General features: G+C 41.0%; 7 protein-coding genes and 1 pseudogene across 7 annotated transcripts; 3 read left to right on the top strand and 5 right to left on the bottom strand.

Moving 5' to 3' along the window:
- Positions 1–34,201: 34,201 nt before the first annotated feature.
- On the bottom strand, positions 34,202–47,432 carry LOC137261606 (uncharacterized). Its single transcript, XM_067799383.1, has 5 exons — positions 47,262–47,432; positions 41,193–41,336; positions 38,542–38,819; positions 38,007–38,335; positions 34,202–34,753 (listed from the first exon to the last, which is right to left on the bottom strand). The coding sequence occupies exons 1-5, from the start codon at positions 47,314–47,316 to the stop codon at positions 34,483–34,485; spliced, it is 1,077 nt and encodes a 358-aa protein (XP_067655484.1). The 5' UTR covers positions 47,317–47,432; the 3' UTR covers positions 34,202–34,482.
- A 3,526-nt stretch (positions 47,433–50,958) lies between these two features.
- Positions 50,959–61,376, bottom strand: LOC137261888 (uncharacterized). Its single transcript, XM_067799693.1, has 7 exons — positions 61,288–61,376; positions 59,757–60,134; positions 59,000–59,276; positions 57,837–57,942; positions 56,541–56,709; positions 55,071–55,220; positions 50,959–51,440 (listed from the first exon to the last, which is right to left on the bottom strand). The coding sequence occupies exons 2-7, from the start codon at positions 59,810–59,812 to the stop codon at positions 51,164–51,166; spliced, it is 1,035 nt and encodes a 344-aa protein (XP_067655794.1). The 5' UTR covers positions 59,813–60,134; positions 61,288–61,376; the 3' UTR covers positions 50,959–51,163.
- A 1,325-nt stretch (positions 61,377–62,701) lies between these two features.
- Positions 62,702–90,751, top strand: LOC137261266 (ankyrin repeat domain-containing protein 17-like). Its single transcript, XM_067798988.1, has 6 exons — positions 62,702–62,809; positions 75,640–75,875; positions 77,907–78,017; positions 79,039–79,110; positions 79,249–79,353; positions 79,834–90,751. Exons 3-6 carry the CDS (start codon positions 77,921–77,923, stop codon positions 85,368–85,370), a joined length of 5,811 nt encoding a protein of 1,936 aa, XP_067655089.1. The 5' UTR covers positions 62,702–62,809; positions 75,640–75,875; positions 77,907–77,920; the 3' UTR covers positions 85,371–90,751.
- On the top strand, positions 79,966–102,105 carry LOC137261267 (uncharacterized). The gene is made up of 5 exons (XM_067798989.1): positions 79,966–80,002; positions 94,503–94,633; positions 95,582–95,680; positions 96,506–96,613; positions 97,312–102,105. The coding sequence occupies exons 2-5, from the start codon at positions 94,555–94,557 to the stop codon at positions 98,256–98,258; spliced, it is 1,233 nt and encodes a 410-aa protein (XP_067655090.1). The 5' UTR covers positions 79,966–80,002; positions 94,503–94,554; the 3' UTR covers positions 98,259–102,105.
- On the bottom strand, positions 99,149–123,247 carry LOC137262052 (uncharacterized). The gene is made up of 19 exons (XM_067799841.1): positions 121,579–123,247; positions 118,546–118,695; positions 117,978–118,280; positions 117,067–117,301; positions 115,481–115,674; positions 114,876–115,112; positions 113,538–113,773; positions 112,941–113,124; positions 111,374–111,788; positions 108,014–108,204; positions 107,308–107,550; positions 106,708–106,955; positions 106,152–106,332; positions 105,192–105,401; positions 104,556–104,670; positions 102,944–102,975; positions 101,391–101,461; positions 100,973–101,016; positions 99,149–99,230 (listed from the first exon to the last, which is right to left on the bottom strand). The coding sequence occupies exons 1-19, from the start codon at positions 123,245–123,247 to the stop codon at positions 99,149–99,151; spliced, it is 5,040 nt and encodes a 1,679-aa protein (XP_067655942.1).
- Positions 123,248–129,812: 6,565 nt separating this feature from the next.
- Positions 129,813–172,750, bottom strand: LOC137262051 (cadherin EGF LAG seven-pass G-type receptor 2-like; annotated as a pseudogene).
- A 277-nt stretch (positions 172,751–173,027) lies between these two features.
- Positions 173,028–205,866, top strand: LOC137260604 (formin-binding protein 4-like). Its single transcript, XM_067798198.1, has 17 exons — positions 173,028–173,169; positions 180,187–180,276; positions 183,147–183,215; positions 183,500–183,595; positions 183,919–184,028; positions 184,992–185,322; positions 185,671–185,869; positions 186,143–186,695; positions 189,137–189,410; positions 191,674–191,801; positions 196,999–197,103; positions 198,615–198,748; positions 202,999–203,278; positions 203,899–203,935; positions 204,297–205,021; positions 205,129–205,295; positions 205,706–205,866. The coding sequence occupies exons 2-17, from the start codon at positions 180,201–180,203 to the stop codon at positions 205,707–205,709; spliced, it is 3,288 nt and encodes a 1,095-aa protein (XP_067654299.1). The 5' UTR covers positions 173,028–173,169; positions 180,187–180,200; the 3' UTR covers positions 205,710–205,866.
- A 5,787-nt stretch (positions 205,867–211,653) lies between these two features.
- LOC137260605 (proline-rich transmembrane protein 1-like) lies at positions 211,654–220,524 on the bottom strand. Its single transcript, XM_067798199.1, has 4 exons — positions 220,400–220,524; positions 217,420–217,646; positions 213,181–213,309; positions 211,654–212,287 (listed from the first exon to the last, which is right to left on the bottom strand). The coding sequence occupies exons 1-4, from the start codon at positions 220,413–220,415 to the stop codon at positions 212,108–212,110; spliced, it is 552 nt and encodes a 183-aa protein (XP_067654300.1). The 5' UTR covers positions 220,416–220,524; the 3' UTR covers positions 211,654–212,107.
- Positions 220,525–230,417: the final 9,893 nt, after the last annotated feature.

Genomic DNA, 230,417 nt, shown 5'->3' with positions numbered 1-230,417 from the left:
ACCCTTAACCTGGATCTTCACGGGTTCAGCAATTCATAGTGGCGATACAAGCAATACCGGATCTACGCAAAATAGAGCATACCGAAACATAAGTCTCATTAACCTATTCAGACACTGACCTACTTTTCAGCCGATCCGAATTTTCTCGTGTGAAAGTGTAAATCGACACTTCAAACAATTCTAGTTAAACTGAATTTCAATTCCTTGTTTCATAAGAAAATGATATTTATAAATGAATTGTAAGTATAAACTTTAACAACACCGTCTTCCTATACTTTATGTCGAGGTTAAGCTGCATACCTTAACTATGAAATCACAGACTGCCCCTGTTTCAGGAGGTCGTACAATGAGTCACAATGCATCTGGCTCACTGGTTAAACCTGTTATGTGTTTTTTGCGCTTATTCAGGGTAGTTCTGTAACACACAATGGGGTTGAAGTAATATTAGTTCCGTCAGAGACCGCCAAACTTTCCTGGCGGCACAGCCTCGTTTTGAGACTTCCACGATTTCCAGGTTACCGTTTGTCAGAGCTCGCTGTACGACAGAGCACGCCGTACGACGCATTTGCTAGGATTAGATGGAACTAGTGTTGCAATATGCAAGTGCATAGACTTATCAAATCAAACTGATTAATATGTATGCAACCAGTTAAATGACACAGCTTAAAAATTTAGGACTGGTTATCGCACTAAGTTGCGAAATAGGACGGAACCCACTAAAGAGGAAACGACACTGTTCTGTAATCAATGTTTTGACATGAGCCTCACACCGTCGATCCCAGTTTAATGTAAAAGGGCGTACGGTATCTCAGAAGCAGTATGATATTGTTTGGAACCCACGAGCAGTTCAGCGTTTTACAACAGAACAGGCTAGGATTCTTATTAATAGCGGTTTATTTAAGTCCGCTGTGTCATTGTGCACATGGCGAGGAAAACGTATATTTTACGTAAGCTTCAATATACGTTTGGATGTTGTGTCCGCGAATTGGTTCGTTTTTGTGTAACACCGCACTCAGCAATATCCCAGCTATTTGACGGGATATTATCAAGTCAGGACCAGACAATCCAGTGATCAACAGCATCAGCACCGTTCTACACAATTAGGATAGTTCGACATGTGCGAGCCTGACGACCCAATCCCGGTAATCGTTCCGTAAGATCACGATCAACTCGGATCGTCCATGGGTTGCGATCATCAGAGAACGTAATGCTACATTCAGGATGACCGTCTACATATTACCGTCTCTTCAGGTGATTATCCAAGGGCATGCCCACTGACAGGTAGTGTGACGGTTGGTAACGATGGTACGTTATTTCAAAACTGGACTACTATATGTCTCATTAAACCCAACTCGCTCACATAATTGATGTAATCCACCCTAACCCAGCTGCGTTACGTTTTGTTCATGATGTCAGTCACTGGACTATCTGGCTAAGATTCGTTTATTTACAAGTCCTCGTCTGGGCATCGCTGAGTTAGGCTTGTCATGTCAACGCACACCAGAGCGTCAGATCTTGCTCTTGAGATTGGTCCAGTCTTACCCAGATCGTCCGAGAAGTGGCAGACGTAGAATCAAAACCGCGGCAAACGATCGCTACATTCGGGTCTTTCCTCCCCGTCATCGACATTTTACTTCTTCAGAGATTTGACGATGAATGGCTTTGGAAAGGCATCAACCGAAAAGTTTGGAATTGTCCTCGCAAGGTGTGACACAGCTCCAGTTCTGGTATTTGTTGCGTGGGCGGCAGCGTCTGAGACCACGTCTGTAATGAAACACAACGGTACAGGCATGGACAGTGAGACACCGGCCATGAGTCTGATTCAGCGATATATCACATTTTTCTCTAATGACAAAATATACGTTATGCGCCTATCTGCGACAGTGAGAGCCAGGTGGTTAAAGCTCTCGCTCGCTCGTCACGCCGAGGACCCGGGTTCGATTCCCCACATGGGTACAATGTGTGAGGCCCATTTTCTGGAGTCCCCCGCCGTGATATCGCTGGAACATTTCTAAAAGCGGCGTAAAACCAAACTCACTCACTCACTCCCTGACAGTGAGTGACTGAGTATGACTTTACACCGCGTTTTGCAACATTCGAACAATATCACGAAAGAGGACACATGAAATGGGTTTCATACATTGCACCTACGTGGAGGATCGATTCCGAGGCTTCAGACGCTTTAACCATTATAGTCTGTAGGCTACCCCACCACCCCTACAGTTCTTTGACATGACATCTGATGAACACCAAACACACATCACAATACTTACCTACTTATCAACTTGTCAGAGTCACTGCAAGCCGTCATTCAGATCAACCGTGAATATTCACACAATTGGATACGATGGCATGTGAGCCAAGTCAGCGAGCCTGACCACCCGATGCCGTTACATGCCTTTTACCGCAATCACGGGTTGCTGAAGACCAATTCCAACCTGGATCTTCACTGGTGTCTGGTTAGTCAGTTCAGTTCAGTTTCAGTATTCCAACAAACCACCAGCGGTGGTAGAGGAACATTTTACAGTATGAATATTTGATATGTAACATGTGATCAGTTGGGTCATTAAACAAATTACAGTTTTGCGGTTTCATTTACAATCCGTATAAAGTTTGATATTTCAGCGGCATTTACAAAATAATGATAATAAAAAATAAATAAATAGAGATATTTATACAGCGCCAGTGTCCACTCAAGCATGCTCATGGCACTGAGAGCCTATGTACAAGGAGAGGGAAGTACTAGTCTTTAATATAAGTATGTCTGAAATTAAGAAATACGAACATTTATACAGATAGTGGAGATAAGGATTACTTAGTACACTTATGTAATAAATGACATATCGAACTGAACTGATCACACAGCTGATTATCTCTGCGACATCCATCAATGCCACATGTTCATCAATGCCACGATTTGTCTATATTCAGTCTTAATAAACTTAGTCTCATTGTATTTCGTTACACTCCACCACCCAGCCTAACAAAATCTAGTAGAAGGTCGCATCAGGTAACCTTTGAGCGACCAATGACCGTCCAGTCAGAGTCATATCCTCCTAAGTGAGTACATGTTGCAGGAGATTCTCCACTTGCTGACATTAGTCAACTAGGACGTTTAAAGATCAGGATATGGTGCAGGAAACAACATCTATTGGTCTCTGGAACAAACGCTGTATAGTTGATACGGAAGGTTTCTGTGTGGATATGATTGTTAGTTATCAAACAGGGAAATTTTAACTTGAGCTGGAATCAAATGACAGACATAGAGATAACGTTTCAGATAACCCACAGGAAGTATATGTTGAACTTGATCAGACAAGATGCCTCTGTCTGAAAAGAAGAATCAATTCCGAACCAGTTATGTTTTTTAAACATATGTTATGTTGAATTTCATCCGAAACTTGACTGGTTGAAAATAGATTAAATATACATATGTGTTCCCAAAATTACATTGAACGTAGGATGAAGCGAATCCGCTCTCAAACTCCTGTTTTGAAAAGAGGCTGTTCTTGTATTTTTCAACCCATATCTAGAAAATGCCTTTTTATATGACGACAGATTTAATATTTAATCTATTTACGAGTTTGCAATTTAAAGGGAAGCGTTCAATTCGGTATTTACATTGTCAGGGGATTCTAGCACAATGTATTCCAGTGTTGTGACGTGGATATGGCTCACCGAGTACCTCGCTTACTTTGTCGCCATACCGGTAAAGATCATACCTTTTTTCGATTCACGTCACTGTCTTGGTGTCTGTTATAAAACAGACACCGAATCCTCAGTTGCAGCAATCAATCTAACAACGATATCGTTTCTTGCTAGGGACCGCCATATTTCAGCGGTATTTACAAAATAATAATAAATGAAATTAGAGATATTTATAAAGCGCCAGTGTCCACCCAAGGAAACATGCTCATGGCACCGAGCACCTATGTACAAGGAGAGTGAAGCGTCACTGTAATTATGCTTTAGTGTACCTGTTGTTGCTATTGAATCATATTTCAACGTAGAACTTGAAATGTCTTGGGTTTAAAAATGCATCATGTCGCAATATGCCCAGATAATTTCCTCACAATGCATGTTTCCACACTTGCATAACATGCAGTCGCATAGCAAGAACAGTTATAACCTTGGGGAAGTACTTCCTTGATTGAACATTCATGGACAATACCTGTTAGGATAGATGATAAACTCATAAACAGGTTTGGTCATTTGAGTATCTGGAATATCAGAAGTTGAAAGTCCTTGTCATGAGTAAAATAATGTTCTGGTTATATATTTTCCACCATTACTTGTGTTGTCATGTTCTCACCATGCTCTGTGATCCATGTAAACACAGATCATATAGCTCATACGATATCCGATAACAAAGTTACAGCGAAGAGAAACAATTTTATGGACATACAAGTTCTTTATTGCAATAGATGCTGACGCTAGCAAGTCATAACGTGCTTGACAACAGAGTTAGCACATGCACAACTGCTATATTATATCATACCAACGTCTAAATGTCACTTACAGAAGTTACCATTTCATTTCTAAATATGGAATCATCTTCAAATAGTCCAAGCGGTCCAGCTGATATCCCTATTATTTTTATAAGCGACCTGACTGTTAATGCCTGTTAGTTTACTTTTAATGGTCGGATTGCATAAAGTTCACTTAGAATGGTACTGAACTTTCTTAGTCATATTAACGTTTGGAAGACAAGGAATCTTAACGCACTTTTGGCGTGTAGACCAGGTGATGTTGATAATTATTGTACATTTACATGCGAAACAAACATCGAGAAAATCTTAACATGTAAAGACACAGCTTATTGTTCTGAAAAATGTATTTAAATGTATCAGTTTCCTTATTCTCCCCAGTGCTGTATGTTTGTAACATTTGTATTTATTCCTTGTGTCCACTACATAATAAACTTACTAATACTGTCATAGTTTGGTGACTTTAATCTCATTCATACGGACAAAAGTACAGAAATTTCAAGAGCGATATTTGTGTTGGACCCTGTTTGTTTTCTTCATTTGCACGTGTTTTCATTGGCCTCAAGAATTGAAAAAAACACTTTCAAAACACAGTTCAAACGGTACTTTAAATGCCACGATTGTCAAATGTGCAACGTGAACGTGCCGTTGGCATGTTGCAAGCGGGAAGATCAGTTATTGACGTCGCAAGAGCAATGTGATGCAGCCGTCGTACTGTGTATGACTTGCGAGGTCGTCTACTGGCACCACTTCTGATCGCCCAAGATCGGGTCGTCGCAGACCATTCAAAATCGGTTGCGAGCTGCCAATCTCCATTCTCGAGGTCCATATCGTGGACCAATATTGACGCCGTTTCATCAACGTCAACGTCTGCTGTGGGCCCAACGTCACCTCCGATGGACCCAGAGAGACTGGAGTCGAGTCGTCTTTAGCGATGAATCCAGGTTTACCCTCAGATTCCCAGACTGCAGGCATAGAGCCTGGAGACGACGTCGTGAACGGTATGCCCAATGTACAGGAAGTCGACAGATTCGGGGGTGGAAGGTGCATGGTGCGGGGTGCTTTCTGTGGGAACAACCGTTCCCGACTTCTGGTCATCCGTGGAAACCTCACAGCTCCTGCTTACCGCGACCAGGTGCTCACCCCTGAACTCGTTCCTTTCATGGCGGCTCATGGCTCAGGTCTACAGTTCCAGCATAATAATGCTCGGCCTAATACTTCGATGTTGACACGAAATTTCATTCAAAACGTTTGAACCAACGTCAAGGACTGACAATCGAGGTCCCTGACCTTAATCGTATAGCGCACGTTTTGGATGCACTTGGGAGAAGGCTTCGTGGTCTTAGGAACCAACCTCAAAATTTGCAGGAACATAGCGCTGCCTTGCAAGGGCAATGGCGCAGAATCCCCAACCACGTGTTCACAAGCAGCTCGATGAGGAGACAGTGTTTGGCAGGGTGAATGCACGGGGCGACCATACACAATATTGAACTGAGAAATTTCGAATTTTTATTCTTGTGACTTAGCATTCTGTATATCCATGTTTTCGAACGGCGGTGTAGCCTAATGGAACTGATTGAGGCATTGCCAGTGTATCGAGAACATCACACAGCAATGAAATAATAACAATTTAACCATCTTACCATCTCTTGTTCTTTTATAGTGCCCTGAAGAAAAAATGTGAAGTTTCGTTTTTGACTCAGTATATTGAGCTCAATTAATTTCAACAGCAGTATAGTGGAGGAAAGTACACTTGTCACCTTTTCTGCCAGTCTTTGTACATGTACGCGCAAACACACACTATACACACGCATGCACGCACACCTATGCATTGACATTTAGACATGTGAGTGAGTGAGTGAGTGAGTGAGTGAGATCTAGAACCCTGAAATGCCGCGTGTTCGGTTCTTGCCCTCTAACAATATATTTACTGTTCTGATTATGTTTGTTAACTTATTAGCTTGGTGTGTGTAATGCATGTTCATGCGTTATCAACAATATTGCCAATGTTGTCAACAACGTCTCTACTCTACTTAAGTCCTGACAATAAAGGTTTTATGTCGAAATACCCATGAAAAATTCAGCTCAATATCCGGGATGTAGACCCTGTAAATTCAATTCTAAAATCAATCATATTTTAAATGTTATCTGTGAAAGCTGGCAGCAACCCCAGCTGTGGCATTTATGCTTACAATGATATTATGTGTCTATAATACACCGTGAACATGCATTGATCACTGACAATATGACAATGAAATATTACATGTACCTACCATGACATAACAGGGGACAGCTAGACGGAAAATTATGTCGCAGTTCGTTCACATGGTTATTGATCCGGGACTCGTTTGATTTAGTCGCCTGACGGGCCGTATATTCGGTGTGCAGAGAATGCAGCAAACATACCAGAATCGCATTTTGATCCTATTTATTTCAGTTTTCATATCTAGTACAACTTAATGTTCATCCGTTTGTAGGGGATGCTAGATTTTGTAGAATGTTATGCACACCTGTTCACGTCTTCGCCCGATCACATTCTTACCATGCATGGAGACGTGTACCTATTAACAATAGACTTGATTGATTGACAGATATAAGAAAGAAATGCATGTAGTTCACATAATGTGCAATCAAGCGAAATGGCGCCATATTATTCACCTACTTTAACAATCGACCAACTTTCTCCATGTCACCCTTATAAGTGATTCTCTCATCAGAAATGTTGTATTTGTGATTGATGGTGTGTAAAATGTAACGTTGGTAGAATAATATCAGATTCTGTTTTGAACAGACCACTGGCAGCAACAAGAACGTATACCTATATACTACATCGTTTTGTTTGTTTGTTAGTGAACGTTTTGAATTTTATAACGTCATTTTTTTCAAGTTCTTAGCATGCGTAATGGTGGTGCTGATTGTTGTTTGAAGGATAGTGCCGATTTTCAGCCTCATATACAAACATTTACGGATATTTAAGAATTTTCCGATGTTTTCTAATTCCGTATTTTCTTAAAACAAGACCCTGATTGATCAGATGTTTATATAAAATCTAACGAAAATTCGTGTATCATTCTAAATTCTAGATCGCTATCTTACTTTTCCATTAAGTGTTGCAGGAAATTCAACGTACATGTATATTTCGGCAACAAATTATCTCTCTTGAAATGCATTTTTCTGGCGAAAAATGAACTGCATAGCAACGATTACCAAAACCGAGGTGACAGCTATTTGTTATCATGCAGACATGAAAAATATGTCTTTGCACTTAGTTATCAAGTCGTGGACATGCCGTAACAAGACTAATGGTTACATCGTCAGCCCCAAAGTTTGGAACGTGTGAAGCCTAGTCCTTGTTTTACCATAAGTAATATTACGACAATGGCAGCTCGCGAAGATCGGGTTATAATTGGTCTTTTTTAATAACCCATGCTTGAAAGATGTCATTGTATCCCAAACTGCCTAACTTTAGAAAAGTATGAAAAGACATGAAACCGTGCCCCTTACAGTTGAAATGCCACTAAGGGCAGTTGTTTTCTGTGAAACGATGTTCCGACTATAAACTTCAGTTATAGGTTCGAACATCTGCAGCAATAAATGAAATATTGCCAGCTAGTCTCCATACAAATACCAGCCCACACCACCTCTTCTCTTGCAGTAAACCCACCATAACATTTGCATTGGGAGTCTGTATGGACGGTTGGCCCAAGCAGGTTGTTGAACTCCCGTTCCCTACTTACAGAATGGGGTACACCTGTGCAGAGACAAAACTGAATGTATCTAGAATGAATCCAGCTGTAATACAAGGTACTTATAAGCTCCACCGTGACTATTGACATATTCGCTGTGTATTGTATTGTGAATTGTCTGTTTTATAGTGGCATCTGAGAACATATCGCTTATATGTACAGTCCGTTTGAGTCCGAAAAGGATCGATAAATTGCAACTGTTATCATTGTACAAAATTGCCACATAAATATAAATAGTACACATGTTTATCATTTACTAATACGCAACAGCTTCCTTACATTTGAACATTTTCCGGAGTCCACCAAAAACGCCGTTTAAGAAGCTATCATCATTGAAAACGCAAAAGTTATCTGTCGCGGCTCGGACAGAACTTACCAACGCTTGGCATGCGCAGGAGAAATGGCGAAGAACGACTTGTGCAATCCATTCTAAGGCGGTGTCGAGCAATGGCTGCTGCAAAGGGAAGGTGTAGTCAGGTCCTAACCTGGACGCCCCATTGTGTCCACAAATGTGCAATGAGTGAACTGAAATAGTGCTGATAATGACAAATGACATTTTTATATTTCCTTCATCTGTGTTCAAGCTTAATCGACGTGTACACTTAAATGGGCTTTATACATTTAGTTATTTTGGGTCTTCAGTTTTGAAGATTTTATATGTCTCCTATGTGTCTCTGAATGCATCGTATCCTGCCGACATGGAGACAAAACAAGAAGGATGCAAAGATTGGTTCTCGTCAGGCATCCGTGCAACAAATCTGTCAAGATTCTGGTGAGGCGTGTAGTCTGTTGTCTAACTCGGTTTCTGTGCAACACATAAGTTGAACCATCTGGTTCAAGTGAGGCTTGTAGTCTAGTTCTAACATCTAGTCTGGCTTCTGTTCAACACCTCTAACAAGGTTCTGGTGAGGCTTGTAGTCTAGTTCTAACATGTAGCCTGGCTTCTGTTCAACACCTCTACCAAGGGTCTAATGAGTTCAACACCTCTACCAAGGGTCTAGTGAGACTTCTAGTCTAGTTCTAACATCTAGTCTGGCTTCTGTTCAACACCTCTGCAAAGGTTCCAGTGAGGCTTGCAGTCTCGAATCTAGCCGGGCTTCAACTGTTGTTACAAAGGGGGTGTAGAGAGGTTTGCTTTATGGTTTTAAGGTAGGGTTTTGCTTCTTGTCATGCGTTGGCCTAATGCTTCTATTTGGACTTTTAGTTAGTTGTTTAGCACGTGCTTCTAATGAGACCTTTATTCAGACTTCCGATAGCAGTTTCATTTCAACGGTCTAACTAACTAGTGTTTCTACTGAGATTTTAAGTTCTTCTCAAAGGTCTAGCTAGTGTTTCTACTGAGACTTTTAGGTTCTTGTCGAAGGTCTTACTAGACTAGTGTTTCTACTGAGACTTTTAGGTTCTTGTCAAAGGTCCTACTAGACTAGTGTTTCTACTGAGACTTTTAGGTTCTTGTCAAAGGTCTTACTAGACTAGTGTTTCTACTGAGACTTCTAGGTTCTTGTCAAAGGTCTAGCTAGTGTTTCTACTGAGACTTTTAGGTTCTTGTCAAAGGTCTTACTAGACTAGTGTTTCTGATGAGACTTTAAGGTTCTTGTCAAAGGTCTAGCTAGTGTTTCTACTGAGGCTTTTAGGTTCTTGTCAAAGGTCTTACTAGACTAGTGTTTCTGATGAAACTTTAAAGTTCTTGTCAAAGGTCTAGCTAGTGTTTCTACTGAGACGTCTAGGTTCTTGTCGAAGGTCTTACTAGACTAGTGTTTCTACTGAGACTTTTAGGTTCTTGTCGAAGGTCTTACTAGACTAGTGTTTCTACTGAGACTTCTAGGTTCTTGTCAAAGGTCTAGCTAGTGTTTCTACTGAGACTTTTAGGTTCTTGTCAAAGGTCTTACTAGACTAGTGTTTCTGATGAGACTTTAAGGTTCTTGTCAAAGGTCTAGCTAGTGTTTCTACTGAGGCTTTTAGGTTCTTGTCAAAGGTCTTACTAGACTAGTGTTTCTGATGAAACTTTAAAGTTCTTGTCAAAGGTCTAGCTAGTGTTTCTGATGAGACTTTTAGGTTCTTGTCAAAGGTCTTACAAGACTAGTGTGTCTGATGAGACTTTAAAGTTCTTGTCAAAGGTCTAGCTAGTGTTTCTACTGAGACTTTTAGGTTCTTGTCAAAGGTCTTACTAGACTAGTGTTTCTGATGAGACTTTAAAGTTCTTGTCAAAGGTCTAGCTAGTGTTTCTACTGAGACTTTAAAGTTCTTGTCAAAGGTCTAGGTAGTGTTTCTACTGAGACTTTTAGGTTCTTGTCAAAGGTCTTACTAGAGTAGTGTTTCTGATGAGACCTTAAAGTTCTTGTCAAAGGTCTAGCTAGTGTTTCTACTGAGACTTTAAAGTTCTTGTCAAAGGTCTAGGTAGTGTTTCTACTGAGACTTTTAGGTTCTTGTCAAAGGTCTAGCTAGTGTTTCTACTGAGACTTTTAGGTTCTTGTCAAAGGTCTTACTAGACTAGTGTTTCTGATGAGACTTTAAGGTTCTTGTCAAAGGTCTAGCTAGTGTTTCTACTGAGGCTTTTAGGTTCTTGTCAAAGGTCCTACTAGACTAGTGTTTCTGATGAGACTTTAAAGTTCTTGTCAAAGGTCTAGGTAGTGTTTCTACTGTGACTTTAAAGTTCTTGTCAAAGGTCTAGCTAGTGTTTCTACTGAGACTTTTAGGTTCTTGTCAAAGGTCTTACAAGACTAGTGTGTCTGATGAGACTTTAAAGTTCTTGTCAAAGGTCTAGCTAGTGTTTCTACTGAGACTTTTAGGTTCTTGTCAAAGGTCTTACTAGACTAGTGTTTCTGATGAGACTTTAAAGTTCTTGTCAAAGGTCTAGCTAGTGTTTCTACTGAGACTTTAAAGTTCTTGTCAAAGGTCTAGGTAGTGTTTCTACTGAGACTTTTAGGTTCTTGTCAAAGGTCTTACTAGAGTAGTGTTTCTGATGAGACCTTAAAGTTCTTGTCAAAGGTCTAGCTAGTGTTTCTACTGAGACTTTAAAGTTCTTGTCAAAGGTCTAGGTAGTGTTTCTACTGAGACTTTTAGGTTCTTGTCGAAGGTCTTACTAGACTAGTGTTTCTACTGAGACTTTTAGGTTCTTGTCAAAGGTCCTACTAGACTAGTGTTTCTACTGAGACTTTTAGGTTCTTGTCAAAGGTCTTACTAGACTAGTGTTTCTACTGAGACTTCTAGGTTCTTGTCAAAGGTCTAGCTAGTGTTTCTACTGAGACTTTTAGGTTCTTGTCAAAGGTCTTACTAGACTAGTGTTTCTGATGAGACTTTAAGGTTCTTGTCAAAGGTCTAGCTAGTGTTTCTACTGAGGCTTTTAGGTTCTTGTCAAAGGTCTTACTAGACTAGTGTTTCTGATGAAACTTTAAAGTTCTTGTCAAAGGTCTAGCTAGTGTTTCTACTGAGACGTCTAGGTTCTTGTCGAAGGTCTTACTAGACTAGTGTTTCTACTGAGACTTTTAGGTTCTTGTCGAAGGTCTTACTAGACTAGTGTTTCTACTGAGACTTCTAGGTTCTTGTCAAAGGTCTAGCTAGTGTTTCTACTGAGACTTTTAGGTTCTTGTCAAAGGTCTTACTAGACTAGTGTTTCTGATGAGACTTTAAGGTTCTTGTCAAAGGTCTAGCTAGTGTTTCTACTGAGGCTTTTAGGTTCTTGTCAAAGGTCTTACTAGACTAGTGTTTCTGATGAAACTTTAAAGTTCTTGTCAAAGGTCTAGCTAGTGTTTCTGATGAGACTTTTAGGTTCTTGTCAAAGGTCTTACAAGACTAGTGTGTCTGATGAGACTTTAAAGTTCTTGTCAAAGGTCTAGCTAGTGTTTCTACTGAGACTTTTAGGTTCTTGTCAAAGGTCTTACTAGACTAGTGTTTCTGATGAGACTTTAAAGTTCTTGTCAAAGGTCTAGCTAGTGTTTCTACTGAGACTTTAAAGTTCTTGTCAAAGGTCTAGGTAGTGTTTCTACTGAGACTTTTAGGTTCTTGTCAAAGGTCTTACTAGAGTAGTGTTTCTGATGAGACCTTAAAGTTCTTGTCAAAGGTCTAGCTAGTGTTTCTACTGAGACTTTAAAGTTCTTGTCAAAGGTCTAGGTAGTGTTTCTACTGAGACTTTTAGGTTCTTGTCAAAGGTCTAGCTAGTGTTTCTACTGAGACTTTTAGGTTCTTGTCAAAGGTCTTACTAGACTAGTGTTTCTGATGAGACTTTAAGGTTCTTGTCAAAGGTCTAGCTAGTGTTTCTACTGAGGCTTTTAGGTTCTTGTCAAAGGTCCTACTAGACTAGTGTTTCTGATGAGACTTTAAAGTTCTTGTCAAAGGTCTAGGTAGTGTTTCTACTGTGACTTTAAAGTTCTTGTCAAAGGTCTAGCTAGTGTTTCTACTGAGACTTTTAGGTTCTTGTCAAAGGTCTTACAAGACTAGTGTGTCTGATGAGACTTTAAAGTTCTTGTCAAAGGTCTAGCTAGTGTTTCTACTGAGACTTTTAGGTTCTTGTCAAAGGTCTTACTAGACTAGTGTTTCTGATGAGACTTTAAAGTTCTTGTCAAAGGTCTAGCTAGTGTTTCTACTGAGACTTTAAAGTTCTTGTCAAAGGTCTAGGTAGTGTTTCTACTGAGACTTTTAGGTTCTTGTCAAAGGTCTTACTAGAGTAGTGTTTCTGATGAGACCTTAAAGTTCTTGTCAAAGGTCTAGCTAGTGTTTCTACTGAGACTTTAAAGTTCTTGTCAAAGGTCTAGGTAGTGTTTCTACTGAGACTTTTAGGTTCTTGTCAAAGGTCTAGCTAGTGTTTCTACTGAGACTTTTAGGTTCTTGTCAAAGGTCTTACTAGACTAGTGTTTCTGATGAGACTTTAAGGTTCTTGTCAAAGGTCTAGCTAGTGTTTCTACTGAGGCTTTTAGGTTCTTGTCAAAGGTCCTACTAGACTAGTGTTTCTGATGAGACTTTAAAGTTCTTGTCAAAGGTCTAGGTAGTGTTTCTACTGTGACTTTAAAGTTCTTGTCAAAGGTCTAGCTAGTGTTTCTACTGAGACTTTTAGGTTCTTGTCAAAGGTCTTACTAGACTAGTGTTTCTGATGAGACTTTAAGGTTCTTGTCAAAGGTCTAGCTAGTGTTTCTACTGAGGCTTTTAGGTTCTTGTCAAAGGGCTTACTAGACTAGTGTTTCTGATGACACTTTAAAGTTCTTGTCAAAGGTCTAGCTAGTGTTTCTACTGAGACTTTAAAGTTCTTGTCAAAGGTCTAGCTAGTGTTTCTACTGAGACTTTTAGGTTCTTGTCAAAGGTCTTACTAGACTAGTGTTTCTACTGAGACTTTAAGGTTCTTGTCAAAGGTCTAGCTAGTGTCTCTACTGAGACTTTAAAGTTCTTGTCAAAGGTCTAGGTAGTGTTTCTACTGAGACTTTTAGGTTCTTGTCAAAGGTCTTACTACACTAGTGTGTCTGATGAGACTTTAAAGTTCTTGTCAAAGGTCTAGGTAGTGTTTCTACTGAGACTTTTAGGTTCTTGTCAAAGGTCTTACTAGACTAGTGTTTCTGATGAGACTTTAAAGTTCTTGTCAAAGGTCTAGCTAGTCCTTCTACTGTGACTTTAAAGTTCTTGTCAAAGGTCTAGGTAGTGTTTCTACTGAGACTTTTAGGTTCTTGTCAAAGGTCTTACTACACTAGTGTTTCTGATGAGACTTTCAGGTTCTTGTCAAAGGTCTAGACTAGTGTTTCTACTGAGGCTTTTAGGTTCTTGTCAAAGGTCTTACTAGATTAGTGTTTCTGATGAGACTTTAAGGTTCTTGTCAAAGGTCTAGCTAGTGTTTCTACTGAGACTTTAAAGTTCTTGTCAAAGGTCTAGACTAGTGTTTCTACTGAGACTTTTAGGTTCTTGTCAAAGGTCTTACTAGACTAGTGTTTCTGATGAGACTTTAAGGTTCTTGTCAAAGGTCTAGCTAGTGTTTCTACTGAGGCTTTTAGGTTCTTGTCAAAGGTCTTACTACACTAGTGTTTCTGATGAGACTTTAAAGTTCTTGTCAAAGGTCTAGACTAGTGTTTCTACTGAGACTTTAAAGTTCTTGTCAAAGGTCTAGGTAGTGTTTCTACTGAGACTTTTAAGTTCTTGTCAAAGGTCTTACTAGACTAGTGTTTCTGATGAGACTTTAAGGTTCTTGTCAAAGGTCTAGCTAGTGTTTCAACTGAGGCTTTTAGGTTCTTGTCAAAGGTCTTGCTACACTAGTGTTTCTGATGAAACTTTAAAGTTCTTGTCAAAGGTCTAGGTAGTGTTTCTACTGAGACTTTTAGGTTCTTGTCAAAGGTCCTACTAGACTAGTGTTTCTACTGAGACTTTTAGGTTCTTGTCGAAGGTCTTACTAGACTAGTGTTTCTACTGAGACTTTTAGGTTCTTGTCAAAGGTGTTACTAGACTAGTGTTTCTACTGAGACTTTTAGGTTCTTGTCAAAGGTCTTACTAGACTAGTGTTTCTACTGAGACTTTTAGGTTCTTGTCAAAGGTCTTACTAGACTAGTGTTTCTACTGAGACTTTAAAGTTCTTGTCAAAGGTCTAGCTAGTGTTTCTACTGAGACTTTTAGGTTCTTGTCAAAGGTCTTACTAGACTAGTGTTTCTACTGAGACTTTTAGGTTCTTGTCAAAGGTCTAGCTAGTGTTTCTACTGAGACTTTTAGGTTCTTGTCAAAGGTCTTACTAGACTAGTGTTTCTGATGAGACTTTAAAGTTCTTGTCAAAGGTCTAGCTAGTGTTTCTACTGAGGCTTTTAGGTTCTTGTCAAAGGTCTTACTACACTAGTGTTTCTGATGAAACTTTAAAGTTCTTGTCAAAGGTCTAGCTAGTGTTTCTACTGAGACTTTTAGGTTCTTGTCGAAGGTCTTACAAGACTAGTGTGTCTGATGAGACTTTAAAGTTCTTGTCAAAGGTCTAGCTAGTGTTTCTACTGAGACTTTTAGGGTCTTGTCAAAGGTCTTTCTAGACTAGTGTTTCTGATGAGACTTTAAAGTTCTTGTCAAAGGTCTAGCTAGTGTTTCTACTGAGACTTTAAAGTTCTTGTCAAAGGTCTAGCTAGTGTTTCTACTGAGACTTTTAGGCTCTTGTCAAAGGTCTTACTACACTAGTGTTTCTGATGAAACTTTAAAGTTCTTGTCAAAGGTCTAGCTAGTGTTTCTACTGAGACTTTTAGGTTCTTGTCAAAGGTCTTACAAGACTAGTGTGTCTGATGAGACTTTAAAGTTCTTGTCAAAGGTCTAGCTAGTGTTTCTGATGAGACTTTTAGGTTCTTGTCAAAGGTCTTACTAGACTAGTGTTTCTGATGAGACTTTTAGGTTCTTGTCAAAGGTCTAGCTAGTGTTTCTACTGAGGCTTTTAGGTTCTTGTCAAAGGTCTTACTACACTAGTGTTTCTGATGAGACTTTAAAGTTCTTGTCAAAGGTCTAGACTAGTGTTTCTACTGAGACTTCAAAGTTCTTGTCAAAGGTCTAGGTAGTGTTTCTACTGAGACTTTTAAGTTCTTGTCAAAGGTCTTACTAGACTAGTGTTTCTGATGAGACTTTAAGGTTCTTGTCAAAGGTCTAGCTAGTGTTTCAACTGAGGCTTTTAGGTTCTTGTCAAAGGTCTTGCTACACTAGTGTTTCTGATGAAACTTTAAAGTTCTTCTCAAAGGTCTAGGTAGTGTTTCTACTGAGACTTTTAGGTTCTTGTCAAAGGTCCTACTAGACTAGTGTTTCTACTGAGACTTTTAGGTTCTTGTCGAAGGTCTTACTAGACTAGTGTTTCTACTGAGACTTTTAGGTTCTTGTCAAAGGTGTTACTAGACTAGTGTTTCTACTGAGACTTTTAGGTTCTTGTCAAAGGTCTTACTAGACTAGTGTTTCTACTGAGACTTTTAGGTTCTTGTCAAAGGTCTTACTAGACTAGTGTTTCTACTGAGACTTTAAAGTTCTTCTCAAAGGTCTAGCTAGTGTTTCTACTGAGACTTTTAGGTTCTTGTCAAAGGTCTTACTAGACTAGTGTTTCTACTGAGACTTTTAGGTTCTTGTCAAAGGTCTAGCTAGTGTTTCTACTGAGACTTTTAGGTTCTTGTCAAAGGTCTTACTAGACTAGTGTTTCTGATGAGACTTTAAAGTTCTTGTCAAAGGTCTAGCTAGTGTTTCTACTGAGGCTTTTAGGTTCTTGTCAAAGGTCTTACTACACTAGTGTTTCTGATGAAACTTTAAAGTTCTTGTCAAAGGTCTAGCTAGTGTTTCTACTGAGACTTTTAGGTTCTTGTCGAAGGTCTTACAAGACTAGTGTGTCTGATGAGACTTTAAAGTTCTTGTCAAAGGTCTAGCTAGTGTTTCTACTGAGACTTTTAGGGTCTTGTCAAAGGTCTTTCTAGACTAGTGTTTCTGATGAGACTTTAAAGTTCTTGTCAAAGGTCTAGCTAGTGTTTCTACTGAGACTTTAAAGTTCTTGTCAAAGGTCTAGCTAGTGTTTCTACTGAGACTTTTAGGCTCTTGTCAAAGGTCTTACTACACTAGTGTTTCTGATGAAACTTTAAAGTTCTTGTCAAAGGTCTAGCTAGTGTTTCTACTGAGACTTTTAGGTTCTTGTCAAAGGTCTTACAAGACTAGTGTGTCTGATGAGACTTTAAAGTTCTTGTCAAAGGTCTAGCTAGTGTTTCTGATGAGACTTTTAGGTTCTTGTCAAAGGTCTTACTAGACTAGTGTTTCTGATGAGACTTTTAGGTTCTTGTCAAAGGTCTAGCTAGTGTTTCTAATGAGGCTTTTAGGTTCTTGTCAAAGGTCTTACTAGACTAGTGTTTCTACTGAGACTTTTAGGTTCTTGTCAAAGGTCTTAGTAGACTAGTGTTTCTACTGAGACTTTTAGGTTCTTGTCAAAGGTCTTACTAGACTAGTGTTTCTACTGAGACTTTAAAGTTCTTGTCAAAGGTCTAGCTAGTGTTTCTACTGAGACTTTTAGGTTCTTGTCAAAGGTCTTACTAGACTAGTGTTTCTACTGAGACTTTTAGGTTCTTGTCAAAGGTCTAGCTAGTGTTTCTACTGAGACTTTTAGGTTCTTGTCAAAGGTCTTACTAGACTAGTGTTTCTGATGAGACTTTAAGGTTCTTGTCAAAGGTCTAGCTAGTGTTTCTACTGAGGCTTTTAGGTTCTTGTCAAAGGTCTTACTACACTAGTGTTTCTGATGAGACTTTAAAGTTCTTGTCAAAGGTCTAGACTAGTGTTTCTACTGAGACTTTAAAGTTCTTGTCAAAGGTCTAGGTAGTGTTTCTACTGAGACTTTTAAGTTCTTGTCAAAGGTCTTACTAGACTAGTGTTTCTGATGAGACTTTAAGGTTCTTGTCAAAGGTCTAGCTAGTGTTTCAACTGAGGCTTTTAGGGTCTTGTCAAAGGTCTTTCTAGACTAGTGTTTCTGATGAGACTTTAAAGTTCTTGTCAAAGGTCTAGCTAGTGTTTCTACTGAGACTTTAAAGTTCTTGTCAAAGGTCTAGCTAGTGTTTCTACTGAGACTTTTAGGCTCTTGTCAAAGGTCTTACTACACTAGTGTTTCTGATGAAACTTTAAAGTTCTTGTCAAAGGTCTAGCTAGTGTTTCTACTGAGACTTTTAGGTTCTTGTCAAAGGTCTTACAAGACTAGTGTGTCTGATGAGACTTTAAAGTTCTTGTCAAAGGTCTAGCTAGTGTTTCTGATGAGACTTTTAGGTTCTTGTCAAAGGTCTTTCTAGACTAGTGTTTCTGATGAGACTTTTAGGTTCTTGTCAAAGGTCTAGCTAGTGTTTCTAATGAGGCTTTTAGGTTCTTGTCAAAGGTCTTACTAGACTAGTGTTTCTACTGAGACTTTTAGGTTCTTGTCAAAGGTCTTAGTAGACTAGTGTTTCTACTGAGACTTTTAGGTTCTTGTCAAAGGTCTTACTAGACTAGTGTTTCTACTGAGACTTTAAAGTTCTTGTCAAAGGTCTAGCTAGTGTTTCTACTGAGACTTTTAGGTTCTTGTCAAAGGTCTTACTAGACTAGTGTTTCTACTGAGACTTTTAGGTTCTTGTCAAAGGTCTAGCTAGTGTTTCTACTGAGACTTTTAGGTTCTTGTCAAAGGTCTTACTAGACTAGTGTTTCTGATGAGACTTTAAGGTTCTTGTCAAAGGTCTAGCTAGTGTTTCTACTGAGGCTTTTAGGTTCTTGTCAAAGGTCTCACTACACTAGTGTTTCTGATGAGACTTTAAAGTTCTTGTCAAAGGTCTAGACTAGTGTTTCTACTGAGACTTTAAAGTTCTTGTCAAAGGTCTAGGTAGTGTTTCTACTGAGACTTTTAAGTTCTTGTCAAAGGTCTTACTAGACTAGTGTTTCTGATGAGACTTTAAGGTTCTTGTCAAAGGTCTAGCTAGTGTTTCAACTGAGGCTTTTAGGTTCTTGTCAAAGGTCTTGCTACACTAGTGTTTCTGATGAAACTTTAAAGTTCTTCTCAAAGGTCTAGCTAGTGTTTCTACTGAGACTTTTAGGTTCTTGTCAAAGGTCCTACTAGACTAGTGTTTCTACTGAGACTTTTAGGTTCTTGTCGAAGGTCTTACTAGACTAGTGTTTCTACTGAGACTTTTAGGTTCTTGTCAAAGGTCTTACTAGACTAGTGTTTCTACTGAGACTTTTAGGTTCTTGTCAAAGGTGTTACTAGACTAGTGTTTCTACTGAGACTTTTAGGTTCTTGTCAAAGGTCTTACTAGACTAGTGTTTCTACTGAGACTTTTAGGTTCTTGTCAAAGGTCTTACTAGACTAGTGTTTCTACTGAGACTTTAAAGTTCTTCTCAAAGGTCTAGCTAGTGTTTCTACTGAGACTTTTAGGTTCTTGTCAAAGGTCTTACTAGACTAGTGTTTCTACTGAGACTTTTAGGTTCTTGTCAAAGGTCTTACTAGACTAGTGTTTCTGATGAGACTTTAAAGTTCTTGTCAAAGGTCTAGCTAGTGTTTCTACTGAGGCTTTTAGGTTCTTGTCAAAGGTCTTACTACACTAGTGTTTCTGATGAAACTTTAAAGTTCTTGTCAAAGGTCTAGCTAGTGTTTCTACTGAGACTTTTAGGTTCTTGTCGAAGGTCTTACAAGACTAGTGTGTCTGATGAGACTTTAAAGTTCTTGTCAAAGGTCTAGCTAGTGTTTCTACTGAGACTTTTAGGGTCTTGTCAAAGGTCTTTCTAGACTAGTGTTTCTGATGAGACTTTAAAGTTCTTGTCAAAGGTCTAGCTAGTGTTTCTACTGAGACTTTAAAGTTCTTGTCAAAGGTCTAGGTAGTGTTTCTACTGAGACTTTTAGGTTCTTGTCAAAGGTCTTACTACACTAGTGTTTCTGATGAAACTTTAAAGTTCTTGTCAAAGGTCTAGCTAGTGTTTCTACTGAGACTTTTAGGTTCTTGTCAAAGGTCTTACAAGACTAGTGTGTCTGATGAGACTTTAAAGTTCTTGTCAAAGGTCTAGCTAGTGTTTCTGATGAGACTTTTAGGTTCTTGTCAAAGGTCTTACTAGACTAGTGTTTCTGATGAGACTTTTAGGTTCTTGTCAAAGGTCTAGCTAGTGTTTCTAATGAGGCTTTTAGGTTCTTGTCAAAGGTCTTACTAGACTAGTGTTTCTACTGAGACTTTTAGGTTCTTGTCAAAGGTCTTACTAGACTAGTGTTTCTACTGAGACTTTTAGGTTCTTGTCAAAGGTCTTACTAGACTAGTGTTTCTACTGAGACTTTAAAGTTCTTCTCAAAGGTCTAGCTAGTGTTTCTACTGAGACTTTTAGGTTCTTGTCAAAGGTCTTACTAGACTAGTGTTTCTACTGAGACTTTTAGGTTCTTGTCAAAGGTCTAGCTAGTGTTTCTACTGAGACTTTTAGGTTCTTGTCAAAGGTCTTACTAGACTAGTGTTTCTGATGAGACTTTAAAGTTCTTGTCAAAGGTCTAGCTAGTGTTTCTACTGAGGCTTTTAGGTTCTTGTCAAAGGTCTTACTACACTAGTGTTTCTGATGAAACTTTAAAGTTCTTGTCAAAGGTCTAGCTAGTGTTTCTACTGAGACTTTTAGGTTCTTGTCGAAGGTCTTACAAGACTAGTGTGTCTGATGAGACTTTAAAGTTCTTGTCAAAGGTCTAGCTAGTGTTTCTACTGAGACTTTTAGGGTCTTGTCAAAGGTCTTTCTAGACTAGTGTTTCTGATGAGACTTTAAAGTTCTTGTCAAAGGTCTAGCTAGTGTTTCTACTGAGACTTTAAAGTTCTTGTCAAAGGTCTAGCTAGTGTTTCTACTGAGACTTTTAGGTTCTTGTCAAAGGTCTTACTACACTAGTGTTTCCGATGAAACTTTAAAGTTCTTGTCAAAGGTCTAGCTAGTGTTTCTACTGAGACTTTTAGGTTCTTGTCAAAGGTCTTACAAGACTAGTGTGTCTGATGAGACTTTAAAGTTCTTGTCAAAGGTCTAGCTAGTGTTTCTGATGAGACTTTTAGGTTCTTGTCAAAGGTCTTACTAGACTAGTGTTTCTGATGAGACTTTTAGGTTCTTGTCAAAGGTCTAGCTAGTGTTTCTACTGAGGCTTTTAGGTTCTTGTCAAAGGTCTTACTAGACTAGTGTTTCTGATGAAACTTTAAAGTTCTTGTCAAAGGTCTAGCTAGTGTTTCTGATGAGACTTTTAGGTTCTTGTCAAAGGTCTTACTAGACTAGTGTTTCTGATGAGACTTTTAGGTTCTTGTCAAAGGTCTAGCTAGTGTTTCTAATGAGGCTTTTAGGTTCTTGTCAAAGGTCTTACTAGACTAGTGTTTCTACTGAGACTTTTAGGTTCTTGTCAAAGGTCTTAGTAGACTAGTGTTTCTACTGAGACTTTTAGGTTCTTGTCAAAGGTCTTACTAGACTAGTGTTTCTACTGAGACTTTAAAGTTCTTGTCAAAGGTCTAGCTAGTGTTTCTACTGAGACTTTTAGGTTCTTGTCAAAGGTCTTACTAGACTAGTGTTTCTACTGAGACTTTTAGGTTCTTGTCAAAGGTCTAGCTAGTGTTTCTACTGAGACTTTTAGGTTCTTGTCAAAGGTCTTACTAGACTAGTGTTTCTGATGAGACTTTAAGGTTCTTGTCAAAGGTCTAGCTAGTGTTTCTACTGAGGCTTTTAGGTTCTTGTCAAAGGTCTTACTACACTAGTGTTTCTGATGAGACTTTAAAGTTCTTGTCAAAGGTCTAGACTAGTGTTTCTACTGAGACTTTAAAGTTCTTGTCAAAGGTCTAGGTAGTGTTTCTACTGAGACTTTTAAGTTCTTGTCAAAGGTCTTACTAGACTAGTGTTTCTGATGAGACTTTAAGGTTCTTGTCAAAGGTCTAGCTAGTGTTTCAACTGAGGCTTTTAGGTTCTTGTCAAAGGTCTTGCTACACTAGTGTTTCTGATGAAACTTTAAAGTTCTTCTCAAAGGTCTAGCTAGTGTTTCTACTGAGACTTTTAGGTTCTTGTCAAAGGTCCTACTAGACTAGTGTTTCTACTGAGACTTTTAGGTTCTTGTCGAAGGTCTTACTAGACTAGTGTTTCTACTGAGACTTTTAGGTTCTTGTCAAAGGTCTTACTAGACTAGTGTTTCTACTGAGACTTTTAGGTTCTTGTCAAAGGTGTTACTAGACTAGTGTTTCTACTGAGACTTTTAGGTTCTTGTCAAAGGTCTTACTAGACTAGTGTTTCTACTGAGACTTTTAGGTTCTTGTCAAAGGTCTTACTAGACTAGTGTTTCTACTGAGACTTTAAAGTTCTTCTCAAAGGTCTAGCTAGTGTTTCTACTGAGACTTTTAGGTTCTTGTCAAAGGTCTTACTAGACTAGTGTTTCTACTGAGACTTTTAGGTTCTTGTCAAAGGTCTAGCTAGTGTTTCTACTGAGACTTTTAGGTTCTTGTCAAAGGTCTTACTAGACTAGTGTTTCTGATGAGACTTTAAAGTTCTTGTCAAAGGTCTAGCTAGTGTTTCTACTGAGGCTTTTAGGTTCTTGTCAAAGGTCTTACTACACTAGTGTTTCTGATGAAACTTTAAAGTTCTTGTCAAAGGTCTAGCTAGTGTTTCTACTGAGACTTTTAGGTTCTTGTCGAAGGTCTTACAAGACTAGTGTGTCTGATGAGACTTTAAAGTTCTTGTCAAAGGTCTAGCTAGTGTTTCTACTGAGACTTTTAGGGTCTTGTCAAAGGTCTTTCTAGACTAGTGTTTCTGATGAGACTTTAAAGTTCTTGTCAAAGGTCTAGCTAGTGTTTCTACTGAGACTTTAAAGTTCTTGTCAAAGGTCTAGCTAGTGTTTCTACTGAGACTTTTAGGTTCTTGTCAAAGGTCTTACTACACTAGTGTTTCTGATGAAACTTTAAAGTTCTTGTCAAAGGTCTAGCTAGTGTTTCTACTGAGACTTTTAGGTTCTTGTCAAAGGTCTTACAAGACTAGTGTGTCTGATGAGACTTTAAAGTTCTTGTCAAAGGTCTAGCTAGTGTTTCTGATGAGACTTTTAGGTTCTTGTCAAAGGTCTTACTAGACTAGTGTTTCTGATGAGACTTTTAGGTTCTTGTCAAAGGTCTAGCTAGTGTTTCTAATGAGGCTTTTAGGTTCTTGTCAAAGGTCTTACTAGACTAGTGTTTCTACTGAGACTTTTAGGTTCTTGTCAAAGGTCTTACTAGACTAGTGTTTCTACTGAGACTTTTAGGTTCTTGTCAAAGGTCTTACTAGACTAGTGTTTCTACTGAGACTTTAAAGTTCTTCTCAAAGGTCTAGCTAGTGTTTCTACTGAGACTTTTAGGTTCTTGTCAAAGGTCTTACTAGACTAGTGTTTCTACTGAGACTTTTAGGTTCTTGTCAAAGGTCTAGCTAGTGTTTCTACTGAGACTTTTAGGTTCTTGTCAAAGGTCTTACTAGACTAGTGTTTCTGATGAGACTTTAAAGTTCTTGTCAAAGGTCTAGCTAGTGTTTCTACTGAGACTTTTAGGTTCTTGTCGAAGGTCTTACAAGACTAGTGTGTCTGATGAGACTTTAAAGTTCTTGTCAAAGGTCTAGCTAGTGTTTCTACTGAGACTTTTAGGGTCTTGTCAAAGGTCTTTCTAGACTAGTGTTTCTGATGAGACTTTAAAGTTCTTGTCAAAGGTCTAGCTAGTGTTTCTACTGAGACTTTAAAGTTCTTGTCAAAGGTCTAGCTAGTGTTTCTACTGAGACTTTTAGGTTCTTGTCAAAGGTCTTACTACACTAGTGTTTCCGATGAAACTTTAAAGTTCTTGTCAAAGGTCTAGCTAGTGTTTCTACTGAGACTTTTAGGTTCTTGTCAAAGGTCTTACAAGACTAGTGTGTCTGATGAGACTTTAAAGTTCTTGTCAAAGGTCTAGCTAGTGTTTCTGATGAGACTTTTAGGTTCTTGTCAAAGGTCTTACTAGACTAGTGTTTCTGATGAGACTTTTAGGTTCTTGTCAAAGGTCTAGCTAGTGTTTCTAATGAGGCTTTTAGGTTCTTGTCAAAGGTCTTACTAGACTAGTGTTTCTGATGAAACTTTAAAGTTCTTGTCAAAGGTCTAGCTAGTGTTTCTACTGAGACTTTTAGGTTCTTGTCAAAGGTCTTACAAGACTAGTGTGTCTGATGAGACTTTAAAGTTCTTGTCAAAGGTCTAGGTAGTGTTTCTACTGAGACTTTTAGGTTCTTGTCAAAGGTCTTACTAGACTAGTGTTTCTGATGACACTTTAAAGTTCTTGTCAAAGGTCTAGCTAGTGTTTCTACTTAGACTTTAAAGTTCTTGTCAAAGGTCTAGCTAGTGTTTCTACTGAGACTTTTAGGTTCTTGTCAAAGGTCTTACTAGACTAGTGTTTCTGATGAGACCTTAAAGTTCTTGTCAAAGGTCTAGCTAGTGTTTCTACTGAGACTTTAAAGTTCTTGTCAAAGGTCTAGCTAGTGCTTCTACTGAGACTTTTAGGTTCTTGTCAAAGGTCTTACTAGAGTAGTGTTTCTGATGAGACTTTAAAGTTCTTGTCAAAGGTCTAGCTAGTGTTTCTACTTAGACTTTAAAGTTCTTGTCAAAGGTCTAGGTAGTGTTTCTACTGAGACTTTTAGGTTCTTGTCAAAGGTCTAGCTAGTGTTTCTACTGAGACTTTTAGGTTCTTGTCAAAGGTCTTACTAGACTAGTGTTTCTGATGAGACTTTAAGGTTCTTGTCAAAGGTCTAGCTAGTGTTTCTACTGAGGCTTTTAGGTTCTTGTCAAAGGTCTTACTACACTAGTGTTTCTGATGCAACTTTAAAGTTCTTGTCAAAGGTCTAGGTAGTGTTTCTATTGAGACTTTTAGGTTCTTGTCGAAGGTCTTACAAGACTAGTGTGTCTGATGAGACTTTAAAGTTCTTGTCAAAGGTCTAGGTAGTGTTTCTACTGAGACTTTTAGGTTCTTGTCAAATGTCTTACTAGACTAGTGTTTCTGATGAGACTTTAAAGTTCTTGTCAAAGGTCTAGCTAGTGTTTCTACTGAGGCTTTTAGGTTCTTGTCAAAGGTCTTACTACACTAGTGTTTCTGATGAGACTTTAAAGTTCTTGTCAAAGGTCTAGCTAGTGTTTCTACTGAGACTTTTAGGTTCTTGTCAAAGGTCTTTCTAGACTAGTGTTTCTGATGAGACTTTAAGGTTCTTGTCAAAGGTCTAGCTAGTGTTTCTACTGAGGCTTTTAGGTTCTTGTCAAAGGTCTTACTACACTAGTGTTTCTGATGAGACTTTAAAGTTCTTGTCAATGGTCTAGCTAGTGTTTCTACTGAGACTTTAAAGTTCTTGTCAAAGGTCTAGCTAGTGTTTCTACTGAGACTTTTAGGTTCTTGTCAAAGGTCTTACTAGACTAGTGTTTTTTGATGAGACTAAGGTTCTTTTCAAAGGTCTAGCTAGTGTTTCTACTGAGGCTTTTAGGTTCTTGTCAAAGGTCTTGCTACACTAGTGTTTCTGATGAAACTTTAAAGTTCTTGTCAAAGGTCTAGCTAGTGTTTCTACTGAGACTTTTAGGTTCTTGTCGAAGGTCTTACAAGACTAGTGTGTCTGATGAGACTTTAAAGTTCTTGTCAAAGGTCTAGGTAGTGTTTCTACTGAGACTTTTAGGTTCTTGTCAAAGGTCTTACTAGACTAGTGTTTCTGATGAGACTTTAAAGTTCTTGTCAAAGGTCTAGCTAGTGTTTCTACTGAGACTTTAAAGTTCTTGTCAAAGGTCTAGGTAGTGTTTCTACTGAGACTTTTAGGTTCTTGTCAAAGGTCTTACTAGACTAGTATTTCTGATGAGACTTTAAGGTTCTTGTCAAAGGTCTAGCTAGTGTTTCTACTGAGGCTCTTAAGTTCTTGTCAAAGTTCTTACTAGACTAGTGTTTCTGATGAGACTTTAAAGTTCTTGTCAAAGGTCTAGGTAGTGTTTCTGATGAGACTTTTAGGTTCTTGTCAAAGGTCTAGCTAGTGTTTTTACTGAGACTTTTAGGTTCTTGTCAAAGGTCTTACTAGACTAGTGTTTCTGATGAGACTTTAAGGTTCTTGTCAAAGGTCTAGCTAGTGTTTCTACTGAGGCTTTTAGGTTCTTGTCAAAGGTCTTACTACACTAGTGTTTCTGATGAGACTTTAAAGTTCTTGTCAAAGGTCTAGCTAGTGTTTCTACTGAGACTTTAATGTTCTTGTCAAAGGTCTAGCTAGTGTTTCTACTGAGACTTTTAGGTTCTTGTCAAAGGTCTTACTAGAGTAGTGTTTCTGATGAGACTTTTAGGTTCTTGTCAAAGGTCTAGCTAGTGTTTCTACTGACACTTTTAGGTTCTTGTCGAAGGTCTTACAAGACTAGTGTGTCTGATGAGACTTTAAGGTTCTTGTCAAAGGTCTAGCTAGTGTTTCTACTGAGGCTTTTAGGTTCTTGTCAAAGGTCTTACTACACTAGTGTTTCTGATGAGACTTTAAAGTTCTTGTCAAAGGTCAAGCTAGTGTTTCTACTGAGACTTTAAAGTTCTTGTCAAAGGTCTAGCTAGTGTTTCTACTGAGACTTTTAGGTTCTTGTCAAAGGTCTTACTAGACTAGTGTTTCTGATGAGACTTTAAGGTTCTTGTCAAAGGTCTAGCTAGTGTTTCTACTGAGGCTTTTAGGTTCTTGTCAAAGGTCTTACAAGACTAGTGTTTCTGATGAAACTTTAAAGTTCTTGTCAAAGGTCTAGCTAGTGTTTCTACTGAGACTTTAAAGTTCTTGTCAAAGGTCTAGGTAGTGTTTCTACTGAGACTTTTAGGTTCTTGTCAAAGGTCTTACTAGACTAGTGTTTCTGATGAGACTTTAAAGTTCTTCTCAAAGGTCTAGCTAGTGTTTCTACTGAGACTTTAAAGTTCTTGTCAAAGGTCTAGCTAGTGTTTCTGATGAGACTTTTAGGTTCTTGTCAAAGGTCTAGCTAGTGTTTCTACTGAGACTTTAGGTTCTTGTCAAAGGTCTTACTAGATTAGTGTTTCTGATGAGACTTTAAGGTTCTTCTCAAAGGTCTTACTAGACTAGTGTTTCTGATGAGACTTTAAAGTTCTTGTCAAAGGTCTAGACTAGTGTTTCTACTGAGACTTTAAAGTTCTTGTCAAAGGTCTAGCTAGTGTTTCTACTGAGACTTTTAGGTTCTTGTCAAAGGTCTTACTACACTAGTGTTTCTGATGAAACTTTAAAGTTCTTGTCAAAGGTCTAGCTAGTGTTTCTACTGAGACTTTAGGTTCTTGTCAAAGGTCTTACTAGACTAGTGTTTCTGATGAGGCTTTTAGGTTCTTGTCAAAGGTCTTACAAGACTAGTGTTTCTTATGAAACTTTAAAGTTCTTGTCAAAGGTCTAGCTAGTGTTTCTACTGAGACTTTAAAGTTCTTGTCAAAGGTCTAGGTAGTGTTTCTACTGAGACTTTTAGGTTCTTGTCAAAGGTCTTACTAGAGTAGTGTTTCTGATGAGACTTTAAAGTTCTTGTCAAAGGTCTAGACTAGTGTTTCTACTGAGACTTTAAAGTTCTTGTCAAAGGTCTAGCTAGTGTTTCTACTGAGACTTTTAGGTTCTTGTCAAAGGTCTTACTACACTAGTGTTTCTGATGAAACTTTAAAGTTCTTGTCAAAGGTCTAGCTAGTGTTTCTACTGAGACTTTTAGGTTCTTGTCAAATGTCTTACTAGACTAGTGTGTCTGATGAGACTTTAAAGTTCTTGTCAAAGGTCTAGCTAGTGTTTCTACTGAGACTTTTAGGTTCTTGTCAAAGGTCTTACTAGACTAGTGTTTCTGATGAGACTTTAAAGTTCTTGTCAAAGGTCTAGACTAGTGTTTCTACTGAGACTTTAAAGTTCTTGTCAAAGGTCTAGCTAGTGTTTCTACTGAGACTTTTAGGTTCTTGTCAAAGGTCTTGCTAGACTAGTGTTTCTGATGAGACTTTAAGGTTCTTGTCAAAGGTCTAGCTAGTGTTTCTACTGAGGCTTTTAGGTTCTTGTCAAAGGTCTTACTACACTAGTGTTTCTGATGAAACTTTAAAGTTCTTGTCAAAGGTCTAGCTAGTGTTTCTACTGAGACTTTAAAGTTCTTGTCAAAGGTCTAGGTAGTGTTTCTACTGAGACTTTTAGGTTCTTGTCAAAGGTTTTACTAGAGTAGTGTTTCTGATGAGACTTTAAAGTTCTTGTCAAAGGTCTAGCTAGTGTTTCTACTGAGACTTTAAAGTTCTTGTCAAAGGTCTAGGTAGTGTTTCTGATGAGACTTTTAGGTTCTTGTTAAAGGTCTAGCTAGTGTTTCTTCTGAGACTTTTAGGTTCTTGTCAAAGGTCTTACTAGACTAGTGTTTCTGATGAGACTTTAAGGTTCTTGTCAAAGGTCTAGCTAGTGTTTCTACTGAGGCTTTTAGGTTCTTGTCAAAGGTCTTACTACACTAGTGTTTCTGATGAAACTTTAAAGTTCTTGTCAAAGGTCTAGCTAGTGTTTCTACTGAGACTTTTAGGTTCTTGTCAAAGGTCTTACAAGACTAGTGTTTCTGATGAGACTTTAAACTTCTTGTCAAAGGTCTAGCTAGTGTTTCTACTGAGACTTTTAGGTTCTTGTCAAAGGTCTTGCTAGACTAGTGTTTCTGATGAGACTTTAAAGTTCTTGTCAAAGGTCTAGCTAGTGTTTCTACTGAGACTTTTAGGTTCTTGTCAAAGGTCTTACTAGACTAGTGTTTCTGATGAGACTTTAAGGTTCTTGTCAAAGGTCTAGCTAGTGTTTCTACTGAGACTTTTAGGTTCTTGTCAAAGGTCTTACTACACTAGTGTTTCTGATGAAACTTTAAAGTTCTTGTCAAAGGTCTAGCTAGTGTTTCTACTGAGACTTTAAAGTTCTTGTCAAAGGTCTAGGTAGTGTTTCTACTGAGACTTTTAGGTTCTTGTCAAAGGTCTTACTAGACTAGTGTTTCTGATGAGACTTTAAAGTTCTTGTCAAAGGTCTAGCTAGTGTTTCTACTGAGACTTTAAAGTTCTTGTCAAAGGTCTAGCTAGGTAGTGTTTCTGATGAGACTTTTAGGTTCTTGTCAAAGGTCTAGCTAGTGTTTCTACTGAGACTTTTAGGTTCTTGTCAAAGGTCTTACTAGACTAGTGTTTCTGATGAGACTTTAAAGTTCTTGTCAAAGGTCTAGCTAGTGTTTCTACTGAGGCTTTTAGGTTCTTGTCAAAGGTCTTACTACACTAGTGTTTCTGATGAAACTTTAAAGTTCTTGTCAAAGGTCTAGGTAGTGTTTCTACTGAGACTTTTAGGTTCTTGTCAAAGGTCTTACAAGACTAGTGTGTCTGATGAGACTTTAAACTTCTTGTCAAAGGTCTAGCTAGTGTTTCTACTGAGACTTTTAGGTTCTTGTCAAACGTCTTACTAGACTAGTGTTTCTGATGAGACTTTAAAGTTCTTGTCAAAGGTCTAGCTAGTGTTTCTACTGAGACTTTAAAGTTCTTGTCAAAGGTCTAGGTAGTGTTTCTACTGAGACTTTTAGGTTCTTGTCAAAGGTCTTACTAGACTAGTGTTTCTGATGAGACTTTTAGGTTCTTGTCAAAGGTCTAGCTAGTGTTTCTACTGAGACTTTAAAATTCTTGTCAAAGGTCTAGGTAGTGTTTCTACTGAGACGTTTAGGTTCTTGTCAAAGGTCTTTCTAGAGTAGTGTTTCTGATGAGACTTTAAAGTTCTTGTCAAAGGTCTAGCTAGTGTTTCTACTGAGGCTTTTAGGTTCTTGTCAAGGGTCTAGCTAGTGTTTCTACTGAGACTGCTTTAGACATACTTCTGGTCAAGGCTCCTTGCAGGATCGTTTAGTCAGGTTTTTGATACCAATTCTTTATCAGGGGTCTATCAAGTGTTTCTACTGATTCTTCTAGTCATACCTTTAGATAATGTTCTTGTGAGAGGTCTACCTAGTGTCTTTACCGGGACTTCCAGCCGGACTTCAGGTAATAACTTCCAGTCAAAGATGTAGCCACTGCCTCACGTCTGATGAGGCTTATGATGGCGGCTTTATTTAGGCATATTTTCGTGGCTTCTGAATCCAGTTTCTTGACAGGATTAGATGCACAGTACGTCGATAGTCAAACTTTGACAATGGCTGGGGTAAAAGGGTAGCCTATAGCTAGCGATCGCTGGTCACGCCGAACACTAAAAGCGGCGTAAATGTAAAATAACTGATTCACTCACTTTGAATGACTTGGTATATGATGTATATTGGACAAAGTGTGAACATAACAGCATTGGACGGGTACAAGTGGCATAGCTGACGTCTCAGGGGTGTTATGGTCAGTGTTATTTAATGTGTAGACTAACTAGTCTCTGAAATCAACAGATTTTACAGAAAAAAGTTCATAGTTTATAAAATACAATAAAATGAAAAGGAACTCAAGTGAAGCTGTGGGAATCTAGACTTGCATGGGCTTTCTTGGATATCTTTGCTTCGGGGTTTGTATGACTGACTATTCACTCGGTAACAGAGTTGCCGGTGTATAGCTTTGCTTCAGGGTCTGTATGACTGACTATTCACTCTGTGGCAGAGTTGCCGGTGTATAGCTTTGCTTCAGCTGATATTAAGCAGGACCGATCATGTTTGGATTTGTGATAAGAAAAGTCTACAACTATATCTGCTTGAGTTACATGCCGAACATCATAGAAAGAACCGTTCCACTACATGAGGTTAGAGTGTTTACCTGGGTCATCTCACGTTACAAAAACACGAATAGTTGCGTGACTTTCAGTTTTCACGAAGCCAACCCATGAACATCCGGGTTAGAGTTGATCTTCAGCAACCAATGTTTGCCGTAAATGGCGAGAAACGGGGTCAGGCTCGCTGCCTTGGTTTATACATGTGTTTGTATCCCAACTTGTGTACATAGAAGATCATGTTTTGATCACTGGAATGTCTAGACCAGACTCGACTATGGACAGACCATCGCCATACAGCTGGAATATTAATACAAGATACGTTGATACATGATAGCAATGATGGGTCGTTCTCCTGGCGGAGGAGCAAGAATTAGCTCTTAACGTCGTGTAATAACAAAAAAGAAGTTATCCATAAAACATGTCATGCATTCATGTTCGTCCAACGTTTAACTGCCTTTCAGACGTAAAACTATACTTACTCCCTTTCGCTAAGTCGCCTATTGTAGAAGCCTGACCACGTTTTTGATCAAATAACCCCATGCTTTCATATTGTACTGTCTTTGAATCTGTACAGCTGCTCTGTTTTGAACCAACATTCCCCTTCCAGTGATTTTCCAGTGGTAATAGCCTAGTGGTTACAGCGTCTGCTACTCACGCCGAAGGTCTAGGTTTAATTCCCCACATGGTAACAATATGTGATGTCCATTTCTGGTGTCCTCCACCATGATACTGATGGAATATTGTTAAGAGTGGCGTAAAGCCATACTCACTCACTCATTTAAAAATGTAGCTACTTTTAGAATACAATTGTTGGCTACGTCACAATAATGTCTTTGTTCACCTGATGTGACGAAAATAACTTGACTGATGTTTTGGTTAAAATAATGTTTCCACTTGGGAATTATCACTTAACAGTTTGGGAGCGCGGTGGGCGAACTGGCTAAGGCGCCTGGCTTGTGATACAGTGAGGTTGGGGCGTCGGGATCGAGCCCACCTGTGACCGGACGTAAACACCTTGGAGTCAACTTTGTGTGCAGACTCTTTCTGTGTTGTCGTAATCCCTAGTGTGCAGTACACAACCCTGTGCACTTAAAAGAACCCATGAATCCGTTGGTATATGACCAGATGTTGGCCACATGAATACATGTACGTGCACACACCTAGTTGCGGGTACATCAACGTGTAGTGAACTTGGACAAAGTACATTATGTGTCCCGGACCACCCAGCTACGAGGGGAAGTCAATATGTTCATAGAACTCGATATAAAACAGAACACAATGGTTGTGATATTGGTTTTATTTTTCAATATAGTCTCCCTGAACCTCGATGCATTTTGCCCATTTGTCTTTGAGACTGTCTATGCCCTTGAAATAGAAGTCTTCAGATTGGTCCCTCAGCCACGCCTCTGTTGTTGCCTTGAGGTCATCATCATTGGCAAATCTTGTTCCACGCAAGTGAGATTTCAAATTGCGAAACAGATAGTAGTCGCTGGGGGCCAGATCTGGACTGTATGGGGGATGGTTTAGTTGTTCGAAGCCACATTGTTGAAGAGAAGCTTGTGCAACACGGCTCTTTTGGACTGGTGCATTGTCGTGGAGAAGCATAACTCCAGCTGTCAACTTCCCACGCCTCTTCTCTTTGATGGCCGCTCTCAATCTTTTCAACAAGTCAGCATAGTAAGCCCCTGTGATCGTAGTTTTAGGTGGTTTATAGTCTATGAGAATCACACCCTTTGAATCCCAGAAAACGGTTGCCATGATCTTGCCAGCAGAAGGTTGTGTTTTGAACTTCTTGGGTGCAGGAGAATGCTTGTGCTTCCACTGCATGGATTCTTGTTTGGTTTCGGGATCCCAGTGATGAATCCAGGTTTCATCCCCAGTAACCAGACGAGCATGAAAGTTATCAGGATCAGCGTTGTAGATGTCCAACAGCTCACGACTGGATTCAACTCTCTGGTGACGATCATGTGCATTTAGGTTACGAGGGACCCATCTTGCGGATACCTTGGACATGTGCAGGTGTTCATGGATCACTGTGCAAACACTTCCATGTGAAATGCCACACTCTCAAGCTATCTCGTCCACCTTTATTCTCCGATCGGACATAATTAAGCGTTGGATCCGGGCAATTGTATCTTCTGTAATGGCTTCAGAAGGTCTTCCTGACCGTGGGTCATCTTCCAAGGAGCTGCGACCTCGCTTAAACTCAGCTGACCATTTTGCCACAGTGGAATATTGAGGGGCTTCCTCGCCATACACATTGATCATGCGTTTGTGGATTTCGGTTGCATTCACACCTTCTATAGTGAGAAACTTGATAACTGCACGAAACTCAGTTTTGGAGGTTTCCATGATTTGTGCAGGGTAATCGTCTTTTAAAGGCTCTAACTCTCAAGTAAATGCTCGAGGAAGGTTGGGTATCAGTATACAGAGTCACAGATGAATCAACTCAATAATGACACCAATGACAACATCACCAAGGATATATCAGCACCCACTTCTATGAACTTATTGACTTCCCCTCGTATGAATCGGGTACCTAGTTGGGATGAGAGAGCAACAATAAACTCGGTGCGCCTAGTGGCATCAAGAGTTGTATACTCCCCAGAGAGTTGAGATTGATAATATGATGTGACGCTGATACGGACATCCAATGATCGAGGGAAACAAATACCAGCGCCTTGAGCAAGCAATAGTTGCATGGATATGTGCGCTATATAAATATCCTATAATAATAAAAATATTAATATAATAATACCTTACATATCGTTACAGTGTTATATGTGTTATTAGTAATTTGATTATTCACTTTGTGAAAATCGGGGCGAGTGTGTTGACAAATATCCACGTTAGACGCGTCCGCTTGGCGACAATTCTTCATTAAGAATTAAATACCTGTCGATGTTAGGGTGTGCTGTATATCATCTATATGTAGATATATATGTTTCCGCAAACAGTGAGTTCAGTTTAAGGCCGCGCTTAGTAATATTCCAGCTATAAGGCGGCGGTCTGTAAATAATCAAGACTGGGCGAGATAATCCAGTGATCAACATTATGAGCATCGATCTACACAATAAATTGGGATTGGAACACGTGTGAAACCAAGTCCCGTTAGTCGCCACCACGAAGAGCAAGCAGTTAATACACACAATAAGCTATGGTAAGCTCGATGGTATGCTAGACCTGGTGACTTCGTTGACTTGGTTGTAGTCTCAACCCGACTGCGGGACTTGAGTATTAACAGACCGCCGCAAAAGAGAGAGAGGATAGATGCTCATGTTATCAACCACTAGCATCCATGGTCCACACGCGATTGCTTTCCGGCGGACTTGATGACTAATGAGTATGGTTTACATACATATTCACAGCGAAGATAGCAGTAATAGATATAGGAATAGACACATTATCGATGCAGGGAATCAAACCTGGTTTTTCAGCGAGACAGGGACCACTAGGCCACCACACAGCACGTACGTATCATGAGAAGGAGGTAAAATAACTAAACGTGTAGCAAAGATGGTGTTGATTCAATGCGCCTTCGAGTCGCAAAGTGTATTCATGCATTTAAAACACATTACCTATATTTTCGTGTCAATGTGGTTAGTCTGGTGATTAGAACTGTCACCTATTGCTCCAAAGTGACTATTGACTTAAGCTCACCCATATCTATAAAATCTGATGAAACTGCGATGAGTTTCTCATAGACACAGTTGTTGCATTGTCCCCAATGCTGGCTTCATTAAATGTACTACTTTAGCACATTGTAAGGTTTGCTGTGAATATATAGATCAGTAATAAGGGTCTTCACTTTCTTTTGCCAACTATATTTATATTACGACATGCAAAAACACTAATGGAAAAAAACAAAGCCAAATATTATGTCTGTGATTGTTTATAATGCTTCAAACATAAGAACTGATATAAAACAATTATTGCAACATGGCATATTATAAGTTTCTTTGTCATTAATGTTTCCTGTTGTGTATACTGCCCTGTGCATTAATAAATCTTAAAGAAGAAAATTCACTTCAAAGATGTACCGCACAGACAAAACCTCCAAATCCAAACATAACATATGAAATCATTATTTCGCTTAAGAATGTCTAAAGTAATGGACATTTATCTAGACATCATTACAATCATTGATATGACGATGGTCACTTGCATTTGCTGGCCTGGTACGATTTGACCACGAAGGTGTTTGCGCAGCCCTTGAACAATCCAGCGATAAGTCCACATGGCGCAGTTCCTTCGCAGACACTCTTGAAGCAGGACACGAAGCTATCCGCTACCCCCTTGGTGCCAGCTGCCTTCACAAGGCATTCGTTGGTCTTTAGATCCTGCAGTAGAATGCTACAGAACTCCACGGCAGCAGGTTTCTTATCAGCTGGACAAGATTTCTGGAGGTCGGTCAGTGTGTTACAGGATCTGTGGATAAAGAAATATATGGATGAGTTTGTTGGCAGTTGGACAAGATGTGTGGAATGTCGGTCAGTCTGCTACAGGATCGGTGGCTAATGAAATATCAGGATGGGTTTGTAGACAGATGGACAAGATGTCTGGAGGACTTGTGCTACAGGACTTGTGGCTAAAGAAATATGATAGTGAGTTTGTTGGCAGGTGAACAAGATGGCTGTATGTAGGTCAATGTGTTAAAGGATCAGTGGATAAAGACATATCAGCATGGGTTTGTTGGCAGATGTATAAGATGGCTGGATGTAGGTCAATGTGTTACAGATCAGTGGATAAAGACATATCAGCATGGGTTAGTTGACAGATGTATAAGATGTCTGGAGGTCGGTCGGTGTTTTACAGCGTTACAGGATCTGTGAATAAGGAAATACGACTGCGGTTTGTTATAACTCTTTTTGTTACTTTTCCATCCGTGTCTGGACCAGGTTGTCTTTGTGCGGAAGTCAGGGGTGTAGATTTTAGTGGTGTGCCATTTTGATAGAATCAGCGAGCGAAATGTGGTCACTGTGAAAACTGATGGTGTATGGTTTCGTGTCCACGGTGCCTGCAACAGGATTCCATCCATCAGAAAGGACAGTGTGGATGTGTTATAGAATGGGGCAAAGTGTCGAGTTCACGATTCTTAAGTTGTTTCAAAGGCATTTAGAAGTTGGAGGAATCAAACTAACAGTGCTTTATGGTTCAACTTCTTTATTATACAAGGTCACAACGTTTCGAGACAGATTCTAGTCTCTTCTTCAGGTGAGGTGAGGATAAAACTAAAGGGTTGTAGTATATATACACATAACGAGTTTCACGATTCTTGCATTTATGGACCAGCGTTAGTGTGTGTGTTGATATATCCGTATTAGTGTCGATATAACATACGGTTATATGTTAAAGGGGTATGTTCTATCACTACTGTATTATAATGTCGACATTGTGACTGGCCTCCAACCATCAGTCACACATATACTCCCAGAATCTGTTGTTGCTGATGTGAAGAATTAGGTACAGCACATGTGACGAGCAATAAAATATCGTTACTCAGCTGCATGTTAGGATAGAGGAATGAAATACATACTCAAAATCCATGTCGATATAAGGACTACAGAAATGTCAGTAGTACTTGCGGGATGAAAGGAGAGTCACTGTTAGTAATATTCAGTTAATATTCACAGTAAGCCAGTCAGTCATGGCCATGGCACTGCATGTCAGTTGGCATGTCAGTAATGACTTGTCAGGCACGGACGACATGTCAGTAATGACTTGTCAGGCACGGACGACATGTCAGTAATGACTTGTCAGGTACGGACGACATGTCAGTAATGACTTGTCAGGCACGGACGACATGTCAGTAATGACTTGTCAGGCACGGACGGCATGTCAGTAATGACTTGTCAGGCACGGACGACATGTCAGTAATGACTTGTCAGGCACGGACGACATGTCAGTAATGACTTGTCAGGCACGGACGACATGTCAATAATGACTTGTCAAATCACTCCCCCTCATTTCTCTTGAATGTGACATTTACTGCTGACTATGTCTTCTCCACACGTCAACGTTTATTACATTAGTTGTCGATATTTGTTTGGTGGTTGCTTGATGCCACGTCCACCAACATGACAGCTCTTTGACTGCTGCCTGGAAGTTATAATGTGCTAACAAGACAAACCAGCGATAGAACATGAAAAACAGCCGACCTACGAGGACAAGCACGCAATAATCACACAAAAATAATCCAACTAAGAGCATTTGAAGTGTAGGTAATTCAGATTTTGAAACAAATTTGTCTGCAAAGCTAATGCTTTGATCAAGGGGAAGATATGACATGTCTGACTATCACTTGTGGGATGAGAGTGTCACGAACTGACACTGACTATCACTTGTGGGATGAGAGTGTCACGAACTGACACGACAGATGTATCATATGTTACCAGTGTATTTTCTGTAACTTGTATAATTATTAATTAAGGAATAATTATTATTTGGGTCACAATGTTTAAAGTGTTGAGTGATTGTTATTGTGGGTCACATTTCCTATCATAAATGGTCTGTACTTTTCATACTTTAGCAGCAGGCCTTTAAGCAAGTGCTCTAGAGTTGCCTTCCTTGATTAATTGTTTACTTCCGCGAGACTACTAGAGAATTCTACATTGATGACGATGGTCGAGTTAGTGACTTTATATATAAAGGCTGGTTGTGTTGACTCCGGGTAACATCACACTGGCTCGTCAACGCTTGACCAATATAACCCCTGCCTGACCGTTCGTCGTCAGGCCTGACTCAGTCGTATTGTACATGAAACCTCTTTTGTGTACCTTTGTATCTTGCTGGGTTCTTTGCTGAATACAAGTTATTGAAAATATCAGACATCTCAGTGTTGAATTTTGCTGGTTCTGAGGGGATTTCTTGTACGTTTATCACGGCACATTATTCACGCAACACAAAGCACTGGTAGGCTTGCATCTCCTGTATCATTATTCACGACCGGTACAGTGTTTAACATGAATGAGCATCAAATCGATCTTCTCAGTCATGGGTTGAATTCCGTTTGGAGCATTATGTCAGTGAAAGATAGCGTTTTAGTGAAAGTAGACCAAAGTGATGCAATCATTAAAAGTTTATCACTTACGAAGGATGAAGTAACCTAACACTTCAAATCGATCGAACATTCGAACCAATAATAACTAGCAGCCTTGACAATCTCAGGACCTCTGGGTTTCCGCTTTATCTCGGGCTGAAGGATGCCAGAGTAAATTCGGTATATGTGAAGCATATGTACATATGAATGGAATGTTGCTGACTGCATTAATCAGTCATTTCAGATGCGACATTTCAAACCTACACTGTCGAGCAAAACAAAGTACACGTTTGAAAACTGGATGTGACCAAAACAAATACATGCGGTTTCAACACCGGCTGCAAAAGAATCATTGAAACACTAGCGGTGTGCGACTGTTGTGCCCCTATCAATTGCACCACGATGGAAACATAATTCCATATGTCTCATTTTAGCCTCATTCAAGCATGGGTTTATAGTTTGTTTTAGTCTGGATTACCCTATGATTGCCGGGTAAAAGACATAATGGTATTCTAATGTTCAATGTTAGTATCAGTCTTGACAAGAATGCTCCATCGTGCTCTGGTAAAAACACGAGCTAAAGATAGGTTAAAACAGATACTTATGTTTCTTTTGAAAGTGAGTGTGAAAAATGATACATACGGGTCCTCATTGGCCGGTGATCCATCGATTGGACTGACTTTAGAGAGTGCCTCAAGATAGCGCTCCATCTCTGTTTTCACTGGGAGTCTGTTGGCCTTGTCCCCGGGTTTGATGGCGGTGTTACATGTGCCGCAAGCACCTGCCGTACCTTTGGAACCAACAGGTTTGGACAAAGCGAAATACCCATCGTAGTCCCTGAACTTGACAGTGATGTCGCATGGCATGACGTGGAGGAAGAAGAAGTCGCTGAAGTCATGTCCAGTTTGGACTGTGAGACGCCCAATTCTTGACCTCCTCCTCCTGGGGCCCACCCGTCGGAGTTTTTTCCACTGAAATCAGCATAAGCGATGATTTTAGCCTGAACTGCGTGATTGATTGTACAGGTGATGATTTTGTGCGCACGCGCGCGCGTGTGTGTGTGTGTGTGAGAGAGAGAGAGAGAGAGAGAGAGAGTAAGTAAGTATAAATGTAAATTTCAATAGATATGGAACAATCAACTGTTAGTTCACCATTTGAATACAAATTTATATCTTACTGCAAAGCCATTTTCGTTGAGAATCGCAGCAAATACGTTGGCAGAAGTTGAAACGACCACCTCGATCTGACGTTCAAAAGAGTAGATTGTATTCTTTCCATTGGGCGGGTAGGTTGCTCTTCCACCGATGGTCACCTTGCACCCGTTCGGCGTTCTTGCGGTTGGGGGCGTTACAAAATCAGCAAGAACGTGATGACACGGGAGCGGAAACGTGAAAGAGTCATGGCCGAAGCTGATGATGTGCGGGTCTCCGTGGATGGTACACAAGCATTTCTTTGCTGGAGAAGGGCAAGAACAATATTGACATTTCAGAAATCTTGTTTACTATATCCTTTCATGACAATAAACTGTAATTACCCTATTACTGCTAATGTTTTCATTGGTATTCGCTGTTTTTACTTTGGATCTTTTCACTTTTACCAATGATGTTATTGGGGTTCAGGATGAAACATCAGGATATGCAACCCCTCCGCTGTCAAAAATCAAAATAATTTAAGGCCCCGCCAAGCTATACAGATCGAAAGCTAAATGATTTCCCTATGAGCTATAAATGGTCACAATCGGATCACTATTTCAAAAGTTACACGCCGCGACTCATCGTAAACAGCTACCTCCGCAGGTTTCTCTACTTCCTCGCTCCAAAATCATGGATCACCATTTTGACACCACTATTAATTCCACTCACGTTGACAGCATCTATGTAGGGTTAGATTCGATCGGCTGCAGCATTCCACGGGTTCAAAACTTAACACCCACACATCATTTCCTCGACATTTTGTCTCCCAAATCATCGGTAATCATACTCACTTATCGGCCATAGATGGCCTTGACATTCACGTGATCTGAAGAGATCCGCACAAATATACATATACTCATGGAAAAATGTAAGGGAACGCATGTTTCTTAGGGCAATTCAAAATTTCTGTTTACTAACGTCAGCGCCGTGTATTATCGTTTTCGTGAAGAGCAGTTCACTCAATCTCACCATAATGCTTTCCATGCACGTGCACTACATGCTGCTGAAGTTACATGCACTTACATTTACACGTGACATGTATGTGCACTGTCAAACACAACGGTTAAAAACATTGTTAACATGGCGAGACAGTGCTTAACTCTGGCACAGAAATGAGAGGCAATCGGCGTGGTTAATGGTGGAAGCTCATTACGACAGGTTGCAACAACATTTTACATGTCTGTTAGTGTGATATCCAGACATTCGAATCTATATAGAGTGACTGGTGCCGTCAAAATGAGGCGTGGATGGGGACAGAAAAAGAAACCATCCCACGGGATGACCGGACCCTACGAATTATTCAAATCAAATCCTCCTCCAAAATCAATACGGAATTCAGACGAAGAACAAACGTCAGAATTTGTTCACGTACAGTGCGTAATCGTCTTAAATCGGCTGGTCTAAAAAGCCGCCGTCCATTGGTTGGAATCGACATGACTGGGCAACACAAACGCTTGAGACTGCAGTGGGTACAGAACCATGGAGGAAGAACCGTACGTCAATGGAGAAACGTCATGTTTAGTGATGAGAGCAAGTGCACACTAGACCTTAATGACGGTCAAATTCAAGTTTGGAGACGCTTTGGGGAACGTCACAGTGCCTGCACCATCAAACAGCATGATCGTTATGGAGGGGGCTCTGTTATGGTGTGGGGCGGGTTTACCTTTAACCACAAAACAGATCTTGTGCGTGTTGATGGCAGGATAACAGGTGTGTGATATCGTGACGAGATCTTGAACCCGACTGTGATCCCCTTTGCGCGGACGGCAGGTCGAATGTTCGGGTTCCAGCATGACAATGCCCGCCCTCACATCGCTCATGTTTGTCTGGACAGTCTGAGGGTTGCAGGTGTCCGGGTGTTGTAATGGAAGGCTAAAAGTCCTGACCTTAACCCCATCGAACATTTTTGGGATGTTCTTGGCCGCAATGTTCGGGACAGACCTGTTCAACCCAACAATTTGGATGAACTTTTCGCGGCTCTCCAGGAAGAATGGCGTAGAATTCCGATTGGTACCATCCGTACACTCATTCGCAGCATGCCACGACGATGCCAAGCAGTTCTCCACAGACGCCCGATATTGATTTTCATCACTTGACTGTTTCAGAGATTAAAAGTCACAGCTATTTCATGCGTTCCCTTAACGTTTTCCATGAGTATATATTCAGGCCATCCGATTGGTGGAAAATATACTATACTGTAAGATTTTGTCATTTGTAACTACTCGTGTCATTACGGCAGGCTGGATGGCGTCTCGTACTCATATCGTGGCCATGTTTGTGAGTGGGCCTTGTCAAACGGGCATGGAGGTGAAAACAGTCTAGTATTAGATAACTCTGAATTTCCAAATATAGGCTCTTAAAATAGCCTACATTCCCGTGTACAAAAACAGCTTAACGGTCATTCCCTTTGCAAATATGTTTCAGTGTTGAAAGTTGCTCATCCTTTAGTTCAAAGTTTTTGTTTAAACTGTTCTTTGTAAAATTTAGCGAAGTTTCAAAGTTAGACGGTTCCGTAATTTTCATGGACTGAAATGTGTTTTACTACGAGCGATTTGATTGGTTTGCCACGATTCTTGGCAATGATGGCTGTTGAGCTGTTACCATACCGATCGCACCATCAAGGGAGACAACTTACTAGGATCAACACACTCGACCCTGCCGTTCCCAATCATTTCTGTGGGGCATTTGCAGGTCTTCGACTTGGTATCACAGTATACTCCATCTTGTTCCACACAATAGTCGCGGCCGCACAGCAAGTCATCCACCGGCGTTGTTGCTCCTGGGGAAACAAATGTATCAGCAGCTTTAAGGGTGAGTGAGTGAGTGAGTGGGTTTAGTTTTGCGCGGCAAACAGCAGTATTCCAGCTATATGGAGGCAACCTGAAAATAACTGCGTCTGAAACAGACAATCCAGTGATCAACAGCACAAGCATCGATCTACGGCATTGAGCTAAGATGACAGTAGGGTCCTAAATAATTCAGATAAGAGTTGTGTGTTTATTACACTAGGGTACACTCTTTACCAAATCGGCGAACCTACAAGATCACCACCTGTTCAAGCTGACAATACTCTGACCGAAATAATGTTCAAAGGGACGATAACCCCAATCAAAGTCACTCACGCTGAAAATTGTTTCGCTTGATTTCTTGACCAAGTAGTGAACCTGTATTGATTTGGAATATCCACCATTTAAAAATTTAAGATTCATCTATTTTCATACGTCACGTACTATGTGCCTACACATAATGTTTGTGAATATATCAATATGAAAGTGGTGTCATCTTGAAAATGTCTGACTACTATGGTCAACACCAAATCATAAAACCATAACAAGAGGAGAGAACGAGATATCACAGTGCGAGAAAGCGATAGTATCAAACGAGTAAGCGATAAAACGAGATGAGAAAGCGATATTTGTACATCACCACGTCGTGTTCAATACAGTATCGCGATACAGTGAAAGATACGTTTCTCCAGATTGGACGTCCAGAATGCGAGCAAGCAATTGCAACGATGATCCAGTAACGGTTACTATGGGGTCGTTGCATCTGATAATCGTTTCCGGGTTTACAGTTCTGCAGTTTGTGTATGTGTGGCTTTAAGACGTGCCCGACTTTAAAATAAGGCCGTATGAAAGCACCATCGTGTTACGAACCTATCATTAGCTGTTCGGGCATGGGTTGGGGCCGTTCAAAGACAATATACTGAGCCAGAAAATGCTCGAAATAACGCGATGATTGGTCAATATGTTGCATTGTCGCATTACTATAATGTCCTGCTTTGGTCAGCTTTGTCTGAGTTTGTCCGTACCAGGACAGCATAGATAACATGTAAGAAACATTGCCATCTGTGGCTTTCTTTAATGCTTCAGACTGATGAAATAGAAATTGCTCTCAATAGAAAGATATGAAAACATTTTTCTTTCTCATAAATAAAAACAAATTGAGGCTTTTAGCTTTGACAGATATCTATTTTAGCTGCTAAACACGTTTCTGATCTCCATACTCCATACTGTCTATGGATACTACCCCGAAAAGACTACCCTACAGGCCAGGTAACCTAAGTCCCCAGGGTACATTGTAATCAGCCAGTTCCGACAGAAACGAATATGTGGTCAGTTCTAACTGGCAGTGTTAGACTTGCCTAGATTCATATCAGGACATTCACATTTTTCTGTTTTTTTATGTTTCATCGTTTATAAACAGTTGAAGAGTTCTTTGGAGATTCTCTAGTTTTCATATTAAAACCCTGGACGGTTTGATTAGATGTTTCAAATAGCGACCTGCAATTTTAAGACACAATATCACACATTTTCGACAACATGTTAGCCTATATTAAACATAAATGGGGCCTATGAATCCATTTTAGCTTCCTACTGGTGCTATAAAACTCTTCGATTCGCTTGAAATCGATAATTGAAAAATCCAGGCGAGCAGCTTCCAAAAACAAAAACACGTGCCATACATAGAATGCAGACAATGGCTCCGACTTTGGAAATTGTCGATTGAAGTGGTTTCAATCACAAGTTGTGGGTGGGATATTCATAAAGAGAGCACCAGGGACATAACTCTGTGTTGTTGGCTTGAAATTATTTTCGCCCGATAGCGGGCGCGATAATCGATATAATGCAACGTTGCTTTATTCCTTCAAACGTTTTAACTTAATACTGTAAACGAAATACTTACTTGGAATAAATGATAAGGGGGCTTCCCCGAGGTCTGATAGTTAGTATTACTGAGAGAAACGGATATACTTTTACAGAAGTTTGATGCGATATGAAGCCTTTAAATATCATCTGCGGAGTATTTAAAAATTTAACTTTAGAACCGAAGGTGCTGTTGTGCTCAGAAAGACGTCGCTTGCTCTCTATATCGATCTCTCTATTGTCTAGTCCACACTTGAAAATTTACAGGCGGGCTTGACATGCCGAGAATATTGCTCAGTGCGATCATAAACTCAACGGATCGAACTATCTGACGTGTTCGGATATTTTCGCGCCTCACACGTGCAGTAATACCTTTGTCACTTTTCCCTTTACAGTACCTTGGCCCTGCTGTGGGAATGTTATATTTTTATCGCATTCTGTATTTAGAAACTCTTCTATCAATTGGGGTTGTTTTCACAAAGCAGTAAACAACAAACAAATATTCGGCAACACGTGGTACACTTGTTTACAGCGTCACATACACACAGACAGTGCTTTCATCTGTGCAGATAACTATAGCTGACCACTTAACACTCTATTAAATCCATGTCTCAGTGCATTTGTGTAGAGATGGTATTGATAAGGGTATAATTGTGGAGTCATTACTGCCCCTGTAACGTTGGGTCGAACATCGGGTCATTGTGAACTGTATTAAAGCAAGCCACAGATGTCAATGTTTCTTACATGTTATCTATGCTGTCCTGGTACGGACATTTTCGCGGCGTTGTCCTTAAATATCAATCAAATTCCGACAAAGCTGACCAGAGCGGGACATTATTGTAATGCGACAATGCAACATATTGACCAATCATCGCGTTTTGAAAAATGTATTGTTATCCTTTACCGTGGGCCATAGTGAGACAATGTCCCAGCCAGGATTGCACACTTCTCGGCGATGGCCCACGGCTGGCTTTGCACTAAGATCTTACCACATGATCCTGTCAACCAGAAATAAATCTGGTGTTATAAAGTAATGGTATTGAAATTAGCTATTGTTATTTTAAAATGTCAGGAACATAATTATTGATGAAATATGTCTGCTCTATAAACAGGTACACATTCTGGTATATAAAAAAATTACCAAATCTATTATTTGCTTTCAACGAAAATATTGATAAGGGTGGAGTCTTATGTAGAGCAAAACAATTTAGCGTAAGGTCATGCCATGTCCAGTTGTTGTTGTTGTTGTTGTTGTTGTTGTTGTTGTAACACGAGGTGAAGCAACTCTTATCAGTTTTTCAGTTGGTTTACTATTAAGGTGTTAAAGTGCCGATCATTCCAAACTCATGTCTTACTGATAACGGGGCGGTGGTGTAGCATAGTAGTTTCAGCGTTATCGCGTCATGCCGCAGGTCCGAGTTCTATTCCCCACATTGGTGCAACGTTTGTAGCACTGATGTTCCTCGCCGTGATATTGGTAAAAGCGAGGTAAAGCCCAACTCACTCACTTAATAATGACGACAAACACGTTAATTATTTACACTTATGAAGTCCATAGGAGAACTACCTACGTGCGTCTAAGAAAACATATTTCTGAAAGACACCGCTGAATCTATTCATTGTCGGATCTGTTTTAACTTACAATGACACGACGCATGGAGGTGTTTAATTCAGAGTATGCGTTTAGTTAAATTTGTAGGCAGTCATAGATTAGCATTATCATATGCATCTGCTACTGCCGTGCAGCACTAATATTTCTCAGGTGTTGATTTTGCTGAAATGTTTGATAACAAAATATTGTCTGCTGACGACGTTATATGACGTATATTACGTTATATGCTGCCGTCAAATAGGTCCTTTTTATCTTACATCTTTACATTAACTTACGACTATCTCAGTGCTAAGAAATCTTCGAAAATCTGGGCCCTGCCCAACTATTCTCAAACCGGTCTTAACCCTACGAACTTCTTAAGCACATTCTTAAGACATCGGCTACGATCAAAGTTAAGAATTCTTAAGGCTACGAACGTTTCGAGAATAAGGGCCCAGCTGCTGTTTTCCTTACGTTAAGTAGATCATTTACATGGATAAAATTGACTATAACAAGAAAAGCTGATGTCTTGCCATCCTTGCCGGTTACAAGCCACTTCTTAGTCAGACAGACAAACAGGCAGACAGTTTATTTGAGTCTAACCTTATATGCACAATAAAAGCAAAATGTGTAACAATATGACAATGCAATGCAATACCTGCAATGCTATTTCATCCACTCTCTTATACACCTTTTTTTCTACAGATTGTAGAAAAGCTGCAATGTTTTCATCTATTAACCATACTTTTTAAAACTTATTTTAAGCTTTTCTTCTTGCCTATGCCTTAGTCTCTCATAATCCCTTGTTCTGTGCCTCAATATTTTTACTTGTATATTTTTGAATGGACATATTCAAAATTGATATGTATCTAAGTCAGACTTAAATAAAAAAATCTGTCTGTCTGTCTGACTGTCAGCCAACCGGGAATATCACCTAATTAATTTAATTTATGTTCCCATTAGAATGCATCCTTCGAAATGTTCATGTATTTAAGACTGACAAGGTTCAGGACATCTCTCTAAGATACCATTCTAGCAGGTGAGTGAACTTTTACGCCACTTTAAGCAATATTCCAGCATTATCACAGCGGGGAACACCAGTAGTGTACTTCACAAATTGTACCCGTGTGGGGAATCGAACTCTTTAACCACTATTCTACTAGCCAATGACGTGCTAGATTTCCACGGAGCCAGAAGAGGAAAGTTAATGAATCGGTGGCATGTGGTATCCTAACTCGCTTCTTCACGTATACTGCTGAAATAACTATGTGTACTACTACACTTAAGTATTAGTGTTACAATGTGACATCTTCAGAAGCTGTAATTTCATTCTATGCTGAACTTAAATAAACCCAAACTATACATACATATCTATCTATCTATCTATCTATCTATCTATCTATCTATCTATCTATCTATCTATCTATCTATCTACATCGACGTACATGATGCAATCAGTGGATTGTCTGGTCCAGACCACCGTCAAATAACTGGAAAGTTGCCGACTGCGGCGATAAACAACGAAAACCTTAACGTATGCCAAGCTTTAATAGCTGTTAGCATGTTGACCCTAGAATCAATACTTGAAAGACATGATTTTTATATATGTCACATTAATTGCACACCTTTATTAAACTGGTGAAATGGACAATTGCTCTTACAATCACTAAATAGTGCAAGACTGAATTTGACAGAAAAACCTAGCTGAGACACACACCTGGACCTGGACTCCAGCAGTGGTTCTGCCGCTGATACAGGTGTACTGCCTGAGAAGTGACAGCAACAGTGCATATGCATACAATAACTAGTGCCATATGCTAGTAATAAGCACTCTTAAAATTCGAGGTAATTTTAATATGTTTTTTCTTTATTTACGTGTGTGGCTCATCAATGAAATAAGTATTCATGTGCTCTTTGCATATCAAGCTAGACTGGCGAAGAGGTACAACCCATAATGTACATAACATGACTTCATCAGGTTTCCTTTACCTAAAGATTGCAGTTTTCATAATGTTTCTAAAGTTTTATAGTATGTTTTTCTTTTCACAGGCCGCACCAACAGCAAACAAATGGAACGGTGGTTTTAATAGATAGCTGAAACTTTAATTTAATTACATGTGAACGGCATTTTTGCGACTTCTATGCTTAGCACTGACGATACCACAAATGGTTATTGTTGATTGTCATTCGATTTCCAATATTTGGCAGTTTAGAACCACAGCTTGTCTCTGACATTGTCAGGATACAAGATGTTTTACCTCACATATAATATTTTCTCAACGGATCCAACCCTTCCCCAAGCCCGCCTCCTTCGGAAAATGAACAGACAGGAATACAAACTTAAGAAAGTCCCATTTGACAGATCATATGGATATGAATATATTTTGAAGTTATATTACAGTGTAAATTTTTTTATGTTAAGAGTATTCTGGAAAGTATTTGTCTTCAAAATAATTGTCCAACTTACCGCACACAAGTTGCAGGTATATCGCGAGAACCGCAAACACGCCTAACCCGTCCATCGTTTCGCGTGTCTAGTGATATAGTCTCGCTACAAACACAGGCGTAAAAAGATCGATCTTCAGGTCAACGAGTCTATTGGCTTGCCAATCTGAGGCGGGTTGGTTATACTGCAAATAAATACATTTACTGTTGCAGAGGAAGCGTCAATATTTAATCGATATAGTAGATATACTTCCAATCCGGGATCAAGGTCTTCAAGCATGACTTCCCATAACTCCGGGATCAAGATCTTCAAGCATGAATTCCCATAACTCCGGGATCAAGATCTTCAATCATGACGACTTCATAGTGTCATGTTGCTCGTGGTGTGTGTGCGTGCGTGCGTGCGTGCGTGCGTGCGTGCGTGCGAGCGTGCGTGCGTGCGTGCGTGCGTGCGTGCGTGCGTGCGTTTTTTCCACAGACTAGAAATTCAAGTGACACAACGTATCGTACTCGGGATGTTGAGGTGCAATCTCAGAGGTTTGGACAGAGGTTTCAGTACACAGAGTAGACTTTAAAAGATGATAGATATGAAGCTTGTTACCGTTCCATTGGCCATTGTCATTCTGTACCTGATGCAGCCATTCTTGATGATCAATGTTTAGTAATAAATTCTTCTGAAGTTCAATATATTTGATGTCGGCCATTGCCAGGCTTGTACAACAATAAATGGTACTACACCAGGATCGTCTAAGACTGCGGGACCATGGCACTTCTTAATTTTGTATTTTCAATAAAATGCTGAAGACGCCTAAACAGTAGGATTTCTTTTTCTTTTCTTTTTTACCGATTTATTAGAGGTAAAGAACCGCAATGTTTGGGGGTTTACTGGCAAGATAGAACCGACTTGCCTGGTTTTGAACACCGTTGATTCAACTTAATCATAAGTGTCAACACAAATGGGTTGTACTAAGTTTTCATAAAGCATATCAAAAACCTTATATCCTATACCACCATGAATGTACCTGAAAGATATCTGTCTAGCGTTCAGTAATGCCGACACGTCAGTCAAGTGACCATGTGCTCTTGTACAAAGACAGGATGGCATGCATAAATTTCCCCAACCCCAGGAGTTTAGAGTTCATACAGTCATGATCAAACCAAAAGCAACACTTTTGAATTATGAAACTATTTACCTAACTGTGTGTTTGCAAGTATCGGTAACACGTTCGAATCTGTAAACAAGTCACAACTCATTAAGCTGGAAAAAGTACATTGCTTATGGCCACGGGGAAGACATAGCCTAAACTACAACGTTTACAGACAGGACTATTTGATGAAGATCTGTTACGACAAACCCATTGCTTTAGATACGGAGCATTAAGTGCACACGTTTTTGGACACCTCAAAGATATTTCTGGATAATGTGCATATGAACATTTTGCTTGGCTTATACCGCCCAAAATGATATACAGACCTTAGGTTTAGCAATGTCTGATGAGATACACAAAAGAGTTACACGTAACATGGCACTAAAAGCATCTATGGCATACGATGTCATGCATAAATTAACATTAGTTGCTGAAGAGCCATTTTGTTCAACACATCCAACATATGCGTGAACCTATGAGAATAGTTAATGAATATATGCATAGTCAGTCTCATATGGATTGTTGGTCGTTCCCATTATTATTATTATTATAGGCAACACAATGTATGTCACCAATACAAACTGGTCTCGGGATAATCCGTACCTTACAGAGAGAATTGTCAAGTTACCTACAATCACCATCAGACATTGAATACACGCACAGAAGTTTATATCTATATAGTATATATACTAACAGTGTGGTGTGCCCCTGCCTACATGGATGCTGCCAAACCAACTGTCCTTCACTTCCCTAGTTCGGAGTGTCGCATGACTACGTTGTCAGTGGAGCAGAGAGTTAATGAACTCACTGTAGTTCTTGTGAATCACTATGTTCATCAGCTGATGAACGTCATCAATATAACATCAGTCAACTATTGACAAATTTTGACCAGATCTACACTACTGAGTCGGCTGTCGTCAACTGCATTGTTCCAGCTGACATAAAATCTCCAGCTGAGTGTGTGAGTTTAAACAAATGTTTCCCTGCCTAAGGAAATATTCATATTTTCATCTGTAGGGATCTTAGAATAGATTCGGGGTGGGGTGTGTGGGGTGTGTGGGGTGTGTGGGTTTGTACATGTGGTGGTAGGGCACTATTTAGCAGGGCAGTGTGCCACGTATTTTTCCATATGTTAATGATTGCCGGTGAATTCGGAGTGAGTGAGTTTAGTTTTACGCCGCATTCAGCAATATTCCAGCTATATGACAGTGGTCTGTGAATAATCGATTCTGGACCAGACAATCCAGTGATCAACAGGATGGACATCGATCTGCGCAACTGGGAACCGATGACATATATGTGAACCAAGTCAGAGCGTCTGACCACTCGATCCCGTTAGTGCGTTTTCATGCAGATGATAACCCTGAAACCCGAGAAAATCTAGACATGGTTCATAGAGGGCACTACCATTGCAGTAGGGGCTAGGCGGACGGAAAACAACATGGTTCCGTTTTATTTTGTCTTCTACCGATCTTCACATATCCCCTAATGACGAGGGTCTCCGGATCCTGATCTCTGTCTCAGTGCTGGACTGGACCAATGGTTCTTTTTGTAATCCTCTTGCGTTTGCACGTGTTGGCGAAGATATGACACAATATGACATGACTGGACTCGTACCATGGATTCGGCTTTTAGCAGAGATTTCTCGTTTAGGAGGCTTACACCCTGTTTTAACAAATGCCCATACGCCCATTGCTTCTAATGGCAGAGTCTGTAGATGTGTTCGAAACAATTACAGTTGACTCGCTTTGGAGGAATGTCAGCTTTTTCATCCGCTGTTTGTGTCAATATACTGCATTTTCGAAAACCGACCCTGTGTGTAAAAATAAGTGTCTTAGTGCCATGCATTCGCACGTGTGTGTGTGTGTGTGTGTGTGTGTGTGTGTGTGCGCGCGCGCGCGTGTCTGACACTGTGTGTTTGCTTGTTTTACAGATATAGCAGCAATATAACAGCGGGGAAATGGACTTCATACACATTTTCCGCATTTGGCGGATCCAACTCGAGTCTTAGGAGTGACGAGCTGTAACGAGAGTTTAATTTTTCGCCGCTTAAGCAATATCCAAGCAATATCACGGCTTCACACATTGTAACCACGTGGGAATTGAATCGTCAGCGTGACGAGCGGATGCATTAACCATGGAACATCCCTAAAATCACAAAAGTCAGACCCGTGAAGATCCGGGGTAGAATAGGCCTTCAGCAACCCATACTTGCTATAAAACGCTACTCTGCCTGCCGCAAGAGGCGACTAACTGGATCGGGTGGTCAGCGCATCGGTTCACAATTGCACAGATCGATGTTCATACTGTTGATCACCGGATTGTCTGGTCCAGACTCGATTATTTACAGACAGTCGCCATATAGCTGGAATATTGTTGAGTACGGCATAAAACTAAACTCATGCACTCACTCACCCACAAATGACAGGCAGTCCCCGAGTTCACAGTGGAGGACGACGCACATGCACATCTATTGATGACACGCCGAGGTTAACGACGAAGTTTTCACGGAAGGAATAACAAACGGTCTAAAGTTTTAGGTGATTGAGAAATGACAATGTCACAACCCAGTTAAAAGCTTTGAAAGTCCCTTTTTTTTTTTTTCATTACACTGAACCAAATATTGAACATACACTTCGTGTACATAAAGTATATAGGAAATAGGACAATCAGAACCAAGTTGATTTCACAAATAAAGAAATGTTCAAGACAAAGTAATACATAAACGACTGTGTAATGGTCACAGAGAAGATAATCATTCGAGGCAAATGCGACTTTAGTTACAGAAGAGCTTGTCTTTGACGAGTTCAGTCGCCCGAGCTTTTGGAAGACAGTCACTGAACAGCGCTAGGTACTTCCCGCATTGTGTGCGTCTCCTGCACACGGACCGGAAGCACGTGGCAAACACGTCTTGCACGTGCTCTTTCCCGCCCTTTCCTGCGAGACAGTGATTGACGTCCGGGTTGGTAAGCATTTCACCGCAGAATGTTGTTGCATGTGGCTTTCTTTGGAGAGGGCACGAGGCGACGGTTTCTGTCAGTGATGTGCAGGAACTGAAAATTGAATATGTGAATATCTCTGTTACCGAGATGATCATAATAAATTCCTCATTTTATCGTTTGTATCTGCAAGGGTTTATCCACATCCTATACAAACACGTTTCCGTCTCAAGCAAATGGCACAGAGCAATTCACTATTTCGTTGATCGTACTGGTACTCTTCAAACTGCAATTCAACTTTTAATTACTTAACATCTAACACACCATGGAGGTGTTCGTAAAGGCAGTATTTCACACGACTCTATTTTAAACTGCACTCAAGCATTTCTTTCAATAAGACTTTCAGCCCTAAGGGAAGCAACCATATCGTTATTTTCAAAATAATTACGTATTTAAATTGCAAAATTGAATAAAAACTTCGAATGATCTGATGCAACGTTGCATTAAAGTTTGACAAACACCAGTAACACCACTTGCAACAGTACGGATCAATTTGTTTGTTTAACGCCATAGTATTCCCGCTATATTTCGCTGGTCCGTAAATAATCGATTCTGACCAGTGATCAACAGCATGAGCATCGATCTACGCAATTGGGATACGATGACGTGTGTCAACCAAGTCAGCAAACCTGACTTTGCTCGTAAGACAAGCATGGTTTCTGAAGATCAGGGGGTCCTTTCACGAAGCATCTTTTACTGAGGTTAACCTTAACTCCCAATCTTTAACATTGCACTAAGGTTACCTTAGTGACTTACGATCACCATAGTGCTTTGTGACAGGATTCCCAGTTCTAACCCGGATCATCACATGTGCCTTGTTGACATACCCAGAAATATTATCAGGATGGTACAATCTGCGTGAGGTCTCATCATTTATGACTCCTGAAATTCCCGAGCAAGTTGGGATGGTAGGGTAGCCCATATGTTAAAGAGTCCAATCGGAGATCGGATTCGATTATCCACATGGTTACAATGTGTCAAGCTTATTTATTGCTAAAGGTGGCGGACACCTAACTTCAGTCATCACTCAAGTTCGTCAACTTCATTCAGTCTTTGCACAAACGAACCATTTTAGTCAAAAGAACAGCAAGATTATTCGCCCAATGGTGAAACAAACATACCCTCCGAAACGACATCCATAAATCGTGCTTTTCTTATGCACGCCACTTCTCAATGCCCTTCAAAGATTATGTTAGTCAGCTTGGTAATTTCTACATACATCTTGGTTCTTATAAACAACTATTTACCAGCTGTACCAATTGTTGCTTTAGCAGATTGTACAAGCAAACTGTATCTGAAACAGAACATAATTGATCAGCATTTCTTTGACCAGGGGGCTATGGGTGGTGTCTTGCACATATTGCAGATAGATGGGCGAGTCCATTTGCAGGTCATTGCAAGGGTCGAGCAATGACCTCGACTGTGACTCAGACAAAGCTCTGCAACATATGTCCTGGACAGGCAATTGTCCATCTTTCATCGACCTCCCTACATAATGGCGTAGATAGTACAACAATAGTTTTCAATACAATCAAATACACTTCGTGAACACTACCACGATATACATCAGGTTATAATTGAAGGAACGTGCCATACTGTAAACGAAGCTGAGGAAGGTATTGTTGTGACTTTCTGACCTACATAGGTCACATCAAATCAAAGCAGGTATGTTCCAGCCGAAGTCATTTCAGGAATGCAAAGGACAATTGGTACCTGGTGCTAAATACAATAAGTGCTTATGGTTGTTTGTTTAACGCCACACTCAGCAATATTCCAGTTGTACAGATGCAGTCCCTTAATAATCGGATAGATCAACAGCATGAGCATTGATCCAAGTAATTGGGATATAGTGACATGTGGTCAACCATGTTAGCGAGCCTGACCACGCGAGTCTAAAGACGTAGTTCACAGTTTGCCCAGATTTTCACGGTAAATGCTTGCGCAATGTTAGGGGCAGAAAATATGATATGTAATGGTGAAAAAATCCTAGTTCCCATAAAAAAATGTTTCACATCCATGCAGTGTAATTACGTGTACACGCACGTTGTCGTAAGTACCAATGACAACCCCGTCCATTGAATATTATTAGCATACATTCACAGTGCACGTTGAGTCATGGGAAATCGTGGAAGTGGGTAAACAAACGATTTTCACAGCCAAACATGGCAAAGACGACCTTGAAATGTTTGAAATGGCAAGAGAAAATGTTGTTACAATGTGTTTTGGTGTTCATCATCTGCGATACAAGCACTCTGATGTCGGCGTCTTAAGATCGGCAGCGACCAACCACATTCTGAAATTCCAGGAGTACGATCAAGTTGGCAAGATAATCAAGTTGGCAAGATAATCAAGTTGGCAAGATAATCATTTTTCTCCCGTTCATCTGAGACATACGGTTCAGACTGCAAGTTTCAGGTATGAACCTTGAATATGGAGGTTCAGTGGTACGTCCCGTCATCAATACGCACTCCTGACAAGATCAAGACAACATCTTAAATTGAGATTACTGGACTTAATCCTCGTTAGAGATGAGTAAAGGTGTCAACTTTAGAGCAGCGATGACCGCGTTTATTGACTTCGGGCGTCGGACGTTCTGCATTCATCGATCGGAATGGGGTAGATCACTACATATCACCTTCTAGTAGAGATTTATGATGCTCATGCTGTTGAGCAGTGGATTGTCGTGACCAGACTCGATTATTTACAGACCTCCGCATATATCTGGAATATTGCTGAGTGCGGCGTAAAACTAAACTCACTCTCGTTCTTTTCGGACATTATGTCACGTCATGTATTGTAGGAGAATACCGATACTCCAAGTGTAAATGTAGACTTCAATAAACACTTAACCATTCCTACCAATCCACTGTGTTGCCAAATGTGTCACATATCGGGCATGTGTTGGGCGAGTGAGTGAGTGAGTGAGTATACTTTTACGCCACCTTTACATGTATTCCAGTAATATCACACCTAAAATAGTCGTCACGCGCTGTACCCATATAGAGAATCAAACCTGGGTCTTCATCGTGGCAATCAAACGCTTTAACCTATTTGCTACTCCACCGTCTCCAGGGCCAATGGAACGTCGTTTGCTCTGACGTCAGATCAACCACTGACGTTGGTCCACAAACCCTTCACACTGCCTTGAGTAGTCATCGAGACCCGTGAAGGTCCCGGGGTAGAATAGGCCTTCAGCAACCCATGTTTGCCACGAAAGGCGACTGTGCGTGTCGTAAGAGGCGATTAACGGGATCGGGTGGTCAGGCTCATTGACTTGGTTGACACATGTCATCGGTTCCCAATCGCGTAGATCGATGCTTATGTTGCTGATCACTGGATTGTCTAGTCTAAACTCGATTTTATACAGACCGCCGCCATACAGCTGGAATATTGCTGAGTGCGGCGTAAAACTAAACTCACTGATACTCACTTGAGTCGTCATCGTAATAAGTAACTGCAGTCTATTTCACATATCACATGTTGCCTCCAAAGTTCTGAGTAGGAATAAACAACAACTAACAACGTCTTACTTGTATTCTGATTGAGACCTTACGTTTGAATTCCGTGCCACGACCCAGCTCATGCAGAACTGCAAGTTGAAATAATGTTTACTGCATAGAAACACTTTCACCTCATGTTTTATGAATGCCCAAATTGATTTTACAGTAACTACAGAACACTTACGGGTATATGTTAGCGTCCGTGTGGTCGACTGGGCTCAGTGCGTACAGCGAAGCTAGAACCAGTTGTAGTGACTGCTGTCGGGTCAGCGAGGAGCTGCCTCGGCCTGACTTCCCGCCACACCGTCCACACAGACCCCGTCTTTCAGTTGACCTGCGGAGCCAGACAGAAGCAGTTACATGATCTGTGTGGGTTGCATCAATCTGGAGATCGGATAGTCCGAGTCTCGCTTACCGGACGTGTCATACAACACACTAAGAGATGCTACGTACTTGTTGCTGACTCAACTCAACAAACAAAACTGCATTACAAATCCCCCAAAATAGTTGAACTAGTATAAGCAGCTTGGCAGCCAATAACAGCACGCATTACGTCATTCCCGAGGATACGGTGGATCTCTTCTTACAGAGACTGTAGGTTCGAATAACAAATTAGTCCACAATAAGTTTGTATGTTTGTCAGCGGCAAACAGTTTCGTGTGCCTTTGACCAAAGGTAATCGTTAGAAGCTGCATTAGCTGTCGTACATAAACTACTGTGATTTAAATTCAGCGCACAACGGATGAGATTCCGTCGTGTCGAGAGTAAGAGGTGGAATCCTCATTTCCAGGCGGGTAGGGAGAGAGCAAAGATCATGAGTAGAGCAATCTTGGACACAATTCGAACCTGTGTCTGAAGACCACGGTACTACAAATAACGCAAGGGTGCAGAGCGAATTCCGGAATCCTTCACCATGTCGTAATTCAGGTACACTAGAGATTGCAATAATTCACTCGCAAAGCTAAATCTGAAGAGTGATATACGTATAAGTGCTGAGTCAAGTAAAATTAATCTTATAATCACCTGCTCCCTTTCGGTCCATTTAACTCCGAACTGTATTTAATATTGTTCTCGAATCGATCCATGACCTCACAAGACATTCCTAAAACTAAAGTTCTAAAGCGAAAGTAAACAGTGTTAAAGCAAGTTACTAATTATTAGTAGTTGTGGACTACATTTATATCATACAGATGAAGAGTTCATGGTCTTTGGAATACATTCCGAAATGATTGGTTGTCAGTAAAATGCGTCAAATTACAACGTACTGAATCATTCCAAGTCACTAATAGAGTTCAGATTGAAACCTGTCCGCAATGTCGAATAGTACATAGTATTATTTCAGTACTTTCTCCTCGCCTACCCGTGAAGGTCCGGGGTAGAATAGGCATTCAGCAATCCATGCTTGCCATAAAACACGACTATGCCTGACTATGAAGGTCATGCTGTTGATCAGTGGATTGTCTGGTCCAGACTCTATTATTTACAGATCCCCGCCATATGGCTGGAATATTGCTGAGTGGGGTGTAAAAATAAATTCACTCTCTTCAACGCACTTTCTCTTGGGCTGTGCGGTGTTTTGACATATGAGATAATGATCGCATCTATTAAAGATACTTTAAAAGGGGGAACGAAATTAAGCACATGTTAATCTCACTTTACGGGCGTCTGGAGAGAGAAGGCTCCGTCATGGGCTCTGTATTTCACATTCAGTTGGCAGAGGGGGATAGTCACTTGGTTGAACCCATCCTCGTCAGTCTGGGTGTTAACACGAAGGTCACGTGCCCCTCGACGGCGCCTTCCGACTGCCTTGTACTGCTGGATTTCTGTAAATACACAATCCTTAATACAGACAGTATAAAACAACAGAAGTGAAAAACAAAATATATCAGGCATATACAGATGAGGTTGGAACGGACAGTTTAACTTTCTGCTAAACTGGCATGGTGGTTTCCAAGGACACGTGCACCGACGACACTGACGACACCGTCGACTCCAGTTCGAGCTGACTGAATTTTCATTGGGGTGAGCTGATAGGTGAAGCCATTCAACAAACGGATCCCCCCACAAAATGAAATTGAGGTCACCTGATTGATCATGTGATCAAACTAAACATGTAGAATGTTTTCAAATAAATATGAGGATTCTTTGACATTAATTTATTACCCTTCGTCAGAAGATGACCCTAGCTACTAGCAAAATTGTGTGAGAGAGTTTGGTTTTACGCCGCACTCAGCAATATTCCAGCTCTATGGGGGCGGTCTGTGAATAATCGAGTCTGGACCAGACAATCCAGTGATCAACAGCATGGGCATCGATATGCACATTCGAAACCGATGACATGTGTCAACCAAGTCAGCGAACCTGACCACCCGATCCCGCTAGTCGCCTCTTACGACAAGCATAGTCGCATTTGTGGCAAGAATGGGTTTCTGAAGACCTATTCTATCCCGGATATTCTCGGCTAGATTGTCGGTGAGAATACTGTTGTAAAAGCAGCATACACATTCTTGCTATAACTTCTACTTTTTTCGGAAGATCAATATTCTAACCCGGACCTTCACGACTGCTACAGGTAAATACTCCCGTGTACTCTAGGCATATAGTGAAATGTTATCGGAGGTCAGATGCAAACAAATGGCCCACAGGGCGAGGTTAGTGAAGTGGTAAACAGCACATCATCTGAACCTAACATCATCTGTTCACTTTATGAGTTACGTCATTAGTGGTATAGACATGTGACTGAAGCGTTCGCTTGACAGGCCGAAAAAACCTGGTTCGACTCCCCACATAGGTACAACGATGGGCATTCACGACATAATATTGCTGGAATATTGTCAATATTGCAGTGTAAAATCATTCACTCCGTCTTGTTCAGGTCAGACTGTTTACAGACCACTGTCACATTGAGGGACAACTGCCTAGAGCGAGAAAACAATAAAACCACACTTACGTTGTATTCTGTTGCCATTGTTGGGACGCTGGCGGTTGTCGACCTCGCTGCTACCTTCCTCAGCGCTACCCTTCCCACCTGTGCTCAGGTGAGTCAAATGGGGATCCTGTAATAATTGCTGAGTTAGTGAGTCCAGAGAAAATGAAGCGCTCTGATTCATCACAGAGTTTCAGCTTTGTGCGATGGAAGTCCATGGGCCCTATCCACAGTGCTTGTAGCATTACGCCATTCGTAAGTAAATGGTGTTGTTTGAGCAAAGACCTGTCGGATCGGGACCTAGGCATTTACTACTTCGGTGAAATCCATAAGGCACGGGAAACGTTGAGATAGCCTAGTGCTTAGAGCGTTCGCTCGTCACGTCGAAGACCCGGGTTCGATTTCCCATATGGATGCAATATGTGAAGCAAATTTCTGTTGTCCCCCAACTGTGATATTGCTGGTATATTGCTAGGAGCGGGGTAAAATTACAATCACTCTCGAGTATGCTGCGGAGGAACGTAGGAACATGCCAGGGTTACTCTATACAGCCGTGGTCAGTGCTTATCCTATTAAAAATAGCTCTATTGATGAAAACATCTAAACTCGTTATCAATGGCATCGTAAAGATGTATCCGGTGAGAGACGTGACTGTCTGGCGTTATAAGGAAGAAAACCTTTCAAAATTGATTTTATTAGAATCTATTACCAGAGCAGTAATAATGGCGTTACATATCGAAATAAATCTTCAGTACTGGTGATTCCCGTAGATGTTTAAATGTTTGAAAAAGTTTCGTTTGAAAAAATACGCTGGAATGTGCCTTAAATTCTGATTCATGTCGTGCTGAACAAATGATCATCTTTGTAACGTGCACGTTCGGTTTCAAGTTCAGTATTGTTAGCAGCCCACATGCAGTTCTTCAGCAACAGCTACGTAATTACAAGTGGACTTGGAGATGGGGGCCAGATTTAAGCTAAGCGACCTTTCAGTTGAACCAATCTTCCGGTACCGGGCTCTTTTTGCTGATGCGTTCGTAGTCCTAAGAATTCCTAAGTTTGAATTAGCTTGAATGTAGCCAGATTGTTAAGAGTGGGCTTAGGAGTTCGTAATGCTACGAACGTTTAGAGAATACCTAGCCAAATCAAGTAAATATATTTGGCGATATTCAACTGTAGCTTATACTCACGTTGAAACCCTTTCCGTTGATTGTTGTCGTGAAGATTGTAGATGGGGTCGACACAGAGATTTCTACTTGGTTTTCATAGGAAATGTCGGAATTATTTTGCCTGCCTGAGAACTTGGCCCGCCCGGTGATGAACACCCGGCACCCTCGCATATTCCGTCTGCTTGGGGGCGTGGTCAAATCCGCAAGCACGTGGTTACACGGAAGTGGAAGAGTAAACGTTTCACCTTTGAAGTTGGTCACGTGGGGATCGCCATACATCGTGCAGAGGCAAGTCGTGCTGTTTAAAATACAAACCGTTCTCGATTAGTTACCTTTAGACACAACATGGAACAAAGGGTGTACATTAGTATAATTTAAGATCTGACTGACGCTCCCGAACAGTCTTACAAAAAGGTCTCCCTGGAGTGAAGTGGACTTTACGCTCATTATCAAGATTATTACACTTATGTAGGTATTCAGGCGTGTGCATATGTGCATGCGTTTATGCCGCTCAGTGTGCCCTTTGCACCAGTTCGAGCCCGGTCAACTACAGAGTCAACAATTTGTACGGATATGCCACCATGAGACAGCAAAGCTACCCCGACACGACTTGTTTGATCCCTTAAATATCAAACACAAGGCATGAAAACAACAAGCAGCTTGTTTTAACGGTTTTCCGTGTGATCGGGGTCGAAGTGACACGATAACTCTCCGGGCGATTGCTGTCTGATATACAGAGAAATGCACAATGGTGGGTATTGACATGTATAATAGTTACCTGGGTCGGCGCACTGGACACGTCCATCTCCGACTTTGCCCCGAGGACAATAACATTTGCCCTGGCCTCTGTCACAAACCAGCCCAGGGAAGTTGATGCACTTGTGGTGTCCACATTGTCGGTTACCTTGACCGGGGTTTGGAGGTCTTTGGGGGTGTCCTTGATCTGGTTTTTGTGGTCTTTGGAGGTGTCCTTGACCTGGGTTTTGTGGTCTTTGGAGGTGTCCTTGACCTCCGCCTCCTGCGCCATAGCCAGGGCTTCCTTTACCATGACTTTGACGGGAAGGATTCTGCAATTGCTGCTGTCCTTGCCAGCTCTTCTGATTGCCAACCTGTTTCCGCTGTTGCAATAGACTCGGACTGATTCTTTCACCAGGACCTGGTTGAGATAGCAACGGCGTATTTGTAATAATTATCGTACTGCTGCCATAAAGGTTGAGTTGAGTTTGCATCCATTACCATTTTCAGGCCATGGCCCAAAAGAGTTTAGCTTTATAAATGTATATTTTAATTTCACGACCATGCAGTAATACAAAAGCAAGCAATGTCGTTATTCTCCCTATGAAACTACAATTTGGAATATAGGTCAACTTCCCTTAGGAAATTTACGATCAGGTGCCCACTTCATCAAGTCTCGATTGACAACTCAAGTAGGTAATAATATGTATGTTAGGTCTGAGCCGTGCGTTTTTCCTCGACGATACTTGCCGAGGATATAGACGGCAGCTGAATTATTTAATTTCAACACACACCACAATTGGTTGTCGGTTTGTGAAGGGTTATAGCGACTATTTTGGAAGTGAACGGTAAGGTAAAGGTCGTCAGTGGTAAATAGACTTATGACGCCTTTGTAACTGTCGATGAGGTCAAAGTATGTTGCCTATCATCCTGCTGCAGTGTCACTGTAGCCATATTTAGTCGGTCTCACTCAAGCCAGTGTCGAAGCTCTGCTCTGTGTTAAAACGGTGTACCTTTTTTGTAGGTTCTCGTCCATAAGTCCTTCAGCATAAGTGATTCAGCACAGTATTGCTTATGGTAATGTAGGTCGAGGAGGTAATGACGGCTTCAGAGCAGTAGAGGTCCCCAGTTAACAATGTACGATACTGAAAGCTGTACGTAATACCTGACTCACTCAGCCTATGAAGATCCAGGTGAGAACTGGTCTTTAGCGACCCATGCATGTCGTATGAGGCATGTAACGAGATCGGGTGTTACCCCTCTCTAATTGTGTACATCGATGCGTAAGTAGTTGATCACTGGATTGTCTGGTCCAGACTCGATTATTTACAGACCGCCGCCATAAATCTTGAATATTACTGAGTGCGTCGTTAAGCAAGAATCAACCAGCGGCCCGTTGCACAAAGCTCTCGTAGGCCTAAGATCTCGTACGTTTTCTCGTGGCAATCGTATCCCCTATACTGTAACATAGGCAGAAGGAATGCTATGAGAAAATTGCGAGATTTTAGGCTTATGAGCGCTTTGTGAAACGAGTCCCAGCCTCTCACTGGGCCGTACTATCTCACACAACTCACGTAAAGCTTCACACAGACATAAGAGCAGGATGTGCTCCAGCAGCAGTATCAGCACCGTCCCCTTCATCCTCATCTTTATCCTCCGTCGCAAAAGTCCTGGGCACACACAACTATATATACACGCCTTATCATACTGGTCAATACACAGTAATCCCCACTTATCGTTCATGATGACGGATTTCTACCCTGTGACGTATTGTGGTGATAGGATGTCAATGTGGGCAATCACACTGACTTATGAATATTAGTTTAGCACACTGATGGTCAATAAAGAGAAAAATGCAAAAAGTGATTTGACATAGATCATGTTTCTGAGGTAACACCTGATCGTATTTCACAGCGGGAAATATTGGTTTAAAGATTAAAATTAACTAATGTTGATAGCAGATATTAATTTCATCAAACGCTCAGTCGTGTGAGACATTTTGATATATGGACCTGTGTGCCTAAATGTTCTGTTTTGCTGACAAAGAATTTAAGAGCCCTTGATCATAATTTGTACCACCCGCTCCCGTGTTAGTTCAGGCGAACGCTTGACTTGCCTCAGCGTGTGTTTGTGACGGGTGTCACAGGTGAGTCAGAATGCGCCCACCTTTTCTAGAACATCTGGTATCACAAGGGAATGATGAAAAAATATTTTGGTTTCAAGGATCATTTATGTACATTTATGTCATGGCCGCCCAGAAGGTTAACAGTCACGAAACCTCAGACATATACCCATCCTAGACAGATTAACCCATATACACCTTGTGGACTAGGTGGTCTGCCTCTTAACAAGTCTTGCTGATGTGGTGTCCCAGGAGGCAAGTTCTATCCAGTGCTGAAATAACGAAACAGAGACTGCTAAATAGTACTTTCTGCACTGGAATTTCTGCATTCGAAATCTGCAGCTGTTTGCAAGGCATTAGAACTCGGAAGGAACATATTGAAAAACATATTCAAACCAGAGCTGAGACCGAAACAGAGACTGCTAAATAGCGCTTTCTGCACTGGAATTTCTGCATTCGAAATCTGCAGCTGTTTGCAAGGCATTAGAACTCGGAAGGAACATATTGAAAAGCATATTCAAACCAGAGTTCCTCATGGAGCTGAGTGCACATAGATACTGATCCTGTGGCTGGGGTATTTAAGACCTATACAGCTGTCAGTGATATCAGTTTCTGTTATGAGGTTGATCGTTAGTATTGTTAATTTTGTTCCTGTTTGCCTGGATGGTCATGAAAAGTATTGGAATCTAAAGTTACATTACAGCATTGTTACATTTTCAATGACACGCAGTGATATATCACTGCGGTTCAACGCGGTTTTATTTTCAAACTACTCACGATACTATATCTGCCCCATGTGCCCCAACCGCCTAGCTTGGGATTGGTGTCCTTGTTTGCCTGCGTAACCGACGCAGTATAGCAGTGTCACGTGACACATATCTGTTCGCTAGCAGGAAGACGGGGAGTTTACAGTGGAGCTTTACAGCATCCTAACTGCGATGTACGCTTTCAAAACATTGTTGGAACTCTGTCAGGTAGGAACATAAACATATTCAGTGCATTTACCCCAAAAAATCCACAGGAATCTTCATTATAACCATTATTTCATAGGCGTTTAATCATCCATCTAATCTCTGCATGGCATATTGTCCAGAGCCATTCCATGGCCCAGTGAACGATCGATAGGTGGCTAGGAGAGTTACGTTACTAACGATTCGGGAGCTTGCCCACATCTGTATAGGTCATGAGGTTAGACCAGCATGTCAATTCTGCAACGACGAGTCTCCTAGATGGGTCAGGGAAGACGTGCAGGGTTCAGTCGTTAACCACTTTACTGAAGGTCAGGCGCACCGGTACTGATAAACATAGAACCAGCCAGGAGCAACAAGCACGCCGTTTACAACAGCTGTTGGTGGTGTACATGTACATTGAATATTCCCTAATCACAAGCAATTTTGACGGGGATCAGAGTCACTTGTACCATCTCATCATTATGTTTGTATGATTCACAATTTGTCCAACACACAGTACACCGAATAAACGCAATTCTCTAGTCTCGCTACATTCCCAACGGAATGAAGATTAAAAAATGACACGACACGCTCTGTTTATACCATACGGGATAGCTTACACAGGCTAGAAACAATATACAGCTACAGGCATGTAGCAGCCGCGTAGCTAGCCCGATAAGTTGCAAAGCTTTACATTTTAATGTATAATAGTATTACAGGATGTATGCACTGTATACAATGTATTCCCTAGTGTATAAAATGTATTGCCTAGTACTGAAGGTATTTCCCCGTATAAAAAGAGATGCATTTCCCTGTAATGAATGTATTACCCTGCATATAAAGTATTTCCCTGTGTAGAAAGCATTCCCCTGAAAACAATGTATTCATGGAACGAATTCCCTTCTATAAGGTTATCCTAATGTCCTAATGTATATACTAAATGCAGGTGAAGAAAGGTCACGCTGACCTCGTTCTTATGAGTGTGTAAGGGTTAGAGTATTGTTTTATCACACTTGGCATACATTTCTATAGTAGCTGTTAAAAAACTGGCGTAAGAACGTCACGTCCGAAACAACACGTCCGGATGAAACCTAACGGAGTTGGAACACACAGAACATATACGTACAGTCTAACATCCACAACAAGAACAGGCCTGTCAGGGTTGAGACGGGCTGACGACGAGGGGACATATCAGATGTAGAAAAATATATACGATCGTATGTCTTTACAGGCCTGACGTCATTGATTTGTCCCACATTCGCTGTTAGTTTCTGATTAGGGTGGTATGATCTACTACAGCAAGGACCATACGGAGCTTCACTCATGACACTTCCTGGTGTTAGATTAGTGTGATAGTAAGTGAGTGAGTTAGTGTGAGGGTGTGTGAGTCTGCGGTACAAGCATGGACTGTGAGACACTAGCCGCGAGTCTGGTTCGGTGGTAAATAGAGGATACTAAACGACATTCCTTCTAATACCATGTTTATTAAACGAGTCAGTGGTATCAGACGTGCGAAGTTTATTACTCGCCAACATCAATTGATAGAGATTGCCGACGGGGTGAAGACTCCCAGCTTTTGCAAGTCAAAGATGGTCTAGTACCACTGCAGCGGCGTCATAATTGTGACGTCATAACTGTTAACCCATGGATGCCGAGTTTTTTTCAGGCGCACAGTTTCGTAAGCCGCGGTAAGGTTTGAAAAGCGAACTATGTGCGAGAATTGCGCTCGAGTGGTCCTGGATCTGCGTACGGATAAAATTACACAGAAATGTAGAATATTTAATTTCCTATCCGTTGGCATACATATATCGGCGACTACCTCAGTGGTTTGAGAAATAAACACTGCTAAATGGTATCCAAAACTTTTGTATGCGTTAAAATCCAGTAAATTTCTCCGGCTTTTTATCGAGCACCAGTAAAAGCACTCAGCTACGATTTTTTTAATTCGTCATCTTTACGAAAAGTGTGAGCGAAGAAAATTCAGTCTGATGTCTGAACGACATAAGTGTATATGAAATGGCTTTATGAGCTAATACACAACGTTATACGTTTAACATTAAAAATAGCCCGCAACAAATGTCAAAAATCGATTTTCCGCTATGAGACGTCATGCACGTATAAAGATAACGGGGTATAACTAAGCTATGCTTTACCCTAGGCCAATGTAACCCAGATCACATGGAGACATTTTGCTGTGGATACGGATAGTATATTTTCGTTTTGTTTTGTTCACAGTGAACCAAACTATCCCAATACAAAGTTACCCAATGAGAGCGGATACCTTTCGATAGTTTCACAGTTTGTAAGCCAAGATGCCAAAATGAATGTACTACATGAGAAAGCCTATTTGGATTGCCTTTTCTTAGTTCTTAGATTCCCATATTCTCCTGTTTGTGTAGATGTATTTTGAGGAATTTTGTATCATTATTAACAGACACATGATCAAATGTAATGAAATAACTGAAAATAATGCGACATTTTAGTTGACGTCATGACGTGTTTTGTGCATTTTGTGACGTCGGAGAAAGATGACACTGATTTGCTAGTTAGTATATACCTAACCTAATTTCCACTGAATGTGTAAGAGGTCTCGGCTTCTATGTCAGAATTCAACACTTGTTAGACAAAATATAAAATGAATTGTCTTACCATTGAAATAGTACTAGTGTTCTGAATATATCAACAATTAGACTCAATTGAGTTTCTTTATTCGGTATAAAGGCCAGCGGCCCGAGTACAACGTAATACGAAAAATATCATCATAATGACAGATGGGAGTTCCTGAGTAGTAGAGCTTCCTTAATCAGTCTTGCAATGTTCAACATAATGTTTATCTTATTACATGTTGAAGGAGTTTTAAACTTGAACATCGTGGGTGGATTGCAATAATATCTTGGTATATATTTTCATCTGAGATGGTCATACAATGGACATTTTAGAAGGAAGTGGTGTTCATCTTCTATACAACCTAGCGCACAAGATGCACATAATCTATTACAGCGGACGATGCCGCACCGTCTACCAATATTGACCATGAAAGAGAGCTCACATATACATAATAGACATGAAAGCCTTCTGTATTCTCTTTCTGGGGTAGCACACAAATAATATTCAGTTGACAATAGAGATTTATATTCCTTATAATTACAAAATTGCTTGAATCACAAATTCTAGAGTACCAATTTTGTTTACAATCTTTAAGTCTCTGTACAAAATTACATCTAGTTTTCTCTGCAAACCAACAACACTGTCATCAAAAAGACACAAGTCATCAGCGTAAAATGACAATAATCTATCTATAAATTCTTGACCAACAAAAATACCCCTAACAATAGATTTATACAACATATTTTCACGTTCTACCACAAATAATGAGAAAAGCAAAGACTGAACATACATCCCTATTTCACGCCGCTCAGCGTATCAAAATAATTGGATACTGAAGAATTTGTTATTTTAACAGCAGATTTTGAATACGTATCAAACAAGACATTGAATATTTACCATGAAAACGACCATTGGTCTTTGTAAGATACCTTTGTACTAAGCATTGTAAAACAAAAATGTTGTCCAAAGCGCTGCAACCAGCTCTAAACCCTGCTTGTGATTCAGGCAGCTGTTCATACAAAGAACAGAACAGAACAGAACAGAGTTAGTCTCTTATTCAAAATATATGTGAATACTTTTCTCTTAATATAGGTAAGTGTTTTGCCTCTATAATTATAGAGTTTTAGGGTGTTTCAAATATATATGCTCCTGGCCATGCCAGCTGGAACTACAAGGCAGATAGGACAACCCTCCATGGACTCTCATACCACACTGTTCTGCACCACAAGTTATACAGGAACTTAGTTTAGAGACAACGTTGTCTACACTCATTACAACATCACTTGTAAGGTCATAAATACCATAGGATGACAGTTCACACATGAGTCTACCTGCATACTCTTTTATCTTTTCATCCTTCCATTTAAGTTTAAGAACAGGAATGTCTTCATTGTCTTTCACGTCAACTTTATCACAATGGGTTTTCATTCGAAAGGTCAGTACTATCGGCAGATGGTCCGATTCGCATCGAGTATCAACCTGAAAGTCATGAACTGTACCAAACAAATCCGAGGAACATAGGCAATAATCAACAAGGCTGGTGCCAGTGGCAGTATAACATGTCATATCACCGTTAGCATCAGATTCACGTCGGTCAATGAATGAACAATAGAGGTCTATTGAATCAGTAGCATAAGAATTGACAACGTAATCTTTACTTTTCCTGTGTGTTTGAAAACTGTCAGAGATGTTTTCCATATCTTCGAGAATCGGGATGTATTTATCATCATCGCGCAGAATATAGTCTCTCAGGTTCACAGTCCTCGCATTCGGATCACCCATGATGATATACCGTGTGTCCGAAACATTAATGTCGGATAAAGACGACAATAAGCAGTGTTCCATACAGTCTAATCCTTTCAGCACTCTTGGATCACTCTTTAATGATGAATTTACTGGATGAATGTAAACACAACCAAATAAAATGGTGTGTGATGTTCCACAAGGCGTTTCATCAAAAAGTATGAAAATACAATCAACAAAACTATTCCAAACAAGAGTTACATACTTATTGATAGTTGGATGAACACATATAGCAGTGGCCCCTCTACTGTTAAATTCCCTTTGGTTAATAAACACGTCATTCTGTGGAAAGGCTGATTGTATCGCATCAATGCTTACATTGTTCCAGATTTCAACAAATCCAGTGCTGTCGAAACGCAAACAATATCTAATGAAATCGTCATCAATCAGTTTATATTTTAGTCCACAAACATTCCAGGTAATAAATTTGGACTCGGAGCTAGAGTCATCAACAGGTAAACACTGGGCCCGGCCACCCCGCTGGTCGGTCACGTGACACGTGATTTCACGTGCACTCGTTTCTCGATCGATACCCGGCTTGCGTCCTCGTTTTAACGTGAGCGTAAACATCGTCTTCAACGTATAACTTTTCAAAACAAAGTTGTGCTTTAATAAGACGGTTTTACCATGCATCTTGCTGTGAGCAACACGTGCACCTGTCTGGCATCAATTTAGCGTAAATGAAAATTTCACAACACCTGAATATTCATTAAATATTCATTTAGGATATAAACTTTCCTTCATATCACTATGTAATAATTTCTCTTCAAAGGTATGCAATGAAAGATACAAAGAGATCTCGCTTTTTAGTATGGAACTTAGAACATAGACGTAAGGTCTGTCCACATTCAGACATGACCCGGTTCATATTTTCTTAAACAATTTTCGTATAAATATTGACTTAGATATCTTGCCATGAAAGTATGTTTTAATCGAATTTGAATTGACTTTATTGTCGAAAACATGAATCATAAAACGTTTTCGACAAACTCGCACCTGGTCAATCAAGTTTCATAATTGGTTTGTCTATAAAAACGACACAAACCAATGCAATGAACAAGACAATTCTTTAAATATGTTTGCCTATACATTTCATAAAATGTACAAATCATTTTCATTAATATTATTCGTTTTACTTATAAGATTGAATTATATATCGCTGCAGCTGTTTACTTACCTGTTCATATGAAACTGCAATGCTTGTGCCGAAGTACTGAATATTGTACAGGAACCAAAGCACATGTTGCAGTAACGGCTACGTGTGATCTTCAAACACTTTTGTAGAGGCTCAAAATGTGGTATAGCACACTCACTGAGTCAATTTCCCATGTAAATATTATTCAAACAATCAAAAATTTCAAAGAATAAAAACGCATATCTTATATCCACATATGGTATGGTGTTGATCATGGATATATCTAGATCCTGAAATTATTTTCATGAAAAAGTATCTAACGATACGCAAAATATACATCACAAAACTGAAAGTACAATCGGAATGATATGGTTATTGTGTTTACTTTTGTTCAAACGACCTTCACCTCAAAGAAATTGCCTAATATGCGCAACAACGTCGACTCATGGCATCACTACCAAACACCGATTTCTTTGAAAATGGTGGCTTCGCTGACAAGGGTACTCAGGAGTTTGTGAGGACTCTTTCCTTGATTCGGGGATCCTTTCTACATAAATGTGAGATGTAAGTAATCAGAACTATTCTTACTATCTGGTTATATGTTTTTATCGTTTACATTGTAAATGACGGAAGAAGCCAGGAAAGCCGATAAGTACCATTGTCGTTCTGCGTGATTTTGCGTCAGTCTTGGCTTCACGCTGCCAGGAAACTTTGACAGTTTCTTATGAATTATCAGATGATTGCTTGTATCTGTTTTTAATTTGCTATTTCTTGCTACGATACTCCTCCCCTGAATATTCTAAGCGTATTGAGCCATTGTAAGCAATGATTACATGTCTGAATGTTGGAAAATTTCCGAAAATGCTTCGTAGGCAGTGTAAACTCGGACATTTTTCTTTGTTTGCATTTCAAATAAACGCAGTCTTTCGAGCACAACGTCTGTTTTCATACCCAGTATCTTTCGTTTCGTTTTTTCTAGACAGTTGGTATTGGTGACAAAGACCATTTGCAATTTTATTCTAAAATGTGTGGGGAATTCAATGATGCATTTGTCGCATCCAACTATAAAAAATACGTGATGTAATGGGCGTCTCAATACCGGCCTTCTCGAAACATGATTTTGGAAACAAGTTGCTGTATCCAATATGGCGGAAAACATCCCAACCGATTCTGGGTTCGTCGGTGACGTTTTCGTATTATCATTACTGGTTACATGAAAATTTGATATCAGTGATCATTAATATGCCATTTTTTAAAATTCAATATGTTATGTAGCATCCGCATGTGAGCGCGTGACATGACTGCATCACATAGAAGGGGTTGTTCAGATACACACGATTGGCAGTTGGTATCGCATCAGCTCCAGCGATATTTCAGGCAGCCATGGACCAAGTATTGAAAGGACTTGATAAAGTTTTGTGCCAAGTATTTTTTTTTGGTGATTCTGTGAAGTACCTTGGGACATGTGATTGACGGAAATGGTTTGCATACAAGTCAGGACAGAGCAGAAGTTGTACAAGATGCACCAAGGCCGGAAAATTATCTCAGCTTAGCTTCGTTCCTGCTTGGGTGCAGTTTACTACTATGGGCGTTTCATGAGAAATTTGTCACCAGTCCTTCACCGTTTGAATGACCTGTTGAGGAAGGACAGGTAGTGGGTTTGGTCCTCCCAATATGAGACAGCATTCAACAAATGCAAAGCTATGACCGCCAGTTCTGTGTCATAATGATCCTTCACGTCCATTACGGCTAGCGTGTGACGCCTCTTCATATGGTGTTGGGGCTGTGTTGTCACATGGGATTTGGGAATGAGAGTTGTCATTCCCATGAAGATGAGGGAACATGCGTGTTAAAAGAACTACACATGGGCCATTTGGGGTAGTGAAGATGAAATCAGTAGCCAGGAGCTATATACGGTGGACTGGTATTGACATTGATATTGAGGGTATCGCCAGGACATGCTCAGCATGCCAAAGTAATCAGTCCAATCCATCGTCTGCAACAGTGCGGCCATGGTCGTGACCATCACACCCTTGGCATCGTATTCATATGCACTTTGCTGGTCCATTTATAGGTCACGTTCTAATTGATTATGAATGCATATTCCAAATGGCCAGAAATAATCATCATGAAGTGTACAGCTTCAGAAGCTACATTGAAGGAAGTGAGAAAACTGTTTGCCCAGTTTGGGTTGTCCCATCAGTTAGTGACTGATAATGGACCATAATTTGTTTCAAATCACAGCAAAAGTAAGCTGGTTTCCGGAACACTGAAACCGAGAAGAAACGTCATGGAAACCAACATTTCCAGTTGGTTTCCAGGGAGTTTCCTGTAGTTTCAATGTGGTTTCCATGCAACTGAAACTGCACCATTTCAGGATGGTTTCCAGTTCGTTTCATTACCCACTCCTCCAAGCGGGATCCAGTTGGTTTCCATGTACGAGTTTATTGTAGGTTTCAACCTGGTTTCCATGTATGAGTTTATTGTAGGTTTCAACCTGGTTTCCATGTATGAGTTTATTGTAGGTTTCAACCTGGTTTCCATGTATGAGTTTATTGTAGGTTTCAACCCGGTTTCCGTGTTGTAGTTTCCAACCTATTTTAATACCTAGTTTCCATGAACTGAAACTTGCTCCTGCCGGCCCTTTACCCGGTACCCGGTCCATGTTGTTTCATGTCTCACATGTAGCAAATCAGGTATTTTATGCAATTGCATAATGGTAAAAGGCTTCAGGATGACAAATAACAGAATAAAACTCAAATTCATTAAAACTTTATTTATATTCAACAATCTGTTTGTAAACAAATAATATTCGGAATATTCAAATTAGTAAATGAAACAAAACCAAGGGTATAATTAGCAGGGAGCATAGAATATTTTTCTTAAAAACATCAATGTAGATCAGCCCATATCACTTGGCTTCCTAGTTTGAGAAATGTTAGCTCTTTCCCCAAGAGAGGAAGAACTGTGTGCTTCTTCTCCTCCGGCCAGTCAATCGTTTCACAGCATTCATGCTTTCCAGCTTCTGAAAGTTAGAAAACAAACTATCAGTACAAATAAGCATTCGTCAGCGATATCCATGGCTAGAGAAAAGAAAACTGTCAAACATTGCTTGAGGTGAAATACACTGAACCCCATGTCCAATAAGCGAAGAGCTCAGAAAATATAAACTGAGCATTTGACATCAAAAGTGACCAAAGTTTCAATAACAGCTTATTGATATATGATAGATCGCAGAGACATAAAGAAATTCTCCTTTGAAAGCCATAATTTATTTTCTGAATGTTATTTACAAAACACATTATGCGTATAGAACTAGGATTTATCCGTTATTGTGAAAAGACATGTTTTGTTAACCAATAATGTGGAGTCATTCAGGCAGACAAGCTATGAATATGGGGTCACAAACATACACTGCAGCATAATATGTGCTATTTAAAACTTTTTAAGCTGTTTATTTCAAAGGAAAAGTTGGACTTTTTAAACGGTCCATTTTGAAGTTTCTTGAATGTACATAGAAAAAATCCAAATTAACTTGATATTTTAAAGGTTTCCTTTAAATTTTTAATCTCTGCAAAATGTAAAATGACTAGAATACGTTTACTTACACTGAACTTTTAGCCGTTCTTTGCGTACAAGCCGTGGGCCTCTGTTTTCCCCACACCTTCTTAAGTGATCCGTCTTGTTCATCCAAACCCATCAAAAAGCTTCTGAAAGGAGACATGTGCATGATGCATAACTATAAGTGAAACATGTTTCCAGTTTGCGGTTACAAGAATAGTGACATGCACCATGCATTTTTACTGATTCCTAGGATTTACATTATTTGGTTATGTTGTATGTACATTATGTACTGGACGGTTCAGGTTATACATACCTTTTGTATGTCAAAATGAGTTGGTCCTGGCTGCCTTCTTCAGTTTTTCCAACACTGCCTTCCTTTATGCTGGAAACGTAGAAATGCATCGATTAAAAAAAGTCAGGAACTTGTCATATTGCACTCTTGATAACAATAAAGTGTCGAATAAAAAGAATAAATATCAATTTGCAAAGTGTAGAATATGCTAGAGGGAAAAAATCCAGGTCAACAAATTCTGTGGGTCTAACATAATTCACATTTCTTCATTCAGAGTTCGTTAAATCTTGATATGATAAGCATAACACTACTTACACAGATGGCAAACCTAAATTATCTCATAAATCAATAATATAAAAATAGTCAATATTAGTTTGAAAACATTGTGAAATTTCACTCAAACAATGCACCAAATCTGGTCAGAGAATCCCTAGCCTATAAATGCAAAATGACTCACTATCCCCAACTACATTGTTTTCAATGGTGCAAATATCAAAAGCAATATGAAAAGGATTTCGTAAATAAATATTCGTATTTATAAATATGTTTGAAGTTATTTTGAGTCGTAACAAGCACATTAGCAATAATATACTACAGATATTTGTGATATATTTTTTTCTTGTAAAGATAGTTTTTCATTTATTAACACAATGAACCATTTTAATCGTGTGTGAGCTGATCCAAATCACAGTATGATTGAGTTCTTGAATTAACCGAGTGCTGAGTGAAGGAAGCCATCTCTCTTGCTAAGAATTCGACACGCATTTGTTTACCGAGGTCCATCAAGTATAGCCATTTATAGCCATTCGTCCTTTCACCATTTGCATGTTTAGTACGGTTATTGTGAAGTTTGTGTGCATGGTAGTTGGAATATGATGCTTCATTACATTATGAATAAACAAGAATGTGAAGGAACAAAGTATATCGTTTGTTCTTGTATCATTAGTTTGTAGCCACATTTAATATTGTGATATCCACCGAATGATGCGTCAAGAATTTACTTTTGCTGTCTTTTTCATCTAAGCAATGATATGAATCTGCTTTTCCTTCCTCAGGCACATTCAGATTGAATTATAACAGTCAGGAATGGAAACTAACACATGACCATAGCTTCGTGTCAGTTTCCATCACCGGAGCTTAGAGTATCCATTATGGATTCTATTTGGAAACTGAATTCACTGAATGGATACCAACTGGATGTCAGGATGGCAAAACATTACACATTTAATGTTACTTAGCTCAAAACAGCGCAATGGAAACCAACATGAAACTGCTTTTATGTTGGTTTCCATTTAGTGAGATCTGAGAATTGCAAATTCCACATATGGAAACCAACAAGAAACCCCCGAACTTAGTTTCATTTTGGTTTCCATTTAGAGAATTACCAAAATGACAGATTCCAAAATGGAATCTAGTTGGAAACTCAGTTAATGAGTTTCAGGGAATGGAAACTAACAGCTGGATTCCGCAATTACCCACATTACGGATGGTTTCCAGGTTTCTGGAAACCAAGTTATTTTTCTAGTGAGTGAGTTTGAAGCATTCCTGAAGAGTAATAGAGTTAAGCATGTTTTGTCTGCTCCCTACCATCCAGCAACGGATGGTCAGACTGAAAGACTGGTACAACCCTTCAAACAGTCCATGAGAGCATCTGAAAATGGTGATGGAAATGTTGGAATGAAAGTTCCTGTTAGCATACAGGGCTGCTCCTCACTGTGTCACAAATGAAACACCAGCCAAGTTATTCTTGAGACGGGAACTGAGAACGAAATTGGATTTGTTAAATCCGGACATTCAGTCAGCTATGTCAACAAAGTTGTTGCGTCAAAGTGATAATGTGTCATAGACCAGACAAGCAGATGGTAAGTGTGGGTGAGAGACTATCTGGTGCAGATAAATGAGTACCAGGACAAGTTACGGCTCAGCATGGTGAGAGACATAAGGATTTCGATTTCATGTGGGTAATGGGCAGCGTCGCAGACACATCGACCAATTGCAATCCAGACAGGAACGCGATGTTAGCTTCAAACTGAGTCTGGTTTACCAGGGAGGGGTGCAGCACCGAAGAGAGACTTTAATCATGCTAGTGGTTCGTGTGGCGAGACGAGCTCATTTGAGCCAGTGCTTCAGCCCACTCTCAGACGCTCGAACTGGACAATCCGTCCTCCACACTGAACTTGTACTTAGGGAACGTATAAAGTGATTGTGGACTCTAAATATTACTGGATTGGTCATTGAACTTTAAATTTCCCTCCTATTAAAGTTTTGCCCTTTTGATTAAAGTAAGTCACAACACACGCAAAGGCTATTCAATTGTTAAAGTGGAAAAAAACAAGAGAACACAGACTCAAAAACGGATAATTGAATCTGACATCATTTTTGCCACTGATCAAATTGGGAAAGCAGAGAGTTCACAACGTACTTTCTCTTCGCGGAATTAGAGCACCGTGCCACCACACATATTCTACCACTAATGCATTAAATTCGCATTTATGTCATCGAGTATAGATCGCTGTTATTTCTAATCCAAAGGTATTGGCCACGGTACACTGACAGAATAAACGTGAAATAGGCCATTATCACTAAGACGCTAATGATCCTGTCAACTTTGTCACCGAACTGGAGCATTTGGAGTAATTACACCGTGAACAAACAGACAGAGTTGTTTTATGTTCGGCCGATCTGACGTTATTGTGTTATGAATAACGAACGTCCTCTTCCTAACACAATGGTGATGGTGTAATCGATGGCACATGCTACAAGTGTCCATATGCATGACACAGTTACATCACTCACTCTCGTTAAACTGAAACATACCTTCCATGTCTCAGGCACCGTGTGCAGCGTTCGATAACTGTCTAACAAAGTACAGTTAGTGTGCCGAAGGCTCGACTTGTGAGTAAAGGAGAAGTTGCACCATTGTACTTACTAACATTGTATCAAGACGTTGCAATTCGCCGTGCAGAGTACAGTCCCTTGGGAATGTCCGAAGAATTATCGTGGTGTCGAATTTCAAATTTGCAAAATTACGTTTCTTGCTTTGTGTGCACCATGTTAACACGCATGCGTTCGGGAGCTGATATGTGATTTCCTTGAACACCCTGGTAAAGCTTTCATTCAGTGTGTGAGAGAGGTATGATAGAGATGAAACGATATCCTTTAATGACTTTGAATTTGAAACTGAAAGTGTCCTTATTTCTAAATTTTGTAAAAGGTGAAATTACAAACTACCGCCGACGGGTCATTGCACTCTTTTACAATATTCTTTCCTGTTGGAGGGGTACAGAGATGGAAGCGAGTGATAGAAAGTGTGTGTGTGTGTGTGTGTGTGTGTGTGTGTGTGTTGGGGGGGGGGGGTTAGGGGCAGTTACATGTGTATGTGTACAGTTATGTTTAGTTTACAATCAACCATTCAATTAAATCGACTGAGATGAAGTTCCCTCTGCTTTTCAGTGAAGTTTCGGAATGGCCCGCACCGACCTTGAACATGTGACAGCGCCTGAAAGTTAGTGGATGTTGACTGATGTTTCGATATCTACAGAATACATTACACTTCACACAATGACGGGTCACTAGCGACAGCGACCGCTTTCAAGCAGCCAAGAAAGTAGCCGGCATTGGTGCTCCTGATGTGAAATATATCAGGTTTCAATTGTAGAGCAGCAAATCTGTTTCTTCAATATTCACAGGTAAGAATATTTAATTTTTGGTGCACATTATGTTCAGTAATCTAAAGTAAACACTTCTGGCAGTTACGCAGGTTGTTTCTGTGATGAAACCATGCGGACACTGTGAACGCACATCTCCATAAAACTGCCCACTTTTGAAACTCCGCCTCGTTACCTGAATGCGCGCCATATGACGCCATGACAAAGGCGTGATACAAATCAGTTGTCGCACAGTGTCCTCGCTGTATGATTGGTTATTTCCTACTATCGATGGTCGTGACGTCTGTCGAGCTCCACATTGGGTGTCACTTGACATCATTAAAAGTGTAATCATGTATATAAGTGTATACAAAGTAATGTGCGAACATAACTTGGTCCTTTGTACTTTGTATTGGGACTTGCTTGTTAAGTGCTGAAGGACCGTGCTTGGAAGCGAAAACAAAACTCTTTAAAGAAAATACTGTCCCCGGCGAATGCGGCCAGGGGGATAGAATTAAACGTATTATTTTTGCGATGCCAGGGTGTAAAAGAGACACTACCAGTACCCACGAGGTTTGTTTATGTTCCCCGAGGTCGCAGGGCGAGGGTACATGAGCTCATGGACCCCGAGAGATCAGTGAACAACGTATTTATCTTAGCGGACACCTGAGTTTTAATTTTGAACTGTTTGAAGCACTTCTGTTGAATGCGAGGCGAATCTCCATTTTGCACACGACACAGGGTAAACAGATTTAGATTCCCTTCCATCGATTTTCAATCGGTAATTTCCGTGCTTCATGCGTGATTCATTGTTATTCGAGACAAAGAAGTACTACCATGAAACACCAGAAGAGTTCGGAATTCCCAGCGGTGTACATTAAAAATAATACATCGCCTGTAATAGAATAGCGCTGAGCCAATCAGAAAGCGACATACATGTGTGAGGTAAGATAAATTGATATATTCCTCCTTAATCGATTGTCTTCGCACACACAGAGGCGCTCCGTCTGTCACCCCTGCAAACCCATTCATGGTTTTACATTTCATTATCATATAATGCCGTGCATTGTGCATGGACGTTGAACTTTAAAGATTAAAATATAAATATGGACGCAGAAAATTAAATATCGTTGATAGCTATGTTTATTTAAGAACAGAAACTCATTGAAATAAAATAATGGTTACCAGTATTAAAGGAATAGTACGAAATGTCACAAATGCGACGTGCTGTCTATTAAAGAAAGCATGTAATATAAATCTACCACTTGATTGTCTTATGCCAGCTAACAATCCTTACATACGGATTCCGAAATATGGGGGATATGAGAAATTAGAACGCACTGAAATTCTCCAGAGAAGAGAGAAGAAAGATGCAACTGTTATTTGTTTGATGACGAATTCCATTATCTTTTTGAATGTACATCGCGTAATTCCTACAGAAAATCATTCATCTTCCACAAAATGTCACAAATGGCCAAGTTCATCAACTCTTATCGTGGTCTTGTCACCTATCAACTTTCATCTTAACAAATGTTTATCACTTTTTATCTCTCACTTGCATAAATTGTTTAGCTCATCATCATGACTCATAATACAAGACAAATCTTATGGATAACAGCTTCCTGGTTTATTGTCATAAGATTAGTCTGTATTATCACATCAACTTCTAAAATATCTTTGAAGAATCTCATCATGACGCATGTTTATGTTTACGTATATTTGTTAATGTTGTATATTCTTTGCTCTTGTACCATGGTGGTTGTTGTTTTGTGAGAATAAAGAAGTTGAAGTTGACAGTTCCAGATTGTTGTACGCATCCTCGAAAAAATATAACTCATGCATAGCAAGAATTATTCACAGCCAATCAGCAAGCGATACTGCAGTAGTGGGCGTGGCATATCTTTCTGATCATGGAAAATAAACGCAAACTAGAATGTTTGATTAACCAGTCTAACGAAATGTAAACACTTGTGATAGTAATAATATGTGTGTAGTATGCAAGAGATGAGAGAGATTACTCGGAAATGACTCTTGCAATGATGATTTTGAATACATGGGTCCTCAAATCTATAGAAACTCTAACCGGCATGGCTTCGAACACGCCACCAAGGAAAGACGACACAGAAGAGGAGGGGCCAAGAGACCTGTTCACACCACATGATGGAACTAATGTACAAAGAGTTGGTATGTATAATTACACTATTTTATTTTATGGCTTTCGAATTAATGCAACGAGGTATTCCTTTACGAATAACAATATGCCGATTCATCATCCCAAATGTGTTCGACAGGAGATATTGCGTGTGTGAGATCATGTAACGTCTCCTGGGAGATATCGTTTTGACAGTATATTTTGTACAATGCCCTGGCAATGTTACATGACGTCATGAACTTGATGACATTAAAAAGACCTTTACATCGGTCATTACAAGTCTGTACAAAGTTCAGAGAAGTACATTTTTCATTCAAAAATAACGAAGAGCATCTTTTGATGATAAATGGACTCTCACCCTCGTGTGTTCTGATATAAAATATATCAACACTCGTTGATAAAAGTAAAAATATCATCGGCAAGCGTCGGATGTTTGTAACTTTGTTTTACATCGTGTTGATTTGCTTGATATCAGTAGACGCTTGGGTGGTATTCTGTTACTCGTACGTGAAGATACTGCAGTTTATTATATTTTGAAGTGTGAAATACTGTAAATACTGATTAAAATAACATGCTATTTCACTGAGTAGAATAATACTTTTACAGACTTACTCGATTTCTCGATCACTTACAAACAATGATGAAACTATAATAAATAGAATATTTTGTTAATGCGATTGTAGACATCAAAAAAATTAAACTGCCATAATGTTATTACATCATCAGTCAATGACCTAGCACCATGATGTCATAACCCTGATGCCGTTACCATGCTTTAATTTCACTGAGATCACTGCTCAAGAAACTTAATGGTAGTTTTATGTTCAGATAACTTCATTCTGCCAATGATAGCTAATGAAGAATGATATCAACAAATATATCAACATTCGTTGATTAAAGTGAAAACATCATTGGCTTAAACCTCGGATATTTGTAACTTTGATCAAATCATGTTTGATCAAAAGGGGATCAGCAGGGATCACTTGTGCGTGTGCGTGTGCGTGTGCGTGTGCGTATTGGTGGATTGATGTATATACTAGGTCTGTTTGACAGATGTGACCGGGGCGTCAGGCGGGCGTGTCCGACATGCAAAGACACGTGGTATTGTGCATGGGGACATTCATGGTAAGCATTACAGATCCATACTACAGTCAATATATATATTCATATTTCAAACAAAACAGCAGTGATAAAACTCTAAATAACACCTACAAATCTGAAAAAAACACTTACTGTTTTTTCAACGTGTAAATGTACTTCCAGTGAATGAAAGACACACAGTTACTGCTAAGCGCGTGAGCCTGACAGAGACATGCAACGTCACAATACAGGGGACAAAGTCGCTGAGCCGTGAGCAACACCGACAACGTACGTATTATATCACTTGAGTGTACAGTCAGAATGTCACTATAGCATCTTATTTTATACATACTTTGTGATTTCACCTTGATGGATTGGACTTACTAAGGAATTCATTATTTACCTGAATTAACAGCGTTCTGCTTGCGATACTTTCCTAAAATACCATTAGAAGAACACATTTGTATTAACTTAATAATTGCTAACTTGCATTTATTTTTAGCAGTTGTATAGGTGAAGGAAACGTAAGTTCTGTGGAGAGTCAACTTCTTTATTGCAATGAGTGCAACGTTTCGGGGTAGGTGCTAATCATCATTTGCTTGATACCGGTGTACCTACACCGAAACGTCGCACCCACTGCATTAAAGAAGTTGACTATCCACAGAACATTGTTTTCCTTTAATAATTGATAAAACTATTTTCAGTCCAACAGTGGTGTACAAAGGGACAAAAGCCTTTGACAATCTGTATGTTATTTTTCTTTCCCAGGACACGAGAGGCAAGTTATCACAAAAGATGCTGACGTATTCGTCAAGACAACTGGATACCGCCAAGCTAAGCTGTGCCTGGACAACCGACACGTAGTGGCTATCACTGGCTTTCCTGGTACTGGGAAAACAGCCTCGGCCTACCAGCTTCTACGGGATTTGGAACAGCAGTATGACATTTTCATAGTTCATAGCCCAAAAGAGGTGAATTTGAAAGACCAGCCAAAAAGAGCAAAAGTATATTTAGTGAATGACATATTTGGAGAGTCGGTGTTTTCAGTTCTGGCTTTGGAAAGATGGAAGAACCTACTTGCATCGTTCTTCAAGAGTGGAGATAAAAAGCTGTCAGAAAAAGTCAAACTCATTGTTACTTCTAGAAGTAGCGTATTCAATGAAGCTTTGAGATATCTAGATTTTCAGTGTTTTTCAGGCGACACAACGGTCGATCTGTCTTCTCAAACACCCCTCTGTCGAGAGGAAAAATGTGAAATGATACTGAGTCATATGTGTCACAGTCCAATCAAACTTCCTCAATCGACCATTGACAGCATATGTGAAATGACTATCCCCTATGGCTTCCCACATACGTGCTTCCTATTCTTCAAACTGAAACAGTTCCATCATGAGCCCATGAGGTTTTTCAGAAACCCACTTCCTTGTCTGAACAACTCACTGTCAGATTTGTTTCTCTCTGATCCCAGGCTATATGCATGCTTACTTCTTCTTCTTCTCAGTGACAACGAGGTAAACGTCGAACACCTATCTGACCAGGTCTACACTTTGACACGGGTATTTGAAAAAGTTCCGAATGTGTCTGCAGATGACATTAAAACGTGTCTCAGGGACAGTTCGCCACTTCATGGCCCTTTCCTGAGAAAGGACGTTGATGTTGTCACATTCAGCCACCCGTCAGTTAAAAATGCAGTTTCTTATTTAGTGGGAACCAAAGACCCAAAGTTCATCATCAACAACTGCTCATTTCAGTTTGTCTTTGACAGGGTAAGAATCCATGAACAGAAAGCAAAGGAGACTAAACGTGGGACGTTTGAGGACAGAAATATGTTTGAACTCTTCTTTTCTAAAGAATGGCATGAGTCTCTGGCAAATCGTTTTGTTCAAGGTATTCTGGACACAGAGTATCCTTTGATATGCGCACATCAGGCGCTAGCACAGAGGACCTTTGTCACAAGGATTTTAAACAAAACTGACTTGTTGGATTACTTCCAATGTGGAACACATGATCGACAGTTTGGCAAGTCCATTCTCCACTGGTCTGTTTGGAACAAATGTCATCACCTATGCAAGTCCCTTCTCAAATCATTCTCCTTCAGTAGCAGATGCCTTCTTGATGCAGCTTCGGCTTCTGTGCATTCTGGAAATTTCAAGACATTTAAACTTTTGCTGCATTTAATACCTCTGCCACACTTAGTGACACATTTTGTAGATCAATGGCAGGTTCAAGTACAGACAGACCATTTGCATACATTTGGGCAGACACCTTACACACATGAATACCACGGCGATACAATGATCACGTTGGCGTGCAGACTAGGTAAAAAGCACACGGTAAAGGTTCTCCTTGAACACGGCTTTTCTGTACACCACAGAGATGCATATGACAATTTTCCATTGCACAAAGGATGCTCTGGTAACAATGTTTACCTCGTAATAAGTCTGTTAGAACTTGGAGCCAAGCCAACCAACGTCAACAAAAACGGTCAGACCCCATTACACGTTGCCTCACAACATGGGCGATATGTGTTTGTGAAGTTGTTGTTGAAGTACTTAACCAAGCATGAAAAGGCTGCAAACACAGACACACAAGCCTATCTGAACTTAGCTGATGACACAGGGTATACAGCCTTAATGACAGCATGTCAACATGGACATATGGCAACGGTGAAAACGTTGCTAGCTCTCGAATGTGATGTCAATGCAACTGACAAAAATGGTGAATCCGCACTGATGATTTCTTGCAGGCGTGGCCATGTCAGTATCATTGAACTGCTTCTGGAATTTGGAGCAAGTGTCAATGCAGTTAGTACTTTAGGAACTACTGCATTGATGACAGCATGTGCCCGTGACAATGTCGAAGCAGCGGACGTTTTGTTGAATTTTGGAGTCGATGTCAATGTGCGGGATATCAATGGTATCCCTGCGCTGTTGTTTGCCATAGCCAATGGCAGTGAGATACTCTGTGAACATTTGATAAGTCATGGCGCTGATGTTCACGTCACGGATGCATTAGAGCGCACTTTGGTGATGCATGCTTGTTCAAAGGGATATAGGAACGTGGTAATGCTAGCCATAAAAGGGAAGGCCGAGATAAATATAGACATCAACGGTCATTTCAATCCATTGATCACTTCTGTGCAAAAGTGCCATGAGGATATAGTGAAAATTCTTGTATCACATGGGGCTGACACCAATGTGAGGGACAGCGAAGGGTTCACTCCCTTGTTACATGCTTGTCAGAAAGGTGATGAAAATATTGTCAGACTCCTTCTTGATCACAATGCATGTGTCAATGTATGTGATCCAAGTGGTTTAACACCGCTGATGTATGCCTGCATGAACGCGCATGATCAAATAGTCCAAAGAATGTTGTCTCTTGGAGCCGATGTCCGTTGTTCAAATGATAAAGGGAACACGTCACTTATGCTGGCATCAGAACGCGACAGTGGTGGTATTGTAGAAGTGTTGATCTCTCATGGAGCAGAGACAGATACCAGAAATACAAAAGGGGATACTGCATTGATGTTTGCATGCAGGGAGAACAGGCATAGAGTTGTTGATGTACTCTTATCCAAAGGAGCTAATGTTGGAATCCAGAATGCAGATTTGGACAGTCCACTTACCTTAGTTTGCAGAAAGGGTTATTTCAAAATTGTTGACATTCTTTCAAGACAGGGAACTTTAAGAAACACCAATCAAGCACTGATGGTAGCCTGTCGACACGGTCATGAACAAATCGTCGAGTTCTTATGCAGTCAGAAAGCTGATGTCAATATGGGTAATGAGCAGAATTTCACAAGTTTAATGGCTTCATGTGTATCAGGTGATGTCAAATGTGTACAGACACTGCTACAGTATGGTGCAAACATAAATGCTCAGGATGATCTGGGTGATACGCCGCTGCATGTGGCAAGTATGAATGGAAGTACTGAAGCTGTCAGTATGTTACTGAAAAACACCACAATTCGATATCTGCAGAACAACAAGGGGAACACGCCACTGATGTTAGCATGTCATGAGGATCACCCGGATACAGTTCTATCATTATTGGCTTGGCTGCAGGCCCCAAACCGGTTGACAGACGCTGAATTTCAGAAATGTTTTATTTGGGCATGCACGAAAGGCTATGACGAAGTACTGAGAGTTATTCTCTCAGAGAATGTAAATCTGGACAATTTCGAAATTGGAGGGGAAGGTCAGGCCGATCTCAAGACAATTCTTGACAGTCTTGAAATTGGAGAGGACAGTCTTGGTGATCGAGAAGATAGGAGGGAGAGTCCAGACTGTCTTGACATGGCAATGCACATTCTTGACAATCCTGAACTTTTACGAGCCGTGAGGGACAAATTCCAAGCTTGTGAAAGTGAGGTTTACAGTCCCTTGGAATGGGCCATCAAACACAATCATGTAAAAGTAGCCGAAGTGTTACTGGAACACGGTGTCTCTCTGCATGCCACCTCAGATCACGAAGACCCACTTCTGACAGCATGCAAAACTTTGAATGCAACAATTGCTGAACTGCTTCTGTATCACAACGCCAATGTACATGTTCAAGACGTAGATGGCAATACACCACTGATGCTGGCATGCAAAACTGGAACCCAACAAATGGTTATAATGCTGTTGCAATATGATGCTCAAGTTAACTCACTAAATGTGGACGGTAACTCCCCTCTCCTGCTGGCCTGTCACCGAGATGATGACAGCAACTCTGGAATTGCACAAGTTTTACTAGACGTAGGTGCACAGGTTGATGTGGCAGATAACACAGGCAGCACTCCACTGTTGGTGGCTTGTAGAAAAACAGAAAATGACATTGATCACAGTTTGTTGAAAAAGGATTATGACAAGAACAAGCAGAACAAGCAAGGTAGTGCTCACCTGATATATGTACTCCTAAGACAGAACGCCGATGTGAATGTGGTCAATGCTGATGGCGACAATGCTCTGCTTGCTGCATGTAGAGGAGGGAATGTTAGAATTGTGGACCTTCTCCTGAAGCACGGATCCAACGTAGATGTGTATGATAGCAACAAAAACACTCCATTGCACTTGGCGTGTGACCGAGGATACACAAACGTTGTGAAGTTACTTTTGGCACACCATGCTGATCCAAACGTCTTCAACGCTAAAGGAGAAACACCCTTGATACTGGCAAGTAGAACAGGATATGTAAGAATAGCTCAGGAGCTACTGGAAAATGATGCTGAAGTAAATGCTGCAAATGCAGACTATTACACCCCACTGTTGCTAGGATCTGAAATTGGGGATAGTGCACTGATTGAGATTCTTCTGAAATGTAAGGCTGACACAGAAGTTGTTGATGCCTGTGGCAAAACTCCATTAAATTTGGCATGTAGCAAGGGACATTTCCAAACTGTTAAGAAACTGCTGAAATACTCCCCCAAAGTAAATGTGACTGATGATTTCGGGAACACTCCGCTATTTTATGCATGCATGCAGGAAGGTCCAGGTATTGCTGCACTGCTGTTGCGTCATGGAGCAGATCCAAGGATAGCTGGTGAATCTGGGGTGACCCCCTTACTCTTGGCATGTGATTACTCTGACTCTCAAACCATAAGACTTCTTCTGGAACACAACGCACAAGTCAATGTTGGACGACGAACACCACTGGCAGCAGCGTGTGAAAGGGAAGATCTCGAAATCCTTCAACTGCTAATAGATCATGGCGCAGATATACAAAGAGCCGACGGAGATGGTAACACACCTTTGATGATAGCTTGTGAAAAAGGCATAGGTATTGGTGTCTTTGACTTATTGATGAAATATGGAGCAAGTGTGAGTTCAGTAGACGAGAGCAATCAGACTCCGTTACACATAGCATGTGGCGGAGGAGATCTGCAGAAAATGACCCGACTGCTAGAAACAGGTGCTTTGGTCGACGCGGCTGATGATTTCAATAACACTCCCTTGACCTTAGCTTGTCAGAAATCTGACCATCAGGCTGTTCGGCTGCTGTTGGATCACAAAACAAATGTCAATGTTCAGAATAGCGAAGGAAAAACGCCTTTGATTCTGGCATGTGAACGACAAAATATAGAAATTGTTGACACGTTGTTGAAAAACGGATCTGATCCAAATATGACAGACAAAGGAGGAATCTCCCCTCTAATTGTGGCTTGCTCAAAAGGACACGATCAGATGGTGCACAGTTTGCTATCACATAATGCTGACGTTAATCTTTCTTCTGGAAATGCAGCCATCAGTCCTCTAGAAGTAGCATTAGTACATCGTCATGACTCAATTGTTGACATGATCTTACAGCGCGGTACTGCCTGTTGACATGCTGGCGATACACCTTGTTTAACGTCAGGAGGAGCGGTCATAGAGTCGCACATGCTACGAGGGTTGGCTGAAAAGTTCTAAGCCTCACTGTGAAAAAAAGTTACAAAGTCCACGTTTGTAATTTATTTTTCTACATAGCCCCCTTCCAAGTTCACACACTTTTGCCAGCGATGATGCAAGGCCCGAATCCCGGTCAGGAAGAAATCTCCTTCAGCTACCCTAAAGAAATCAGTCACGGCGGAAATGACGCCATCATTACTTGCAAAATGGCGACCGGCGAGTTCCTTTTTCATTTTGGGGAACAGGTGGAAGTCAGAAGGAGCCAAATCAGGTGAATAAGGAGTATGGTCAATGAGTTCAAAGCCACAATCGCGGATTGTTGACATGGCCACCACCGATTTGTGAACAGGCGCATTGTCTTAGTGGAAGAGGACACCTTTAGCGATCATCCCTCGTCGTTTGACTTTGATTGCTTCTTGCAACTGGTTCAGTAGATCAGCATAGTGTCTGCCGTTGATAGTTTGACCTTTTTCAAGATAATCAATGAGCAGAATACCCCTGGAATCCCAAAAGACTGATGCCATCACCTTTCCAGCTGAAGGAACAGACTTGGCTTTCTTCGGAGCTGGTGAATCAGGATGCTTCCACTGTTTTGACTGTAGTTTTGTTTCTGGTTGAAAGTGATGTATCCAGGTCTCATCCATGGTTACAAATCGTGCCACAAAATCATCGGGATCTGCTTCAAAATGACGCAAATTGTCAAAGGACGTATGGAACCTGACACGTTTCTGTTCTGCTGTCAAGAGCTTTGGCACCCATCTTGCAGAAACTTTAGTCATTCCTAATTCGTTGGTGATAATATGCTCAACCCTCTCATGAGAGATGCCCACTACACTAGCAATATGTCGAGTAGTCAATCGTCGATCATCCATCAACATATCGAGCACTCGCGTGATGTTTTCTGGAGTGGTTGCTGTTGAAGGCCTTCCTGAGCGTGGGTCATCATCAAGGCTTTATCTGCCACGCTTAAATTCTGCAGCCTACTTCTTTACTGTGGAAAATGAAGGAGCATCATCCCCTAGAGTGGAGGCCATGTCAGTATGTATCTGTGTTGGGGACATCCCTTTCTTTGGCAAGTACTTGATGACTGCCCTGTATTCAGTTTTGTCCACTTCTGATGATTTCAGAGGGTAGGTTTACCAAAAGAGCTGTAGTTGAGATAAAACTATTAGTACCTTTGTAGTTCTTGTGTCTATGATTCACTAAATGATTGTCCTCATTGGTGACAAACACCTGTCTCTACCTGGTGGGGAAAAACCACTCAGGCTGAGAACTTTTCAGCCAGCCCTCGTACTTTGGCGAAGCGTTTAATAAGCGCTCATAACTGTATGAAATATTGGTTGAATGAATGTGCATACACCAAGATTGTCACAATGAAAAACTCTTTTCATAAACATAATCCCCGACAACAGTCCATCCTACAATTTCGGCTATATCATCACGAAGTGATCAAAGTGATCAATAGTGATGAGATAAGATATTTATGAAAAGATGTCTGACAGTTCATCACAAACAAGTGAAGAATTCACCCGAACAACACAAGAGCGCAAAGGTACAAGTCAAAATAGAAATTGTGGACATGGACGTCTCAAGTCTTGATATATCCTTTACATGTCAAAGCCCAAAGAACGTCCAGGCAGCTTTATTACGGTTTTGAATGTTGTAATGAGATCAAACGTCATTTGAACAAGAGTCGTATGGCGCTTTACGATATTTTTGTGAAAGAAGCAGGATCAACTGTATCAAAAGTTTATGAAACGTAAACATCTGCTTCAGCACCAGATGCAGTTGCCCTAAACTTTCACTAGCGTGTTTTTACTAACGACACAATATCGGTCAGCGCCAATATTATCTATGGAGTATTTGGAGTATAGAGTACATGGCTGAGTCTTTGTTTATTGCCATCATGAATAGAGACTGAACATAATTAACCAACTTAACGACACAGAACAAAACAGTGTGATTGTTAAAAATGTTCAACAATTAGAAGTGGGATCAAACTGATTTTAGTTTCTCTTTTCTGTTATAAGAACTGTTTGTCGCTTGTTTTTTTTTTCATTATTGTTGTCTTCATTTTGCTTCTACACACATTACAATACTGTTTATAGTACCTCCTGTTTTGTTAGCCTCCTGTTTGTATTTTGGATTCGGTTTGATTTTGACGTAAATATGTTCCAAGTAAATATGAATGCTTAGTCATTCTACATGTATCACTCTGTAAATATATATGTAAATATACTATTTAAGCCTCTTGGTGCCACGGAACCATATATGGTTTCCCATATTTCACATCCCCTCAGTGCCGTCAGACCACATGCGGTCATTCATTGGTGTGCCTTGTTTAAAAGTTAATATAGATATCCAACGCTGAGTCGGGAAAATCCAGCTTATGATAATATGCAGCCCAGTAATCGCAGTTTCTTTCAGTTTTCAACTTAAATAAAATGGAGACAAATTAATATTCCTTTATATTAATAACCTTTCTGTACATAATTGAATCAGACTTGTCAGTAATATGTACTGTACCCGATTATATAGTTATTGACGTTTCGTCTCTAACGTAACCATTTAGTTCAAGTGTGACATACTTTCATGCCACGGACTGTTAAAGGTCACATGCAACGTAAAATACAACTTTGCAGATTCCGATACCTTTCGGTATGCACTTACCGAAACAAATCATCAAAAATGCCATGTCAACCTATAAAGTTGAAAAAACGCGATGAAAAAAATGGGAGTTCAAACGATTCACTAAATTTCCCCTAGCCCTGGGGGTAAAAGTGGTTTCAACAGCTGTGCTGTGCTGCGCTGCGCCCATAACACATGCGCAGTGAATAGGTTCGTGGAGCTTCAAACCGTATGCATTACCGGAGTATGAGGTCCTGAGCAGTAGTCTAATCTTGGTTGCGCACACAAACAAGTTATTAATCTAATCGTTACATAAAAAAAACTTGTTGATTGTGGTAAGCAGCCTGTGTCACAGAGAAAGCTCAATATCTGGTTTATTGACACCCACATGTCTGCCTGCCTTTCTGCTAAAGACAATATGCAATACACAGCTTCAATCATTGACCACATGCAATTTGAACTTAACACATATCAGGCTATACGCCATAAACAAAATGAAATGATTTATGACTCGTGCACCCGAGTCCTGTCACTGAGACATTATGTAATTAGGCAGGTGTGATACTTGTACACATCACATTTTTTTATGTCTTTGGGTTGCTAACAAACTACATCCATTTTTCTAGGATGACTGGATCTGACGGAAACTGGTGCAAACTCTTGTCAGTTTAAAGGCCTGCTTTGTACTAGGGCGAATGATATTTTCCAGCCACGCAGTAGTTCACCATCTCTACTGAGATGAGTTTTGACTGGATCGAACGCAAGTTCAGTGAATATGTATTTACAAAAGCCAACATCTCTACATACATTCTTTATGGATAACAACTTCTGCTAGTTTATATGATGGTGTATGAATCCATATTGAACGACGCATCAAGTACAATAAAAGAAGTTGTTACCCATGAAGAATCTTACATACTTCTAAAATGCCCATCAAACAGATAATCTTTCTGTACACACAATGCGCCCTCTGCGTATCACTATCAGTAAATGAAGCAGCCTGTCGGAACCCGTCGTTACACTTGAGTGCACGCCCATCCGCTATGACTGGATTCGGTCTCCCGAGGGTTTCGTTTCGAGGAAAGTAAGCCCAAGTACAAAATATTGCAATTTTGAACCGCGATTGTACGCTTATATTTTTGTTTATTTGTTCTTTTACAAGCAGCAGTGTAAATTATATGTCATAAATAAGTGATAATTGTGTTTTAATTATGTTTGATTTTTTTGTTGCACGTGGCCTTTTGTCATATGAAGGGCAGTAAATGACCGATTTCAGTTCTGTGTATGATGATGACTTACATGCGGAAATAGGTTTTTTGTAATATGCATACAAAATCCTATACAAAATCATTGATAACTAGTTATGTATGTATAACATATGGTGGCAAAAACTAGTCCATTCACGGCTGAGCGACTACACGGTTAGTTCTGCTTTGACTGGCTTTCGTCACCATTCGGCAAAGTCGTCGTTAGTGTATTAACATTCATTGATAGAGATCTTGTGACCCTAGCTTATATTCTCTGACTCATATATGTTGAGTACTGAAAATGTTTTTAGATTAACTTTCATGCATTAGGATGATAATCTAACACTCGTAATCGTGTCTCGTTTACCAAAATATTATGTATACATGTATCTGAATGTAAATCTGTTGCGGTACCGTTGGATAGCTTTTGTTCAGCGTTTGGTTTTGGTACTTTGATCTACATCATGCGTAATGGTTCGGGTGCTATTTGGCTATCTCGGATTACCGTATGTCAAACACACACTTTAGTTTCTCTACCGGGCAATTATATCCACTGGCTGATAGGTCGTCTTCTCCGATGTCCGTAAACACGTGTTAAAACCCTTGTCCAAATCCGTGGCTTGACTTTCAGGCATCGCCGGCACCGGGTTGTCAGAATGCTTGGTGGTCATTCGAAGCTCCGGTTTCGCTAGTAAGTGGTTATGGGCTAATGTTCTTTCACGCACCGACGTACTCATATTGAGCTACGCATTTATCTGGAGTTCAATTTTTCGGTGCATTTTTCTGTGTCAAGTCAAGGTCAAGATCCTATATACTGCAGGAAGTCATATTTTTATTACTCTTTTGGTCTAATACCTATCTTGATGATTATGAGCACAGACACTTCCTATACGCAGTCTTTGTCGTTGATGGCAAAGTTAATATTTACTGAACCAAAGTGACTAGGTCTTTTGTTAATAAAACGAGTTATTCGTCTATTATTTTGTCCAACATGTTACAGAGATTCAGTCAATGTTTAATCCTTTTCCTTTAACTCAGATTATACATGCATTAAGGTGTTCAGTTAATGAACTCTCAGGTGGTCGCAGTGGAGTTATTTGTCTATTTATACATTTTGTCAAGATTGTGTCCATTTATATAGTTACCCTCTTTATAATATTGACATACAGATGCTAAACTTCTTTTAATTTATGTTTTATAGATTGTATAATTCCTACTAAGGAATTAGTTTTGCAATGAAATATATTTCGAGTTATCTAAGGTGAGTAACTGTCTATGTGTAAACAAACATCTTTTATAATGTTTACTGCACCTTTTAGATTAGGCTGGAATATAGGCTTTTCCTTGTACCAGGCTGGTTGTGTGGATATGTTTGTCAGTTGTAGCAATCGTTGTGTATAGACTGACCCGAAAGGGTGATGCATGTACCCCAAAAAGGTAATAAATCAGTCCAAATGTCGTTGGTTCTTTTTTATGAGATTTTCTTTCAAAAACGTCTTAACAATTCGCTATGAAGTTCATGTCTCCTGAATATCTTACATAATTACATAGTTTTGAACTGCTCTTTAGTAGCAATTTTATCGAAGACATTGTGATTTTATTACGGTAGATACATCGTGGAACCCTTATCACCCTTCTCGATAGGGTTTAGTTATTATGTTGCTTATTTTGTTGGCTTTAGTATGCCACATGAATTTAAAACATTCTACTTCCAAATCATTAACATACATTCTGCTTGGGTCCAAAGCAAGTTTGCTGCCGATGTAATGACGTGAGCGATTCTGACTGAATCTACAGCACTTCCCTCAGCGATGGTGGGGCGGTGGGGGTAGCCTCATCGTTAAAGTGTCCGCTCGCCTCATTGAAGGTACGGGTTCTACTCCCCATATGGGTACAATGTGCGAAGCCCATTTCTGGTGTGCCCTCCCGGCTGGAATGTCGATAAAAATGGTGAAAACAGGTCACTATACTCTTACATCCGGTGATGATACATTGGTCTTCTCTGTGATTTAGACACTGTTATGGTGCGCGATACTCGCTGATGGCTAGAGAATTCATTTTACGTTTTGTGTTTGTTGAAAGAAGAATGTTTGATTATATACAGACTGCCGCCATACAGCTGGAATAGTGCAGAGTACGGATTAAACCTGAACTCACTTGTTCACTCACTAACAGAAGAATGATGGAATGACAGTTGTGATGAGACTGTGTGTAGAAATAAGGACGACGTGCATACCATTGTATTGCATTCGTGATTGAATCTACAACGTCATCTGATTGTGGTACTGAACGGTACGCATTGCAAGCTGACAGCCTGGTACCATGGGGGTAATGGTCATCAGACAATCAGCTGAGAGTAACGTAATACAAGATTCATACAACCAACCAGCCAAACGTCTGCAGGCCAGACCACAGGCCTATTGTACATAATGCAGTTGACTATGAAAGGCGATATGTAAAAGGTAAACTGATGACACCGTGGCGTAATTCGATTATGTTACAGTATTTATTTATGATTATCAATCTCGCATCACATTAAACCCAAGCATTGCAATTGATTCTGGATTTACATCTGAAATCGACATGTTAAATGTATGTTAAGAAGAATATATAATATTCAGTTTACATAAATATAATGTTTAGTCAGGAACAAATATTTTTCAGATAGCAGAAAACTGATAGTACTGACATTTGAAATAAAACAATCCTAAAGTGGGTGCGGTTAGTTCTGTTGCTTTCCAAAACGGCAGTTTACAAACAAAAATGCCTGAAGTCCTTTGTTATATTGTAGCAGATAGGTATTTGTCCTAAGTACTGGTAGGACTAAGCGACAATTTGGCACAAAATCCATTAAAAAGCAAATATTACTTTCAATGATTTCTACACATCTTGAGATGCATTTTCAGAAGAATAATGAATTTGCAAAACCATTGTAAACGTCGTGGAATCGGCTACGAAATTAATGAACACATTGCCAAGCTTGTCAACAAATTCATCATAAATTTTCACAATTCGTTCTAGAATTATTACTACCAGGTCATTTCTTGTTAACTCCTTAATCACTCCTCTTTCTAACTACATGCCATGGTTGTCAACTTGGTCTTAATTTGTCGGCAGTATAGATGAATGTGGTAGGTCTTCGTTGTTTCTACAGATAATCTGATGGGTAGTGAGTTTCGGGCAGGTAACATGTAGGTGATTGAGGGGTAAGAAGGAGCCCCTCATGCACGAAACGTTTAATGTATAACAATGGCATTTTAGACTAGTCTTATATAACATTTGTAACACGGATAAGGTAAGCGGACAGTGACAAAGATGATTACCCCATTGGATATGGAATAGAATATCTGAATAGTTCACAGGAAAACAGTTCCAGCCCATTGATCTTGAGTTATCTCCTGTCTGGTCCTGTTGGGGTGTAACACGGCCGGTTGTTGGAGAGAACTTGACATGGGGTCGTGGTCCTGTTGGGTGTTGCGGGGTTGATCCTGTTGTAAATCGGCTCTTGTCTTCGAGGAATACACGCAATCCTGCACGCAATTCTGTCTGACTTATGAAGTTACATGATCGTTCAAATTCACGCACTGGCACGAAGATAGAGTAAGACGGCAGTAGACAGCACAAGTGAAAATATAATATGAAAGCAGCATAGAACTTCCATATGGTGAGGCCATACGGGTAGGCATCTCAGGGGCTGTAGTTTACAGGATGCAAAAGAGGTACTTGAGAGGTGGTGGCAATGTTGATGACGTGATGGCGAGCAACAGTGAACAGTCTTGATTTTGCACAAATGTAGATAATAAATTTGGCATTGTGGACCGCAGAGGAAGTATGATATTGTACCTTGGATATTTGCCTAAAGTTACGCAGTGGCCTTTCAAGGAAGATGATTTCACCGGCTTGTTATTAGCAAATTTTGCCAGTCATGTCATATGACCCGTGAATATCCGGGTAAGAACTGATCTTGTAAATAGGCGACTGAGGGATCTAGTGGTTGGGCTTACTGAATACAATCAGTTCTTTCCCACAGATTGCTACCCTTGAGGAAGTCAAGCATTTCACCCATTTGTTCTCAAATCTCGTGGTTTTCATGGGTGTATAAAACAGTTCTAGGTATCACGTATTTTTAAATGACATCGCGGTTTTAAGTTTATGGGACATGTCACACACTTGGATCAGGAGGGGACAATATGTCATGTGAAACAGAAAATGTATACTCATACGTTTACATAGTGCACATAGACTGGGTCAATAAGAGGAAAATGTACTGACTACCATCGCAGTAATGTCCAAATGTAATATTAACTTGTGAGTGAAACGTTATAGTACACTACTCACGTCTCATCTATATATCAAAGCCCCAGTGCATATAAGGCCCCAAGTTCCAAAGAAGTGGCATCCTTTTTTATATTTCGAGTTCATCGAGTCAAAATAGAAGAGTCTCGTTTCCTGTGTACTGTATTCCGCTGCCTATTGCGCAACTTAGTGTGATAACCAGTCCAGAAGTTATAGAAGTTTTATGATTTGATAGGTCAAAGCACATGTATATCGCAACACTTCGCTCTTTCTGGTCCTTGCAAACACGTCGTACACCAAGATCTGTCAAACACGTCGTACACCAAGATCTGTCAAACACGTCGTACACCAAGATCTGTCAAACACGTTGTACACCAAGATCTGTCAAACGGGAACCTGGAAATCGTCGAAATCTCAAAACGAGACTTTGGCGATCTGGTACGGAATTGATACTATATGAATCTCATTGTGTGTTACAAACGCACACGTAATAAGCGCAAAAAACACATAAGAGGTGTAACCAGTGAGTCAGATTTATTGTGAATCATTTTACGACCTCATCAAACAGTGGCGGTCTGTGATTTCTTAGTTAAGGTGTGCTGCCTACACCTCGATATAAAAATAGAAATACATGCACGGCGTTGTTAACGTCTAAAATCATATTTAAATACCATTTTCTTATAAAACAAGGAACCGGGATTCGGTGTACCCAGAGTTGTTTGCGGTGTCTATTTTCACCTTTCACGACAGAAACATTCGGATTGTAGGTCATTGTCTGAATAGGTTAATGAGACTAGATTAAGGTCCTCGCAACATGTACCGAAAGATGACACGGAATGGTGGTCACCCCTTCAAGGTAGAAGTTACCAATGCTTATGAATTTACCCTTTACCTGCAGACAAACCTCGTTCGAAGGAGAGTAATTTTCGCCTTGGTCTGACAAGGACAACATGGCAACCATGAACGTCATTGGCAACAACGGCGACACGACCAACACCATTGTCACTGTGGGTGTAGTTAATTCCCATGGTATGTAAATGTCTTGTTCTGTATCTCCTTTCTTATTTAATCAACGGTTGCTATGGCACCGAAATAGTTTATATATTCTGTTTTAGTATTAACCATTTCAGAAGTACCAACATATACAATGGATCATTTGATCGATGACCTGGTCGTTCGACGGTCCTTGTACCCACCAAAGTGGATGTTGTGCAATATCTCAATCACCGGATCGTCCTGTCCATAATCGATTATTTACAGTCGCTTTCAGTTAGCTAGAATATCGCTGAGTGTGACGTTAACCATCAGAGGGCGGAAAGGAGAAACAGGACTAGAACAGTGACAGGATTAAGCGTTAGTAAGTGAACGACAAATAAGCACGTCGACAGTTCTGAGAAAGATCTACCAATTCAGAGTCCATTATAATATTCCCACTTCGTTTTTCGTTCTGAATTACTAGGCTTTGATAATCCCTTAGTGGTCCTAGTGACCTCTCGTATGTTAGGTGGTACATCAAGTTGATTATTCACTTCGATTTGGGGGAGGCGATAAATGACTGCTTCGTCTATCCATGAAGGGCGGTTCAGGATGTTGTCAAACTGATCCACCCACCTTTCTAGAAGTTTTGAGCGCTCGGTTATCATGTTGCCCCCCCCCCCCCCCCCCCCCCCCCCCATACACAGATAGTAGTGGAGAGGTGCCAGATGTCATTTGCCCATAGATAACCTTCATGGCATCTTAAAACCTTTGTCCAGTCGTGACGGTCTTCATATTATTGGATTTCTTCAGCCCACGTGGGTAAAAAGTGTGAAGACCATTTCTAGTTCTAGATATTACTAGCATATTGCTGAAAGCGGCTGAAAACTAAACTCACTCACTCACTCAGTAAGAAATATCTATGCTGCTATAGAATTCTTTGCTCTGATGATTCAACCTGAGCGTTAAGGATGAATGTCAGTTATTCTGTGGTCATTTCAGAGAATGACAACGTATATTCTAGCCTGAACGTGACCGGGGTAGCTGATGGGGTGGTGGAGCAGGCTATCACCGTTGGACATCTTCACGGCAACCTCCATGGTGATTACCTTTAGCAGTCTTTGACTTCACAGTTATACACTTCATATATACATGGATGGATGGATAGACGGGTAGATGTGTGTGTAGAGTATTCTGATATATATTTATATAGTTACACTTCATATATATATGACTGAGTGAGTTCGCTACTCACGTCGTTAATTGGGCTTGGGGTCAGGAAATCAGTTCGCTATAACCGTTAATTCGCTACTCACGAGTTCGTTATTCACGTATAATTTTAATGATATTATAAAGGGACCATTGACGGGACTTTTAAATTTGTTCGCTATATCCGTTTGTTCGCTATATCCGTGTTCGCTATATCCATGTTCTACTGTATATAGATGTGTGTGTGTGTGTGTGTGTGTGTGTGTGTGCGTGTGTTTGTGTGCGTTTGTAAAGTATTCTCTTACTTAGTTATATAGTTACCTAAGCATAACCATGATGTTTTGATGATCTTCGGACCTATCTAGAGGAAGAAAAGGCATTCATTCATTCATTCATTCATTCTACACTCACTCACCCATATAAAGTCAACGTTTTGATGTCACTCTAAAGTGTCTCGTCACAGACACCGAGGTGTTTAAAGGCAGCCGGAGTTAAAGTCTGTAAAACTGAAAGTACATGAAATCAGCTTTCTTCACTAATTGATGTAGCTTAATTTGCAAATACATTACATTAGAGATATAAACTGTTATTAATGCTGAACAATAAGGAATCTCCGCCTGCTATTTTGTATAAGCTAGCATGTTTCTGTCTGAATGGCGTGAAACCGTTTTTGTTTACTACAGACACGAATTTGATACATGTATGTATGGCTTACAGTTAACGAAACACACCTCACAGAGGCAGAACATGTCACAGTAACCGACAGTAACGTCAGTTTACTTCAAGAGGTCGTCCAGCCTGACTACGAAAGCCAACGACTTCAAGGTAATATAATTTGTCTAAAGTTTTGTCTAGCCCATTTAACCTTTACCGAAGGAAGGACTTCTATGGCGAACCATAGAATGGTAATAAGACACCACATACGAGGATTCTATCGATAACAAATTGTTACATGATTTCGCTTATCAGTAATAATAGTAAATTTTTAATCTTTCAGTGTCACTTAATTAGTTTACTTACTTGAAATATGTAATCTATATACATATCTAATACACGTTTCATACCTCAATACCTCATACATCATGATGATTGACCAAATATACATATATATATATATTCCCTGAAATATAGGACGTTCTATATTGTGAGTGCTGCAATCTGTTCTCATGAATAAATCTGTATTTGATAGTTTTTATGCCCGTCCAGTACAGTCAGTGGCAAGGGTGGCCCAGAACACACGGACGTAGTCGTAATGTTGCCTTTAGAGTTGTTACGACTACCAGAAACCGATGGGTTTGGTTTCGAATTCCGTTTTATGTGTATTGTGGAAGTCTATGAACATTGTGCCCGTGCTCGTTGGTTTCAGAAACTGGTGAGGGTGTAAAGCTGTCATGACGTGGCTGAAAATGCGGCTTAAAGTGGCGTGATGAAACATAAATCACTCACTCACTCAGACTACCCCACATGCAGATTTGTTCATACACACTTTCGTCTATTCTCAAACAACATATCATCTGTTACAGAGTATACCAGGACTGTTACCGGTAAAGCCGATGAGGTATTCGTCCCCACACAAACATACAAGCTCTCGGCTGCATGTCTGACAGAGGCATCTCTTGTTACCATCATTGGAAGTCCAGGTGATGGAAAAACGGCCACAGCTTACAAGATTCTCTCAGATTATCAAGCGGAAGGTTATGACATTTTCATCATTACAAAACCAAAGGAACTGAAATATAGAAGAAATCCTGAAAATCCTACGATATTTCTGATTGATGATATTTTTGGAAAAACCGAGGTGCCCAAAGAAACTTTCAAGAAGTGGAAACGTGCTCTGGAAGAATTGGAACCTACGTTGAACTCCACCTTCAGACTGGTCATCACGTCACGTGACTATGTCTTCAATGAGTATTTCAAACAGCTGGGGTTTCTGCGTGATTCTCTTTTCAGAGAAGAACTCGTTGTTGAAGTAAACTTGACTAACTCTGAAAAAGTGCGCATTCTAGAAAAATACATTTCACATCACAACCTCGCCATGACCACTGTTGACATTAAACAAATAGCAAACATGCCCACTCCTTACGGCTTTCCTCAAACATGTGCCCTGTTCTTCAGATGGAAGAAGTTTCAGAGTAACCCAGTAGCATTTTTCAGAAACCCCGCTCATTTCTTGCAAGATGCTGTTAGAGATTTAGCAGAGGAGTGTCTTGCTAAGTATGTTGCTCTTCTCCTAGTGTGCGCTGAAGGAGACGTTTGCATTGCGTCGCTGAACAATGACGATGCCCGCCTCGCACACCTGTTACAGTCCAAGGACATATCGGTTGACTTTTTCTTGGAGAATCGCTACACTATCTTTCCCGAACTTTGTGGAACATTCCTTGAGCGGGACAGTGACACGGTAACATTGGCACATGAGGCGATACGACAAGCTGTGCTAAATGTCGAGGACCACAATCCATGCTTGAGATGACTAACATGATCAAATGGTCAGGCTCTCTGAGGCGTGTCATCGTATTACTGGCATTGACACCTATCCCTCATGAATCTTCCGGTTTACAATGTGTCTCCGGCAACACATGCTTGTCGTTAAAGGTGGTTTACTGGATCCCGTGCTCAGGGATGTCAACGTGTTTGCGTAGATCGATGGTCAGTCACTTGATCGTCTAGTCCAAATTTAGAGACTTCCGTCAAGTAAAGTGAATAATGTTGAGTGCGGGGTTAAACATCAAACAAACAATATTTTCAGCAACGTGTCATTTTGATCTTGACAATTATACTTCTACACGGTTAAATGGCGTGGGTGTCCGAGTGCTCCGTTGTGAGTGCTGTCTTGAGTGGGTGCAGTGGGTGCTGTAGTCAGAGCTTTCGGATGTTAAGGTTATTCTTTTTATTTTATCTGTTGTCACACAGCGTGAACACATTACTTGTCCAAATATCTCATTATTTGTTAGACGTCAGTAGTTCCTCTTTCCGAAATAAAAAGAGCATTTTCTTGGAAAAGTGGGACTGCAGAAAATAAACTTCTGTTTGAGTTAACATACATTATTGATTAAGCAGATATCTTTGAGCAGTGATTGTATTTTCTGATTGAATATCTACCTCTTCATGAGGTTTTATTATACTACCTGTTTTAGTTAGTTTTCCCACATAGATCGGGAACGTAATTTCGAGAAGACTATACGTCAGAGAAAGTGGTCTGTACACGTCAGAATGAACACCTTTATTTATAGCATGAAACTGTCATCACAGAACTGTCCCCGTGCAATAAAAATGTACACGAACATGACACCAATGCCAATAAACACTAAATCGTTCACGCAAGAGGCAAGGATGGGAATTTGAACCGATAGACAGAGCCGATCATGTCTGGATGTGTTGTGGGTCATTCCCTTGACCGCTACCTGATGATGGCTGACTGGTCTCCGTTGTGGATGTACTCGGTCTGAAGTGAAAACACCGGGTTAGTGATACACACACACCCCTGACGTGCTATACTATAGGTAGGGTATACTGTATATATGAAAAACGTCATGAAGTGGAGATACTGTGATATGTCACCCTTGGGTGAGGGTTCTTGATACTTGGTTTGAAGATATTTATTTCAAAAACAGGAATCGGATTAAATAAGCAGTATATTACTTATCTGAATACCGCTCCGAAATGCAAATAACTTAAAGATATAACAGTCGTGACGAGAAAAAACATGCTATTAACAAACAAGAAACAATAGCTTTCTGAAAATATAACAATCATAAGTTATTAATATAGCCGCGTATAACATTATGACCATTTGTGTCGGAAAATACGTCATAGTAAGTGCAACGTTTGACTATTACAATACAAATCTGTCTCACAGTTCGATAAAAGAATGGACAGATTATGGTAATTCATGATTATCTTTACTAGATACATGAGATTGAGAGTGGCCGTATAGTATTGATTTGATGTCATACCGTTTGGAATAGAAGAACATTTTTGTGTCTAATGTAAGTGTAATTAACGCACGAAAAGAAACAGTGAAATGGATCTTCGTAACAGCAGTCACAAGAACATGATGGAAAACATTGTTTGATACTTGTGTGCGTTTGAATCGCTGCAAACGAGCCTGAGGCGCGAATGAATAATCTGACAAAATCTTGATCCAGGGTTTAAATTTAAGTCGTTTTGGCTGTTTTTTCTTGGCACGTTGATCTGTTCCTCAAAACTACCCAAAGTAGCCAGTTCTCTATGATCGTGAGACAAAGAATTCACAATTTACTGTATCTGGGGAAGAATGACTTAGCATAATAGTTAATGCTTGCTGTTTGCTACAACTGTCCCAGATGTGACAACAATAATCACAATTATGCTAAATAAACTGTCTGTACATTGTTTGTAACGTTACGTTGTTTGAGACGATATTTAAAATTTCTGACACAGTTTACCATCGGTGCAACCTTCTTAGCGTTACTGTTAACATGGTCAGCCCGGAAACATTGGTGCTGTAAAGTAAGTCCCAAATGCTTATGGCGATGAATGTTATTAATGGTACTGTCCTTCATTGTTAAATTTCGTTTGGGCTGGGCTGTACTTTACCAGGGAATTGTATAGAATCTGTTTTTGTGAGGATTAAATGTAATTTGCCATTTGTCAGTCCGGTCGGACATTTTACTTTTTCATGATACTGCAGGGAACGGTTGTCAGCATTACTCTGCTTAATAGTACTGGTGGTTTTCGTTGTCACGTTAACATGACACGTTAGCGCTCATATGTTAAGTACACTATTTGTGCATCGAACCCGGCGAGAGGTAGCTAATATGTTTCAGTCTGAGATTTTACTTTAGACCTGTTATCTACAGGCTATTGATCCATTTTGCATGTGTCACTTGCCCAGTAAAAAGCTGTGATATAATGAAACTGGTATTGAACTCTTAAGGTATGGCCATGGTGCTGTTGTCAACCTTTACACGCTCAACTCAGTGAAATATTTTGAGGCATGGATGAAATGAAACAATTCCCTCGTGTACCTATTGTAATACCATGACAATATCTCATATCGCAGGGCCATTTACGTTATTAAACAACAAACAAACCATTTGCGGAGTTGATTTTTGTGCCAATCGGGTCCTTGTGGCAAACGCTGAAACCACGGAAGTCAAATGAGATCATACGTGTTCAAGTGTCAAATATCTTCTAAACACCTACCTGAACACAATAGATGTAAACGAGTCATCGTCGTCATCAATTATCTGCAAAAATAAGTTTGAGTAAGTAGTAATCAGAACCCAAACAAGATGGGTTGTTGTAATGGCGCTTTATACTGTATTTCAGTTAAAGAAAGAACTATACTTTTCTTTTTTGTACTCAGATACATTTCAGCGTGACAATGTGTGGGATGATCTTGTTGATTCAGTTTCTCTAGCCACAAGAGAAGCCCATCGTTAACCTCGGCACATCGCCGTGTGTGCCATGTCTGGTGAAAGTTGCTTAAAGCGGCACAAACACTCTCACGCGTGGTGTCTCCGAACGTGCATTTTCTGTTTAATATAGCTCTGTTATACCATCTGTTATAGTTCAGTACTTGGCAGGCAGTACTATGTTCCTTACAGGCTTCCATACTTACTACTGACTCCAGAGACATGTGAGGTGTCACTGACACTGTCCGCTCCATCCAAAATTTGTCGGGAGGCTTAGCTGGGGTAAATCAATCAAAAGAATTAAACGTTTATATTTTGAAGTTGCAAAGGAAAGTATACCGAGAGTTTAGTAGCATCGAATCGATTATGCTACTTTAACCATCACTGCAACATTTTTAAAAACCCTTTCCCTGTGACGGGGTAATGTGTGAAATCTGCAACTACATCAGGCATGCAATGTTTGATATGTATACTGCCCAACCAAAGTTTAGATTCACATAAAACATTCTCTATATGTTATGTACATATAGATGGTTACATCAAAGATGAATTTCTCCACTGACTTTGGGAAACCAACTGCAAATCCAATATAGATGAATTGCTTAAAATCATTATGCAGCTGCGTTTAGGTGTAAAGTTTTGTTAAGAATTCGCCAGTTTTCGCGGCGTTTCATCATTTATTAAACTCGTGAAAATAATGTTTGTGTCGACTGTTTTGCAAAATCTAGTTTAGAACAGTTTACTGGAGTAATTGGCTACATTTACAGTGGAGAGTCTAAACTGTTGATGGGTGGTGTACATTATGCCAAAGAGGTAAAATTGGATTTCAGAGATATGTTACCTTGGGTATTAATTAGCAGTTGTGTATCATGTGGTATTAGCTTTTACAGTGTTTTCAGTCTCATTATATTTTTTTTTAAAACAAAACCATGTGTTTGAGTTCTTATTTAACGCCAGTAACATTTATGATTTGATGCGATATCACTATCAACTTCTAATGATTGGCAAGGTACGTCAGACCGTTCATCTTACTTTATGTAATGAGCAAAACAATGGGTAGCAAAAACGTTGTTGGAGAGTGTGGATTAATTCAGTCTAAGTAAACTTATCCTCAGTACTTTTCGTTACACTCCACTGCTGAGTCTAATAAAACCTTACGAGAAGTCGCGTGAGGTAACCATTGAGCTTGACCAATCAGAACACAGCTTACCAAAATCGCGAAAGTGGACATTCGCACATACCTTTTGAACTTTTTATCTCGAAAAGGTTCATACCCGAACGATTCCGAATGCTATTTAGCGTACGCTCGCTTCCGGGTGATGCACACGGCGTACGTACAACCATGACAACGGTGAGTAAATGGTGTTTTGGGCAATATTCAAGGATGTCATCTTGCGGGAACATTATCTAATGGTAACCATGTCAACAGAAACCCCAAAGCGTATATACTGCAGGTCACATAATTGTGTTATATGTGGATTTTTGTTTGTGGAGAGATCTGTGTCAGTGACCTGAATATTTTGAAAGTCCCTCAGATCCCTAAATAGTAGCAGTTGTCTGATTGGATAAATCTATTTAACCTCGCGTTTGATTGGACGGTCATTGGTCTCTCAAAGGTCACCTGACGCGACCTTCTACTAGGTTTTGTTAGACTCAGTGGTGGAGTGTAACGAAATACACTGAGACTAAGTTTGCTTAGACTGGGCTTAATTTGGATTCAATCATCATAAAAGAATAGGTTAATAAAGGTTTCACTCACTAATGCCCGGAGCAGAAGATGACAGGGTGTCTCTGAAAAGAAGACAATTCATCTTGCATAAGTTAGTACAAGTGTCCTTGTTGTTGTTACAGTCCTTATAATCTATTAAATTTCAGGCATATAAAGTAGCGTTCAAAAGAAATGCCCCCAGATGATTTTCTGGTCAAAAACAAAACATAAGCAAAATATGGTAACATTAAATGTTTTATTGTAAAAGGCAATCATTCCCAAACAGTATTTAATGGATAACAAGAAGAAAAACGACGCAGCTCTTGATCTAATATAAAGTGAATGATACTGGGATGCATTGTCCAGTTTTCGATCACCAATGCAGATTCGATTGGGAGCTTTCACAACTTTGTGGGCAGCACATATTGTTCAGTACCGGATGTGGTCTTCCCTAACTGTCGAACGGAGTAGGTGAGTCTTCTGATGTCTTGATTAGGGATCCGATCGTCGGACGTCATTCCTTTTGCAGGGTAGCTGCCAAAGCGTTCCTCGTCAATGGCCGATCGTGGCGTTTCTGAATATGACGTCCCAGCTGTTCCCAGAGGTGCTCAATTGGGGACAGACCTTTAAGAGCTTGAACTTGCATTCGTCAATAGAGTTCTCTCTTCGCCAGTTTCACTGCTGCCAGTGTCGCACAGTCCAGGTTCATCTCAATCTGGGATGTCGGAGTTGGCACGTCAACCGTCGTGGCCTTGAAAGGTCGATTGGAGTCCATGAATGCGGAGTCGTTTGGCCACAATCTGTTTGCTGACAGGACGTCCAATACTGTTGGCCTCTGATGACGTTACAGTGACGTATCGGTCCTCATTTTGGGTAGTGACCTTCAGTATACCACTCATTTGCCTGTCTGTAGTGCTGCGAGTCTGTCGTAGACGTGCGACAAGTCTTCCAACGGTGGATTTGCAGCAGCCCATGGTCCTCGCCACATGCGTGTCTTCCACCAGTAACATGTCCTCTGCTCTGGTGTTAAACGAAGCATGTTCCTGGTTGTCAGTCGATTAAAATGATGTTAGAGTATAACCTGGTCAGGTTCTAGTTTCCGTTTTGCAAGTGCAAGTGTTCTCAAGGAATAGATATGCTGTGTTCGAGAGATGTGTATTTTCAAACATACATAATTACTTTGACAATTTACAGTCCTTTTTATTTTGGTGGCGTTTCTTTTGGGAGCTAGTTTATGTTTTCTTGAATAGGATTACCTGTTTGCAAATCCTACATTGAGGCTATGTTTAAATACTCCCTTCAGTAAAATTCGACACGCCTGTAAAGACAGGGAGTGGGCACTGTGAAAGGATGTTGGACAAAATGAGAGGTTAAGCTAAAAGGTATGCAGAATATCCATAGTTATTTTTGTGGACGCTATTGATAACCTGGCGGAGGTAGCTTTCAACTGGACATGTAAATGTCACCAACTTGTCTTATTTAGGAGATCTCAAAGGGACTTCGAAAGGACGGTAACACTACAATAATGAACTGATTAAAGCACACACTTGTTTAGGACATGGGTGCTATAGATGCATCAGCAGGCATGATATAGGACATCGGTATGCACTATGTAGGACATTGATTAGAAAGAACTTCATTAAACTATCATTTGAAAACTTACATGCTTCTGATCACGACACAAACCATCACGATGGCAGCGGTTGCCAGAACTACGACCAACGTCCTCATTACCCACAGCTCCGACGTAGTGTCGGCAACCGGCTGCTTTGGCAATACTGCAATGTACAGAGTACATAGAACATACGTCAGAAAAATATGCATTATAACAGTATACCGTTGTGTTACAATGTACGTAACAGTTGTCAGAGTATCCCCCTCTAGATATCTCGTAGCTGGATTGGTTGGTTATTGTTGACGCCGCAATTAGCAATATTCCAGCTATAGGGCGGTGGTCTTTAAACAGTCGACTTTCGACAGTCGACAAGACAATCCAGTGATAAATAGGATGATCATCGATCTACGTAACTGGGATACTATGACATGTGTCAACCAAGTCAACGAGCCTGACCACCTGATCCCGTTAGTCGCCTCTTAAGACAAGCTTGGTTTGCCGAAGACCAATTCTACCCCTGATCTTCTTGGATTGATGGTGATATAGACATATCACTAATCAACTAGCTGATAGGTTGTGATATGTAAGGAATAAGCCTACATTCTATCAGGTATACTTGTTAATATATTATAGAACAACTGCTGTAAGATTTACTAAACAATAATCTGATATTTCGTTACAAACCAATGACATTTTCCACTTCGACATCTTCCAGAATGACCTTGATATCGCCGGTGGTGCTCTTCACGCTGGTACTGCCGCTGTCACTGGCGGCGACGGTGACGATGTAGTAGTCCACTCCGCCAGTGTCGGCGTCGTAGTCCAGCTGGGACGCTACCACCAGACGCCCGTTCGTTGTCATCTCAAATTTGCCAGTGACACTCGCGCCAGACGCTGAAAGTACGTGACACTGCCTATCACTATTCGTGACATGAGTTATGTTTTCAAGGAGTGTTTCCGATTCTCAGTTTTGGGAGACCTGAAACATTGGCAATCTTCTTTATCATGTTTCGAAGATTTATCTGTTAGATAGGTGTAAAAGCACGTACTGGGCAATGAGCACGAATTATGAACCTTTGATTTTCGGCATCATACCACACACATAATGAAGGTCCTTTGTTGGTTGATTCGATGTAGCTAAACAACAATATTCCAGCAGTCTGTAAATAGTCGAATCTGGACAAGACAATCAAGTGATCAACAGCCTGAGCATCGATCTACGGAATTGGTCTAACAGTAAACCACAGTAAACCACAGTAATGTCAATGATAACGGCCCCACCTGTTGTTAACAATAAACTGTAGTTATCATACTTTGTTTCAGAATACTGACACACATTTGGGAAAAGAAAATGTTTTTACGATAATCCATGCAGTCAACATTTGGCATACAATACTCTTGTATATTTTAGGCGATCTTTTGGATTTTTTATTTTATCACGTGTCATTTCAATTAATGTATCACGTATCCTCGTCGCGTGCTTTCTATATCGTTGTATGCATACACGTAATGATAAAGCAGTTTCGTTTACACTAATAAACATATCCCCGTCAAATTTGGCTTCATAATTCCATGGCTTCTGTTTTGGACATAAGTCACCAATCAGTGACTTATGTAAGAAACGTGATGTCGACCACCACTCACGCTCCTGGATGTCAACGACGCTGTATGTGATCTCCCCATCAACGCCGCCGTCGTCGTCAGTGGCTACAAACGTCTCCACCGTCTCCCCCAGAGTGGCAGTCTCCTTGATAGTCACGTCAGGGAAGGTGGACACGGAGGTGGGGGACGTCCACGACGGGTCGTACTCGTTCTCACCCAGAACCTACGAGCAGAGGAATGACAAGACCATGCAACTTTACTTCCAAGACGACTCGGAGTCAACCCAGTTAACACTGTTTGTCTGTGATATGTAGGATAGAAGTATAATCAGATTCATGTCGTGTATCTTTAGTATGTGCTTTCCATTGGTTATTTACAGTTTCACTGAGTAGAAGTACTCGCAAGAACCGTCTCGGAATGCAGAAAAATGCCAAGTGATAATTGTGCCACGTGTTTAGTTGTTCTGGACAACGTGTAACTATATATTTACTATTACTCGTAACATACCGAAAAAAACTGTTCTTTTGTCATGATGAAACATATTGCCACGTTTTAATATACAGTGTCCGATTCCATATTGTATTGAACGCTATCCAACCTGAACGTGAACGGTTACTGTTGATGTCAACGGTGTTGAAGTTACTGGGTTGTCAACAGCATGAAGGACAATATCATAGCTGTGGTCGCTTGTCATTGCCTCATAGTCGATGTCGTTGCCTCTGACAAAAAGATCGTAGTCGACAACTTTGAAAACATCGTGAACGTCAACATCAACGAGATGGAGCGTGACGTTACTGTTGACACCTTCATCAGCATCCGTGAAGTATAATGACGTCACCAGCTGATCTACAATAACAGAACTGTGTATTGACGTTGGAAAATATAATTTCATACAGTGTCATTTGATGTAATAATTAACACTTTCATGTTCGACATAAATGAAAATGTCTCATTTACTTAGTAATGCAGGCCTTCTACCCCACTCTGACCTATCTCACATAAGTACAATATTCATCAAGCGGTGTATCTGTCGTGCATGTTGGGAGTTACAATATTTTACGTACGCTACAGTTTTATATACAATCTACAGCAATGGCTCTGCGGACTACACAGTGGTCGATATTGTGAGCATATGTAATTACATCCGAAATCGTGTGTTCTACAATCATCATTACGCTGAAGGTAATTGCAAACACACCATTCTGTGAGTTTTCTCGAACCTGCGCCGTAGGTGCAAGTATAGTCCCCAACGGTGCATTGTCGTTGATGTCGGTAACGACGAATGTGAGGTCAGCTGTGGCCTCGTTACCGGAGCTGTCAACGGCTTTCACCGTAATGTCTGACAACGTCGTTATACCGTCACTACCGTCTCGGTCAATCCTTTGCGAGCTGTAGCTCAACTCCCCAGCTGGACTCATGGACAAGAAACCAGCATTTGTACCTTCAAGAACAACAATATTATTTCTGAAGTCTTCTACATGGTTAAAATGTCGATTTTGACTACCAAATGTACACAGACCCCTAAAACATAGCAAAGATAAGTCTTTCAGTGTCGGAAGTCAAAGTTATTTTTAAAGATTAACTGTAGACATATTTCACACTTTTCGGTCAAATGTTGAACGATTTCCAAGAACAACTGAAAATAATATTAATCTAAAAGGGACGGGTCTTCAAGCAGGTGACGGAGTGATGGGGTCGCACAGTAGTTGAAGCGTTCGCTCGTCACACCCGCGTTTGATTCTTCACATGGGTATAGTGTGTGAAGGCTATTTCTGATGCCCCCAGTCGTGATACTGCTGGAATATTGCTCAAGGAGGCGTAAAACCATGCTCACTCATTCAGACACTCACTGCCTTACACAAGTAGGTGGGGGAAAGGGGCATGAAAGTATTCAGGTTCCTCACCCTCTAGACTGTAGGTAACAGCACCAGTGTTCCCGTGGGTCACAAAAACGCCCGTAAGGACTGTCCCCTCTTCCTGATCCTCGAGGATAGCAGCATTGGTCGCAACCACTATCTTTAATGTTGTCGTGACGACATCTACAACGGTTACCATCATTACAGCGCTTGTGGTGAACGTCTCGTCATCTGCTCTAGAGAAACACCAAGGGTTTACTTGCTAGTTGCACCGATAATTACAACATGATGCAGCGTATTAGTGCTTCACAATTATAAAGTTTTTTCTCCTCAAGTGCTTATATCCCTTGACATTAACAGGTTTGATTCTTTTCTTAAACACGGCTAAATTACGTTTTCAGAACCTGGTCACACATTTTGGTGGCCAAGATCAGAGAGAAACAGTGCAGGTCACCAAATATATTTCTTGGCGAAGGTCATAAACTATACAACCTTTGAGGAGGGCCATCTATATAATGGACATATTATGATTACGTATATCGTTATAGAATCCTGAAAGAATGTACATCAAAAGACTTAGTGTCATCGATAACTAAGTTAATCTAAGGAAAATCGTCGGCACCCATCCGCAGCTGCTTTTCCACAGAGATAGTAAGTAAATGAGTGTGGTTTTACGCCGCTTTTAGAAATATTCCAGGAATATTCTAGGGACACCATAAATGTGCTTCACGCACTGTAGAAATAATAATAATAATGTGATTGGCAAGATTCAGGAAAAGCATGATAAATATGCGGACCTCGCCTTTGAAATGTCTCGCTTGCATCCCAAGTACACTGTCGTCAGGCTCTCCATTGTTCTCGGTGCCCTTGGTTTGGTACCTCCTGATCTCTTGGCGCAGATCAGGAGAGTGCCCGGGTTCTCCACCGGGAGCACAGCCCTTCTGACAATCTGGGTAATGCAGAAGGCTGCAGTGTTGGGGAGCCTCCATATTCTCCGGAAAGTTCTTGGTGGGTTCGACTAGGCAGTGTTTCCTGGGAGAAGTCCCATTCGCGGTCTGGGCTGCGTGTAGAGGGGGCGAGGGCCCTGAGCTGATGATGAGCTTGACCAGCCTGACTGTGCCAGGATCACCCGAACCCTCTCTGCTGCATTTTCATTCTAATCTGTAAAATAATAATAATGTCCATTTGTATGGCGGCGTGTCCACACACTAGTGTATGCTCATGGCACCCAGTGTATAAGCTCAAAACAAAACTGCAGGTGCTGGTAGCTGTACAAGTCATTCTTAGTATTTCATGAAAGGATGGGTCTTCAATAGGGATTTGAAGGCGTGAAGGAAGGTTGCTGTTTCGATGGCTATTGGAAGACTGTTCCAAAGTGAAGGAGCTGCGAAGGTGAATGCCCTGCGGCGATAGTTCTTTGGATGTACAGGGGGTGTTGTTAGGAGGAACTGCTGGTGTGATCGCAACTGTCGTGGTGGTATGTTGGCAGAAATGAGTTCAGAGAGGTAATGAAGGGATAGGTCGTGTAGATATTGAAACACAATGGACAGGGTCTTGAATTCGATTCAGGCTTGGATGGGCAACCAGTGAAGAGACTTTAGAACGGGGGTTATGTGCGATCTTTTAGACGTAAGAGATACGATTCTGGCCGCTGCATTTTGGATTTTCTGGAGTTTAGTCAAGTGTGCAGAGCTGAGTCCAAACAGAATGCTGTTTGAGTAGTCCAGTCTAGATAGAACAAGAGACCTAACGAGAGTATGAACTGCATCTGTTGTTAAATTCTGACGAATGTTACTAATAGCTTTAAGGTGGAAGAAGCAGATTCTTGAAAGATGGCTGATTTGAGCGTGAAGTGATAAGTCCTGATCTATGAATACTCTGAGATCTCTCGGAGCGAGAGTAATCTCTGCATCAGCTATTTTGATTTTCTCAGTTGTTCAGACGATGTTCAGTGCCGACAGGCATATAGCTTCTGTTGCATCGCCATTCATTTTGAGCATCATAGATGACACGATTTCATGGACTTTGCTCAGATAACTGTCTTGTCCAGAGAATATTGAATCTGATTCAACGCAAAACAGTCTACCAGTTGGGTATCGTCTGCGAACGAATGGTGAGCAGTGTTACACTTGATCAGTATGCCGCTCAAGGGTGTCATGTAAACAAGAAAGAGAAGTGCGTCCTGTCAGATATGATGAAAACCATCCCAATGCCAAATCGTTGTTCAAGAAGTTTGACGAGAATGCTCAAGTCAAGCAGTACAAGTGATGCAACATTTCCCCTGTCTGCCGAGCATCTGAGTTCATTGAGCAGCCTCAATGGAACTGTCTCCGTGCTGTGTATGGCCCGGTAGGCAGATTGGAACTTGTCGAATAGTCGATTCTGCGTTAGGTGTGATGACAGCTGATATTCACTGCTTTGTCAAACAACTTGGAGATGAAGTTTAGGTTTGAAACGGTTCGATTTTTTTTCAGTACGTTAGGGTTAAGATTATTCTTCTTAATTGATGGTCTGACACCTGCTTCTTTGAAAACATCTGGAAATATGCCAGACTGTAGACTACCATTGATGATCTGGGTGATGATGGGCAGCATGACATCCAAGTTGTCCAGAACTAGGTTACAAGGCAGTGGGTCAAGAGAGCATGTAGGTGTCCTTGCAGATTTAATGTGTAGTGCAACCTCTGATCCTGAGAATGGTTCTAAGCAACAGAGATGATGTCCTTTGAATTGTTTTATTTCCAACGAGTCTGTAGAGCATGGCAATAACTTTGCTGGTATAGGACTGATTTTCTCGAGAAAGAATGAATTGAACTTGTTGGCGAGATCAGGTTCGCATTGGTGATCTGGCAATGTGGTTATTTTGTGGGCTCCATGGAGCGACTTCACGTATTATTCACGTTTCTGCTGTTTCCGATAAGGTCTTTAATCTTATCTTTTGAATATTTATATGTGCATGTTTCATCAAGTAGGCCGTTTTAATTCGTGTTTGTTTGAAGATCTGTCTATGGATTTCAAGCCGGGACTTCCTCCATCGACTTTCAGCTTGGCGTAGCTCTGACTTGGACTTTCTGATTTCTTCATTGTACCAAGGACTTCTTGGTCCTAAAATGATATTCTTTTCTATGGATGGTGCATGTTTGTCTAAAACCGACTTAAGGCCAGCTACGAAACGTTCACTCAAGATGTTGATATCAGAGGAATCAATGACAACTGCGATACGCAAGTCGGTTTTCAATTTGCCCATGCCCCACACCTTTATTAAACTAGTGCTCCCTAAATCCTGAAACCGGTCAGTGGTGGCGAGGTAGAAACGAGTGGTTCTATTCCCCTCGGTGTGTGATGACCATTTCGGGATTATGGCTATGAACGGCATATAAACCCAACCAATGTGATAGATACTTATGTTATCGTCAATACATGAAGTGGTGACGAGGAATAATCTAAAGGATATTTAAGAATGACATCACTTCCGCTTAGTTCAAAAGAACGTCCTCTTCCTTCTAAAGTGAGTGTGACTGAGTCACCGTCGTCATCTGTTGCGGTTACTGAAGCAACCAGGTCACCCACAGCAATGTCTTCATTGACAGTGATGGCATAATGAGTTGAATCAAACTTGGGCATGTTGTCGTTGACGTCAGTTAAGGTCAGCCGTATAGTTCCGTCCGAGAATCTTTGTGAAACAGCCCCGTCGGTTACCCTAATTGTGACGTCATGATAGGCTACGCCCCCTGTTGGTGTGTCACTGTCTAAGGTGCCAATTATCTTTAAGACACCGGATTGGGGACCGATTTCAAATTTGTCACTGCTGTCGTCCCCGTTTGCTGCAGAAGAAAAGGGCAGGTTCAGATAAATCATGTATACATGTGAGTATATATGCACCGTTGACACCCGCATGAAAGAACATAAAACCTCTACATCAAGTTTGATGATATCGAAGTCCTATCGTCCAAAAATCAAGACTAAACAAAAAGAAAAGTGTTGGAGGCCATCAAAATCATCCTCCACAAAACTTTAATCAACAAAGACCAAGGATACTACATACCATCGGCCTATGAAGAACTACTCAAACTATAGAATATCAAAGCATCCTGTCTATTTGTTTGTTCATTGACTTAGTTCCCTACTGACCTCTTCCAATATATACAACTTGTTATTCCATTACATGCTGATGTTAATGTTAATCCGCTGTTTGTCAGAACATGCCATGTATATAAAACTTCTCACTATTTGGTTGTATTTCGCTAAGAATCTACATGGAACCATAGCTCAACGCAATAAACAAGAAGTTGTATGTTTAATTTGTAACGCACCAACTTCTTGAATACCGATCAAACGGTCACACATATACGTATACAGTTTCTGATGAGCCAAATACACGTGCGGCAGGTGGCACGGTTGTGTCAGTTCAGCCTGACAGAAGTCTATAACCATGAGTTCGAGTCATGGATCAAAGAACTTATGTTCCAGTATGTGTTATAAGGTATGTACAGGACTTGTGGTCATTGTTTCACCATTGTATCCACCTATCCTTCCATGAGAATCACGTATGAAAACATTCAGACAACATTTAGGCACTTTTAGAAGACTTATCATCAAACAGAATGAGAGTCTAGGCTATATATCTTACAGAGTGTGCACTGCAGTTTGATTGGCTCAAATAAGATATTACATTTCACTGGAAAACCATTTACAATTTACGTTATGCTGTAACGCTTGACAAATGTCTCAGACCCAAAATTACAACAAATTCCTTGGAAATGGACAAACCGAAATCTACATGACATTTATCAGGATTTGTTGACTTATCTGAGCTTTTTCCGCTATCAGTACGGTTCACTGAGTACGGTTCGCACATCACAACTGTATTGTGACGTCATCCCTCAACGCATTCCAAAGTAGCGCCATTTGTGTTATACATATTCTTACACTAAGCACGTTCAGACTTAATATTATGTTCCTCTGTTAAAACTCACAGTCCAGCACGGAGACGAAGGAGAATGTGACGTCGCCGTCAACTCCCAAGTCAGCGTCGGAGGCCGCGAAGGAGATTTCGTGGTTGACGGGAACGTCCTCTGATAAGCTCTTTCCAGGAAACTGACCGGAGCTGTCCACTGCAGGGCTGTCAAACACAGGGTCGAATTCATTTACCGGGGTCACCTGAATCAAAACAAAGGCAATGGTTTAGACCCTCAGTAGACTACTACGCACATACATACATACACACATACACAGTACACGCATACACACATACAAACGTGCTACTCCGTAAACCTCTTCGAGCTAAGGGTCTGCATTAATATTGATTCAAGGTTTCTTGACCCTAAGTCTTTAAGCATACTCAATAAGAAAGCAGAAAACAATTATAGTTAAAAAACAAAAGCAATGTCATACATGCCGCATGGAGCCAGGATTCAAATCGGCATAAATGTTAAACATGGCCGCAAGATAATTTCATCTCTGTTCTGTTCTTGAGGACTGTTCCAAGACCATACAGAGTCTTCATGAAACTATTTTCCAGGAAGCATAATCCTTCAACTCACTGACAATACCACTTCCAGCTAGCCACTCACTTTGACACTGATGATCGTGGTCCCGGTTCTCAGGTTGTCTTCATTGACCGCAATTACGGTAAAAACGAATTCATAAACCGACAGAGATTCGTAGTCAAGGTTACTTGTCACTGTCTTCAGCTGACTTCCGGTGACACTGAACAGGTCTTGTGGAGTACCAGCTTGTAGAGAGATTCTGGAAGCAGCGTTGGTACCATCATCGGCATCGGTCACAACAAGGTCAAGGACGACGGTATCTGTCATAAGTAATGAATTAGTGAATTGGGTTTTAACCGTTTTTTATGTAATGTGGTAATACATTAGGAATGAAGATTTTTATGGATATCAACTTCTTTATATGAGAACACAACGTTTCGGAGTTAATGCTTACTTCCTCATCAGGTGAAGCTTAAGAATGAAGATTTTATGGATATCAACTTCTTTATATGAGAACACAACGTTTCGGAGTTAATGCTTACTCCTTCATCAGGTGAAGCTTAAGAATGAAGATTTTATGGATATCAACTTCTTTATATGAGAACACAACGTTTCGGAGTTAATGCTTACTCCGAAACGTTGTGTTCTCTTATAAAGAAGTTGATATCCATAAAATCTTCATTCTTATGCATTTCACTTCTAAATGCCCTTCAAAGACGTGGTAATACATTGTGGGAAACATGACTTACATTTCCTTGCCATGCCTTATTATGACCCATTGTCTAGCAGCGAGACGGGGAACATCTGCATCCAATAACTGATAGTATTATACCCAGTCACTCTTAGACTGGAGTCCAACATAGACTGAACTCTTTGACGGATGTCTAATAGTATATCTAGTGTATCGGCATTACTACATCTAGGTTGCCCCAGTAGGCGACATTGTCGCGGATCAACACATTACACTAACTGCAAGTCGAGCAACCCTTGCTTGGCAAATATCATTTTTGACGTTTTTCGGTAGGATTGAACCGGGAGTCCAAACTCTGACCGCCCACTCTCCGGACAGAATCTGTTCCCACTGCACCACTACCCCTCTCGTACCAAGAACCAAACCTCAAAATTAGTGAGTGAGGGAGTGATTTAGCTTTACGCCGCACTCAACAATATTCCAGCTATATGGCGGCGGTCTGTAAAAATTCGAGTCGGGACCAGTGCTCAACAACATGAGCATCGATCTGCGCAATTGGGAACCGATGCCATGTGTCAACCAAGTCACCGAGTCTGACCACCCGATCCTGTTAGTCGCCTCTTACGACAAGCGTTGTCGTCATGTCTTGCGAGCATGGGTTGCTGAAGGCCTATTCTACACCGGATCTTCGCGGGTCACCTCGAAACTAACGTGGGCGTATGTAGACTCACCGATCGGAGTATTCTCTGCTACGTCTACCGTATACGATGTCGCCGAGAATGCAGGGTTGTTGTCATTGATGTCTACAATTGTTGGAGCTATTGTCCGGGTCGACCCAAGGCCGGAGCTGTCTTTGGCAGTAAGGTCGAATGAGACGGAGGTCAAGGCTGCTTGGTCCCGGTCTATTCTACGAGCTATCTTCAATACCCCTGATGTTGCGTCCACACTGAAGAAAGTGCTATCCCTGCCTGGCAAGTTATTGTTAAGGATAAATATGCATAATTTAATATTACATTAACATTGTTCATATACAAAATCCCCCTGCCTATCAATGACAAATTGAAAACACAATGAATTGAAATCAAAAACATAAATTGTCAGATTGGTTAAAAAGTGTAGAAAGTAAGTTCAGCATAATGTTTAGTTCCAACAAGATCAATCTAATTGCGATGACTGCGGTCACTGACCGACTTGATATTTTTCTGCTAACCGTATACTAGTCTTATGGCTCGATCATTGCCTGGATATTACTGACTGACTTTGAGTACAGACGAAAGTAATGGATATTTTGACCATCAAAGAATATCGGTTATATTACAAGCGATGACGTCCTCACCACTTATTGCATACGTGTGTGTGTCCCCCTCGTCTTTGTCGTCCACGGTGAAGAGGTTGCTGACCACGCTGCCCACTGGCATCTCCTCCGGGATGGACAAAGTCCCTGACAACGTGATCACCGGCGTCTCGTCAACGACGTTGGTAACTCTCACCATCATCATGACCTGCTGGGTGTTCCGACCGTCGGACATACTGCACAGAAATAAAACGTAGCTGTGATACCGCTTTAACAATACAATGAAGTCCAGGAAAACCAAGTCTTCTCTGCCGAAAGGTGCAGACTGTTTTAGTACTAGGTTTCGGATAGTGACAAACCAATGATGAAACTTAGGGTGAATCTAGCATTAAAAGAAACAATGAGTGGATCCTGGTAAATCCATGGGGCTGAACTCTTCTCAGCGAATTAGATGGTCCTGAGAACTGGGCCTGCTCCACAACATCATAGACAAGTTTAGATCTATTTTTGTAAAAACAACTGGTCTTCCGAGTCTATAATAAATCGTGTAATATATCTATAATTAATATAGTATCTAGGATAACTAGTTGTATTCTAGCATTAAACCTATAGTTTTTTTCTGCAAATAATTCCATAGATATTTGCTTGTTTCTCTTATCTCAGTTGACGTAATATGAACCAATGGATTCGCTTTGAAACTATTTGTAAGAACATCATGTTAATGAAATCTACCAATGAAACGTGAAAACTATCAACTGTCGGAGCGCGTAGGGTGTAATGCTTCTAGTGAGAGTATTCCAGTTGCGTCATGGCGTGTCCATTTAATGTGGGAAGAGAGCACGAAATGTTCTAAGTCACTTTCACCAACTTCGCGAATCCCCCGAACATAAAATACTTAGAAACAGAATCGAAGCGAACCTAGATTTAACCCACAATCGTGGTAAATCCAATTACAAGTGGCGCAACTCTGCACAGCCAGGAGAAGTGCCTTAAACGGTTATGTCATGTCAGTGTCAGTTTCACATCGGATGTAGCCACTGATTAGCTCTCATGTTCGTCAAAAAGTAAAAGATTATTCACCACAACATACTTCCATAATTTGAAGTACATAACTACCTGTCGCTGGTATACTCTTTTTAAAGGTTTGTGGTATACATTCCACTATAGATTCCTAGACCCAATGGTCACCATGTTTTTCACTTCCCTTTCTGTCGTTGATGACTGTGCCTTTAAGTGAATTTTGACTCAGATCGAAACTGCGGTGAAAGTTATGTCCAGGGTATTTATCCCACTACAATGGAAAAATATCATGGGGCTGGTAATTTGAATGGTTTAATGGGGAAAATATATGATACGGCTAACAGAAGAGAGGAAACATATAGTTCAGTGCGTAGAAATACCGCACTAAGTAAACAAATACACCCTTATAACAACTAGTTCAGTGTTTGAAATGATGAAAATAACAGAATATATATTTGGGTGCCCTTTTCGTCACTGAAGCCAATGCTTCAGATTACTTAGTCAGATTACTTTTTGAGACAGCCATGATCTCTTGAATGACTCAATTTTCTAAATATTAAAAGAGAGAATTTCGTTGTTACATAATCCACACGACGTAATGAATCTACCTGATGAGGAGCCGATAGGTTTTCAATGTTTCGTAATCCAGGGATTGCTTGATCCTTAGTGCTCCCCCAGCCAACTCGTATACATCGCCATGAGTAGCAAGTGTGAAGGTGAGTGCGTCTCCCTCGTTGTCTGTCCCCGACACGGTGTAGATGACTACACCGATGGGAGTATCCTCGCTGACGTCGACTACCGTGGTGCCTAGTGACGTCGGACTGATGAACGTCGGGGGTTCGTCTGGTAGATATTGGAGAACAGTGAACATCTATTGGTTGAAGCGTTAGTTAAATGCCAGTGGTCGGATTTCAGTGCATTTATTATGTTTCAGTGTACAATGTGTTTGTCTTGGAGTGGGTGTTTCTCAAAGACTAGCCGTACATGCATTTTACCAATACAGTAGCATGCCAGGGAGCAGATCCAGAACAAACAGATCAAACAAAAAGATCAAACAAACAGAACAAAAGGATCAAACATATCGATCGTCCTCTTGTTAGACACAATCATATGAATAATGCATACATATAAAATAAAGAACAAAGGCTCTTTTATATTTTAAAGACATCTCCTGCTATATCACAATCACGGGAGTTTTAATCACACAAAGTTTCATCCAGTGTTTACGTCAGCATCTAAAGATCTTACCAATAATACATCTTTACGGACCTCTTATTTCCCATGCCATGTGGCATATTCTGGAGGAATATTAAGACAGTTCTCGACCTTTACATTTGCAGTCAAAATAGTTTTCACAGTCACAGGGAATCAATGACACTTCAAGCTTTGTATAGACAACGGCGACGTGGTTCAGCATAATGATGCTCTACAGAGAAATAAATGTGGGAGTATCTTGATCTTTCACTTTCATTTCTTTACGTCGAAACAAGCTCTGCTCCACACGACGCAGCAAACCTACCTATGAGGATCTTCCATTCTGCTACAACACTGGCGTCGCTGTGGGACACCATGAAGAAGTTGACTTCAAACGGCGTGATGGTCCCCGTCACCAGTACATCCGAGCCAAGTGCATTTCCTCTCCCGACACTGACTGTACCAGACGCGTCCCAGGACAGCCAAAACGGCTTGAAGATGTCACAGTCCAGCACAGGCTGGTAGTCGTATCCGAGCCATCCACAGCCTGCATCGTCACAGAGCTCGCTGGCAGACACTGCCGTCCATTCGTTCATGTCGCCGCCGAGTTTGCAGTAAAGCCAGGAACCTGATCAGAAATGGTCAACCGGTAATTTACAAACAGACTAGTCAAAACTGACATCATCACGCTGTAGCTGCACCTCAGCCCATTTACACGCCTTCCAACACCATGTGACCGTCACCATGAACAAGTACATCTGCTCCACCTTTTTTACATGTCTTCACCTCCAGTAACTCTCGTCTCTCGTCACCTCACCCTTACCGTGCCTTTGTCATCATGTTGAAGATGTGCCTGACCACCACCACCCACCACAGTACACCCTGATCCTTACCCGTGCCTGTGTCTACTTCTTGCAACTGTATCTCCGCTCCGCGGCATGCCTTCACCTCGAGCTGCATGTGACTCTCGCCCGTCACTTTAACCCCAAACCCATTCACCTTCTTGTACGATGCACTGTCGGAAATAATGTTGATCCACTTTCCTGTAATAAGTACAGAAGTCCGCATAGTCTTTTCTGGTAAATCACAGACAATATTTAGATGTCGACAAACATTTGTGAAGATGCGGACCATCACTATATTCACTTCATCTTACACATTGACATCAATACGAAAACTTGGATACACGTATGGTTCTTCAGATACTAACACGCGTATTGTCGACAAAATTGGATTGTGCATGAAGATAATCGTTTAATCATTAAAAAGTAAATTTTGGTAAGAAACGGCTTCATTGTCAACATCACCGGCATGAACATCCTCGCCGCCTTCCTTCTCCATCCTGATCCATTTCTGCTATAAGTAAAACAACGCAATTTCATCACAATTTCATACTTCAAACAGATCACAATGAAGATGGAAGGCAGGCCCATGGGCGAGCGAGTTTAAATTCTGAGGTCTCAAAAAAGTTTTTTCATTTTTCCATCCTAAGCACATATTCATAACAACTTCGTGTATATTTTCGTCAAATCCCTTTTGAGAGAGTGGCCACAGTTCGGAGAGTATCTGGACTTTTATGAGTCCAGAATTAAATTGTGTATTACATTGTGAATGTAAAATTGTGACATGTGATAGATAGATAGATAGATAGATAGATAGATAGATAGATAGATAGATAGATAGATAGATAGATAGATAGATAGATAGATAGATAGATAGATAGATAGATAGATAGATAGATAGATCAACGTCTGATTGGAAAAGAACTGGAGGACATAACTTACCACACATTCCACGTGGAATTAAACAGCACAGAAATACAAGTGTCCACACAAAGGTCATCCCGACATACAGCGAAGGTAACTAATACCTCTGACAAGTACCATTCCAACAAGAGGCAAGCATCTTGTAGCGTCAACTTCAGTTTGAGTTAATCACGAACTCTCAAACCGCAGATTTCACTTCTCCATTCATCATAACGAACTATATCCTTGGAAAGAAAACGTCTTTCAAATACGGACGTGCATGATGTGTTGAGAGCAGGTGCGTTTCATGCCTTAACAGCGTATGTTATGACCACCAATTTAAAGAACATATTACAAGACCGTGTGCTCATGATAGGTCAGTGACAATGCACCGTTAATACTGTTACATACACATATCTCTTTAGCCAGTCCTGGGATGGCTCCGTTGCATGTTTTCAGGATGGACTTCACATGGGCTATTGCTGTGCCGACATAATGTTCAACATGTATGTGTCCGGTACAAGTCCACTGTAAGTAATTGATACACTTACCCAGAGATGTGTCTGGGGTTTTCATTGTCGACAGTGGTTATGGAGATCGCATGGGGTCACGCAGGTTTGGTAATCCCCCTGTAATCTGTCACCCAAATGAACACACACTGATTGACATGATAAGATGACAGTTGTACAATACCTTCACAGAGATCTCTCGTACTTTTTTGTCAAGTACAAATGAGGCGATACGTGTTTTGACTCCCTCGGCGATACGTCAAGCACCCGTTTCAACTGTTTAGTTATAAAGTGTCCATGGGAGGTGACGAATGTTCCAACGTCACTGAGTGTTAAGCTAGTGCTCGGTTGAATATTATGTCAAATGTTAGGATATGTTTTTGGTTGAATGTTAGTCTGAGTGTTAGATTAAGTGTTTGCAGAATGCTAGGCCAAGTGTTTAGATGAATGCCAGGCTGAGTGTTAGGTTAAGAGTTCGGTTGAAGATTTTGACGAATGTTGGGTTAAGTGTATGGGTGAATGTTAGGTTGAGTGTTGTTTGAATTGTTTGAGAGGCATTCTAGAAGTTGCTGAGATAAAGATGACAAGAATTTTTATGGATGATCAACTTCTTTATTGCAGGGTAGCGACGTTTCGGTATAGATTCTTATACCGTTTTCAAGCGTGTGGGGAATGGCAGGGGGAGTACAATATATATACAGCAGAGATGAGCATGTGATGACAATACAACAATAACAGGATTAACAATAACTATTTGAGGTAACAATACATTAGAGAAGTGTTGAGGTAAGCTGATTAAGGACTGAAGCCAGCGGGGGGGGGGGGGGGGGGAAGAGGGTGAGTTGACAGAAGCCAGAGTGAGATGAGTGGATTGATTGGTGGAAGCCAGGGTGAGTTGAGTGGATAAATTGAGACTGGGGGCCAGAGTGGGTTGATTAATTAGTGTTAATGATGCAGTTGAATGCCGGGGAGACAAAGACGCCTTGATCCCTGTTAATTGTTGGGTTGTGTCTGCGGATTTGTACTGCTTCAGCAAGTTTGCGTTGTTTGAAGTCATGTTTGTTGCTAGCAAGTGTTGTGACAGTGTCCCAGTTGATGTTGTGGTCAGGAAATTTGGTGATGTGTTCCGAAATGGCTGATTTTGTGTCACCTTTGTTTGTGGAGGTTTTGTGTTCTTTGATGCGTATGTTGAGTGGTCTGGATGTTTCCCCAATGTAGTTGCTGCCGCAGCTGCAGCTGATGTTGTAGATGACGCCTTTAGGGTGTTGTTGTTGTGTACTGTGTTTCCTACCGTTGGCCTTAATGATTGTTTTGAGGGGTGTTCCTGTTGTAAAGTAGGTGTCAATGCCTGCTTGTTGCTTGAGTAGGCGACTGATGTGGTGTGATGTTTTGCCGGTGTATGGTAGTGAGATGCGTATGGGAGCGGGATCAGGCTTGGTAGTAGTGGGTTTGGGAGGTGGGTTGACAGTGGAGTTAATGACACGGTTAACAAGTTGGGGAGGGTAGTTGTTTAGTTGGGTGAAGACATGCTTGAGATGGTTTAGTTCGGGTTGAGGAGAGACAGAGGATAGGTTTAGGGCACGGCGGGTGAGGGTAGAGATGATGCCCGTTTTAGTTCGGAGTGAGTGGTTTGAGTCAAAGTGGAGGTATTGGTCAGTGTGAGTGGGTTTACGATAGACAGAGGTTTGGATGGTGTTGTCAGTAGTGCGGGTGACGAGAACGTCAAGGAAGGGGAGTTGTGAGTTGCTTTCAGTCTCAAACGTGAACTGAATGCGGGGGTGTTGTTGGTTAAGGTGCTGAAGGAGAGCGGAGGGGTCGTTAGCTTGGGGCAGAATGACAAAGGTGTCGTCAACCTTCCTGAACCAGCAGGTTGGTTTAATTAGTGAGGAACTGAGGGCTTGGTGCTCAAAGGAGGTCATGTAGATTTCAGAGAGGATGGGAGAGAGAGGGGATCCCATGGGCAGACCATGGATTTGCTCATAGAGTTCATCACCCCAGGTGAAGTATGTGGAGGTGATGGAGTTAGTAATGAGCTGAAGGATGGAGTCAGTAGAGAGTTTGGTGTCCAGAGGGGAGTCGAGGTTATCAAGGCGGTTACGGAGGATGTGCAGGGTTTCGTTAATGGGAACACTGGTGAACAAGTCCACTACATCATAACTAACGATTTTTCCAGGGTTTTCAACAGTCTTGAGTTTCTCACAGAAGTCAGTAGAGTCTGATATGTAGGAGTCCGCGGTTTTGCCGAGAGGGGCCAAAACTTTCGTGAGGTGCTGGGCAGTGTTATAAAACACTGTGTCTCTGGAACACACAAGGAGTCTGGCTTTAGGAGGGTTCTTGTGGATTTTCACAGTAGCTCGTGCGTAGGGAGCTTGAGGGTGGGACACAGCAAGTTTGTGGTGCAGTTCATGCGAGAGTTCATAGTTGTCACGTAGTTGTTTCAGGTGGGCTTTGTGTTGTCTCTGGAGTTTCTGTGTGGGGTCTTTCTTGATCTTGCGGTAGGTGGTATCATCGTCGAGGATCTTGCTGACCATTTTGTTGAAGTCATTGGTGTTCAGGACTACAGCCGCTTTGCCCTTGTCTGCTTGGACGATGGTGATGGACTTGTCTTTTCTCAGGTCTGTGATGGCTTGTTGTTCAGGCTTGGTGATGTTGGGCTGCTGGGGCTTCGACTTCTGGAGGATGTCAGCAATCTGGTGGCGGAGGAAGTCAACCTTGCCACCAGGTACCAACTGCTGCAGCCCCTTCTCTACGTTGATGATGAAGTCATCGTGGTTGCGTAGAGGTCGGGTAGGGACGAACTTGAGTCCTCTGGACAGCACGCTGATGTGTTCTTTGTTGAGGGGCTTGTCACTAAGGTTGACAACAGTCTTCCTCTGGTAGTCGACTTTCTGTAGTCTGGTGGTGGTGCAGTCAGCGGGTTTTGGGTTGAGTTGTTGGAGTTTCTTGAGATGGGTAGTTTTGGTTTTGTTGTCAAGGATGTTGTTGGACTTGGTCTGGGCAGCATGGAGAGAGGAGTAGGTTTCTAGTTCGAGTGTAGAGCTGAGGGTGTCAAGGTGGCTGGTGATGCTGTTCAGGGTGGTGGCTTTTACCTTGCGGTGGTGGCGGATCCGTTCTTTCACTAGGAGTTTAGAGGCATTGTGTAGGATGGATCTGGCTGCCGGAGTGTTGACAGGTGAAGACAAACTGAGACCGTTGGGGACCAGGTTCAGATCTCTGCATCTCATCAGGAAAGTAAGGTGATTGCTGGAGTTGATGAATTTCTTCTCTAGCCGGGTGAGGGAGTTGATGGTATGGATTGCCACGTCTCCATGTAGACGACGGATAAACTGTTTGAGAGGCATTCTAGAAGTTGCTGAGATAAAGATGACAAGAATTTTTATGGATGATCAACTTCTTTATTGCAGGGTAGCGACGTTTCGGTATAGATTCTTATACCGTTTTCAAGCGTGTGGGGAATGGCAGGGGGAGTACAATATATATACAGCAGAGATGAGCATGTGATGACAATACAACAATAACAGGATTAACAATAACTATTTGAGGTAACAATACATTAGAGAAGTGTTGAGGTAAGCTGATTAAGGACTGAAGCCAGCGGGGGGGGGGGGGGGGGGGGGGGGGGAAGAGGGTGAGTTGACAGAAGCCAGAGTGAGATGAGTGGATTGATTGGTGGAAGCCAGGGTGAGTTGAGTGGATAAATTGAGACTGGGGGCCAGAGTGGGTTGATTAATTAGTGTTAATGATGCAGTTGAATGCCGGGGAGACAAAGACGCCTTGATCCCTGTTAATTGTTGGGTTGTGTCTGCGGATTTGTACTGCTTCAGCAAGTTTGCGTTGTTTGAAGTCATGTTTGTTGCTAGCAAGTGTTGTGACAGTGTCCCAGTTGATGTTGTGGTCAGGAAATTTGGTGATGTGTTCCGAAATGGCTGATTTTGTGTCACCTTTGTTTGTGGAGGTTTTGTGTTCTTTGATGCGTATGTTGAGTGGTCTGGATGTTTCCCCAATGTAGTTGCTGCCGCAGCTGCAGCTGATGTTGTAGATGACGCCTTTAGGGTGTTGTTGTTGTGTACTGTGTTTCCTACCGTTGGCCTTAATGATTGTTTTGAGGGGTGTTCCTGTTGTAAAGTAGGTGTCAATGCCTGCTTGTTGCTTGAGTAGGCGACTGATGTGGTGTGATGTTTTGCCGGTGTATGGTAGTGAGATGCGTATGGGAGCGGGATCAGGCTTGGTAGTAGTGGGTTTGGGAGGTGGGTTGACAGTGGAGTTAATGACACGGTTAACAAGTTGGGGAGGGTAGTTGTTTAGTTGGGTGAAGACATGCTTGAGATGGTTTAGTTCGGGTTGAGGAGAGACAGAGGATAGGTTTAGGGCACGGCGGGTGAGGGTAGAGATGATGCCCGTTTTAGTTCGGAGTGAGTGGTTTGAGTCAAAGTGGAGGTATTGGTCAGTGTGAGTGGGTTTACGATAGACAGAGGTTTGGATGGTGTTGTCAGTAGTGCGGGTGACGAGAACGTCAAGGAAGGGGAGTTGTGAGTTGCATCTCTCTCCCATCCTCTCTGAAATCTACATGACCTCCTTTGAGCACCAAGCCCTCAGTTCCTCACTAATTAAACCAACCTGCTGGTTCAGGAAGGTTGACTACACCTTTGTCTTTCTGCCCCAAGCTAACGACCCCTCCGCTCTCCTTCAGCACCTTAACCAACAACACCCCCGCATTCAGTTCACGTATGAGACTGAAAGCAACTCACAACTCCCCTTCCTTGACGTTCTCGTCACCCGCACTACTGACAACACCATCCAAACCTCTGTCTATCGTAAACCCACTCACACTGACCAATACCTCCACTTTGACTCAAACCACTCACTCCGAACTAAAACGGGCATCATCTCTACCCTCACCCGCCGTGCCCTAAACCTATCCTCTGTCTCTCCTCAACCCGAACTAAACCATCTCAAGCATGTCTTCACCCAACTAAACAACTACCCTCCCCAACTTGTTAACCGTGTCATTAACTCCACTGTCAACCCACCTCCCAAACCCACTACTACCAAGCCTGATCCCGCTCCCATACGCATCTCACTACCATACACCGGCAAAACATCACACCACATCAGTCGCCTACTCAAGCAACAAGCAGGCATTGACACCTACTTTACAACAGGAACACCCCTCAAAACAATCATTAAGGCCAACGGTAGGAAACACAGTACACAACAACAACACCCTAAAGGCGTCATCTACAACATCAGCTGCAGCTGCGGCAGCAACTACATTGGGGAAACATCCAGACCACTCAACATACGCATCAAAGAACACAAAACCTCCACAAACAAAGGTGACACAAAATCAGCCATTTCGGAACACATCACCAAATTTCCTGACCACAACATCAACTGGGACACTGTCACAACACTTGCTAGCAACAAACATGACTTCAAACAACGCAAACTTGCTGAAGCAGTACAAATCCGCAGACACAACCCAACAATTAACAGGGATCAAGGCGTCTTTGTCTCCCCGGCATTCAACTGCATCATTAACACTAATTAATCAACCCACTCTGGCCCCCAGTCTCAATTTATCCACTCAACTCACCCTGGCTTCCACCAATTAATCCACTCATCTCACTCTGGCTTCTGTCAACTCACCCTCTTCCCCCCCCCCCCCCCTCCCCGCTGGCTTCAGTCCTTAATCAGCTTACCTCAACACTTCTCTAATGTATTGTTACCTCAAATAGTTATTGTTAATCCTGTTATTGTTGTATTGTCATCACATGCTCATCTCTGCTGTATATATATTGTACTCCCCCTGCCATTCCCCACACGCTTGAAAACGGTATAAGAATCTATACCGAAACGTCGCTACCCTGCAATAAAGAAGTTGATCATCCATAAAAATTCTTGTCATCTTTGTTGTTTGAATGTTAAGTTGCGCGTGGATTAGTGTTCAGTTGAAAGTTAGGTTAAGTGTTGCTTTTTGTTTGTTTGTTTGTTTGTTTTAGTGTCTTGTTGAATATTAGGTTGAGTGTTAAATTTAGGGTATAGCTGAGCGTTTGCTGTGATTGTTTGTGGAAATGCTACGAGAGAACATAAAGTGTTTCACGGGTGAGTGAGTGATTAAAGTGGGTTCGATTACCGTGAGTGAGTGAGTGAGTTTAGTTTTACACCGCACTCAGCAATATTCCAGCTATATGACGGTTGTCTGTAAATAATCGAGTCTGGACCAGACAATCCTGTGGCCAACCACATGAGCATCGATACGTGCAATTGGGAACCGATGACATGTGTCAACCAAGTCAGTGAGCCTGACCACCCGATCCTGTTAGTCGCCTCTTACGACAAGCATAGTCGCTTTTTATGGCAAGCATGGGTTGCTGAAGGCCTATTCTACCCCGGCACCTTCACGGGGTGGGTCCGATTACCCATGTGGGTACACCGTTAATCATGCTGAGTACATGTCAAAGTATCACAAATCATATCTACAGAGTTTTATTAATATACTTATGGACTTGTATAACTTTTATACGATTTCTTATTTATTGTATGGTTATACTTTGTATTGTAGGCTTAAATAGCGATTGACAAACATATCATATAAATAGCATTGTTGGATTCTTGGTTTCAAATTATCACTTCAAGAACAACAATTCAGAATCATCATACACTTCTATTTATTTCCTGGTCATTATAGTCGAGTTCCTTCTTGTAGTATAAGCTGTTTCTATTAGACTGACTGTAAAACAAAACAATAGATAAAAAAGTTATATGCTAATTTAATAGCTTTGTGAATAACAGGATACCGTTTATATACTCGAGTGTCAAAACAAAGCCCGAAACATACAGAACATAAGCACGTGAGCACACAAACAGACCCTATCTCCTTTGGAGAGTTATGAGAGATATTGTAAACCAAGAGTCACAGCAAAAGTCACTGTGTTCTGTAATCTGATTGATTGAAAAACATGATCAAATGGTATTCGATTCCCGGAAACAGCAAGACTGTTGGGTGCGTATTGACATGTGGAAACATCGCAAACAATTGTTTTGTTTTGTCATCCACAGTGGTGACGTCATTAAGATTATATTGTGACGTAAAAACAGAATGACCTCACAAATGACCAAAACTCCAGATGCTACCATGGGAACCAGCCCAAATGGTCAGCTGATGACACTTCACTGCTGTACATGTACTCGATGTAAACGAGTGCAGACAGTAAAAACCCTCTATTTACCCTTTTGTTTACGATGTAGATAAACATCATGTGTTGGCCAATTTCCAGGGGTATATTGAGTATTTGAAGCCGCCGTCGGTTCCAAATGTATTCCCGGGCTTCTTATACTCAATATACACCCGGGAATTGACCAACACATGATGTTTATCTCTTAATGGGGTCCTGTGCTGAACTGGAAGCCACTGGAGGGAATACAAAACAGGTGAGTTCCAATAGTCCAGTGAAAAGGGAGTTCCAATAGTCCAGTCGAGAACCTCGGTAGTGTGAGTATCTTACAGGTGAGGGATCTTGTTGGTTAAGGTAGCAGCAGGATAAGCTAATGATTTGACCTGTTCGTCAAGTGTCATGGTAGATTGATAAATGACACCCAGGTTTCTGGCTTCGTTAACATTGTGATTTCAGTGGAGGACACAGTTTAAAGGTTTGCTAAGATGAGAAGGCGTTTATCGAATCACTCCATAAACCTCAATCCTGAATGAAAACTAGTCATCCAGAACTCACACAAAAAAGATTCTTAAAACACAGACACGTGTTAATTTGAAATTATGTTTGACTTTCCATACGCTGTGCAAAGTGTACATGAACGCACACACTAGTCTTCCAGTCTGTTTGTGGCGTTCGATGGTTCACGTTAACAACTGATTAGACCAAGATTTCTAGTACATTTTATTTCACAGATCTTCGCATTTGAAATAGACACAACAGAAAAATGTTTAAAACCTTTATGAAAGTGTAGTTTGTTAAATGGATTTCCTGGAGAAATCAATAAATAATTCGTTATTGCTACAATACTATTCACATACAGTCGTGATCACCGATTTCATTAGCATGTCTAACATCTACACAAACCTTTATCGTCAGTGCTATTGAAATTAAACGCTACAGGTATTCATATAAACATAAATACACAAACATTAAATTGTACAATTATTAACAAGAAATAACGTACTGGCCATCCGTATTACACTGCATACATTTCACCGGAGACTATTCGGGGCAACATCTCCACATTTTACGGAATTGGTCGACTAGTAAGAAATGACATTTATTTTTTATAATGCAGACGTCTTCCGACAATAAACGCCGACTGGGACTGAGACAACGCGCTGTATAGCAGATACAGGCATAAGAAATAACAGAAACACCTCATCCAGGTCACCTGACAGTCACTGAAGGTTACCTGACAGTTAGGCTGATAAACTAATCAGTCAATATTTACAGCAACAATAAGTAGATGTCAAGTACTTGAACATTGAGGTCATACTATGATGAATGATCATCTATAACACTGTAAGTTGTAACGAAACTGAACTATACTGACTCTTATGGGTCAACGACTCACTGAAGTGGACAATGAGTAAACAGTCACCGAGAATGAACACATTGCCTCTGGGGGTAAAGGTAATCGACCCAGTTTGCCTGATCCTATGGAGTAGAGGGGTAGCCGGTGATAAAAGCGAAAGATCCGGACTCATTTCCCCACATTAGCGTAAAACCAAACTCACTCACTGATCCTATGACACTTGTTTAATGTTAACTCGCTAGCTTACGGCCATTGTTGGTTGTTGTTGTTGTTGTTGTTGTTGTTGTTGTTTTGTTTTTCTCGAGGTATCAATAGCAGCGTTATGAAAGATTATGATTCTTGAGTATAGGCAGCGTGATCTCCTTGCCATCTTCTATAAATTAAGGGTTTTCAGAAATCCAGCTTCCTCACTGTCGACCTGAAAATTTATAAACATCTGGTATTACACTGTTATCAATGAATGTTATCAGTAATGAAAAGTTTATTGTCTTACATGTGTACAATATTACTGATGCTATGAGAACCGATCCGGGTTACGGGGATATAATGGCACATGGTGTATCGAGTCCCCGAGACCAAACAATCTCATACGACGAAGTACAGAGAGCTTGATGTGAATCAGATTTATATTCCTGGCAGGTTATACGTACAGATAAACGTCTGTTCGACTACTATTCGTCTACTCGTCTTACGTTTGTCAAGATAAATTTAGAGTTATACACCTCAGATGTAACACTGATGGAATGCGATGTCGTTTGGTAGACACAGGTCGCACGCCAAAGTAGACGTCGTCGTTTTATCGACGCAGGTTGCACATGGATCAGACATATATTTATTGTAAGTACGTCGAGATCAACGACAAGTAGAGCACTTGTAAGTAGACTGCGTCATTTGTTCGATACAGGAGGCTCGTCAAAGTAGACGGTGTCGTTTGTTCGATACACGTCAAAGTAGACGGTGTCGTTTGTTTCATACACGTCAATGTAGACGGTGGCGTTTGTTCGATACAAGAGGCAGTCAAAGTACACGACGCCTTTTGTTCGATACTATTAGCACGTCAAAGTAGACGGTGTCGTTTGTTCGATACACGTCAAAGTAGACGGTGTCGTTTGTTTCATACACGTCAATGTAGACGGTGGCGTTTGTTCGATACAAGAGGCAGTCAAAGTACACGACGCCTTTTGTTCGATACTATTAGCACGTCAAAGTAGACGGTGTCGTTTGTTCGATACACGTCAAAGCACATCAAAGTATACGGCCTTGTTTTATCGACGCAGGTTGCACGTCTGGCTTGACGTGATTCAGACAAGTATTCCTGGTAGGTACGTCAAGATCAACGCCTATTCGACAAAGAACAATGTACTTGTATACCTACTGTTTATCTGCGTCAAAGTCCACGCGCTGAAATCACAAAAAGTTCAATTAATGATTTCATAATTGCGAATTTGTCAGTACTAAGTTTATGTCTTTTCACACGATGTGACATTTCACATTTTTACAAAAGTAAGTTTCGCGAAATTCCATGGGTAATTGCATTGATAAGCAGAACGTTTGCACACATATGCGAGGCGGGGTCAGCAGTGTTGTACATACAAAATATTAAAACTGTAAGCTAAAATACAGTGAGAAGTGGTCCTTTGTTTGTACATGACATGTAGCGGAGTCACTCACTTTGTACATAAAGTGTAGGGCGCATTACACAATACGTTTGGACGGTCATTTTCGTGTCATGGATTTACACAGTACACAAACAGGACTTCATGTCTATACCTCCACACAATAAGTCACTCACTCCCTCTCATTACAGGTGTGCTTCTACATAGATACTCACCACAAACAAAATACATTCAGTCAGTTCCTCTCTCTCTCACTCTCTCTCTTGTTACGAGGGTGTTACCATCAAAGTACTCACCAGAGACTGCAGGGACATGTGAGGGGTCGAGCTGATGGATCGTTCAATCCCATGTGTTGGAGCAACCTTTCCTGAAATAGTGGGTGAGGGAGGGAGTTTGTATCACTTTTATCAGCAGTGTATACGGTGCTGCATGAATCTATACACACAGGCATGATGTTGACAAATCGATGAATTTTGGATAACGGAGCCAAAGACGACACCTACATGTGATAACACTGAAAAAGTGATGTATGTGCTAAACGTTAAAGCAGTGTTTGACTAAACCATGACCTTTACCAACTCATCCTACCGGGTACCCATTGGCTGCATGACGAGGAGATGAAACTCACTTTCCCAGTATACAAAGTCTGCTTCACAGTTTGACAGAAGCCCTAGAATTTCAGTCAGCCAAGATGCGGAAGATGAATAACCCATCCAAACCGTTGCGACAAACGGCGCTCAACTGCAATGACTGCAGTACTAGTCCTACACGCTGGACTGTCATAAAATCTTTCCCGCTAAAGTCGTCGTAAAAGACGGGGAAAACGAGCACGAGTACTCTCGCGTTAGACTGTGGCCGCCACAAGCTAATTCGTCAGAATATATATAGATCCGTAAAACCAGAAATCACGGTCCCTTATATTCAACGCGAAGAAATGGAAAACGCTGTTTCAAATACTTACTTCTTGCAGGAACTGGCGGAGAAGCATTGGTTCTGAAACAAACCCGAAATAAATTATCATTTATCCTCCATATTTCATGGCACTGAACCTTTGTTGTATATGATAAATACAATAGTCCCTTTTACTACTGATACAAAAATGGAATGTCACAGGCGAAAGTCAGTTCTAGATCGATGCGATAACGGTTTGTGTGCATCAAGTTAAAATATCACATTATGTAGTTGATTGCTCTGGGATCAAGTTAAAAAATAGAAAAAAATATGTAACTGTTTGCTCTCGAAATGGATTTTGCATGACAACCTGTAACACGACTATTTATGATCTGAATACAAGTAAGTCAGATATGATTCACGTCCTCCACAACGCTGGCATCGCGCTCACAAACATAAGCCATTCACCACTAACTGCGGGGTCCGGTAGAAATCTGAACATGGTGACACCATCACCCGATCCCCCTCCTAGAACCGATTCCGTATGTCTTCGTTGACGTCAAGAAATCAGCAAAATGACGAGCTTGTAGAACACTTTATAGAGAGCTATGCTACTAACGGGAAATCCTTCATCACATAACGTCACCTCCGGTTCGCAGCAGTCCTCTGGCGACAGAGTTACGTAACCCGTCGCTTGGCGGGGGAGAGAGAAGCAGACGAGTTTTTGGCAACTTATAATCTCTCTGTATTTATTAGCTATAAGGTTATTTTTTTAAAGAATGAATATGGTGTTCCGATTTAGACTAACCACAAGTCTTTAATATGCAATGATAACAAGAATAAAAAAAGCAAATGTTTATTCGCTCTCTGAAAAAGGTGACCTCGTATTATACTGTCAATGTCCGTTTAAGTTTGATTTTGTTGGGCATCTGTTTTCAGTGTTCTTGCGTTGTCTTACTTGACTTAAACTATGACAGCAGGTATATATATCCAGAGCTGCGTTACACACGCGATCGCAGTGTTGATGGGACTTCCGTTAGTCGCGGAGCGAAGATCACAACAATGAGAGATGTCTAAAACGACAGGTTTTCAACACCGGGATCTCAGTCCCGTCCGTGGCTTGTACATTTATCACCAGCTCTACAATCCGGCGCACTGTCTAAACTGGATTGTTTCGTCAGTCCCGATAAGTGCCGGTTTGGACAGCTTCCATTTTAAATAGTGGGTGACTGAGTTGTGGCTGTTATGTAAATGTTAAATGTTAAACGCTACCACTATTGCGAAACCAGTGGACCCTGATATAGTATGAACAAACCTAGAAACAGTGCCAGTCTGTGATTCGATGCCCGTTGCGGGTATGCCTTAGGGAGACAATTATTCATGGCGATTTCCGGCGCCCGAGATGCAGTCGATGATTTCATGCTGAGATTGGGTGACAGCATTTATGATAAAGTTATACTTACAGAATACCCTTGAACATGACACCGGCAAGAACGACGACGCCAATAGCGAGGACGGCAACGAACGCTCTCATCACCCACAGCTGAGACTCATCCGCCGGCTCCACCTGGCGCACGACTAAGACAAAATAGGCAGGTAAATCAACTAAGACAGTGTACATGCTTGTGTTGACTTCACTATGCGCGTTCATCGACGAATCGATAGCTAGTGGTGTTGTTATTTTAATATTCCGCAATCAAACACCATAGACCGCACACACGTATCCATGTGGGGCATGGCGTCCTTGCATACTACGTGACGTGCAATCGTAGCTACCCCTACAGCCCTGTCCGTGATGAGAACACTTACTGATGACATTCTCCACTTCAACATCCTCCAGAATGACCTTGATTTCGCCGGTGGCGCTCTTCTTGTTGGTGGTGCTGCTGTCACTGGCAGCGACGGTGACGGTGTAGTAATCCACTCCGCCAGTGTCGGCGTCGTAGTCCAGCAGGGACGCCACTACCAGACGCCCGTCCCTCGTCATCTCAAACTTGCCCGTGACACTCACACCGGATGCTGGAACAGGGAACCGCCATGAAGCCAAAAGAGGGAACCTACATTTCATGTTCTATGTGTTGGAATTAGTATTCATTTTGATGCTTCATATTTCAGGGGTACACTTCTTCAAACCATCTATTCCAACAAAAAAATGGCATGAAAGATGAATAATTGAAAATCAGGTGTTTGCGATATTAATACGTGAAATGGTGCATATGATCGAGGAATAAGACCTGCCAGGGTTGTGGATATCGATCATCTGAATAGGACGGCAAGATACATGATGCAGGGTGTGAGAAAGTCTACCCATGCTTGATAATGGCGAAAACTGGCTCATCAAGGTAATGCTTAATCGACTATGATGCAACACATACTACATATGGATGTACGCTATAAACAAAATGTATGGGAATATATATAACCTTAAGCCTGGTGAGGTCATTTATGCTCTAAGGTAAATGTGACTTTTGTGTGCTTAATAGGCACCGTAAACGACATGCTAGGACTCGCATTAAAGCAACTGATTCAATGTTCGTTGAGTGAAAGGAAACATTGTCAAAAAACAAGGGTGTTGAAATACTCCTGCGCCAAATTTGATTCAAACTGGCAAACACAACAACAGAGCACATGTGGAAGACACACTATCTATGCAGCTTGTAACAGCGTTTTAAATCAAACACGGTGCTGGTGTGTCTCACGGTGCTGGTGTGTCTCAGTTATATTGTATTTCGCTGTTTTTCACAATGTTTAATTCTGTACAAATGACTATATATATATATATATATAGGCTGTTCCCTTACTTTCTGTTTGCAGCATATTTGGCGGGTATGATAACATTGCGTGGGATAACCATGTGATAACTTTTGGATTGTTTTGGCCGAACCCACTTCTCAAGTGTATTTTGCGTAGAACCACCACTCACGGTTCTTGATGTCAAGGACGCTGTATGTGATCTCTCCGTCATCGCCGCCGTCGTCGTCAGTAGCTACAAACGTCTCCACTGTGTCCCCCAGAGTGGCAGACTCCTTGATGGTCACGTCAGGGAAGATGGCACCTGCCCCGGGGGTGGGAGACGTCCACGACGGGTCGTGCTCGTTCTCCCCCAGAACCTACAAAAACCACGGTGGGAAAAGTCTCCGAATGTACCCGACATACACCCGCATCTATGTTAGAATACATTCATTGTGACGTATGCTGGTCACGAAGAAGCAACGAAATATGTCACAAATGAAAGCATAAAAATCCGAAGTGTACTAAGACAGCAAAATGTGAAATACCGGGTTTCCTCATAAAGTGCATCTATGAAAAACTTTGGGAAAGGCATTACGACCAGTAGACATCCACACGATCCCCAAAATGCTTTATTGTTTTATGAACTATAACTTAAAGCATATGGATGGGATGCTGTGCTGAACATATACACTTAGCTGGGAGATTAAACTTACGGTTAAAGTATACAGATATTGTTCATTAATTGTAAACTACCCTTCCACTGATACATTACAAAGCAGACAAGCCAACCTGTTTTGCCAAATCTGTACAAAGATTCAGAGTGAAAAGAAGAACACGTTCAACAAGTCATAGGCATGAAAACATCATGCTCGGCAATTGTTCATTACATTGTCTATGACATCACACGTTTAGCAAGTGCAGTTAAATATTAATCTGATCAAATCAATTAATACAACAACAAACCATCCAGTCTAAAATAAAGGTATAAATTAAATGATAACGACCATTGTTTATCGCTTTGCCTCAGCAAGGGGGCGCTTAAAGCGCCTTATTCCGAGTTCTAATCCCGATTATTCTTGATCGTGTGTCTATGATTCATACCACATTAAATGTGGGTTTTAGGAAACACAGCAAACATCTAAGACAGACAGCCTTCTCTCGTGTCAAGGTGTCTCGCCATGACATAAGAGTAGAACTGTTAAAACGGTGGATATCCCACTCACTAACACACTCACCTCAACAGTGACCCGTATGGCTGACGTCAAGGCGCGTGCTGTCGTCGGATTGTCAACGGCCAACAATACCAGGTTGTAAGTCTTGGACGACGGCAAGGCTTCGTAGTCCACGTTGCCACCGTTGACATACAGATCATGGTTTGTGATGCTGAACACGTTATCAGTATCGCCACTGTCGATGCTAACGGAAACGACAGCGTTTGCACCGTCATCGGCGTCGCTCATTGTCAGTGACAGAATCAGTTGATCTGAAGGTAAATACGCACGTATTGATGCAACCGATTCAGATACGGCTTTTGTGTCACATGTCATCAATCCGGCATCAAATGAGGCTTTGTCCTCGTTGACACAGACAGATGCTTTTAGCTTGACGTGTGGACGTATATGACATGAAACCGATTCAAAACCGATGGTTGATGTCAGTGAGTGCGTGATTTGGGGTTAAATAAGCCCGTATTGGTGTAATCGATTTTGATATGGCTTTTTTGTCACATGTCATCAGTCTGGCATCAAATGAGGCGTGACTTGGGGCTGAAGTGTCCATAGTGCGACAGGACTCAACACTTTGCTGACAAACCACGGCACGATTATGAAATACAAATATCTAGAAACATAATCACGCTGAACTGGGATTTGAGCCCAGAATCATCAGCTTATGACGTGTTCAAGGGGCGCAACCCAAATTACAACGCCATAGATGGCTGTCCACCCGGACATCCATAAGATGTTTAAACCTGAACAGAAAGGAAACATTAATGAAACGAACGCTATTGATGAACTTACTATTGGCCGAGTTTTCCTGAACCTGTACGTTGGGGGCCATGTCAGTCGCTACAGGGGCGTTGTCGTTGATGTCGGTAATGATGAAGGTGAGAGCTGCTGTAGACTCGTCACCTATGCCGTCCACTCCTTTCAACATGATGTCCGACAACGTGGTGATGCCGCCACCGTCGCGGTCAATGCGTTCAGAGCTGTAGCTTAGCTCACCGGAAGCAGGGTCCACCGTCAACATGTTGGCGTTTGTGCCTAGACGTGCATACGGGTGTATTGTATCACTAGACATGGGTACAGAGAAACCCGGGTATAAATATTTTCGAGTATAATACTCAACAGAGACATACAAGTATAAATATATACGGGTAAGATATACATCGGTACAGACATATACGAGTATAAATATACACGGGTATGAATTTATAAAGGAATAAAAATACACTGTTGGTTGCCTATACATACTGGTATAACTATACATAGGTACGAGTCTATGTGATGCACAGATGCAGGTATATATGCACTCTCCAGTGTGTGTATGAGGACAAAGTAGTGACCTGATACTAACCCTCCAGTGAGTACGTGACGCTCCCTGAGTTGCCTGCGGTCTTGTACACACCCGATATCACCGTCCCCTCGCCTTGTTCCTCACGTATCTCCACATCAGCCTTGGCCGTGATCTGGAACGTCGCTGCCACCACTTGCACGACACTCACCGTCATCAGCGTGTCTGTCTGGAACGTCCCGTCACTGGCCCTGCAGCCATGAATTAAACATCGGTGTTCTGATCTTTACAAACAACGACGATGCAGCAATCGTTTGTACGTTAATGATGCAGTATAATTTTGAGGATCAGTTAGGGCAACTTTCTTCGTGAAAAGATGAAGTACAATGGAAGCTGTCCAAACCGGCATCTGTTCAATCCGGCAAGCTGTCAACACCAGCAGTTCGACCCCTGGCCTGTACATTTATCACCAGCACTACAATCCAACACGTTGTCTAAATCGGACTATTTCTTCAGTCAAGATTAGTGCCGGTCTATACAGCTTCCACTGTACAGCATGTACAGCTTGTTCTACACAACTTTGCACATAAAGCAGGGAATGTCCTGTATTGTCTTTTATCATTTATTATCTACTTCATCAAAGAAAACCAGGGTAAGATACTTGCGGACTTTTAAAATAAAATAGACACTTCTCTAAAGAAAAACTGTTTTGCATTTGTATTGCTACTGTCCCTGTACATATACAGATGGAAACATTGTTCTCAGTGTACGTACTCCTGTACAAAGGACCATAATCGGTGGTTGCAACAAAAGAACCTCTACTAGTATAAATATAGAAACGTACCGAAATTTTATACCAAATTTTCTTTAGGTATGGGCAGATGTTCAGTTTGCGGAATACTATTCACGTATCATGCCAAGTTACTTATACCTGGAATTATTTGAGTTTCATTTGTACGTGAGGTGTAATGTTCTCTGAAAATATCCATTTTCATTCATTCAGTATCAAAACATCTGCTTCATCTGCTTGTTGTATGAAGTGTCTACATCAGCGCAACAAATCTGCAAACTAAGTAAGGGTTGGCACTTAGATAGTTATATAGGCGATTTCACCTGTTGCCTTGGTGAGACTGTGATCTGTTTCCATTGTTTAGTTGGCCTTACCTTGCACTCGTTGAAGCTTGGAAATGGTGCAAGTGTGTATATGAAACGTCTCTGTTGTTCAATAAATATGCGGATCATGTATACAGACTTATCATCCTCTTACCTTACAGTGATTACATAGAAAGCATTTGTGGCGTAATCCATCAGTGCCTTGGTGACAACGTCAGTTCCGCTGATTTCAAAAGTGTTTGCCCAGCTGCCCTCCACGGTGTATGTAATGGCGTCGCCGTCATTGTCCGTTGCAGCAACAGCTCCAACGCTGTCCCCGATCGCAGCATCTTCACTGACACTAGCGCTGTAGAAGGTCGAGTCAAACGTCGGGGCGTTGTCGTTGACATTGGTTAACGTCAACCGTACTGTCCCGTCAGCGGTTTTCGGGGTGCCTCCTGCGTCAGTTATTCTGATTGTGATGTCGAAATAATCCACACCTCCCGTCGCTGCGTCGCTGTCGAGGAGTTCAAGGGTTTTCATCGTACCCGAAGTGGCATCAATGGTGAACTTGGAACTCGCGTCAGCACCGTTAGCTGTAGATTAAGAATTAATTTTGTTTTTGAGCACTTGCCATGCATGAACGTGATCGTATATTTTGTGGTTCTTTCACGGGACGCTCTTCACTGCTTATCACCTCAAGTTCTGCTTACAGAAAGAAACCATTCTGTACACAGGTAAAATGAGTGAACGATTATGTTAATGTCCCATGTTAATTGGAGAATATTGCTTATTTCAGCGTCAACCGGTTTGAAAAATTACACACAGCTTTCATGAATTACACACAGCTTTCATGAATATGACAGAACTGTGCAAACGACTCACAGTCCAGCACGGAGACGAGGGAGAAAGTGACGTCGCCGTCAACTCCCAGATCGGCATCGGAGGCAGTGAAGGAGATTTCGGTGTTGATGGGGGCGTCCTCTGATATAGTCGACGCGGGAAACTGACGAGATCCGTCCACGGTAGGGCTGTCAAACACCGGGTCGAATTCATTTTGTGGAGTCACCTATGTGGTGAAGATCAAACGAAAGGAAGAACCATGTAATCAGAGTGTGGTGTGTGTGCATTGACAACCATGGAGTGAGTGAGTGAGTGAGTGCTTTTAGCAATATTCCACGAATGGAGTAGTATATACAATGGGGGTTTTGGACCACTTTCAAGAAATGTCTCTACAAAGCCTTATTTAGTAAATAAGGCTTTGGTTGGGACCTTAGATCTTGCTACTATTACCCCTACTACAAAAAGGTTGGGTGTCTATGAAACAGTTTACCGTGTATTGGTTGGAGGTAACACTGTGCCGTACGGTACGATCAATAATCAATTCTTCTCTTACAAACCCCCTACCCGGCCCACCCCTCAAGTAGTACAAGTTAGGTTCGTCGGCTTTCATATCCACTTTATCTATGTTGTAAGTTTTGACTGACCATATAGGATCGGTGGCCCGCTTACGGCTATCACCCTCGTGTTCCCCCGGCTGGTATAGATACCTCACTAGGGCCCTATCTGGTATCTGTTTCTCCTTCCCACGCAATGGAGCGGCCGACTCTGCAACTATTGATTTTAGTTTGATAGCGTCTGCCGGTTTCTTACCGGTGAGACGGGTGACTTCATGGTTGATTGCCGACACCACCTTGGGTAACCTCGTGACCCATTCAGTCGATCGTTTTCCAGGGGTGACCATCTCCCTAGCATACTGATGGCCAAACAAGCGCTCAGCCAAAGTCCTATTAAATCTCTCAACTATGGCTTGGCTGCGATGGGCTCCGGCCGTGCCACGCCTGACCTTTGTATCGTGTTTGGCTAGCAGTTGTGACACGGCACCCATGAACTCCCGTCCGAGGTCAACTTGCAGCTCTGTTGGCCATGTGAGCGGACTGCGTTTGTATATGCGTTCGAATCCTCTGGCTACCTGGGCCGAATCTTTCGTGGTCAATGGTTCGGCTTCCTTGTAACGACTGGCTACGTCCACTACGGTTAAGGCATACTTGTACCTCTTGTCGTGGGGTAGGAACAGTAGGTCTGCCTGGTGAACGCTATTAGGTATGTTAATACCGAACCTCCTTCTAGGCACGTAGCGTGGTGCCGGCAAATAGATCTGCCACAGGGCTTGTTTTTCAAGCCACGCTTTGGCTTCCTCCGGGGGTACTCGCGCTATTTTAGCTAGTTTATCTACTGCGCTAGCTCCTTTCCAGTACCCACGCGGGCTGTAGTAAATAGCCTCAAATTTTTTCATGTCCATACGCGTATGTGTTTATCCCATCAATAGCTATCCAACGTTTCGTGTCCATAGGCGACAGGGACGTCTTGTTTATAGTCAGTCCGTATATCTTATGTCCATCACTTCTAAGTGTGTTCATTTTATGCCTAAAGGTACGGGTCTTGAACAGGGCTTCCTTGAATCTGGCGTGTTTGATGTGTTGTTTCACCACATACTTCTTAACCCCCTTAGCCTTCCGGATCTCACTATTGTCGGCTTTCAGTATGGAGTACATCTTAGGTCTCAAACCTATGTACTCGGCTATGGGCGTGCCAGCACACTCGTCCTTCATCTTACCTAGGACCTTTTTATTTACCGTACTGTGTAGGGCATGGGTCTTAGGGTAGTCGCTGGTGTCGTATAAATCGAGGTGTTTTTTCATGTCCTCGTACACGTCCTCGGTTCGAATCTCCATCAGCAGGGAATCCGTGTCAGTGTACAGCACTTCACACCTGTCACCGTACTGTTTCTTGAGCTCGTTGTAGTAAAAGTCGTACATCAGGTGTTTGGATAAATCGAGGATGCTCATCCCCACATAAACAGGCCGGTTGAATTTTATGTGGCTTTTCTTCATATGTAGGGCAACCAGGTTGTCTGTGAATATCTTACTACGGTTGAATGCCGGACTGGCTATCAATCTCCTGAGCTTGTCTTCCTCACTCGACCGAACCAGCTTCACGGTCACGCGTTTCCTCAGGTTCTCCATAGTCTTACCAAACACCGAGTTGTTCATGAGCTTGTAGAGATTTTTCTCAAAATCACTGGTGGCTTTTTTTCGTAGGTCTGTGTTCATTCTGATGTAGGGCTCCATCCATGGGCTCTGGTTGAACATGAGCACCCTGTGTATTTTGGTCAGCCTCATACCCAACGACAGGTACAGCTGTAGGTTGCGATAGTGAACGATGTACTTGGTCTTATTCATTAAGTTAGGCACGAGTTTTTCAACGTCTGTCACACGCCCACCTGACAAGTTATGTTGGTACTCAGACATCCAGTCTGGGTTAACCCTCATACGTTCGGGGGCCAGGGGGTAGCTGTTGTGCGATGTGTGTAATTCCTTGGTATACTCTAAGTCAACCTCGAGGATATACCCTTTGTTCGAATCTGGTGCAACCCCCATAACATCAACGTGTGGTACCCATTCGAATCCCCCTGTAGGTAGATACTGGCTCATGGCCCAGCCGTACAGGTTGTTTGCGTCTAGGTAGAGAATGTGATTGGTTGGTTTGTTAGGATCGTAACCTTTCACGTATTGATTATTTGCTTTAGCGTATCGTTTGGATGCCATGGAAATCCCACCTCGCAAGCCTTTCTCAATGAATAGGTGCATGTCGTAATCTGTGAGCAATTCCAAATTAACTCCGGTCTTTTTAAGCAAGGCGTCCCACGACAGACCTGGGCTGGTGTAATACCATGCGGGGTCGAGTTTATACTGCTTTAAACACGTCCGCCTAAACGTTTCAAACACGTCGGCTAACAGCAGTACATCTGTCCTCAAGTACAGGTCGTGATAATCACCCAGGTTCTTACAACCCAGTTTATTCCATACGTTAATCGCGTGCGAGTAATCATCTCGTGAGACGGACGCCTCATTCAGCTTGCTATAAAAGCAGTCAATAGGGGGTAGTCTGGTCTCGGTGAACTTGGCCCAACTATCCATGTACTCATAGGGGTACACACCCTTCCTCATAAGCAGGGGTCTAGTCTCGGCGTCTGTGTATCGATCGGTGATAGGGAAGGTATTGTTGGCCTTGACCAGACTGTCGAGTGACGACAGGAGGAACTGAAACGAGTCAATGAACCTAAGTCCGTTTAAGCTGAAGGAGATGTATCTCTCCATGTTGTTGGGGATGCACGTTATATTACCATCGATTTTCGCGATGGCCTGCATGATCAAGTGTGAGTCGTACCCTCTCAAGTTGTGAAAGACAACGGGGATGTTTATTGTCTTAGGGTTGATTTTAAGCTTGAGGTTGCACGCGCTGTGAGCGGCGCCTCTATACTTACCAGTTATGTGACAGTGATCTCTCACCGAATCACCGTTAAGTGGTGAGTCACACACGTGACAGTTAGTGCTACTAGCGTGAGCTAGCTTGTCGTCTTGGGTCAGACGCATGGGAGCGATTCTATACAATGCATTCCTAATAATTTTTTCTTCCTCCTGCAAACACTTTAGAAACCTTTCAGCCGCGTCAGGGCCCCTATACACTACCGGAGCTTTCGTTTCCCCGTCACAACGGACGACAATGTATCCAAACGAACAGGCTTTATGCTCTTGTGTCTTGTGGGTGAAGCTACCACTGGGAGCCTCGCCGGCGGCAGCCACTAAGGCTTCGAAGTCGGCATATATGATATAAGGCACAGACATTTGGTTCTTGTGGTTACTGAATTTTAAGATATTATCACCTTCCTTAGGCATGTCGACTCGTATGGCCGTCTGCCCCACACCTTGACAATCATCCCGGTGGGATTCTAATAAATCAGCTCGGGTGAAGCCATGTAGGCATCGTTCACAGAAGTGGGTCTTTTCTCTGTGTGCCGATTGGTCATACAACAGCCTGCTAAAGTGTTTTATCCATGTGTAGTGATACTTGTCACCTCGCTGGATCATGAATATATTGATAACTTGGCGATCCTTCACCGGGCTGACCCTGTGTACTATTGTTGTGTTACCTTCGTGCCCAAAGACATTTATAGCCAGATTATTCTGTTTTTCTACTTTAGTGATCTGGGATATGGGGGTGGGTTCATCTATACCATCCCAGTTGAGCCCATCGTCTTGGGGATAGCTAGAAAGCCTATCTGAATGAGTGCCAGCTGGAAATAAGGCTGACCTGATAGCTAACCTCAGGCAATCGTTTCCTCTATTCTTAACGTTTACTATGGCATGTTTGTTCCTATAGTAGGGTGGCAAGGCTAGGTATGATCCGCCTCTGAACGGCACGTAGTTAGCTATGTCTAGATAGACATTATCGATTTTATCTACAGCCCACCCGGACCCCAAGTGTGTGTAGCGTTCTAGGTATTCTCGTATCTGCTGAAAACTGGTATCGATTGATGCGTCAATGGTCTCTGTATGTGTGGCGACCTCTTGTTGACCTCGGAAGTAAGGCTGAACATATTCAGTGGCCCCTGTGGTGCCCCCAACCTGCTTATCGAGCGACATTTTCACTGTGATCTGAAACTTGATACTTCCTAGGTTATTTAGTTCCTGGTTGACCTTATCAGCTATCAGAGGCTTGATATCAACGTGCATGCGCCAACCTCTCAAATAGTTGCCTACAGCGCGCTCAGTGCGCACGAACTGTAGGTCAATAGCTCTATTCTGTCGTAATAATTCTACAAGCTGTGGTTTTCTCATACGGGAATACCCGCCTAAACCCAAATCGTGTGCCTCGGCTTTCAGTTGTTTTACAGTGGGACGTGCTACGGGGGCATGTGATAACAATGCGGTTAACCCGGCTCTCCCCAGGTTTGAATAACCCGTGTATCCAAGCTGTTTTGCTTGAGCTTTTAATTGTGTTACCGTAGGAGGGGCTTCTAAACCTAGTAATCTCAACAATGCTGACTTCCGCATTCGAGAATACCCGATCACACCTCTCTGTTTTGCGACCCGCTTGAGCTCGCGTACAGTAGACATCGTGTTTACACCTAAGAGAACCAATGTCTAATTGCTTCACAGTAAAGGGAGGTAACCCTTTCACGCATTGGAGTCTTGAGCATATCTTGAGCAGTCGCCTACGTTCTTTTATGTAGCCTTTTTTATTCTCGTAGATGAGTTGATGTCTGACTACGTTCGCTCCGTGAGCTTTACATAGACAGTAGTGTCCTTTAACCCCGATACCACACACAGAACACGTGTAGTTAGGACTTCCCATATGGAAACAACAGAACCCCTGATTCCTGCATTTCCTACCACAGGCCTCGGTCTTCCCCATAAGTATGTATTCGCATCGGTATGGAGCGGGTCTCATGTTTACTTATATAGGTATTTTAATTTAATTGCTTCGCAACCAACGCAGTAGCTGCTATACCCAACACTATGAAGCCCAGTTCACGATTCATTTGCCCCTTGGATGGTGTGTAGTACTGAGCGAGTGTGGGTTTATTTAGCGGTTCCAATTGTTTACCAGTTAGTAGGTAGTATTCTTTCATTGCTTCATCGACATCGTTGAATGTTTGAACGGCATGGTTTTCACGCTGGAGTTGTTCGTTAATAAAATCGATCCTCTGGAGACGTTTTTTAGCGTACTCGGCCTGTGCTCTTTGTAATTTCTCAGTAGCGAGATCGTGCCGCTTCCTTGCTTCCTGTATTTCAGCCGCGTGATCATCTCGTAGTTTCGAGAAGAGGAAATTACTCCCGGAAAATGCCAGGGCATTCACTAACGCCCCACCGACCATCATAGCTATCGTGGCCATCCCTATATTTATTTCATTATATTATCAGGTATGATCCCTTGTTTTACTAGGATGTCTTTTGTGGCCATCGCCATACCAAGGTTCATTATGAGCATACCCATATCCTGCAGGTTGAAATCTAGCTTGATAGTTGGTTGTTTAAGCACCATTTTAGTCAACCGAGCGTACCCTACGGCTAGACTGGCGACCACTGTGGCGTGGTATGCGTCGTTCACGAACGTTTTCCCCTCAGACATTATGTATATGATATAAAATATTAAAATTATAACATGATATGCGGGTCTACCGTGGGGGTGGGGGGCTCACTGTTGGGTGGGGGCTCACTGTGGGAGGGTACCCCCACGTATAACCACGAGATAGCCAAGGCAGCAGTTACACCTACAGCCAACAACAGTCGGGGGTTGGTCACTTTATGTTGGTTACACCACCGTTTTTTACCGGCAGCTACTCTCTTAGGATTCTTCTGTCTGGTTACTGTTGGGGGTACCCCCACTGGGGTCACTTCCCTCACTGGTTCCTGTGAAGGGGTCTCCTCCATCACCTCGGGACTCACTGTTGGGGGTACCTCCACTGGGGTTTCCTGTGCAGCATCCATCTATACTATTATTATTATTCTTTCTCTCAAATTGACAATGTTTTGCCGTGATACTCGCCGCCGTCACTGGAGCCAACAACATACCATATTTGTGGTACAGCCCGCAGCTGATAGAACTCACGGCGTGTTCGATAAAAGGGTCTTTCTCGAGGTCCTCCCACAGGTAAAGTCGGCGCTCTGGTGGAATGGGAAGGAAGTGTGATACAATACCGGTGTATATCTGGGTCATAGCCGATCCTATTGTCTTTGTCATTTCTGCTCCGAGCCGGGACTCGTATCTAGCGTACAGCTTATCGATTTCTTCGGCTGACATTTTGTGAATTTTATCCGGAGTGTAGTCTCCAAAGTAATGTTTGGCTTTGCCGCCAACAGCCAACGCCACCAGTTTCTCTCGCTTGGGGGAATCCCCCACACCCCCAGTGGGGCCTGCCGGCGGCGTTGGGGAGACCCCCAACTGTTCGAGCAATTCCTCACACTCCATCTTATAATATAACAAGTAAGATTTAGTTTTAACTATATAATACCCGATACAGACAAAACACAGAGAAATGAAGGTTAAGTTGCACACGACAAATACTTCAAATATCATAGCTATATACTTAGCTTTGCTTAGCTTTGCTTAGCTTTGCTTAGCTTTGCTTAGCTTTGCTTAGCTTTGCTTAGCTTTAGCTTAGCTTTGCTTAGCTTTAGTATACTCTATATGCTACTGGTTGGTCGGTCTTTAGCACGAGCTTAGCGTGTTTAGTTTCAGCGAGCTGTTTCTTCACCCGTTCCCGTTCTAATTTACTCATCACATCGTTCTCTCTCAAACACTCCTCAAACGAATCCCTGTCCTTGCAGTGAAATAAGGCCACCCATCGCGTCTGCTCCCTGAGGTCTTTCAACACCGAGTTGAACTTCTGCGTTAGCACCCAGACGCTGTGATTTGCATGCCGGCCGGAGAAGGCCAGGTACGATAGCATGTCTCTCTTTTTTGTTATCTCGCGATTAGCGCTGCAGTCGTCCAGTATGAACAGCGTCGGTTCCCCTTTAAATTTCTCGTGAAGAGCTTTCAACCAGTCCTGCAGACGTGTTCCAGGGTCGATTTTGTGTACGTCCGGGTCCGTCATCACCCAAGGTCGCGCGTACGTTTTATTCATGCTCAGAGTAGGGCACATGATAACGATGTTATCGAACACACCCTTGTAGTAACCCTCCAACATATCCAACACGAAAACGGTCTTCCCACAGCCAGTCTGCCCGCACACTATGGCGCAGTGTGGGTCAGTGGGTAGTTGTGGGTACCCCTGGGGGGTGTGGGGGTGTCCCCCACTAGTAGATGGCTTGCACGAATCTCCCATTGTCTATATTAAGTTGCGCGTCCATAATAACGTACAGATATAATTTCAACTTACCAGCGGGTTGAGCCTTCTTAGTAATCTGGATGGTTATCCCTTCGCTGCCGTTATCTATACGGCGCCCGCTACCGTGCAGTTTATCATCATCCGTGGATCGCATGTCCAACCATAGGGCGTACTTGGTGGTCAGGTATTCACCGATCTGCACGGAGCCAAGGTCCAGGTCCTTTGTTATGTAATCCCCAACTGGTAGCTTTTTTATCTCATCCCACTGCTGGTGTGGTCTCATACCATGACTGAACAACTGGTTGGGCACGCCCTCGATGGTCACTTCCACCTTTTCAATCTCGGGGTTGAAAAACTTCTCGCTGTCCCTCCGGAATGGATCGTAATACTCCACTGGGACGACCAGGATACCTTTCATCGATCGCGCCGGCACGTTCAGGTTGATATTCCACACAGTGTCGCTCTTATCTCGCACGACTGATCTATGTCTCAGTACGCGATCGTACAGGATAGCCATCTTCCCAGAGTACTGGTTTCGAACCTGCCTGGCCAGCTCCGGGCTAGTGACCATGTCGAACTCCAGAGAGATGTTGTCTATGGCATAACTGGCCTCATCACCGTTCGGCGTACGCACTACTTTGCTATAGTCGTTAAACGTGAGCTCGTATTCGAGCCTATCACCCAGCGCGGCCTGGTAAAACGGCGCGTGTCCCGTGAGCAACTCGAAGTCGAGCGGCACGCAGAATCGATTCCCGTATGCTCGAGCGATGGCCTTTTCACCGTCCGATAGCTTGTCTTGCTGGTCTTGCGTGAAGACATACCCTATGCGCGCCCGGGTTGATTTGCTGATACCCTGGTACACATCATTGACTCGTTCTCCCTCGCTTTTCCAGAGATCCCTGTAGCAGTGAAACACGTCGCTGTCGTCGATGCTCAGCACCTCGTTACCGCTGATCTTGACGGTCGTTTTCTTGATGATAGCTCGACCCACGTTACGCACTAGCTCGCGTTTGTCGTTGTCGGAGGTCAACGTGATATTGAACGCCAGTCGAACAGTGCCTGGTACAATGAGGTCATTCTCACCAAGGTTTGGAAATCTAACCAGCAGAGTTTGATTCTGGTCTATCTTGCTGGGATTGTTGGTGATGGTCACCGACTGGCGCACGGCTCTGGCTCCTAATGGCTCTCTCAATCTTCTGAAAGGATCTAATTTTCTGCCGTACATTGTTATATATAAATAAAATATATTTAAATACTAATGGATGAAGACATAGATATGACGGAGATGCCGGGCGCTAGTGCCCAGGCATCTGATGAGCAGGAGACCTCATTTACTAGTTCACCATTGAACCAAGAACTTTTAGCAACAACGGTAGATGATTATTACGAAAGTTTAAGAAGTGATAAATACTACGTTGATCCACAGGGTCGATACCTTGATAATTTTTTTATTGATACAAAGGGTGTTCTACGCCTTAAGTCTAAACCAGAGGTTGACCTCTTTAACAAGCGCAATAAAAAAACACTGGCCTTGTCAACTCTAGCCAGCCGCCATGGTGTCGAATTTATCCGTGAACATCTAAACATGAATGATTACGTTGGTGCAATACCTAAGGCCGTTGTTGAAGATCTGCAAGCTACCAGATCCCACCTCACCACTAGAGATGAAATGACACCACAGCGTGCTACAGAAGCCTCGGACAGCATAGAAAAACTGTTGAGCACCTACTGGGACAAACCGTTACCGGGGTTTGACTTTCCGGTAAGGGAACTGCGCGGCTTAGACGAAGCCGTGAAACGCGTGCGTGGAGAACTCGTGAACAACATGGGGAAACTGAACGAAATCGACGAGCACATCGCTAGGGAAAAAACCAAACTCAACGAAACTGAAAACGATGATATGAAGCGTTGTATCAATGAACGACTACGCGATTTAGAAGACAAGAGACGTACACGATTGGAATCCGCTTCCTCGAATCGTGAACAGCTTCGATCCCAGATCAGTCGTATTCGGGAAACAATCGATAGAATACTGAATGAGGATACAACTTTAGCCAACAGGATTCGGATATTGTTCCGGGAGCAAGGGATCACCATCGCCAGTATTCATCATATCAACCCTGGTGGTGTCACTGGTGGGAGGAACCCCTGTGGGGCCTGCCGGCGGCGGGGGAACTCCAAGTGGCGGTGGGGGTGTTAAAGACTGGATAAAAAAACTCGGGGAAGGCCTAGCTAAACTGGCTGGTAAAGCCGCCGAAGCCCTTCCCGGTATCCTGGGTAGCATCGTCTCGTGGTTGTTGAGCGCTCTGTCTAAAACTGCCATGTGGCTCAGTCAAAACCTGTGGGCAGCCATCGTCGCCGTGGCGGGTCTGGTGTACGTAGCGGCTAAGAAATCTTTAACCAAATAAGTCCCAAAGTTACCCCACCAACCACTAAGGCTGTTTTATTATCAATATGCTGCTGATAGGGGGGTACCCCCACATGTATATGGGGGTGTGTGGGGGGCACATGAACTTTAGACTCCGGGGGTGGCGCCACTATACCCTTTTCACGTGGTGGGATGTGTGGGATATAGGGGGTGTTAATATCGGGGTTGATACCCAACTTTTGATCCTTCGTGGCTATGACTATTTTGTTGTTATAACCCACCACTTTTTTTATTCTCAGTTGCATATCACTCGGAGCCATGTACAACCCCACGCCGAACACGTAATTGACTTTCGATCTGGCGTATTCTAACACGTTTTGGTAACGGTCGATGGCCCTCGGGAGATCAACTGGAGAATTGATAGCATCCTCAACGTTGGAAACGAATTGTGTCTGAGCGTCGTAAGCAGTTCCCTTACCGAGGATGTTGGAACGCGTCATCGACTGCGCACCCAACAGCGCCCACACGTACGTTCGAATCGAGTCGTTCAAGCGTATTGTACCAGCACGAGTGAATTCTTTCGATGTTTTTGAGATCATTTTAGTCCAGGCTGTGGCTGCATCAGGATTGGTTTGCTTTATACAGCTGACATGGATCTTTGCATTCGTTGTGGGGCCTGTAAATGTATGCCGGTTTGGGTTGTATGAACCATCTTTAGAACCGGCATAACATGTTCCGGACCTGTAGAAGTACACGAGAACTATACCGAGACCATGGTTCACACCAGGAAGGCGAAAGTCTTTATTCGTTGGAATCTCAAACTCCCCACAAACACGTTCATAAGCGCGTCTATCATAGGGGTTATTCGTCATACTCCACGCTTTATCTTGGGGAAGAGGAGCACTTATTTCCTTCAATATTCGTCTCGTTTGATAATAAATATGAAACAAAATAACCGCCTTACTCAGTTCGTCTATACCGTAGTCTGGTGTCACACCCGACCCTGTCGTCGCACACCACACAGCAAAGTTGAGTTGGTTCTGCCAAAACTGCATTGGGTTTTGATTCCAGTTTACCACCGCCTGCGCGTTATTAACGGACACGACATAGTTTTCAAAGATATTAATAAAGGTTGTTTTAAGCCCCGTGCCATCTGCATTCAAGTGTGCTAAATCCATATTATAATATATAAATTATATATTATAATATGTACATAACACTTCCAGGAATAACGAGCGGTGAGGCCGTTCAGCTGACGCACGCGATCGATAACACGTCAGGTCAACTCGAAGTCGCACTCTGCGATATCACCTACCTACCGCAATGGACTAACATCAACGCCAGCAACAATTAGCTGTTCGTCAGTGGAACTCGCAGCCAGATAACTGACGGCTACTACAGCGTGTGCTCTCTAAACGACGAGGTCTTCAAACCCCTGGGAGCCGAACTCAAGATGAACGACTCAAACGGTACAGTGGTGTTAATCAACAACGGAAGAAACCCCTTGAGGCTCGGCCGACCATTAGCGAGGATACTCGGTATGTCTCCTGACGAGATAAAACCAACAACAACCGTCACAGGCACGAAGTTACCCGACCTAGTACCGTACCGAGAGCTGTACATTCATCTCGATCAGGTGAGCACAACGTACAACATTCAAGGAGGTCACCCTTCCACTATACTGAGAGCAGTGCCGGTGAAAACTGAGAAATACAACGACGGTAGAACCGAGTCATTTTCACCACGGCAGTATAAGAGATTAACCCAGGGCAACATACCTGAGCTGACAATATCGGTGTTAGATATAAATCATAATCCTGTAAATATAGGATACCTCAGCTTAACACTTCATGTAAAATGACCAGCGCACAAGGGCCCGGAGTGAAAAAATGCGTCAATATCGGGATCTCCGACCTCGGAGACACACGCGGTTTCGACGCTCCCGGAGTAGATGGTAAATCGTACGCCTTGCAACTGAAAAACAACATTTACAAACGCGTTGAAGTCCCCTCCGGTGGAACCCTAAGTGATATAGTAGATACCACAAGAGCAACAGTCAACACTAAGTACGCCCTTGTCAACACCGGTAATAATAATTGGATAATATACCCATCGTTCGGGGGTAAACTGTTCGACTTAGACGATGTTGAGAGCACTACCGTCGCCCGAAACAAGCCATATATGCTCGTCTTCACCGAAGATGACAAGTGGGTGTTGTTACCCGATAACGACTGGTTTCTCAATATTAGACTCGTCTCCCCTTACGTGTTTACTGATAACAAAGACAACCACCTAAACAAAGTCGTGAACAATGAAACCCTGCTCGTGGCTTACGTCCCAACTCAGAGACGTAGCGTAGTCGTCAGCCCAGTCAACACTATAGCAGCCCACATGCTATCGAGTAAACCGACCATACAAAACGTGACATTGCAGTTGGTGTCTGAATTCGAAGGCGTGGTCAAGATACTAGAGAGTCTACCAGCAAACTCAACACTGATCATCAAAGTCTACCTAGGGGAACCATCGGGGAATGATGTCGAGATCGTGAATGGGATCAAACTCGGGTGGGTGAAACGACACCAGTATCAAGTTTGCAACGTTTACGTGCGGGTGGGTGTTGGAGCCGACACCAGTCTGGAGGGGGTCAACGTGATCGTGGAAAACAAGATATCACTAACCAAGATCTTCCTGCCTGACAACATACACTTCATGGGTATGAAGTTCACCCCTGAATTATTATCAAAACCCCAATTGGAAATTATATCGTAATAGTATAATAATGACCAGTCATCGTCCCAACACTACACTTAACGACCTAGGAGATACGGAGGGATTCGATCAGCCTGGTGAGGAAGATGAATTATACATCCTGCACTTCAAAGACAACGTGTACAGACTGGTGTCGTTATCAGATTTAAAAGAGCCCAAATGGCTGATCAACTTAACACTCGCCTCACCTTATATCACATTAGACGCAGATACGGGGTATACCACTAAGATTAGGAACAACGGTATCTGGCCCGGGGATTTCATTCCGGAGAGGGGATTACGCATGATAACTATTTGGGACAGGAAAAAAAATGGGTTAAATACTAGGTCAAACAATAAATTAACATTTAGTAATCCTGAAAGAATATTAGTCCCTTTCACACTCATCATAGAAGTCTTCTTTGGGTTAGACAATGAAAACACCTCAAGAGTACACCAAATTTTACCCGGGGTGTCAATACACTGGTCTAAAGAACACATACACCAATATTGTCGTATTATTATACAACAGGATACCACCTGGGGTTCTATAAACCGCTTAATAAACCTCAGTGGGTTTTTTATTACAACAGGAAAGTCTATTAGCCTCTCACCTATTATCATTGGTAATAATCTAACCCTTGTAGACTTCAAATACATTGAAGGACTATTAACTGAAACCCAATTAAAATATCTTTCAAAATATATATTATAGGATGGGTCTGTACCCAGTCGTAGAGGAAGTAGCGAAGACGCTGGAAACCGTAGATGGGTTCCGCTTGAGGCAGTTATGTGATGTGAAACGTCAACTAGAACAAGACCGTGACACCCGGAAAGCACTATGTAAGAAGTACAATAGAGCTTTCAATATCGTGGACGGGGCTGACACTACCCTTATGGCAACCAGCATGGGACTAGGGGCGGCAGGTGTTGGATTGTTGGCTACCATCGTGGCTGCACCTATAGTGCTAGGTATTGAAATAACGGCAGGGGTGGCAGGGTTGGCAGGGTTGGCAGGGTTGGCGCTTAAGTTAGTATCACGCAGACTTCATCGTAAGGCATTGAAACACGACGAGATCAGGGTTCTGGCTGAAGCAAAGCTCAACACAGTGAGTGAGCGTATTTCCACGGCACTCTCTGATAGTAAGATCTCAGAAGAGGAGTTTCGTTCAATCCTCTCTGAACTCAAAAAATATAACGGAATGAAACAAGATATTCGATCCAAGTCTCGTAAGTCTGCTATCAGCGAGGATGAGAAAAAAAAGTACATAGAACAGGGGATACAAAAAGCCCAGCAAGCCTTTATTACGAACACCAAAGTGATCGTAGGCGGTTCACATTAAACTGTTTCATCGATATAAACGTGACATAGGCACAGTGTTACCTCCAACACACGTTAAGTAGTAGGGGTAATGTATCTATACCAGCCGGGGGAACACGAGGGTGATAGCCGTAAGCGAGCCACCGATCCTATATGGTCAGTCAAAACTTACAACATAGATAAAGTGGATATGAAAGCCGACGAACCTAACTTATACTACTTGAGGGATGGGCCGGGTAGGGGGTTTGTAAGAGAAGAATTATTGATCGTACCGTACGGCACAGTGTTACCTCCAACACACGTTAAGTAGTAGGGGTAATAGTAGCAAGAGCTAATGGCCCAGCCAAAGCCTTATTTACTAAATAAGGCTTTGTAGAGACATTTCTTGAAAGTGGTCCAGAACCCCCATTGTATATACTACTAATGGACTTTCCGACCGTCGGGCCGTGTATGACGAGTGGAAGCCACAGAGTGCCACACGATTCCTAAAGAAACATATATATATATATTGGTACTTACACATGGTTAGAATATGTCCTTGAGTACAAACGAATGTCCAGACCCGGGACACGTTTCACAAAGCAATCGTAGAGCTGCATCTGTCTTAGCTCCTACAGTATAGCACACACTTATGACCGCCGTAGAGCTACAATCGCTTCGTTGAAGGGGTCCAGGGTGTTTTGTCAGTGTGTTCCAAATAGTGATTTAGGTGAGTGGGTTTAGTTTTATGCCGCACTCCGCAATATCCCAGCTCCATTGCGGCGGTCTATGAATAATCGAGTCTGCACAGACAATCCAGTGATCAACAGCATGAACTGATGACATGTGTCAACCTGGTCAGAGAGCCCGACCACGCGATCCCGTTAGTCGCTTCTTACGGCAAGCATACTCGCCTTGTATGGCAAGCATAGGTTGTTGAGGGCCTATTCTACCTCTGATCTTCACGGATAGGGATTTATGTGACATCTAAGTGACATCATAGTGAACGTGTCGCCGTTTGGTTTTAACGTTTTTTCTGTTATATACTTTTGTTCCTTTGCTTTTTCAAATTCAGTTGTCAAGTGCACACTTACATTTGCCCGGAAGTGCATACCAAATAGGAAAATAAGCTAGAGCTAATGGTAGTCTCTTTATTCTGTCAATGGAAAAAAGGGCAAGTGGTTTCAGAAATCTCTAGAACCTGGGTTTGAACAAGGGAACGGACACAGTTTGCATCCTTTCACCTTAAGGCAGGGCATGAAGCCGATATCAGACATTTTCCTTTGGAAATCTTTTGAATTCATCTTTTGAACAGCGCCCATCTCCAATAATAATTTATATTTAGATGTGTTAGTGTATATTTCCTATAACACAAACATAACTGATGTGGAAAAAACACAACACAATCTTGTACCACTCTCCTATGATTGATTGAGTGAGTGGGCGAGTCAAGCCTCAGCAGAACACGAACAGCACGACTTTAATTTACATCCTTTAAATTATTCTAAATGACTACTGTTCAAAGTCATTTTACCTTGATTGTAGCGGTTGTCGTTCCCGTCCTGATGTTGTCGTCGTTGACGGCCACAATTATCAGAGTGTACATAAACCCAGTGCCAGACAGCGTTTCGTAATCCAGAGCGTTAGCCTCAGTTTGAAGCTGGTTTCCGGTGACCTTGAACTTGGCAGAAGCGTCATCGCCAGCCTCAATTGCGATGCTGTAAGCAGCGTTTGTTCCGTCGTCGTCATCGGTCACAATGAAATCCAGTAGTGACGTGTCTGTGGCAACATGATTATATTAGTTGCTGCGTGTATTTTGGTACAGGTCGAATGGTAGTCTCTCTATCGAAATATTTTGCTTTGTTAGTGGTTGAAATCCGCCCTTTGCAATAGCGAACCCGCATACATTATTGAAACTTGCAAACAATCATGTGAAGCAACCCAAGTCACCCAGGTTAGACACTTGATCCAATATTAATTTCACCTTGTACAACAATCAATTGTTACAGAGTACCGGTTCGAACCCAGAAACCGAAAAGAGTACAATGAAATTATGGAGCCACACAGATCTAATCTGTAGCAGAACTGTGGGCGAGAACAATGGCCATTGTTCTTTCATATGTTTCAAAGTCCATGTATTCTTTCTGGATACGTTGAGTCAGGTATTCCAAGCCGCCACGATGTCCGCTGTGTCTTGGAACGTGTTTCAGATACCAATGCTCGGGAGTTCGAATCTCAGGACTTCCTAACTATGTCTCCAGGTTGTGTATCGATTCAAGACCTGTATCAATCTAGGTTCCCATCCAACTCATCTGACACAGCGTGGGAGAACTGAAACGCTCTCCAAAACGGCAATCTTTCTTCATTGCAACGCAGCTACCAGAAAATAATGTACTTTATTTGCAGTTTTCGACAAAATGCATAAATTCCCAATATTCTCCGGAGTCCGACATACCAGTGTATGCTTGTGAAGGGATTGGTGAATGACTGGATAGACACGCCAGTAAAATCAGTTGAATGGACAATACGCCAAATTGAGGAAGGTTTGCATCATCAAACAACTGTTCTATACACAAGAATGTTGAATCAAGTTTCACCGTACCTATATCACACACACTCCCAAAACTGACAGAAGACATTAGGTTTCCTGACGCTGGACTGCTCTATCCATGCCATACGTCTACAGTCTAAACCAGACAATCCAGTGATGTGCAATATGGCGAACTAACACATTAAGTGTCAGTAATTAAGGAAATATGAAACATCAGAAAGCGAGAGTTTGGTTCTACACTGTTTTGGACAGCATTCCATCATTACATGTCAGGTGAAAGTGCAAGAACACTCGCACTGATGCAAGTCTTAGACGTTCAGCACATTAGTGAGGAAAAGGCCACGAGCATGGAATGATATTGGCAAGTCTAGTCATTCAATCAAGATGAATGGTTGTCATAGGTTTCTGTTGTGCCCAAGGAGAGCACTGTCATTATACCTACCGGCAGCTGTGTTTTCAGCCACACTCACTGTATGGGACGTTGATGTGAATGCTGGGTCGTTGTCGTTGATGTCGTCAATCGTCACATTGACAGTCTCCGTCGCCTGCAAACTGTTACTGTCGGTCACCTGTAGGTCAAATGTCACTGAGGTCAAGCCCGCCTGGTCCCGATCAATTCTGTCGGCAATTGTCAAAACCCCAGAGTTTACATCGATGTTGAAGAGTGCGCTGTTAGTACCTGTAACAAATAAAGTGGGTGACTTTAGCTTTACGCCGAAATCAGAATTCCAGATATTTGCGACGGTCTGTTAATAAGTTAGTCTTGACCACACAATCAAGCATGAGCGTCGATCTACGCAACTGGGACACGATGGCATGTGTGAACCAAGTTAGCGAGCCTGACCACCCAATCCCTTTAATCATCTTTTACGACAAACATGGTAAAGGCCAAGTCTGGACCTTCACGGGTCAGACTGTTGAATGGCCTTGAAACCGGTGGTCGATAGTGTAAATGTCCCTCGCCGAGATATTTGCTGGATTATTGTTAAGAGCGGCGTAATACTCACATACACTTCACAGGTTGTGTTCACGACGCGATGATCTCGATGGGATTCAGCCTCTGTATGAAACCAATCTAGCAATGACCTTGTTTCATCGAGATGAAAACCTCTACCTTTCAGTACATGGTTCATGCGGTATAATGTAAACAGTGAGTTCCAACTTGAGCAAGTGTGTACATTTTGAAGTGAATAAAACTGACAACACATTCTCAAGATATCTCGAGTCAACAGCTGATTCGACTACGAAGTTGATCATGTTTTGAACATGTGTCTATATATTAACAAATACCATCAACTAAATTGTCAGAATCGTTTGACCTGAAGAGCAAATCATCATCATTTGTTTTTTGGGGTTTTTTTTGTTCAATACACCCTCGGTCATTGCGGCTACCTACATTACCTATCTGCTTCTGTGCCTGGAAACCGTACGCTAAATATATGGACGAAGTGAGGTACACAGGCATGTCTATTCCTATATTTCGTGTTTGAAACATAAAAGTATTATCCAACTGGAGCCGAGAACAATGCATAAGCATTCTAAGCTGAGGCAATCTAGACATGCATAATCCCTATAGACTGGAGTTGAACTCTCTCAATTATTTGTTTTAGTCTGGAAGAAACATGATGCCAATTTGTGGTATCATTTTTTTCCCATTATCGAATAATGACACAGTTCAAACACCATCTTGTTGTATACTAGTCTTATGGCTCGATTATTGCCTGGTTGTTACTGACTGACTTTGAGTACAGACGAAAGTAATGGACATTTTGACCATCAAAGAATATCGGTTATATTACAAGCAATGACTCACCACTTATTGCATACGTGTGTGTGTCCCCCTCGTCTTTGTCGTCAACGGTGAAGAGGTTGCTGACCACGCTGTCCACTGGCATCTCCTCCGGGATGGACAAAGTCCCTGACAACGTGATCACCGGCGTCTCGTCAACGACGTCGGTAACTCTCACCGTCATCATTGCCTGCTGGGTGTTCCGACCGTCGGACATGCTAGAGAAGAATGGACAGGTTAAAATGTTGCCATAAGCGTTCAAATGTGACATTCAAATGACACAATGACATCGAGAGTGCAAGAATGCAATCCCATTGGAACAACAGAATTACAACGATGTGAAGATGTTCACACGTGACGATGAACGCTCAACTATGACAACAATGCTTCAAAGGACTAAACGATGTAGATGTCACTAGCTAGTTTAAATGTGGCTACAAAGGTCATGATATGAATACAGACGTTAAGAAGTGACTACAAAGGGTAAGATATGACTGCAAAGGTTAACATCTGACTAAAAAGGTCAACGTGTGACTACAAAGGTTAACATGTGACTACAGGGGTTAACATGAGACTAGAAAGGTTAACATGTGATTACAAAGGTTAAGATTTGGCAACAAAGGTTAAGATACGACTACAAGGTTAAGATATGGCTATAAAGGTTAAAATGTGAAAACAAAAGGTAAAATGTGACTACAAGATTAAGATGTGACTTCAAAGGTTAAGATGTGGCTACAAGATTAAGTTGTGACTTCAAAGGTTAAGATGTGAAAACAAAGCTTAAATATGACTACAAAGGTTAAGATACGACTACAATGTTAAGATGTGACTACAAAGGTTAAGATGTCACTACAAGATTAAGATGTGACTACAAAGGTTAAGATAAGACTACAAACGCGACCATTGTGACCGAAAGGTACAAGTGAGGAGAGAGAGATTCTACGCTTAATTTGATTATCCAGTAAATTAGTATTGTCCCTAACTAACCAGACTGGTCTTGCATTTCTCATGTATATGCATATGCTATATGTGAACATATATTGTTTGGAATTCGGAGGTGTGTGTGTTATTTCATGGAGCGAATTAGTATCAGTATATTGTTTAGGATTCAAATAAAGACAACCACATGACAAAACCACTTGTTCGTGGAATAAAAATGTTTGGGCTGTGAAAAATAGGATTAAAGAAATAGCATTTATTTGTATAACATTACTTAATGGTAATGTCATATGACGACACAGTCTCAATGTCAAGCTGTTTGAGTGTCTTCAGGTCAGTTCCCGCAAACTCGAACACGTCAGTGTGAGTGTCAAGCGTGAAGGTCAGATTGTCACCCTCGTCGTCCGTCCCATCCACGGTGTAGATGACGTCTCCTATTGTCGTGTTCTCGCTGACGTCAACCACAGTGTTGCCTAGAGGGGCGGGGCTGTTGAATAACGGAGCCTCATCTGGAACAGGAACAAGATACTGATACTCAGGGACATCCGGTCTCGAGGTTAGCGGTCAGTTCATTTACCTCGGTGTAATTCCAAGGAGTAACAATATTTTGATGGTCGTGTCCCATAAGTTTCATTATTAAGTAAAAATGGCCATGTTATACAAGTCCCGAATCGTCTTACTTGTGCCGATGTGATGGGCAGCCTGAAATAAACCAAGACAGTAATGCTAAAATGTTATGGGTGCAAATATGCCTTGTTCACTCTACGGTGGAATTGACCGTATACATTTCACTTCTACTGTAATAATTAGGATATTATTTTATGGCTTTTTATTTTTTTAGCTAGTATCTGATCACATATGATTATGTGCCGAGGGATTGTAATCCCCATCATCTTTGAATAACTCTTCCAAGAATTTGTCGTCCTCGAAGATTCTATCAAACTCCCAGAGAAGGACACTGGGGGTAGTAATCTTCCTCCATTATGTAAATCCATGCAGCGAAAGTGGTACTATATTAGTGTCAATGTATTAATGAGCGGTTATTATCATTTTCAGGTTTGTCGAACACTATCCGACAAGGGTAATTAACAAATCAGACTGTGGAAAATGCTGACTATTGGTTTACTATGAATGTCTGTATGCTCTGTAATAGTCCAGATTTATAGCTGTCTTAAGATAATCAAGTCACACAAGCCGGTGATTGCCATCATGAGCATACAAACCAAGTCACGAATCCTTTTTACACGATCAGTAATATTTTCTGAGCAAGCCAAACCAGTGATTGACATCATGAACATCTATCAACGTAAGTGGGGTGCGATAACGCGCTACAAGCCAAGTCACCCGTTAAGATCCGGGTATCTTTGATCTTCAGTAGCCAGTGCCTATCGCAAGAGGCCACTAACGGCATCGGGCGGTCAGGCTCGCTGACGTGGTAGACACATGTTATCAAATCCCAAATGCGAAGAATAATGTTCATGCATTGATCTCTGGATTATCTGGTCCAGACCGGAAAATTTACCGAGTATTGCTGAATGCGGTGTAAAACTAAACTCACTCACAATCACACGATCAATAATATGTCTGTCTTAGACAGCCCAGTGATTGACATCATGAGCATCTACCAACGCGAGAGGGATGCGATAACGCGCTAGACACCATGTCACGAGACGATCAATTTATTCATCCCTTGGGATCAGAATGTGTTCGTGGGATGCAGTTGTGCACCAGAATCCCCACGGAGTCGTAAATCCACATCATGCGAGAATGCTATACATGTGTGAATCGCTACTAAAATTAATTATCTCAAAGTGCCTATGGAACAAGCCGTAACTTTTGAGCAGTAACTCTGATAATGAAATTCGAAACATCTGAAGTAAGCTCGCTGGACAAAAACGCTGCAGTGTTTCCTGACGTCAGAGGTTGAGAGATTATTCAGATGCCTACCTGAAGATTTGGTAATGTTTGTGTCTACAGCATTGTGACATGTGACTGTGGGTCACAGTCACCAGAATTCCAGTTACATCGCCATGGAAGTATGTCTCTCTGTCTGTCTGAGTCAAACCAGAACAGTGAGTGACAGATTAAGAAACTACCCAGGTGTAAAATATGCACAATAGTGCAGTGGGAAGGTGTCTGTCATGTTAAAGGTCCGGGTTCGATCCCCGATGAAGGCACCGAGGTTCGAGTCCAGAGATGGGCACATTTACTTAGTCTTCGATATACTGGGTTACAATACGTTTGATACTTAGTTCCACATTGCCACTCTGCTGTAAAATGACTGTCTGTGAGATCGTACTTCATGTGCATATTTAGCTCATTGCGCCTAATAGGCAGCATGGCTGTATGGTCTCCAAGGAGTTGAAAAAGAATCGGAAAGTACGATATTGTCCTATGACCGGGAATGGTAATGTACGTAGAGCCATGAGCAGCCAATGTGTCTGTATATGAGAGCCATTCATACTACTCAAAAAATAGAAAAGCATAGCTGAAAATTGGTATCAATTTATACACTTCAGGTTCAGCAATACAGGGCTGTCATGGAGAAAACGTGAATGAACATTAACGGTCCATGCTGCAAAAAACCTGTACGTCATAAATGACAAGTGTTCCAAGGTCAAGGTCGCAGGGCAGTCAGTATCTTGTGTGGCCACCATTAACATCAATGGCTGCTTGGCATCGGCGTCCCACAGACTGGACAGATTCAGGACGAAGTGCCTGGAATGAGTTTTTACTCTACCCTCAAGGCCACAAACAGTGCTGGTACGTCGAGCTGTCACGTTGCCCTGGACCTGAATGAGATCTGACGTGTTACTGTATTAGATTCTATCCCAAACCATGACACTTCCACGACCAAATCTGTCCACTTCCTGTACACAATTTTCAGCGTAGCTTTCGTTACGACTTCGATATACAGGTGCTCTTCCGCAGGGACGTCGCAGCATGTAACGTGATTCATCACTGAAGATAACAATTCTCCACCTCTGCAATGGCCATTGGAGATATTGGCGTCACCTCTGTCTGCGTTGTTGCCGATGTTGATGTGTAAAGACAGGTTCTCGCAAAGGTCTGCTTGAATGATGAATACCAGCCTCACGCAAGCGGTTCCTCACAGTCTGATCAGAAATTGTTCTGAGTCCTGGCACTACCGATGTGGAGGATGCTGTGGTGAACCTGTTCCGCAAGTGTCGAAGTCGAAAAAACCTGTCCTAAGCGGGCGTGGTCACACGGGGTCGACCTGACACCAAATCTAAGATTGTCAACTGTCGCAAGAGCATTACATAGACACCAATGATTCAAATTCGAAAGGTTACATGGAAAAATACTACCTATGCGTATCTTTGTTTTTTTTTTTGTTTTGTTTTTTTGAGTAGTTTACGTGGACTGTTCCTATTGCTATTACTAAAATATCAAAATGATGTTATATGTTATTTGATTTACATTTACCTGATATGAAAATAATAATTCCCACTGTCACACTTATTGTTATTGTTGGGACGTCGGTGTAGCCGAATGGTGAAAGCGTTCGCTCGTCACGCCGACGGCCCGGGATCGATTCCCTACAGGTGTAGAATGTGTGAAGCCCTTTCCTGGTGTTCTCCACTGTGATATTGCCGGAATGTTTATAATCGCGACGTAAAACTAAAACTCACTCACGCCCCAGCTATTATTATTGTAAAATGGGCCGAATATTATCGCCCCCTCTTTAACATTAGTAATGCATCAATGGACTCATGCAGCTCCCCGATGGGCTGACACGTGTCATCGTATCCCAATATATCGATGCTCATACTGTTGACCACTAGACTTGTTAAGACTCGACTATTTACAGACTGCTAATATATAGCTGAAATATCGGTGAGTGCGGCAATTACATGAAATAATAAAAAGTAATAATGAGTGAATTTATAAAGCGCTAAAATACTCCAGGCACTAAGTGTCTGCTCTAAGACTATGATGAGTATATTCACAGTATTTAAAACGAGTAGGAATACGAAAATCTAGCAGTGATAGTATTTTCGGGAAAGGAATGTCTCTAAAAGAAAAAACCAAATTGACATACGGGAACTGACAAGCCGTAAAATTCACCCACTAACTCAATACGTAACTCAGTAACTCTGTCCCTGAAGGAAGAAGCGTGAAGAAGATATATATGTTTTGATTTGAATGTGAATAATATTAGCAGACATGCAATATTTACCTAAGGCCGCGTTCATATGCTATCAAATACGCATATGAGAATATTTGCTCACATAAGCAAATTTGCTTACATGAGTAAAAGCAAACATACCACGCGTTCACGTGAGAAAATAGTGCCAGGTGAAAACTATGTTTACTTATATGAGTATTGGTATTTTTAAAAGATGTCGCGACTTCCCTTATTTTTTGAGCACAGGTCTGCTTCTAGGGCTTACAAGACAGAAGACGATATGGGTGAAGCCCAGATCTCAGCATTGGTGGTCAAATATTATCAAAGAAAGATTCACAAGTAAAGAATGGATAGAGAACTTCAGAATGACAAAGACAACATTTAATATTCTGTGTCGAGAGTTTGAACCTGATTTGACTGTGAAGCTGTGAAGGTCGACCTGTCAGAAACAGACTGGACATTGATCGCAAAGTTGCAATAGCAGTTTACTGGCTTGCATCATCGGCTGAATACAGGGCCATCGCAAATTTGTTTGGTGTTGGCAAGTCCACAGTATGGAAATGTGTGAGGTATATATGTATTACAATTGAGGAGACAATGCTGCCAACATATATATGTCTCATTTCCAAAAGGCGAACTGCTCAAAGCTGTTATTGAGGGATTTGAATCAACCTGGGATTTTCCAGAGTGTGCAGGTGCCCTTGATGGCACGCATATTCCTATCATCGCTCTCGCGTATGCCCATGGTGACTACTTAAATCGAAAGGGATACTATTCAGTGATTCTGCAAGCCGTTTGTGACCACAGATATATCTTCACTGACATCCACGTGGGCTGGTCGGGACGGGGAAACTCTGAGCTTTTCCACAAAGGAGAGACGGATGATTTGTTTCCTCAGTGGTCAAAGAAATTAGCGACTCCCCACAAGGAGTTTCTTTCATAACTGATCCAAGAGCCATCTCCAAACAAATTTTTCTCACTCGCCTTTTAGGTTTTTTCTCTCTGTATCTTTACTTTCTTCTGTTTTCTCAACACTTTCAACATCTCTGTTTTCACTCCTCGCCTCCCCCACTTATTCTTTTTCTTTGTCATTTTCTTCGTCTCCTCCTTCCTCTACATCTGCGTGTGATTCAATGGGCCTCTCTACATCGTCACCATCCTCAAATTCAAGATTAACGCCTGAATTATCAGTGTCGCTCTCATGTTCTTCCAATCTTCTTTTAGTTGGCATACTTTCCACAACTTTCAGCGGGGATGCGGCAGGTCTATTTCCCAAGAGCTCATTAAGGCTGCTGTAAAATTTACAGTCTTCTCTTTCCTCCACTTTTCTTCAGATTCTTAGTACAGTCACGAAATGAACGCGTAAGTGTGTGCATTCTGTTTTTGCATAGTGCACTTGTCTTTTCAACACTATGGCATAGAAGTGCAGAAGAGACGTGTTGATAAATAGCTGTTCTGTTTCTTTTAGGATCTTCCAACTGTTCTTCAATGTCTTTTTTCCAGTAGTGTCTGTGTCTCCTCATCACTCCAGGAGTTTCCTCTTCTTCTCATTTTCTGGCCAGCCATTTAGCTCCTTTACACTTCTGTTGTCTTTAAGTATATGGCCTGTCATCACTAAAATTCCACCATCAGGGTTATTTTTAGAAATCATGTAATTCTTGTCTAATTTTAGGTATGATGAAACTTATTTGCTCATATAAGCAAATGAATTCTGTGTTCACATGACACAAATACTCATATGAGCAAATCTGTTTTTGCTCTACGTCTGGAGATGTAGTAAATTTACTACGGTAGCAAAGTTACTTACATAAGTAATTGCGTTCACATGGGCAATTTACTTATCTGAGCAAATTTACTCATATAAGTATACCGTGGCATATGAACGCGGCCTAAGATTCTTATCTTATTCTTATCTTCAGATTCGAAGACTCTTGCAGTATAGTGTGTCTTAACAACATAATCCCAACGCGGAGGGTTAACATACTCTTAGGGTAATGAGGCATAAGATAGTGGCTGGACAGAAATGAGTGGCCATGCTATTTGTGCAGTACACCGTGAAAAGTGTAGGAGAAGGAAGTAAAAGGAAATTTATTCGACACAGCTCGCCCCATTTCGTAACCTTCAAAAAGCTAATTCATTAGTCACGAATGATGCCGACGTAAAGATAGTTAATGAGGGTTCACTCGCAAACTGTTCACGAAATCGGTGTCAGCATGAACGACCCAAGAACTGTACATGTACAAATTTAGTCGTTACCCGTACGCTAATCCACACTTAATCCCCAGTAAGCCCTTACATAAACATTACCGTAACAACGCCAAACATCAAAGAGTACCGTGTTTCGACTTCGTGCGAATATCTAAAACTAAAAAGTCGATTCCTGCGAAGACACCTTAATAAGACTTTGAGTTAGAGTCAAAATATTTGAAATAAATCTTGAAATAAATTGATACTTAAAGTTGAAAAGCTTACAGTCAGTTGTTTCTTCCGTCACTATTGACAAGTCAGTGTCATGAGATCGGTTACAGGTTCGCGTTTGTCGAGATTTGTGCCTGCTGCTAGTATTGTGGAAACGTCCTAGGTACATACGCACGCAATGACAAGGCAGTTTACTTGCCTGATTAGTATCATCCTCAGTTGTCAGTACAAACACCGGTAGGTTCATTCCGTGCCAATATTCCTTCATGTTCCTAAAATATGTTGTTAGGATAACACAACAGTTATACCTGACATGTTTTGTTTCAGTAGAATCCTGTGAGCTACCAGGGCGTAGCAAGCCATATTTCGTGTAAGCCCGGTAGGTTGCAAAGCTTTACATTTACGTAATATCGAGGGGTTGTTCAACCTTTTTAGCAACAATCATGTGTAAACCCGTGCTTCTACATGATTGCGACCCCCCTGGCTATTTCAGGGGGAACACCTACCCATTCCCCAAATACCGTGTGCGACATGTCACATTCCATTTTTAATATACCCAATATGGATTTCAATAAAGCTTGTTGAATATCTTAAGTATGAGCTAAGGGCAAATCAGTTAGATGCTGAAGAAAGCGAACATCAACGGCACACCACTAAAAATTTTGTAGAGCAATATGTTTAGTATCTCGTGCAAATGTCATCAGAATGACAGCCAATATGATCATAGCTGCCATCCACGAGATGGCAAAGACTGTATGTAGTACTTTGTGTGGCAACCTCTTTCTGCTAGAATTGCAGGGGACCTCCTTGGCACAGACCGAATCAGTTGTTGGGTGTTTCATTGTCCCCATTTCTGCTGCAGCATGTTGAACAACTGTTGAAATTTAGTGGTAGATTATGACGTCAAAATGTACGTTTAGCGATCTGATACCTCGGGAGTTTATTTGGGTTCAGATCCGGGTATGGAGAGCCAGGGGAGGTCAGGGGATATGGAGAGCCAGAAGAGGTCCGGGGATGTGGAGAGCCAGGGGAGGTCCGGGGATATGGGGAGCCAGGGGAGGTCCGGGGATATGGAGAGCCAGAGGAGGTCCGGAGATGTGGAGAGCCAGGGGAGGTCCGGGGATATGGAGAGCAAGGGGAGGTCCGGGGATATGGAGAGCCAGGGGAGGTCCGGGGATGTGGGGAGCCAGGGGAGGTCCGGGGATATGGAGAGCCAGGGGAGGTCCGGGGATATGGAGAGCCAGGGGAGGTCCGGGGATGTGGAGAGCCAGGGGAGGTCCGGGGATGTGGAGAGCCAGGGGAGGTCCGGGATATGGAGAGCCAGGGGAGGTCCGGGGATGTGGGGAGCCAGGGGAGTCAGGGGAGGTCCGGGGATGTGGAGAGCCAGGGGAGGTCCGGGGATATGGAGAGCCAGGGGAGGTCCGGGGATATGGAGGTCATCGATGTTGTTATTGTCCGTTCTTTTCTTTTAAGAGTGTGTGTTAAAGTGTGTGTTAAAGTATATGTACAGAGAGGTATTTTGAAAATAATCGCAGTGTTGAGTAAATGGGGAACGTGAATAATATCTCAAAATGTTATTGATGGATTTGAATGAAACATGGTGGTTATGTAAGGTTTGACACAAAGGCTGAAACTGTACAGCACTACTTTAAAAATATGATAGTGAATGGGGATGGCTGAGCATGGTGGAAGCTTGTTCCCTAGTGATAGACATTCCTATTTCCAACTTTAAAAAACCACAATGTTTAAAATTCATGCTTGTAGATTAACGACGATGCTAAATCCTTTGGAAAGTTAAAATGAATATATTATTACACATTATATTGCACTTGCTTATTCCACTTGTAATTTGGAATTGTCTGGTCAGTACATTATAATTTGTTACTCCAGCACTAATGCATTCAGTTTATACTGACTGTATATTTGGCTGGGTATATTATCCTGACTCAGTAGGATTGATGTGTCAGTTCTGACTGTACTGATAGGCCTGATTTGACACCTGTGCACGGCTATAGTACAGTCACATGAACTTTACCTGGGTACTATCATTACTACATAAGTATGTCATGGTAGTATATATTATTAAAATGAGAGAATACGTTAATTGAAACAATGTTTTTGATTAATATAGGCCAGTACTTATACTGTTTGTGTCCCGTAAAGGAAATAAAATATTTCATTAATTCACATGACAATGTCATATTTTATGTGTGTAAATTGAAGCATATTATATGATTATTATGAATCATGCTTCATAAGGTAACCTTTACTTTGATACATCATTGTGTCGTGTTAAGTTCATGAAAATATTTATGTCTCGAATTGTTGTCGCTAGCAATTTTGGAAACTAATACTCAGTCACTCCCAAATCACACTTATAGCAAACAGAACAAAATGCAGCCATGGTTTTTTTTCGAAATCCATTCATAATAGAGATCATTACAACTGGTACTGGTTTCAGTAATTAACATGTAATACCCACGGAACTACACATGCCTCTCCACTATACAGTCTATCTTTGTAACGTTTTAGTGAGCTGTCAGTGGTGTTTGAGTAGGCGCATGCCCATTGCCCGTAATGCTGGAACTTTCTCTCTGCTACCCTGCCCTAATTCCGGCGACTGTCATGTTAATATCGGTTGCTGTAGGACTGTCATTTCATTTGAAATGCTGATTTCTCTGATATTTCAATCCACTTTTCTTTATTCAGTTACCTTTTTATGTTTTTAAAACTACAAATTATTTACAAAAATGGCGACGTTTCATTTGCGGGTCAGTTTACATTATATATATACTAATGACATGACAGTAACACGTAAAGCCAACATCACACACATACCTATGAGGAACCGCCACTCTGCAGTAACGCCGGCATCGAAGTTGGACACCTGGAATATGTTCACGTCAAAGGGTGTAAGAGTTCCGGTGAGAACGACGTCAGTGCCAACAACAGCGCCTTTACCCACAGAATGCACCCCTGCATCGTTCCACGTAAACCAGAAGGGCGAGAAATTGTTGCAATCGACGACGGGTTCGTACTTGTAATCCACCCAGTAACAGCTGTTACTGTCGCAGTTCACACTGGACGCCATGGCTGACCACTCGTTGTTGTCTCCTCCCAGCTTGTAATATGACCACATTCCTGTGGAGAAGAGTGACTGAGTGAGAGTGTTTAGTTTTACGCCACACTCAGCAATATTCCAGCTATATGGCGGCGGTCTGTAAATAATCGAGCCGTGCACAGACAATCCAGTGATCAACATTATGAGCATCGATCTGCCAAATTGGGAACCGATTTTATGTGTCAACCAAGTCACCGAGTCTGACCACCCGATCCCTTTAGTCGCCTCTTAGGACAAGCATTGTGGCCTTTATGGCAAGCATGGGTTTCTGAAGGCCTATTCTACCCCTGACCTTCACGCGTCCTGTGGAGAAGAAGAACCACACTATCACACTCAAGTACAAACCATTCCAAATACTGATTTAAACGTATGTAGGATGAATGTACTATATTTTTCGCTTAGTAAAGGCATGACATGTAATGAAAAAGTGATAACTATATTCATATAGTCTAATATCGCATCAACCATAGAATATATATGGGCGATATCCTTATCAGCAAGGAACAATGACCAAGTGGTTAAAGCGCCCGCTCGTGTCGCTGAAAACTAGGGATCGATTCCCCACATGGATACATTGTGTGGAGTCCCCTTCTTTGTCCCCAGTCTTGATATTGCTAGAATATAAAGCGTAAGTGGCGTAAAATCATACTCACTCAATTACTCACTCCTGATCAACACCCGTGACCGCATCCTACATCCCCACACACCCATGTGTGACCCACCTGCCCCTGTGTCATCCTGCATCACCTGGATTTCGGCACCCTTGCACACCGTGACCTCCGCAATGACCTCATACTTCCCCGTGATCGGCACCCCGAGATTGTTCACCTTCTTGTAGGCGCTGTTGTCAGTGGTGAAGCTCACCCAGCGACCTGTAGGGAAGATCACTCACAGTCAGTTCACGTCAATAATATAGAAATGCATGTTTTCGTACCCCGAGAGTCCCAATGACGAAACGACTCAGAAACCTAATAAATGCAAAATTGGTTTGACTTCTATATTCTTTGACTTATATATTGTTCTTGGAAATAATGGTTAACATACTGGTTGTTTTTGAGAATCCGAACATATTATACCGTCATCTCAGGAGAATTGTGGATGTTGGGAAAGTAACTTTCCTCAAGCATTAAGACGAGGTGGGATAAGTGACATTCTTGTCCTGCTAAGCCCGTCAACCTTTAAATTTAGAAAATCTTTGTGTTAAAATAAGCGTGTTCTCTTCTCTTGAAAGTTCTGTACAAATCGCACGGAGAAATCCAAAATGACTGAAACGGGTGCAAGTACTAACTGTTAGAATAAAAAACAATTATAAAATTGAAAAAAGAAATAAAATTATAACAAAAAAACATTTTTGAATACTTTTGAAACTACAGTGGCAAAACCAATATCGTTTTCTCATACAACTATGAACCTAATGAAAATATACACACTTTGCAACAATGATATTTTTCTGTGAAAGATAATTTCTTTCTACCAGAATGGTAGGATATCTGTTAGATGGTGTCCCACCGTCGTGATATTGCTGGAATATTGCTAAACGCGGCGTAAAAGCATATTCATACAATCTTTGCATTGCTCTGTGGGTGACATTCATATATATATTAAAGAAGATGTCATCCATAAAGGACCCCGCCTTTGTTAGTGCTCATCAGCTTCTAAATTCCAATTACCGGGACCTTCAAATCAACAATCTCAAGCATAAATACGTTTTTCAAGTGTTTTCTGGGACAATTGTGTTTTTATAAACCCAGGCTGTAGTTTTCTTATCTTTTGCAGATGAAAGTGGAAAATATAGCAACTCGCCCCAATACATAACAACTCGAATATAAACGATCGACTAGTCTCTTACAGCTACTGTCAGAAAGGCCAAAACAATTGTGGAAAAAATATAAGTTGTTTTAACAAGGCATTGTCTATAATAACACGAACTATTTAAAATGAAACTTGATTATAATTCTGTTTGCTGTTTTTGTAATGAGAGTATTTGTCATGTTTATTGGGAATGTAGAGAAACACAAACATTCTGGAATGAACTAGAAGTTTGGATGACTTAATCATATTGAGGACACAATTAAAGTAACAAAATACCTTGTTTGGTTGGGAACATTATACACATACAGATTATTAAACCATATTTTCCTAACTGCCAAAGACATATATCCATTTCGGTGGGATTAACGAACACACTCCAAAACTTCGCAAGTTCATGTTTGTTTTGAGAGAAATTTTCAATGTGAAAAATTTCATTGCTGTTATAAATAATAGCATAAAAAACCATGACACAGAATGGCGATCGATATTCCCAACTTAACAATGAAAACAGACTGTATTCGGTACGTTATTTTGAAATCTTTATGTCAGAATTCGAGAAAAATGTGAATTTTTATGTACTTTCGAATTCATCTTACAAACTCTCAAAAATGTGAATCGATGTTTAATTGGACACCCTTGGGAACAATAAAACATTATCAAGAATAGTATTTATTACACGAAGATCAACAGAAATGCTTGTCACACTGGGGTCCAAACAACAAGCTTAAGATAAGATAAGATGTACTTTATTACCTCGAGAGGAATTTGGTTTCCAAATGAAAGTACATCGACATTTGGGAGGACATGATAAATAAAATACATAAAATAAATAGTAAATACATACACTCTGATATCACAACATAAACACATATGTAGACAGACACAAAACTTACGAACAGGACAACATGAGCTAGAGTGAGCCCGATTAATAACGACACAAACCCTACCCTAGCCTTCGTTTAAAAGGCGGATGCTTGTGGGGATAAAAGATTTTGGGGCTCTGTTAGTTTCAAAACGTGGCTATAGGTATCGGCGTCCAGACGGTAAGAGGGAGTACTCCTGGTACATTACGTGGCTGGGATCGGACAGGATTTTCTTGGAGCAATGTAAAACACGTTCTTCAAAGACAGACGATATGGTCTTAAAGGTGATACCTGATATTTTGTGTGCAGTTAATACATTTTTGTTCAGATGGGATTTATGTTTAGCAGACAGATTGCCATAGAAACACTGCAACGAGCATGTCAAAACAGATTCAACGAAACAAAGATAAAACAGGAGAGGATGTGGTGATTGACATTAAAAGATCGCAGTATGTGCATAAAGTGTAGTCATTGTTCTCATTTCTTAAAGATAAAATCTGCATTTACATTCCACGATAATTTATTGTCAATGATGGTGCCAAGGTATTTACACTCTGCTACGATATCCACAGTGGTATTGTCAATTTCAATAGGTTCAGTCTTATTCATTTCAAATCAACATCAAAGGTTCACAGAATCTATTTGTGTCAGGAATTATGATTTAAGAAAAGGTCAATACAATTCCCAATTACCATTCCAATGAATTATTTATCCTTGTGTGTACTACCCCGGAATGACAAGGCCAATGTACGTAAGTATCAATCTTGTATTTATAACATTGATGCGTACGATAAATACATCACAGTAACATCAAAGTGGAGAAGTTCTGTGCTTTCCATGTATATGTGCAATGATATAAGGAATCTATCTACGGCAAATGTCTACAAAACTGTGTGGAACTTTGCCTGTTAATTGTGGATTCATCGTCACAAAGTCTCACTCCCTGTGTGGGGGAAAGAATGCAGTGATGTCTTGTTCAGTGATATTTGTCTCTGTTTGCTTGTTGTTTACACCGCACACGTGAATATTCCAGCCATATCACAGCAGTCTGTAAATAATCGTGTCTCGACCAGACAGTCCTGTGACTGATATCATCAGCATCGATAATGCATTTGGCATAATGTTGTGGAAATGTTCTGCCAAACTTTACGTAGCAATCCATTCTCCACAACACTATGTTTCTCAACACATACACTGTCTAGTAAACGTTCAGCAGAACAAATTATGTGTTTTAACAAAACCCGGGACACGGATATCATACTCTGCGTGTTATTTAGGTTCATGCTTTTTCTAAAGCTTTTTGTTTGTGTTAAGGCAAGAGATGAAATTAATCTGTGCATGGCGGACATCGAGTGAGCTGGGTGAGAGAAATGGGTTTAACACTGCTCTGAACAGATTTACCATGACCAATCTGAGATTCGAACCAGGGAATTACGCCGCCTAACAGACCGGGCCATCTGTGTCCAAACTAGCAAGATGAACGCTTCAGTGAGAATCATTCACAAACATATTCGATGTCCTCGTCCCATCGTATATAAAATACAACCTCATTTTCATGGACTTACCAGCGATTGTGAGCTGAAGTAAGTTGAGCAGTATGAGTAGAGGTGCCTGAGGTAGCATCTTGGAGCAGACTCCCCCTGAAAGTCAAACTCATAATTAATCGAGTACCGAAACTATATGATTTTATGTTAGTATGTTATGTTTATGCCATCAATAACGTTATTCCATACTACTGCAACAATGTCGTTGTTTGTTGTGTTGTACGATGTCAAAAATACTGTTTTCACCTTAAGGTTCCCAGTTTACAACATATAAAGATACAATTTGAACTTTTAGTCATAAAATCAGTTTATGTTTCGTGGTTATCACGGGTCAACCATTCCCGTCGAGAACCTGTCCCATAAGCAAACGAGAACCGAACCCAATACTTACACGTAGTAATAACAAATAGGTACGTTCGTTACATCTACCAAGTCATAGCAACAAAAACAAAAACAAAAAAAACAACAACAAAAAACAAACCCATAAAACCCTAAAACAGTATTACAGAATAGTTTTGTTTCCAGTAGTGAATATTCCTGACTTACCTCAGAGCGAAACATAAACAGCCGATTCGAACAACGAAATATATTTTTACGTGACGGTAGGTGTGGGGCTGGAGTTAAATGAACACGATCAGATCGTGGAGTAGTTGGAGTGTTATCTCCATGATCCCTTCTGTGACCGCCGATGCGTTTTTGATGATACGATAGCTTAGAGACGTTGTCACATGTATTGGTAACTGTATCAGGCGACTGTTTTAGTCCCACCGGGGACAAAGGGCTGTTTATAAGACAATGATAGGGCAGGCTGAACACAAGGGGTCATTAATCAAGGGACACAAAAATATCTAGTTTTACTTAACAGATATGCCCGTTAACATGTATGGGTCGCGAACGTCTTATAATTGTAGAACCTTTTTGGTCACGAGCCAATTTAGGTTTAAACTCTATGTCCTATATTTAACAGGGTTAGATGTGATCTTTGATAAATTAAGGACAACTGCTAATGTTTGAGTCGAATCTGTGTACTTGATTCTGATGAGATATTTCAGCTTTAAGTCGTCAAGCGTCGTAATAGCATTAGACTATCTCATGAATTAATGAAATGCCGTTAGTTGCTTGAATACGAATGTCGTAAACTGCTTGGCAAATCTCCCACCCACCCCCCACACCCCCCACCCCCCATCTCGCATTATATAAATTTGACAGTTGTTTCTATCTCACAATGGCAGTTGGTGACTGTAGTCTTGTTTATAGGCACACTCCTCCTCTTGTTTTACTTTACTTCAAAGAATTACAAAACACGAAACAGCAAACTTTAGGATACTTTGTACATAACTGAATAAATATCTTCCGATTGAGCTTAAAGTTTCCCAGGATGAAAACGTCTTTGGGGAATATATGTAACGTTGTCAACTGTTGGATGTTCAATCAACCAATCAGGAGTAGCGTTACATTCTAACATCATGTCAAAATAAAATGGCGTCTGTAAATTGACAATGTGATTCCGAAAACAAAAACGGCGTCGTAGCCAATAATACGCACGGCAACGAGTTTTATTTAAGAAGACATCCAGCGAAGTGTATGTGACATTGCTTTATGCAGGTAAACCCAGTGTGTAAGGAAGTCTTTGCGAAAGCATGCGCCAAACATTAAGCTGTCAATAAAGCTACGGTTTTCGTGCACGGGCTAAATAACACGAGAATTTAGCCAGTTTTAGATGATATATTTTAATATTTTAATGGTAAAACCAAACAATAAATACGTAGCTATGCGTTGGCATGTTGAAATTCAGGAATATTCCGGTGTTATGCCTTTAGTTCTGATGAGATATTAGTTGACCCATCGTCCAACCATATCGGATAACGCCATTTCAGGAGATCAGCTTTAACCCCCTGGATGCCGAGGTTTTTTTCAGGCGCACATTTTCATAAAGTTTGAAAAGTGAACGTTGTGCGAGATTTGCGCTCGCGTGGTCCTGGATCTGCGTACGGCTATGAAATTGCACAGACATGTAGGATATTTGATTTCCTATCCGTTGGTATAAATATAATTGCGGCTACCTCAGGGGTTTGAGAAAGAGACACTGCTAAAAGTTGTCCAAAACTTTTGTGTGTGTTCAAAAACAGTAAATTTCTCAGTTTTTTATCATGCACCAAGAAAAGCACTCTGCTACGATTTTTTTAATTTGGCATCTTTACGGGAAGTGTCAGCGAAGAAAATACAGTTTGATATCTGAACGACATAAGTGTATATGAAATGGATGTATGTGCTAATACATAACGTCATACTCACAAAATCAAAAATGACCCGCAATAAATGTCAAAAATCAATTTTCTACTATGACGTCAAACGTCGACAGAGAGGTCATGCACGTATAAAGATAAGAGGGCATAACTCAGCTATGGTTTACATTAGGTCAATGTAACTCCGATCACATGGAGAGAATTTGCTGTGGATATGGACAGTATGTTTTCGTGATGTTTTGTTCACAGTGAACCAAACTATTCCAACACAAATTTCCCCAATGTGAGGATACCTTTTGGTAGTTTCACAATTTGTAAGAAAAGATGCAAGTGTACTACATCAAAAATCAGGCAATAGCGATTTGGATGTCCCTATCCGATACATATTTTAGTTCTTAGATTCCCATATTCTCCTGTTTGTGTATATGTATTTTTATTAATTTTCCATCATTAGTAACGGAGTAACAGCCACATTTTCAAACGTAATGAAATAACTGAAAATAATGCGACATTTTAGTTGACGTCACAGCATGTTTTGTGCATTTTGTGACGCCGGAAAAAGACTACTCTGGTTGCTGATTAGTATATATCTAACCTAATTTCCACTCAATGTGTAAAAGATTTCGGCCTCTGTGTCAGAATTCAACACTTTTCAGCCAAAATATAAAATGAATGGTATTATCACTGAAATAGTGTCCTGAATATATCAACAATTACACGGTTTTACTACATATCTTATTGTGAGCAACACGCGCACCTGCCTAGCATCAATTTAGCATAAATGAAAATTTCACAACACCTGAATGTTCATTGAGTATTCATTTAGGAAAAAGACTTTTCTTCTCATGATTATGAAATCAATTCCCTTCATAAGTATGCAATGAAAGGTACAAAGAGATCGATGTTTCAGTAAAGAAGTATTAGAAAATGGACGTAAGGCTTGTCCAAATTAAGACTTGACCTGATTTATATATTTTTAACAATTTCCGTATAAATATTGTTTGAGTAAGACATTCTGCCATCAGATATATTTTAATCGCATTTGAATTGACCTTATTAACGAAAAACAATGATAATGAATCATGAAACGTTTTGACAAACTCATACCTGGTCAATTAATATTCATAATAATTTTGTCTATAAAAACGACACAAACCAATACAATGAACAAGACAATTCCTTTAAATAGTAGTATGTGTGCCCCTACATTTGATAAAATGTACAAATCATTTTCATTAATATTATCCGTTTTACTTATAAGTTGGAAGTAAATCGCTGTTTATTAACCTGTTCATATGAAACTGCAATATTTGTCCCAACGTATTGAATATTGCACATGACGGTAACTAAAGCATATGTTGCAGTAATGGCTACGTGTGGTCTTCCAACACTTGTGTAGAGGCTTAAAATGTGGTGTAATACACTTACTGAGTCAATTTCCCATGTAAATATTATTCAAACAATCAAAAGCTTTCAAAGAATAAAAACGGATACCTTATATCCACACATGATATGGTGTTGAACATGGATATATGTAGATACTGAAATCAATTTCATGAAAAAATATCTGAACGATGCGCAAAATATACATCACAATACTAAAAGTGCCATCGGAATGGTATGGGCATTGTGTTTACTCTTGTTCAACCGACCTTCACCTCAAAGAAATTGCCTAATATGTGCAACAATGTTGACGTGTGACATCACTACCGATGACCGATTTCTTTCAAAATGGCGGCTTCGCTGAGAAGGGTACACAGGATTTTGCGACGAATTTTTGCTTGATTCAGGGATCTTTTGTACATAAATGTGAGATGTAAGTAATCAGAATTATTCTGACTATCTGTGTATTGTTATATGTTTTTATCGTTTACATTGTAAATGACGGAAGAAGCCAGAAATGCCGATAAGTACCGTTGTCGTTCTGCGTGATTTTGCGTCAGTCATGGCGTCACGCTGCACTAAAAGTTTGACAGTTTCTTATGAATTACCAAATTATTTCATTGTATCTATTTTCAATTTGCTATTTTTTGCCACGATACTCTTCCCCTGGATATACTAAGCGTATTGAGCCATTGTAAGCAATGATTAGAGAGCTGGATGTTGGAAAATTTCCGAAAATGCTACGCAGTGTAAAATTGGATTTTTTCTTTGTTTACATTTCAGTCAAGCGCTGTCTTTCGAGCACAGTGTTCATTTTCATACGAAGTATATTTCGTTTCGTTTTGTCTAGACAGTTGGTAGTGGTGACAAAGACCATTTGTAATTTGATTCTAAGATGCATGGGGAGTTCAATGATGCATTTGTCGTAGCTAACTATGAAGTATACATGATGTAATAGGCTTCTCAATACCGGCCTTCTCGAAGCGTGATTTTGTAAACACTATCCAATATGGCGGAAAGCGCACTTCGGCGTTCGTGTAAGTGTATTTTCGAAAACATCCCAACCGATTCTGGGTACATCGGTGACGTTTCAGAATTATCATTCCTGGTTACATGAAAACTTGATATCAGTGATCATTAATATGCTATTTTTGAAATTCATTACTTCCAGTAATTATCCGATTTTCACATCTCAAAACATACTGCAAATACCGCTGTGAATCTTGATTTTGTACAGTTTGAAAAATGGCGACATTTACGATGAAGCCTATTTTGAAAGGCGAGTTTAAGCACTTTAGCTTGGTCTGAGGTAATAGTGGATGGTATCAAGAAACTGGGAATTTTCCGCAAAATTCAAAACTGTGAAGTATTTATATATGCGTGGTATATTTAGAATTTTATTGGACTTCCAAGTGAGGTATGTAGAGGAAGGACATATATGTCCCTGTGGCATCCAGGGGGTTAAGAGATCCGCCCGTAAGCCAGGCCCGATCAAAATCCTAAATTACAAAGTGACATGTATCGCTCACCCTAAATGTATATTCAATAACCTAGAAGAGGTATAAAAATCAATCAATTAACATATTTTAGTGTTAGATTATTACTGCAGGAAAAAGACTCCCTTACTGTGTACAAAGAGATGGGTACGGATGTAACTCTTTCCAGCGGGACAGCTACATGGCCCATGAATTAGCATGAACGTGGCAAATAAAATATGAGGCAACTTAGCTTAATGGCTACTAAGGCTAGGTTTGATCCTGTGCATCGCGTGTGTTAGTTAGAGACCCAAGGCATGGTTCACAGAGTCGGAGATCAGGTTGTTAGTTGGTGCCTGTTTCTAAGGAGGGTTTGTGAGAATTATTCATATATATGTGGACAAGACCATATATCTTTTCCATTGTGTGGATTTCATGATCTGATGATACCCGTGAAGGTCCAGGGTATGCCAGGCCTTCACCAACCCATGCTTGCCTTAAAGGACCACTAAACTCAATGTTTTGGTACTCTTTTTATCACTGCATATGAAAGACTTTTGGTTAGTCATAAATGAAACACCATTCTTTTTAAAAAAAACCTTGTGGTTAATTGATACCAAGCGCTTAAAAGTTGCTAAAAAGGCGTCTGCTTCTCTCTCGCCCGCAAACGAAACCGCAGACAGGTTACGTAACTCCGTCGCCAGAGGCCTACAGTGACGTCATAGAAGGAACGGTTTCCAGTTAAATGTATACAAAATGTGTAGGAAGCTCGTCATTTTGCTGATTTCTCGACGTCACCAAAGACATGCCGAATTGTTGTTGCCCTCAGTTGTTCCTTGGAGTCGGGTGATGGTGTCACTATGCACAGATTTCCACCAGACTCCGTAGTTTGTGCTTAAATTGGTTGTTAGTGTGTGCGAGGCGAGTTTTGTGGAAGTCTGTGGTATATACTAAATCGGATGGTTGGCCCCCTACCACACTTCCGGGATAGAATATGGAGTTTCATTGAGTTTATAAAATTAAGACTGCTTACTACACATTGCTGACCAAAAGGATTTTGCATGGATATAACGCTTTCTTCCTCGGAAACAAGGTTGTGGTCGATGTGACAATATTATCGTAAGTAATCTTATATTGACCCCTTATATTGACCGATTCCAAGAGTGAAATTGTTATGTTATAAGCAGTGTCATGTAAAATCCTAATGTCCATCAATGAAATACATATTTTACTACCAGTAGAAAGTAATTTTGATTTTGTAAGTCGGTGAAAACAAACTTAAATAGCATTCATCCTCAGACAGGGTGCCGCCATTTTTGAAAATCGTGAAGTCACAGGCTAAAGTCCGTTAGAATTATTGAGATCATGATTTGTTCTCATCAAGTTAGAAAATCAAAACTACTTTTTACTGGTAGTTAAATATGCATTTGAATCATGGCCAAAAGGATTTTGCATGACACAACTTTTAAAATCAGGACTTCTTCCAAGGAAGCAAGGTGGGGGTCAAAGTGACACTTATATTGCAAGCAATGTTATATTGACCTCCACCTCACTTCCAAGAGTGAAATTGTTATGTTATAAGCAATGTCATGCAAAATCCTATTGTCCATCAATAAAATACATATTTTACTATCAGTAGAAAGTAATTGTCCTTTTGTATGTCGGTGAAAACAAACTTAAATAGCATTTATCCTAAGACGGGTCGCCGCCATTTTTGAAAATCATGAAGTCAAATCCATTTGGATTAATGACATTATGTATGGTTTGTTCTCATCAAGTTAGAAAATCAAAGCTACATAAATATGTATTTGAATCATTACCAAAAGGAGTTTGCATGACACAACCTGTAACATAACCTAAGCAAGGTCGGGGTTGAAGTGAAAATACTGCGTGATAAATTTTTTCACTTGCTAAATTTACTTGGTTTGTAACATTCACTCACCAGTATGTAGACACTTGTCAATATACGTCTTTATACTTGGTCTCATAATCCTAATTACTTTATAATCATACTTGTATGCATTTTGAAACTTAATAAAAAGAAGCGATCTGCGAATGTATAACAGGAATGTAAAATGTAGACATTTCATAGTTTTCCTATATGAATCATAATTCGTACGCACACCGTAGTGTATGTAGTCTGCATCAGTACACATAATGACGAAAACATTGATTCTGTTGAAAGCTACGACAACTTATTAAAACCAAAAATGCAAATATTAAAATTAAAGTTATAGGAGCAATGTCAGGCTATTACCTTCTTTGAGGAATGTATCCTTCAATATCGACAAAAACAAGTGATATATAATTCATCTGCAGATTTCCCAAGTGATGTGTTTTTAACAGTCTAATATACGAAAACGTGCTGTATCGTTTCAGCTTTTTCACATGGCTGTATAGTTTCATTGGTTACCCAAGATAGCACACCTGGCAACTAATTGCATAATGTGCGTCATTTTTTTAAAAAAGTTATTTAGTTAGCCAATAATGAGCAATCAATGTATTGGCGGTTAAACCTTTGAAAGGAGGGTGTTGTTTTACATAGACACAGACACGACAGAGTGTATTCAGTATAGATTAGTAAATGTACATACATGAACACTACCTTTTAACAAATCCCCCATTTAAATCCCCATAAAACTAATTAATCAATCAGCGTGTTATCGGTTAATCCTTTGATCAATCCAGACAAAAGAAATGCCAAATGGGGGCCTTTGTCAGGTAATCTAAGTGGCGTTACCACTAATTATACCTGTTATAAATTCATTAACGGAGCATTAAGTGAATGATAACAAATAACGTGTAGGTTTATACCACTTAACACGGATTACAACCTAGCGACACCAAGTGATTTTGACAGAATCGTCTATGAAAACAAGGGTTGTAAATCGAAAACTAGGCAAAGCAGGAGACAAAACTAAATGATAGTAGATTATGAGAACATATAGCTTTCATTTTTCTCAACAGCTTTCGCAATTTCAGGTTTGTACAAACCTGTAAACGAATTAGTTTAACCCCTGAAATGTAGATGAATACTGCACAGACCCTCATTTCAATACCCACTATTACGTCACGGAGACATGCCGCTCTGATTGGTTGAAATTTCGTTTGCGGTTGAGAATTGTGCACTGTTGACAAAAAGGTCGATTTAAGGTAATCAAAGATCGAAATGTGCAGTTTTAATGACGGGGTTTCGTTAATAACGATGTCAGCAAGTGATTTTGCATTTGTACCCTATTAGAGTATATGTGACCTTTAAAAGGTGACTATGCCTATCGTAAGAGATGACTAATGGGATCGGGTGGTCAGGCTCACTGACTTGGTTGACTTGTCTTCAGTCCCCATTTGCACAGATCGGTGCTCATGCTGTTGATCACTGTTGGTGTCTGGTGATGTACAGACCTCCACCATATAGCTGGAATATTGCTGAGTGTGGCATAAAACTAACCTCCCTCACTCATGATCTGATGACTTACTTTACTAGACTATGAATGCAAAATAGTCTGTTTTACTTTCAGTTTATGCATGAAATATGAATCCCAGCTTCGGTCGAGGTCGTGGACGGAGACTGCAGTTGGGCAACTCAAGCTCAAATTCCAGCTATTTAGGTAAATTTACCAATTGTATGATATGCCAATTTGTAATATGCATCAAAATCAGCTGCCATGCAACACTGATTCACCTCCAATTTTACCCAGTTAGTTTGTCAACATAGTCTGGGAAAGTGATCAAATCTTAGTGTGTATAGTCAGCGTACTTTTGAAATGCATGGTGGCCGTTTTACATTTTCTCTTGTGATCACATGGCTGAAATAGCAATATTGTTGATACTTCAGTAAGTCAAAAGCCTGATAACTTGTCTGAAAGCAAGTAAATTCACGATTGAAAATATTGTTTGTACTGCATAGATACAGTTTTTTCCTGTTTGAGATGTATGTACTAAGTTGAAGCATGCACAAATACCTTTGAACTCGCTAGATTGTAGAATGTCAGTATGCACACTTTATTTATTTAAAAGGCGACTATTGCTTTTTGTAAGAAGCTACCAATGGGATCAGATGGTCAGGTTTGCTGACTTGGTTAACATGTTATCGGTTCCCAATTGTGCTGATTGATTCTCGATGCTGTTGATCACTGGAGTTTGTGGTCCAGACTCAATTATTCACACTAAATTACAAGCCACAGCCATATTGCTGAGTCTAGCATAATACTAAACTCACTCACACACTATATTTACTAATGCAGAATGAGTTATTTTTCCTTATCCTGACTCATTCTTATTATGCTTATCTCCTCCCTCTGTATGAAGATAGTGGCACACTTGAAATCCTTTTAAGTTCTCTTGTAATTGAAGCAGACGTATAAATACACTCACCCATCACCAGCGTCCCTTTCCTGCCAGTACAGTCACATGACCAGCCATGCTTGTCACTCCCTCCTTCACCGCTTGACGAAGACAGCTGGAGGCACTTTGGGTCCCAATAAATTTTTGCTTATATTTTGGTCCTATTATCTAAACTGTGTCGTATTCGTTTTTTGGATTGTAATTATTATCATCATTATGTAAAATTATGGTTGAAACTTATAAATCTTCCTGTGATTTGGACACGTTTTTTTCACCTTTGACTTAGTCTTAGTTAAAGCAAAATGTGTGACTACACTGGGCCTGATCGGCTGAAGTGTGTCTTTGTTTCATACGAAGTGTACTCATCAGATGGAGACACTGGAGGTGCGCATGCCTTATATAAAGAGAATCTTGGTGGCCGTGTTATCTGTGAGTGTGACATCACAGGAGTGTTATCATTCTGTAACGTCATGGTGGCAAAGCTTGTCGGTTGGGGATTCCCCGTTGGAGCACCGCGGTGTGGATTGGCCATATTTAGTTGGTTGATTAGGCTGTTTAAATCTACCTTTGTTTGTGCGTGTGATTCCGATTTGTGACGTTGTGAGAACAGAGTGGGTTTTGTGACTGTAGAGTCAGAAGGATAATCTGACAATTGTTGAAATAAGGTATTTGTAATTGGGATTAATTAACAAATAAATGGGTAAAACAACACATGTTTTTGTTGTTTGGAAAGGCTGCTCTCTGGGTTAGAGAGTCTGGGTTCGGAGTTATCGGCTTGATTACTGGGGAGGAAAAAACAACACTTCTAGTGAGTGAGTTGCTCTCTATAAAATTTTGTAATCAGCTTGATTGGAGTATACAGAAAGTTCTGTACAAATACATATGTAGCACTAACATGCCACAGCAACTGGCTGGTTGCCCCCACTTTATACTGATAATTCTGGACATACTTATATGGAAGTCAACAGAATCCAGCAAGGCCTGACCCACCAGTTTCCATTGGATTCTGTGAACATAATAAGCATGAGTCAGGATGAGAAAAAATGTGTCATTTTCTGAATATGATTGATGTTATACGCTTATCCTGACTCATGGCTTTAAGCCCTCCCAACCACTGCTCTCAGGCATGCTGAATTCACAGTAACTGTAGTTCTCGTGTCAACTTATGAGATTTGGAGAGAGTAACAAGCATGGCTGGTCATGTGACTATATTGGCAGGAAAGAAAGGCTGATGATAGGTGAGCGTATTATATGTCTGCTGTAGTTAGAAGGGAACTTCCAAGGGATTTCAAGTGCTCCACTAACTTCACATAGTGGGAAGAAATAAACATGATAAGCATTACATGCTTGAATCACGATATGGCTGAATTTGCACCATGTTTGACTGCTCCATGTGGCCTGTCTGGCATTTGCAGTTTGTGAAAAATCCCCAAGAGCAGTGATCTGCAATCAGATCAAACATGCCAATTTTGTTTGGATATTAGGCATGGTGAGGGATTGTCAGCATTAATGGTTGTCATGTCATGTACTTGCAAAGTGATAGAACATCTTTATTGTTTTGTAAATCAGCGCTGACAGAGAAAAAGAAATCATTATTGGTGTAGGTGCTTTGTGTAAGGTATCGTCAGGTCACAGTCATGGCGAGACAGGTTAGAAGTCTTCAGAAACCCATGAGTGTCAAAAGAGGCAACTAACGGGATTGGATGGTCAGGCTCACTGACTGGGTTGACATGTCATCGTATCCCAGTTGCTTTGAATTATGCACATGCTGTTGATCATTAAATTGTCTAGTCCAGACTTAATTGTTTACAGACGGCCAACATATAGGTTGAATATTGCTGAGGACATACTCAGTCACTCACAGTCATGTGGGATCGGGTGGTCAGACTTGCTGACTTGGTTGGCACATGTTAGCAGTTCCCAAGTGTGCAGATCGATGCTCATGCTGTTGATTACTAGATTGTCTGGTCCAGACTCAATTATTTACAGATGGCCGCCATATAGCTGGAATGTTGCTGAGTGCAGCGTAAAACTAAACTCACTCACTCACAGTCATGTTCTATCTGTACATCAGCAAGCAGTGAACCCCAACTGAAATCTCACATAGTAAACAATAAACTTGTTTGTTTCCCAGCTCGCTATGGCTATCAGTCCTTGTCTGAGGATGCAGTCGGCACTGATAGGAAGGAGAAATCCAGTCAAGGTACAGTTGCTTAATTTCTGTTTTCATAGATTTATCTAGAACTTAAATGCAGTACCCATGCAATCATTTTATTTTATTCCATTTTCCAACGGTCAAAAATCCCAGCTTATTATACTGACATTTTGTGCATCTTCATTTTGACATGAAATGTCACAACAATATTTTAACTATTACATAATTATTTCTGTGTGAGGCTTAGGACTTCAAATACTCCTTTGTGATTTTCTAAACATATTTTATGGGGGAACCAGCGTTGATCACTTTCTGTTCATGCTGACTTTCAGGGAAGGCAGGTCTCTCCAGATTGGTTGGAGCTTATGATGACTCAGATTCACAGTCTGACAGTGATGATGAACCAAGCCGACAGACAGTTCAGTCAGGTAAGTGGCAACATGCAGTGTTGCAGTGTTATTCTGACTTGGTCCAATGGATAGGGTTTTTGCATGGGAAGCGTAGGATTTGTGTTTCAATCCCCAGACAGCATCTTACTATTAGGTGTTGAAAGCATAACACAGTCACACATGCACACTCACTCTTTATAAGTGCAAGAATGTTGTGCTGTGTTAAATCCCAGTTTTGAATGAGTAAGTTGATGAGCAAAGATCTCCTGAGTTAAAGAATTGAAATTCAAACAATCATTAAAGTATTTATTTTATTGTAGTCTGTGTTAACAAGGGGTGTATTGTGAAATGCTTGTTTTCAGGTGACCAGCCACCATTACCACCAAATCCTGTAGCTATGGAAACCAATCAGCCACCACAGAAACCTGGGGAAGGTCAAGCCATGGATTCCGAGGTCGCCAACTTCTTGGCTGTAAGTACAAAAGACATTTCCAGAGGGACTCCTCTTCAGTTGTCCAGTGTATAAACCTCAGTCTTGTTGTGATTGAAAACCTGGCCTTATCCTGCAGAACTCAATTTAAATTACATGCTCCTAAATAGAGCTGTCAGTAACAGTTTTTGAGTTGATATGACCTCCGAAACAAAATTTTGAGCAGGTGACCCCAGGATATTATTGTTATAGCACATAACCCAGTGTGTAGGATGAACTACTAATCAGTATGATTAATGGTGATGGTTAGATGTATGTTCATTGCCAGTTTGTCTCCTGAGAGTTTCAAGGACTCTTTCTTGCCTCACTGAAGCACATAAAAGATTTGTTGTATTTACACTTTCTCAGAAAAGCACAGATTCTTTCTGGGTTGAGCTCAGCCCACTCAGCTCTTCTTCATTCACAGTGCTGCAGATTTGGGTAGTTACATGATAGTAATGGGATATATAGATTACATTCATAGATGACATGTGAAGTAAAGTCAATTCATCCTTTTGTTTGTTTCTTCATTCTTGGTTGGTTTTGCAATCTTGTTCTGAAGACATGTTCTGAATACATCCTAAAATGTTAGGCCTATGACATAGACTTGACAACTTATGCAAACACAGTCCATACACGCCATTTTCGAAGTTGAAAGTCGAAAAGGACGCAAAGGATGATTGATTGCAACAGAATGAAAGTAAATACAAGTGTATCGTTTACGATTGTTGCTTATGAATAAATATAAAATACTTGTATCTGTTGGGAAAAGAAAGTCTTTCCATACCATTTTGTATCACCTCCGCACACATGGTCCTTCGCTATTCTACTTTGCTCGATGTCTGCATGAGCATGTGATACTACATCCACAACTTAATTAGAGTTACTTCCCATGGTCTGGTGAGCGGTATATAAAGCGCTTGTAAAATACTTGATCATTTTGGCCTTGGCATGGGTATATTTCAGGAAATCAATGCCATATCAAGTGACAGCCCAGCTATGGACCACAATGACATCCCTCTACCTCCAGGGGCCTTCATCCCGCGGGACCAGACTGCTGAGGTGATGGCTGAGAAGGCTGTTCATAGACTCCAGGCCGAGGAAGCTAAGGCTGAACCCAAGCCCGCCAAGAAAACAAATAGCTACTCAATGTTCGTGAAGGGTGGTTCAGAGCAGCTTGGAGAGAAAAAGTCATACATGTCCAAGTTCACGAAGGGCGGTGTAGAAGTTCTGGGACTACCAGCAGAGAGCAACATGGTGACTGATGTGAAAGAGGAAGAGTATGAGCTGCCTGAAGGTACCTAGTCATCCAGGATGTTCTGTAGCTTTGGGAAAGTGGATACAGGTCAAATTGCAGCGAGACTTCTTGCAAATATTTTAGAGCATGTTTCATAGGAAAAACTAGCTGTGTTATCATTCGAGAGGCCTTATCCAATTGTGGACTTGAAAATCGAATTACAATTCATTTTACAATATTACACTGACAGTGTCAGGCAAGGGGATGTGATTATACAAGATGAAGATCGTATAGCAAGAGTATCATCTTGTATTGATCAAGAATGTTGTGTATCGGATCATGGCATGAAAGCTCATGATGTACTCATTTCATCAGATATATTATTGACATCTGTTATTGTGTTGACAGCACCGACGTCTGTGTGGCAGCAATGTCAGGATGAAAACACCAAGTACATCTACTACTGGAACTACGTGACTAACGAGGTGACGTGGACAATCCCCATGGACTACACACAGTATCTACTGCTTATGAAGGAGTATGAAGACAAACTAGCACGCATACCTGAAGATGTCCGCAAGAGACTCGAGGCCAAGAAATTTGCCAGGTAAGATGATACAGATTTTTTGTATTTTGATTTTGGATCTTACGATGAGTATCAGTTGCTGTAGACCAGTGATGTAACTTAAATGCAGCGGCATTATACTCCATCACTTACTCCTTCACTCACTCTGAATATAAGTTTCTTAGGTGAATATATTATGTCATTTGTGCTATATGTCAAAAGGTATTAGCAGTATTATTGACAGTCATTGCTTGTTATGTGCAGGAATTCTCATGTAACACAAACAGACCGAAATAGATAAAGCTTTCTTTTCAGTCAAAATCAACAGCCCCTTCAAAATGGTCAGAAACAAGAAAAAGAGGAAGTGGGCGACCCAGTGAATGTTGGTCAACAGTTACCTCCCCTCGCAGAACAGGAGTCCAAATCTTCCAGCCCAAGTCAGATTGTGGGACCACTGCTTCCTTCCACCAGAGTGGACTCTCCAAAAGCAGAAGATACTGAAAAGCCAAAGTCAAAACACAAATCCAAGTCAAAAAAGACGTATGGTCCAGTCCTTCCAGAGAGTATTGACGTTGCAAACATTGAGCCTCTAGAACAAGAAAAGGAGGCTGGCTCTAAACTGAACGCTAATGTAGCTGAAGTAGACATGTTTGTATCTGAACTTTTGAAGGGTAGGGAAGAGATGGGTGATAGTAGTGTCTTTAGCAAAGAGACAAAGAAGACTGAAGACGAGGATAGTCACCATGGAAATGCAGTCAACTTGCCCAAAAATGGAGTGAAGAAGGAAGGTGGTAAGGATGTGGAGGAAGATGACTTTGACATTGATGACATCGATGCAGCACTGGAGCTGGCTCTGGAGCGCAAGACGGTGAGTAACAGAACCTACATCCACAATGCTTCACTGTGATGGCTATCATTCATCATCATTGAGTACATACTGGCAAACAAGGATAAGTTGGACTGTCACAGAGAATGCGTTTACGAACAGTAAGCGGCTCCCGGCAATGAGCAAGCCCGTTTGGTTTGTGAAAGGTAGAGCAGATGGAGGCTAGTGCACATGCAGTGCACGACAATGATATTGAGGAATTAATGTCTGTCTGGTGGTCGATGTAGCATTGCGGACAGGCTGGGGCCCCTTCGCTCGCAATGGTATGTGCCAGTGGGCGGCATGCAATATGAGTCAATTGCCAGAAGATATAACCAGTCACCATCAGGTTTGAAGTAGTCAATCCAACAAGGATTAAGGCCATTAAGCATTCAGACTTTATCCCACAAATTGTGGTAATTCTGAAAAACTGATCTCCTTAGTTCTTCAGTGTAAGATAAATGGTAGTGTTCATGCATAGAGGGAGCAAGGCTTTTTCATTATATCTCTGAGCGAGACCCAAATACTGTAAACAACCAAATATTTGAGACCGTTTAATTTTCGTGAAAATTCGTATCAGACTTCATGGCATCCAAAACACGTGATAATATAGATATATCATTCACTGATCTCCTTAGTTCTTCAGTGTAAGATAAATGGTAGTGTTCATGCATAGAGGGAGCAAGGCTTTTTCAATCTATCTCTGAGGGAGACCCAAATACTGTAAACAACCAAATATTTGAGACCGTTTAATTTTCGTGAAAATTCGTATCAGACTTCATGACATCCAAAACACGCGATAATATAGATGTATCATTCTCTGTATTCAGATAAGTCAGCAACATAAAACAATACAAGTGTCATTGCTCAATTACGTATCATCTCAGGGCTAATCTGGATTAGCATGTGTCCCTTACTGATCTTCTTAATAGTTTTTACAGCAGATTAGCTTTTTGTCAACCCCTCAGAACAATGTCTTTCTGTTTGGACAGCTTGTCAAGACGTTTCACTATCCACCGTGCATGCACAGGCTTCATAATACTGATTTGCAAGTCTGTTGTTTCATTGAAACATACCACTGTGTGAATTCAGATTTCATGAAGGTCTCGGGGTAGAATAGGCCTTCAGCAACCCTTTCTTGCCATAAAAGGCGACTGTGCTTGTCATTAGAGGCGACTAACGGGATCGGGTGGTCAAACTCGCTGACTTGGTTAACATGTCATCAGTTCCGAATTGCGCAGAACAATGCTCATGTTGTTGATCACTGGATTGTTTGGTCCAAACTCGATTATTTACAGACCGCCGCCATATAGCTGGAATATTGCTAAGTGCGGCGTAAAACTAAACTCAGCTCACGCACGCACTCACGCGGACTTGAAATCACTATTCACAGACAAGTCTAATGGTTGAAGTTCACAGGTACATCCAGCTTGGATGAATTTAGTAACAAAGTTTTCTTCTTAAGTTTATCTAAAAATGTTTCACATCTGTGTGCAAATACTAACATAGATTTTTTTTTCGCGGGTAGACTACATTCTTTGTGTAGACTACTTTCTTTGTGTACAGAACAAACACATTGGCAGTGTAGTCAAGCATGGTTTCTTCAGTGCTTCAGTGATTGGCTGAATGAGTCACATGATAGTCACTTGGAAAGCTAAAGTTGGGATGGCATTTGTCAGTGGTACCTTGATATACTATCTGTGGAGGGGAGCAACAGTATTGTAGTTAAGTGATTGATGCTTAATATGGAACATGCAGTGTTAATTTGTCACGACAATAACCAGTGATCTCACGACACTAAAATTTGATGTGTGATAGTTATTGTCGACTGTACCATGTGCAACCCCTGACACTGCTATGCTAGTACATATTCCATAACTGCATATATCACTTTGAAAAAGAACATAAGAGTTCAGTTAAGACATACACCCTTAGTTAAAGAAATCATAAATATTCGTTAATATTGAGTTCTGGGGATCATGAATAATGAATTGAATTCATAAAGGCTGCGGTACGATTCACCAAATATGCAAGTGAATCATAACAACCTTAATGATTTCCTGATTATTTGCTGCTTGTGTTCAAATAATCGTGTAATTCCTCTACTGATTAACACGTGTCTCCTGGTTAAGTTCAGCAAAACACCATCACGACACGCTTCGCATGAGGAAACTGAACATTTCAATATTTAGACGATGGCCTGTTTCCCCCTTGTTTCAAATGGAATGTTCTGGAGGGCATTCCCATATGTGCAAATTGGGATCATTTGTCAGGTCGTGGCTCATCTAGTAAAGCTACATTTCAAACAGTTAACAGTCGCTAGCAGCTGTAATGTACAGCATGGTACATAAGGTGTAAGTAGCCAGTTTTCCAATGTCTGCATGTCCAGGTATGTAGAACTGTCATGTTACGGCAACATCCTGTATTTGTGGCCTATATTACAGGCTGAATTGAAGAAACTCAGCAAACCTGAAACCAAAGATAGCAAACACTCCAAGTCTAAGAAGCATGACAGGAGAGATAAGGATAAGAAGAAAGACAAACATCGGTCTGACTACTACAGGTCTGAATCTCGACACAGACATGACAAATCAGAGAGTAAGCACAGATCTGAGTCCAAGCAGAAAAGGTCTTCACGCCACAATTCCAGAGAGTCAGAAGAGAAGACCATTTCGTCAGAAGGCCAGCCTAAGAAGGCAAGGCTTGTGGCAGCATATGGTGAGTTTTTTTGAGCTGCACACAGCATGTTATAGCTCTCAATGTTTCATGTTTGAGCACTGACAATTAATAGTCAGCCCGGTCTATGATTCAAGATTATGTGAAGATATGAGAAACCTGGGATTGTTTAGTGTAAACAAACCTGACACGGAAACTGGCATGCGAACACTGTCATAGAAATAACATCTAGATAATGTTGTTCATTATATGCATCACATATGTACTCATTTTTCCTTATCCTGACACATGCTTATTATGCTTATCTTCTTCTATGTAAATGACAGTGGAACACTTGAATCCCTTGATGCTCCCTTGAAGAAGACATTAAAGTTCACTCACCAACGAGTTGCCTCTCTTGAACCCTTTTCCTGCCCAAACAGTCCTGTGACTTACCATGCTTGTCACTCTCTCCTTCATCGCTCAAGCGGATGGTTGGGCATGCACTGGGAGTGCTGCATATGGCACATGTCCTTTTCATCCTCCCGGGATGTGATGCGGGGGATATAGTCGATATCACTGCTTGATATCATCTGGAATGGAGAGCTGCTTTTGGAAGTCGGGCACAGTGTTTGCCAACCACTACCTCGGAGACATTGCCACGGAAGATGTCTCCAGCATTCATCAGATTCGGCCACTTGCTGTAGCACAACAACAAACAGTTCCACAAAGGTGCTCAGTTGGAAATCTCACCCTTTATCCCACAAACATGTTGATAACCTTCACTCTAGAGAGTTTTGGTTGAGAGTCCATGTGCATCGCATGAGTGATTATGCAGTGTGTCGCAGCTCATTTATGGTATCGATCTTACCATAATCTGTGGGTTGTTTATAGATAAGTACTAAGAAGATGATACCAGTATATTTAAAATCCACATGATTTTATTAATTTCACTTGTCTAGAGAAGATATGACAAGATGTGGTCCCCCTGAAATGACAGTGGACGTTGGATCCAGTAAGTGCAGTTGTGGAGTTCCCATAGTGGGGAATACAGCTGATGAATTCTAAAATAGCCTCACCACCACCATTTCCGTTGGATTCTGGAAGCATAATAAGCATGAGCCAGGATAAGTAAAATTATGGAGATTTTAAGTTAAATTTGATAGTTATCCTGACTCATGTTAAGCTCATCCAGAAGGCACTTCAGGTTTCCCAGCAAACCCAGGTGCAAGGGTGTATTCTGGAGAGGGTGACATGGCAAGTCACATGGGCGGAAAAAGGGTTCAAGGAGGGCAACTCTTGAGTGAGTGAAGTTTTACATCCTCTTCAAGGGAACATCAAGGGATTCAAGTGTACTACTGTCATTCACGTAAAAGAAGAAGAAGATAAGCATTCATAAGTATGAGTCAAAAATACCAATTTTACTTAAAAGTTCCATTTAGGTGGCCTATTTGCACTGATAGTGGGATGAAATGCTGGTCCTGTAATATATTTGCCTTTGCGGCCTGTTTCTTTGTGTATTTTACCAAGGGAGATAACTCTGCGACTAGGGAATTGTGAAATTAATAAATAATTAAATGAAATACCACACTAATAACATTTATGTGTTGCAGTTTTCCCCTAACTCAGCTATTTATAGGTCACCATCATGTAGCTGGAATATGCTGTGTTCAACGTTAGACAGTGAACGAAACAAACAGAGTACAACGATACCCCTGTAAATTGATCCATTTATTACTCGCCCCTGGAAGATACTGCATTGATGGCAATGTTACACTAGTGTAATGTGTCTAGGTATGTGATGTCATAATTGTTTACAGTTACAATGTCACAAGGTTAATACTTGTGTCACAATAATATTAAACCTTGCTTGGATCACAGAAAACTGAGAGCCATCACACTGTAGGCAGTTTCGACGATCAGTTTATTTTTGGGAGTAATATTCAGAATGCTGAACTTGCTTCCATGAAATAGCACTTTCATTAAGCTCATGAAAGATTTGCTATCAAACTTTGATACCAAGTCATTAACTCGTTTAGTATAAATGGTATTACACAGAAGGTCATTTAGTATCCTTTATGTATTACACAGATCCAAGAGCATACATGTAATAATATGGTTACCTTCCATTCTCTTTCTCATCTCAGTCACGTCTGTGTCATACCAAAAGACTTTAAAATAAGGTACTTATTATTCTTAAGTGCGTTGTAAAACCCCATTTCACCTTACCGTTCATCTCAGTTTATGCCTATACTCATTGTTAATCTATAGTTGTTGGGGTTTTTGAACATTTTTCCATAACAACCATGTTGTTGTGTGTTGCCAGACGAAGACAGCGATGAAGATGATGGCAGCAGGATACTCCCCCCAGCGGAGCCAGTGAAGCAGGAGTCTGAGAAGCCCAAGGAGGAGGAGCAAAAGGAGGTACCAGTGCCACACATCGTCATGGTCAAGGTACGTAGGACAGCAGTGTACAGCTGGACTACACATGGTGAAACTGTATACAGCACACTCTCAGAATGCTCGTAAATCCTCTGATATTCTCACTAGCACATGTTTAGACTCTTGCATTCAGACAGGAGTAACGTGCCCTGATACTTGCTTAGACAGTCATGTTGAGACACATGCCAAGGCAATCACGCCCAGAGACATGCCTAGACAATAATGCTGAGACACATGAACAGACAATCACTCTTAGAGACATGCCTAGACAATAGTACTGAGACACATGAACAGACAATCACTCTTAGAGACATGCCTAGACAATAGTACTGAGACACATGAACAGACAATCACTCTTAGAGACATGCCTAGACAATAGTGCTGAGACACATGAACAGACAATCACTCTTAGAGACATGCCTAGACAATAGTACTGAGACACATGAACAGACAATCACTCTTAGAGACATGCCTAGGCAATAGTGCTGAGACACATGAACAGACAATCACTCTTAGAGACATGCCTAGACAATAGTACTGAGACACATGAACAGACAATCACTCTTAGAGACATGCCTAGGCAATAGTGCTGAGACACATGAACAGACAATCACTCTTAGAGACATGCCTAGACAATAGTACTGAGACAAATGAACAGACAATCACTCTTAGAGACATGCCTAGACAATAGTACTGAGACACATGAACAGACAATCACTCTTAGAGACATGCCTAGACAATAGTACTGAGACACATGAACAGACAATCACTCTTAGAGACATGCCTAGGCAATAGTGCTGAGACACATGAACAGACAATCACTCTTAGAGACATGCCTAGGCAATAGTGCTGAGACACATGAACAGACAATCACTCTTAGAGACATGCCTAGACAATAGTGCTGAGACACATGAACAGACAATCACTCTTAGAAGTATGCCTAGGCAATAGTGCTGAGACACATGAACAGACAATCACTCTTAGAGACATGCCTAGGCAATAGTGCTGAGACACATGAACAGACAATCACTCTTAGAGACATGCCTAGACAATAGTACTGAGACACATGAACAGACAATCACTCTTAGAGACATGCCTAGACAATAGTGCTGAGACACATGAACAGACAATCACTCTTAGAGACATGCCTAGACAATAGTACTGAGACACATGAACAGACAATCACTCTTAGAAACATGCCTAGGCAATAGTGCTGAGACACATGAACAGACAATCACTCTTAGAGACATGCCTAGACAATAGTGCTGAGACACATGAACAGACAATCACTCTTAGAGACATGCCTAGACAATAGTACTGAGACACATGAACAGACAATCACTCTTAGAGACATGCCTAGACAAAAGTGCTGAGACACATGAACAGACAATCACTCTTAGAGACATGCCTAGACAATAGTACTGAGACACATGAACAGACAATCACTCATAGAAGTATGCCTAGGCAATAATGCTGAGACACATGAACAGACAATCACTCTTAGAGACATGCCTAGACAATAGTACTGAGACACATGAACAGACAATCACTCTTAGAGACATGCCTAGGCAATAGTGCTGAGACACATGAACAGACAATCACTCTTAGAGACATGCCTAGACAATAGTACTGAGACACATGAACAGACAATCACTCTTAGAGACATGCCTAGGCAATAGTGCTGAGACACATGAACAGACAATCACTCTTAGAGACATGCCTAGGCAATAGTGCTGAGACACATGAACAGACAATCACTCTTAGAGACATGCCTAGACAATAGTACTGAGACACATGAACAGACAATCACTCTTAGAGACATGCCTAGACAATAGTGCTGAGACACATGAACAGACAATCACTCTTAGAGACATGCCTAGACAATAGTACTGAGACACATGAACAGACAATCACTCTTAGAGACATGCCTAGGCAATAGTGCTGAGACACATGAACAGACAATCACTCTTAGAGACATGCCTAGACAATAGTACTGAGACACATGAACAGACAATCACTCTTAGAGACATGCCTAGGCAATAGTGCTGAGACACATGAACAGACAATCACTCTTAGAGACATGCCGAGACAATAGTACTGAGACACATGAACAGACAATCACTCTTAGAGACATGCCTAGGCAATAGTGCTGAGACACATGAACAGACAATCACTCTTGGAGACATGCCTAGACAATAGTACTGAGACACATGAACAGACAATCACTCTTAGAGACATGCCTAGGCAATAGTGCTGAGACACATGAACAGACAATCACTCTTAGAGACATGCCTAGACAATAGTACTGAGACACATGAACAGACAATCACTCTTAGAGACATGCCTAGGCAATAGTGCTGAGACACATGAACAGACAATCACTCTTAGAGACATGCCTAGGCAATAGTGCTGAGACACATGAACAGACAATCACTCTTAGAGACATGCCTAGACAATAGTACTGAGACACATGAACAGACAATCACTCTTAGAGACATGCCTAGGCAATAGTGCTGAGACACATGAACAGACAATCACTCTTAGAGACATGCCTAGACAATAGTACTGAGACACATGAACAGACAATCACTCTTAGAGACATGCCGAGACAATAGTGCTGAGACACATGAACAGACAATCACTCTTAGAGACATGCCTAGGCAATAGTGCTGAGACACATGAACAGACAATCACTCTTAGAGGCATGCCTAGACAATAGTGCTGAGACACATGAACAGACAATCACTCTTAGAGACATGCCGAGACAATAGTGCTGAGACACATGAACAGACAATCACTCTTAGAGACATGCCGAGACAATAGTACTGAGACACATGAACAGACAATCACTCTTAGAGACATGCCGAGACAATAGTGCTGAGACACATGAACAGACAATCACTCTTAGAGACATGCCGAGACAATAGTGCTGAGACACATGAACAGACAATCACTCTTAGAGACATGCCTAGACAATAGTACTGAGACACATGAACAGACAATCACTCTTAGAGACATGCCTAGGCAATAGTGCTGAGACACATGAACAGACACTCTTAAAAACATGCCTAGACAATAGTACTGAGACACATGAACAGACAATCACTCTTAGAGACATGCCTAGGCAATAGTGCTGAGACACATGAACAGACAATCACTCTTAGAGACATGCCTAGACAATAGTGCTGAGACACATGAACGGACAATCACTCTTAGAGACATGCCTAGGCAATAGTGCTGAGACACATGAACGGACAATCACTCTTAGAGACATGCCTAGACAATAGTACTGAGACACATGAACAGACAATCACTCTTAGAGACATGCCGAGACAATAGTACTGAGACACATGAACAGACAATCACTCTTAGAGACATGCCGAGACAATAGTGCTGAGACACATGAACAGACAATCACTCTTAGAGACATGCCTAGGCAATAGTGCTGAGACACATGAACAGACAATCACTCTTAGAGACATGCCTAGGCAATAGTGCTGAGACACATGAACAGACAATCACTCTTAGAGACATGCCTAGACAATAGTGCTGAGACACATGAACAGACAATCACTCTTAGAGACATGCCTAGGCAATAGTGCTGAGACACATGAACAGACAATCACTCTTAGAGACATGCCTAGACAATAGTGCTGAGACACATGAACAGACAATCACTCTTAGAGACATGCCGAGACAATAGTGCTGAGACACATGAACAGACAATCACTCTTAGGGACATGCCTAGACAATAGTGCTGAGACACATGAACAGACAATCACTCTTAGAGACATGCCGAGACAATAGTGCTGAGACACATGAACAGACAATCACTCTTAGAGACATGCCTAGACAATAGTACTGAGACACATGAACAGACAATCACTCTTAGAGACATGCCTAGGCAATAGTGCTGAGACACATGAACAGACACTCTTAGAGACATGCCTAGACAATAGTACTGAGACACATGAACAGACAATCACTCTTAGAGACATGCCTAGGCAATAGTGCTGAGACACATGAACAGACAATCACTCTTAGAGACATGCCGAGACAATAGTGCTGAGACACATGAACGGACAATCACTCTTAGAGACATGCCTAGGCAATAGTGCTGAGACACATGAACAGACAATCACTCTTAGAGACATGCCTAGACAATAGTACTGAGACACATGAACAGACAATCACTCTTAGAGACATGCCGAGACAATAGTACTGAGACACATGAACAGACAATCACTCTTAGAGACATGCCGAGACAATAGTGCTGAGACACATGAACAGACAATCACTCTTAGAGACATGCCTAGGCAATAGTGCTGAGACACATGAACAGACAATCACTCTTAGAGACATGCCGAGACAATAGTACTGAGACACATGAACAGACAATCACTCTTAGAGACATGCCGAGACAATAGTGCTGAGACACATGAACAGACAATCACTCTTAGAGACATGCCTAGGCAATAGTGCTGAGACACATGAACAGACAATCACTCTTAGAGACATGCCTAGACAATAGTGCTGAGACACATGAACAGACAATCACTCTTAGAGACATGCCGAGACAATAGTGCTGAGACACATGAACAGACAATCACTCTTAGAGACATGCCGAGACAATAGTACTGAGACACATGAACAGACAATCACTCTTAGAGACATGCCTAGACAATAGTGCTGAGACACATGAACAGACAATCACTCTTAGAGACATGCCGAGACAATAGTACTGAGACACATGAACAGACAATCACTCTTAGAGACATGCCGAGACAATAGTACTGAGACACATGCTAAGATAATCACTCGTAGAGGTATGCTAAGACAAACACTTTCAGAGACATGCCTAGACAATAATGCTTGGACAATTACATACTTTAAGAATCCAGTGGAATAAGTTACCAGTATGCAATGTGATCTTTATTGAGTCACACATACGTTCACTCAGCTGCAGTGACTGATTAATTTGAACAGCATCACACCTTGCGTATTGTTAGTGAGACATGTATAATGCTGTGTTGAATTCATCCAACATACGTTAATTAGTACATAAGTACACTATGATCAGTACTATAAAGTATTTAATAGAATGGAATGATAACTTGTAAGTATTCAGTAGCTTGAAACATTATGTGGAGCCCTGTTGAGAACAACGTGAAGAAAGTCACCTGTCTTACTTTATGTTGTGTGTATGCAGGACAATGTGGAGGATGTTGCTAACATTGCCCTGGGCAAGCTGGAGTTCCTTGAGGTCACAAAGAAAGGGTTATCAAAGCTGCAGGTGCTCCTCCTCGAGTTGCAGGTATGTTGATAGTCAAGTATTTACCTCCCGTGACTTCCATGTCACAGCATGCTTTTTGACTTTGTAGCAATGGACTTGCAACCCTTTATATGGGATGTCTCATGTTAGAAGGCGAGTAGACACATGATTCATACACATCTGGCACTTACAGATGTTTAATTTGAAGCTAAAAGTCAGAAGTCCCTTCTTATAAGTGTGAAGGTCACCGTGACTCTTTGAACACCTTTCAAACTCTTGTTAACATGATATCTCATGAACTGTTGTACACAATGTCTTTAGATTTGGTTACAACCTACCTTGGTTGATTATGCAGACACCAGTTGATATTGGAGACCTTGACCTTGTTTTCAAGGTCACGACGACTCTAGTTAACTCAGTATCTCATGAACTGTTGTACCCAGTGTCTTCAAACTGCTAATGGCCTACATTGGGAATTATGCAGGCACCAGGTGATTGGATGACCTTGACCTTATTTTCAAGGTACTACGAACTCTTTGACCACTTCAAACTCTTGTTAACACAATATCAGATGAACTGTTGTACCCAGTTTTTAAGATTTGGGAATTGGGGATTTGGGATTTGGGAAATAGGCAGACAGCAGTCGATTTAAGTGACCTTGATCTTAGTTTCAATGTGACCACAACACTTTGTCCACTTTTTGAACTTATGATAGCATATAAAACCTTGCAACTAATATAACTTTGTTGACAGCCTACATTGGGTGATTGATTATCCAGACAATAGTCATTTCATGCAGCTTTTGTTTGAACAAAAAGTAAAAGTCGTGAATATATTTTAGATATTTCATTCTTCTTTAGTGGCAGACACTTGTTTTTGTTTATTTATATTTGTTAATAAGCATCAAAATTTGAAGTTACTGTGATATTATCAGGCGGATTTCTTTTAGTTTCTTGTGCTGTACCCACACCATTGATTCAAATTTTATTTGATTTTGGTCTTTGCATCTGATGTGAAAAGCCTTGTAATAGACCTGAAAAAAGTCTGAGTGAGTGAGTTAAGTTTTATGCTGCACTCAGCAATATTCCAGCTATATGGCGGCAGTCTGTAATCAAGTCTGGACTGGACAATCAAGTGATCAACAGCATGAGCATAGAACTGCGCAACTGTCAGTGTGCCAGACCACCTGATCCCATTAGTTGTCTCTCTTGACAAGCATAGTTGCCTTTTATGGCAAGCATGGGTTGCTGAAAGTCTATTGTACCCCAGATTCTTCACGGGTCGAAAAATGTGAATCTCACAATCATTGTGTATGCTGCAATTTTCTCAGTGTCATGGTTACACTTATGTTCATGGACAAAAAATAAAATGTTTTGCATTGTTTCCACTTTTCATCGTATATACTGTTACATGGATGATACCTGGAACTGCTTCCCCTACTGCCCAATCTCTTACAACAGATTTATTTTTTAAACATTGCCCTTTGTCAGTTTTCTGTTGAAGGACACAGGATTCTGATAACATAGTTCATCAAGTATTCTGTATATTTTCAGACTCGCTTCCGTGACTGGCAGGATGGGGGTCTGGACACAGAGTATTTTCTAGCTCGTCTACACGAAGTCAACAAACAATTGGAGCAGTATGAACAGAGCGCAGTGCCTGCTGGATTTTCGTGCCACTGGGACAGGTACGAAAGACTTTTCCTATCTTCGCGTTTCATTGATACAAGCAGGCATGTATGGACCAATCCAAAACTTTTAAGAAAACAAAGCAGAAAATGCCATGAGATTCAAGTCTGCCACCCCACTGGTTCAAACAGACTTGCAATTTGGACCACCTTTGACAAAATTTTGGCAGTTATCAATCTTCAAAATTTCTCTGCCTCATGGAGGGAAATTTCTTTATTGGCAATGAGCCTGGTCCATACTGCTGCCATCACAGTGTTATGTGGCTGAAACTGTTGTGAGAGAGTTGTGAGATAGTGAACAGTGCATCAAGGTATCAAACGAAGTCTGGCCACTGCAAGATGGTGGGAGAGTCCACAAGGGAGACAACCAGGGCCGGCAACAGGAGAGACAACCAGGGGTGGTGAGTTGGAGAAAAAATCTTTTATCTAATATTGACCTGTTTTAGATCTCTGAACAGGTGTTTCACGTAGATTAATTTTGGAAGTTGAATATGTTTCCTCAGTTATGATTTGATAGTTATTTTTTAAAACCCTTAGAGATAAGGCTTTGCAGTTGTTGTTATGAGAATTTATTCGGATGTACAAAACTGAGGTTTGGTCTCGAAAAATTTGGATAATTAGCTACTGTTCGATTGAAGTAGATCAGTAGGAACTTGAGTCAGCAGATAGTTGAAGATTCTACCATTTAGTGTTTCTTACTTCAAATTTACGTCACTTAACTTTTCAAAAGGAGCTGCAAGGCTAGTTGGATTTGACCATTGTGACACCAATCAGTAGATCAGATATTGAATATGAGTAGTCATGAAACGATCTTAGTGCAAACATTAGTGTGATTCTAGTACTTTACCATTGGTGCTTGGTAGTTGCCATGCTGTAGCACTTTTGTGCACAGAGGCCATGTGATAAAGATAACAATTTTACATGCATAATCCACAACTTAGGATAGTGGTAGGAAAGGACAGTTAATCTACCTTCTGTTTCAGGCTTGTGTTTGTCTAATCAGCTCTCTATTTCAGTGTTAAATGTTTCATAAGGATGTTTCTTTGGGCAAAGGGATTCTGTCTCATGCTCAGTGTATTGACTTTGCGTTAAGAAGGAGTCACACCATTCACTGTGACCTTGTCATCAACTGAAAGGCTTTAGTTCCGTAAATGAACTGTGTGCTCTGAAGCAGATGAACAAAGCGTGAAGGTGATAATGTTGATGGAGAAGGGACCACGTCAACAGATGACAAAAGCTGTTAAGCTACGGATGTTGTACAAGTAAAGATATCTGACAATCAGCGAACTGTGGGGCACTTAATATGATGACGCCATAGCTGATTTCCTATGACTGACCTCTGAGGACCTTGAGGCTTGCATTGTACAGGGACAAAATGTATTAACACTCCTTAGACAAGTGTCATTTGTATCATTTTATGAAGGTGTGTTCTAACACCGGAACTACTGTTTTCTTGAAACCAGTTCCAAATACAAGGGAAAAAGAGTTTCAATATAGCCTGTGGCAAAACCATTTTAGTCTATGAGCTCAAAATTATATTTGGGCTCAAGCTGCTCTAGTTTTGTCTCCATGTGCACATATACGTTGATCCTAAAAGAAAGACATAAATATCTTCATTTCTTTCCAAAGATACTCGTATAAAAAAGAAATTTTAGAATTCAGTTTTAGTTTGTTCTCCATGTTAGGAGTGACCTGTTGGGTGAAATGTTCATTTAGCCATATATTTAATGTCATTATGTTTGGAACTTTAGAATATGCCTAATAAAAGGAATAAAGAAGATTGTTTCTGTTCGGTGTCTGTTGTTTATTCCAGATATCCTCAGAATTGTATATAGGTTCCTGTGTGAAATAGGAGTGCTAGCTGATGTGAATGAGGTCTCTCACTCTTTCCTGTTTACTTCAGTCTAGTTTTTGTTAATCTCACCTCAACTGAACGTTGTTCACTCACAAATAATTCATTTCAAATGCTGTTAAAGAGTCTGAAGATATTTTGGTTTTAATGCATTATCCTATTTGGAGTCCTTTAGTCAGACCGCCGCCATATAGCTGGAATATTGCTGAATGCAGCTTAAAACTAAACTCACTCACTCACCCTTTTAGTCAGATCCCTGCTAAAGCATGTTACTAAGCCCTTAACCCACTATCAGTCTTGTTCTCATTTATCTCAAGTTCAATATAGCTTTCATCACCATGCTGGTAGAGTCTGTTTTTCATGCTAGTAGCAAAACTTTGTTGAACTTCACTACAGAATACTAGTTATTATTGTCATTTGAGAGCTGCTGGGTTGTGTCATTCACTTGGTTCAGTAGAACATTTGATGGCATTTTCTGCTAAGAATTGAAACTTCTTCGAAAGTGAATCTAAATGTTAGTTCAGTGAAAATGGGATGAGTGAAGTGCCTGGTACAATTCTGAGATATTCTGGAGTTTTATTTTTCAGCCTGCTTATATTACCTTTTCATCTTTTGATATTTGTTTAACAGTCTGCTAAGCAAGTGTTTCTTTAAGTGCTGTTATTTTCAAACATCATGCTGATTTGATCTGACTAAAATTTTAGCTTTTTATATATTGAAGATCATGCTGGTGCAATTTGCCCCTATGTGTTGACTGGGAAGATGTAATTTTAGTGAAACAGTGAGTTTGAAGAATGACATGTTTCTCTCTTACAAAAACATCTTCAAATTCAATACATTAGGTTCAGATTCAGTAGTGTGATGTTATTTGTTTATTACATACCCTTTTTATGACACAGACTGTTTGTGCAAAAACTGAACATCATTACTGAGACATTCACATTGGGGTTTTAGGGATCTGAGTGTCAGTTCTTGTAAGGGGCATAACACAGGCATTAAAGTGAGATCACATTCCCTGGCCTAATGTCATCATGCAAGTGTCATGGTCTGATGATGATAGAAACAATACCAAATAATGTTTGACAAGTAGCATCTTCAGTTCGATAACTCGACTGTTTCAAAGTTTTCATTTTTGGATTCTGAATATGAATTCTAGAACAACATTTTGTGATACTTGATTTTGAGTGGCTGAGTGTTCATCAAAACTGTACTTAAATGGCTTTGAATTAGGGGTCTTTAATCAGTGATAAAGGACTGCAAATCTGAAAACTTTATCTTTATCTTCTAAATCGTACTTTCCTTAAATGTTTTGATCTGACCACTGCTGAACATTGGTAGACCCAGCTGTGTGCAATACAGAAATCTTGTATTACATGGCTGTATTGCTTTCGTAAAAGTAAATGGGTATGTAAAATAAACTTTGATTCTTCCATATCAATAAGGTTTATGTGCCGTGATATTTCAGGTTAAATATTTTAACATTAAAGAATCAGATCGTCCTTAACTTAATATTCACATTTCTGAAAATTACCACCATTCAAATTGTGGCTCATAATATTCAAAGAAAGCATTGAAAACAATCAGAGAATCTATGCAAAATTCAACATGTGTCATTTTATTTTATCATGATGGAGATGTGCATGTAGAAAATGATATGAAACACTTCTTTGTTCACTGTTTTCTGTAAGAAACGATACACTTTTGTGATACATTTATGGCAGTGGTGTAGCCTAGTGGCATAAGCATTTGCTTGTCACAGGAAGACCATAGTTTACTTCCCCAGATAGGTTGTATGGTAAGCCTCCTCTTGGTGTAACGACTGCAACATAAGCAGCGAACACCCAATCAACTGACTCACTCAGTCATTTAGTGATAAATGATCCAAATGGTTGGGGTGCTATATAGCTGTGAGTTCATCATGCATTATCAATGTCTCTGAAGCCCAACAAAATTTCCTGTATCAAGAACCTTTCATCGTGGGTTTTAATCCCGGATTTGTCCTGATTATGTTCTATGGTTTGTTAGTACTGTTCCCATGCTGATGGATTTTACCAAAGTGGGAACTGTAGAAGTCCTGCAACTTATTGGACTTTCCTTTCTCTTCAAGCTGACATGCTGTGACGTGACTGTAATACTGGTCCAGACAGCATTAAACCGATCTCTTTCAATAGATTCATTATTTTGCAATCTGCTGTTCACATATCTGTTTCTGGACTGCATAATGGTCTTATTGTCAGGTTGTTGAACCTGGCAAATCTGGCAGTTTGAAACCATCAAACATCACATCCCGTCAACTTTACCTTCATCTCTTGCAGACTTGTATTTCAGGGAGAAACTATTCTCAACATCAGAAATTGATCTTTGCCTTTTTTCTTCTTCATGGAATTTTCCCATGTAGAAATTTCAGACGTTACTTCTACACCGATGAGAAAAATGGGGAATCTCAGTGGGATTACCCTGAGGCACAACCTTCAGCAAACTCCGTACACAGTAGCCAGTCAGAAGTATCGTCTTCCAACGAGCCCGCCATTCCAGAAGTGGCCCCTCCGAGTCCGAAACCAAAGCCTCCGCCCCCACCACTTCCCCCAGATGAGGAAGAGCCTGTGCTGTATGGCCCTCAGCTTCCTCCCACTACAACTGTTCCCCTACCTACTGAGGAGGAAAATCTTGCCAGTGAAGTAGGTAGCTTTTAAGTTTGAAGTATCTGCTTTAGGAATGGACAACCTGTGACGTCTAATTAAGAATCTGAGTGCTTATTCTCGAAACTGTCAAATCCCTAAGAATTCTTAACATTGATCATAGCCAGTGTGTTATGAATTGGCTTAAAAAGTTTGTATAGCTACAGATGTTTTGAGAACGCTATCCAAATCTTCAGCAACCCACTCTTGTTAAGTATGGCTTTTGGGTGGTCAGACTCACTGCCTTGGTTGATTCCAATCATTTTGATGAATGCTGATGATGTTAATCACTGGATTATCTTGTCAATGCTTGATTATTTACATACAGAGAGCATAAAGCCTGTATGTTGCTGGAGTGTAGCTGTAAACAAACGAGTCGGCAAGGCAGCATAATGAAAACATATAATTACTTCATACTCCTGGTTAAATACCAGCACCAACTGTGATTTCTCCAAATCACTGTGTTAGAATTATTTGTACCATTGTATATGGTATATTTTTCTTGATTTCCTTGGACCTTACATATAAGGTCATTTTGTGTGTGTATCTGTTCAACCAGATTCTGCCAGTGGGCAATGTAGATTGTTATTTAGTGTAAGCTGTCTGCTTCTTTTCTTCAGATTGATGGCGAGCCCATGGCACCGGATAGCTCAGACGGTGAGGTTTATTTCAGTAAATAGAAAGTCTCACATCTTTCAATTGTAGTTCTTTCTGAATGACACAGTTGTTTAAAAGTGGTTTAAAAACTACATTATATTTTTACTCCTATTTCAAGTTCTTTAATCATTCATTGTTCTCATTTTGAATGCAAACTGACTGTAGTCTACAGAAGTGCTCACCTGTAGTGGTTCCATTTACCTAATGGTAAAAGTGAGTTTACATATATTTAATAGAGTAAGACCCAAGGATTACATTTATTTATAATTCAGTCTTGCTGTCAATTGACAGTTACTCTTTCTCCCCCCTCCCCATAATATTCGATGGTGTGATATAAATGTAAATGCCTTATCCTTTACAGAAATGCCCCCTGAAGAACCACCTAAGCCTCCAGAGCCTGAACCTTCTGAACCTCTGAAAGAAGCTTTACCAGTGTTTCCTGGAGAACCCCCACCTCCTGGAACTGAAGTTCTGTTTGGTCTGCCCCCTCCCCCACCCCCCTCAGAACCATACCCTGGGGATGATGAAACCAGCTACAGTGTGGATCATGACTCACCAGAAGATGCCGACATGGATGTTGATGATCCAGAGACACCCACATCAACAGATGCTGAAGACTGTGTGACATCCTCCCATCAAGACTACATTCTTCCACCCATCTCCGTCTCTTCCTCATCTGACATATCATCTGTCTCACACCACTCAACAGAAGCTCTGGAGAGTGCCCCTGTTATTTATAGGGCTCCGCAACTTAATGTTGCTGCCTCATCTTCATCAGTATCTGCCATTCCATCAGCATCTGCCTCTTCATCAGTGATCTCAGCTTCATCAACTGTAGCAGTTCCTCCATCATTTGTGATGGGTACAGCAGGGATCACAACCCAGCCTGTAGCTCCAGCTGAGACTGCCATGCCAAGTTGTGTTCCTCAGAGTTCAGTGCCAATTGACATGTTCGCCAGCACTACTGTGAGCGAGGAGATCTCAAGTACTTCCTTGATGGAAATCCCAGCTTCCCTTCCCCTTCCTCCTCCACAGCCAGAGGTCGAGAAGGGACAAAAGGAGAAGAAAAAGAAGAAGAAGGATAAGGTAGGAAATGTTTGACTAGGATTTCATTACTGTACTGCTCTGTGTAGAGATCCATATTTAGAGCCAGCCTGATGTTTTATGTTGATGCGCTGTTGTTTGTGTTGCAGTCCATCAGTAGCAGCAGCTTGTCCCTGAAAAAGAAGAACGTTTCATCGCTAGTGCAGAAGTGGCAGCAGGTAAAGGTACAGGTTGAGGAGGAGGAGAAGGTGAACGAGGAGCGTCAGATGGCCATCAGACAGAAGCTGGAAGAGTGGAAGAGGGAGCAGGCACACAGGTAATCCTCACATGCAAGCATTACATTAACTTTCCCAGGTCTCAGTGTCTTTCCTTATGTACTCCCGTACAGATCCAGAAGCATTATGTGTTGTCAGAGACAACAAATGGGACTGATCAGTTTCCGTGGAAACAATTCAAACTTAGTCTCGAAAAGGAGGGATGGGCTTCATTTCCAGAGCACAGCTCAAAACTTTTCATGTCCTTAAGCAAAACCTGGCAAATTTGTGAGAGCGATCCCAAAGTGGTGCCTTTTCCTGTTTGCAAATATTTGTCATACAAAAAACATCAAGCTGGACCTTAAGTAATTGTCAGACGTTTTGTTCCATCAAGTATGTGATAGCCAGGGCGATATGTCAGTTTGCTCAGCCTACTAGAGATGCGAATTTTGTTTTTTCTTCTCTTTTTCAGCTGAGACCTGGAACATTTTACACTTGTCCTGATGTTGTTGCCCAACTCTTCTCTATTGACCCCACAGTAAACTCAGCAACATCCAGCAACATGTCCCAGTGGTCCCAGTGGAGTACACAAACACTACTGTTCCAAGCAAGCAAGGATGTTCTGTACAGCTTTCCCTGAAGCAAGAGATGCTGACCATGTAGCACAGAAAGACTACACTGCGGAGCTGTGGCTGTCTGTGCACCACCCAAACTACATGATGTCCGGAACAATGGATGTGCACCTCTTGGATACACACCCGCACATTAGATGACACCCTAAGGATCCACCATTGAGAGATGGATTGGAATGACCATTCTGACATGCTGTGAACTATATTCCTGATGTAGGCTGTTGGTACTACAGTCAGAGTGTGTCTTATAGTATATATATATATATAACTGATTATATTGGACATACCCATGCAGTCTGTATGTAGCATAGACAGTATTCTGTCAGCCAAATGGGCCCACATGATTGAGATCATCCTGTTACAGTTCAGTTCAGTTTTTGTTACAGAGGAATATATTTTCATTTAATCTGTAATGCCAAATGTTTCATCATCTGATTTTTTCCCATGATTTTAAGTTCAACACTCAATTTCAGTGGATAGACATAAAGGACTCATGTTGTTTATAGTTCTTCAGTTAATAAGAAACCTATCAGCAGGCATCAAAGCAGTAGCGATCTGATAACACTGCACTAAATACTGTTGATTTGACTTCAAATGTTAACTCAGAGTCAGGCAGGGCAACGAGATGAGAACATGACAGTTTGAAGGGCTTTACATGATGCATGATTATGTTAGTGTTGTACTTGTTTGAATCCGGCAGCAGGATGCAATTCATGAAAGTGCATAGAACTGAACTTGACACTGGTTTCTTGGGTTCAAGTGACAATATCCTCAGCATTACATGTAACAAATAATCAGTATTCAACCATGCGGTCATGGATACTGCAGATTTGCTGTCTCAGCAGTATTCACTGACTCTGTTGTTCTGTTATGAACTATATCCACTTGTTAAGTATTGCTAGATGTGTCAATTCACATCCTGGATGGTCAAAGTCTGTTGGTGTGACACTGGAAACAAAATGTTGATGTTTTTCTATGATCTACGATTTTTTTTCACGAGTGATAGCTGATGTAGAAAAACAAATAATCATGGTGATCGGGTCTTTTAGAAAATATGTATATGATAATTACTATGACACATTATTGTCATGTTGATACTTGAGATGTGAGGTCATAATCATATAGTATAACTGATTTGGTACTCCTTAGGAAAAATTGGTCATGATGTACAAGTTTTGAGACCCTGATCCCCCTTATGATGTCTCATCCAGAGATGTTGTACAATACAAGGTCCACAATACAAGATACAATCACATGCATTGTGATAGATAAGTCCCATTTTTGTAGAGACAATCAGCAGTATAAACCTCTATTTAGGAGCTTGAGTCATGTAGGTCATCCTTGATGCGAAAACAAAAGTCACATTCAGTGTTTATAGTTAAGAAATACTCTTCAGATACTTAAGGATTATTTCTGGGATATGAACTCATTTCTTCAGTTGTTAAATTTGAACACAACAATGTCTGTGTCTTTATGCCCTTGAATCAAAACTGAAGAGAGTGACTCCATCATGGGTGAGCTGATCTAATAAAATACTGAATGCTCAAGCATGTTTTTGGGTTGATAAAAACATAGGCAGTTCTATGTTTGTTGAACAGGGTATAGAAATGGTTCTTGATCATGGGGAATATATCAAATTGTCTGTATACCTGTACATCAGTTTCAGTCATCATGTTGTCATGTCCGTTGTTTACCTGTAGTTTTCCGTTATAAGAAGTGTCACCAGAGTTATCCCACTGATCTCACCGTTATTGTAATTCAACTACAGCAGTGAATGATGATGTTAGTCGTCAAATAGTTCTGTAGACACATTGTTCTGAGAAAGCCCATTGTTAACAGTATTTTTCGCATGAAGCTGAGTGTTAGTTGAATAAATCAGGGATCTCAGTGTAGTGTCCTACAATAAGGTGACTGAATGACTGGTGTTAACATGTTACTGATATACATGTTATACACCGATCTGATCGTTTATGTGTTAGCTACTGCATATGATCATGACTCTGACATTCTGTTCAGTGCTACCCATACACATTGCATCCTGTTTGTGTGTTGAATGATCACTGTACAGACATTGGTGTAACACATTTGCTGTTGATGAAATGTTTCAGATTTCTTTGGAAGTAACATTTTATTTTTCAAACTCTTTATGCAAATTTTCTATTTGTTTAAGTTTTATTGGAGAAAACTTGAACTCTTGCTCTCATATTATGTGGTAGTATTGGATATCAATGTGTCGATTCATATTTAGTATTTATGAATAGTTTTATGGAAAGTTTTTGAAAAAGTTGATTTTGTGTTAATTGTAAAAGTATGGATGTATATTTTGATTTGCAGCTACCACAGCTTCACTATGTCACTGTGTGTACTTGTGATGTAATGTTGTCTTTATATTGGGTGTTTGTGTGTAGGTTACACAGTCACTTGTACCACTTATGTTAGTGGTTTCCTTGTTCTTGACTCTGGAGTATCAGTTTAGTATTGAAGGATCTAATATTCACAGTACATTTTGAGTGTAGTCATAGCAGTACACTACAAGCAACCATTTTGTGAATGTGTATGTTCATACTACAAGGGCAATCACATGTTACAGTGTTACAGATATCACAATTGACGGTTGTATGGATGCCCTGATGCATGATAATACAATAAACAGCAATCACCCCTGTAAGCTGGTTGCCACTAGATTTATGCTTTAAGTTAGTTTGACTGTTAGGAGTCTGTATTCAGTGCTTGAAGTCTGTATGCTCGTTCTTTAAAGTTTTCTTCTCTGTGTTTGAATCAAAGAGTCTCTTTATCGTTTACCCTTTGATTATGACGTCCTTTAAATCTTTTGCTTTTTTAATGTTTCATAGATACATTAGATTCTTTTAACTACTCTCCTTGATCTTCAGATATTATCATCACTGCAGTGCTTGAGCATGTTTGTCAGTATTTCACTGTAATGGCAAATCAGGTACACAGGGTGATTGTAGTAAGAGGTTCTGCAGTTTACTCTTTTAGCAGGGTACGAACCTCCCAAAAATTTCAACCAGACCATAGAGCAGGTTAAATGTAAGACTTGCCAGCTCTGACCAAAACCTGCCCACAAAATATTCTCATGTGCATGTCGAAATTTTTAACCCAACCATCGGGCAGGTGAATTTGAGAATCTGGCAGTCCATGTTGAAAACATGTCGTCCCATGCAGTCAGACTGGCAGATATATCAGTTGCTGCATTCTGGAATTACAACCATATGATCATGGATTCCAGCCTTGCTCAACCTCCATCTTGTTTCTAGCTCTGTCAACCTGGGCTTCACCAAAGCAGTAGAGGTCAAACTCATACACTTTTAATGAAAGTGTGACACAGCAATTTGTTAGCTGTCTCTAGTCCATCATTGTGGGTACATGTCTAATACTGTCAACAAGGTTGATTCTTCAGCAGGGCTGAACAAGTCTAGTGAATATTCAACAAACTGCAATGCTGTTGCCATAAGGCAAGCCATGTATTGACACCAAACAGTACAAGTATGTTAACAATAGTGACATTTAAAATTATGTTATCATTAATCATAAAAAAACATTTCCGTTTGTATATTTGAACTTTCTCAATCTAGTAATGTAATTGACTTAAATGAGCTCAGTACGTTACATGTACTGCAAGTCTTCCTTTCTGACGGATGATCCGTGTTACGTGAAGTGGTGAGGTTTCGTTTGTTGTATTCTGTATCCTGTATCATATCACCTTTTCCTTTGAGATGTGTGTCAACAAAATGTATCTTATGTCACTATTCTCAGTGATGCCAGGATCCGTCATTACATAGGGCTTTTCTGTTACTGTTCATTGACATTTTAAACTGTAAAAATACCAAATGAAACAGAGCCTGTACAAAAGAACTTCAGTGGAAGTTGTAAACCATGGAGATTGCATGTGAATGACTGAGTTATTCAAATAATGTCTAGATGAAGATGTTGTTGATCATGTTGCAGTGATTGTGAATATAGTTAGGGGCAAGGATTTACTGATTTCAGGAGAGTCATGTTTGGCACATGCTATATCATGAGTGTAGACTCAAGTTTGTTAATTGTTTGTCATGGGAATGTTTTTTGTCTCTATTTAATGATGTATATACTATTTGGGAAACATGAAACCACTTGATATTGAGAAGGATGAACATCCCTTGATGTATCTGTAGGTAAAAACTGATTCTTTGAAAAATATAACTTATGACTCTGGTGTTTCTATTTGCAAATCCAGAGCATTGATACATTTGGCAGATTGTTTCCATGGTGATGGTATTCCTGCTTGTGAATGAAGGTCATGATTGAATTGACAAAGAGAGACCACAGTCGGGATAGCACCTTGTATATTTATGATATTGCATATGCTGCTGGCGAAGGTCTGGGGTTCTTATGACAGTGTGGCAGCTACATTGTATATATACTTTCTATCACCACCTTTGTTTCAAGCACCTATGATGCCCAAGAAACTGCTTCCCTTGCCTGATTGTTGAAACTGTCAGTGACTGATAGTTATAGGGCCTTGATGTTAATATCATAGCTGTCTGAAAACTTGTTTATTTCACTTACATTGCCAATTTGACCCAGTAGGACAAGATTACTGAGTGCAAGCCTTTACACCTTCAGCAGAGCTCTATATGTGAATATTATGTATGCTTTAACATTTATATATGATGTAAGAGCTTAAACACCATTAATCCCAGAGAGTCTATCCCTTTTGGCCAAGTCTGCTTCTTCAAGTAGCATGCTCACCTCTGTTCACAAACAGGTGCTTGGTTTTTCGTATTGTTCAATTATGCACTTGGGAATGAATTAAGTAGTTGAAAGTATGACCTGTAAAGTTACCTTCATTCCAAGTGTTTTTCACAGGCTCATCATTAAGAAATATCACCTCAAGAATATATGTGCTACCAAGTAGTTTGGTCTCATGATGACTGTACATAAAGAAGTATTTTATCAGTTGCAGTCACAGTGTAAATAAATGTATATCAAATGATTCAGAGCTGTTATTGTTGTTGTTTTTGTCTTCCCAGATCATGCAAAGAACCTCACACAATAGACTTTCATTCGCATAATCTGTGCAGAGGTGCATCTTTTAGCTATTTCAGAAACACTGGACTGGTTTCATGACTGATAGTCTCATTATACTCCTTGACTTAGATGGGTGGTCTCAGGTGCGTATTTGGTTAGGTAGAGTAACACCCCTTGGCCATCCCTAAAACTGTTGATTGTGATTTAGGTGCTGCCCTCAACACAATTCTCAACACATTCACTCACTCACATTGGAGAATACAGTAATAGAACCACTCCAAAAAATACAAACTTCAAGATGTACACTGGTTCAAGGCTCATTCACCCTGGCGATCCGTGAAGGTCCCGGGGTAGAACAGGACTTCGGCAACCCGTGCTTGCCATAAAAGGCGACTAACAGGATCGGGTGGTCAGGCTTGCTTGAACACTTATCATGAGTTCCCAATTGCGCAGATTGATGCTCATGTTGTTGATCACTGGATTGTCTGGTCCAGACTCGATTATTTACAGACCGCTGTCATATAGCTGGCATATTGCAGAGTGTGGCGTAACACTAAACCATTCACTCACTCACTCACCCTGGCAAAGTACCACATTTTTTAGTGTCGATGTCAAAAGGGTTTGAATCTGAGTGTTACACCTATCAGAAGAACTTTCTTATTGCTTAACATACACTTACCAAGTGTCCGCTTCCCAGACTGGCAAGAAACAAACCATATGTTGTTTTAATGTCTTATGAAAACAATGGGCATATGAGTACATCCACTATAGACTTTTATTAATTCTTACCATTGTTGGTTGGATGGCTGTTTATTGATCTGATATGCAAAACATTTTCAACAATTTTATTTTGCAAAAAGCAGTCACCATAGTCAGGTATTTGACTGATATTAAATGTTTGTAAAACAGTGGTTTTTTTCAAATATCACAGACACTTTTCACTTATATTATGATGTACAGCATTATAGGTATTATATATAGAATATTCTGATTTCGATAATACTGTTTGAAAACAATATTTCTGGTGAATTTTTAAGAATCACCAATTATTTTCTCTTATCGGGGATGTTCTTATATTGCCACGCATTTTAAACATTCCTACAAAAAAATGATCTGCTTGACTTACTGATATCAAGTCTGTTTCATCCGACAAATACGGCTTTGTAGAGGAGCAGAAAGTTGTCTCCCTTCGTTTGAGGAGTTGTCTCCCATTATTTATAGCAATCATAACAGTTGTAATTGTTGAAGGTCACGACGTATGCAACGACGCTGACGATGATAACCACTAACAATATGCATCCACAAGCGATGGCCCACAGAGACATCCGTCGTGACTGTGCAGAGAGCAGGATGGAGCCGTTAACGTCGCCTTGGTTCAAAGCTTGACGTGCCTGAAAGGTGTAGGTCACCCTAATGAGTGAAATAAATTTAATTCTGGCATACTTGCCGTTGTAGCGCGTTGTGTAATTGTAACTCTGATCAGACCCGGATCTTCATGGTTTGGTGATTCATTGAAGATTAGTTGGTAAAAATATAACTTACAAAATAATCACTGCTTATCAATAATCTGGCGTGTTTTGAGACAGTGGGACACCAGAGCCGACTGTTTTGTCATACTTCCCCTGGTACAAATTTACCTACTCAAATTTCAACGTCGTCTCCCTTGGATCGTACTCCGGTATGTAGATAATAGATGCTTTTAAGGCACTGTACTGGAATTTTTATCTTGCCTGATGTCAGGTAGCACCCGATGCCTGCATTGGGTGCGTTCAACCTGGCTACGTGACTTTGGGAAAGGCTGTGTTGATACATCACGAAAGCCTCCAGAATGTTGTATAATGCACAATGACGAAAGTATAAATCCATTGTCAATATGGATTCCCCGGTAGCCAGCCGAGATAACCCACATGGGATTAAGAAAAGTCGAGAACGTCTGGCTATCGCCTCTTGGTCGGAACGTGCACTCATACCTCTTTTGATTGCTGTTACTTTTCAATAGACGTCATGCGAATTATGGGTACGTTCGTCAAAGAAACTCCCACCAAATGCTCTTTATATATGTGTAGTTTGCACATAAAACTATTTACCAAACAACCAGTAGCATCGGCCATGTCATACTTTGAACATATTAATGTTAAAGTACAGAGCAAAAAGCACGCCCTCCTAGGAACTGACTAGTTTTTCACTCTGGTTTGCGCGGAGACGGAAGTAAGTTAAGAAAGGGTCACATGTACGTTTCGTCTTACGGCTTTTGACGGAATGATACGAATCAATTGCTACGTACCTCTGACGCTCTCATGATGGCCACGATGCCCAGTGGCCAGCAGCAGCAGATGGTGGCGAAGATGGCCAGACCCATGTTGTCGGGAGCGTTGGTGTGGACAGCAGCATAATTGATGCCGGGTTGGGCCACCTGTATTTAGCAATATCCTCAGTCTTACATGTCTGGTATGTATTTATGAATCATAAGATGGGTTGACTTCCATTCTTGTATTTCTAAGGAAAACGAAGAATCCAGTGGCCGTTCTATGTTACGAGACCATAGGAGAAAATAGAGAGGATATGCTATCCTAATCATATTCCTCACGCAATTGTGGATGTCGTGAACTGGACTAGGGTCCTTAAGTGCTTCAGGGTACTTCGGGAGACGTTAGTACTTCCGGTGACAAACAACGTTTGAGACCTTTTCGAATGGTCTCATGTGCGTCAGATAACTGTAAGGAACCGATAATCTTTACAGTATTAACATGTTTCTTTTCTTACCATGCCCAAATTAGCCAACTAAGTAGTAGTACGACTGTCAACAGTTGTGAGGGGTGAATGAGTTGGGTTTTACGCCGCTTTTAGCAATGTTCCAGCAATATTACGGCGGCTGACATCAGGAATGGGCTTCACATACTGTACCCATGCGAGGAATCGAACACAGACTTTCGGTGTGACGGATGAACACTTTAACCACTAGGCTCTCCCACCACGCGATCCCACAACAGCTGTGACAGCCATGCATGGTAGTACACTTGGTCTGTTGCTGTAAAGTCATATCTGGCGGTCGCACAATTTTGAACCAGAACTGCTTCTTGCATATATACGCTTGTCACCGCACTCTCCTACCCTGAGTCCCATGCTAGGTCATCGCTGCGCCGGAGTGTCTTGTCACCTGAAATCTCGTACCGGAAGTGAGCTGGGTCCCGTCTCGTGTAAAGGTAGCCGGTAATCAGCTTTTTACCGGAAGTAGCCGCTCGCGAGACATACAGACCCATACAGGGTATATGTTCCGATGAATCTCCACTATACCCTGGATGCATCTACGGCCCGAAAATGTTATTACCTCTCTTTGCTAGCTCCGCATTCTCACAGTAGCCGATCAGCTAAGCCGCCGTTACAACTTAACTTTGCGTGTCAACAAAGACAGCAGTTGCATCTGCGAAGGTTTGTTCGCAGTGCGACTCGGATTTGGGGGAAATCATACAGATACATGTATAGATACGTCCGAAAATTTAAAAAGTATACATATGTGCAAAAAACCCTTCTGCCTCTTTCAGAGAACCTGTGTATGGTTCGTGTTGCCGATTTTAATCGATTTGATCATTTAAAAAGCGGTAGCGAGATATGATTGGTTCGCTCAATTTCCAAGCGACCACCTGACTGGATAAAAGGCCAACCACTTGAGGTAATAATTTTATCGGGCATCCAGGGTATAGTGGCGATGCATCGGAACGTATACAGTGGAGATGAGGACCCGTAAACCCGAGGATGACATAGTCCTTATTATGAACTTTAAGGACTTTGTAACCCACAAACGGATGGACAGCAAATAATTATAATGTCTTCCTTTTTCAATTTCATTAAAATTACATGTAAACAATTGACCTCTCTCATTTAGAAGTACGGTTCGTTCTACCACCGTGTGTATAGTGTAATAAAGCACACTTTCGCAAGCGTCCTCGTGCTTTAACGATATAATAGTTCAGGGCGAAAGAGTGCTTTTTTACACTATACATGGTGGTAGAATGAACTGTATTTCTTTTCTAAGATGCCGTATTTAATAATATCTAAGCCTAATTTCGATTAATCTATGGAAGAAAACAAACGACGGTTTCTGTGACCTAAATTAAGAAACCACAGGGCTAACTGACGCGCTGTTCTTTGACGTGTCAGCCCCCTACGTTAACCCCCTGGATGCCGAGGTTTTTTTTCAGGCGCACATTTTCATAAGGTTTGAAAAGTGAACGTTGTGCGAGATTTGCGCTCGCGTGCTCCTGGATCTGCGTACGGCTATGAAATTGCACAGACATGTAGAATATTTAATTTCCTATCGGTTGGTATAAATATAATTGCGGCTACCTCAGGGGTTTGAGAAATAGACACTGCTAAAAGTTGTCCAAAACTTTTGTATGTGTTCAAAAACAGTAAATTTCTCAGTTTTTTATCGTGCACCAGTAAAAGCACTCTGCTACGATTTTTTTTAATTTGGCATCTTTACGGAAAGTGTGAGCGAAGAAAATACAGCTTGATATCTGAACGACATAAGTGTATATGAAATGGATGTATGTGCTAATGTCATACTCACAAAATCAAAAATGACCCGCAATAAATGTCAAAAATCGATTTTCTACTATGACGTCAAACGTCGACAGAAAGGTCATGCACGTATAAAGATAAGGGGGCATAACTCAGCAATGGTTTACATTAGGTCAATGTAACTCCGATCACATGGAGAGAATTTGCTGTGGATATAGACAGTATATTTTCGTGATGTTTTGTTCACAGTGAACCAAACTATTCCAACACAAATTTCCCCAATGTGAGAGGATACCTTTTGATAGTTTCACAATTTGTAAGAAAAGATGCAAGTGTACTACATCAAAAAGCAAGCAATAGGTATTTGGATGTCCCTATCCTATACATATTTTAGTTCTTAGATTCCCATATTCTCCTGTTTGTGTATATGTATTTTTATTATTTTTCCATCATTAGTAACGGAGTAACAGCCGCATTTTCAAACGTAATGAAATAACTGAAAATAATGCGACATTTTAGCTGACGTCACGGCATGTTTTGTGCATTTTGTGAAGTCGGAAAAAGACTACTCTGGTTGCTGATTAGTGTATATCTAACCTAATTTCCAATCAATGTGTAAAAGATCTCGGCTTCTGTGTCAGAATTCAACATTTTTTAGCCAAAATATAAAATGAATGGTTTTATCACTGAAATAGTGTCCTGAATATATCAACAATTACACGGTTTTACTACATATCTTATTGTGAGCAACACGCGCACCTGCCTAGCATCAATTTAGCGTAAATGAAAATTTCACAACACCTGAATATTCATTGAGTATTCATTTAGGAAGAAGTCTTTTCTCCTCATGATTATGAAATCAATTCCCTTCATAAGTATGCAATGAAAGGTACAAAGAGATCGCTTTTTCAGTAAAGAAGTATTAGAAAATGGACGTAAGGCTTGTCCAAATTAAGACTTGACCTGATTTATATATTTTTAACAATTTCCGTATAAATATTGTTTGAGTTAGACATTCTGCCATCAGATATATTTTAATCGCATTTGAAGTGACTTTATTATCGAAAAACAATGATAATGAATGATGAAACGTTTTTGACAAACTCTCACCTGGTCAATCAATATTCATAATAGTTTTGTCTATAAATCTCGATTTTGTACAGTTTGAAAAATGGCGACATGTACGATGAAGCCATTTTGAAAGGCGATTTTAAGCACTTTAGCTTGGTCTGAGATAATAGTGGATGGTATCAAGAAACAGGGAATTTTCCACAGAATTCAAAACTGTGAAGTGTTTATATATGCGTGGTATATTTAGAATTTTAATGGACCTCCAAGTGAGGTGTGTAGAGGAAGGACATATATGTCCCTGTGGCATCCAGGGGGTTAAGACAAACGTTACTAGTAAAACAAATGATGAACAGTTTGGTGACGGTTTATGTTTGGGTTAAATATCTTGTCTAAATCATTCTAATTACATCTGTGATCCTCTTAAACCATACAAGGCAATATGACCGTTTCATTTCTACTACCAACGAAAGTTTAGATCAGTACCGTGTCTCTGTAAAATTTTGATTCGAACTATGAGACATTTTATCCTTCGGAAAACATAAACCGAATGTTCCGACCAGTGATGTTAGTTGTGTGATGCAACTGCAAACCAAGAAACGGGATGCGACGAAGCAGTTTACTATGGAAGGCTGTACGAGGCGATGGCAACTGATATCCCTCGTGACGTCGGTTACATTGTGACGTCATGCAAAAAAGTTCGATTACGAGGGGGCAGACTGGAATGGCGCAGTGACGTCGACAGATTGTGACGTAATGCAAACAGTGCACATTATCATCTGATAAGGTATTTTTGGTGCCTTTGATCTTTCACAGAAGCATCTTAGAACTACTGACACAGACATTTTATCTTTTGAAGCAGATTTTGTGTCTGTAACAAAAATTTCAACCCTCCCCATACGATAGTTGGTGAAACATCCGAGCCTCTACTGACCACAACGGTCGACTGTTGCTGCATCCCAAACTGCTGTGGCTGCACTCCATACTGCTGTGGCTGCACTCCATACTGCTGTGGCTGCACTCCATACTGCTGTTGCATTCCGTATTGCTCTGGTGGTGCTCCGTACTGTGGGGCAGAATACCCAGGGTTGCTCTGGCCAGGGTAACTGGCGGAGTAGCTCGGTGGGGGCTCGGAGGGCGGGGCGTCCCCCAGGGGCATCCCTGAATAAACAAACACATTATGTAAAGTCCGAAACGGTTTTGGGCTTGAACGCCTATCGTATGATATCGTCTTTGACACCGAATAATGTGCCATCTTACCATAGACTAGTGGTTAACGTGACTGCTCGTCACACTGAAGATTTCCCACATTGGCACAATATGTGAAGCCCATTTCTTGTGTCCCCCGCTGTGATACTGCTGAAATATTGCCAAATACGGCATAACACTAACCTTATTCACTATGAACAAGCCAAAAGTTGACGCGCGAAGCAAAATAGAAGAAAATATACAAAAATGAAGAATCTGACTGACAAGGGTGAAGTAATTATGTGTACAACATTTAGTAACTTCGCTGGTCCATTCCTTACAGACCGTTTATGTGGCCTAGTTTAGCCTAACGGTTAGAGTATGTGCAAGGACAGATCCGTGTAGGTCCCGTTGTAGAATAGCTCTTCAGCAACTCATGCTTGTGGTATGAGGCGGGTAGTCGCTGACTTGGCTGACACATGTCATCAGTTCCCTATTGCGCAGATCGATGCTCATGTTGTTGATCACTGGATTGTCTGGTCCAAACTCGATTATTTACAGACCGCCGCCATATAGCTGGAATATTGCGGAGTGCAGCGTAAAAGAAAACTTACTCACTCACTCATACCAGAGCACCTTTAAAGATGACACCATGTGTTCGACGTTAACAGATGAAACAGTAAACAATGTCTGGATCTGGTATCCATGTTACACTGCTGCATCAGGTGCAGTGGTTACAAGTCTTATGTCGAGTCAATGCCAGTTAAACATTTAAATTTGTGTCTCAAATAAGTACTTTCCTCTTAATTTGTACAAACCAGCTTAATTGTTTGTGAAAGCACGATAAACTATGTACAAGTGACAAGTGACAGTGACAGGAGCATCACGACAACATACAAGTGTGGTCGTACACAGGCTTGGTATCTTGCTCAAAGCGCACAGTTTTATCAATACTGGACAGTTTGATCAATATTGGACAGTTTGATCAATATTGGGCAGTTTGATCATTATTGGGCCAGATAACCCATGCTGCTTGTAAGGCGCTGGAGGGTTAATAGTCTCACGACTTATTTGTCACCACTTCCTGCTGGGTGAACAGAGGCAATTTTGAACAAATTACTCTCTTGCCCAGGGAGATCACGTATATGATAGGGTCCTTTGTGAGGCTGGACTGGAGTCCTAGACACTCTCTGGAGTTCAGCTGACAAACACGCTCACCCATCCAGGGACTGTCCTCGTCCAACGTTGCTTAACTTCAACTGATTTGTGGCCTGAGCTCTATGCACAGGACCACTTACCTCGATTGTCTAAAACTGATATTTTATCCAAAAAGATTATCTTATTATGGTTCATACAACCACGAAAACGTCTGAAACCTTCTACAAAGGGCCAGTAGGTAAGATGTGCTTCTCCCTCGCCGTCTAATAGAGCTCACTGGAGGCATTTGTCATGGCAAAGATATATTTCATTCTGTACCTCTCTACACATGACCCAAAGAGATATGTGTGCTTTGAAAAAAGTGTTACTGCAATAAATATTCTCCATGAATAGTTTTAAAATTTTCTCAAGGGTTCAGATATAGGGTTCTCGTGATTTTTTGCAGTCCGATCCGTGAGAGACAGCATGCTCCACAACGTCTCAAATCTCTTAACTTGGTCACTGATGTGACGCTTCAACACGTTTAATTATCGGACGATAAATTTTCAGCGACATTCCAGGGTGACCATAATCTACAAACTCTCGTTGTAACTGTGACAAAGTAGTTGATAGCAACCTCGTTATACCGTTCATATTCACCCTACATGCAGCACTGGTGAGGTGGGGTAGTCGATACTGATATCGAGCCTGGACCACACAAACCAAGATTAACCTTAAATACCCTATGTGGTTTTCGGATTTGTATGTAGGGACCCAGCAGTTGAAGCAGATATCTTTTAAACATCCATGTTAGCTTCTAACCAAACTGACGTGTGAAGGTCCGGGGTAGAACAGGCCTTCAGAAACCCATGCTTGCCATAAAAGGTGACTATGCTTGTCGTAAGAGGCGACTAACGGGATCGGGTGGTCTGCCTTGCTGACTTGGTTGACACATGTCGTCGGTTCCCAGTTGCGCAGATCGATGCTCATGTTGTTGATCACTGGATTGTATGGTCCACACTCGGTTATTTACAGACCGTCGCCATATTGCTGAGTGAGGTGTAAAACTAAACTCACTCACTCTAACCGAACTTCAATTTGGTGATGTTTTTGTCTTTAAGGATTCAGGATTGAGCAATGCTATTTAAAGTTAAATAACAACCTTGTAAGCAGGGAAATTATTATTTTCAGGGAAACATCCTCTGTTAAGAATGTGGGTTATTATTAAATTTCTGATTTAGTTTCCCCTGTACAGCACCACAACAGAGGTCGTAACTGTCAACCAATATCTACCGTTTTACTTCACATGTCAGAATTCATGTCGTACAACAATACCCAGTCCTTTCCACTCAACTACCCGCTAACCTCAAGAAATAACAGTTCAGTCACTGAATTATTTTCGTTTAAAATACACTGTTTTGTGTATTCCAAGACATATCTCCGACAATAACAAGCCGCCATGTTGGAAATGTAACGACATTTTTGGAGAGCAAACCACCCAGTCTCGCCGCATTATATGGGTGAGTTTTAAAGTTTGAATATCATTATGAAATGAATAATACTAATGGTGTATTAATGAAACCTTTTACCTGTTTTCTCGCTCATGTCCTTTAGAGTTGAGGTCAGGGATAACTATGAATTTATTGGTAAATCCTCCCGAAAATGTCGAAACGATGACCTCACACTGTGTGTTATCAGTAGTCACGTGACATATATTAATCCGGACTTTGAACAAGGGAGAAGTGATACTACCACAGGGGTGGGCACGTTGTTGTCGTTACTGTTGACGTCAGGAACACGAGCCAAGGTAATACCCTAGACTTAACCGACCCCAATCCGTTGAAGGAGATTAATTATAGTAAAGGGCGACACGGCTGTACTCCATCATGTTTCCATTGTCTAACTAATTCTCTTTACGGTAAATATTTATTTATTTATTTATTTATTTATTTATTTATTTATTTATTTATTTATTTATTTATTTATTTATTTATTTATTTATTTATTTATTTATTTATGTTAATGATACGAACAGAATGAACAATTTCGTCACTGGGACTGAAACCAAGCCTTGCTTACATACATAAGTACAGTATGGTTCAAAATTATTGAGAATAGCTAAAGCATTTCATATTATTAAACGAGAACAAATCAGATAAAATTGAATGTATTGTGAAAGTGAACTGACCTTTTCATGTTGTGTAGGTAACAATTTAATATTTTATCAAGTCTCCTTGAGCTTCACGGCACAGTCTAAGACGGGTAGGCATACTTCCTATCAGAGAGGTTAGTGTCTCGTGAGTTATGCTGTCCCAGTATCGGACCACTTCTCTCTTCATGTCTTCAATTTTTGTCAACCCCTTTTGATTCACACATTCCTTCATCATCCCCCAAATGTTCTCAATGGGATTTAAGTCAGGACTATATGCAGGAAATGGTAATGCAGTCACATTTTTCTCCTGAAACCACTGCTTGGCATGTTTTGCGGTGTGTTTAGGATCATTATCTTGCTGCAAAATCCAGTCATTTCCATAAAACACATGTGCACTTGGAAGCAGAAAATTATCTAATATGTTAGTGTAGCGTTGACTTGTCAGATTTCCCTCAAACACACACAGCGGGGTCGTTCCTAATAAGGATATCCCTCCCCATACATGAAACTTTGGGCTGTATTTAGGTCGTCGATACAACGGTGCTGACGCAGACTTTGTCCATATTTTCACATTATTGGGATATACCCATATTGAGCTTTCATCAGTAAAAATCACATTTTCCCAGTCAAAGTTTTCATGTGCCAAACACCACTCAACACGCCTGTCTTTATGTTCTTGTTTCATGAGAGGAGAAGGAATTCCAGTCTTTTTCTCCCATCCAAGATCAATCAAATTTCTTCTAACTGTAGATTTTGATACAACTGTTGATCCCCTTTCTATCATTTCATACCTGATGTTTGAGATGCTTGCCCTTTGCTTTTTAGACGCTAAAATTCCCAGCCGGACGCGATCTGAGAAGTCCAATTTTCTGGGTCTCCCTGCTCCTTTCTGGTGCCCAAAATCCATTCCCTCTTTAAAATTCTTCCTAATCCTATACACAGTAGAAAGAGGAGTTCCTGTTCTCTCTGCCAATGTATTTACATCATCAATTCCTTGATTACACAACTCAAAAATCAACCTTCTTTTATCTTCAGCAGACATTGTTGACAGTGCTGAGGAAAATGACGTCTGCTACAAATTCAGGGGAGGTAACTCTAATTGTACTATACTCAGTAGGCGAAGATGAGTTACCTCCCTTATACCAGTACTTAGTTTTAAGTATCAGTGAATCAGTTGAGGTGTTAGGATAGCTCAAAGTAAGAAGAAAAATTCTCAATAATTATGAACCAGACTATATATAGCATTTGTCCGGAGACAGTGCATTCAGTGTTTACTGAATGATGACTAACTGAAGTCACAAGATCGGGTATTTGTAACTTAACCACACATAAACTGTTTCGTTCAATGCTTAACTGCGTGTTAATTTGGTCTTTGTGTTGTATCGATCGCACTTATCGATGGGTGTTTTCGAGATACCCAGACTGACCTGGGGTCACGAGTGGTTGCTTGGATTCAAGTTTCTGGTAGTGCACTCACATAGTATTTGTCAAATATTTCTTTGGATTCGTTGACGTCGCTCCTAGCAATATTCGAGCAACGTGACGACAGCCTCTAAATAATGGCCTCTACCAGACAATCCAGTGATTGATATAATGAGCAACGATTAATATTGTACGAGGTTCGCTCTCATTAGTTATATGCCCCATTTGTTAGACATTCCAGTTGTCAGACAACGCCCATACATCAATGGGAATGTCCCAGTTGGACATTTCAGTCAGTTAGATGAACCTAAAGAAAACCGTTATTGTGTGTAAATGTCCTGGAGTTTTTTTTCCAAATTATCTATATCAAATCTCTGCCAACAAGCTACTAAAATCATGTAAATTGTTCTGTTTTATATATTTACACTGAAGTCGAATGTTAAACTTATCAATACGATGTTAAATATATCTCTTTGATTCAATGACGGAATCAGTCTTGCTGTGCGGATGTGAAATGTGTCAGATAAGGTGATTAAAAACAAATTGAAAATGCACATATATGTGTTGTGCGATAATGATTATCTGAAAAGAAAAGTACCTCGTTAAAACGTGTGTTGACGTTTTGGTCTAAACTATACACCTGGAAATTAATCAAGCAACACCCCAATTTTTTCTATTGGAGCAACTTTGAAGTGTTCTGACAATCAAAATATGCCGGGTTGATATAGTTTGACACTTTTTTATTCAACAGACGATCTCTGACAAACAACTTAAAGGGAAAAAGTATCAAGACTTTGCTTTATTGCAACGAAATCCAAATTCTTAAAACTGTCTTAAATTCATGAAAAAATGGACACAATTTACTATTCATCCACAGACGTTGTTGTCAGGTGTATTAATACAAATGTCACATGGAAAGAAAGAACAGTCATCTGAGAGTCTGCACACCGACTTTCATCAATATCTAGTGTGTCCTCCCTGCGCACGCACCACCGATTCCAGACGCCTCCTCATTCCTTGGATGAGTCTCCGGATCTGATTCTGGGGGATCCTGTTCCACTCCTCATGCAGGGCAGCCGTCAATTCGTTGAGATTATGGACTGGTGGGTCTCTCTGCCTCACACGACGGCCAATAAAGTCCCACAAATGTTCAATGGGGTTGAGGTCAGGGCTCATGGCAGGCCATGGAATTCTGTCAATTGCATTTTGCCGCAAAAAATCATTTACAGCATGCGCCCTGTGAGGTCTAGCATTGTCGTCCATAAATATGGGTCTCGTTGCCAGAGGATGGTTCTCAAAATGAGGTACCACAGCCCTGTCAAGAACCTCCTGTTGGTAACGAACACCGTTAAGGTTGCCACGGATGGTAATGATATCCAACTTGCAGTTCATGGAAATGCACCCCCATACCATAACGGAACCTCCCCCAAAGGCCACAGTCTCCTGGATGTTCCGTGGAGCCATTGCTGTGTTCCTCTGCCTCCAGACCCGAGTACGACCGTCCACCATGTGCAGCAAGAACCGGCTCTCATCTGAGAAATGGACCTTCCTCCAAGAGGCAATGTTCCAGTGCAAACGGTCATTACACCAGGCCAGTCGGGCTGCCTTATGGGCTGGAGACAGTCTGGGTCGCTTGATTGGCCTCCTTGCCCGGTATCCTGCAGCTTTCAGACGATTCCGAACAGTCCTGTTCGAGATGGGTCTCCCTGGAAGCCACTCCTGTCTCAACCGAGAGCTCGAGTCGAAGGACCTGCGCCGTACAAGTCTCAGTAAAGCTCTGTCCTCCCGGACTGTGGTCTTCCTGGGTCTTCCTGGTCTAGGCAGGTCTTTAACTTCATTAGTGGCCCGGTATTTTTTCAAAAGTTTTGAAATTATGGAATGATGTCGTCCGATTTGAGTCCCGATTTGTCTTAGAGACATACCAGCATTCCTCATGCCGATTATTTGCCAACGAGTGGCCTCTGATAATTTCCTACGTGCCATGACATTGAAATGAATGAAAAACCGAATGCAATCGACAACCTGCGCTTGTAAACACCCCAGGGAAAAAGTGCATTTTTCGAAAGTTGAGGTTAAAGCAATGCACGTGCGCTGTGCAAGCTTCACGCGCGTCATATCAACCCATGAAAAGCTCATGCTGTATGTCAATACATCAAAATTGAATAATCAATCATCAAAATTACTTCGTTAAACTTTGTTAAGTTTTTATGTGTCTTTGAATTTGGTGTTGCTTAATTAATTTCCATATGTATATATTAAAAATAGTCATCGAAATTATCTTCAATCTTTATTCTGTTCTGGAACCAGTTGGAGTGAGTGAGTTTAGTTTTACGTCGCACTCAGCAATGTCCCATCTATATGGCCCCGGTCTGTAAATAATCGAGCCTGGACCAGACAATCCACAGATCAACAGCATGAACATCTACTTGCGCAATTGGGACCCGATGACATGTGTCGTTAGTCGCCTCTTACGACAAGCGTAGTCACCTTTTATGGCAAGAACCAGTTGGAAACGAAAAAAAAAAGGAATATGATACCAACAGATGAAAACGTAAATTATGCTGTATGAACGATGTGGTGGATGAGTTTCATATATAGTTAAATGTAAATACATGTATTATAGCAAAGAAACATCAATCTCCTTACCATCTTATTTCATAAAAAGACCATTATATTGAAATTTAAATCAATAAACTCTGTATAGATATCTGTAGTGAAACAACTCAGTATATTCTGTAAATATTTTATGCAAATTGTTAAATCTTCTGGATAAAAACTATGTGATATGCCATATATTACTATTTATTGTCGTTCGATGATCGGCCTCAGTGTAGTAAACTTCAGGTCAGTATTTTAATGGGCGTTTCCTATTTTATCAAGAGGTAACAGATTGTTTGTTGTTTTAACCTGTCTCACTATTGGGATGTCTGACAAATGGGGGAATACCTGTACGATACATGCCTACCCACATCAATTCGCCTCTTACGACAATGGTGTATGTTGCTGGGTATCATGTCTGGTCCGCAATCCTTTAGGGCAGGACTGGGTAATTTACATAACAAAAACACTGAAGAATCGAATTAGAACTTATCTTCAGTAATCCATGCCTGTCGTAAAAAGCGACTGACGGCATCGAGTTGTCAAGGTCACTGACTTGGTTCACACGTGTCATGGTATCCCAATTGCGCAGATCTATGCTCATGTTTTTCATCAGTGGATTGTCTGGTCCAGGCTCGATTATTCACAGACCGTCGACATATAGCTGGAATATTGATGAGTGCAACGTAAAACGTAACTCACTCACTCACTCACTCGTGAAGACTCGGGCCAGATCTGGTGAGAAACAAGTTATGCGCTCGCGCCGTTTATGAATAGATCGTCATTGGTCCGTATATGATCGTCAAAGTGGACATTAAAATGATCGTTTATATAACGCAAGTCATCGCATTTAATGCGCGGTCTATTGTTACAACGTACACGCATCACTCACGCCTTTATTGCTCATGCCATGCTGTCAAGCTGATGTTGTGAATGATTTATTCCAGAAAATGAAACCATTTTAAGGCTTTGAGCTGTTTCCTTCAGCATGCACAAGTTGACCACTTAAACTACAAAAATGGTCTAAATCCATCGTTTTCAATGACTTTACTGAGAAGGGAACTCTCCATTTACGACCAGGACCTAGTTTTCCGAAGCTCTCTTAGCGCTAATATAGTCGTAAGTTAATGTTAACGTACGGCACTAACGACTATCTTAGAGCTATAAGAGCTTTGAAAACCTAGGCCCGTGTTCTTACCCGTGCATGCGGGCTTGGACCTCGACTTTTTCCCTCTTGGGGTTCACAGCTCTCATGACAAAGCAACCTAATACAGCTGGAATGTTGACAGAAATACAACATAAATTTTATTGGTACCATGTTTGATTGTTGTGTGTAATTTATATTTTTTAGATATTACGGATTTACCTTCACCACGGAACAAGTATAGTGAACCCTGTCTAAACAGGCACCATACGGGGCCAAAATAAAATGCCGGGTTAGACAGGGTGGCGGATTAGACAGTGACGATCACTTTCCAACACGGCTGCCATTTACACTCGTCAGTCTCTTTATCTCTATAATGCCTTGATCGTTTGTAATTGTGCAATAAATTCTAACACTGTTTTTGACAACCTGCCGGATTAGACAGGAACTGGTGTTTGAAAGTTTCACTGTGTATTTCGTTTGATATGGACTCAGTATCTGTTTCACTAATGCACCTGAATACTATTTTGGTTTCAAACAAGCCGTAATATTGAGATAAACTGGTATGACGTAAGGTTTAGTTGATCATGTGCCACCGATATGATAGTGTCGATGATAAAGAAGCTATTACAGAGCTGATACAACCATTTCGACGCCCACTGTAACGGCATCAACAACTACGCCAGTATGGAACTACGCGTCTCTCTCTGTATCCTGTTTGGAATCTATTTGTCCACGGTCTGTTTGACAACAGCCACAGGTGGGTATAGTGATCGTCAATAATTATACTAATTATAACTCTATCATGCTTTGTTTTGAGGCCAATGACAGGACGTTGTACTTATTTGTCCAATCAAACTGATCTCATGACCCGGAAGAACTGTTTAGAGATGGGAGTGATTTAGATGGTGACGTCACGCCCGAAACGAAGCTATATGCTCGCAAAAAGATCCGTGGCATTTAACTTTTGAAAAAACTATACTTTGTCAAGAAAAAGAAGCCAATTTAATAAAACAAAAAGCAGGTAATCTTAACTTATCTATTCTAATCATGAAATTAACTATAGATAGTTAGAACAAGGACTGGGGTGTGTCAGTTCGCAGCCATTCGGTTGAGGTTGAAGTCGTTCTTCCTCATGGAATTGATCGCATTACATACGTCGTGTGTCCGATAGCCATGCGCCTTGTTCTCTGTGTTAAATCGGGTCTATAGGGCGTGTTCTAATCTGTCAACCAAAGGGTACTGTATGTGACACTTATCAGTCATATGCATCTTTGGACTGCAAATTGCCCCTGCCAAAGAGATGACCTACAGTGGGCGATGCATGAGGTCTTGAGGATTTGACACAAAGTCCTCAAAAAAGGGCTCACGAGGAACCATAATGCCACGTCGGTGACGTGTGTCTGTGAGTGATCGCAGGGCTAAAACGATCTAAATCACTTACTTACGACAGCCGTTGTGCTACGATCGCTGCGTGGAACATAGCTGAGTTTCGCTGTTGAAGTCATCGTAAGCCTGTTAAAGTGCGTGGGTTACGTGATCGTGAGTACAACGTTTTCAAGCTGCAGTGATTTCAAATTCAACTGAGATATGAAAGGCACCACTTGTATCCTATACACATCACACAACTTATGGCTTTAACAGTCAAACTAGACAGCAATTCAGCAATCTCAGACCACCAGCATACGTCCCCTACCGTTGCAGTTCAGTCTGACAAAGTCTAGATCGTAAGAGCCATGCATGAGGGCACCACTTAAAGAAAGCCCTGAGAAGCTTTTGCGCCCGTAAGTAGATCAAGGGACTTCGCGAGATCTTACGTTGTTTAGTGACAAACAACGTTTCATACTGTTTCGAATGCGACTTTACAGTAAAATCTAAATAAGTAAACAAAATTTTATACGATAAAATGTTTGAGTGTTTCAATATTTTAGTTGGTATTATTTTTTTCTAGATTCGTTAAAGGCAGGGCAGCGAAAAATGTAGTGAAACTCATCTGCAATTGCTGGGGAGTCACATAATTTACAGGTTCTATTTTCTCCTGGTATTTTAATCCAGCGCCCGGTTTCAATTGGTAGCCAATGATTGGAAGTTCTGAACTTTAATAATGGAACATAAATATGCTTGGGCAAGAATAGAAAGGCTTCAAATGAGGGTAGAGTTTTAGTATATTTATAATATTGTCCCTTAGAGCTCATTTCTATTTCATTCTTCCAATCTTGAAGAAAATGATCTCTTAATATGCATTCTACCATATTCAACAATCATGTTCGACTAAAATTACTAGGGAACATGTACACATTGCTAAGTCCGCATGAGTTTAAGATATTTTCAACAAATTTAAGCCAAGGATGGGAATGATTAGTTACTACACTATCTAGTGACATGAGATTATAGATTACCTGCGATAATTTGGATTGGGACATGGTCGTAGTAAGTTTATGCCAATAACTAATAATTCTTTTAGATACATGGATACTGATAGGACATCTTCCGAATTCACCATATAAGAAGTAATTTGGTGTAGCCATTCTGAGACCCGGGGCCAGTTTTAAAAATTTTAAATGTACGGTTTCAAGTATATCATGGCCCCAAAATTCAGAGCCATACAACATGATAGGTAAAATCATTATATCAAACGCTTTAAGTACACAGTCTAGTGGTAAGTCATTATTTCTTGCCATTTTCAACAACAAAAACGTACATTCTTTTGCCTGTGTAGCTAGTACATTAATACCGAAGGAAACCTTTCTATTTTTGTGAAAATTAAACCCCAGGTAGGTATAATTATCTACTATTTCAATTTCATTTGTGCCATAATGAAACGATAGCTTATTTACTCTACACTTCCCACTTCCAAAAATAACAACTTTAGTTTTATCACTATTTACAGTCAGTCTCCACATCTGGCAATACCCATGAAACTGGTCCAAGGACCTTTGCAGGGATGCTGCTGAGGTAGCAAATAGTACGGTGTCGTCTGCATATAAAAGTACCAGAAGCTGTGTGTAGATTACATTCATATCATAGTTATTAATAGATATATCAACGCCATTACAATCAAATGTTTTAACCATAATTCTAAATAATTTATGAAAATAGAGAACAATAAAGGAGAGAGATTTTCTCCCTGTCGGACCCCCGAGAAACTTCACAGACCTGAAACGATGTGTCACATTTTCGCAAATTAACTATGTAGTCATATGTCCATGACGGGTGCTGGGACTGCTTACCCGTCCCAGCCCTATATAGTCCCTTATATATTCACCCTACGAAAAATTTGCCAGTTATGTTTTTTTATTTATATCAATTTTAGTTATTTTTCAGTTTTCATATGTTACCTTGACCTGGTAGCCAACGTTCAAGAAAAATGGTTTTAGATTCTGTAGTTGATGCAAAAATATGTCTTCAAAACGCAGTTAGTAAAGTAATGATAAGACGAGGTTCTTGCACGTATTCATCCCGAGGTGTCATCCGTCTGAAAAGAGCCCCCGAACATGCACTGAACCATTCACAGTTCGACTGTAGCGACATCCCACGATTATCACGCAGTACTTGTTAGTCAAAGACCACATGGACTCCAGAGACTATCAAAATCGTTCCGTATGTATTGAGAGCAGTGGAAAGTTGATGTCAATGTCTCCAAAACTAAACTTGTTATATTTGGTGGTGGAGAACCTTCTCAAAGTAAACATGTGTTCCATTTCGGAGAACATGTCCTGGAGATTGTTCACTATTATACGTATGCAGGTTTAGCGCTACAGAGATCCGGTAGTTTGGTACACGCTATTAAAACCCTAGTTGACTCAGGAACTAAGGCTATGTTTTGTCTGTTAAATAAGGCAAGAAATATTAATCTTCCTACAAACTGTTTCATCCGGGCTTTTGATGTCATGGTTGTTCCCACTCTCTGATTTGGGTGTGAAATCTGGGGATATGAATCATTGGAAATTATCGAAAAAGTTCATCTGAAGTTTCTGAAAATCATCTGTAATCTTAAAGTATCTACCCCAACTTACATGGTCTACTGAGAAACGGATAGGTACCCTCTGAGAATTAACTTGGTAAAGCATACCCTTGTAGTACCTAAAATATTAAACGTTAAATTATCTCACATGTTACACAACTTTGTTACTCTACAGAAACAACACTATGGCTATCAAGGTGGTTGTCGAATGTACGTTAAATCGTTTAGGTCTTAGTCATATTTTCAGAAACCCACAACGTGTTTAACTGAATGGCTGGCCTTAAAGGTAGAACTAATATTAAAAGATCAATTTATTCTGAGCCGGTT

The sequence above is a fragment of the Haliotis asinina genome, chromosome 14, assembly GCF_037392515.1.
Source record: "Haliotis asinina isolate JCU_RB_2024 chromosome 14, JCU_Hal_asi_v2, whole genome shotgun sequence".
Lineage (NCBI taxonomy): Eukaryota > Metazoa > Mollusca > Gastropoda > Lepetellida > Haliotidae > Haliotis > Haliotis asinina.
Note: the sequence above shows the minus strand (reverse complement) of the source record. Positions and strands in the feature narration are given on the sequence as shown.

Excerpts from the sequence above, each read along its gene's own strand:
- LOC137262052 (XM_067799841.1), bottom strand. The coding sequence starts at position 123,247 with ATGCCTCTCAAACAGTTTATCCGTCGTCTACATGGAGACGTGGCAATC. Across the intron at positions 115,113-115,480 it reads ACACACGTATGCAATAAGTG|GCAGGGATAGCACTTTCTTC; the intron begins GTGAGGACGTCA and ends ATAACTTGCCAG. Across the intron at positions 108,205-111,373 it reads CCACTTCATGTATTGACGAT|TAGAGCAGATGACGAGACGT; the intron begins AACATAAGTATC and ends TTGGTGTTTCTC.
- LOC137261606 (XM_067799383.1), bottom strand. The coding sequence starts at position 47,316 with ATGGACGGGTTAGGCGTGTTTGCGGTTCTCGCGATATACCTGCAACTT. Across the intron at positions 41,337-47,261 it reads ATACCTGCAACTTGTGTGCG|GAGCAACAACGCCGGTGGAT; the intron begins GTAAGTTGGACA and ends TTGTTTCCCCAG. Across the intron at positions 34,754-38,006 it reads TCACCGGCCAATGAGGACCC|ATCCTGTAACACACTGACCG; the intron begins GTATGTATCATT and ends CTTTATCCACAG.
- LOC137261266 (XM_067798988.1), top strand. The coding sequence starts at position 77,921 with ATGGCTTCGAACACGCCACCAAGGAAAGACGACACAGAAGAGGAGGGG. Across the intron at positions 78,018-79,038 it reads AACTAATGTACAAAGAGTTG|ATGTGACCGGGGCGTCAGGC; the intron begins GTATGTATAATT and ends TCTGTTTGACAG. Across the intron at positions 79,111-79,248 it reads TGTGCATGGGGACATTCATG|TGAATGAAAGACACACAGTT; the intron begins GTAAGCATTACA and ends ATGTACTTCCAG.
- LOC137261267 (XM_067798989.1), top strand. The coding sequence starts at position 94,555 with ATGGCAACCATGAACGTCATTGGCAACAACGGCGACACGACCAACACC. Across the intron at positions 94,634-95,581 it reads GGGTGTAGTTAATTCCCATG|AGAATGACAACGTATATTCT; the intron begins GTATGTAAATGT and ends TGGTCATTTCAG. Across the intron at positions 95,681-96,505 it reads TCTTCACGGCAACCTCCATG|TTAACGAAACACACCTCACA; the intron begins GTGATTACCTTT and ends TATGGCTTACAG.
- LOC137260604 (XM_067798198.1), top strand. The coding sequence starts at position 180,201 with ATGAATCCCAGCTTCGGTCGAGGTCGTGGACGGAGACTGCAGTTGGGC. Across the intron at positions 183,596-183,918 it reads CCGACAGACAGTTCAGTCAG|GTGACCAGCCACCATTACCA; the intron begins GTAAGTGGCAAC and ends GCTTGTTTTCAG. Across the intron at positions 186,696-189,136 it reads TGGCTCTGGAGCGCAAGACG|GCTGAATTGAAGAAACTCAG; the intron begins GTGAGTAACAGA and ends CCTATATTACAG.
- LOC137261888 (XM_067799693.1), bottom strand. The coding sequence starts at position 59,812 with ATGTTATTGTCCTCGGGGCAAAGTCGGAGATGGACGTGTCCAGTGCGC. Across the intron at positions 56,710-57,836 it reads CAATGGCAACAGAATACAAC|AAATCCAGCAGTACAAGGCA; the intron begins GTAAGTGTGGTT and ends GTGTATTTACAG. Across the intron at positions 51,441-55,070 it reads ACGGACGCTAACATATACCC|TTCCTGCACATCACTGACAG; the intron begins GTAAGTGTTCTG and ends TTCAATTTTCAG.
- LOC137260605 (XM_067798199.1), bottom strand. Across the intron at positions 213,310-217,419 it reads AGCAACAGTCGACCGTTGTG|GTGGCCCAACCCGGCATCAA; the intron begins GTCAGTAGAGGC and ends TGCTAAATACAG. Across the intron at positions 212,288-213,180 it reads CCATCATGAGAGCGTCAGAG|GCACGTCAAGCTTTGAACCA; the intron begins GTACGTAGCAAT and ends TACACCTTTCAG.